The sequence below is a fragment of the Carettochelys insculpta genome, chromosome 5 (assembly GCF_033958435.1).
Source record: "Carettochelys insculpta isolate YL-2023 chromosome 5, ASM3395843v1, whole genome shotgun sequence".
In the NCBI taxonomy this organism is placed as follows: Eukaryota; Metazoa; Chordata; order Testudines; family Carettochelyidae; genus Carettochelys; species Carettochelys insculpta.
The window spans coordinates 12,505,154-12,749,281 of record NC_134141.1 but is presented as its reverse complement, the minus strand read 5'-3'; the positions used below and the strand labels follow the sequence as shown (position 1 = coordinate 12,749,281).

Sequence of the window (244,128 nt, the reverse complement as noted above, 5' to 3'; positions counted from 1 at the left end):
CATTCAATACAATGGCTGAATGCCTTTCCAAAACAGCAACCTGACCCAGTATAGCAAAAATTGTCAGGCCTTTATCCAGCCTCAGGTAAATACACTAGTAATACATATCTTTGTCATTGACACTGGATTTTCTTTCAGCTTGGCCCTTTCTGTCTTTTTTGCCCTTCTGTCTCTTGTCATAATCCCTGGCGAATAGCTGAAATATACCACCTGTTCCACTGCTGATCACACTTTTCTTTTGCTTAGTAGATGCATCTGCTAGAGCTCAAGATGTCTGAACCTGTGAACTGAAATCTGGTCTTGTTTATCAAGGAGACTGTCAGCTCTCCATATTTGTTGCAGCAGCAGACTGAGAAAGCAGAGTCATGTCCTGCAAATAGACTCTTGAACCCATATAATCGTTGGGAAAGTGAAAGACATTTCTTAAATTCTGCTCTGGAGGAGCAAGTGTACTTCATTACAGTCTCAGCAACCACATGGTAAATTCAGGCAATATTTGAATATTCATTTTATGAAATACACATGTTAAATCTTGGTTGATGATCTTGGTGATTTCTCATTATTTGCCAAAGTCTATGTTGAAAAACAAGACACGTTATCCAGGGAGCCTCAATCTAACGCCTATGCATGTACCCAATTTTATTGTAAGTTTATCTTCAGGTGCAGATGGACAGCATTTGTTTGTGTCCGAACAATGTCAGCAGTGCATATTGAAAAGTTTGAGCCAAAGTTTTTAAAAATGGCCGTTAATTTTGACACCTCATTTATTTATTTATTTGCCTGTAAATTCTAATACCCAGCGTTGCTGAAAATCAGAATGTAAGTGGCTCAAGACATGCACTGAAAACATGTTGCCTTGGTGGGAAAGCAAGGAATTTTTCCTGCCCCTATCTTTGAAAACACAACTACCATTATCTCTAAACCTTCGTATCAGGATGTGGTCATCCAAAACACTCCTTCATTTCTAGTCCATAGTCCCCCACTGGGACTACAATTCCTTTTAGGGTGCATCTACACTAGCTGGCTACTTCGAAGTAGCCGGCACAACGTCAAAATAGCACGCATCGCGTCTGCATGCACCATGCGCTGTTTTGATGTTGAAATTGACGTTAGGCGACGAGACGTCAAAATCGCTATTCTCATCCGAAGATGGGAATAGCGCCCTACTTCGACATTCAATGTCGAAGTAGGGCATGTGTAGACGATCCACATCTCGCTACTTCGAAATAGCGGGGTCCTCCATGGCGGCCATCAGCTGAAGGGTTGAGAGACGCTCTGCCCAGCCCCTTCACGGCTCTATGGTCGCTGCGTGCAGCAGCCCTTAGCCCAGGGCTTCTGGCGGCGGCTGCTGCTGCTGCTGCTGCTGCTGCTGCTGCTGCTGCTGCTGCTGCAGCTGGGGGTCCATTCTGCATGCACAGGGTCTGCAACCGGTTGTCGGCTCTGTGGATCTCCTGCTGTGCAGGCCGAGCTGTGTCTGGGAGGGGCTCTTTAAGGGAGCGGCTTGGGGCTTTGCTGGCCCCTTATTTCGACAGGGAGTGCTTGTGTGTGTGGACGCCCCACATTTCCTTCCGGGGTGGCTCCTTTCAACATTCTCTGTCACTACTTCGACGTTGAACATCGACAGCACCAGCCCTGGAGGATGTGTAGACGACATACATTGAAGTAGCCTGTTTCGATGTTCTTACGTCAAAATAAGCTACTTTGACGTAGTGTGCTAGTGTAGACGTAGCCTTAATCTTAAATTTCCTTCTACTACTATCATATGATCTCCCCTTCTCCATCCATGGAACGTAGTGGGTCTCAACTCCTAAGATCCCCTGGAGGGGGTGAGTGTGGTATTTTACTAAGGTGATAGTGTGCAGTGGAGCCTCTTCTGTGGCCTGAGCTCTCTGGCCAAACTACATTTTTCATGCTACCATGCAGTCTCCCCTCTGACTGTGCATTATGGTGGCTCATTGGATTCACAACTGGGGGTGTATGATGGGAGTTGTCATCCAGCCAGGGACGTTGGCCCATATGGGAAAATGAGGGGAATTAGTCATGCAAACTACAACTTTCCAGCCTATTTCCTCCTGTTGTGGGGGTGCACAGAAAACAGCAGCGCTTTCAGACTGTCAGGTCAGTGGCATGCATGTGGCTTGGGTGTGAATAGGTAGATATGTGGGTGTCCTCCCTACCCAGAAGCCCAATAACCCAGGCTTTGCATGTATATGGTGAGTCTTGTCTGCAGAGAAAACACTTCAGCTGTAAGAGAAATTAAAGTCAGGTCCTACGGAGCTCCTCTGCCCTGAAACATTTGCCTTGCATTGGTATAATTTGGGGGACAGCCCTCTTTCATTTACTTCCACTCTTTCCCCATCCATCACACTCACATGACATGCAAACTGACACCAATCTATGCACTGCCCTCTGTTACACTGGTGACTGGAGTTACATCGGATCACTGAGTTTCCACAGGAGCTGGTGGGGCCAACAGATTTGTCAGGCGCCTGGGCAAGGTGTAGGGGGGCAGCTCTGTGCTCCAGAAAGGTGTGGAGCCTCTGGCAGAAGGGGTGGGGCTGAGGCAGATAGACCCAGAGCATGCGGTGCTGGTTCCCAAACCCCCAGCCTGCCCTCGTTGCTGCCCGGTGTCGCTGCATGGTGCTCTGGTGGTGATTTAAAGGGCCCCAGGTTCCTGCTGCTGCTGCTGCGACAGGAGCAGCAATAGCTAGGAGTCCTGGGCCTTTTTGAATGCTGAGCCCCAGGGCAACTGCTCCCTTTGCCCCCTGCCCATCAGAGGCCTGCACAGGGGTAGCTGAGGGAACAGGATTCACATGGTGCATTTGCATTTTCCTAGCGGTGCCCTTTTCCTACCACGCATGCACATGGCTGTCTGTTCCCTAGCAGTTCACTCCAGATTAATCCCTGACTGTGCATAAGCCCATCACCGTCACTAGGGCGCAATACCTGGGACAACCCCTCTCCACCACAGGTCCTGCCCTGCCTCTTCCCACCCCCAACCCATCCCTTCTCCACTCCTTGCCCCATGCCCTGCCCCCACCTGCCTTTTCCTCCCCTTGCTCTGCTGTCTCTGGCCCTCAGTGCAGCCCTTCCCACAGACCCCACCTGCCCTCCAAGTGAGGGCACCACAGGGGCTTACCAGGGGCCTGGCACCAGCAGCAAGGGTTGGGCCCGCCCTGCACTCAAGCAGTGCCACAGCAGTGAAGCTGGGTGACCCAGCTGGGAGCTGGGGGAGTGGAGAAGGCTGCTGGATCACTCGGCTTCCCTCAGGTCCCACTGCAACTGACGCATGCAGGGGCAGGCCCAACCCCAGCTGCCAGCACCAAGCACCTGAAATCCCCTAGGCCTCCCTGGGCCTCGTGGGGGCCCTCCAAAAGTGCAGAGTCCAGGGCGGCCATCCCAAACTGTCCAAGAGACAGGACGGCTCTGCATGAGCCTCCTGCAACTGGGAGACTTCGTATTCCTTTTCGGTGAAGTACCAGCTTGCCAATGCTTATCCTCACTCTGCTGAAAATCTTCCAGCCCAGCTATCCTTAGCAACAGTGCCACCAGAAAGCTGCTGCTGCCTTTCTGAGCCAGCTGGTGATGGTCTCGATTTCTCCACAGAGTGACACCCCAAGCAGGTGCAGAAAGTCTCGGAGTTCACGGGGCTCTAATTTCAGCCCCTCTGGCTCGAAATGTAACAGGAGGACTGTATGCTCCTGGGCCACTATGCCCATTGACTTATGAAACCCTCACTCCATCCACGTGGCGCAACAGCTCAATGAGTGAGAAATATGAGACACGTTTAGAAACATGTAACAGGGCCTGCATGGAAATCAGGTAAGTAAAGCAAACCCCTTCATCTCTTGGAGGGGATGGAGAACTTCCCAGTGCCTTCCCTTTCAGCAAACTAGACCCGCGTATGGAGCTGCAGTTAGCCGGTCCTTTGCCAACCAGAGTTCAGTGCTTTTCATTTGGTGAAAGCTCAAACAGACTCGAAGATGCAGTCTGATACGTGTGACTCCAAGGCAGAAAAAGAAAATCACTTGTTGAAGCTTGAAGATTGAAAATTCACATAACATCTCTCACCGTAAAGCAGAGGGCTCGTGTGCCTACAGCAGTCGTACTCAGTTATGTGACTTGGAAGCTGCATTTGCAACCACTGTTAACCAAAAGAGCCATCTGACTACAGTATGCCCTATGCACCAACCCAGCCCACATGCACGTACAATAACATGAATACATAACTATAAATATGACCAAATAAGTAAAATTTTTCAAATAATTTTCAGTGCAAACTAAATAGAGCTAGCTGATTTATTTGCATGCATTTGATTGCCTGGCTGTCTGATTTTTTTGACTTGGGCAATGGGATTGTCAGATATGAAGCAGATGCATTAACCTCCACTCTTGGGGACAAAGAAATAGTCATGTTTCCACTCCTTTCTAAGGATCTGTACTTCTGCGTTTTTATTGTTGCTTTTGCCAAGAGTAGGTTCGTGCCCAGAGCAGAGGCACGAGAGGAGTGCACGTGAATCTTCAAAGAATTCTAATTGGTTTTTAACTGGTGCCCTAGAGTGAGCTGCTCAGACTCCATTGGTTGAGTGAGCATACCTCCACCCACACCTTACCATGTCATGCAGCAATGTTATGTACAACATCCCTTTTATCCTTAGCCTTTGAGCCAGGGCCAACAAGGCGAAGAGGTCTCCCTCCTGGAGCTTGCTCTGTCTCTGAGCTCAGCTAGCCCTGTTCCTACATGCCGTTGATTTGCTGCACTACTGGAGGGAGGGGAAAGAGCAGGGACACCCTCACATTAAAACAGATGCTCCAGGCTATTCCTGTGCAACCCTTCCTATATATCTAACTACATTTTGTACATCCTCTTCAGCATGCAGGACATGCTCTAAAGGCCCGTTATATCAGTAGGAGCCTTTCTGTTAACTTCAGTGGGTTTTGCATAAGGTCCTTGCAGCTTTGCTGTTGCAAACCAACATCACCCTTTTGACTTTAATACAGCTCAGCTGCTTTAAACTAAGTCCTGGGTCTTGCCCTGCAAGATCCATGGTCTCTAGTAAGCGTGTTGTGGTCCTGACCTTTAAGTGTGGTGGGTAAACAAACCCCATGCTGGACAGGAAGGGGTTGTGAAGTTCCTGATGCCCCGGCCCATTATGCCAGGAGTAGGCAAAGAGTTCAAAAGGGGAGCAGCAAGTAGGATAGAGTGTTTTCATCTTCCCATCCCCTGGGGGACTGACCAGTTTTCCTTCAAGCTTTTTCCATCCAGGGGAGGAATAGATTTTATGTGCACCAAGGCATACGCAGATGTTCATCGACAATGGAAACGCATGCTGCCTGCCGTGGGTAGCTCTGGGCACTCTGCTAATCAGGTAGATGGTCTGTGAATCTCTCCTGGGCAGCCGCCCAAGCACACGGCTTGCAGGGAACACTGGGACTGATCTGATGATAGGTAGCAGAGCCTGAAATCAAGCCAGGCATTTTGGCTTGACCAGCATCCCTCTAAAGTAAGAGAGAGGCCAGTGAGGTTCTGCAAATGGACTAGGATGGTGACATTCAAGAGATTGTGAATGTGTGACGTATTTAACAGAGCTGGTTGGAAAATAGGCTTTTTCATGGAAAGTTTTGACCACAATGAAATAAATTGTCTTTTCTCCAAGTTGTCCATGGAAAACATCTGTTTAGTAAAAATTCCACGGGGCAAAAAAAAAAAAAAAATCCTGAAAAACCAAATATTTTGGCCAAATAGCAAAAATATTTTGACTCGGAAAAGCTGCTGGGATGCCTCAGGGAGTTGTAATTCAGTTGCCTTACGCTCCCCCTCTGCTTGATAGGTCTGACTCCCTGGTCAGACTATGTCCATAATTTCTCATCTTGGAATGGGGAGTCAGTTCATCATGGAACAGCAATGAAGGGTCCTGTGGCACCTTATAGACTAACAGAAAAGTTTTGAGCATGAGCTTTCGTGAGCACAGACTCACTTCATCGGATGCTGCTCACGAAAGCTCATGCTCAAAACTTTTCTGTTAGTCTATAAGGTGCCACAGGACCCTTCGTTGCTGTTACAGATCCAGACTAACACGGCTACCCCTCCCATACTAGTTCATCATGGCAGTCCCTGGCCATGTGTATCATGGTAGATGTAGTCCCTCAAAAGAGCTAAGCCCATGGAAGAGAATATAGTCGAGAGGCAACTGAACTACAACTCCCACAAGACACTGCAGCAGCTCTTCCAGTTTGAAATGTTTTTGTTTTCAGATGTTTGAGAAGAAGGAGAGGTTGGACAAAAAGAATCAACATTTTATGTTGAAAGCAAACACTTTTCACAAACATTTTAATTAAAAACAGTTTTGATGAAAATGTTCTGCTAGCCATAATCAACTGTATCATAAAAACAGAATATAGCTCCTTTTGCACATGCTGGACTGTTTTCCCAGGCAAATTTACCTCCAGCACAGGATAATGCAAGTGACCTGAATGGCTTGAGACTCTCCCTGTAGGTTTGAATAGTAAGAGAGAGAAAGCCGTGCTAGTCTATATACTATCAAAATAAAAAAGCAGTCAAGTAGCACTTTAAAGACGAACAAAATAATTTATTTGTTGAGCTTTCATGGGAGAGACCCACTTCTTCAGACCATAGCCATACCAGAACAGACTCAATATTCAAGGCACCAAGAACCAAAAACAGTAATTAAGGTGGACAAATCAGAAAAAAGATTATCAAGGTGAGCAAATCAGAGAGTAGAGGGGCAGAAGGTGGGGGTGGGGAGTCAAGCATTAGATTAAGTCAAGTATGCAAATAAGCTCCTATAGTGACCCACAAAATTCCCATCCCAGTTCAAACCACGTGTTAATGTGTCGAATTTGAATATAAAAGAGAGTTCAGCAGCCTCTCTTTCAAAAGTGTTCTGAAAATTCCTTTTCAGTAACAGGCAAACTCTTAAGTCATTAACAGAATGGCCCACTCCATTAAAATGCCAGCTAACAGGTTTGTGGATCAGGAGTGTTTTTATGTCTGTTTTGTGCCCATTAACTCTTCATCTAAGAGAGTTTGAACTCTGTCCAATATACAAAGCATCTGGGCATTGTTGGCACATGATGGCATATATGATGTTAGTTGAGGAACATGAGAACGTGCCCGTGATTCTGTGAATAACCTGGTTAGGTCCAGTGATGGTATCTCCAGAAAAGATATGCGGACAAAGTTGGCAGCAGGCTTTGTTGCAAGGAAAAGTTCCAGGACTGGTGTTCCTGTGGTATAGACTGCGGCTGTTGGTGAGAATCCTCGTAAGGTTGGGAGGTTGTCTGTAGGAGAGAACAGTCCTGTCACCTAGGATCTTCTGGAGTGTGGCATTCTGATTAAGGATAGGTTGTAGGTCTTTAATATTTCATTGCAGTGGTTTGAGTTGGGGGCTATAGGTGATGACCAGTAGTGTTCTGTTCTTGGCTTTTTTGGGCCTATCTTGGAGTAGCTGGTCTCTGGGTATTCAGCTGGCCCTGTTGATTTGTTTTTTTATTTCTCCTGGTTGGTAATTCAGGTTTATGAATATTTGGTAGAGATCTTGTAGTTTTTGGTCTCTGTCAGGATCAGAGCAAATGCGACTGTACATAAGGGCTTGATGGTAAACGATGGATCTAGTTATGTGTGCAGGAGGGAAGCTAGAAGCATGTAGGTAAGTATAGTGATCAGTGGGTTTCCGGTACAGTGTGGTACTGATCAGGTCATCCTTGATTTGTACTGTAATGTCTAGGAAATGCATCTCTCGCGTGGAGTAATCAAGGCAAAAGTTGATGGTGGGGTGCAGATTGTTAAAGTCTCTGTGGAATTCTTATAGACTCTCTATACCATGGGTCCAAATCATAAAGATGTCATCAATGTATCTTAAGTAGAGGAGGGGTAATAGGGGATGAGAGCTGAAGAATCATTGTTCCCGGCCAGCTATAAATATATTAGCATATTGTGGGGCCATGCGGGTGCCCATAGCAGTTCCACTAATCTGGAGGTATAAATTGTCCCCATATTGGAAATAATTGCGTGTGAGAACAAAGTTACTGGTGTCAGACTCCAGACTGGCTGTGGTGACATCAGGCATGGTATTCCTGATTGCTTGTAATCTGTCTTCATGTGGAATATTAGTGTACAGAGCCTCTACATCCATGGTGGCAAGGATGGCGTTATCAGGAACTTTGCCGATGTTTTGTAATTTCCTCAGGAAGTCAGTGGTATCTCAGAGATAGTTGGGAGTACTGGTGGCATAGGGTTTGAGGAGGGAGTCCACGTAACTGGATAGTCCAGTGGTAAGGGTGCCAATATGAGAAATGATAGGGCATCCAGGGTTTCCAGGTTTGTGGATTTTGGGAAGTAAATAGAATAATCCAGGTTGGGGCTCAGATGGTGTGTCCAAGTGAATAAGGTCCCAAGTAGCAGCAGGGAGTTCCTTAAGTAGTTGTAATTTCCTTTGGAATTCCAAAGTGGGATCAGTAGAGAGAGGTCTGTAAAATGTGGTGTTGGAAAGTTGTCTGGCTGCCTACTAGTCTGACTTATTCATGATGACAACAGCACCCCATTTGTCAGATGGTTTGATTATAATGTCTGGGTTATTTTTGAGACTGTGCACAGCATAGCATTCAGCATAGTTGAGATTGTGTCTCCTTTGGCATTGTTTGCGTATAATGTCAGTCTGAGCACGGTTGCAGAAGCATTGTACGTAGAAATCCAGACTTTCACTACGCTCGTTGGGAGAGTCCACATAGAGTTCTTCTTTTGGTGTTGGTGGGGGGGGTTGAGAGAGTCAGACTGTCGTTCATAGGGGTGCTGGAAGAATTTCTTTAGACGGAGGTGGCAAAAGAAGGCTTCAAGGTCACCACAGAATTGTATTAAGTTTGTGGAGGAAGTAGGGCAAAAGGAAAGACCCCAGGATAAGAGAAACTTCTGCTGGGCTGAGTTGATATCTGGAAAGGTTAACAATGTTGTTAGTGGAGCTGTCGTTATTGTAGTTGAAGTATCCTGAGGTATGAAGTAATGTAGAAAATGTATTCTCTTTTCTTTTTTGTAGGAAGTGGATGTCTGTTTTTACAAATTTTTGTCTAGCACAGGTAAAGCCTCGTTCTGTGGGGTCTTGGCACGGAGGCCTGATTGTTGATGGTAATTTCAAGTTCAGAGAGTTCATTTTTAATCATCTTTTGTTTATTCTAAAGGATTTTGATCAAGTGGTTCCTCCGTTTCTTAGAGAGCGTGTTGCATAGATTCTTGCTGTAGTCGGTGTAGTACATTGATTGTAATGTTTTTCACTGTCAGTCCCTTGGGTACAATGTCCATTTTCTTGCATTTAGAGAGAAAGATGATGTCTGTCTGGATCTGGGTGAGTTTCTTCATGTATTTCATGGTGTAGGTTTGTGTTGTTTGCTGTCATTCATACACTCAAGATATCAGCCAGAGCTGGGCAAAATATTCACAGCTCAGCATGGAGGCTCATACAAGTCAAGGTTTCTGGGTTTGTTATAACCTGTATATCCAGACTAGGTTTTTCATAAGTTACCTAGTGTACACAGGGCAAATTTTTAAAAGGCATTTTGATGCCTAAAGATGCATCTGGCCGTGTGATTTTTCTCAAGTGCCAAACACCCACAATGAGAGTTAGGCACCTACGCACTTTTTAATACATTCCCTTAGGCATCTAGCTGCATTATCAGGAGCCAAGTATCATTAAAATCGGGCCTTTTGGAGGAAGTTTGTGCACATTTGTGATTTATGGGGGCACTTTGAAATCTTGGGAAATGGACAGATTCTTGAGGGGAAGCGTTCTCACTTTGGCTGAGTTTCACTTCAAGATTTTGAGCTAATGCAAACTCAAACTGACACATGGGCAAGGCAAATCCTCACGGAATAAAACCAGAGGAAATAATTGGCACAAACCCCTATAAAGGGAAACAATGAGGATTTGCAATGCACTGCTAATAATGTGTAAATGGCGTTTTTCAGTGAGCAGTGAGATATTTTCTTGTCTCAGTTATGGTTATTGCTGGAAATGGAGAAGTCACACAACACTCTCCATAACCCAAAGCGACGTACAAACATCAGATCATTTCTGTGAGTTGAAAAGGAGAGGTCTCATTTTAGGAATCCTTTCTGAACAACATGGTAAGAGTCCTTGGATTTCTAGACTGACTCATATGGCTAACAAATGTTTCTCGCTCCTGAAGCAACTCCTGTGTCGCAACAATTCAAATGGCATCAGGGACATATTGTTAACAAGGTGAAAGCAGGGCTGGCATAGCCCTGAGGAGAGGGCTTAGGTAGCTAACAGGCTGGTGTCAGGGCAGCTGACAGACTTGCTGGGCCCCTGGCAAGATGGGAAGGGGCTCTGCTGTGCCCCTGGAAAGGAAGCCGAGCCCCTCCCCACGAGTTCTTCAGCACCTTTCCGAGCATGCCACCCAGGGCTCCAGTGGTGATTTAAAGGGCCCCGAGCTCCCAGGTCCTTTTGAATCACCGTGCCGTAGGGCTGCTCCCCGCTCACCCCCTGCCCACCCACATTAGCAGGCCTGGCTGGTAGTGTTGAGGAAGTAACATATATTTGCTACAAGCAAAACTCCCTCATGCTGGAGTCAGGGAGTAACAAGGTGACTTACAGACCTGGGTACCCCAAGACCCAGCAAACCTGCCATTGCCTTTAAGTGAAATGAACCTTCTTGAGGAGACGCATGAGAACCCACCTAGATGACAAAGGCAACGGCACCCTGTCCCACCAGCCACATGAGGCGTGAGTCATGCTGGGCTTCATTTCCCAAAATAGTTTAATATAAAATTGTAGTAAACTGTGCTGCTAAGTGATTCCACTGCTGCAAGATGGAGGATTTATCATAATATTTGCCTGTTCTGAGAGAGCTTTGCAGTTCTTGGCCAATAATAAAGCATCTGTCTTAATTCATCCCTGGTGTAATTCCACTGATTCTAGCGGAATTACATCAGGGTCAATTCCCCCCACCCCCTGCCGCTTTTAATACGCTCCAGCTGCTGAGAGCAGCGCTGGCGTGCATGCGTCTGTAGCAGGCGGGGGACTTCCAAGTGGTGGACTAATCATTTATATGTCCTCTGGCACGTAAGCCACATCTGTCACACTGACATCTCATGTGTCCCTGGCTCACCAGCTGTTATCTGGAATCATGTGGCTCCATCTTTGAGAGAGTCCCTTCCAGGAAACGTGCAACCAAAGACCAAGTCAGCCACGAGGAAATTTTGGTTTGGAACAGGGACAACGAGATCGATCAGATTTGCTTTGTGAACACTGAGGAATCTGACCAATCGGTAAAAGTCATTAGTGTAGGAAGGACTCAGATAGGTCTTAGGATTCGTGGCTACCACTTTAATAGCATCATAGCTGTCAGACCAGGCCACGACTAAATCTCATGGATGAGAAAAGGTTCTGTACTTATGGAGTGGATGAGGCTATACGAAAGGGTACACCTGGAGAAAAGAGACCCAGTCCATCTGTAAATGAACTCCTGGGTTGAAATCCTGGCTACTTTGAAAACAATAACAATACTCTAATTGACTTCCATGGGGCCAGGAAATCACCCCAGCAATTCCGTCCAGCAGAGTGAGTAAACATGCAGATAAAGTTTTGTCTACACCAGGTGGTCAGCAACCTTTGCAAGGCAGAGTGCTGAAATTTGACCTTTTGACCTCTATGTACAGTCAGAGTGCTGGTAATCCTTTTTAAAGTTACTAATAGTCCTACTTTTAACAGCCTCATTAATAAATACATTAAAATGAAGAGTTTTTTACCATTTAGGTGGTGGTTGGAAGCATTAGCTGATAGTCTTTTGTTAATCCATGGGCTTTAAGCAAGCTTCTGGCTTCATGGGGGAGGAGGGGTGGGGCTGAGCTCCCACCTCGCATGCCAGTGAAAATCAGCTCACGAGCTGCTCTTGGCACGTGTGCTGGGGGTTGCTGATCTCTGGTCTACAAAGCCAATTGAGCAACAAAATGTCGTTCACAGGTGCTTATCCCTTCCCCTCCTGAATGACTTAGATTTTTATGCAGCAAGTGGTGGTGTAAGCAATGCATTGTCAGCAGGAGTGCCCTCTTGTCAATAATGCAAACCTCACTTGTAGGGGGTGCAAGTATTTTGTCAGAAAAAAAAAGCATCAATAAATAGTGTTTACACTGCCCAACTTTTAGCGGCATGACTGTGTCGCTAAAGCTGTATAGTGCAGACAAAGCCTAACAAGAGCAGGGACATCTTTTATTTCATGCCCCACTGAGGTCTTTGAATGTAAGGGCTGAGACCTTGGGCTGTACTCTGTACCCAACAGGATGCATATATCCGAGTATGAGGGTGACAGGTTTGCAAGTTTCTTGGAGTGGCTGCTGCAATTTAATAGTAGCTGGAGTTCTTTCAGGATGTGTTGTCTATGTCCTGGATCTAATGAGCTGTAGTAATCAAGGCTGGAGGTCATGAGTGCATGAATCACTATAGCTAGATCTGTTTCTGGTGGGAGCAGGGAAGGGACAAATTCTTGGCCATTCAAAGAAAGTAGTGGAACTTGTTGGCTATCCACTGGCACGCACGAATCCAAAAAGACTCCAAAGCTGTGAACATCGAGAGCAGATCTCTTTCAGAGCTTCCAATCAGTGACCTGCTTTAGCTACCTCCATCTGGATTTAGCCACCAGAGCGAAAGCACTCCCATTGACAAATGGTGACCTTTATTAGAGCTCAGAGATGTAGACACTGCCCAAGTCAATAATTTATGGAGGTTCTCTGTACATTCCAGAAATTTCACTTTAAGCAAAAGCTAAAATTGGACGCTGATATCTCAGGAGACGACGTAACTATTCCTCTATCTACTCTTCCAACAGGAGTCTCTCCTGAGCAGGATGGGTTGAGGGATGGTATTTCTCTTATTGGGAAATGAACCAAGGTGTCAGTTTTAAAGCATGTTGCTGTTCTGCACTAACTCCCTATAGGGGCTTCCTGGTTAATTTAATCCACTTCAAAAGTACTGCATAGCTGTTCCAGGGTATTTCCCCATGTAGACAAGTCTTAAATCATGACAGCAGTATATTTCTTCCAAACTCCATGAATGTGTTGAATGTGGGGGGAGGAGGAAACAGATGCAGATGGTTGGAAATCTAATCAGCCAATATTCCTAAATATCTAGTATCTAAAAAAACCCTGGAAACAAAATATTAGCCCTATTGTGAATCAAGAGCAATGAACCAAAACTATGAAACATCTTATATCCAGCTAAAGCTACAACTGATAAACATTAAAAACCTGTGTGAAGGAAGTTGTAAATCAAATCACGGTTCACTTTTGAGATTTGCATCACTGAAGCTACATATTCCTTCAGTGCACCCTCCGTGCATACACAGGCCTCGCCATAAGCCGATTACAAGCTATGGGTCAAATGCTGTCCTTGCTGCATCTCTGGAGCTCTCAATGATGCTCAGAAAACGCAGCTATGTCTAAAGTGACAGGTGACACTTGTTTTATCCGTACATAGCCATGTAGGATGGAATGTAAGGTAGAATATAATGTGCTGCTGAAATCACAAGAGGGTTCTACCATGGCCACAACATCTTAGCCCCAGGGGTGTTAGACCTTTCCCAAAGTGGAGGGGCCTGGCCCTCTACCACCCTGAGGTCCCACATCCCTGAACCCCTGCATCTCCACACCCCCCAACCCAAAGCTTGGAAGCCAGAGCAGGGCTGGGGAGCAAGCGCCTACCCTGTCCAGGGGACAGACCAAAGCAACCCCCTGCCCACGTCCCATGCCCAGGGCAGGTGGAAGGACCTGCTTCCCACAGCTGCCCACCTGGTTTTCCCCAGCCCAACTGAGGGAGGGCACGGGAACACCTCAGAGTCACAGACTCACCAGCTGTGGGGAGCTGGGGCAGATCCTCTACCTGCCCATGGTGCAGGAGGTCCAAGGAGAGCAGCCTCCAGGGATTCCTCACAGATGCCTGCACTGCTTTAGCTGTGGCTCCAAAGCCCCTCTGCCCCTGGTTAGACCCGACTGGGGAAGATCCATGCAGGGAGCTGTGGGGAGCCCATGCAAAGCCACAAGCCCTCTAACTTCACCTGCCATGGGATGAGTAGAGACCGTCGCCAGGAGTTGCTGCCGCGCCCCCCGCCCGCTGCACCATAGCTGGTGGAGGGTTTGCACGGCTCCCATTACTGCCCCTGCTTTCCAACCCTGGGCAGGCTCCACACTGGCCTGGCTGGAGGGTAGAGGGGAAGGAAAAGGGGTTTGCCACAGTGAAAAGCGGGTGGTCCTGGACCCCTCTGTTTCAGCACCTTTGCTTAGCATCCCAGCTTTTTAAAAAGCCTACCAGTCACAAGTAGTCATGTCGCTGTCCTGCATGTGTGGCCCCCGGAGCTGGCTGGTTCATTCATTACAAACTCTACCCAACAGATGAGTGTCAAACTCTGTTCTACACTCAGCAGAGACAACTGGCTTCAGTTCTCCGATTCTCTTCACAACTCTACTCTCCCTACCCCTCGCCCACACCCTCACCAGTTCTACCTCCCATTGTTGTAGTCCTTCCCCCCATATTCTAGGTCCCCCCAGTAGGCCCCTCCAGCACTTCATGACAGCATCAAGGCTAGAGTGAATTGTGGGGACAAAATGGTTTGTTGCACGAAGCCACAGACTGGAGATCGTTAGTAAGAGGTAGTTATGCTAATAGGCAAAAGAGAATTTCTTTACTTCCCAGCCACTGGGCTAGTAAATTCTTCTGTGTGAGGAAGGATAATAAGGAATGGCTGCTTTCCCCCCATGACTTCCACCATAGTTGCGCCTAAGATCCCAGACACTGGGAAGATCATTGTTCTAATTGCCATATTGCAACCTAAGGACACGTCATAGAACACTAGTTGAAACTGACTTTCCTAGCAGTATGTTCTCTTATGAAAGAGGGAGATTTTGAAACCAAAAAATGCTTTAGGAAATGTGTTCAGTAAATAACTTTGCCTGGTGGGGTGACTCAGGCTTTTTGGGGGGAGGAGCAGTTGTTTTTGGAATGTAAGAGTTGTGTTATAATAAGACACCATCTGAAACATTAGGGAAGAAGAAATTCCTGAATGAAGCAATGGCACCGATCCTAAAAAACTAATCTAGAAACTGAAATAATGTTTTTGAACATTCTTGGTCAAAATGTATCGCTAACCACATAAGTACCAACCCCAGAAATTCAAACTTTGCAAGTCAAACCTTGGAAAAACATAGTAACTTGAGGTCTTTTTATTTTCCTTCTGATGTTTGAGCTTTAGGGTCACATTTTCAAGCTTTCCTCCGCAACCATAAAGCTGAGATGCTCTGCTAGTCCCATGACTCTAGGACAGGGGTGGGCAGATATGGCTCTGGGCTGGTAAGCCTTTTCATCCGGCCTATAGACAGCCCTACAGCTGCAGATGGGGGAACCCTTCAGGTGCTGCTCCCATCCCCCTGCAAAATTTCTCAGCTCCTATTGGTCAGAAACCAGCAAATGACAGCTGAGAGATTTTGCTGGAGCAGGGAATGTGCAGCACTATTTCTCAATTTCCAGCCAATAGGAGATGAGTGATTTTGCTGGGGTCAGAGGCAGCCCACAAAACCAGCCAATGGGAGCTGAGAGATTTTACTGGGGGTGGGGGCAGTGCGGGAAGTCCTCCCCTGACAGCACAGAAAGCTACATAGAACAGCCAGCAGGCTGGGACTGCTGGAAAGTAGGGAAGCCTTCCTGAGAGTGCTGCTGGCCAAGAGCTGCCTATACAGGTGCCTCTTTTTGAACATTGCCTACACAATCTCCAGTTTAGATCTTGAGCAAAGAGAAAAAGAAAACTACAAAACCTGAAATGCCATCACCCTCTGGAAGATCCTGTGATGCTTTTGCATTTCCAGATTTCTTTGGGATGACTGAAGGGTTTTAAAATTGCCAGAAGAGCTCCAAGATCTCCATATAGCCAAATAGATTGGTCCATAGATTTTGGTTATTACATTTGTGATTTTTTTTTATATATATAAAGAACTGATCCAAAGACCGTAGAAGTCAATGCAAAGACTCGTGGACTCTGGATAAATCCCAGATCTTCTGGGGACATTTTTTTCTGGGTATCAGAGAGGTAGCCATATTAACCTGTATCTCCAAAAACAATGAGAAGACCTGTGGTCAGATGCATCTGACGAAGGGGATCATTGCCCACAAAAGCTTATGCTTCAAAATATCTGTTAGTCTATAAGGTGCCACAGGACTTCTTGGTGTTTTTCTCTGTGCAAGTTATTGTGCGTGCAAAATACATTGAACTTCTGAAACAAGAAAACGCAAGCATTGAAGATGAACAAAAATACAAGCAAACCTCTTTTGGTTCCTGGTTTGAGTTGAAACTCAGTCCTACACTGGCTTTTGAATACTTTTGTGGTTCAATCTGAAAAGTTTGGAGACAATTAGGAATCATATATTGAAGAGTAAAGTACATTTGCAGGTTAGGTATTAGCGAAACTTTCCTACAGGGGTAGAAGAGTACTCAGAGACCTAAAGAAAAGAAATCGTACTAGTGGATGTAAAAATCTAGTACACCAAAAAACCTGGAGGTTTTTGTGTGGGCTTTTTTTGTTTTGTTTTGGTGTACACAGTAGCAAATATATTGAATTTATCTATAGATTATCACTCTTCAAGGCACCTACTATGGGTAATCTTTTTTGTGATTAATCCAAAGCTAAACTCATTTCAAATTACTAATATGAGCTAAATAGATCATTTAACTGTTTTACAATACACTCATCCCTTGTTAATGAATACTTTACTTATGAGTACTTGCTAAAACAGGGACACATATACTGACTTTGGTTCACTAGATGAGTGAACTCCCCTCACTAATATGAGCTTTATCTCCCTCCCCGCAGACCCAACCTGCCACAGCCTAAAACCCCGCTGGCCCTGCAATCTAACCCACCACAGCCTGATCTCCCCACGGCCCCAACCTGCCGCAGCCTGAAACCCTGCTGGCCCCACAGACCAAACCCACAGCAGCCTGAACCCCCCACCCAGCCCTTGGACCCAACTCACCTCAGCCTTAACTGCACCCCCCCGCCTTCCCCATGGATCCAACCTGCCACCAGTTTAACCCTCCCTCCCACTCATGGCCCCAAACTGTCCCCAGCCTTTAACCCTCCCCAGCCCCCCCCCAACCCCAAGGTTCACTTACCTTTCAAAAGCAGCGCCACATGCTGCCACTCCTTTGCCAAGTTACAAGCAGCTGGAACCAATCGGAGACTTTTACATGTTTTAGTCGGAATTTAGTGTCCCTCTTACAAGTTTTCACCTATGAGCAGAAATTCGGGAGCTAATTGTTCTCGTACGGCAAGGGCTGAGTGTACCGACTACGAGAACACAACGAAATGTGAACTGCCCATATAAAATGCACTTTGTGATCATTAACATTGGGGGCGGGGAGCTTTTCATCCTGCTGGCATGAACCTTTCTTGTGCTCACAGCAAAATGCTGCATCCCTTGGGGCTTTGGAAAAATTTAAACTTATGGTGGTAGTAAGTGGGCGTCAACAATGTGTAGCACAGAAGCTGTTTGACGGGCTTTCGTGTGACGGGAGACGTTTGCACACACTTGTGGAATGATCCCTCAGGAGCTATGTTACATTATCCCATGGAAACCCTGCTTGTTCATCGGGGTTATAATTGTGCTTCCAACAGTGGAACTGCAGCTTGCAGGTTGGCCTCCAAGGCAGGGAGAGAATGGACCCAGCTCAATACATTAGGGGAGTACCAAGCACGCTGTGTCAAAACCATATGCAGGAAAGCAGAGAAGGGTTGGCGGGAGGCAGGGGCATCCTATAAGAACAAAAGAAGGAGAGAGCCCTAGCTATGCTGGCTGGATTGCACAGAAGTACTCAGTGAAGCAATCCTCACACAGCTGCACATGCAACAGCTGCTGCCCCCAGCCACCTCAGGCAGAGCCTAGTCCAGAAAAGGTCAGAATAGAGCATGTAAATCTCCCCCACCCTAGCAACGGACAGAGATACTGCAAAATGTCTCCCATGTGCCTCCAGAAGGGCAAGACCAATGCCTTCAGGTAATAAGCAGACTGAATCTGTGTCTATACTACAGGATAAATTCAAATTTAAGACAGTTAGCTTGATTATACCAAGTGACTGTCTTCACTATAAATGCCATTAGCTCGCTTTAGGGAGCACTAGTATCGATCGCACAATATGGTTGGAACCAGGGGGGTGTAGCATCAAGTTCGAATTTAACGGTTTGAATGAAGGCCAGCATGGAAGCACCATGTCTCTGAAGCAAATTCATTAGCCTCCAGAGGCTGAATGGTGCTGCTGCACCAGGCTCCCAGCTGCCCGCCACCTGCAGGAGCCAGGAAACTGACCAGTGCAGCAGCCATGGTCAGTTTCCCATCTCCTGCAAGTGGTGGGGAGCTGGGAAACTCACAGTGCTGCTGCACCTGGCTCCCAGCTCCCTGCCACTCATGGGAGCTGGGAAACTGACCAGCACAGCACCTGGCTCCCAGCTCCTGTGAGCCCGGTGTAGCAGCACTGATCAGTTTCCGGACTCCCCCAGGCGGTGGAGAGCTGGGAACCAGGCAGCAGAGTGAGCACTGCCAATGGTGGGGATGTAGCAGGGCCTCAGGGGAGGGTGCAGAATGCAGGGCTGAGGGAACAGTTCCCACAATGCACTGCTGCAACAGTCGATGTTTGGCCATTCTAGTGTGGCAGCACAAACTCGACTTTGTGGGAAGTGAGGATACTCAAAATTGAATTTATAAAACCCAGAGTTATAAAATCGAATTTAATAAAATCAAATGTATCTGATAGCCTAGATATAGCCAAAACCCCAGTCCCAGGAACATCTCTGACTGCAGGCCCTTCATGGGAACAGACAATTGGAGTTGGCTCTGCAGTCCAGGGTAGCCTCCTGGGACACAGGGTGCACTTTGCTGCTGCTGCTGCCAACCACCTGCAGCAACAAGCTGGGCCCCAGTACCAAAACCCTAAGCCCAGCCTATGGAGCGGGAGGCCACCCTAGTTGGAGCAACTGGAGAGTGAGCAGCAACTCCTGTCCCGCAAGTATGGGGCTCAGCTCCTAGCTGCAGCTGTTGTGACCTGACATGGGGTCACAGCACACATCAGGGTTGGCCCAGCCACACCTGTATCGTAATAGAGAGGTGGGTGGGCCAAACTTGGGTGGCACTGCAACCCCTTACATCAGGTCTAGGTGTCTGGAAGAAAGTGCTGGGTCCCAAGATAGGAGCTACTGTGGGTGCAGTTGTGCCTATGAACCCACCAATTCTCCCCCGCACTCACCATGTTAATCTTAAACTTCATCTGAAGTATTAGTCATGGTTGTATAACTCAGGTTTTCATATTGACCTCTGAGAGCTGGTTTCCATGCCTGTAAGTGCTTTAGCAATTGCTGCTGACTTCACCTTTGGCAAGACTCTCAGCATTATGAGCTCACCCTTTTCCTTCTTAAGGCAGCATTAAAATATGTTTTCTCTTTTTCTCCAGTATCAGCACAGCCTAACACACTATGATCCTATTCATTCTGCAGAGCTCTGTGCAGGAGGGGTTTCTATCTGGGCAAATGTCTAAAGAATTAGAGAGAGATTCAGTCTACAGAGGGTTGGGATATTACTGCACAAGTGCCTTGGAGAAAATGAAATGCCCACACCTTGATCTGTGTCCAAAAATGTTATGGTTAGGGTCAGGATTGGCCACAGAGTGCTGCACAGGGGAGGTATTCCTGGCTCCACTGCGTGGGACAGCAACACTGAGTCACGGCACAGGGTCAGTTTTCACTGCAGAGTTAAATCAGGTTGTCTCACATGAGAGCAGCCACACTGTGAAACAAATTCAAGCTGTGGTCTCCACACCATGTTCATTCCTGTCTGACACGTATCTGTCTGGGGACCGAGTCTGTGGCTCATGGTGCTGCTGCCAGTTGAGCAACTGCGTGACTTCTCCCTCAGAGAAGTGTAGGAGACCTTGTCTGCCCTGTCTGGGGGCACTGGGGGAGGTGAGAAAGCCTGGGAAGTCTAGTAGCATTCAAGTGGAGTTAGCCTGTGTCCGTGCGGCAGAGCGGTTGCCTTAGCAGCAGAGGAGCAGTACTAACTCAAGCTGTGGCCTAGACCTCCTGTCTGGCCAGTCACTGTGAGCAAAGAGCACCACCACGCTTGAGTTCAGGACTGTGGTGAGGGCAGAATTCTAGTGAAGGCCAACACTCAAGTTACAACCTGAGTTAACTTTGCCATGATCACAAGCCTGCTGAGGGGGAAAGCAGTCCCTGTGGTGGTGCCAGTACACCTCCCTCTGAAGGATACCAGACAATGGTAGGGTAATGGGTGGAGCCCTGGTTCTTCAAATCTCCCACCCCTGCTGCCCTGGCCTAGGGCCACCATATCTCCCTGTCCCAAATACAGGACAGGGAGATATGTGGTGGGAGGAGCAGCTCTTCCTGGCTCCACCAAGCCCTGGGGAGTCGGGCAGGAGCCAGCAGCCGCCGGCCCTCCCCAGGAGCCCTGGGGAAGTGGCAGGGACACAGCTACCGCCCATGATCCCCCCACTTTCCCAAAGCTCAGGGAAGTGACTTACATGCTCTCCAGCAGCAGCTGCTGGTGGAAAAGGTCAGTGGAGGAGGGCCCAAATACGGGACAATTCGTCCCTTGTAAAAAATAAGTTGGGACATCTTTTTAGCATCCCAAATACAGGACAGATGATCTCCCTACCCTGGCCAACACAGCAGAGCTAGTTTGCAGGGGGACCTAACCCACTACTGCTACAGAGCAATATCACATTGCTTTTTACCTTGAGCCAAGGGCACCAGGGAATTTAATTGTGGCCCTCAGTGTCACAGTTTATTCTCTGCTTTGCTGCACTTCTAGACAGTATGGCTATGCATTATCCTTTATGGAGAGCAGATTTTAATAGCCTTGTAACAGAGCAGCTTTCCCCCCCATGGCTGGAGAGCTTCAGGCTCAGCCAACCTGATTTCAGTGCGAGTCCCAACTGAGAGGAATAGGGTACTTCCCCAGAGAGGGCCAGGCTAAGGTGGTGATAGCACCCAGCTGGGAAGGAGATGGACTCAACAGAGTAGGAAATTTTGTTTGGCAAGGTGGTCTGGGAGAGATTCTAAATAACCAGGGGAATTACTAAAAGACCCAGCCGCTGGGAATAATAGGAGGTGACGTGGGAAAAACAAAGCACAAGTAATGGAGCAGAGCTAGCTGCTTGGTGCTGGGCTCTCAGCCAGAGCCCAGAGTTGATTGTGGGATAGAGTTCTTCCCCCAGCCCCAAGGAAGAGGCCTTACAAACATCTTGCCAGGCTTATGGGGCCTTGTGAGGAGGCTGTAGGCTAAACCAAAGGCAGACTGATGAAGAGGGTAGAAGAAATTGGGGTTTTGGTCTCTTGGTTTTGACAATTGTGACATGAGGAGTTGAGCGTTGAATTGCTGAAGAAAAAAGCATGTAAGCAAAACATGTTGGCAGAAGGTTTTAGTCTAGTAAGAGAGAGCTGGGATCCCACACAGGGCAGCTTAGGGGTGAGCGAACTCCTTGTTACTGATCAATCTGGAAAGTGTTTTAAAATGAATCATCTAGTGTAAGCGATGTGTACAAGATTATACATAATGGCTACATCTACACGTGCAGCCAACATCGAAATAGCTTATTTCGATGTTGCGACATCGAAATAGTCTATTTCGATGAATAACGTCTACACGTCCTCCAGGGCCAGCAACGTCGATGTTCAACTTCGACGTTGCTCAGCCCAACATCGAAATAGGCGCAGCAAGGGAACGTCTACACGTCAAAGTAGCACACATCGAAATAGGGATGCCAGGCACAGCTGCAGACAGGGTCACAGGGCGGACTCAACAGCAAGCCGCTCCCTTAAAGGGCCCCTCCCAGACACAGTTGCACTAAACAACACAAGATACACAGAGCTGACAACTGGTTGCAGACCCTGTGCCTGCAGCATAGATCCCCAGCTGCCGCAGAAGCAGCCAGAAGCCCTGGGCTAAGGGCTGCTGCCCACGGTGACCATAGAGCCCCGCAGGGGCTGAAGAGAGAGCATCTCTCAACCCCCCAGCTGATGGCCGCCATGGAGGACCCAGCAATTTCGACGTTGCGGGACGCGGATCGTCTACACGGTCCCTACTTCGACGTTGAACGTCGAAGTAGGGCGCTATTCCTATCTCCTCATGAGGTTAGCGACTTCGACGTCTCGCCGCCTAACGTCGAAGTTAACTTCGAAATAGCGCCCGATGCGTGTAGACGCGACGGGCGCTATTTCGAAGTTGGTGCCGCTACTTCGAAGTAGCGTGCACGTGTAGACGCAGCTAATATGTGGTATATAACAGTACAGCTGAATTACTGTCATTGTGGGTTTCAGGCTCTTTATGGTTAATTATGACCATTGTAAAACTTCATCAAAAATCAGTTTTCGCTAGGACAATCTCTCTCTTGGGATAGGGCCTGTTTTAATTTACTCTCCAAATTATTATAAATGCTCCCATATGAAACCACAAAGAAAATCCATTTGCATTCATGGAAAATATGTTCTTCCTGAAGGCAGGAGAGGGCTTTCATTGGTGAAGTACAGTATCACTAGCAGGGGCATACTTTTGAGCACTGGATCCGAAAAAACTAATAAAAGCACTTAACTCTCGGGTGCCACTGGTCCTAAGCTCTAACCACTAGACATACAGCATGTCATGGGGAAATACAGGGGCACTCCTCAGATGGTATAATTAATTTCAATGGCATTATGTTGATTTACAACAGTCAAGGATCTGATCCATTAAAAAACCATTTGTCTTTTGTAAAAATTGTTTTTTAAATAAAGGACTATGGGGAAGGGGCTGTCTTCTACAGTGCCCAGTACACTGGGGCCCACGTTTGACCCAGCCACCCTTCCATAATGTAAGTGTGGCCCATGGCTGGTTGGGGCAGCTAAGCCAAACATCAGTGTCACTGCAACTCAGTGCTCCAGGTGGCAATTAGATGCCACTGGAATAATAAATTTGCCCATGCCATAGCAGGGAATGTTTGCAAATGGATTAGAAAACCTGCCTAAATCTGACTCCCTTCACTGGACGGCCCAGCACTTCATGTGCAAAGATAGGAAAAACTCCATTTTGTTTTCTAAACAGAGCGGGGTCTGATTATATTGCCAGTGTAATCGTGTTTATTTCCCTGTGGTATTTGTTTTACGGCAGCTTAATAAAGCCTGTGAATGATGTTGAGCCAGAGTAACCATTAGTGATGGAAATAATTACTGTTACTTCAATAAACTTTGTGTGTGCAGAGTTGCCGTCATGCTGTCTCATAAGCCATAATGACCGGATGGAAATTGACTTGTGTCCCTGTTATAGGTCTTTTTTTCTTAATATAATCCAGTTTTTCTTTTCATATTTATTTCTCTAAGTGTCTGGAACATAATAAACCAGAGTTGCACTTGAAAATCTGCCTAGATGACTTTTCTGTGACCAGCACAATTGAATCTGCAGTGTAATGGAATGGTGCTAAAGGAATGAAACAGTAATACACAAACTGAGGCTCTGGTCCATAGGCAATCAATGGAAAGATTTCTATACAGTTCAGTTTGCTTTGGAATGGATATAATCCTTGAAATGAAACTCATCTCTACACCATGCTATCAGAAAGCCTATGTTAAGTTCCATTAAGGGCTATTTTGAGGATTTTATAATGCATAAATCTTGTGTTGATCCTCTATACAGGGATTAATTTCCTTCTGTAAATAGTGTAAAAATAAACTACCAAGCATGTGTGGTCAGTGAAAAGATGAGACCACTGCTTTTAAGATAAGGTAGTCTGACAGCGTGACCTACTGGGCAAAGCACAGCACTTACGGGTTCTGAGTACTGTTCTTTAGCAATGCCACTGCTAGATAGGTGAGCGTGGGTAAGTCATTCTGTTGCTCCTTGCCTGTTTCGTCTTCTGTGATGTGTGGAAAATTATTCCTCTTTTACAAAATGTTTTGAGATCTTCTCATGAAAAGTATTCTATAAGAAATAAGCATTATTGCTACTTTCTCAGGCATTGCTTCAGGAGCAATATTAAGATTGGAGATTCAATGACTATACCCAAAGACAGTTTCAAATGTGTAGCAGAGAGGAAGCCATGCTAGTCTATACACTATCAAAACAAAAAGCCATCAAGTAGCACTTTAAAGACTAGCAAAATAGTTTATTAGGTGAGCTTTCGTGGGACAGACCCACTTCTTCAGACCATAGCCATCCTGCACACGACTAGATCCATTGTTTACAGTCAAGTTCTTAGATACAATCGCATTTGCTCTGATCCAACTGACAGAGACCAAAAACTGCAAGATCTTTACCTAATATGCATAAACCTGAATTACCCATCAGGAGAAGTAAAAAAACAAATCGACAGGGCCAAACGAATACCCAGAGACCAGCTACTCCAAGATCAGCCCAAGAAAGCCAAGAACAGAACACCACTGGTCATCACCTACAGCCCCCAACTCAGACCACTGCAACGAGTTATTAAAGACCTACAAGCTATCCTTAATCAGGATGCCACACTCCAGAAGGCCCTGGATGACATGCCTGTTCTCTCCTACAGACAACCTCCCAACATTATGAGGACCCTCACTAACAGCCACAGTCTATACCCCAGGAATACCAGTCCTAGAACCTTTCCCTGCAACAAAGCCCACTGCCAGCTTTGTCCACATATCTTCTCTGGAAATACCATCACTGGACCTAACCAGGTTACTCACAGAATCACGGGCACTTTCTCATGCTCCTCTGCTAACATCACATAGTATCGGAGGGGTAGCCGTGTTAGTCTGGATCTGTAACAGCAACGAAGGGTCCTGTGGCACCTTATAGACTAACAAATGCTCAAAACTTTTCTCTTAGTCTATAAGGTGCTACAGGACCCTTCATTGCTGTGACATCATGTATGCCATCATGTGCCAACAATGCCCAGATGCTTTGTATATTGGACAGACTTCTAACTCCCTTAGACAAAGGGTTAATGGGAACAAAACAGACATCAAAACACTCCAGATCCACAAACCAGTTAGTCAACATTTTAATGGAATGGGGCATTCTATTAATGACCTAAAGGTACGTGTGTTACTGAAAAAGAATTTTTGCACTGTTCTTCAAAGGGAAGCAGCGGAGCTGGCTTTTATATTCAAATTCGGCACATTAACACATGGTTTAAACTGGGATGGGAACTTTCTGAGTCACTATAGGGTCTCATCTGCATACTTGGCTTAATCTAATTCTTGACCTCCCCCCCACCCCTCCACTCCCTGATTTGCTCACCTTGATTATCTTGTTCTGATTTGTCCTCCTTGCTTACTGTTTTTGGTTCTCTGTGCCTTAAATATTGAGTCTGTTCTGGGATGGCTATGGTCTGAAGAAGTGGGTCTGTCCCACGAAAGCTCACCTAATAAACTATTTTGCTAGTCTTTAAAGTGCTACTTGACTGCTTTTTGTTTTGCTATTACCCTCAGTTATTGTTCAAATTGTGATTTCATCATGGCTGTGAAAGAACCCAATCCATTGTGAGGCACATCCAAAAATCCATGAGCTTCTGCTGCAGGTGGTGGTACCCTTCTTAATAGTGAAACAGCTCAGGGATTTGTGTTCCTCAGTAGTGTATATTAACTCATCAAGCCCCAAATGTAGCTTGTATCTTCTGACAGTTTTGTGCCGTAGCTTGTGAAACTACTTTTTGCTCCCTTTCGCAGTAGAGACAACTAGTAGAACTAATCACAAGCTGCTTTTTTGTTTTTGCTGATGGAAGAAAAAATTTAAAGCTATTTCCATTTTGCACAGCTTGTAATGAATCCATTTTGTACCTATGAAATTGATTTCTTTATATAAGATTTCTCAAACCATGATTGACATGGTTATCAAAATGTTTCATTTACTGAAACCTGGTGTTTTGGTAATCACAAAGTTCATAATTATTTTGACTTTGTAACATTTGGATGGAAACTTCTACACTTTTTGACATTCACAGCCATCCTCTTCGAAAATCAACATGGTAGTGGGTGAAATGTTTCATTTTTTGAAAGGTCTTGTGCAACTATTTTTCTCTATTTAAAAAAATCAGTGAGCTTTCGTAATAGCTAGGTCAAAGGAGGCCTGCCAAATGTAATGGAACCTACTCAAATGGACAGCAGTCTGAGTATGAGTTGAATCTCTCTAATCAGGAATGCTCTTGTCCAGCAACATCTGTAATCCAGCATGATTTTAGTTAGCCAAACATCCATGGGTGTAGCCAAGTTTCCCATGATCCCATAAAGTTTGTTTACAGCCACCAGTCCTGGCTCTCAGTGTTCTGTGCGTTATTTAGCTGTAATTTACCCCAAATGTCTTGTAAGAGTCCAGTAAGCAGTAGAAGTGTTGTAATGTGCTAGATAACATTGACCTCCCGTGGTCAATTCTCTCATTTGTCGCAAATTCTCTCATTTGTCACTGGTCAGGTCCTGAGGGTGCTGGACAAGAGAAGTTCAGCCTGCACCATTAGTATGTCTTTGCAGAATCGAAAGCCTGGTACTTCTCCTTTGAAGTCAGTGGCGGGAACAGCACAGGGGTTTTTGTGCTTTGGATCATCTGATACTTTAGCCTAGCTTCAAACTGTTGAAACCAGGGGTGGCATGCATCTGAGAAGAGTAAGTCAGCAGCCTGTTTTCATTGCTGAGAACATGACTTACTGTGCAAATGCGTCACGCCAGGATGCAGCATGTTGCTGAAGCAGATGTGTAGAGGAAATGGCAGTGAGTTATACAGCTCTGTATTTTTAGGAGAAATGTCAGCTCTTGAAATTAGACCTTACTGCGTGACCATGTGAGAAGGGCTTTGTGGGAGCCTCATACATGTTCTGTAAGTAATTTCTTTCTAAACAATTCAATAACCCCTCACAGTGCTGGTAAAGCAACACCATTTTCCACATCTTACTTTGAAAGTCTGTTAAGCACTGCTGTCACAACAAATATCTATTTAAGACCCTTTAATGTACTGCACTCTTAACAGATAGTAAAGCTTAGGTACCGGATAAAGCCATTTCAGAAGATAAGGGGCCAAATAACATAAAGTGAATTGTATTGTGCTGAATGTTGGAGTTGTTTGCATCTGGGTTTATGGTTTGGGCCCACTGTAAAGTTAATAGTCAGCTACTAATTTCATCTCCTTATCTGAGCTTCCCTAAAGACTGAGGCTGTCTGAGTTTATGGTTTTGGTTCTGGCTCATCTCTACTCTTGGATTTCCCCCAATCAAAAATGGTCACTTGGACCACAGGTTCAGCGCAATGCATCCCAATTCCCCTTTTCCTAGTCAGGAAAAGAGTTCCCTATCTCCGTGTCAAGCTATGTCCCACAGCAGTTACTATGGCCCTGAGCGCCTGCTGGGACCCCAAGCAATATTTAGAAAATACAGACCTGATCAATCAGAAGCTAGCCATCAAAAGTAGACTGGTAAATAGCATGTTTTTCATACATCTTTAGCTGAGTATTGAAGGCCACAATTTGGACAATTCTTCATGTATCATGTGTATTTATATAAACACTTATATTAAGCAACCCAAAGGTAATCCAGTGGATATTTCATATGCCCAGGCATATGGACACCTCACATATATGCAGTTAAGTACTCTAGAGGTGAAGGCCATGTTAATATCTGCAAAGGTGGATGTGATTAAATGCCCACAAGCCAAATTCTGTCCTCTGGTCCATTTACAATTTCCACTGACTTGTCCATGAATTGCAGGGACAGGATTGGCCCTGAATACGTGCATCAAGGGACACAAACTATGTACAGTGCTTTCTGCCGCTGCCAGACCCACAGGAAATTTGTCATTAATAAAGCTAGCAGTGAGGAATTCCAAACACTTGGAGTACTAGAGATTCCCAAACCCTCTGGAAGCTTTCCTTTCTAACAGCTTCACTCAGGCTGCTATTTGGAGGCCTGCTTTCTCCCCAAGCAAAAAGCGCTTACTGGATGCAGTGTGAAAAGCTTTCCGGAGGCTGATCCTGCACCCTCTGAGTTAATGGGAAAGTTTGCCCACAGACTGAACAGAAGCAGGATCACTACCAAATCTACTTGCAATTTGCTGGGTTGACAACACTGAACAATAGTCTAGTCTGTGCAAATTTTCCAAACTTAGAGTACCTCCCGCTGATCTTTTCACATGCAGATTTTTCCATCCATGCATGGAATAAATTTTGTATATGCACCCAGGTATGTGTGAATGTACACCACCAACGGAAGCATAAAATGTAGCTGGGGGAACTCACTAATCAGCTGTGCGGCATTTGAATCTCTCATAAGCAGCCGCACAAGTATACAGCTTATAGGGAACACTACCCCTGACCTAGTGGGGTCACTTATAGGAGTAAGAGAACAGTTCATTCTCCATTACAATTAACACCTTGGGATCACGGCTGAAACTGTCCATCAGGATGCCACTTGCTGAGCTGGTTTATGTGCTGGGGACAGCAGTCTATTAGCAACAGCACTGAGATCACTAACTCAGGAAGGCCACCAAACAGCTGTCAAATGCTAATAACTTTCAATCATAAAACCTAAGTCTGATCAGAGCTGGTGACCGAGAAGTAACAAGCATCACATCTCATTATAGGTACAGTCTCTCTTTGGCTTGTCTGAAATATTTTCAGACAATAATTTCACTCTAATACTGAACTGATAGTTTATTTGGAAAATGCATCAGTAATCATTTTCACCTTATCCTTAAAGTAAAACACAGATGCAAGACAAGAGTCCTTCAGTGTTTTCCCCAGCAAACACAGAAGGATTTTAATTCTTCCGCAAACTTTTTCTTGCTAAGTCAAGTAGTATTCACATGCGAGTTCGTCCAATGTATTAGCCTTTAAAGTAAGGCTAAAGGTCATCTCAACACTGTTTCTGCTCTATTTTTAAAAAGAATCCACCACTGCATTGTTTGTGTTAACACTGACATCTTCTGGTTGCATATGAAACTGTACGGAAGGATTCTTTTTTTTTCCTTTTTTAAATTAAGGAAAGGCAGTATCACAGATATTGACGACAACTTTTAATATTAAGATACTACTTCTATTTTATCTCAGCCTTCTTTTGTCTTCCAGGAAAGTAAGAGCTTTGAGTTGAGGTTTAAAGTACTTTAGTCACAGCTCAAAATGGGCTTGTCTACACTTGCCCCCAACTTCAAAGGGGGCAAGGTAATCAGGGCCATGGGAGATTACTAAGGAAGTGCTGCAGTGAATACACAGAACTTCATTAGGGTAATTTCCCCCACCCACCGCCTCTGCAGCAACTTCAAAGTGTCAAACTTTGAAGTGCAGGCATGCATGTGGCCACGGGCATTTCAAAGTGCCTGCTCTACTTCAAAGTCCCTTTACTCCTCAAAATTTCCATGGAGAAAAATTAGCCTAATGAAGTGCTGCCTATTCACCACAGCACTTCATTAGTAATCTCCCATGGCCCTGATTACCATGCGCCCTTTGAAGCTGGGGGCAATTGTAGACTCAGCCAATATGTTCCTGGATTTTTAAGGTTTGAGGTTTAAGGTTTAAAATAATGTAGTCTGAACGCCTGTATAGCACAGGCCACAAATCTTCACCAGTTACCTCTGTATTGAACCAAGTAACTTGTCTGGCTGAAGCATGTCCTATAAAAAGCCATGTTCATAACACAAAAGCATTTCCACAGAATATGGTAAAATAGGTCTAGCACTAGAGCTGGGCAGAAGATGGAAATTACTCTTTGCAAAAGGAGTTGAAGGTTTTCAAATTTTATTTCATTTCTGATTGGAACAAATTCTGAAAATTTCAGAATTCTCCCTGGTGGAAAACTCTAATTTTAAACTTTTCTTATTCTATGATACTTTATTGCAAGATAAAAACAATTCAAATGAAAAAGCCACTTCAAAATGTAAAATTGATATATTTTTCATTCTGAAAATGTCAACACAAGAATTCGTGACACTGTTAGGACTTCTTTTTCCAAACCTGAACTTAGGAGAAACTGACCAGTTTTGAGAGGCATGTTAATTTCAATGGCATTGCATTTTCTGACAGAAAATAGTTCCATGTAGGTTTTGCCTGAGCAGCTCCACCTAACTACTTAATACTATATAATGTATTTAGCTGAGCTCTTGCTCACAAATCAATCTGTGTTGTGTAGCAAAATGAAGCTCAGCACTAAAACTTCAAAGGTGTCTGAGTCATTTTATTTGTATTGATTTGGTGGTTTCTTGGTATGCTAGCCAACAGAACAAATGTGATGGAGCAATTATATTGGTAGCAATGTAAGTTTAAAAAACTCAGAAAGAAACTACAACTTGTGGATGCGTGTGGAGGGGTTATAATTACATGTAATAATATGATCTAGCTAAAATGTCAAAAATGAGCCTCCAAAGTTTGGATTTGAGAGGCTAAGAAGGTGACCTTATTTTTATTTTATTTTATTTTATTTAAAAGCACTGAGCACACAAAAGCTCCCAGTAACACAAACACACATTGGGTGTCCTTGAAAATCAGGCTACTTTTTTATGGACTTAAATACAGCCATCAGAGACTAACGTTTAGGTGCTGGGTTATTTTTTTAAAATCCAGACCTCTAATTTTAAACACAATATAAAGTGTGGCAGGGTGGGGCCAGGAGAGCCTATTGGAAGGCCGGGTGGGTGGGTGGGCATGGGGGCCAGGAGAGCCTATTGGAAGGCCAGGTGGGTGGGCAAGCATAGCCCACCCACGACTAAAAGGCCCCTCTCAGGATGAGAGGGAGCCCACTAAAAAGAAGCCACGGCCCCAAGTGAATACGGGGGGACAACAAAAGAAAAAACAGGGACGGGAGTGAGGGTCAAAGGTTCAAAATGAGGGAACCAGAGGGGGACACCGAGCAGAGAACCCCGGGGGGCCAGGAGAGGGGAGGTAGGAGTAAACACAGAGCGGAGACAGAGCTGGCAACCAAAGTGGGAGCAGCTGAGGAGTAGGCTGCCCTAAATCAATTAGGGCCAGCTGGTCCTACTCAGGGCTACCTTTATAAGCTCTTCTCCATGCAGGGCAAGGGGAGGGTGAGTGTGAGGAGACGGAAGGAGACTTAGAGGAACACCAGGGATCATGAAAGAAGAGAGGAGCCTCAGCAACCCAGGGGGGCTTGGAGCTCCACCACAGACTTTGAGGAGCTGGTCAGCTGAAGAAGCCAACCTGAGGAGGGGACTTGCTGCCATGGCTACTACTAGAGGAAGGAGGTACCGGGGGGAAGCATCTGGGAGAAGTAGAGGAGAGATCTGCAGGGGCCAGGGTGAAAGGAGTCTAGCCCTCATGGGTAGTGGCTGTCTAGGGTCCCTGGGCTGGAACCTGGAGGGAGTGAGTGGGTGGGGACTGTGTCCCCCCTGCCCCAGACTGCCCCAACAAGGGAAATGGGGTTCATACAGTGGGGCCAGTGGACTAAACAGAGGACCTGGGGCCTGGGAATGAGACTCTCTGCCACAAAAGACAATACTGAAAGCAACAGGATATGGATTCTCTTCATCTGCTTTGCCAGAGGCTAAGAGTGGGCTGGCAGGAGTAGGTACCAATGTGTCTTATTGTTAAGATCAGAGAGAGCAGGGACTAAGGCCATGTCTACACTACAAATTTAGGTTGGTAAAACTACATCACTTAGGGGTGTGACATCCCCAGCCTGAGTGACACTGTTATAGAGACTGAACCTCCTGTGTTGACAGTGCTGTGTTGCCAGGAGGCCTTCTCCCACTGACACACTTACTGCCCCTCGCAGAGTGGCTTAATGCTGCTGATGGGAGAAGCTCTCTTCTCAGTCTAGTAGCATTTTCACTGAAGTGTTTCAATGCCACTGTGGCACTTTAAAGGTAGACCTACTCTGAGACTCAAGCCTGCTGGAGAATAGAAGGCAAAGCCAATGTTCTAAAAGAACATAGGGACTGCTGAGAGAATGAGAAAGGAAGCCCAAGTGGGATGGTAGCAAAAAGGACCTAAGGGAAGGCCTGGAGGTAGACATAGAAGGTCCCAGGAAAAGGGTTGTATGCTGACAGAGGAGAAGACATGTCTAATTTGCACTTAGTCAGAAGTGGGCCTGGGAAACAATGGAGCAGGGCAGTTTGGGGCTTGTGGACAGACCACTGCCCACAACTTAGAGATCCGGGTCCAGCGCTTGTAGTAGAGCTATTGCACCCTTTCCCCACCCTGTGGTGTCACCTACAGAGGTGGTACAGGAATCCCTAGATCAAAGGGAAGTGGGATGGTTAGGGAGAAGGGCCTTATTTAAGTTTGGTGGAGATTTTGTTGTTTTGATGGTGATATACCACATCTCCGACAACACAAACGGAGTGAATCTGGTTGATGTAGTGACTAGGTTGGATGTATTTGTACAAGTTCCTCATACAATTAAATAGCTTTGGATAAAGCTGCCATGAAACAAGTTTCTCATTTTGGAGAACCAGTCCAAGGGGAATAGTAACTTAGACCAAGGCTGAAAGTTGTTGCATGGACAGGATGTACAGGGAGGCTGCCCTAAGAACAGCACTGCCATTTCTACCAAACTATCCTCTGTGAATCAAGCCCTTGAGAATCCTGGGGACACCCTAAAGACTTATGAGTGGCTTTTTTGGGCAGGGCTGCTAAGTTCTTCCTGCCCTGCAGTAACATGGGCTTGGTCTATACTAGGAAAATAAGGCGATTTCAGATATGCAATTCTAGCTACCACAATTGCATAGCTAGAATCCATGTATCAAAAAATCAACTTATTTGACTGTCTTCACTAAAGAAGGTCAATGGGAGCATTTTTCTGATTAACCCCACCCCTTACTCTTTGCTATTGTGAGACGTGCAGGGGTCAACTGACAACCCAGAGAAATCGATTTCACACATCTTTACCAGACACACAAAATCAAACTCCAGAAGATCAACCATCATTGGGTTGATTTTCACAGAAATGAAGACAAACCCCTAGGTAGGGGTAACTTGAAGGCACCCAGATATGTCAATAAGCCATAGATCCAGCGATGGTTATATTTCAGTAGGTACAAAACTGTGATGTGCCAAGGCTGTTTGCAAATATGGGATTAGGCTAATCAAATGATTCCCAATAGATCTAAAAAGAAATAACTACATAAAGTACTTTGCTTTAATCTTCTATATAAGATAACCTACATTATGGGACTTCCAGGAGCATCTCAATAATGTACAGGATAAGGGTAACTTTTGATTTGCCTATTAGCCTAATGATGGTACCTGTTAGACTGAAATTATCCCCTGAAAGAAGGGGGAAGCTAGCGCTGTTGCTTATGGCAGGACTGAACAATTGAAAACAGGGAATCGTGTGGAACAAACTTACAAAGAGGACTTTGGAGAGTAGATAACTTTTGTTGATTGTATTGATGAGGTGTGAAAGAGGAGGGGAGAGAGATCACTAAATAAGTTTATGTAATGTGACACATACAAAGTCATGAAGCTAAAACTATGGGGGAAACCTGGTGTTTCCTTTGACCTGCTAAATCATGTGAAAACTGCCTTGTTTTTATCAGGATTATGCCTTGAATTAACTACAGAGTTAGGAGCACATCTTTTTTCATAGAAAGGACCAGGGCTGAACCTTCTTGAACTTAATGTTCTAAGGCTGAAACTGCCACTCCAAAACCTAAAGCATCCCATAAAGAAAGAGGAGGATGGAGACTGCCGAACTATCCACCTCTTCAGTATCCGTATAGTACAAAACAAAAAGCAGTCAAGTAGCACTTTAAAGACTAGCAAAATAGTTTATTAGGTGAGCTTTCGTGGGACAGACCCACTTCTTCAGACCATAGCCAGACCAGAACAGACTCTGTTTTGTATAAACTCAATTTTTATTTATTAAATGTTTTGTAAAAACTCAGTGTTTTGTATAGTACAAGACACTGCTGTTCTCAGCTGGCATTATGTAATGGTACAAGCAGCATTAGGAGCAGAATGAAAAAGAAATAGTTAAGGAAGCAGTACAGGTTCCTCAAGTTACATAAGATGACGCACGACTGCAGAGGAGACCTGGGTAGGCTTTGGAGAGGAGGCTCTGTCAGAAAAAGAGAAGGGAAAAATCGCTCTGTTCACACCCTGCCTTTATAACATATTGCAGCTGGACACACTTTGAGATCTGTCAGCCCCTCCTGTGCTCTTACTCCTGTCCTAGTTACTGCAGAACTGTGCCCACACACACAGGAGGGATTGGCAGCCCCCCAGGCCACCCACGGCCAGGATGGCCTCACTGGGTGGGCTCTTTTAATCCTGATGATGGGGAGCTGATGACGAGATGTGCTGAGAAGGGTGGAATCAAGGTCTGCAAACTTCAAATGCTGCTGTCAACAACTCTGGCTGAAAAGAAACATTGTGGGGTGAGGACTGATGTTACTCCTATTGGAGGATACCCGGCAGAACTCAACACTTTCTGACTTCTAAAGTGGGCATCTGGGATTCTGAGCTCTCTTCCAGCTCGGTAACAGAACCTGTAAGTGAGCCTAGAATGAATTCCCTTCACTTTAGACTCTTATCTTCAGCGAGTAGAACCATGAATAATTGCTGTCTTTGCTTTGTGTGAAACTACAAAATTCATGCAAAGATGAAGCGAAGTCTCAAATATTTTAAGCAGCACAAAATTAGGGCCTGGTCTAAAGCTTAAGTCATTGGGTATATTTCCATCAATTTCAGTGAGCATTAGCGTGACCCTCTAAAGAGCAAACAAGATCCAGATAGAAATCCTGTAGCAGCAGGCCCAGTGATCTGCGGGCTGGGGTATCAGGGGCAGTTGTCCCTGGGCCTGGAATTTCAAAGGGGCCCAAAGCTCCAACTATGTGGGGTGTGTGGGAGAGGGGACAGTACTGACTTTCACAGAATCACAGGGCTGGAAGGGACCTCAGGAGGTCATCTAGTCCAGCCCCCTGCTTCAAGCAGGATCAACCCCTACTAAGTCATCCCAGCCAGGACCTTGTCCAGCCAGGACTTAACCTCAAGGGATGGAGAATCCACCACCTCTCTAGGCAACGCATTCCAGTGCTTCATCACCCGCCTGCTGAAGTAGTTTTTCCCAACACCCAACCTACACCTCTTCCTCTTCAACTTCTGACCATTACTCCTTGTTCTGCCATCTGACACCACTGAGAACAGTTTCTCACCTCCTTTTTAGAGCTCCCCTTCAGGAAGTTGAAGGCTCCTATTAAATCACCTCTAAGTCTTTTCTCTTCTGCAAACTAAACAAGCCCAAATCCCTCAGCCTATCCTCCATAGGTCTTGTGCTCCAGACCCTTAATCATTTTTGTTGCCCTTCACTGAACCTGCTCCAGCAAATCCACATCCTCTTTATACCAGGGGGCCCAAAACTGGACACAATATTCCAGATTTCCTATGCGCCACCCCTTCTGCCTTTGGCCCTGTCTCTGCTGGGGTTTTAGAGCTATCTGCCCCCCACCCTTGCCCCCAGTGCCGCTATATAGCAGAGTACATTTGAAAAGTGATTGTTTCACAATAAACAAAAGTTCAAACCAGGTGCCATAGATTTTGATGGTTAGAGCCTAATTAGCTGCTTGGAAAACTATCTGATTTTTCTAACGCACTGAGCAGCAACAGTGACATCAGTGAGAGTTGCTTCATGCTTTTGAAAGTCAGGTCACTTTGTAGGCACTTCAACTGGAAATTGGGCTGCTACTCACAGCACACATTTTGAAAATCTCACCTCCTGTGTGACTTAATTCCTGTCTGAACTGCAGCTTGTACTTGAGAAACGTGTCTAGTCTTGATCAGAAAATTCCCAGGGATAGAGAATCTACCTCAACCCTTGAGCAACTGTTCCCATGGTCAATTTCCAGCACTGACATTGACTAGCTTCCTCTTCCTGTTTCTTCATCTGCACAGCTGAAAAGCCCACTCTGAAATTTTTGTTTCCCATGTCATGACTTACAAACTGGAATCAAGTCACCCCTTAACCCTCTCTCTATTAAGCTAGAGAGAGAGATGCAAGGAGCTGACTTGCTGCTACAAGACAGGTTGTCTAATCCTTTAATTGTTCTTGTGGCTATTTTGTGGACCCTCTCCAGGTTATAAACACCCTTCTCGAACCGTAGGCACCAGAACTTGAGTCTCTATTCCGGCAGTGGGAGCACCATGGCCAAACACAGAGGTAATAGAACTGTTCCTTTGGAAAGTCTTTTTCAGAGTCACTTCTTCCTATGCTACTCCTGCATCCTGCAAACACACGTCTGTGCTCTTTGTTCCTACAGTTACTTTTGGTGGTATTAAAAGTCATGGTTTGCTTGTACCCAGCTTACCAAGCACTCCCAGTTGTTTTTTTATTAATGACCTTTCCTCTTCGTTATTTGCCACTCCATAGGGGAGCTGACAGCCTCCAGGAGCCACAGCATTAAGTGCTGGGGGGAGGCTACTCCTGGAAGGGTGTGGCCTCAGGCAGAAGGGGCGGGGCCAGGGCAGCCACCTAGCAGTCTCAGCATGGCCTGGAGTGTGGCAGACCTCCCAGCTCTCAGAGCCGCAGGCAGCACAGGGCTCCAGAAACAATTTAAAGGGCTGGGGCTCTGGTTGCCAGCGCTGCCAAAATAGCACTGGGGGCAGCTGAGAGCCTTTGAATTTCCAGGCCACAGAGGAACAGCACCCTCTGTCTCCCTTCCCCTGCTGGCAGGCCTGCCACTCCCCCACTCTTTGTGTCATCTGCAAAGTTTAGCAGTGATCTTGTATCCTCTTCCAGGTCATCAGTTAAAACAACTGAAAGGGGGTGGGGCCAAAACCAGTCTCAGCAGGCCCCACTAGAAACACAACATCTCGGTGGTGATTTTCTCACTTACAGTTACACGTGAGATCTGTCAGCAGATTGTTCATCCATTCAGCATGTGCCATGTTAATTTTATATTATGGTTTTTCTTAATCAAAATGGTGTGTGGTACCCAGGGCCATCCCTAGGGGGCACGGAGCCTGGTGCAACTTCTCTTGCAGGCACCATCACACCCCCACTTGGCCGCATCGCCACACCACACCTGCGCTCTGCCCCCATTGTATCCCTTGCCTGAATCCCCCCTTCTGTGTAACACGAGTCCAGGGATTACTGGGAAGCCTGGCGTGGGAAGGCAGAAGAGATCAGCCCCTCTCATCGCAGTGGTGGGATCCACAGCAACCCTATGTTCCACTTCATCACAGGTCTGGTGCATAGGGTCCCTTCCAAAGCAAGCAGCCTGGGGCAGCCATCCCAAACTGTCCTGTGGATGGGACAGCTCTGGAGGTACCAAGTCAAATGCCTTACCAAAGTCTCAGTACATTAGATGAGGGCTTAAGTCAGCCAGTATCCTATCCTGTGCCAGTCCCCAGTTGGAAAATCTTATCCAGCATGGACAAGTATCTTCTTTCCCTAAATAATCATTCCTGCAGAAACCATGCTACTGCTTTCCTCTAATTAGTCTACAGCACCATTTCTTACTACTGTTGTAACGCGGAGGCTGTGTCTACACTACAAAAAACTTTGAAGTAGGGCACTACTCCATTCCTGGGAAGGGTGTAAGGACTTCGAAGCTGGGCTCCCTACTTCAAAGTTAACCTTGAATAAGGGAAAATACATGTAGACTCTCTGTGGGCTACTTTGATGTAGTGCCTAACTTCAAAGTTAACTTTGAAGCTAGTTCCTAGTGTAGATGCACCCAGGGACTGATCTTGCCATTTTCCTTGCCTGCTCTAACCTGCCACTGCTATTGGTGGCAGTTACGGATGTGCAAGGAATGCAGGATTGGGGTCCATGCAAACTGTATCACTTCTGTACATGGCTGTCTACAATGCTAAAACTGGCAGCTGTTTTCAGTCATTGTCACAACCGTGTTGTGAACATGGCCTGAAGTCATTGTCACCATCTTTTGAATTAATACACACTGGACAAATGCTACCATGGTGCATGGCAGGAAGTTGTAACACTGCTATAGGAAAACTTCTTCTCCTTCCTGCCACCAACTCCACTGCACAGTCCACCTCAGTCGTTTTATCTGCTGTCGTAGGGAGCAACCAGTGTTGCTTGGGATGTACGCTCCCGTTGCCTGTATGTTAGTACTTGCTTGTCAAGTCTCTCTCGCTGTGCTCCAATCCAGGCAGTGTCTCAGGAAAGAATTAAAAGAAATGGCATGTGTTACTCAACATCTCAAATCTGAACAAAACGAGGTCTGACAAAATACACTCGAGTCGTACCTTGCCAGAGGGAGGCCTGCAGCCTGAGAGAGATTAACCTAAAAGGAAACAAGTTCATGGTAGCACTGTGTACACAGTGGTACAAAGCTTACAGCAGGCTAAAGTTCTGAGGCCCCAATCCACCCAAAAACTGAGGTTTGAAGTGAAGTGCCTGCTCGGGTCTAGTCCCATCGGAATCTGTTAAGCACATGGTAAAGTGCTTTGCTGGGTAAAACCTCCACTGCACAGTAAGGGATGGGATTTCCGTAGAAGCCTATGGGAGATGGGATCCCAACAACCTGACTTTCCTTTGACAGTGCCAGTCCAGATTATTTTTGCACATTGCAGGGAAATGTGATTATCCTCCCACTTAACACCACACCATTTGAGTTGGCATATGGACTCAACCTTCTTCCTGTTCTTCGACTCAAGGTTTAGTGTCACTTATGTGTGTTGCTTTTGTCCCCCTCGTACTACCCTTGAGAAACAAATGCCTAGAGCTGATGATGCAAGCTGATAGAGGTGATTGCTTACGGCTGAGATTTTCAAAGCCTCTTACAGGATTTGGTTGGCTCAGCCCCATTAATTTTAATGGGACTTGGCTGTCAATTTTTTAGTCTGAAAAATCTCAGTCTGTGTTACCGTTTGAGTATCTCATGTCTGCTACCATTACTGAAACCAGCTTTGACTTCTCTGGTTTTCAGCTCGTTTCCTTTGTACGTGGTATGGAGTTGAGGGCTGTGCTGTGAGGCGGATGGAGAATGGCCAGAGCACGTGAGAAGTGGTCATAGTCAGATTTGGCCTGATGTTCTGCCCTTCAAGGCTCCTCAGGACTATTGTCCTCATTGCTTATCTACCCATGTCACTTATTTGCATCATGCCCTGGCCCCTCAGCTTGGCCAGTGCTACCAATTTTGAATGCACAAGTCTCTGCTTTTCCTGCAGCTGTTGCCACACACACTTCCACTTTCTAGGGATGCCACCTCAAAACTCCTGTATGAAGCCACTTCATCAAACATCTCCTCAAGGCATACTTCTGGCAAGACCGGTCAATTACCTAACAGCGGCCAGACAGCAGCACTGTCAGAAGTAGCTGTATCTTTAAAAGAAATCTTTTAAATGACTCAGAGCCGTCTCATCGTGCATATAGTTATCCTATGTGACAGCGTGGTTGGTTCCCATCCCTTTTCCTCCGGTTGTCACACAGCCCTGTGCTGCTGCTTGTTTCGGATTAGCTTGTAAACTCTGTGGGGCAGAATCGAAGTGCTAACCAAAGTGGGGTCCTGTCACTGACTGGGATGTCTGGGCGCTACCTCAATACTAGTGATATAATAATTATAGGGGAGTTATGCTGCAGAAATACCTACTAGCCACCCCGTTTTCATGACCCTGTCTGTCTTGCAAGCACTGTCTGGAGGAGCTGTGGCAGACACACAGGCTACATCAAATATATCTAGTTGAAGCAATCTGCTCCTTGGCCTTGGTGCAGCAGATAGGAGCATTTCCATGGCACATTGAGCGTTGGGCACCAGCAGAGCATAACCAGTTTGCACCGTACTTTTGACCAATCCTAAAATGCAGTGTGGTTAAAGTGAACAGTTCTTCACTTGGTATGGAAGGTGATACCAGGAAGAGAGTGAGTGTAGGTGATATCACAGCAAAATGTGTTTCCAGCTGGCCATAATGTGGATTGTAAGAGAATGTGTCTAAGAATCTGCTTGTCCTTATTTTGGGATTTCTTATGGATGTTCAAGTGTGGCATTAGCATGCTCCTTTTCTAAAGGAAACTCCTGCAGTTATACAAAAGCACCACTGGAGGGGAGCAAGAATTAGTGTTCTCATTCACATCGGTCAGTTGCTACAGCTTTTATTGTGCCTAAATGTTGATAGGTCCAGTGTGGATGCCCTTGGGTGGGGGCAGAAATAGACGGTGATGCTTCACAGGAAGGAATGTTTGGTCTCTTGAATCAATACATGACCTTTGAGTCTTTACTCATTGAAATTTCCTGTTAAGAGAGGTTTGTTTTGTTTTTTTTTTTTTTTCAGTCGCTATCAGCACAACCTCTGGCTCTTTAAACATCTCGCTAGTATTTTGGACATGCCCTCCGTTTCAGAGTTCAAATGCTGGATCATCCCCCTGATTGTATGTATTACCATACTTGCAGTAGCAAATGTTAACCTATTTGCCATCCTCTGTGTGACAAAGCATTAACAACTAAATGATGCAAATATCTGGGTCTGATTTTCTCCTGCCATGTATTTTGCAGTTATATCTGTGCAAAGTGGGAGATAAAAGTTTCCCCTTTGGTAGCATTTTAGAGCATTTTGTACTCTCATTGTTAAAAGTCCAAGGCTATGAGTTTAGGGCTCTGTCTCTGCAGGAAAGAAGTAGGACTTCCCAGAAAGTCAGAAACTTTGAGGCAATGGTCGTGACACACACACATGCACGTACAGGTAATTCATCTACTTATATAAGTTACTAAGGTAACTGGGACCACACACATTGGAATGCCTCACAGTTTTTAACATATGTATCCTCAAAACATTCCTGTGAGGTAGGGAAGTGCTAAATCCCCCATTTTCAACATGGGGAAACTGAGGCACAGGCTACACTGAATTTGTGTGGTGCAGAAAATTGAGTACAGAGCTCCCAAGCTCTAAATCTCCAGATATCTAAGAGATGGTTGTTAAAAAGATGGATGCAGCACTGTCTGTGCTGAGGCAGAGTTGCTCCAGCAACAATGGCACCTCACCGCTTCCCAGCAGAAGGCAAAGCTACCAGCTGTGATGTGCTTCTGAACTTCCTTCAGATTCTTACTGGAAATCTGATCACTTTCCCACTCCTGCAGAGTCAGAACATTTACCGAGTCCCAAAAGCTCTTCACCACAGAGCCAGTAATATGAGTCCCCTCAGAAGAGTGACTTTTGTCTGGTTTCTTTTGCAGCAGCAACTCTCACATTGTGGTCCCAAGAGTACTGGGTGCTGGCCGTGCCTTTTCTGCTGATATTGCAGCCTTAGAGACTAGATGTCTGTGGGAGCACTGCATGCGGGGGGTGGGGGGGAGAAATTTAGGAGAAATGGAAAGAGGCTCTCATGGTGGCAGTGCATGTGAATCTTCTGGGATTTGGGTTTAATTCCTAGCTTTGTCAGACTTCCGGCACGCCCTTATGGCCTGGCTACACTTAGCAGTAGATTGATCACCTGGCAGTCAATTTATCAGGTCTAGCATGGGCATGCTAACTTGACTGCTGAGTGTGCTCCCATTGACCTTGATACTTCACGGGCTTGCGAGGAGTAAGGGAAGTCAGTGGGGGAGTTTCTCCCACTGAGCCTTACGTGCACACTGGGGGTGCCACAGTAAGTCAAACTAAGTTACATTGACTCCAGCTATGCTATTCACCTAGCTGGAGCTGCGTAACTGGGTTTGACTTTGCCTTCTAGTGTAAATGTAGTCTGCTCCTTCTTCCTCCCCTCTAAAAAAAAAAAAAAAAAAAAGGTAAGGCTAGTTCCCTGCCCCACAGGAGAGTTATGAGGCTGAAGCCATTAATGTCTGGGGCATTAGCATCGGGATGGGGAACCACACAAATAAGTGGACAGCATTTGCTATGGGATGCTGCAGTCCTATGAGGAAGAAGAGCTCCTAACTGCCAGTGGGAACAAACTCAGGATTGGGCAGATTGCAGAAGTACTACCTCAACCCTCCTGTCCCTCCAAAAAACCCTCTGAGCCTGGCTTGAGGGTGCTCCTCTAAGCCCGGGCTAGTGGCAGTGTTGAAAGGATAGACTTAAGCTTGGATTTCACTTCAGACTTTTCAAGCCAAGAGGTCCTTCAAGCTTGTCCTATAATTCCAGCTCAGCTGTGCTTTCTAGCATGCCTCCCCCTCTCTCCTCTTTGCTGCACCTCCACAGCATTTCAACAAACAGTACCCCAGAAACGGGCCCAGTCTGCCACTTGGCCACAAGCTGATGCCAGCCTTCCAGTAAAGCTGTGGAGTGGGAACGATCAATCCCTTAATGTGGGGAAACAGACCCAAAATTATGCCTATTGTGTTTAGGGGCCAGGATAGAAGTGGAGAGGCAGAAGTCAGCCGGGTAAACCACATATTACACTGGCTGGCAGGCTGAATTCTTTCATGACATTCTCATTAGAAGTTCTTGCTGCCAATTGTGGCTTCCTCTCATTTTTGGAACTGTCTGCATTCATGGGCATGAATCCCAAAAGCCACAGCCTGCCTGCCCCCCACCCCCATTTCCACTCCACTCTTTGATTTTAAACTCCATAGCACAAGCCCCAGTCAGCTCACAAGGACTCTGGCACTTGCTGTCACAGGGTTTTTGTTGTTTGGGGGGCGTTTAGTACCATACCCAGCTGTCAAGGCTGTTCCCTACTCTGGCACTTCAAGCACAGAAGGTGAGGGCCTGCAAGAGATCGTGAAAATACCTTGCCTCTATAGTCTACTTAAAAGCTTCCCAAGGTCAGATTCCCTGACATGGTGGCAGCTACCTCCCAGGGTCAAGTGGTTAAAATGCTTTTTAGAACCCAGTAAGACACACTTGAGATGTCTCCCTGTGGAGTAATCCCTGAGGGGAGAGCTTGAAAACAGAAAACAAACAGCAACCCCTGATAGCTGACGGCTCAGTCACAGGCACATACACACAGAACCTCCTATTACCTTCCAGGGCACAAGAATCAAATCATTGCCTTAAAAACAAAGAAGGAATGCTTGTTAAGTACACTTGGTTGCTAGGTGTTACAGAGTAACTAAAATGTAAATCAAAACAGAGAATTACTTCCCTGGAATTCAGTTTAAAAGTGACAGTGTACAGGGGGTACACCAGCCAGCCCAGAAAGTCCCACACCAAACCCAAAATAGTAAAAATAATCTGATAACAGCTGACTAAACTTCATCTCACCTATCTGTTAGTCCAAGATTGCTCTCGAGGCCTGGACATTAATGAAAATTCCAAGCCCGAGTTCAGCCTTAATTCATCTCTTCTCTCCTCTGGCCGCAGAAAGGACTCACCCAACAGGTAACTGCTTCAATTCAAAAATCCCCCTCTTTTCCCTTTGGCTCATCTGCTGCTTGCCCACACAGTACCCCACTATCTCTGGGTTTAATCCTTTACAAGCAGTTTAGGTAACTGAATACTGGGATCTCTAGAAAAGGGGTTGTAGCCCCCACATCCATCGCACCAATAATGAGTGAGTCCATTTGGGAGGTAGTTACAAAAAGTATCATTCTTGTGTCAGTACCACATGCAGCATCTCCTTGCTAGAAGGGCGAGGGAGAAAGCACAGGAGCATCCTGCAAATGAGTCCACAGAGAAACCCAATTGAATAGAAGGCTGTGAGCCGTGGGCTGTCCCGCCAGGATCCTATCCTAGCATAGGGCTAGCAGAGCATCACTGTGGACACAGGTTTGGCAGAGGGAGGGCTTTAGAGTAGGGCAATGCTCTGTGTGGATGAGAGTAACCCAGGCTAACTCTGCAGTGAAGACATACCCTAGCTCTTTTGTGGAAACAAGCCACCTTACTTTGCTGCTGGGTAGGAATCAAGAGCATCTTCATTGTGTGTTTGTTTTTTTTTGGTGGGGGGGGGGGCGGGCGGGGAGGTAACAAAGGCAAAGAGGAGCCAAGGATGGGTGACAGTTGGAGGAGACTGGGCTGGACCAATGTAAGTGGGTAGCAGTTAAAATAGAGAGAAGCAGGAGACAGTGGTATTTAGGGGTGGGGGGAATAATTTGTTTTTCAACACTTAGTAAGTATTTACTCACCGACAAGATCAAAGTCAGGCTTTGATTTCACTGTTAACCACACTTACAAATTCACTTGGTGCCAAGGCTGTCAGAGAGGATGTGAGATCATGACTGGGATGGTGCGTGGGGAAGTGGCCATGGGATACTTGTGCTCTCTGAAGAATCTGATATCCACATACACACAACACTGGAAAGGCCTGTTTGCAGTAAAGAAATGGCAAAGAGGGAGTTGCCCAGTTAAGTCGGGGCTGAAATTTTCAGGCTATAAATGGCTGCTTACCCTCCTCCCTCTGCCCCTGAAAATGTAAGAAGGGTCTAGCCCAGGTGATGGTACTAGCCATTGCCCCTAGCAGCCAGTGTTCTAGAGGTTGTCTCTCTCTCTCTGTGTCCCACCAGCACTGAATGTGTCACTGGTTCTGCTTTAGAAACCTTCACCTCTGTACTTCCCAGTCCTCTGACTGCAGAGCTGTTACTAGCTTTGTATCACTAATGCCTTTATCTTGAATTTAGAGGACTATAGCTGTGTCTACACGTGCACGCTACTTCGAAGTAGCGGCACTAACTTCAAAATAGCGCCCGTCGCGGCTACACGCGTCGGGCGCTATTTCGAAGTTAACTTCGACGTTAGGCGGCGAGACGTCGAAGTCGCTAACCTCATGAGGGAATCGGAATAGCGCCCTACTTCGACGTTCAACGTCGAAGTAGGGACCGTGTAGACGATCCCCGTCCCGCAACGTCGAAATTGTGGGGTCCTCCATGGCAGCCATCAGCTGGGGGGTTGAGAGACGCTGTCTCTCCAGCCCGTGCGGGGCTCTATGGTCACTGTGGGCAGCAGCCCTTAGCCCAGGGCTTCTGGCTGCTGCTGCTGCAGCGGGGGATTCATGCTGCGTGCACAGGGTCTGCAACTCGTTGTCGGCTCTGTGTATCTTGTGCTGTTTAGTGCAAGTGTGTCTGGGAGGGGCCCTTTAAGGGAGCGGCTGGCTGTTGAGTCCGCCCTGTGACCCTGTCTGCAGCTGTGCCTGGCACCCTTATTTCGATGTGTGCTACTGTGGCGTGTAGACGTTCCCTCGCTGCGCCTATTTCGATGTGGTGCTGTGCAACGTCGATGTTGAACATCGACGTTGCCAGCCCTGGAGGACGTGTAGACATTATTCATCGAAATAGCCTATTTCGATGTCGGCTTCACGTGTAGACGTAGCCTATTTCTCGCAGAGTCTGGAGGACGCTGTTGGAGTTGCAAGCTGTCACTTCGGAGTGTCAGGGTACAGTGTTTGGTCCTGTTTTCAGGCTGGGGGATTCTGTGGCAAAGCATGCAATTACCAGAGTCAGCCTGGAAAGAGCAGGCTTAAGGAGAGGTGAGGTATGCCTCACTGCCTTAGAAAGAAACCTGTTTGGGGGGGGGAGGGGGTTCTTTTTTATCTTCTTGTATCCCTGGAGGAAGGGGCAATAACTTTGCCAGAGACACCAGTCTATGAATTTTTTGTACTGGTTGTGTGCTGGCTCTGGATCTCTTGGAAGGGGTGCGGTCTTGCACAGAAGGGGTGGGTCTGGGGGACACTGCGTGAGTATCCAAGAGAAACCCTTTGTGTGTGCAAGATGTGCTTTGACACAGATACACTGTGCAGCACAGTGTATGTGATGTGACTGTATGTGGCACAGACAGGGCACGTGTGACACTGACAGTGTGTGTGTGCTGGTGGCTGCTGGGTAAGCCACCCTCTGTCTCTTTAAGGGATGCCTGCCTGCTCTGTTGTGTCTCCTGCTCTGCACTCCTGAGTGGAGCACTTACCATCCATCCTTCAGACTGGAGCAGCTCCTCTGTGTCTCCCTCTCCCTGACTCCACTTTGCAGAGACAAGGCACAAGGCAGGGGAACACCCTGACTTCAGCACTACTCTCTCCCCTTCGCTCCCTCCCCTTCCACACAGCCAGCAGGAGAGTCCTAGAAGCAGCTTGGCTGCACCCGGACCAAGGTGGGTGGAAGGCAGCTGAACACGGGCTGCTGGCTGTAGAGATGCACGTTCTGCTAATCAGCTGGGTGGGCTGGAGGCAAATGCTTGGCGGGCCAGATCTGGCCCCAGGGCTGATTTTTGCCCATCGCGTTGTAGTCCCTTGACCATCCTTGTCTCCTTTATTTCCCAGGCTTCAGAATACTAACGCACAAGAACCCACACACAAACGCTGCGCCCTAAGCAAGTGAGGTACAAACCACCTCACCTCGCTTTTGGAGGGCTCTTGCCACAGAGTGTAACCACATGCTTTGCTACAAAGCTCTCACCTGCAAACACTACTGGGAATACTGTCACCCTGTCCTAAAGTGAGAATTTGCAATTCCAACACAGGTCTCAATGTGCAACCCTGCATGTTCCTTCTGTCCAGGCTTTCACTGGCTCTTGTGCATCATTTCTGGCACCTACTCTTTCCTCATCCTGCTGCAGAAAACCAGTTGTATACCTTGGTTATCTAACCTGGACTGCTGTGCTCTCTGCCGCACGCTCAAGGGAGGAAGTTTAACTGAGAGGAAAGAGGGAAGGCCAGGTGGGAGGAGTGGAAGGAAGAAGAGGGCCGTGGGTGGAGCCTCTGGGGAAAGGTTAGAGCAGGAGCTGGTTCAAAGCCAGAGGTCGAGCACACTCCCCCACCCCCAGCACTTTTCGAAGCTGTTGCGTGTCAATGGGTCAGTCCTTTGACACAATTTTTTACAATCTCTCCTAATTTGTGCCCTGAGACCACCAGCTTAGTTATGATAACAGAGTACTTTGATCTGACAAAAGTTAAATGAAACACAATGTACAAAACCCCTGATACCAATTCAAACTTTTTAGATATGTTCTAAGGGCCTGATCCTCTAACGTTCTGCCATCAAATATCTGACTCTCATGAAATACCTCAGTCCAGTTTCTAATTTTTTTTCTTTAAATATCATCTCTTGAAACATTTGATACAGAGTTAAATATGTATCTACATTACGTGTGAGGTTTCCAAACGTTCTCTCCGGTGGCCTACAGCTGCCTGAGACCTCTACAGAAGCACAGTTGGGCCAACGCTTCAGGTGGGATTTTCGAAGGCTGAAAGTAATTTATGTAAGAGGCTGTGCAGCCCAGTGACCAATGCAGAAGTAGTGGAAGGAATGAAGATCCTGGCTGGCCAAGGCAGCTTACACAATAACTCATGGAGACCTGGAACAACTCACTTGACTCTCTTCGGCCATGTCTACATGAGCCCCAAACTTCGAAATGGCCATTTTGAAGTTTACTAATGAAGCGCTGAAATGGATATTCAGCGCTTCATTAGCATGCGGGCGGCCGCGGCACTTCGAAATTGACGCACCTCGCTGCCGCGTGTCTTGGCCCGATGGGGCTCCTTTTTGAAAAGATCCCGCCTACTTCGACGCCCCCTTATTCCCCAGCTGATGGGAATAAGGGGGCGTCGAAGTAGGCGGGATCTTTTCAAAAAGGAGCCCCGTCGGGCCGAGACGCGCGGCGGCGAGGTGCGTCAATTTCGAAGTGCCGCGGCCGCCCGCATGCTAATGAAGCGCTGAATATGCATTTCAGCGCTTCATTAGTAAACTTCAAAATGCCATTTGTGTGGCCATTTTGAAGTTTGGGGCTCGTGTAGACAGAGCCTTTGTGCTTCAGTTAAGACCAGCTGTAAAGCTAGGTGTCATGGAGAAGCTATTGGGGAACCAAATGCTTTACGTGAGCTGAGTGAGGTTTTGTGGGCTGAGAGGTTTTTTGGGTTTTTAAGAACCAATTGTTTGGCCACTCTTACCTGTTCTGCAGTGTTTAGACATATCATTGCATGCTATGTACCTAATGCTAATAAAATAGAGGGTTTAATGTTATACAGCACAGTACTTTTCAAGCCCAAGAGCCTGTTGTTGGGCACCTAGGTAAAAGTGGCCTGGTCCTCAAAGAGGCTGCTGTCAATGTATGAAAAGAGAAACATGGGAAACACAACACAGTTGTGAAGCATGGACAGATGACTGGTGTAAGTCCTTGTGTGTATGTAAGGCAAGGGACTGAGATGGCAATGAAAGCTCCCTAATACAGGTTGCACCTCCTTGGTCCAGCACCCTCAACCTGAGCAATTCCAGACCAGGGATTTTGCCAGTCCAGGGGAGGCCAATGCCCTCCGGGCTTCCCTCCCTGCCACCAGCCCGCTGCCAGCTCTGGCCAATTCCCCAACACCACCTGTGGCTCCCTGACTTCCCAGCTAAGGCTCTTCAGCCTCCTGATCCCCCTGTGGCTGCATGGCCTGGGCTGAGCTCTCAGCCACTGGCCACCAGCCTCCAATCTAGTCTCCGCTCCCATCTGCTGGGGACTCTTTGTTCCAGCAAAATCCATGGTCCTGCCAGACCAGAGATGTTGCAGGAATAGTGAGTCCCATATTTCAAAGGTTCAACCTGTCTTAGATTCATATTGTGCCCTCTTTAAGTAGAACAATGTCCTTGTATTAAGTAACTCCTTGAAATGATAGAAAACGAGTACAATTAATCTAATGCAGTGGTGTTGCAAACAGACTTGTCACTGTATCACAAGGAGACGATTGATTATTTCACTTCCACCCTGGTGCCCTGGGTTGCAAAAAGAATGTAACTTAATAAATAACCGCATGGTAGACGAGTCAAATCTTCCTGTGGGGAATAGAGCAGCAATGAGTGAGCAAGAGCTAAAAGGCAGAAATTAAAACTAAAGATTTGACAGATTACTTAAAGGCATTAAACTGTGGGAATAAATGCCATACGTCAGCATCAGAGATGATTTTAAATGGCTCTAAGGCTATCAGCCACATCAGCATGTAAGTTACATTAACTTAAACTCAACTAGTCTTCATTTGATTTAGACCCTCTTACCAACATGTCACTTGTTCCTTCCTATCTGTCACCTCTGAACTTTAATATGGCTTGGTGGAGCAATGGCTCTGGCTCACCTTTTAATACCCAAAAATGGAGGTTTAAAATGTTTGCAAATTTCAGAATTGCTAAGGATTTGAAGCTGCATTTAGAGCCAATTGACCAGCTTATGTAACAGGCTGTCACTGGGTGAGGGGGAAGCCTCCTCAGATTGCCTGACACTATGAACTTTGAAGACCTAGCAGGAACATGTAAACTTAGAGTCAAGCACATGCTTTAATTCCAAGCTGAACTGAAGCTGTAATATTTGACTTAGATGCTGAAAGTTAGATTTCTCACTAAGACAAGACAGCATTCAGTTGCTTTAGTGGAACTACCCATATGCTTAAAGGCTTGCTGGATCAGGGCCTATACTAAGAACTGTTTCTTGGAGAAGGAGCTTGTATCCACTTTTCAGTTAGGGTAAATATCTTTGACTGAGAATTATGTACTCTAGAAATCAATAAGACTGAACACAGAGCTCATTAAAATTGGGGTTTGTGGTGGTGAATTTAGCAAGAAATATCATTGCAAGGCTGACACTATTTCAATTTATTACCAGGCACATGTACAGTAAGGTCTCAGAGTATGCGAACCCAGAGTACTCGACCCTGCTCTTACGCAGCTGACCCCCAATTCCTATAGTAAACCCTGTACCATGATTCCAGTTCCACTTAACTCACTCCCTCACCCACGCACAGCCCCAGCTCAGCTTCCCCACTCCGGCTCCATTCACGGCCAGTGCATAGCTCTAGCTCAATACCCCTCAGGTGCGACTCTGGCTCAACCTCCCCAGCACCAGTTGAAACCTCCTGCTGGCTCGCCCGGCAGGCCCACGCCTGGCTCTGGCTTACCACCCTTCACACATGGCTCCAGTTCATCCCCCACCCCGGTTTGAACCACCCACGCTGGTTCAAACCCCTTGCATGCAGCTCCGGTTCAACACCCCACCCCCTGGTTCAACCCCCTTGCCAGCTCATGACCTGCGCTCGGTTCTGGTTCTAGCTCAACTCCCCACCTCTCGCAGCCCGTCTCACCACTTGAGCAGGGCTCCAGCTCACCACCTGTGTGCACAGCTCTGGCTCAACTCCACCCCTAACCCGCCCCAGGCTTAGCCCCGCCCGCCTCCCATGGGCCCAACCCACGGCTAGGCTTAACCCTCCTCAACTGCCCCCCACTCCACCCCACCCCAGGACTTACCTTTCTGCTGCTTCCCCAGCTGTAGAACATGTGTTCTGCCAGGGACAAAGCCAAACCTCCACTTACATGAAATCCAGGTTTACGTGAGGGCGCACAGAATGGAACCCTCACGTACTCGGAGACCTTACTGTGTAGAATAATTTCACTCCGACTCAGTGCTTTGCTCATACAGAGGTTGGGTTTTTTGGGGGATTTTTTTTGTTTTTGGTTCTGTTCTGCTTTTCCCTCTCAATTTTTTTTTTTTTTTGAGGGTGGAGGATGGGTGGGTTGTTTGTTCCTGTTTCTTTCTCTGAAGCCTTCATACCCAATGTATCCCCAGGTCTTCTGTTCTCTCTAAATTGTTCGTGGACTGCTCATCTCCCCAGTGCTCTCCCTGAGCCTGCCCATAATTCAGAGGTTCCAGTTCAGCAATTTTGAGAGTTTAAACCACCTTTTTCGAGAGAGCGATTGCCCTCTGCCCTGCTTCTCTTGGGACATCTGGGAAACAAAGAAGTTCCACCCTCCTGTATCTCTTGCCTCTTGTTCTTGCTGACTCTCTTGTAAAGGCACCCTGCTGTGGTGCACAAAGTACATGACTCCTGTGGTGACCAGCTGGATGGAGCTTATAACAGGCTGTCTCCTGCTGGTGCGCTGGTTTCTTCCTTTGAGACCAAAATTGGAGCACTGCCCTGTCTAGTGCTCCAAACCTCTGTGTTATCTCAAGGCCCTGGAAAGAAGACTGAAACCATCATGATGCTGTCGGATGTGATGAGGAAGATATGACCCCACCCCCATCCCCAACAAATAGATATGTTCAATCAACATAATACCAAAGCTCTAAATAGCAGTGTTCAACAGACATGTTGATTATCAGAAAGTGAACTGCTTTGTTTCTGAAACCCTAGAATAAGCAGGGGCTTGGGCTTGTATTTTGGCAGCTTTAAAGCCCTTCAGTTTCTCATTTGCATTCTGCCTGCTAATTCGTTGCCACCAAACCCCTCTAACTCATCAAAGTCCTGACCTGCTTGAAATCACCCAAACACTGGGATTTTGGGCTCTAGTGAACCACAGCAAAATACTTTCTTTAAAGTTACATAATAACCTTCCCCCCGCCCCTTGCAAAAATTTGCCATAAATAAAAGAGAGAGCAGTGTGGTAGCCTAAAGATTTTGTTTTTTATGAGGAACTTCGTTTTTGTTAGCCACCTGTGACCACTCTCACTCAAAACTCTTCAGGCTATGGTCTAAAGAAGTGAGTCTGTCCCACAAAAGCTTATCACCTAATAAATTATTTTGTTTGTTTTTTAAAGTGCTACTGGACTGCTTTTTTGTTTCAAAACTCTTAGGCCGTTTCTACACAGCCCACTTCCTTCAGAAGTGGCATGCTAATACACAGAGCGAAAGATGCTAATGAGGCATGGATGCAAATTCTCTGCACCTCTTTTGCATAATGTCATGTGATTTGGAGTCTGGAAGACCATTCTTCTAGACTCCAAAACACTGTGTAGAAGTGCGACCCTGGGGGGGGCTTCCGAAATCTTTTGGGAAGAAGGGGCCTCCGGAAGGAGGACTTCCTTCCAGAAGCCCTGTGGGGCCGCGCTTCTATACGGAGTTTTGGAGTCTGGAAGAACGGTCTTCCAGACTGCAAATCATGTGATGATATGCTAAAGAGGTGCGGGGAATTTGCATCCACGCCTCATTAGCATATTTTGCTCTGTGTATTAGCATGCCACTTCTGAAGGAAGTGGTCTGTGTAGAAACAGCCTTAGTGGGTCTTATCCAGGAAAGCTTATTCGGTCTTATCCAAGAAAGCTTATTACCTAATAAATAAAGTTGTTAGTCTTTAAGGTGCTACAGGACTGCTTATGGGTGTTTTTGTTGTGTTGTTCTGTTTTGCTTTGTGAAGCTACAAACTAACACAGCGACACTTCTGAGACAAGAGCACCACAGCCCATGGCATGTATGTCATAATGGGAGCTAATTGTTCTCATTTCCACTTCTGTGTTTGTCACCTCACAAATTGGCTTCGGTAGAGTTACTCATGATGCACAATACAGCTGAGGATCAGGGTGCGTTCTTCAGCTTTTCATCTTTTGTAGGCAATAAACATATTTTCTACCATCCATTCAAGAGCATTATAGCTATAAATAGTCCAACTAACCTCATTTTAAGTCAAGTTCATGAGTTTTGACAATCTGTTAAAAGATATTTGCACTCTTTTGTGGTGTACATGCTAGTGATGCTATATAATCTTTCAATTCTTTAGCTTCTAAAATTCAGCATTAGTGCTGCTAATAAATCCTGGACTTTTAAATTTGACTGTGAATCCTTCATCTTGTCCTGTGTTCTGTCTAAAGTTTTTGTGTGAGAGAATCCAGTTCATCAGTCAATCTCCAAGGAAGGCCACCTCCGATTGCTAAAGATAGGGGAAAAGCACCCTGAAACTGATGCTAAATGCACATCCTAAATAATAAACAGATCTATTCAATGTGCTGGGTTGCTCTCTCTGTAGTTGGTGGACTCCTGGGATGCCTCTGAATTAGATGGCAAAAAAGATCCTCAGACATCAGAGAGATGCCAAAATAAAAGGAAAAAGCACTGCAACAGCTATGGGTAAGCCAGGGTATGAGGCTAAAACGAAAATGAGAAACCAAGGAAAATAACGCAAGAGGCTTGACCGGATGTGGAGTTTTATTTCTTTTACCCATAAATAATTTTTTTCTGCAAGCTTGGCTTCAAGCTTCAGTATTTCTCCTCTAAATAACTTGTACCAGAAACACTATAAAAATCCTAGCTTTGTTCATGATCCAGTTTAATTTGGGACTAGCAAATAATGAGTCAAGTGTGAAGTACAGGCCAGGGTCTCTACTAATGTATGTCTTCACAGGTCTTCTGAAGTCACTAAGAGTTGATGATAGCTCTCATTGTCTGCAGTACAGTTGTCTCAGATTTTATGCCATCTGAGTCGCTGGTCCTAGATTCATGCTGCTATGCAATACCCGCTGCTAGCTTTACACAATTAAAAGCTTGATGGAAGGTTGACAAATGAGGCCGCTCTCTGCTGTGTTATCTTCTCCTATTGGTATTTACTTTTCATGGACTTTAAGAACCTGTTGGAGCATGTTGAGTCAGCGAGGCATGTGTCTAATATATAGCAGTCAAAATAAATTAACAGTAAAGGCATGAGAAATTTCTGCTCCCTACGTACTGCAGCCCAGAGTCTGATGCCTTTGCAGCAAATAGCAAAACTCCTATAGAGTTCAGTGGGGCCATACTTGGCTGTAAGTGAAAAACCTGTACTTCAGCCTTAGCTTCAGCTTACTTAAAAGTCTTTTGGACACCCAAGGAAAGCAAAATCTTCATTCAAACAAAGCCTACTTATCAAAAGTATTAACGGTGGAAAAGAACATCATGAAGCCAAGAGACCAAAAGCCTCTTTATTATAATTTACTTATCAAACAAGTAAACTTCCGTCTACAAACATGTTTGGAAAGTTTAATTATAGTGGCTGTTCCATAAAAGAATGTCCAGCTGTGACAATTGTTTGTATTATGTGGAGCACGTGTCATTTGCTCGGACTAACTTATTCAGCCCACTTGTTCATATGCTTTGGGGGACAGTCTCTAATTACAGTCATGTACTCTTTTTATTTTCCTGAGGCAACTTGCCTTATTCAGCGTCCACAATGAACTCAGAAAGGGCACAATTAAGGTTTCATGAACAACTTTAACTAAGCCTTTCTCCGCCTTTGAATACTTGATTTTGGAACCTAAATACTATTCTAATATAGTATTTTTTCCAACTGTACCTCAATATTTATATTGCAGAAGCAGGCAAAGACTCCAGTTGGTGTAAGGAGACTCTTCTGTGCCTGGCACTGTGTTAATAATATATTTGGAAAGCAATACTAATAGAGACAACTGGAGGATGACAGTTCTATTTTTGCAACAACTTTTGAAGCTACAGCATTTATTTTCATTCCAATGAGGGAAAAAAAAACAAAATCTTTCAAGCACATTCTCAAAATGGACTAGTGATGGAATGCCTGTTTTCAGATCAGAAAGCTCTGGATTTCCATTCAAGGGTCTCCCCCAGGTGAGAAGTGACCAGAGAAGCAGCAGAAACCTTTCTGATGAAAATTTGGGCAAAGAGTTACTGCTTCACATTTTTGTTTTTAGTTGCTACAGAGCAGCATATTTTGCTAAAATTAGACTGTCAAAAAGTTCCATCCAGCTGTAAAATATTACTGCCTAAAACAGGCTGGTATGTAACCTGACCACCTGGTTTTTGACTCCCTGTGCATATTTCTTCTTTTGGGTTTGAATGCATTTAGCTTGTATCGAGGAAATGGAATTTGTGGGTTAACACACTTGATTGCAGTTGACCCTAATACAAAAAGCCCAAAGGATTAATATATTCTACAGACACATGCAAGATATCATACAGAATTAGCTGCATGTATTGAAATCCTCCGTGAGGCTTGTATCATGCAAGATATGGTTTTAACAACACATTTGATATATTTGGTTTGAGTGATTTCTTTTTATCAGATATCCTTCTAGCAGCAACTTATTTTTAAAGCATTTTTACTTTTATAAACACAATGTACTGGATTTTCAGCAGGTGTATGCTGATGGGACTTAATTGACTTCAGTTGATCATAAATATTCCTTTTCACATAGGGCCTGACCCAAAGGCCAAGGCAGTTGGTGAAAAGATGCCTACTCACTTCAGTGGGTGATTGGCTGCTTAAAGTCCATACAGCATTTTTCCGGAACAAAACTAATCACACAACTAGAAAAGGTGATCAAGCCTAACCTAGTGGTTACTTTCCGTTCTTTATCAGACCAAGATTTCATAGAGTCATACAATGGTAGGATTGGAAGAGAGGTCATCAAGTCCAACCCCCTGCTCAGGTCATCAAATCCAGCCCCCTGCTCAAAGCAGGACCAATCCCAACTAAATCATCCCAGCTAGGGCTTTGTCAAGCTGGAACTTAAAAACCTCTAGGGATGGAGATTCCAGCACCTCTCCTCAGGTCGTCTTTTCTCATTATTTCACCACTTCTTCTTATGTGGAAATCTCCACACATACACCCTGCCAAAAAACAACCTTTAAGCTTTGTAAATGTGCTGTTCACAGACCTAATTTTGTAAGTTAGTACACGTTCCTGCTTTAGCTTCCCCACTGGTGAAGAGAGAGGACAAAAATAAAAGCAATGAATGAAAGACAAATAAAATAAACCATGAAAAAATAATAAATCTTATGTTACAGCACAATGTTTGTAATTTTGAGCCAATCTTTTATTTTAAATGGCTGCTGCTCAGTACTTTGTACATACTGCAGCTGATAAAAACTTTGTTTTTATTACTTTTAAAAATTACATAAATTAAGCTTTAAGTCATAACTTTGTCCAAGGGCACATTATTGTATTCCTTAAGGCTTTTATTAAGGTTGAGAAGCAGTTTCCATTATAACTTCCATTTTTCAGCTGGATAGAATGTTGTGTAGGGGAGGCAATTTTCAATTCCTGGGGTGATGTTTTCTGAAAAGTCAAGATAACAACATGTTCAGCTATTGCTGAATTGGGCCCTGATTCAGGAAAGCACTTAAACATGTGATTAAATTTAAGCATATGCTTTAGCATCCGTTTGAGTAGGGAGATTTTCCTTGAGAGGGAATAGTGAAGTGAGAAACAGTTGTATGCACACATTATATATGAATTCTTCCCAGCATTGTTTCTTGGTCTAACTCAAAAATTAAGAAACAAATACCTGATGCTGTCATGTTGTGATGTACATGGTTCTAGTCCTCATGGAAGTTTGTTTCAATATCTTAATTTTATAGATCTAATTATCTACAGCATTAAGGGCAAGAAGCCCAGTGAGTTCCTGATCAGAGAAGGTTGACAAATTCTCCGAGGTGAGGAAATAGAATTTACCAATGGAAATATGACATGCTGCTGTCCCACCAAAAGCAGGACAGGCTAAGAACATTTTCCAGGGAGCCACAAAATTACTAAGGAAAGTTCATCTAAAAAGAAAAGACTTCCTGGCACTCCAGAAGCTTGGTCTAGGAGTGTGAATTGTGCCTGATTTGATATGCACAATTTTAACCTCCTTAGTATTTGTTTTTTTCATGCCTTGTAAACAGAGATTTCCCCATAAGCAGCTGATTCCTCTGCTACCCAACTGGATGAGTACAGAGAGGCAGAGGACTCATTACTGCTAAAGAGAAGGATATTCTAAGAACAAAGAGCTTCTACCGTCAGTCTCCAATTTGGCAAAATAGTTAAGCAAATACTTAGCTTTTGGCTCATACTTACTTCCAAGTGAAGTCAAAGGGTCTTAAGCAGGTTCCTAGAGTTAAGCACATGCTCAAGCAATTTGCAGAATGGGGATGAACTGGTCCTTGAAAGGGCATACCTCTCTCATGCTGTTAGCTATTGGGGCAGGGCCTGTACATCATCTAGCCCTATGGGTCCCTGTCCTCCATGGGGCTAGATACCACTGCAATGGCGTGCCTGGAAAAAGGGAAACATAGTGCCCATCTTTAAAAAAGGAAAGAAGGACAATCCAGGGAGCTATAGACCAGTTAGCCTTACCTCAATCCCTGGGAAAATAATAGAGGGGAGCCTCAAGGAATCCATTTTGGAGCACTTGGAAGAGAGGAAAGTGATCAAAAGTAGTGAACATGGATTCACCAGGGGCAAGTCCTGCCTGACCAATCTGATTAGCTTCTATGACAAGGTAACAGGCTTTGTGGACATGGGGAAGTCAGTGGATGTAATATACCTTTACTTCAGCAAAGCTTTTGATACAGTCTCCTACAACATTCGTGTCCATAAGTTAAGGAAGTACGGATTGGATCTTTGGAATATAAAATGGCTAGAAAGCTGGCTTGATGGTTGGGCCCAACAGGTAGTGGTCAATGGCTCAATATCTGGACGGCAGTCGGTTTCAAGCAGAGTGCTGCAAGGCTTGGTTCTGGGGCCAGTGTTGTTCAACATCTCTATTAATGATCTGGATGAGGGACTGGATTGCACCCTCAGCAAGTTGGCAGATGACACAAAACTATGGGGAGAGGTAGATACGTTGAAGGGTAGAGAGAGAATCCAGAGTGACCTGGATAAATTGGAGGACTGGGCCAAAAGACATATGATGTGGTTCACCAAGGAGAAGTGTAGAGTCCTGCACCTGGGGCAGAAGAATCCCAACCATTGTTATAGGCTGGGGTCTGACTGGCTCAGCAGCAGTACAACGGTAAGGGACCTAGGGGTTATGGTGGATGAAAGGCTGGATATGAGTAAGCAGTGCACCCTTGTAGCCAAGAAGGCTAACCGCATACTACAGTACATTATGAGAAGCATTTCAAGCAGATCTAGAGAAGTAGTTATTTCTCTCTATTCGTCACTGGTGAAGTCACATCTGGAATATCGTGTCCAGTTTTGGGCCCCCCAGTATAAATAGTAGGTTCAGAGAAGGGCAACAAAAATGATTAAGGGGCTAGAGCACAAGACCTATGAGGACAGGCTGAGGGATTTGGGCTTGTTTAGTTTACAGAAGAGAAGACTTAAGGGTGATTTAAGAGCAGCCTTCAACTTCCTGAAGGGGAGTGCTAAAGAGGAGGGTGGTGAAGCTCAGGGTTTTTAAGTCCCAGCTTGACAAGGTCCTGGCTGGGATGACTTAGTGGGAGTTGATGCTACTTGATGCAGGGGACTGGACTAAATAACCACCTGAGGTCCCTTCCAGCCCTATGATTCTGTGATTCTGTCAACAGTGTGGTTTGCCATATGGACTGGAGAGCCTGGGACTAAGTTAGTTCTCATATCAAGATGAATGCCCCAGCTGGGTCAGGTGCTCTGAGTACAGCCACTGAAGGGCGTACTCAGGAGTTCAGCAATGGCAGACCTGAAAAGAGACCGCAGAGTGAAGCTGCAGAGTCTGAGAGGAAGGGACAGTTCCTCAGAGAGGGAGGGGCTGTACTCAGTTGAAGCCTGAATGGAAGACAGTTTTTGTGAGTGTTTGAGAACTTTTTTCATTTAATGAAAACAGTCCACCCCCTGCTCCCAAGAGGGCTGTGACTGGAAGAGAGACTATGTGGAGTCTGCTGAAAGAGCTCCAAAGAAGGGAAGATAGGTAAAGCCCTGCGTGGGTACCAACTTGATATCCATATCTACATCTGCAAAAAAGGTCAGTGGATATTGACTTCTATATCTGTGGACACCCATGGATATAAAGCAGATATCCATGGATATGCAGGGCTCTAAAGATAAGGGCAGGGCACCAGAGAAGCTTCCCAGCCATGGGGAGTGCATGATTGGCAAATAGCTAGTTCAGGTGGAAGGATAAATAACCACTTCTGAAATCCACCAAGGCAATGGTACTATGTGAAGATCTCAAGCAAGAATGGTATTGGACAAAAAATCCTCATGGCCTGGTGCACGTATGTACACAAGACAAACCCATACAGCTGCAAATGGAAGCAATAGCAGCAGCACATAAGAAAAAAATGTTCCTTGTTAATTTTTCAAAGGCATGAAGCAAGTCTTACAAAATATATAAAACCTTAAGTTCATAACAGGTCTGATTGGGGTGCATTGTTAACAAGAAGTTTTAGGTGTAACTAAACTTGTAGGCTCTGAAGTTTTGAGTGCAGTTTTTTCATACAATCGTACATTCGTAAATTCAACTTTCATTATAAACATATTGCACTACAGTACTTGTATTAGATGAATTGAAAACTACTATTTTGTTTTTTACTGTGTAAATATTTGTGATAAAAATAAAGTGAGAGCTGTACACTTTGTAACCAGTTATAATTGAAATCAATATATTTGAAAATGTATGTAAGAAACATCAAAAACATTTAAATAAATGGTATTTTATTGTTTAACTATATGATTAATCACATGATTAGTCATGATTAATTTTTAATCACTTAACGGTCTTAAATTTAATAACTCAACTGCATTCAATGCAGAGACTCCTGCTTTATTTCCATGTACACAAGAAATGCATTTGACATACTAAAGAGTCAATTTATACATTATATTTTTTTCTGGATTATTTTCCTTTAATTTTATGTAGATTAGTCTTTGACAATTGTCCTAAATTTTCAAAGGAATGCACAAGGTTTTCAGTATGAGATACTCTTTGCCATGTGTAGTTGTTTAGCTTTGCAGCACTTAACGTTATCTTCTGAAGATGTACTGGTTAGTATCAAAATTGCTTGTTTGCTTTTGCCTAATTCCTGGCCTTCCAATGAGAAGGGATGAAAATAAGTTATGAATCGAGAAAAATCAGGATCATCAGGCAACATAAAGAGCATAATGACATTCTTCAGATGCCAATGATACAAATAGGATTAAACAAGGCCATGGAGGGGAAATCACCATATCTGTTGATTATATTTGAGTGGTAGTAACACGCCTAGGATGTTCTGTGTTCGTATAAAGACAGGTTACTTTTTTGTGTAAACTAGATGCACATTGACCTGGCTTCACTGGCTCTAACACGATTTCCTGGTCCTGGAAGAATATCGGTCCTCTTTTTTTTTAAAGTTCCAGTCAAGTCCTTACTCCTCCAAAACTCCCATTTGATAAGATTGGAAATTCTGTGAGTATGCCCTGCCAAGTTGGACCATATGTTCAATCTCAGGTCTGAATTTCCTGACACTTGCTTTTTGTTGAGAACTTAATGCTATTTAGCTATAGTTACTCGTGCATGAAAACAGATGACATGCAGGCTTTACAAGTGATAACTGCACATCTTTCAGACAAGTGTAAATTCAGACACAAACGGGAGAGGGGAGCAAGAACACACACACAATGGGTCAAATTGCCAAGTCTCTTGCCTTGAAAGTATCTTTCAAATAGTTTTTCTACTTTCCTGTTAAACAAAAATCAAACAAACTTTGGGCTTGAACTTGGGTTCCCAACACATGGTTCTGCAGCTTTACTGTTGTTTTTAGCAAGCTCAGGTACATCCATGTGTTGCAGTGGTGCCACCTGATTGCTGTATAGACCTATCCTATGTGGGAGTGATTAATGGGCTGTACTAATTTGTCCTGGAGTGTGAATTGTTTTAATTTCAGAGTAGCTCACAAAGCTACTTAGGGAGGTGACAGCACAACGTGAAGGCAGTTCTGGGCCCATGCTGGGACCTAGCTCTAGTTCTTTCACTAGCAAGGTCCAGAATGAAGGATTCTTAACATTGTTTTAGAATTTGTGTTCAAGCTTTGAGCTTTTGTCCTCTGAGGAATGTTGTATGTGTTACTTGTGAATAAGAAACGGGGAGGGAGTGGCAAATTACCAATTTTATGTGTTTAAAAAGTTTGTTTCCCTTAGTTAAACATTCTGAGCCTGATCCTGCTGCCCTTTACAATAAGGGGGAAACTCACAGTTTCTTCCATGGGGTCAAGATCTGGCCTGCCATCTCCTTTTGGTTCTGAGCCTTTGCAGAAAAGTTTGTCAGAATAATTCCGAAAGTGTTTCTACTGGTCTAACAATTCCCTGCCCTCCTTTTCAGTGTTTCTCAACCAGGTGTACATTGAAGTCTTCCAAGGGGTACATGAACTCTACATATTTGCCTAGTTTTACAACAGGCTACATAAAAAATGCTAGTGAAGTCAGAACAATCTAAAAGTTCATTCAGACAGTGACTTGTTTCTACTGCTTCATATGCCTTATGTTCAAGTGTAAGTACAATATTTCTGTTCCCATTAATTTATTTGATAAGATGGTAGAAAGCCAACAAGTTTTCAGTAGTAGTCTTCTGTGCTATTTTTGCATGATTTTATAAGTAAGTAGTTTTTAAGTGAGGTGTAACTTGGTGGTATGCAAAACAAATCTGACTCCTGAAAAGGGTACAGTAACTTGGGAAGGTTGAATGGAACTTGTTTCAAGAGCTCAGATTACCTTAGGACCATGTTTCTGAACCGGTGGTGCATGTACCCTTAGGGGTACATGAGAGAAATCTGGGGATACTTATAATTTTTTTAAAAGGGGTAGTTTATTTTTTAAAAAGGTTCAGAAACACTGCTCCTTTTGTCAGCGTTGCTTTGCTCACTGCCAGCCTCTTGGCCAACAGTACATTGGGTACATCTACACTGCATGCCCCTTACAGCATGCTTCCCTAGCATGGGTATAAACACAAGAGTGGCTGATGAGGCACTGCTTAGGTGAGCAGACACACACCTGGACCCTCATGGTTGGTTTTCTGACGCGCCACCGTAAACAACCAAGCTGTGGCTGTCATGTACCGCTGCCTGCCAGCAGCTGAAATCTTTCCCTACAACAGAAAAGTCTGAGGCAGCAGGAAAAGTCTTGGTAGCTACCTACTACTGGAACTTTCCTCACCACAGTGAAAGATTCTGGCAGCAGATAAATGTTTTGGCAGCAGCCCTACCAGAGCCTTTCACTGGGACAGTGTGGATGCTGCCAGCTTTTTAATGCACGTGTAAGTGCATGTATCATACAGACTGTTGCCAGATGTGTGCAGTGTAGACATAGCCACTGCAAACTGCAGAGCTAAAATCATGAAATAAGCGGTCACTGCTCCAACATTGGAGCCCATAACAACTCAGATCCTCTGTGCATCCGCACAGAGAAGGCTTTGTCATACACACTGATGCTGGGTTCCACTTTGCTTTGTTTCCAAAACAAATATGTGCAACAATCCTGTTAGAGGAGGAGACAATAAGTTTTTACTTGAATTTCAGGCTTCTCCAAATGCACTTAGTATATTTTGGTACTTTTGTCACTTCTATATTATGTCAAATGCTAATTTTTTAACCTATTTAAAAAGATACAGTCTTGGAGCTGGAGCCCTCTTCATACACAGAGAACAAATACATTGTTCTAGTAGAGTGCTTCAGTCCACATCTGGAAGGATGACCTCTAGCATACACACCAGAGACAGAAGGAAACTCATGCTCCTTTCCCATTCAGTGTTTGGACCTCTGCTGAGAATTTCAGCAATAAGCCCCAATTCAGAAAGCACTTTTAAACTTGTGGTTCATGGCCATCCCTATTCAGCAAAGCCCTTAAGAGTTCAGTACCTGAAGTTAAGTACTGTGCTTAAATGTGCTGGCATAGCAGTACGGAGGAATAAAAATTAAAAGCCTTGCATGTTGAGGTTCCCTCCATAGGACCAGCCTCCTCAGTCACGGTCTGGCAATTGTGAATGGTTGTTGCAGGGCAAGGATCAGATTTGCCTTCTCCCTGGCAATCATCAAGGGCCACTGTCTCAAAGAGATCCCGACCTTTGGGGGGGATGTCTTTGCTGGCCTCTTATTGCTCATTCCTTGATGGATCTTGCTGCTCATCCGTGGGTAGAGAAGGCAGCCACAAGCTGCCTGGGTTGGGCGGTCTTGTGTTCACTGGGGGACTTTTTTTTCTGGTTGTCCCTTGCTTTAATGTAAGTGCTCCTGAGCTGTTCACGCTTTATCCAGCATTTGTTCAGCATTCCTGTTGCAACCCCTGCCAGACATCTGCTTAGCAATGTCCACAAAAGCCTTTATTCCAATGGCTCACCGCAAGGGCTTCCTGCACTGCTTCTCTCCAGACAGGGATATGATCCAGGGTCTTGTCATGGCTGCAAGGGGCAGCTTGAAGCACTTTGTAAGCCTTCTGGAGAATTAGCAGCTATTGCGATAAACTGGAATCCAGGAGTGAAATGACAAAATCTGGCTGTGTGCCAGATTATAAACAGGGGAGGGGGACATCAAGTCAGCTTGCAGGGGAGGGCACACAGGTAAACAGGTCAGTAGCAGTCTTTTACAAAGCAGCTGTGGGAAGCTGCTGGACCTGGTTTGCAGCAGCATTGCATACAAACAGAACAGACTTAATTGCTTTGCAGCAGTTAGTTCGCTTTGAAAGAGAGTGGCACAGTTTTCAATAAATTTGGGCTTGTGTGTTGTGTGTACATAAGCCTTTCAAACTGGATTAACTTAAAAAAGATGCAGATTAACCACTCTGTGTAGACAAGCTGTTAGTGTCAATTGTGGTTGTGTGTTTTGAAGAGGTGCAGACGTCTGCCCGCTAAAGCAAGTCACCAAACACTTTTGATATATAGCATGTTGTGTGGCAAATGTCCTGTAGCTTCTCCAGAGGTTGTTGTTTCAGTGGTGAAGTGGTTATATGAACACATTTTGTGTTTGTGAAGCATTTTAGGTTGTAAAGCACTGTGTGAATGTAAGAGTAACAGATACAGTAGGGTCTCAACATTTGCGAGGGTTCTGTGTGCCTCGCCAATGTTGATTTTTCACGAATGCGGGGAGGGTGCTCAGAGCCCTGGGAAGCAACAGTGTGGGTGCTCCCTGCTCCAGAGCCCCAGGGAACCCACAGCAGCCGCTGGCGCTCAAAGCCCCAGAGCCCCGGGGAAGGGAGGCCACTCATGAATGTCGAGCCCCTATTGTATTTGCATGTATGTGCCATGTTCATTCCAAGTAGCGTTTTTTTTCCCCCCTAACCGGGAGATAACCATACCCAATCTAAAGAGAGCACCTGTGGCATCAATGTCCCATCTGTACAGCCCCTAGTTACCTGGACAATATTGCTCTGGAATATTGCAGTTGGCAATGACTACAGGTAAGTGATGGAGTAGTAAATGCTCATATGTAATTTACATCTAAGTGAAGGTACTGAAGGAGACTAAATGAACCATGTGAACTAATGCAAGATTCCAGTGATCCATGGAGGTTTAGCTCCTTGGACGCAGCAAAGGACAATAACCCGAGTCAGTGGTTTTAAAACAATCTATGCCACCAGGTGGGCCCAAGTGTGCAGCTGTAGGTACAGGTGTTTGGAGGGGTGGGGGACAGCAGGCTCATGAGGGAGTCTCCCTCTAACACATTAGTCCACAGCCTGGCAAAGTTGCAGCAACCCTGCCCCTTGCTTATCGCGGGGCAGCCTTTTTCCCTGGGAGTAGATGGCCGATGTTGTGAAGATGTGTCTTTCGGGGTAGCGGTCGGGCCCCATAAACCCTTGCGTCTGAACACCCGCATCCAATGAAGGCGCATCTATCCCCCAGCACAGCTGGGGAAACTGAGTCACACACAACCGCCAGTGGCGGCTTGGTCAGGGAGGCCGCTGTAGCAGAGCCGGGCGCTGGCCGGAGGAGCTCTGCCTCCCAGCCGGTGCCGAAGGCTCCCTCCCGCGCAGCAGAGCGCGCACGGCTCTGCCCCGAGAGCGGAAAGCGGCTCCCTCCTCTCCCCCCTCGCCGCGCCGCGTTCCCAATGAGCGCGGCGCTCCTGGGTCTGGCTCGGTTCCCCCCGCGCCGCCGCGCGCCAGACATATGGCAACCATCAGGCGCTCGGGGCCGCCGCGTTTGCGTCGGGCAGGCGGCCGGGCTGCGCGCGCCGGGGGCCGCGGAATCCAGTCGGCGGCCAGCGGAGCCCCGCGGCGGGGGGGGACGGGAGCAGCTGCGCTGATCTCGCCTGCCCCCTTCCTGCCCGCCAGGAGGCGGCGAGCAGCGGGGGCCGCGCGCCCTGCAGCGCAGGGGGCAGAGCGCCGGGAGCTGAGACCCGAGCGCACCATGTGGCCCCTGCTGGCTCTCCTGGCGCTGGGCTGGGCGGGCGCGCAGCCGCCGCCGCCGCCGCCGCTCAACTTCACCGCCCTGGCCCTGGCCGCCTCGCGGGGGGCCCTGCCGCTGCCGCTGCCCCTGCCGCCGCCGGACACCACGGCCGCCAAGGTGGAGCGCCTGGGCCGCTCCTTCAAGCGCCAGGTGCGGCGGCTGCGCGAGCGCAGCGGGCGGCTGGAGCTGGTCTTCCTGGTGGACGAGTCCTCGAGCGTGGGGCCCGCCAACTTCCTCAGCGAGCTGCGCTTCGTCAGGAAGCTGCTCTCCGACTTCCCGGTGGTGCCGGCCGCCACGCGCGTGGCCATCGTCACCTTCTCCTCCAAGAGCAACGTGGTGCCGCGCGTGGACTACATCTCGCAGCGCCGCGCGCGCCAGCACAAGTGCGCGCTGCTCAGCCGCGAGATCCCGGCCATCACCTACCGCGGCGGCGGCACCTACACCAAGGGCGCCTTCCAGCAGGCGGCGGTAAGGGGCGGCGGGCACCCACCCCCGGGCGGGACACCGACCCCTGCTGGGCAGCCACCCCCCTGGACAGGCACTCACTTCCCAGGCAGGCACCCGCCCCAGGCGGGACACCCACTTCCCAGGAGAGCATTACCCCGCCCCAGGACACCCATCTCCTGGGCAGGCACTGACGTCCTGCTGCAGCACCCACCTCCCGGGCAGGCACTCACCCCTGCCGGGCACCCACCTCCTTGCGGGGACACCCACCTTCTGGGCACCTACTTTCTGGGCAGGCATCCAGACCCTGCCGGGCACCCCTCTCCCCCCTCCGCAGGGCAACCCTGCCGGGCACCCACCTTCAGGCAGACACTCACCCCCTTCTGGGAAACCCACCTTCCAGGCAGTCATCCACCCCTGCTGGGCACCCACTTCTGGGCATGCACCCACCTCCTGCCGGGACATCCACCCCCTGCTAGGCACCCACCTCCAGGCAGGCAACCACCCCCTGCCAAGCACCCATATCCCGGGCAGGCATCCACATCCAGGGCACTCACCTCCTGGGCAGGCACCACCCACCAGGCACCCATTTCCTGAGCACCCAGCCCAGTGTGAGTAACCCCCGTTGGTTAGCAACTCCTGGGCAAGCATCCTCTCTGGTAGGCACCCACCTCTGAGCCCACAACCCCTCCCAGGTACCCATCCCTGGGCCAGCACAACACTTGGGCAAGCAACCCCTACTGGCACCCTGTGATAGGTAAGCACTCCTGGGCTTGCACAAATCCCATGGCAAGCACCCAGCTGCTGGCACCCATCACTGGGAGCACAACAAACAGGAACGCCCACCTCTTGGGCATCCACCCCGGGTGCACATCAACCTCCCTGAGCACCCACTTACCATGCACCCACTGCTTGGGTGCACTGCTAGTGGGCACATCCCTACCAGGTACGCAGCTGCCGAGCAGGCACTCACCCTTTGGGTGCACCACTTCTGGGCAAACAGACCCCTTCTGGGTGCTCAGTCACTGGGCACCCACCCCCTTGGTGCACAAACACCCCCTGTGTGCACAGCCTGCTGGGTATCCACCCCATGGTCTTACAGCCTCTGGGTACCCAGCCTGGGGGGTCATATCCACCCGTGGACGAGCACCCACCAATGAGCACACACCCACCAGGCACCCACTTACCTGGGTGCACCCCCATCTCTGAGTGGACATCCACCAGATACCCGCACCCTGGGTGCACGCTCACCTGTGGGCATATAGCCACTAGACAACCACTCACCTGTGCATCCAGGCACACCCACACAGCTCATACCTACTTGTCATATACCTGCCTGAATGTGCATAGACAAGACACATTCACACCCACCAACATGGACACATAGCTACAGGACGCATACCTTGTGAGCACACTTGCCTTCAGTGCCTATACACCTTAACACACCGCTGACAGCATATTCAGTATGAACTCACAGGAGGTTATAAATGCAGAAACACACTATGCACATCCACACCTAGAAAGAGACACATACTGTGCAAAATCTATCACCAGTTAACATAGGTGTTTTCTTTCTCACCTGATGCTGTTCATGTGTTTCTATATATTTAACTGAATAATTCATATGTAAAGTATAACTTCATATAATGTGTAATGTATGTAAACTGTCTAGAACGGTACGGATAAAATCTTTGAGCTGCTGAAGTGAATGTCAAAACTCTCATGGAGTTTATGGGGTGAGGTTTTCCCACATGCATTTGCACACATGAACAAGTGTAATATGTGCGCATATTGACAGTAATTCTGTCCTCAGTTACATTAGGGTAAGTACTGTATGGTTACTCGAGAGTAAATCAGGGCAGTAGTTCCCAACTTTTTCAGTAACCCAGCACACTTCAATCAAACGAACAATTCCACAATATACACACTTTTTTCAGCATAATTGATTGCTCGTAAAGGTCACATTTACTTACATTTGCTATGGTTACAGTCTTACTAGAGAAGTTTGCAACATGCAAGCTAAACAAGGATCAAATACATTCATGTTTCAAATCTGCCACAGAATAGAATGTCTTAGACAGCGAGCTCAGACGCATTTCAATATCTTCTCAACAGCGTGCTAGAGATGTTGAGTAAACGAGTAACCACTGGAAGCAGGCTCCCGTCCCCACCAGCCTTCTGAGCCAGGATGCAGCATTTAAACCTCATCCTGGCTCCAACAGGCTCTGGGTCTCCCTCCATCCCCTTTGCCACAGCAGGGAGTGGGGTTGGGCTCCTTGCTAGGTTTTTCAGGCAAGGAAGCAGCATTTCAGCTGCCTCCCATTGCAAACCAGAGCCTGTGGGGTCAGCATTTCCCCCTCATGGTTGCTCTGCAAAGAACCACAGCAAGGGGAAATTGACATAATTTCAAAGCACACTTGGACAGTTCTCATGGCATACCAGTGTGCCACGGCCCACTGGTTGAAAACCACTGGACTGGGGTGTGTGCATGAATGTTTGTGTGTGTATAAACTCACTGAATAGAAGCATGTGCATTCATTTGTGCAAGGGGTCTGCATCTTAAGGGGATCAAAGACTATTGTGAAACTAAATAATATATTGTGTAAATAATATTGCTAATAACAAATATCGACATGAATATTAACATTTACATAGTGACAGATAGTCGTGTTAGTCTGTATTCTATCAAAAGAAAAAAGCAGTCATGTAAGACTTTAAAGACTAACAAAATAATTTATTAGGTGATGAGCTTTCGTGGGACAGACCCACTTCTTCAGATCATAGCCATACCAGAACAGACTCAATATATAAAGCACAGAGGTCCAAAAATTGTTATCAAGGTTAACATATCAGAAAAATTATCATCAAGGTTGGCAAATCAGAAGAGCAGAGGGGCAGCAGGAGGGAGGTGTGGGGTGAGGAAGTTAAGCGTTAGATAAAACAAAGTATGTAAAAGAGTCCTTATAATGGGCTGGGTAGTTTACATATATATCCATTTGATTTTCTGTTACGTTTAGCTGCACAACATGAGTAAAATTTTCAAAAATACCTTACTGAGCACCTTAGGTTTCTAAATCCTGTTTCAGAAGTTGAAACAGAAGGTGATTTATGCCTTTAAAGATACAGCTATAATGGCCAGTGAGTCTCAGAGTCTGAGTCAACTGACTTCTGCCACAGAGAGAAAAGTAACTCTGTGGCCATTTCTTGTTGAGGTGGTGCCTGAAATTTAAAACCCTCCAACCTTGCGAGGCAGACACCTACTGGGCACACATCTGTGCACATAGGCACCAGGCATACACCTACTGGGCACCCACCTGTACACACACATCCACACCCACATAGCTGTCACAGCAGTGTGGTTTGTTTTGTTTTTGTAGGGTGGAAGTATGCTAAGTGCCGAAATTGTCTCCTAGGTTATTTTGAAAATGGGACTTAGATGCCCTGAAGATTTTATCCTATGCCTATATCTGTCTAGATAAGAAAAGCAGAACATGTTTATATATACTGTATGTAGGCAGAGCTGGCCCATCTGCTGGATGAACTGGGGCAGCTGTCTCAGCCCCCCCATACTTTTGAGGGCCCTGCGGCAGCCATCCCAAACCATCCTATGTCCGGGAGGACTGGGGCTTACTTGTGGCCGAGGGTTAGGTTGCGGAGGCAGTAGGGGTTACCGGTTGCCTCCCTTCCCCTGCACTCATCATGCAGGCAGCATGAATGGCAGCCTGTTCCTCCCTGCTGTGCCATGCTGACCTCCTGGCCCCAGGGCGCCTTGCTTCTCTGCAGCGGCAGGAAGCAGAGCCTCCCTCCTGTTCCCTCTGTCTGCGAAGACGCAGGGCACAGTGGGCTGGGAGGGAGGGTGGCACAGTGCAGCAGCGTGGAACAGGCTGCTGCTCCCACCTCCCATTTGCGTTTGGTGAGGGGGAGGGGAGGTGCTGCCTCTGCCACTCTCGGCCCCACGTAATCCCCAGGCCCTGTCGTCTGGGCAGTGGGGGGGGGAGAAGAAGTAAGGAGGCAGAATGGGGCTGGAACAGGGGTGGGTTGTCTTGGACCTTATGCCAGGGGCACTGGGGGTTGCCCCAGAACCAACTCCCCCCGCAGAACGGCCCTGTAGGTAGGTAAACATTTTAGTTATTGCAGAGCAGGTAAGACTCAGTATCTGCTCTTCTCTGCATCTGGGTGTTTGACAAATTCTCTGCATGGATTGTATGCATTGTTAATTTAAACGGGGTTCTTGTTGATTTCAGCTGGAATTTTGCTTTGAAAGGAAATAAAAAGGGTTTGAGCCAGTGTGGAGCTCAGCACTGCCAGGTTAAATTATTCCATCCTCCTGCTTCGCATATCTGGTAACAGAATATAATGCTCACTTGTAGTGGGCTCCTGTGTCATATGTGTAAATCACATTTTTAAAAAATAAAGCCATAAGGTAATTCTGTGATTGCAAAATTCAGCTATGTTGTAAGCTCAATATCCTGACAATTTTCTAAAAAGTTTAAAGTATTAACCTTAAAATAATTATATTGTATATAAAATTTAAGTATGTTACACTTCCATGCAATCAATTTTCCTTGCCATGTAATCCTGATTAAATCTGTTTTTAAAGATAAGCAAGCAAAACCTTTAGATTATACACAGGTTAGGTTACATTATACAAGCACAACGAAATAATATATTCCATGGGTACAATAGTATTGCTGTGTTCTATGGTTTCTTCATGAGCTTGATAATAACCTGGAAAGTATCACTTTATGTTGTGGCAGTGTATTGAGAAGAAATGACAATTCGGCATGTTCATTGAACTAACAGAATCCCCACTCTGGGTTACAAAGAGTAAGTACTATGCTGAGATTTTATGTTGGATGTCTTCCTTCTGTCAGATAAATTACAACTTTGGGAATACACTCCTTTCGAAGAACTTGAGAAAGAAGATTTTATTATGTTTAAAATACCACTGTTGACGTGAACTTAGGAAAATACACATCAGCGTAACAATCAGCTTCCTTTTCGTGGTCTCAATGATTATGCTTTTATCTCTATTTTTAGCCACTTTCTCTATTAGCTGTGATTTTTTTGTCTTTTTTCTCCCCCTTGTTGGACCCATTTTTTTTCTGTTCTCAGTATCTTTCATAAAATGAAATACAGAATCCACTTTTCCAGTTTGCAGAGTATGTTAAACAAAACCAAGTGCCCTTGAAATAATTAATGAGTCCTAGGTAAACAATTCCAGGCTCCCAGATACAGTTACAAGTCATGTGTGGTGTTATCTATAAATCTTTCAGATTAGAAGGTAAATGAACCATGGTATGACATGTTTGTCACTGACTTCACTTGTCTGCCTCAGCAAATACGGTAACTGAAGCATTGTTTTAGAATCCCCTGAAAGGAGTGCTGCACCTTTTAATATACTGTATGTCATATAATGCTGCCTCCAAAACTTTTGTGTCTCTTCCTCATACAAAAAAGTGAAAGGTTCTCTTCTACTTAAAGGCTACGTCTGCACTAGCCCCTTCTTTTCAAAAGGGGCACGGTAATGAGCGAGGTGGGAAGATGCTAATGAGGGGCTTCCATGAATATGCAGCACCTCACTAACATAATGGTGGCTGCGGCAATTCAAATGTGCTGCTTTCGAATTGCATGCCACCCCTGTAGATGGGGGCCTTTCAGAATGACCCCCCAATCTTCAAAAGTCCCATATTCCTATTTGGTTTTAGGAATAAGGGGCTTTCAAAGACTGGGGGGCCCTTTCAAAAGGCCCCTGTCTACACGGGCAGCACGTGATTTGACAGCAATACTTTCAAATTGCCGTGGCCACCGTTATGCTAAAGAGGCACTGCATATTCATGGGAACACCTCATCAGCATCTTCCAATCTTGCTCATTACCATGCCTCTTTCAAAACAAGGGGTTAGTGTAGACGTAGCCAAAGATTTACACTGTCTTTGATGTCAGGAGTCAGTGTAGTCTAATGCAGCAGTTCTCAAGCTGCAGATCCAGACCTCCAAGTGGATTATGACTCTGTTTTGATGCAGTCATCAGAAGTCTGGCATTAGACTTGCTGAGGCCCCTGGCTGAAGTCTGAGCTCTGCTGCCCAACTGTTTGATGGTGGGACTCTGGCTGCAGCTTCAGCCCTGGGCAGTGGGGCTCAGGTTACAGGCTCCCTGCCCAGAGCTGAATTCCTTGGTCTTCTGCTTTGGAACCCCCACCAGGGATGGTGGGGCTCTGGCGGGCTCATGCTTCAGTTCTCTGCTGGCGGTTTTGTAGTAATTTTTGTTGTTACAACAGAGGGAGAAGTGTAGGTTGGATATTAGGAAAATCTGTTTCACTAGAAGGGTGGTGAAGCACTGGAATGTGTTACCAAAAGAGGTGGTGGAATCTCCATCCCTAGAGGTTTGCTAAGTCCCAGCTTGGCAAAGTCCTGGCTGGGATGATTTAGTTGGGATTGGTCCTGCTTTAGGCTGGGGTCTAGACTAGATGACATCTAGACTAGACTAGGTCCCTTCCAGCCCTAGGATTCTATGATTCTAACTTCTGATCTGATGCATGGTTGTGTGGTAAATAGAGCAAGAAAGTGTATTGGAATTTGAAAGTCATTTCTGCAGTCCCATTTGCACACAAAATCACACACCACATCAAAATGTTCTTAGAAGGTTTTCTGGTGAAGTCTTTTACCCCATAATGGCCAAAACCTTATTCAGGTCAATGGCAAAACTCCTGTTGATTTTAGTAGGATCAGAATTTGACCTAAATTTTTTACGTTGTTATGTTAACACTGTAAAGAATATATTAACTGAAAACATAGGGAGCTCAGTAGTGTGCCTGGAAGATACATGTCACATTTAACTCCCATTCATTTCAGAATGAATTCAGGGACTTGGCACCTTGAAAGTTCTGAACCTGAAAAGTGATTGAAGTCTATACAAGTGTTGGGTACTCAGTTATTTCAGCTCTGGATATGTTCGACTGCTTATGCAGAAGTGTCAGAGGTGTGTTCTCTTCTTGCTGTTCATGCATAGATGTGAAGTTACATATGTGCAGTGAAAGTTGCTCTGACACAGGGAAACCATTTCCTCTTTGAATAGGAACAGAGAGATAGTCGTGTTAGTCTATATTCTATCAAAACAAAAAGGCAGTCCTGCAGCACTTTAAAGACTAACAAAATAATTTATTAGGTGGTGAGCTTACGTGGGACAGACCCACTTCTTCAGACTGAAGCCATACCAGAACAGACACAATATTTAAGGCCCTTGTAAATAAATCTTTGCAGCATAACTTTGAGGCAAACGAGTGAACACAAATCATTCACTGTTTAAGGCTGACAAAGAGGAAATGAAAAGGCAGTCCTGTAGCACTTAAGACTCTAAATATTGAGTCTGTTCTGTTATGGCTATGGTCTGGAAGAAGTGGGTCTGTCCCACAAAAGCTCACCACCTTATAAATTATTTTGTTAGTCTTTAAAGTGCTACTGGACTGCCTTATCGCTTCTTCTTTGTCAGTCTTAAACAGTGAATGATTTGTGTTCACTTTTGTTTGTCTTGAAGTTATGCTGCAAAGATTTATTTACAGAAAATAGCGTGACCACTTACTCATTATGGATAAAACACTCTGAAAGTATGGATTAATTGAGAGACTAATTGGCAGTAGCCTCTTGAGAAATCATTCACTGAGAATAATGACAGTCACAGGGTATTCTTTTTTCTGGACATGAAAATGCAGTTAATGTCTAAAATGGAAAAAAGAAATATAGCTGTGCAGTGTTGCTGAGTTAAAGAATTAATGTAAATGTAGACATTAATGCAGGTCGAACTATTACAAGGGACACTGTACAGCAGCAATGGGCAACCAAGGCTAGTGAGTGGGCCACACAAATGGCCCTACTTCATCTCAGTGAGCGGCCAGATTGCAATCAGGCCCCACGAATAAGATTAAGCATATTTTACTTGAGTCTTCCTCTTTATTGTGCCTTTGTCAACACACAGCGATCTGTTATTAGGGGACAATTAAACTGCCGGCAGAAGTCACATAAAGCAGCAGAGGACGTGCACGGTTCTCACAATGTTGTGTGCAATCAGGGTGCCCTTGCTTTAAATGCGTGTCTCTTCTTATTTTGACAGGAGCTGCTTGACCCTCCCCTCCGCTGGAGGCCCTGCCGCCACTCCACAATTTCCCTCCATTTCCCCACACACCCTCTTCCCTCCCTCCTCCTCTGAGTGTGCCTTGTCCCTCCTTTTCCCCCTCCCTCCCAACATTTCTGGAGCACTGTGAATCATCTGGTTCACACTCCATCCCCACTCCTATCCCTCTCTCCTACCACAAATCAGCTGATTCACAGGGCTCCAGAAGTGCTGGGAGGATGCAGGAAGATAAGTAAATGCAAGGCCCCTAGTGTGTATAAGAGCTGAGGGGCAGGCAGGGGGCGGGGAATGCATGGGCCTCAAATAGAACCCTGATGCACTGCATGCTGTCCTCAGGCTGCCTGCAGGTTGCCCACCACTGCTGTACAACAATAATTGAGGGAGTTATTTAGAAGTATTTTGTGTTGCTGATTATTAAATTTTAAAAGGCCAAATCCTCAGCTGTGGCATGTCAGCATAGTTGCTTTGACTTCTATGGAGCTTTGCCGCTTTACTCCAGTAGAAAATTTGGGCCAGTGTCTGCAGAATTATATGACAAGCCCTCTCTCTTTCTAAATGCATCTGGTCCTTTTAAACTAAATCTGGCTTTTATCTTCTAACCTGATCTTAATAATGTAGAACAAGCCAGTATGTCAAATTCAGTGTCTTGCTGTTATCCAATTAACAAACATGACAAACAGTGGCTTACAAAAGAATGTAGCCACATCTATTAAAGTAAACAATTTTAATGCCTATTTAGTGTTTGTTTAAATAAGTTTGTGCAGTTTTTGTTTCTTCTTGATGTCAAAAACATAAACTTAGTGTTGTTATTATCTATTGCGCTATCCTTGATGATCAGATTTCAAGCTCAGCATCTTTTAGAGATAATTATGTTCCAGTTTAGTTTCACATATTTTTGTCTTGTGTTTTGAAAGCACAGTTCTGTTCTGAAAACTATGTACAAATGGCGCACTTTTACTCTGCTCTGTGTGTGTATTTAGAGTCATATTTGCAGGTGTTATTGACAACAGATATTACTCATCGTTTTCATAAATAAACCATTCTGCTAATAAATTTCCAAGGGAAGTTGTGGATTCTCCATCATTGGAGACATTTAAAAGCAGGTTACGTAAACATCTGTCAGGGATGATCTGGAGCAGGGGTTGGCAATCCCTGGCACGCTTGCTGCTTTCAGCATGTGAGCCGATTTAGAGAGGCATGTGGTGAGGGCTCTGGCCCCACTTCTCTCTCCCATACAGCATGGGAGGGGGTGGGAGCATGGAGCAGGGTCTGGAGCCAGAGCTCCATTGTGAAGGACCCCGCTGCCACACAGGGCTAAGTCTGGGGCTAGAGCCTCCACCAGGGCGTGAGGCTGGAGCCGGAGCCCCTGCTGTGAGGTCAGGGCCCCCTCTACCTCCCATTGTCCCTGCCATGGTGCAGGACCAGGGCTGGAGCCCCTGCTGCAGAGGCCCCTACTCCCTGGAGCCCCCTCCACAGCAAGTTTCAGAGCCCCCCCCTTCCTTACACCAGATGTACCTCTACCTGGAGCCATCTCTGCAGCGTGGGGCTGGGGCCAGAGCCCCCATCAGAGTATGGGCATCGGGAGGTTTGTGTTCAAAGGCAAATTAATGTTTTTTTGTTGTTGATATTTGACCTCATTGTTCTGAAGCCCTAAATATAACTGTATTTTTACAGCATTACTCCTAAGAATTATAGAGCAAACTGACATGCTTTATTTATTTATTAATGTTGTAAGTAGGACTCCTAGTGACTTTGAAAAGTATCACCAGCACTCTCATGGTACATCAAGGTCAAAAGGTCAAATTTTGTTACACCCCTTCAGAAAGGTTGCTGACCCCAGATCTAGATGGTGCCTGGCTCTGCAGTGAGGGCAGAGGACTGGACTTGGTTGCCTCTTGAGGTCCCTTCCAGTTCTCATGTTCACCCTGTATGTAATATTGAGTGAGCTGGGGTTTCTTTGCCATCTTGTGCATCATCAACAGAATGTTGCAGAGGTCTCACTGGGGGCCCACCATAGCCACTAGAAAGTGTTAGGGTGGTTGTGATAGGGAAAGGTAGGTGAGAACCCAGCTTAACTCTTAAGATGCGCGGTTGCGATTGCAAGGCTGACAGTTTTTAAAAGTATGCATTTGTTTACTTGTAGACTGAGATACAAAAAGCAAGGAACTCTACTGTGCGCCCACAATGCCACTCTGACAGAGTTACTTTTCAGCGTAAACCCACGCATGAAGTTAATTTGGTGCTATGACAGAGAACCCTGTGTATTTCAGAAGCCCTTTCCTGTTTGATCCATCTCATTGGTCTGTCCAGTAAGCAGGTAGGATTCTCGTGGAGTTTAAAGCCAGAAGGACCCATCATGATCATATAGTTTGACCTCTTGTATAACACAGGCCATAGAACCTACCCCACCCTGCTACTCCTGTCACAGACCCATAACCTCTGGCTGGGCTGCTGAAGTGTTTAAATCTTGATCTCAAAACATCAGGTTACAGAGAATATGCCATTTTCTGTAGTTCAAACAGGCAAGAGATCTGTAGCAATATCCCACACTGTGGCAATATTTCTTCCCAAAGCTGGAAGCAGTAAAGAACTGGCTTTAAGAAGAAAATTGAGGGAGATGGGGATGACAGGAAAAAAAGCAAAAAGATGAGAACAGGTCAATAAAGGACAATGCATGTGCAGAGACCCATTTGGCCTGCACGTGGTAAGCACATACCTCTGCCCTGGGTGTACATATCTCCCCATTAATCTCTGACAATGGGCCCATATCCCCCTGTCTTATCTGACTTGTTTTTCCTCTTTTGATACATACTTCTGATAATGGGCCATTTCCACCTTGCTGAATAGACCTTGTCAGCTCTGGCCCTCCCTTTTACTGAGACCGCACTCTTTAAATACCCCTCTGGAACACCGCCCCTCCCCTCGCCACTCATGCATCTGATGAAGTGGGTATTTGCCCACGAAAGCTTCTGCTCCAAACTATCTGTTAGTCTATAAGGTGCCACAAGACTTCTTGTTGTTCTCGAAGATACAGACCAACACAGCTATCTCCCTGATACTCTGAAAATTCAGTCATTCAGAATTACTGTAACAACAGCGTCAGATTAATTGATTATATCTGTGTAAGTGAGTTGGTTTAACTGAGATAGTACTGTAATAGAACACTGCAACAGGCTTAACCTATCACTTTATGAAAATAATAGCAGTGATTGGTTTTTATCTGGAAACGAGCCCTTTTCCTATGTTATTAATGTTCTAATCTATAGGCATTTAAGGCAATGTACTGTCCTTAATTTGTGCACACTGCTCTGATTGAAGAAATGTGGAGAAGGAGCTATGTGCCTGCATTTACATGTTGGGAAGGAATGGCATTCTTTAGAGTGAATATCTCCCTGGATAATGCAGGGGAAAGAATCTTGAGAAAACCAAATAAAACAGACCTGCCTGATTTCATTTATTCTCATTGTCCCTGTCCAGATGTGTGACAGCAGCAGTCTGTCTGAGATGTTAATGCAAATTTTCAAGCAGATGTCAGAACCAACAGCTACCAACATCAGCTCCTCTTTTCAATGGGAGAAACCTAAAAAAGTAGAACAGTCGTTCTCAGCCAGGTGTCTTGCACCTGCTGGTTCAGTGGGTCCATCAAGACGGACCAGTATTCCAGTTGCTGGGACCCAGGGCAGAAAACCTAAGCATATAGCCCTGAGCCCAGCACCTGGAGCTGAAGCAAAAGCCTGAGCAACATATCTTTTGCGGGGCACCCTGTGGCATGGCACCCTAAATAACTGACCTGCTTGGTATCCCTTAAAGCAGCCCTGCTTTTATGTGCAGAAAAGAGCTGTGGCACAGGTGGGCCATGGAGCTGTTATAGTGTTTTGGAGGGGCCTGGAAAAGAAAAAGTTTGAACACCTTTGATGTAGAGGTTTGAAAACCTTTGGTGATGATCCATCCTCTAGCAGACAAAACAGCAGTGACAAGTGAACCAAAAAGGGGGTTGAAATCAGCTGACAATACTTTGAACTTCTATTGCCTCTAACATACTCAGAGCAAACTTTAACAAACATTATTTGAGCCTCCTGGATACTCTGTGAGGTTGAGAAGCGTGATTCCTAATTGACAGATGAGTAGCTGAGTCATAGAAAGGCTAGAACCACTCCACTACACCAGGCACTGGTATTAATGTCTCAATTGACTTAGTGATGGAGACCTTGAGATGACTGAATTAGACCGAGGATTTGTTCATCATCTTGTTGCTCGCAGGTTACAAACTAGGTAAGATAAACACCCTATTGGTACAGAAAGGGCAAGTGGCTCCGTGGATTGGCAGTAAGATGCAAAGAAGTATAGGAATCACTCTCTAAAACACTTCACAGTTACCACAACTGATTGTAGTAGCTCAGTATTTTCTAGGTATTCCCTAGGCTACCTTTAAGGAGTCCTGTAGATGTTGGCATGAAGGAATACTGAACATGCAGGGGTAAGGTTATTTTGGTGTTTAAGATAACGTGGAAACTGACAGGCAGCAACCCTGCTAACATGACTCCATCCCAGAATGCCAGGGCTGAGAGATGTTATCTGATGATTCTCTGAGCTGAATTAATCAATCTCAGTTCATTTCTTCACAGACAGGAAATCACAAATGGCATTTTAGTTGGCAAAGGCCAATTATTGAACAGAAATGGACACTAAGCTATTCACTCCCTTCTGAGGCAGGGCAAATCGTAGAAGCAGTGCCTGTACAGTACCTGTTCAGTAGATGAGAAGTCTTTAGTCTCAGATGCTGCCGATCCCATACCTTTCACAAACCCTAAATTAATATTGAAAACATAGGCAACTAACCCTGGAATTCTCATAAGAATCATCTGTCCTAACTGCGGAATTTCTAGAGCTGGATTTTGTGTACTAACTTGGTTGCACAAGACTACATTTTTATAATTCTGAGGGCTATTTCTGGCACAGGGAGATGGCTGGTCTGCCAGATACTTGTACACGCTGAACTGAGACAGAATACAATGCAGATGGTAATAACTTTTTGCTAATGTGAAAAGAATGTTTAATTTTGTGGTCGGAGTTAAAGGATTGTTGAAACAATCCAATACCTCCACTCGGTACTTAAAACTTGAAAGAAGGTTAAAGAAAAAGGCTTTCTACTGATGCAATGCAGAAGTTAACCAGCATTGTGACCATTTAATTATATTTTGGTTGGTCTTTTAAAATTAATTTGCTAAAATTATGGTACAGGCCACATGTTCAATTAGGCAAGTAATTCTGGACCTCATTTTCAGAAATGCTGAATACAGAGACAAGAGCAGTTGTACATTTTCAGTGGTTTTGAGAAATAGGTACTATTCAAATCCCAAATAAATCTCTTGAGTTCTCATGTTCAAAAACTCCAGACCTGGTCCTGAAAAACTCATGCTTTACTTTATATGTGTGAGTAACCTCATGGGGATAATGGGGGCATGAATAAAATTACTTGTACATAAATGCTTTTAGGGTAGGGACAGGGTTTAATATACTACTTATATAAACGAAGGTTGAAATTTTTAGAGTACAAGTGATGTTTACAGGAGTTTTCTGAGGGAATTGGTGGGAGAGGAAGATGATACAAATTTTATGAAATAAAAATACCTGGCAAATGTTTGTGGAGAAAAATGTAATCCATGTGGCTCAGCTCCATCAGATAAAAGTAAGATTTTGCAGAAAAAGCACACCAGTTGGATATCCACATTGGAATATCAAGCATTTCTTTAAGTAAACTGTGTCTAATGCCATGTTCATAAAAAGAAGCAAAGCATCTAATTGGAGCTTCTACCATGCACAAATAATTTAAAAAGAGATTTGTCTCTGCTTTCTTTGCTCAAGCCTTTATTATCTCTCCATTTTTCCCCTCCCTACTCTTCCTTATGCAGCAGGGATTCTGTATTGAAGGTTACAGCTGCAAGGCTTATAGACAAAACTGTTAATTGTTTTTTTGTTTTTTTTTTTCCCCAGGAGTAACATTCAGCTACCTGTTTGACTTTTTTATTTTTTTTAAAGAGCGTGGAATCAGGTTTTTGATTGGGTTCCATTGTTTTGAATCTGTACCATGTAGCTGTGGAACAGAGGTTCATGATCTCTTGGTCAGAAGCAATGGTTAATTAAGCTGACATACATTTGATGTCACTTTTCTTTTAATGAAATGCTTTATATACAGAAAATCATTTTTGGAGATTGTCTGTTGATCCATTGTTTTTCAATAAATGCTAGATCAATGTATAATAATTTTAAAGGGAGATTTTTGGAATGCTTTTGTGAGGTTTTCTAGATTTCCAGTGTGTTCCATGACAGCAGTAAGCCATGATGTCCACTTTATTTCAAGATTAAATAAAAAGATTTCACATTTCTTTGTGGCACAAAACCCATGACTCCCTGGCTGCATTGACTTAGAGGGCCCATTAATTTGCCATTATGTTGGCACTGATGTCTGGCAGGAGCAGAAATTCCCTGGTAAATAACTGAAATTCCAAAGACTCCTGACCTACATCAGGACATCAGGTTTTAACATTGTAACCAACTGAAGTTTCTGAAATTTTTCACACAACCGAGTGTTGATGTATGGCTGAGCTCTGTGTCTTTGTGTATTTATTTCAAACCCTCAATGTGTTGGTGAGCGTTGTGTCTGTCCAGGTAGTGAAGGATGTCTGCCTACCACTTGTGACACATTTGAATTATGGCATGGAGTTACACTGACACATGCTATTGAAGGGGTGTGGTAAACAATTTTGCCCTGGACAATGATTTTCAGTTGTGAAATGTGTGTCCAACACGATAACTTGAAAAGAACAAGGACCTGCTCGTCAGCTGCTTTGAGTCATCAGAATTCCATTGCCACTTTTCCAGTTGGTACCATCTGAGAATCTGGCCCAGTGGGTCCTAAGGTGCTTGCAGGCCTGACAGTGGGAGGGAAAGGTTTGCAACGGGTGCAATTGCCCCTGGGTCTGGCATTTCAGAGGGGCCCAGAGCTCTGGCCACTGCCACAGCTACTTTGGCAGCAGCATTCTGGTCCCTTTGAAGTGCCATGGCAGCGCTGCTGCATGTGGTGCTGTGGGAGTGGGAGACCCGCTCCATGGTCCAGGTGGCGCTGAGAGCTGAATGACCTAGGCCCTACCCCTTCTGCCCTTGGCCATGCCCCTTCTGGTACACAGAGCCGGGCCTCCTTCCCACCTTCCCTCTGGGCAGCTGTTGGCCCCACTGGTTGCATTTATAGTATGTTATCCATCGTATTTGTTATCTAATCAGAGTTGATGAAACACTTCTCACATTAAGCACTGTGTGTTTGGATTTTATTTTTCTTTTTGTCCTCTGCCTGAGCAGGTGATTTTACTAATCATTATAAAAAGTGACTCATTGGCCCAGTGTCACAAATTCACATCTGTATCATGCCAGGAGGCTGACCGTACAAAAATGAGTCAATATTTGGCTTGATAGCTATAGTCTCTGTTTAAAGATTGTTGATCTTCCTGTATCCATGCTGGGTGTTCCAGCAAAACTGGATTAAGTGAGAAAACAATCCAAATAAAAGGAGATGCATAGTGGAAGAAAATACTATATGTAGTTTAGCTGCTGCTCACCCTTTGTCTGAGATGTACTGTTTTATACTCTATTACAGCAAATACTGCGTCACTCCCGTGGCAATGCTACAAAGGTGATATTCCTCATTACTGATGGATATTCCAATGGAGGTGATCCTAGACCCATTGCAGCATCTTTACGTGAATTTGGAGTGGAGATCTTCACATTTGGAATATGGCAGGGCAACATCAGAGAACTGAATGATATGGCTTCCCATCCAAAGGAGGAGCACTGTTACCTGCTTCACAGCTTTGCAGAGTTTGAGGCTTTAGCTCGTAGAGCTCTTCATGAAGGTACTGTATTTAGTAACCCTGGGAGTATCATTTCAGATTCAGTAGGGAGTTTACTATCTGTCTGGAAATAACAGGCCTCGTGAAGTGTTTCACATAAATGATGTAGTCTCTGTTCTTCAGTATTTTTCTTGCATTGATTTGTATTACATTCAATAGAAACCAGCAGATTTCAGAACATTAATAACAGATCTCTCAATATCAACAGATTGGGTAAGTTCTGCTCTTTGCTGTGTTCTGTTTGAACTGGTTTCAAGGCTCCATTTTGCCTGACTAAGAACTGGATAAGAATGTCCAGGTTTGGCCTACTGGAAATTTTGCCACATAAGGACTTAGAGTCACTTTACAAAGGTATTTAGGCACCTAAAGACATAGACAGACCTTAATAAGGATGTCAGGATTTGTCTCAATATTAATATGTGGGCGCATAACACAAATAGAATATTTCAAACATTCATAAAGGTATCTCTCATAAATATAAATGTGATATTACTTAGATATAAAAATTCTATGAAATAAATTTTTTTGTGTTGTTAATCTTTATGAAGAATAGTCACTGAACAAAAAATTGTCACTGAACAAAACAAAGGAGCATTAAGATAGTTGTTAAGAACACAAGGTGGCTCCTCACCTGGTGAAAAAAGTATATCTACGGTCTCTTGAATGGAGCTGTGCAGCTGTACATCAGCTGAGGTTCTATTCATGAGCATTTATGTTGTGATTTAAGTAAATATTCTGATTTAACATGAATATGGCACATTGTTTTGGTGCGGGGTTTTTTCGGTTTTAAATGATGTTTAATTAGGGTGGTTTGGTTTTGCAGAGGCATGGAAGAGGAGAATCAGTTATAGCAGTTATATATTCAGTGACAAACTGATCTCATAGTCAGATTAATTCCAGTGATTTCAATGGGACCTAACTTGGTCCCTTGTTTCCCTTTTACTTCCTGCATGGAAGTCAGTGAAAATTTTGCCTTTAGTAAGAACTAAAGAGAATCTGAGTAAAGACTTCAGAATTTTTTCTTTATAGACTTCAGTGACATTTTCCCTGAGTTAAAAAGCTTCACAATTTCAGCCAAGCATTTCAAATAACTGAAAGAATTTAGCTTCACACTCATCATTTTGGAGCCCCCACTGTAGAAACAATGTGGACAAATTGGAGAGAGACTAGCAGATGGTCAAATGATTAGGGATCTGGAGCACATGACCTCTGAGGAGAGGCTGAGGGAAATGGGCACATTTAGTCAACAGAAAAGAAGAGTGAAGAGTGACTAGATAGCACCTTTCAGCTACCTGAAGGGGGCTTCCAAAAAGGATGGAGCCAGGCTATTCCCCATGGTGGCAGATGACAGAACAAGGAGCAATGGTCTCAACTTGCAGTGGAAAAGGACTGGGTTGGATAAAGGAACAGGGGACTAAGAGTGGGGGGATATGACAGAGGTACATAAAATCATGACTGGTGTGGGAAAAGTGAATAAGGAAAAGTTATTTATTTGTTTCCATAAGAAAAGAAATAAGGGTCTCCACATGAAATTAACGGGCAGCAGGTTTAAAACTAACAAAAAGAAGTTTTTCTTCACACAGTACAAGTAGGTCTGTAGAACTCCTTGCTGGAGGAGCTTATGAAGACCAAGACTTTAACCGGGCTCAAAAAAGAACTAGATAAATTCATGGACGTTATGTCCATCAATGGATGTTAGCCAGAAAAGGTAGGAATGGTATCCCTAGCCTCTGTTTCTCAAAGATTGGAAATGCATGTCAGCAGAGGGATTGCTTTGTGAATACCTGCTCTGTTCACTCCCTCTGGGGCATCAGGCATTGGTCTCTGTTGGAAGACAGGATATGGGCTAGATGGATCTTTGGTCTGACCCAATATGGCCATTCTTATATTCTCATGATATTAAGAAAAATGATTTCACTAGGAGGGTAGTGAAGCACTGGAGAGGGTTATTTAGGGAGGTGGTGGACTCACCATCCTTAGAGGTTTTCAAGGCCAGGCTTGACAAAGCCCTTGTTGTAATTACAGAAGTGTCACAACATTCACGAGGGTTCCGTGGTCAGAACCCTCACGAATGTTGATTTTCGCTAATACAGGGGGGCTGGGAGCCCCGGGGAAGCAGCGGGCTGCCGGCACTCTGAGCCATAGAGCCTTGGGAAGGAGGCAGCTGCCAGCACTCCCAGCCCTGGAGCCCCAAGAAAGCAGCAGTCGCTGGTGTTCCTGGACCCGGAACCCCGGGGAAGCAGCGGCTGCCGGTGCCCCCTGACCCCAGAGCCCGCGAAGCAGCTGCTCACGAATAATTGAATTTACAAATGTTACATTCGCGAGTGTGGGGACCTGACAGTATATAGTTGCGGTTAGTCCTCTTTGGAGTAGAGAGTTGGACTAGATAACCACCCAAGGTTTTTCCCAACCCTCATCTTTGATTCTGTGAAAACCACAAGTGGATATTGGAACTCTAAGGTTTTCAGCAACATTTCACTAATTGTCAACTAGATGGCATTTATAATTGATTTGTTTTACAGATCTGCCCTCTGGCAGTTACATTCAAGAAGATATGTCCCATTGTTCATATCTCTGCGAGGCAAATGAGAACTGCTGTGACATTATGGCAAGCTGCAAATGTGGCACTCACACAGGGCAGTTTGAATGTATCTGTGAAAAAGGGTACTATGGTAAAGGACTCCAACATGAATGCACAGGTCAGTCTCCATTTTTCAGATCCCCCAATTTGTCTGTATATCTTAAATGTAAATATAATGCAGATCTCAGACATCCTATGCTTTGCTGTGTGCAGATGCAGAGCTACAATGTCAGTGGCACAATTACCATTGGCTGATTGGGTTTTTGCTCAGGCCCATGTATGTTAATCTGAATGCAAGCAGTTCTTACATTAAACCAGTGTTCCTGAACCAGTGTGCCATGGCACAGTGGTGTGTTGCAAAGTGGTGCTTAGTGTGCCTCAGAGCCCCATGGCAGGAGAGCTATCCGCCGCTCTACGCATGTGCCCGCTCGCTTGGTGGGAGAAACGCATGGTGTCAGCGGGACCAGCTGCTCTGCTGTGTCGCTGGCATAGAGTTAGAGCTGGGGTAGTGGTAGGGATTGGTTTATAGTGGGGAGCTGGGGGTTCCTTGTTCTGGAGGAGCAGAGGGGGATTGGGTTAGAGCTGGTGGTTAGGATGCCTGGCTCTGGGCGAGGGGGAGGGGATTGGGTTTTATATATATATATATGTATATATATATATATCAGGTGTGCTGTGAAATTATAAGAAGTGTTGAAGTGTGCCAGGAAGCGATAAAGGTTGCTGAGCATTGCATTAAACTACAGCAGACTGAACGCTCAAGGGTTCTCCCACATTGGCTTTCACTTGCAAGAGAAGGAAAAAACAGTTCCAGTTGCTAAGGAGGATCATACCACGTTTCAATTAGAGATAAGTATGACTGTTTTTGTTAACAGTCCTTTAGCAGTGCTGATAGAAAAACAATGATCTGACTGAGATAGAGACGCTTATTATATCCTGTTGTAGAAACATGAAGGCAGTATTTTTGAATTCCTGGGTTCTATATAGCATTGTCCATGAACAAATATGTAATAGGTTCAATATGTACCTTTGTAATAGACACTCATTCCTTATTTAATTTTCACATATATAGTCTGAACTGCTTTAAGGGAAATGAGGAGGAAAATTATTGCATTTGTTGTTTATGGAATGGGCTTTCAACTCTGGGAAGCACTGGATGCTACAGAGATAAGAGCTCTTATAAAAATAGGGATGACTGGATATCAGCCATTTTGTCACTATGAAATATCATTTTACAATAAAAACTGAAGTCAGATTAAAGTTTTCTTGCAATCAAAGGTCACCTAAGGAAATGCTTTTTTAACATAATAAAATGATTACAATACACCAGGGGGAAATGTAATTGTGAAAAGGATATACAATTTTTGTCCAATTGCATTAACTTTTCTGGGAGACAAATGTCACAATAATCAAAATAATGCCTTTATTTTTTTCTATTTAGATTATAAGCTAATAAAAAGAAATAATGAACTATCACCAGAAAAAGACATGGTTGAGAAAGTTAATACTGATTTATACTAGTCTTAATTGTCTGCAAGCTGTCACGCATGTTATCAAAATTTTCACCATCTGCCTCATGAAATGTAAGCCTGCTCTGCTGAGTATTCAAATTACAAAATCATTATGGCCTTTCATGATGGCCACGTTGTTATTTGTTTATTTTATAAATTAAGGTTTTTCGGTTGTTCACTATATTTTGAAACTGTTGTCCAGAGCCTTTTTTGTTTAAAAAAAAAAAAGAAGCCAATACTCAGCCAGCTGCCCACCCCCTCCCCGCAGTCAATCTCACAGCTGGAGCTGCCAAGGTGCCAGTACTTAGTACCGGCAAGTACCAGCACAAAAAAAAAAGCACTGTTGTTGTCAGGCTCAGAGGATAGAGTAGAAGAGACATGGGCAGACCTGGGACCTAATGGTTGAGGTTTTCTTCACAGACCTCTGTGAGAAAGATGAGCACACTCTCACATGATGCTAGAGCTGTATCAAGAGGAATAACAAGTTACCATGAGTGATCTGAACTATGATGGGAAGGTTGATGAGGAGAAAGTATTAACAGGCCTGCGCGTGGAAACTACTAGTGATATCATTGTCTCTGTAGTCTCATGGGAATAGGGTCTGTTGGACAGTCAAGGCTCAATACTACATGTTGAATTTCTCTGGTCTGGCACACTCTCATCTGGTAACATCCGTATTCCACCATGATTTTAATAAGCTAGACAACCACTTACAATGGGTGTGCCCAAGTTTTTTGGGGCCCCATAAAGTTTGTTTAGGGCCAGCAGTCCTGGCTCAGTGTTCTGTGCTGTTATTAAGCTGTAATTTACCCGTAAGAGCCTGGTAAGCGGTGGAGTTGTTGGTAATACTGCTAGACAATATTGACCTCCCATGGTCTGGCAAATTCTCTTATTCAGCATGGGCAAGATCCTGAGGTTGTTGAACTGGAGAGGTTCAGCCTGTACTGGTATTTGTTGATTAGTGGTTTTTTGAGCTAGTATGGTATGTAGAGTGCTAACAAGGAGACTGCATGTCTGTGATTGACAGTGTGTGAGTGTGATGGTGTTGACCAGTAGCAAAGGATTTTTTGGATTGTAAGTGTATGATGTGCAGCACTTTGACGAAGAACTAAAGCAGGTGTTGGGGCTTTGGGCTAGATCCTCAGTTTTGCAAATGGACACAGCTTTATTGACTGAAGAGGAATTGTGCCCTTTTACAGTGAGTATGTCACGCTCCAAATTTCTTTGCTTTCAAGAATATTTCATTCTACCAATTATTTTAAGGTAAATATGTGTTTAATTTAAACAAGGCTTTAAAAAATCTGATTTCTTCCTGCTCAAATTCACAAGAAAGAGCATGTCTGTCACTGCATTCTTATGGGAAAATATGGCAAATATGTTCAACGCTAATACCTCTCAATAGTTGGTATAGTTAAATACTATTTTTGTTAACTACTGCAGAAGTCAAATGCATTTTCCAGTTGGTCAGTCATTCATTGCAAAACCATCTCCACCTGATCCTGCACTTTGCCTCTCCTGTAAAAAAGCTCCTGCTCTGGCCTGGATGTGCATCTGAGCAAGAATAATGTAAACCTATAACTTCTTTAAATGTGTTTTTGGCAACTGCAAAACACAGTGTTATTTCAATAGCACATCAGCAATCTTCTGTTAAATCAAAGTTTTACAAGATGTCCTGTATTATATGCAATGCCACTGAAGTGCCAAGTTCTGCCATCTGCTGCGCATATGCATCATCTGGCATAGTTAATGAAAGTTGCACAATTGTATTTTAAGATAGAATTGGCCTGTTCTTGTAAATATAACTTGATCTGCTGAAGTGTTGTATTGCCTCTTAGGAAAGAAAGAGATACAGAAGGCCACATGGGTTCCTTAAAGGAAAAACGCTTTTGGAAATCTTGTTGTCTGAAATAGATCCCAGCATCTTTTAGTGAACTTCTCCCTGCTGAGCTTAAGTATGGTTCTGTAAAGCATAGGAATTTACAGAGTGTATGATAGTTCTTATGCATGGTACGATGTGCAGGAAGTTTGCATTGGTGGGACTTAATGATGAATTATGACTAATTTGCTGCCTTTAGTTTTCAGTATTTTAAGCCTGTAAATACCGGTTGTGAATCATGTTTCACTCATAGGATACAACTTTAATCGAGGTAGGAAATTGTTCTCTTCCTATAAGATATGTGTATTTCTTCCTGTCTCACTCTGTCATTTTTTGGTCTGCAGTCTAGACCAGTGAAGGGCTGTGTCACTACCTGCCCCACAACTTTGGGTACCTCACAACACGATACTGTTGTAGCTTCTGACTTGGGATTCTCACAATCATTGTACCAGCCTGCATGTCACATGTGCAGTATTTCCACATAGCTGCCTCCCTGGTTTAGCAGTTTTGTCCCCAGCAGCCTGTTAGCAGCACAACGGTCACACTCTGTCTTTCCTGCTACTTGCTGCATGACCCAATCACACTCCGGCTGTGTCTTCACTTTCAGTTTCAAAAAGAGGCACGCAAATGAGGGAAATCAAAAATGAAAATGAGGTGTAGATTTACATATCTGGCACCTCATTTGCATATTCTTCTTTCGAAAGAAAAAAACAGTGTAGACGTGGCTCTTTCAAAAGTAAACCCAATCTTCAAAGAACCCTTGTTCCTGTTTTTTAGGAAGAAGGGTTCTTTCGAAGGTGGGGTTTGCTTTCAAAAGAGGCATGTCCACACTGCTTTTCTTCTTTTGAAAGCTCTTTCAAAAGAAGAATATGCAAAGGAGGTGCCAGATATGTAAATCTGCACCTCATTTGCATTTTCAATTTCCCTCATTTGTATGCCTCTTTTGAAAGAGGAATGCTAGTGTAGACACAGCTTCCCAATCCCAAAATGTGTGTTCTGTTGTGTATAGCCTTCTCCTGGGCAGTTCAGATATTAAATATTCATTGTGCCAGTAAAGAGTTAATACAGTAGGGTCTCAATATTTGCAAGCCCAAGGTTTGTGAGTTAAATTATTCATGAGTGGCTGCTTCCCTGGGGCTCTGGGAGGGAGTGTGAGCAGCCGCCACTTTCCTGGGGCTCCGGGACCAGGAGCGCCAGCAGCCGGGCTCTAGGTGGGAGGCTGCCATATTCACAAAAGTCAACACTTGTGAGGGTTCTCAACATGGAACCATTGCATATGTGGAGACTCTGCTATATTCTACTGTTTGCTATATTAACTGGAGTAACCACATAGTTCATCCTAAATACAGCATTGGATTGGTTTAGATAAAAAGTAAAACAAGTTTATTAACAAAAGCCACTAGGATTTTGAGTGAGTTTAACTATAAGAGAGAAAGTTAAAAATGGTATCAAGTAAATAAAAGTGAAAATGTGTTATCAATAAGTGTGAAAATTAATCTGGTAAGTTTTGGTTCCAGGGTTTAGTTCAGCATGGCCTTTCTCACCATCAGTCATTCAACAAGATGGTGACTGACCCTTTCCCTTCTCCGGATCTTTCCCAGAGTGCCATAAATACAGTGCATTTGTTATCTAAGATGAAGGAGCAAGAGAGAGAGAATGTGGTGGGGTTATCTGTCCCCTTTCTTTTATAGTCCACTGAACCTTGAAAGTGGATTCTTCTGAAGATTGCCCCTTCAAAACAAAGTTTATTTAAACTGTAAAGGAGGCAAAGTGGAGTCTGGTAGTGAAGGAGTCTCTGTGCTCTTTTTTCCCTCCTGTTTTTGTTGAGTTGCATGGTCTCTTCTCTTCTCATCTTCTCCTCTTGCTGTCTTGAGGGCCTGGTCATTGCTTACCTGTAAGCTGAAGTAAACTCATTGCACCATGTTATTATTTACCAGTGATCTATTAGTTTTCAAAGGACAGCTCACAAAGATTTATACAAAGATTATTACAACAGTGTGTAGGGGGTGAATACAGGACTACTTTTGGTCACATTGGCTATATCTACACTAGAAGTATGTGTCTATAGAAGTTACTGTCAAAAGAGATGTTCTGACAAAAATTCTGTTGACAGACCGTGTCTACAGATAAAAGCAGGTCGGTCTTTTGATCTGCTCTGCCAACAAAAGTGTTCTTCAGAGTATCTACACAGCTTCTTTGTTGACAGTGTTGGTTGACAAAATGAATTTTGTGCATAGACGCTCGCTAGTGTAGATGTAGCCACTGTGGTTTTTACTTTATTTATGCCTGCAGTAAGACATGTGGTTGATAGCATTATATATGAAGCAACAAAATAACTGTGTAAAGTCAATGAAAGCAGTATTTTAAATCCCTAATGACCCCAAAATGTCCTCTAAAAGGTGTCCATAAAATAAAATGAGAGCTACATGCTCAACATCAGAAATCAGAAACTGGTCTGAAGCCAACTCCAGTATGGCTGATATGCCATATAAAGGGGGGGCAGACTGCATGTTCTTTGCTTTATAGAAATAAATGAAATTGAGTGAGTCATGGCTCACATAGGAGGCACACACATTCAGAGATTTCCATGGCAGCTGTGACAAAGGAAGTCCATGGAAGGCATAATATGAGACAGAATGGTAGGAGAAAGAGACACTCAGAGAAATGTCAGAGTGCTGAATTATATGTGGAGGTGTTAATCCCCTGGAAGCTGCTAATATCAGGTTTAGCATGGGGTGTTGTGTGGCTGTAGGTGTTGTGCAGCTGTAATGAAGAATATTTTGATTTCCATCCCACAAACATCACCAGGTGAACAAAGCAGATACCTTATGTGTCCTTCTTCTTCCCTTGTGTCCACCGTTTCAAAAGTACATAGAAGATAAAAACACAGCAGTTAGGCAGAACATAATGGCTTTTTTTTTTGGCTAAGATGTTGCTGCCATCAGTACGCGAACCTATTAAAGTTCATTCTATACAAAGTCACACAAAAAGCTAAAAAATGTAGCCTTTTTATCTGCTGCAGCTTTTCTCTCTTGCTAGGTTAGGGAATGTATCTTCTTCACAGCCTCCCTTTACTGGCACCAATACACAGGTTGGAGCTTATAAACCCAGACTTCTCTGGTCCAGCAATGGAAGAGAGATGTCACTAGACCAGAGAGCTTGGCAGGAGGGTACAGCCTCCATCCTCTGGCAGCCTGGAAGGGTGGGGGCACTTGCAGCAAAGCCCATGTCCTCCCAGCAACCTGCATGTGCAGGTCTGGGGCTGGCATACATTGGCAGCCCTGTAGGCTGGGGGCAGCTCCCTTCAGTTTTCCCCTGGCAGCTCCATGGGGCTGGAGCCAGAGCCAGCTTTCCACCTCCGCCCCATGGAGCCAGGAGCAGCCGTGCAGGGCTGGAACTGCATCCCCAGCATGGGCCAGGGCCAGCAGAAGTTAGGGGAGCAGCTCAGAGGTAGGGAAGTGGCAGCTTGGGGGCTCTGGCAGGGAGCCTTCCTTGGTCTGCAAATTCTCTTGTCTGGGACTGGTCAGGTCCTGACTATGCCGAACCAGGGCGGTGGAACCTGGACTTTATGATTAGGTTGTCAGAAGCAGTATTCTTTGGTGGTTAGGATCTTCATGGATTGCATCTCCTCTCAAAGACCTGACACCACCTGAAATGTGGTGACCCCTTTACCAGTTAAATTTACCCCTTTACCAGTTAATCATGCCCCTAAACCTTGTCCTCCTGTCAATGACATGATAGTTGTCTTCCATCACTAAGACAAATACCTTCTGTGGTGCTTTTTAACTGAAAAAAATATGGGCTTCATATTTTACAGCACACACAGTTCATGAAGGAGATGTGAACTTGGCAAGCACGAATTAATAAATAGAAGATTTATGTTAATTTAAGTGCACATGTACGTAGAGATGATTATTTATTTAGGGTTTCATGTATGGGCTTGGCTTTTCTTTTTGGCTGCATTGGGAGTGGAATGTGAATAATTATGGAAGTGAGGAATTTAAATAGTACCATCTGGATGAACTATTCAAGAAGCTGTCTAGGCTTCAAGCATATTTTTAACAGGGATGCAGCAAAACAATGATAATCCAAGAATATGACAGCTCCGATTTGTGAGCAAATAGTATGTTAATGAGAGCTGTGCAAAGCCTGTGCCATGAAACCTGAAACCATATGAAATTTTGGCTTCATTGCAAGCTTGAAACACAGACCAAGTCCACCAAAAGATTTGTGAGAGGTCTTAGCACATCTGAACCAGCACAAGTGAGCATGAGCAGACTTATAACTTCGTGTTGTCAGTGAACAAAAACTCTTGGTTTCTCAGGGTTTGGATCCAAATGTGGTGATCTCATCTGAGTTTTGTTATCAAATTTTCAAGTTCTTGTAATTTAGACATGCAAATGAAAGCTTTGTGTGGGTGGGTGTGAATGAGATCAAAACCAAGAATTTTTTAGGGGGTTTCTGGGGATGTTTACAAAACGTATGTCTTATTGGTAAGTCTTTGTGTGCTAGGACAAGAAGAACCTTGATACTAATCAAGATTCCAATAGATGAGCCAAAGGCTATTAGGCAGCTATTTTGGCATTTTGTGCTGTAGGGAGGATTCTTCTCTTTGGAAGCTGGGTAGCCCTTTCTTTGCCCACTGCAGTTTTCAGGTAGAGGTTCCCTAATAGTCCTCCTTGCAGTGTTATTAAGTGGTGTGACTGGAGCAGACACTGTTCAGTTTTTCATGCTCTTGATGTATGTGTGGGAAGTCCCAGAACACATGGGACATCCAAGGTGTACTATGCATTTTGCCTTGTGACTGCACTCATCTCTTGCTACACGAGCACAACTGGTTCCCAGATTTCTGCTTGTAGGTGAAAACTCATCAGAGGGACACTAAATTCCCACTAAAACACATGTAAAGGTCTCTGATTGGTTCTGAGTGCTCCTAACTCGGTGCAGGAGTGGCAGCATGTGGTGCTGCTTTTGAAAGGTGAGTGAACCTTGGGTTTGGGGAAATGGGGTAGGGGAGGGTTAAAGGCTGGGGGCAGTTTGGGGCCATGAGCAGGAGAGAGGATTAAAACCTGGTGGCAGGTTGTATCCATAGGATGGGTGGGGGGAGTTAAGGCTGTGGCGGACTGGGTCCACGGGAAGGGCAGCGGGGTTCAGGCTGCTTCAGATTGGGGCAGTGGGGCAGGTGAGGGGGATTCAGACTGCAGTGGGTTGGGCTTCAGGGAGGGCAGGGGGTTCAGGCCGCAGTGGGTTGGGGCCTTGGAGTCGGTGGGGGCATTCAGGCTGCTGTGGGTTGGGTCTGCATGGCCAGTGGGTTTTCAGGCTGCAGCAGGTCGGATCTGTGGGGAGGGCTGGGTGTTCAAGCCATGGTGGGTTAGGTCTGTGGGGAGATGGATAAGGCTTGTATTTGTGGGGGGAGTTCACTCCTCTAGTGAACAAAGGTAGGTATATGCGTCCATCATTTTAGCGAGCACTCATAAGTAAAGTACTCGTTTAACGAGGAATGAGTGTATGATGAATATTGCGCAGGAGAAACATATCAGCTGGCTGAAATCCCACCAGTAAAAGAAGGGTGAGGAAAGAGGTGCAAGTAGGGGAGAATGGAGAAATGGATTCCAAGTGACGTCTCCTTCTCAGTGAAATTCCTGGCTCAGTTTGCTGGTTGGGCAGAGGTATGACTTGATTCCTGTTTTGTCTGAATGGTTTGGTCATCTCTAGTTGGGACTTTCATAAGAAAGAATTTCCACTATGGCCGAGAATTGGTAGACAGAAGGAGGAACATCTCTTTAAGAAAAATATCAAAGGTGTGGGTGCTACAAATGGTGGAGTATTATCTTGTGCTGTAATTCTTGGTAATCAAAAAGAGTTGAAAGTTTTCTACTTCAAATTCTGTGCTTTTGATATCCAAATTCTACACTTAGATGCTCTACTTGATTCAGATGTGCCCTCTTAGGCATTAAGTGCTAGTCTGAGGGACCATTTATGGGATTTTGACATTTTGATAAGACTCAGGTGTCAGAAAATTGGGTCAGATCAATCTCGTATAGATTGAGCAGGGGATACTTTGGCCAGTTGTGACTTCCCAGATCCAGCACCTTTGGGACCAGGCAAATCCTGAATGTGGGGATTTGCCAGACAGGATGAGATCCCCTGCCACCAACCCTTAGCCCCCTTTCAAGACAATTTCAGCCCCAGCCTGCACCCATGGATGTTGCCAGACCAGAGAAATCCCTGTTTTTAGAGGTGCAACCTGTAGTACTGAGCACTTATTTGACACTTTCCCTCTGTGGATCACACAATATTTTACCAACTGTAAATTTCACTTCCCAATGTTCTTATCAATAAATTCTGGGTGCATTCACATATTTAAAAATGTTCCTTTCTGGTGGAATTTTCTCCTACTATGGATTATTTCTTTATTTTTTGGTTTATGTATTTTATGACAATGCACTATGGATTATAGATTAATATGCTGTTAGATATGTCACAGAATGAGAGGAGAGAAATACACTGATCTAAACAAGGGAGAGGGATGTAGGGTTTCTCCAGCTCACCAGCTAGGGATCCATGCCTGCTTTTCATCAGTGCAAATGTTCGTCGTTATCGTTCTTAGGTTCTTTATCCTGTCTGGCTTTTTCCAGACAATGAGTTGAACCTCGCCTTATGAATTAAAAATGCAGAAAGGATGTAAATGGAGGTGTGATTATCGTGGGGATATTGAAGGTTAAGCTCAGAGACCCTAGTAAATTGACGGGAAGATGTGTGGGAAATTGACAAATGATGCAGACAAGGGTATGCATGACTTCAGCTTAGATAATGGGTTATTTCCATTTTAAAATAAGAACTGTAGGAATTTAAAAGAGAATAAGAAAACTCTTTAATTTTTACTGTTTATAAAAAAACAGGTTATGGCCATTTTGTATTGAAAAGAATAGAGATAAAAGTTATACAGTTGCCTACATAAACCCAACTTTTCCTGATTTGCCTTTGGAAACTGATTTAATAATGCATCTCACTGTTTGTCAGGCAAGGAAGCCCAGGAAAGGCCAAATTGACCTGCTGTGGAATGCTATAAGGTTTGCTGTAATGTAGCAAATATTAGAAATATTCCTTGGATTTGGCAATAACAAATACATGCTGGCGAATCCCTGAGTTCAGATCATTTACTGGGACATACTAGTTTAAAGCAACAGTGTGGGAGTCTTAGTTATATTTTTCATTATTGAATGCTTTGATATGGTAGGAATGGCTCCGAATCAGATTATGAAGTCAGATTAATAGATAAATAGTGTCTTGTATTCTATTTCAGTAATAATTTTGCATACACTATATGGCTTCTGGCACTGAAGTAAGTTATGAGCCACACATATGTAACTTTTTCATGAAGATGGGGATTTCTGCATGAAAGCTTATTTTGTCTTGCTTTCTCCCTCCCTACATTTAGACAGTGAAAGATATGTATGGCACTGTGTATGAATAGTGGTTAAAGGGAGGGTTTGACAGATTTCTGGAAAGATGGGAAATAAAACCCATGTGATCTGACTTTGTGGCATTAACTTTGTGAAAAGAAGACAGTAGCAAAACTAAAGCTGTATGTGAATACAGATACAAAAAGGAACGGGAGGTTGTTGGTCTTTTTGTTAGTGATCTGTTTACCGCAATTCAGAGGTGGGGTTGGCCACACAGGCTCCATTCAGAAGAGAAAAAATATGTGGATCGCATCATCTTCAAGACATAACTTGGAGCCAGACTCAGTTCCTAAGGCTGTGTAAAATAACAACTTCTGGAACCAGGTAATGAATGTAACGCCATAAACTGGCAACATGATAGTTTAAACACAGCATCATATTTGGCTTGTGTGAGTGTACAGACAGAAATTTGATATTGTGTCTGTCTGCTGTTGTCCCCAGTCTGTGCCCTAGCTTTATTTTTAGAAGCCATAGTTTTGTCAAAGCCTTGTAATAGACATTAAGCCTGATTCAACGCCCATAGAAGTCAGTGGGAACCTTTCTTGTTAATTTTAATGGATTTTGGATCTGGCCCTTTGAAAACAGTGACTCATTCCCTGTCCTTCTCTAAGGCTTGTATACCAAGCTACAGACACTTTGTGCCACATATGTAAGCATTACAAAGCAACATAGTACCTTCACAAAAAAAGATGGCTATCCCGAATCTTTCTAATAATATACTATAGCACTTGGCTTGTTAGTGTTTAAAAATTGAACTGTTCTCTCTCTCCCCACTTCCCAACATGTCTTTTATTAAATGCGTAACATTTTTGTGCAAAGTTTTGATCTTTAAAATATTAAGAACAAATGAGTGTATGCTACCTTTAATATTAGAAGTTAAGAATGCATAGATATTTTTGTTGAACTGTACAGAACCTTATTGCAATTTGAATTTTCCATCTTTAAAACAAAAAGTAAAATCTTTACACACAAGGAGAAAGTGTTCAGTTAATGCGTATGGAGCTTGGAGGTAGTAGGCCAAATCCTCAGCTGGTGTAAATGGGACCAGCTCCATTGATTTAAATGGAACTGCACCTACATACAGCAGCTATGCGATTGGCTTATTGTTTTGTGCACCAGGCGGCTTTTGTATTTTTCGATGAGCATATTAAAAAGCCCTACTGAGAATGCCTAAAAATTACAGGATATAAGGCCCATAAAGTTCAAGAAAAGGATGTTCCCTTATAAATGCCACAATAAATATCCACGCAAAATTTCCATCCATGCAACTGTTTGCTTCTGCAACAACAATGTGAGAAGATAAAGAACAATGATTTTACTTCATTATACCAGCTGTTAATTTTGCAGCTGTCTCCTTTTTCAGATTGATTGTTTGAATACATGATTGCTGGAGGGATGAGGTCAATATAAGCAGCATGACACTGCCCCACCTTAATGGAAAGAGAGACTGTCCTGAGTGGATCTCAGGCTGGTGGAGCAAGGTTAACAAACTCTCTGAGATGCGTATTGGCCAGTGACTTAACCTGAGCCCCACCAGCCTGTGCACCAGCTTAGGCAAAGCCTCTCATCCTTCCTCCCCATAAAAACCCTCCTAATTTCCAGTGGGAGGGACTATTAAAGGAGCTAGTATCCTTTTGTCCCCACCCAGGCTCATTGACAGCGGGAGGATGGAGTAAAGGAGGCTGGCCTACAGAAGCCTGGCACTTCAAAGGGGTCTGGAACTCCAGCCACCACTGCTGCTACTTTGGTGGCAGCTGGAGCTCCAGGTCTCTGTGACCTGCCACAGCAGTACTGCTCCACCGCACTGATTGGCTGTGAGGGATCCATGGAGGCCCAGCACTGCGATCTGGGCAGCGCTAAGGACTGACTGTCCTAGGCTCCGCTCTTTCTGCCCTTGGGTGTGTGTCGGCCAGTCTTTCTTGCCATGAGGTGAGGGGACTGCATTTCCGTCTGTAGTGGGCAACACTCCCGGTTTCCTCGCAGGGTCACACGTGCGTGGACAGTAACAGCAGAGACCTTTCTGGATCATTGCCGTGATTTAAGTCTATAGACACTACAAAATATCGTATTGAGACAGATATTGGGCAGTAATAAAAAAATAAAAGCAGAAAAATTCACAACTGTGGGTGGAACATAGAAACACCTACACACACAGCATGTGGGCACTTCAAATTAATAAGACTTTTAAAGACACATATGACCTTCTGTTTAAAATTTGTGCGTAGATGCGCTCAGCTTCACAGGAGAGCATAACTCATGACTTACTGTGTTTTCTTCTCCTGATCATGATGTCATCCTACCCTCTCCACAACACTACCCCTCAGTCTATTCCATCAAAATGATGTAACTCTGGAACTTTCCCTTTGTTAAAATCCGGTGTAATAACCAGACCTCCCAAATCACGGAGGCCCACAGCCAAACCAAGGGAGAGTTATTTGGGTAGGCAACTTAGAATGCTGTCAGATTAATTCTTTAGTGTACATAACATGATGCTGTATTTCTGATGTAAATCATTTTTAACATTGAAAGTGAGGAGATCAAATTTTTGTGGACACGAGAAATATAAATACTAGAAGGAGAGACATACCTGATTGCCCTAGAACAGAGATGTGCCAAGTGTGGGGTGGGCCCCCTCAGGGGGGCATGAAATTTCATAAGGGGGGACACAGTCTGCTGAGTCTCACGCTCATCCATCTCATTAAAAGTGTTGAAATAGGTTATTGTTTTTATATATGTGTATTCAAATTTATATACCGATTAATAAAGCTTTTACATTCTACAGACTTATTTTCTTACACATACACCAAAAGGTTTTTAAATATGAACCTAACTGAACTTTCTGTTGGTTTGGATTACGTTAGACAGATTGCAGGGCAGAGAGCTTCTAATTTCAGGGACAAAAAGTGGAGCCCACCATGAAAAGTTTGCTCACTTGTGCCTTAGAATGAAAGGCAGTTCAGAGGCATGGTTCACTGTGGCTACGTCTACACGTGCAGCCAACATCGAAATAGCTTATTTCAATGTTGCGACATCGAAATAGTCTATTTCGATGAATAACGTCTACACGTCCTCCAGGGCCAGCAACGTCGATGTTCAACTTCGACGTTGCTCAGCCCAACATCGAAATAGGCGCAGTGAGGGAACGTCTACACGTCAAAGTAGCACACATCGAAATAGGGATGCCAGGCACAGCTGCAGACAGGGTCACAGGGCGGACTCAACAGCAAGCCGCTCCCTTAAAGGGCCCCTCCCAGACACAGTTGCACTAAACAACACAAGATACACAGAGCTGACAACTGGTTGCAGACCCTGTGCCTGCAGCATAGATCCCCAGCTGCCGCAGAAGCAGCCAGAAGCCCTGGGCTAAGGGCTGCTGCCCACGGTGACCATAGAGCCCCGCAGGGGCTGGAGAGAGAGCATCTGTCAACCCCCCAGCTGATGGCCGCCATGGAGGACCCAGCAATTTCGACGTTGCGGGATGCGGATCGTCTACACGGTCCCTACTTCGACGTTGAACGTCGAAGTAGGGCGCTATTCCTATCTCCTCATGAGGTTAGCGACTTCGACGTCTCGCCGCCTAACGTCGAAGTTGGTGCCGCTACTTCGAAGTAGCGTGCACGTGTAGACGCAGCTTGTGACAGGAACTGGGGAAACCATTGCCTCCATGATTCCACACTGAATTTTAACCGGATCCTTGGAGAAAACAAGATGAGTGGCTTTTTCTGTGCTTCCAGCAGTATTGCATAGTTTTAAGGCCAGAATGGACCCTTATAATCCTCCTGCCTTGCCTGCATAACAAAGACAAATAAATAATAATAGCACTTACTGAAATGTAAATCACTTCCAGTTCTTTACCCTCAGAGGTCAGGCCTTCCACTTTCACATTTTGAGGGTAAAATTGTGTGGTCTCCACACAAGTGAAGCTCAGCATGGACTTCATGTTTTGCGTTGCTGTGAGCAGGCCGGCCAACGGGCGGTGCAGGGCAGAAGGGGCAGGTGCACAGGGTCCCAGCATTTTAAATGTCCCATAGCTCTGGCTGCCACTGCTGATACTTTGGGAGTGGCAGCAGCTGGAGCTCTGAGCCCCTTTGAAGTACCATGGCAGCACTGCTCTGCCACTCCATGTGGCTCTAAGGGGCATCTCAGCACCACAGTCTGGGCAGTGCTAAGGCCTGACTGCCCTTGGCCCCAGCCCTTCCACCCTTAGGCCTGCCCCTTCTAGGGGCACAGAGCTGGGTCCCTCTCCCACCTTGTCCCTGGGCTTGTGATGGTTGTCAGCCCTGCCGGCTGTGAGTTATAAACTAGTAAAGATACTTCACCTGGATCTGTGCTGATCAGTGTAGTCATAAATGAAAAGGGGTAAACAATGTTTGCTACATTTGCAAACAATACAGAAATTACTCAAAATAGTTAAGTCCAAAGCTAACAGCGAAGGGTTACAAATGGATCTGTCATGGTGTGTAGCAACCCCCCATGGTGGCCTGGCAACCCAGGGAAAAATGCAGGAACTGCTGTTGGTGCTGACCGGCAGCCTCACAGCAGCTGGGAGGATAAGATTGCTGAGAAGCAGATGAATAGGGTGGCTCACAGGCCAGCAGAAGAAAGTCCTGCCAGCCAGCTGATACAAAGCAGCTCCAGGGAGACAGCCACCCAAAGAGGGGATAACCGGAGTGGCGTGCTACTGAAACCTGCAAAAACCAGGGGCACTGGAAGGAGCTCAGGGCATGACAGGAGAATTGTGGAGGACTGATTCTGGCTGCCCAGGTTAAGAGCCCAGAGCTGGCATGGAGTGGCCAGCCTGATTGCATTCTCTGATGAGATAACAGTCTCTGTGGATAAGGCTAAGCAGCAGTGCTGCAGAAGAGGACCTAGGGAGTACGTAGACAAGAGGCTGGATATGAGTCAACAGTGTGCCAAGAAGGCTAACAGCATACTGGGGTGCATTAGTAGGACCATTGCCAGCAGATCTAGGGATGCAATTATTCCTCTGTGTTTGGCACTGGTGAGGCCACCTCTGGAGTGTTGCGTCCAGCTCTGGGCCCCTCATTACAGAAAGGATGTAGATATGCTGGATAGAGTCCAGTGGAGGGCGACAAAAATTATTAGGGGGCTGGAGCACATGACTTATGAGGAGAAGCTGATGGATTTGGGTTTATTTAGTCTACAAAAGAGTGCCAGGGGTTTGATGGCAGCCTTCCACTACCTGAAAGGGGGAGAGGGCTCCAAAGAGGAAGGAGAGAGTCTGTGCTCAATGGTGACAGAATGAGAAGCAATGGTCTCAAGTTACAGGGGTGGGGTGGCTATGTGGGATATTAAGAAAAGCTATTTTGCTAGGAGAGTGATGAAGCTCTAGAATTGGTCCCAGCTTGACAAAGCCGTGGCTGAGATGATTTAGTGGGGATTAATTGATCTGGCTTTCAGTAAGAGGCTGGACTCAATGACCTCTTGATGGCTCTTCCAACCCTATGAGTCTATGATTTGGATCCTGCTCAGAAATAACAGTGGCACTCTTCTAGCACACATGGAACTTTGGGATAGCATTAATTAATTACCTGATGAACCTGACTAACCGAAAGCAAGTGCAGCTTAGTAACAGGCTTTTTTGGCTCAGAATCAAATGCATCAGGTGCATGAGTGGTGGGGGCTTCAGAGGGGTATTTAAAGAGTGGGGTCACAGTAAAAGGGAGGGCCAGAGATGACAAGGTCTATTCAGCAAGGTGGAAATGGCCCATTTTCAGTAGTATGGATCAAAAGAATTAAAAACAAGTCAGATCAGACAGGTCAGATTCTGAACCCACAGAATTCAGACGTGCCTTTATTTGCCTAAGTAGTGTCTATACTAATATTTATACCCATTCTAGGTAGGCAGATAGTATATTTACTTTACATAACATTGTAAAGAATCTACATTGTAGACATGCCCTGGTTTTCTCCTTCTCTGTAGGCAAAGATGCTTTCATTTGTGGGAAAGCGCTCCTGAAACCTGTGGAAGGCAGTCAGTCAGATAGACAGGTACAGAAGAGCTATGATGCACCTGTTGCCTTCAAAATGTGCAGCTCTCATCAGAAGAGAACATGCTGAGTGCCTGATCCTCCAATCTTTACATAAGCAAAACCCTCCTTGAAGCCAAGGGGTAGGGTGGAGGTTAAGGAAGACAGTGTATCATTTTGCTATGTGCTGAGTAAGATTGTGAGCACCAGAAAGACTCATAACATCTTCATTGCCCTCTCCTTGCCTGCTTAGCTTTTTGTAGCATCATTTACATTTTAAAATCTGTGTTTGAGGATTTAATAATTTGGATATTGCTCATTGTGTTGGGGTATCTTAAGCTCTGCCAGAGTCTTTGTGCTAAGGAACTTGAAGCCACTTCAATGACCCTGGTGAGGGTTCCATCTTTATGGGGGAATTCTAACATGGTGTAGAGCCAGCAGCGGGCAATGTAGCCAGGGAAGCAGAATTACTGGAGTGTTGCTATAGCTGATGATCTCCAGCTAGTGCATCAACCCCATGGGTTCAGTATTGTCCTCAGGCTGTGGGCATACAAAGATTGTGCAGTGCTTTTATTTTTTAACCTTCTGCTGGTTCTCTGTGGAGGGTAGCTTGGCAAAGTTTCAAGCACACATTTTTCTGTCAAAAATGTGTCTGAATTATTTTAGCGTTGTAGTGACTGCAATGTCACAGGGCTAGGCAAAGTTTGAGTTTAAATCCCAGACAATCACTGCGTGGTCAAGCAATTCACAGCCACGATTTTTCCTTAGGGAAAAATTTTACTTAAAAAAAAAAAAAAAAGGCAATAAAGTAAAAAAACAAGCATGACAAACAAAACTAGAATCTCTTTTGGTGCTAAGACGTTCATTGCTATCATAAATAATTTTCTAACCCAAGCTATTGTTACTTCAGATCAGAGCGTATTGGATCTCATTGCACCCTCCGGGCCCTTTTAAAAAAACAAAATCCTAGATTATTTTTTCAGCTGCATTATTAAAATAATTTTAAAAGCACTCACTATGCTACTGGATTCCACAGAACTTTTTCATAGCGAGCAACCAAGGTGTAGGATGGTATACATTCATCAGCAGCAGCAGGGGATGGCAAAAATTCAGAAAATGAAGAGGAGGCTATAAAGTTAGGATTACAGAAATTTATTGAACTATACACAGAAAAAAACTTAAAACGAAGCAGAAGAGTTTCACAATATTGTGCAAAACAACTGGCAAGAGTACCACTTCTGTTTTATAATTACTGGCCTAAAATCAGTGTGTCTGCCTCAGTGCTCTCCTGTTAACCAAAAACTCTCTTGACTCCTGTCCTCGGCTGCTCAATAAATAAACCTGGAAATAATGTCATATGTTCTCAATCTGCCCAGTCATGTCCTAGGACTTTTGTGTTTGGAGTTATTGCTTAATAGGGTTATAAACATTTCTAAGTGATAAAAATAACAGATGTTGGGGGGAAGGGCAAGTTTGGTGCTTAATGTGGAATGACCATTTGTTGAGGGTCTGGCAAAAATGACATAAAATGACTTAACTGCCCTGTTAATAGTTTTTAAGTTGCTACATTCCCAAGTTGTGATTCAGCATCTGGAGCTGCTCTGATCTGCAAACTGAGGGGGGTCTGTTATTTTTTTCCTTTCTGTGGTGCTTAACTTCTGTTTTTGTCCATGGGATTTACAGAGGATACAGGAAGGAGATATATCCCAAAGAAATGGAATAATGCTGACCTGCAATTCCTTATCCATGCAAAATTTTCACCAATGGCAGTAGCAGATAAAGGAAACCCCAAAATCATAAATCCTATAGCTAATGTGGATTGGTGGAGTGTCCATCAATGCCTGTTTCCTCATACAGGTTAGCAGGAGAGTTTGTGGTACATGCTTTGAACCATACATTTTGCTTCCTTGAAACAGGGTTGCCAGGGGTCCAGTTCTGATTGGAAAGTTTGGTTGTAAGCCAGTTACTGCTGGGGGAGCAGAGCAAGGTGGCAAGCTGCTGGGTCATTAACCAGTGCCAGCCTGTACTCAGCCAGGGCCACTTCCTATCTGCATCTCATGGCTGGGCAAGCTCTGTGTCAGGAGCTGCGGTTCTCATCTCAGCTCTGGGCAGAGAACATCCAGCTAGGAGTTGGACTGGGACTATGGAGGATGGAGCCATGAGGAAGGGGGAGGCAGGAGAGAAGTGAAAGAGGGAGGACAGGGCCTTGAGGGCAAGGCAGAACAGGGGGAGCCCCTGTTGTAGTGTTTGATTTTCAAAAATGGGGAAGTTGACAATACTACCTTGAAAGAAGTTTCTCAGAATACATTCTGGAGTAAGGAGAGGGCAGCACAGGGGCAAAGGGAGACTTTGGAAGCCAAATGTTGATCATAGAACAGTAGCATTGTAGGAAAACCCACCAGAGATAGCTTGTCTTGCCTTCTTGAAGTAACATTTTTGTTCCCAGCATTTTAAAAATTAACACAAAGCTTTGTCTGGGTTCTGCTGAGCAGGGGGATGGGCGTTTTCACAGGGTGTTGACCATCCTGTTCGCAGAGCAGGTTATAGACTGTGGGATAAAATAGCTGATTAGAGTTGCTTCTGGAGTTGCTTATACAGTTGCTGATCAGAGTTGTTTCATTGCCCCTTCTTGAGCCTCAGCACAGGTTCAATAGAAGCTGGGGATCAGGGTTAGTTGTGTGTAATAAAAGGCTAAATTCTGCCTTCAGATGTATTCATGTGGCTTTCCCTAAGAAAATGCAGATTAATAGGAAATGTTTAACGTCCATGCAGAGACAAAGTTTGATTCCCGTTAGGGATTTTTGACCAAATGTATCTCTGTTTTAACTCACTAGAAGTCAAAGGAGTTACTCCAGGGACGAATTTGTCCCACTGGTAGGTATGTAGTTACTTTTCAGACAGGCATGTTAGAGTACTTATTGATCGATTTGTTGAGGTACAGCTGTGGGTTTGCTGTGTTCCTGGTCTGTGTCTCCTCTAGCTGCCCCTCTCCTTCAACCCCAGCCTGGACCCTCTCCTAAAAGAAAAGTAGAGTCGGTTGATACACTGCTCGGTTCTTGCACCTTTTACAAAAAGAATTGTATTTACTGCCTCAGTTCATCCTTTTGTAAGCTTTAATATGTGGGAAATTGTTTATTTGTTTAATCTATTTAAAGCACAACATTGTAAAAAAAGGAAAAACAGTAACAGAGCAAACACTTTCTTTTATGTCAGAAATAGTGAATTGGGAACTGAGGGCACGTAGGGGGCTAGAGACATTTTTATGTTTATGTATTTAAATTCCAGGAAGCAGCTCACTGATCCAGTGCATTTAAAACAAGATTATTTACAGTGCTTAGTGCCAAATGCTGTCATACCATGGATGATGCCAGATTTACGAAGGAACTTAAGTGTGTAATTATGTAAAGACCCATGTCTGGAAAAACTTTCTCTAACAGCTACAGAACTGAAGCAAATGCAGCATTGCTTCAGTTCACTACTATTGAACAAGGACTGAACAGTAATGCCTGTATTTAAAAAGGCTTTTTACATGACAGAACAGCTAGACTTACATAAAACAATGACTTTACACACCAAAGTAATGTAATTTCTTAGCGTGACCATTTGGTAAGCCCAAAATTTGCTATGCACAATTTCCATGCATGCCATAAGGATGTGTGGGAAACCATGAAGTTGGGACACACAGGCTGGGTCTACACTTCCCCCAACTTCAAAGGGCCATAGTAATCAGGATGATGGGAGATTACTAATGAAGTGCTGCAGTGAATATGCAGCACTTCATTAGGCTAATTCTCCCCCACGGCAACTTCAAAGTGTCAGACTTCAAAGTGCCAGCATGCGTGTAGCCACGGGCTCTTCTACGTGCCTTTGCTCCTCAAAATTTTGAGGAGTAAAGGTATTTGGAAGTGCCTGCAGCTACACGCGTGCCAGCACTTCAAAGTCTGACACTTCGAAGTTGCCGTGGGGAAGAATTAGCCTAATGAAGTGTTACATATTCACTGCAGCACTTCATTAGTAATCTCCCATCACCCTGATTACCATGCCCCCTTTGAAGCTGGGGGCAAGCGTCGACAAGCCCACAGAGAAGCTGTTGAAATTAGTATGGAGATACACATCACATAGAACTGGAAGGGACCTCAAGAGGTCATCAAGTCCAGTCCCCTACCCTCTTGGTAGGACCAAGCACCATCCATTTACCCCTGATCCCTAAATGGCCCCCTCAAGGGTTGAGCTCACAACCCTGGGTTTAGCAGGCCAATGCTCAAACCAAAGAGCTGTCCCCTCCCACCTAAATCAAACTGCTGCATGAGTGGAGAAAACGGCATATTCCTGATCCTCAGAAAGTGTAATTTGGTGTTGCGACATTAACATCCGTGCAACTATCCGCACATACCAGTTGGGGATCTGACTCGATATGCTTTGTTTTAATCACCACATGAGACCTCCTTGAAGGGCAGTGGTGATATTCTGGCTCCTCTGAAATCAATGGAGTTCTGTCATTACTTTTGTTGTGGGAGTCAGGATTTTCCCTTCATTTATTAGTCTAAGCCTTAAATGTGAGCTAATCTTTCTTCAGTGCTATGCCTTACTCACTTTTGGTTTAAATGTGAGCTGGATTGGTAGCTGCATGTTTGTATAACTGAGCACAATTGCACAAATACTCTATTATATCAAAATACACATATTTCTAATATCAGAGGGGGAGCTGTGCTAGTCTGTATCTGCAAAACAACAAGAATTCCTGTGGCACCTCAGAGACTAACAGATATTTTGGAGCATAAGCTTTTGTGGGCAAAGACCTGCTTCATCAGATGCATGAGTGGGGGATTCCAGAGGAGGGTCTAAATATACAGACTCATGAAAATGAGGGAGTCCCAGTCAAGAGGAAGGCCAGAGCTGACATGGTCAATTCAGTCAGGAAGGATGTGGCCCATTATCAGCAGCTAACGTGGAGATGTGAGCATCAAGAGTGGAGAAACTGCTTTTGTAACTGGCCAGCCACTTGCAGTCTTTGTTCAGTCCTTGGTTGATGGTGTCAGATTTGCCACTGAATTGCAGCTCTGCAGTTTCTCTTTGGAGTCTGTTTTTTAAGTTTTTCTAATACAGTAGGGTCCTCGCATTCGTGAACTTGAGGTTCACGAAGTCAGTTATTTGTGAGTGGCTGCTTCCCCAGGTCTCTGGGGCAAGGAGCACCAGTGGCTGCCATATTCACGAAATTCAACATTCATGAGGTTTCTCAACACAGAACCCTCGCAAATGTTGCAGTCCTACTTTAGTCTCTCATGCTTTCTTTCCCATTCCCTACTGTGTATTTAAAATGAAACATCTGGAATGCACCTTTAGTTTTCTGATCAACTGAAGTATTCAGGTAGCATCATGTGCAAAGTAAAATGTACATATTTGCTGGTATCAGCCTTTATTTAAGACTGTTTATAACAATAAAGTGACATATAGAATCCTTTGGAATTATAAACTTTTTGTTTAATATTTAGCAATGGCAACAGGAATCAGGATTTGGTTTCCATTTCTGGCTATGTAGTGGGAAGTCACTTAACTTCTCTGTGTCTTGGTATACCTATCTATAATGATATTTATTTTCCTTACCTATGGAAACTTTGAGCCTTCATGTTTGTAAAACCCTTTTCTATACTGATAAGAGGTTCTATATCTTCACTAAGTATCTTCTTACTAAAGTATTTACACATTTAAGCCAGGTACTGCGTTTTTAAAAATTAGCACTCTTCTGATTTTTAATTTAGTAATAAAACAGAATGTAAATTGGTTTGACTGTATTCTCTGTATCATTAATAATTATTTTACTTTTCAGCAAAATTATTACTTTTCCGTAATACCAACTACAACTACCTACATTATCCTGATCCTCATGCTTAGTCAAATTACATTTAGTTAAATTCAGGGGCAGTCAAAAAGTAGATCAACCCCTAACAAAGGTCTGAGCAGCCCTGAGGTTAGAATCATAGAATGCTAGGACTGGAAGGGACCTTGAGAGGTCATCGAGTCCAGACCCTGCTCTCATGGCAGGACCAAGTACTGTCTAGACCATCCCTGATGGACATTTATCTAACCTGCTTTTACATATCTCCAGAGATGGAGATTCCACAACGTCCTTGGCAATTTATTCCAGTGTTTGACCACCTGACAAGGAACTTTTTCCTAATGTCCAATCTAAACCTCCCTTGCTGCAGTTTAAGCCCATTGCTTCTTGTTCTATCCTCAGAGGCCAAGAAGAACATGTTTCTCCCTCCTCCTTATGACACCTTTTTAGATACCTGAAAACCTCTATCACGTCCCCCCTTAATCTTCTTTTTTCCAAACTAAACAAGCCCAGTTCTTTCAGCCTTTCTTCATAGGTCACGTTCTCTAGATCTTTGATCATTCTTGTTGCTCTTTTCTGGACCCTTTCCAGCTTCTCCACATCTTTCTTGAAATGCAGTGCTCAGAACTGGACACTCTACTCCAACTGAGGCCTAAACAGCTCAGAGTAGAGCGGAAGAATGACTTCTCGTGTCTTGTTCACAACACACCTGTTAATGCATCCCAGAATCATGTTTGTTTTTTTTGCAACATGTTGACTCATATTTAACTTGTGGTCCACTATAACCCCTAGATCCATTTCTGCCATACTCCTTCCTAGATGGTCACTTCCCATTTTGTATGTGTGAAACTGATTGTTCCTTCCTAAGTGGAGCAGTTTGCATTTGTCTTTATTAAACTTCATCCTGTTTACTTCAGACCATTTCTCCAATTTGTCCAGATCATTTGAATTTTGACCCTATCCTCCAAAGCAGTTGCAACCCCTCCTAGCTTGTTGTCATCTGCAAACTTAATGAACGCACTTTCTATGCCAATATCTAAATCATTGATGAAGATATTGAACAAAACTGGTCCCAATACAGACCCCTGCGGAACCCCACTTGTTATACCTTTCCAGCAGGATTGAGAACCATTAATAACTACTCTCTGAGTACAGTTATCCAGCCAGTTTTGCACCCACCTTATAGTAAACCCATCTAAGTTGTATTTGCCTCATTTATTGATAAGAATATCATGAGAGACCGTATCAAATGCCTTACTAAAGTCTAGGTATACCCCATCCGCCATTTCTCCCTTATCCACAAGGCTCGTTATCCTATCAAAGACAGCCATCAGATTGGTTTGACATGATTTGTTCTTTGCAAATCCATGTTGGCTGTTGCCTATCAGCTTACCACCTTCCAAGTGTTTTCAGGTAATTTCCTTAGTTACTTGTTCCATTATCTTTCTTGGAGCAGAAGTTAAACTGAGTGGTCTATAGTTTCCTGCATTGTTCTTATTCCCCTTTTTATAGATGGGCTTTATACTTGCCTTTTTCCAGTCTTCTGGAATCTCTCCTGTCTCCTGTGATTTTCCACCTTGTCCATCAGCTCCGTGAGTATTCTAGGGTGCATTTCATCAGGCCCTGGTGACTTGCAGACATCTAACTTTCCTAAGTGATTTTTAACTTGTTCTTCTTTTATTTTATCTTCTAAACCTACTCCTTGCTCTAATTTACACCAGCTGTAATGTTCTCTAGGCCCATTCCTCCAGTGCACAATCACGAGAGAGCAAGCAGCTTCATCCACACTCCTTATGCTTGGGACCACAGGAACAGGTGAGCTCTAACTGTCCTATTGACTTCTAAACCACATGCGGATTCTACCCCTGCTCCAGCCCCTTTTGAGCCATGGGTGTGGTGCAGAGGGTATCTTGATGCATATTTTAAATATGAAAAGTTTAAATATGTTAGAAGTTGATTATTTCTAACTGAACTTTATCAAGAAAAATGACAACTAATTTGGACTGTGGAAGGGTTATTCAAAATCCTGCAGTTCACTTGTTAGAAATTGCTAGTTGGTACAATGTCTGTGTCTCATGGAGGAGATACATATGTATTCTCTTCTGTGTATGGATTTATATAAACTTCTCTTTCAGTTCATCCTATGCCTTTCATTGGGAAGTAATGCATAAATATAATAAATAAGACAGTTTTTAAAACTTACTTCAGGTTACACCTCTGAAATCTGGTATTCTCTTGTCTGGCAACATCCATGGTGTCAGCCATGCAGGGCCACTGATGTTCCAGGACAACAGAGTACTGAGCTGGCACTGGGGTTGGGGCTGGCGCAGGAGCCCTGCCAGCGCATGACATTTGCACAGGGCATTTAGTCTGGGACTGGAGTCCTCCTGCCTTGCAGCAGTGTGGGGCTGGGAGATGGAGTCCTTGCCTGCCACGCAGTAGCAGAGGGGCTGGAGCCAAAGCTGGAACCCCCGGCTGCAGGTGGGGGTAGGGGATAGGATCCCGTGGCAGCTGCTGGGAGCACAAGCTGGGGCTGGAGTCCTGGGGGGGGAGAGGCTGGAAGCCAGGGCTTCAGCAGCCCCAGAGTGCAGGGCTGTCCTGAGGGCAGAAGCCCTGGACCTCCTCTGGTCCTGCAAATTCTCATGCTCAGGACTCGTCAGGTCCTGAGCATGCCAAATATGGGAAGTGCAACTTGTAATACTAATGCTGAATGAGGAGTTCTTTTGAGAAAAACCAATAAAAGACAGACTTACTTTTGACTTAAACCCTTGTACTCTGAGTGGAGCATAGGTCACCTACAAGTCTCCTCCACTTCACTCTGTCTCAAGACAAAACTTCTAGCTGACTCCAGGAGTACCCCAGATGTTGTTCTTCAGTCTCAGTAGATCTTCTCCATGCTGTCCAAGGTCTTCCTCTTGTGCGTTTTCCTTACAGGTCCACGTGAGAGCTTGATGGACTGTGCTGGATGATGGTTTTCTGAGAGTGTGACCTAGCCATCCTCACTTTCTTCTCTTGCTTTGAATGTCAAGTGGCTCTTGTCCTGCTCTGTTTTAAAGTTCCTCATTTGTGACCACGTTTTGCCATTTGATGTGAAGGATGTACCTCAGGCATCTGTTTATGAATATCTGTAGCTTGCGATTTGAAGACTTTTTAGTACCCCAGGTCTTGCATCCACACAAGAGCACACTCTTCACATTTGTGTTGAAGAGCCGCAGCTGCTTCTTCTCAGATATTATTTGTGAACTCCATATGGGATGAAGAGTCTTGAATGCAGCTGTTGCTTTCCCTATCCTGGCATTGATATCCTTGTCTGTTCCTCCATCTATGCCTGTAATACTCCCCAGGTGGGTGAACTGCTCCACATCTTCCAGGTTATCCCTTCCCATTGTGATGGTGGTGGTGGTGGTGTTGGACTGGTTGATCCTCATTGTCTTGGTGTTTCCCTTGTTAATGCTCAGTCCAGTCACTCAGTCAGTTTTGTTTAGTGTTGCGATCTTTTTTCCCATGCTTTCATGTCAGTGTGAAACGAGGGTGACATTGTCGGCAAAATCAATGTCCTCTAGCTGTTTGAAAAGTGTCCATTGAATGCCCCGTTGATGGCCATCTGTTGTCCTGCTCATAATCTGGTCCATTGTGATTAAGAACAGGAAAGGTGACAATAGGCACCCTTGTCGCACTTCTGAGAGTGTGCGAAAGGATTCTATCAAGGCACCATTGTGAACAACTTTATATGTTGTGGGTTCATACGTTGAGTGGATCAAGTTAAAAATTGTTAATAGGATACCCCAGTATTGCAGCAGTTTCTACAAAGTGTGTCTCTATCAACACTGTTGATGACTTTTTTAAACTCTGTGAAGGTTATGTACCTGGGGGGAGTTACACTAAAGTGCCTATTCTATGATCACTCTGAGAGGTGCTCTTTCGTCAGTACAAGATTTCTCGGTTCAGAAGCCAGCCTTTTCTTCCCTAAGCTGTCTATCAACCCTATCTGTAGAAAAACCAAAAGTTACAGAAACATCTGCAGAGAAACCTACAACTATGCAAGTCTTGGGAGGAACTGGCAATCCACATGGATTGAGTATGAAGCGTGGCAGGGAAAGCCGAAAGGATGGTGCCCCACAGATGACCCTTGTCTCACCCAGGAAAACCACCTAGTTTGGTACATGGAATGTTAAGACCATGTATCAAGGAGGGAAGACATCACAGATTGCAGCAGAGATGAAGCAGTACAAACTTGCAGTTTTGGGTTTGTGTGAGACAAGATGGATACAATTGGGCAGCTACGCTTGGCAACACTTGAAACCCTCAGGTACTCAGGACGTGACGGAGAGGGTGCACCACAGACAGAAGGTGTGGGGTTGCTGTTATCAAGACAGGCATCTGGTGCTTTAATGGAGTGGACAGTAGTATCATCACGCATAATCACAGCCAGATTCTACACCAAAGTACGGAAGCTACTAATTGTGCAATGTTACGCACCAACCAACGAAGCAACTGAGGAACGTAAAACAGACTTCTATGAGAAACTACAAAGTGTTGTGAACCAGAAAGCAAAGAAAGATATCTTGATTTCGATGGGCAACTTCAATGCGAAAATTTGAAGCATAAATACAGGCAGGGAACAGACCATGGGAAAAGAAGGCCTAAGTAGCATTAATGCAAATGAAGAGCGCTTCAGTGACTTTTGCTCATTGAACGGATTAGTGATAGGTGGTAGAGTTTTTCCAAACAAAAGGATCCACAAGGTCACTTGGGTTTCACCAGACCACCAGTCACAAGACCATATTGATCACATCTGTATCAGTAGTTCTTTCAGAAAATCGACGCAGGGTGTCTGCACTAGAAGAGAAGCAGGTATAGGTTCAGATCACCATCTGGTCACAATAAAAAAAAAAAAAGGTAGACTGGTGAGCAAATTTATTTTTGTCTGAAATTAATGCAGAATACATGCTGGGTATAACGAGAAATACAACAGTTACACACTGTACCGGAAACCCACTGATCACTATACCTACCTACATGCTTCTAGCTTCCATCCTGCACACATAACTAGATCCATTGTTTACAGTCAAGCCCTTAGGTACAATCGCATTTGCTCTGATCCTACTGACAGAGACCAAAAAGTACAAGATCTTTACCAAATATTCATAAACCTGAATTACCCACCAGAAGAAATAAAAAAAAAAAAAATCGACAGGGCCAGACGAATACCCAGAGACCAGCTACTCCAAGATAGGCCCAAAAAAGCCAAGAACAGAACACCACTGCATTACCTACAGCCCGCAACTTAAACCACTGCAATGCATTATTAAAGACCTACAACTTATCCTTAATCAGGATGCCACACTCCAGAAGGCCCTAGGTGACAGGCCTGTTCTCTCCGACAGACAACCTCCCAACTTCATGAGGATTCTCACCCACGACCACAGTCTGTACTGCAGGAACACCAGTCCTGGAACTTTTCCTTGCAACAAAGCCTGCTGCCAGCTTTGTCCACATATCAATTCTGGAGATACCATCACTGGACCTAACCAGGTTATTCACAGAATCACAGGCACATTTTCATGTTCCTCAACTAACATCATCCATTCCATCATGTGCCAACAATGCCCAGATGCTTTATATATTGGACAGAGTTCAAACTCTCTTAGACGAAGAGTTAATGGGCACAAAACAGACATAAAAACAGTCCTGATCCACAAACCAGTCAGCCAGCATTTTAATGGAGTGGGCCATTCTGTTAATGTCTTAAAACTTCGTGTCTTACTGAAGAGGAATTTTAACAGTAGTCTTGAAAGAGAAGCTGCTGAACTCTCTTTTATATTCAAATTCGACACATTAACACGTGGTTTGAACCTGGATGGGAATTTTCTGGGTTATTATAGGGGCTCATTTGCATATTTGGCTTAATCTAACTCTTGACTCCCCCCCGCACCTTCTGCCCCTGTACTCGCTGATTTGCTCACCTTGATAATTTTTTTTGCATGATTTGTCCACCTTGATTGCTATTTTTCCTTCTCTGTGCCTTAAATATTGAGTCTGTTCTGGTAAGTCCGTGGTCTGAAGAAGTGGGTCTGTCCCACAAAAGCTCACCCAATAAATTATTTTGTTAGTCTTTAAAGTGCTACTTGACTGCTTTTTTGTTTTGATAGTATATAGATGAGCAAAGCTTTCTCTCTGTCACTATTTTACGTGCTGGGACTTAGCATAAATCTTCTTCTGATTCTTGCAGTTATAAATATACTAGATGTTTCCCTTTGTGATCTTTTTGCAAGTCCTGTATACCAAATCTTAAACTAAATCCACTTTCTTGCATATTTCTTGTAATCCTAGAATGCTGCTATCTGGTATTTCCTTTGCAAAACCGTGTGTTTTCCATAGTGCAGAAAGGTAGGTTAGAAAATGTGTCAAGGTTTTTTTTTCTTACATTATAATATTTTAAATCTTGATGAAACAAAATTACAATCCTACAAATAGCCTTATAGGGGAAAATCAGAAACTATAAATACAAATCTAAAAACAGTAGAAGGGTAAAGAGAATGGGATGGCCAGGCGTGAGAAGCCATATAAGGAATGGTCCTTGGGGCACACATGCACAGCCTGTCAGTTTTACTGGCTCTGCTAGTCCATAACACCTTTAGGGAGCCAGACTGCAATGGCTTACAAATTATTTATTTGTTGGTTTAACAAGGGCTTATGGCTTCATATTAGGGGTTTCCTAAAATTTTGATGCACTCTGGCAGTGGTCTGGGCACACAGTTGAAATACAAAACAATGCCACTTGAAAGCCATGTCCATGGAAAAGGCCTGGGATCAGGGAGTTTTGCAAATGTGGCTTAACATACATGTCCACTGTCCTGGGTGCCCTGCATCTGGTGCAAATTATTCTTTTCCCTGACAAGAATATTTTGTGTGGCAGATAAAATACAGCATGTGGGACCTTTGCTGATAGGCGTAAGGCTCCATATTAATATTGCTTTTGTCTCTTGTCTGTGTTAAAATTTTTGGAAACCTGAATTTGGCTTATAGAATTCTAAAACTAGACATTGTCACAGCCAAGAATACAAAGGTAAGTTTGGAAATGCAAGGAAATCACGATATATTGTCATGTATTAATATTCTCTTTCTCATGAATGTTTTGCCTTCCATTAGTACAATCTCTCAGTGTGAAGTAGGAAGTCAGGTCTCCTGTAATGTCCAAATACCATTCTAAATGTGGATGATTTCAAAACAGATCAGTTAACAATTAAACCTGCTGACATTGGCCAGGTTTTACTAGCAGTGGGGTCACGGGGAGTGTAATACTGGCAGACCAGGTGCCAGCTCTTGCCAAAGCTGTCCATGTCAGCTGCCCATTAAGAAATTCGTAGTTGGAAACCAGGCGAGCTCACCTTTACATTAGTGTTTTTCAACAGAGTTGTTAGATCTCTAAGGTTGTGGCTGGCGTTCAGACTGTATGGAATGCTTGTAACTTGCTACATACATTAATCTGACTTGGAACGTCTGTATACCATACTGTAAGATGATACACAAGTGTTGCATTGTAACTGTAAAAATTCTGGCTCCGAACCTGTGAATTCCTTCTGGAGGGGAATGGCTCACTACTTGTTAAGAACAACTGTCAAAATTAAATGGATCTTTGTGGGCCATCTTGATACAAAGACTTGGTTAATGGCCCTGTCACACCATTGCTGCATGAAAGAAAGACCATTCAATGTGCTTGAAAGTGGGAAGAAAGGGGATAAATAGGAACGCAAGAACCTGCATCTGATGAAGCAGATCTTTTTGTGATGTTTGGTGTATGGCAACCAGCTATCACAAAGTCCTGCTTGTCTGAGTGGCAAGAGGGTCTAAAATACCAAAGGGGACCACATGTGACCAAGCCAAGACTGTCACAGTGTCTCAGGAGTTCACATTTGTTTCAGGGTTGGTGAAATCTAATCATGGAGCATACAACCAACGTGGGGTGTCTGCCCTGCTTTTTGGCAGTCTGCCCTGAAGTTGGCACTCACATTTGTGACCCACTCCAGACAGCATGACAGTGAGATTTATTGTTCTAGAAGTTTTTGCCTTTAATTTGCTGCTGCCAAGGCAGTAGGGTAATTTTGGGATTAGACGGCAAACTAACTGCTCACTCACTGAAGGCTGGATTTTGCAATTCCTATGATTATCAGATCACAATTTAATACTCGTAATTCTTAGTCCCACTGATTTTAGATACTACCTGTGATAGCAAGGTAGTCTTCAGTAGGCCAGATTCTGTCCTCGCATTGGTGTAAATCAGGAGTAATTCCACTAAAGGGAGTGGAATTTGACAGGTGTAAAACTGATGTAAGAAAGGAATCCCAGCATGAATTAAGGTTGTGAATTTGGAACCACAATAATCCAAATGATTTCATCCCTTTAATTCAGGTCTTTGTGCAAAAGTGGGTTTTTACATTGCCCACTGATTCTCCACTCAGCCAAGTGGAGTTGAGAAGTAAAGGTGCTTGGATGTACATCACGTAGGGAGAGTGTTCAATGTCTAAATAGCTGAGGTTCATTTTGGACAGATAAGTGTCTATTAAGTGTATATTAGAAAGTTCCTAAAAGAGAGTGCAAAGCAGATTGCTGTCAGACCCACTAACAGGTAAATCTTTAATCTGATCCCTTATTAGCATCACATTTGGAAAGTGCAGTTATTTCTAGGGATTACTTATGAAATGTAATTTAGTTAACTGAAGAAATTCTACATTTTAAACTGTGTGAAATCCATTTAATTAATATTCTAATCACTGAATCAGATTCTTCTCTCTCTGACACAGGAGGAAATCAGGACTAACACACCTGCTGAAATACACGGCATGTGGGACTTTCTTTGAGGGAATTAGTTGTTTGTTCAAGGAAAGTGTATATGTGGATGAAAAAGCAGAGACAAGTCAGGCTGTTGTTCTATAACTCCTTTACCAGTAGTGGTGTTATGGCTGTTGTATTAATAGGTTATTCCCTTTGGTGGCCTGGTGCCTGTCATCTCCTGGTCTTCTGGGGAAGGAAAGTACAACTCACCAACAACAGGAGCTGAGTGTTTCCAATCCTACTGATGGAGCAGAAAGTAGTAGTAGGACAGTGTGATCCGCTATCTGGTTGCTGTCCATCTCCATAAAGAAATAATGTAGGGGAAACAGCCCAGCCAGTTGGCACCTCAAGATGCCAGGATCACTAAGGTTAGATTAATGCTTGGCAATAGATATGGTACTCTTTATAACCTAAAGAAAGAATACTACTGTCAATTAAACCACAGTGATCTGGACAGAGAAGGTGCACATAATTTCACTGTGAAGTGCCCTGTGCAAAATGACTGTGTCATGTAAGCAATGGGAATACATGTCCGGTTATCAGAAAAAGTATTTTTAAAAGAAAAAAAATAATGACTGCAGAACTCTTAGGTGTAGTTTCTAAAACTAGCTTCTTTTACTTGTCCCCGTTGATGTTCTGCTGCAAACATCTTTTGTGTTATTTATACAGAGATGGGGGGTGGTGTTCAGATTGTTCTCCGTTACTGAAACTCTTTCTCTGTAGGTCTTGTGCAGTTATAGTCATCAAAGACCTTTCAGTATCCAATCCATTCTCTTGACATGGGCAGTGACTGAACAACGCCTTAGTGTAAATGAGAATCAGACCCTGGGTATAATTTTTAAGCAGAAGGGATCTCTTTAATTGTAAATGGTACTTATATAACGTTATCATAACATAAAGAGATCTCAGGTCGAGCACTACATCTTCATCAGTGCCATGTCCAGTTAAAGGGATCCCTTCTGCTTAAAAATTATGCCAAGGGTCTGGTTCTCATTAACACTAAGGCCCACTTATGCTTAGTTGAAGGCCCCTTTTTATTGCCAGAGTAGTGAATGAGAATCAGGCCCTGAATTTTCTTAGAGTTACTGCCATATAAACAAGACCACAATTTATGCTCTAAGCCTCCCCTTCACACCTCTCAGCCTCCATCCCAGAAGTTGTTGCAAGCAGAGTTGATGGAAACAGGTATGTGACTAAAACACTATTTATTACTTATAGTATTATATAGCACCTCAGAGCCCCAGTCCTGGCCTAGGACCCCATTATACTAGGTGCTTTGCAAACACAGCACAAAAAGACCGTCCTTGTCCCTGGGACCTTACAGTCTAACTATAACACGAGAAGTATGTGGACACAGGTAGATGGAGACGCACAGGGGAACAATGAGATAACATTGGTCAGTATGTCTCTGGCCTCAGCACACCAGCAGTCTATGTGTTCTCAGGTTTTGTGTGGGCCTTGTAGCAAAGGAGAACTTTAAGGAGGGTTTAGAAGCTTTACACAGTGATCTCAAGCTTTGTGGATGTTTACAGCAGAGCTTCTCCCAAGCATGAGGGGGAGCATGGGAGAAATCATGAAGGTTCTTGTTTGAAAATTTAACAGGTAGATGATGGAGCCAGCATCCTGGGACAATCATAACTCTGCAACAGAAGGCTATCCCCAGTTGCCACACAAACCCTGTGTAGTCTGTTGCAGCAGGGCCCGGGCCTGAGGTGATTTTTGTGTTCAACCTATACATCATACTGATGGGCTATTTTGGTTAGAGACTGGTGGCCATATAAGACTCAGAGAAGTTTGTGATCAGTGTGTGCTTGCGTGTGTGAAATGTGTAAAGAGTGAGGCTTGTATCCGGACACTGTTGAGAATTCTGCACCTGGAACAAGAGTGGGAGAAGTCCTGTCACAGAAGGAATTGTTTCAGTTATAATGAAGGCAAGACTACTTGGTGGTGATAGCTTTTCCAATGGGAAGAAACTCCCTTAGCAATGTCAGAAGTCCCGTGCAACTGTGCTGGCAAAACCCCATTGTGAGCATTTTTCAGTTTTGAAACTTCTGCTAAAAATGGACTTGCCATGTATCTGGCTGTTCTTTTTATTTATTTATTTATTTATTTATTTAATTAATTAATTAATAAAATTATTTGCTTATGGTTTTGTTTCACCTAACTTCAAGGGAACAATTCTTTCTAAAATACAAGTACTAGCTCTTCACACAAGATGGTTGATCCTTCGAATTTCCTTTAAATGGAAAACTCCCAAATTATTTGCAAATTAACTGTTGGTTGGCATGTCTTTTTGCAGGATCTGAAATTTTAAGACTGGTAGCTTTGACATAAGACTTGCTCTGAGCAAGTTTTCCCACACAGATGGCAGGGCACCCCAAAATAGTTGGCCAGCTTGCTTTTTCTTTTACACCTCTGTGACTCACCTGAGCAGGCACTGCTGGCTGTGTGTTGGTTGGCATGGTGGTCACAAAGGAATAAATTAAAATTATTAGTCAACAAAACACAGTCCAATTTGAACCTAAAGGTGAGGCCATAATGGCAGTACTTAGCCTGACCAGAAACTGTTATTTGAATTGTGTCAGAACAGGTTTCCTAATGGTCTGGTGCTCTCAGAGCTTATCTCCAACTTAATGGGAATTGACAGACTCAATAAGGGGCCCAGGAGGGAGCGTTTGCAGTTATAGTGCCCTAAGATGAAGGGAGAAGACAGGTCACCAACTTGGAAGTCATTGTTCGGGTAGATATAATGGCCAGATATTTAAACAGACAGGATGGGAGAGCCAGTTAACAAACCCTGCCCTGAGCTGCTCAAGCCAGGTGAGAAGAATAAAAGAGTCACTGGAACAACCCTCCCCACCCCAAAGTATAAAAGGGAGTTTCCTTGAGATTATCGGAGGAGTGTCCTTTTGAAGACATTCTGATTGGAATGTTGTTTACTGCTCCAAAGCCAGAAAGGGCCATTATGAGCACGTAGTCTGACCTCCTGTTGCACATAGGCTGCAGAATCTCTCACCCAGTGGATCCTGCATAGAATCCAGTCAAGGATGTGGTGGACCTAGGCTAATGCACATCTTTTAGAAAGCTCTCTAGTGTTAGTTTAGAGACTCCCCATTTCTGGAGAAGCCACCACATGCCTTGGTGATCTGTGCCAATGGTTAACTTGTCTTGCTGCTAAAAATGCAGGTCTGTTAAAATTCCTGAATATGAAAATCATGTCGATATTGGGTTAGTCACTTACCTCTGCCAGGAAGGCTATTCAGAGAATTGTTGGGGTTCTATTATTGCACAAGGTAAGGCAATTTCCATTATAACAAGTTGACTATGCCGTGAATACTGGAGCAAAGGCAATTTAATTGAATTGTAGTTAGCATTGAAGGGTAATTGTACAACAAAATTGTTCATTTGCAGTGATAAAGATTTAATTTTTCTAAGAAGCTTTATCTGGACGGATATCATTGGCATTCAGGAGAAAAACAGTTGAATGTTTGTTAAAACTATTTCTATGCAATATCAGTAAAGATCCTGACAATAGAGTGGATGGCATGCTCTTGCTCATTTTTATGCTCTCATAAAAAAGTGTCTTTCTTTTTAATGAAGTCACAAGGGAACTAGCAGTGGCTGACTGCAAAAATATGATGTAATTAAATGACATTTTTGAAAGTGTATTTTCAAAAATCACTTAAAAAAAGAATCCCTGCTCCAGTTGTGAGTAAATTTGCCTTCTGGTCTTCCCCTAGCAAGACACAAATTGACCTTCTAAAAAATTTTGATCTTTAATTCCTTTTTTATTTGGATACTTTTATTTGGAATTTTAAAGAGCTGTCCTACAATGTAGACCCAGCAAGACAGCTTGCAACACACTGAACTGCATCGTGCATATTTTGCACCCTTAGATCATTTTATCACCTAGTATGAAATTGAAGCTGCAAAGGAAAGAAAAGAAAGGTAAGAAAGAGAGAAAGGAAAAACAGCTGTGGAATATATTCAAGAATTGACCATGTTCAGTGAACTAAAACTCCAAATCTTCTAAGTTATATTTTCAATGCATAATTCACCAGAGGTGGATGACTAGCTGGTGATCAGCTGAGTGCATGAGTTATAGGAGAGGAGACAGCTGTTTGCTCTAATGAGACAACTGCCCCAGTATTTACCTTTAAACTCACTCAGGCTGTGTCTAGACTAGAGGTTTTTGTCGACAAAATCTATGGAGTGTCCAGATTCCCAAGGGCATTCTATTGATAGTAAGTCGACAGAATGCAGCACTTTAGTTGACAGGTGTATCTGGTTCGCCATGAGGAAGAATGCCTTTGTCGACAGAGATCTGTCAACAAAAAGTCAGTCTGCATGTTGCGGGGATCCTTCTGATGGCAGAAGGGGCTTCTGGGACACCGAGCAATCCTGTCTGTTGTGCTTTAGGTTGGCCATTTTGGCAGTAGAACAGTCCAACAGTCTGGCCATTCTCTGTCAACAGAGCAGATTGCTCTTTTGATCTGCTTGGGCCGTCTGCATACGATCTGTCGACAGAAGTTTTGTTGCAAAATATCTTCCAACAAAAACTTCTGTCAACAAATCGCTCTTGTCTAGACATAGCCTCAAAGTATAGAATTTATCCAGTTCTGTCAAAAAGAAAGATATAGGCACAATCTGAAACCTTCAGAAATTAAGTCTCTAATACTTGAAAAACACAAGAAAGATTTGGTGCTATAAACAAAAGATATTTATTAAAGTATTTAAGATTGGACACAGTTCTCTGAAAGCTACAAAGCCAGATTCTCCATTGTCCTGTACCTAATGCAGCCATTTATGTCATTGCAAAGGGGCAGTAAGACACTACTAAATCAGACTGGTCTGTTTGCATCCACTTTGCACTGATACAAATAACATAAAAATGACTATATTGGTCAGATCAAAAGACCATCAAGCCCAGTATCCTGTCTTCCAACAGTGGCCAGTGCCAGGTGCCCCAGAGGGAATGAATAGAACAGGCAATCATCAAGGCAAATCATCATCCTCTGTTGCTCATTCCCAGCTCCTGGCAAAAGGAGGCTAGGGATGCCATCCCAATACAACTTTTCATGAGTCTCATAGCTCAGGAAGTAGTAGGCATCTCAGAGGGAATGTAGTCTGAGGGACAATGGCCCCATTGCAATACTGTGTGGATACCTCACAATCTTTAGTGTGTGCATACTCACAGCACCCTTGTGAGGTAGGACAGTGTTGTTATCCCATTTTACAGATTGGTTAATGGAGAAAGAGAGATTAAGTGACTTGTCCAAGGTCAAATAGGTAGTCTGTGGTAAAGTAAGGCATTAAACTCTGCTCATTAAAATCCCAGATTAATGCCTTAACACTTGGACTATCCTACCTCCTGCTGTTTCTGCCTCAGTTAACCCATCTTTTTCTGTGTTCTCTGTCTGTTTCTTAAATACATTTGCACACGTGGATACACATATGCAGTTAAAATTCTGGAGTATAAACTAAAGGCTTTGTGGAGCAATTGTTTTGATGAATTGCTCCAGGTGCAATGATTCACACTGTATGTATAGCATAACTTCTAAATCATGAAGTCAGATGACAGATTCTATGAATTCAGTATGCCAAGAACTTTTATTGATTGAGCCTGATCCTCATTTTGGTATGTTTTGGAAACTGTGGTCATAATTCTGGTCTAATTTATACAAGTATAAATCACAAGTAACTCCATGATGTCTGTGAAGTTACACAAATGTATAACCAGAGTGCGGCTCCTTAAGTAGAGAGTAAATTATGTCGTGCATCCAAAACCTGCTGAAGTCAACAGCAAGATCTCTGCTGAGTTCAGTGGGCTTTGGTTTAGACCTTATGTGCATTAGTAACTTTATAGACCTACATGGGAGACAAACGTCCTGTTTAGTATTTGAATTAATGAGAAATAAACGGAGGAGGAAGGGGAGCAACTAAAGTGTAGCAGCAATTAATCATGCAACTTGGTCTTCATTACACCTCAAGATAACTAAAACTGAAGTGTGCTTCGGAAAGTCCTTACTAAAATCAGAGTCCAGGGATCTTTCAGAAAGGATGCAGTCTCTCACCTTTCCTTCTTCTATTTGATAGCTTGCCCGTCAGGAACTTATAAGCCTGAAGGTTCACCTGGTGGAATCAGCACATGCATCTCTTGTCCTGATGAGAACCACACCTCTCCCCCTGGAAGTACCTCTATTGAGGACTGTGTCTGCAAGGATGGGTATCGTGCTTCAGGACAGACCTGTGAGCGTAAGTCTGTCTGAACAGAGATGGGTGGAGATGGAAGGCACATTCGGACACACAGACGTTGTAATCATAGCCCTTGGTGGACTGATTAGCTGTAAATGAGTTGGTCATGCATCTGTGGGGTTTAGATAGGTCCATCAGTGGCTATTAGCCAGGAGGGGTTGGGGTGGGGTCCATAGCCTTTGTTTGTCAGAAGCTGGGAATGGACAACAGGGGATGGATCACTTGATGATTACCTGTCCTGTTCATTCCCTTTGGGGTGCCTGGCAATGGCCACTGTCGGAAGACATGGTGGTGGACTGGGTGGACTTTTGGTCTGACCATGTATGGCTGTTAATATGTTCTTACGTTCAGTGTTTCATGTGACTGCCCTCAAAACCATAGCCCCTGTATTTAAAAAAAAAAAACAGTCAAATTAAAGACATAAGCAAGCTGAGTGGGAAATACAGTGAAAGTAATGCTTCTGGAGTCTCTGATCCTGTTCTTGTATGATTGATTAGTTGTCCATTGTCCTGAGCTGCAACCCCCTGAAAATGGTTACTTCATCCAGAACGTCTGCAACAACTACTTCAACGCTGCCTGTGGAATCCGATGTAAAGCAGGATTTGATCTAGTTGGAAGCAGCATACGGCTTTGTCAGCCAAATGGCCTGTGGTCTGGTTCAGGGTCCACATGCAGAGGTATGAAAGCCATTTCTTTGGAAAAAAACTTTTGACACAAGTCATTTTGTTGTTAATGAGGGTTTGAGATTTGTTGCTGTTGCTGGTTGAGAGTCCTTGTAAAGTCCAAATGAAGGATATTCTACAGGAAAACCTCATATTGTGTATTTTAACTTCTGATTTACTCCAATTGGGGAAGAACACCTTCAGTAAGAAATTCAGAGTGATATAAACTGCTAGAGAGCCAAACCATGGTAAACATTCTGCATTGTTCTCTTTTACACACTTGTCTGGTCTAGGACTAGCTCCACTTGTGTGACAGCAATGGAACTGCCAGAATGAAGTTAAGGTTGTAAATAAAGTTAGGGTTAATGTAAAAGGGTTTGCAGGATGAGGGTTTTAGAATACCCAGGAGGGATTCATCTGATAGATTAGATGCGTGTTGGCACTGGATCCTGGGGGGCATAAACTTAATAAATATTCTTTGCAAATTTTTGCTTTATAATCCTTGGGTTTACTAGGTGAATGGAAAAAAATTAAAAGTTCCAGGACACATGTATAATCTCAGAAGAGTTTTGACTGTGGTTCCATTGAAGAACGAGTATTTTCTGGAGACTCAATGTGAGGATATATTAACTGGCAGGGAGATAATCAGAAGGAGTGATTGAAGATGCCATGACTGGGAATAGGGAGGGGGCTGAAAAAAAGAGTATTTATCCAACGAGGGACTCCTGGGGTGCTAATAACTAAGTTTGAACATTGCTTTAGTGGATTAGAATGCAGTTCCATCTTGCTGCTGGCTGTTGCCTAATATGTGGTGTTTCAGACGAAGGTGTCCACCCGCCAGTCCCGCCAGCGCACATGCAAGACACTTTAGCCAGCTGTGCTACAAGGGGTGTGGGATTCCTTTCTGGCCCTCTACAGGTACTTATGGACTGAGACTGTTCTCCCACCTTCCACAGCCCATTCAGAGACAAAGAAGCTTGCAGGCACACAGTGGCTGGTAGGCAGATATTGTTACTCTTAGGGAAAGGATGCATGGTGGGGACAAGTGAAATGGACAGAGCTAGAGAACAGCCACACTTTGAAACATGCTTAACATGCCAACCCACCTTAATTTGCATAGCACATTGCTGCATAGTCTAATGCTGAATGCTGCCAAACTTTCTCTCCTTCTGCAACTTACAGTTGCCCTGAAAGGCATGAGAACTTGCAGTGGGGGGCGGGGGGAAGAAAGTTGTCAGGACTTTGGGAGAGGGAAGCAAAATCCACGGGATTTAATCTTTTTTTGCACCAGCAAGCTGCAGAGTGAAATAGTTTGAAAATCCAGCTGTGGGCTGCTTGGAGGATTGTGAAAGCAGGTCCCCCACGAGACTATCGGTCTTACAAAGGAGTGATCAGAATGAAAAAGCTGGAGAGAGCGTGCCCCAAAGCATAGAGAAAGGACTGTGGAATTTTCATTCTAACCATCTACAGTAGCTCCACAGAGAGAACTGCAACACCTTCAGGCATGTAATGCCTCGAGTCTCTCCCCCACATACTCACTTTTGGAAGATAAGCTATTCTGTCTTCTGGTTTTCGGTTAAGGGGTGTGTTTTTCAGCAAGGTGATTCACAAGTTCCTTTTAATGAAGCATTTGGCTTTAAAGTGGCAAAAGAAGTTAGCCTTCTGCTTTGGGCTTTTATCTTCACGTGATATTAATTTCCTTTGAAGCTTCTAGAGGATCTCCCTTATTTTTTTTTCAAGCAGAATACATCATGTTGAAATTTCTAATTTAAAAAAAAAAGTCCAACTTTCGCATATGCTTTGTCTGCTGTTCTCCATTCATACAAGAATTTGTGCTGTAGAAGAGAGCAAGATCAAAGGCACACTTCATGGGCTGTCTCATTAATCCTAACAGTATTTTATCATGTCAATTATGAAAGGGCACCAATGGATTTTAATTCCTAACACTGCTTTAGGATTTTGCATAAAACAGTCAACGTTTTGGCACTTTTGTGCTACTTAGCTGAAATGTGTCATAAGTGTGATAAGCGATGCTCAGGCTCACAGACACATCTTCTGCAATTAGCAGAGGGTAGTATAAAATTAAGCTAAATACTGTCCAATTGCAAAACAGCCATCTAATCAAGAAGAATGTACCATAACAAAATTGCAAAGGCCAACAGGGTGTATTTTAATGTACATTTATGCGGATTTTTAGTGACTCTGGAAAGTGCCAGCTTGATAGTCCTCCCATCAAGAGGATGGTTTTGTGGTTAAGGCACTAGGCTGCCATTTGGATTCTGGTTCTTTTTCTGCTACACATTCCTGCTGTACAGATTAGTGACTTGTCCATGCCTCAGTTCCCCATCTGCTGATGGAGCTAATAGTACTTCCCTGCCTCACAGGGTGTTTTGAAGAGTGTAAGAACATAAGAATGGCCGTTACTGGGTCAGACCAAAGGTCTGTCTAGCCCAGCATCCCGTCTGCCGACAGTGGACAGTGCCCCAGAGGGGGTGGAACAAAGACAAGGATCAAGCGACTTGTCTCCTGCCATCCATCTCCAGCCTTTGACAAACAGATGCCAGGGACAGCATTCCTATCCTCTGGCTAATAGCCTTTTATGGATCTAACGTCCATGAATTTATCTAGGTCTTCTTTGAACTATCTTGTAGTCCTAGCCTTCACAGCCTCCTCTGGCAAGGAGTTCCACAGGTTGACTGTGTGCTGTGTAAAAACTTAATTTTATTAGTTTTATACCTGCTACCCATTTGGCATCCTCCAGTTCTTATATTATGGGAACAGGTAAATAACTTTTCTTTATTCACCCTTTCCACATCGATCATGATTTTATAGACCTCTATCATATCCCTTCCCAGTCGCCTGTTTTCTAAACTGAAAAGTCCCAGTGTCTTTAACCTCTCCTCATATGGGACCTGTTCCAAACCCCTAATCATTTTAGTTGCCCTTTTCTAAACCTTTTAATGCCAAAATATCTTTCTGAGACAAGGAGACCACATCTATAAGCCGTATTCAAGATCTGGGCGTACCATAGTTTTATAAAAGGGCAGTAAAATGTTCTTTCTCTTATTTTTTACCCTTTTTTTTAATAATTCCTAACATCCTATTTGTTTTTTTGACTGCCGCTGCACACTACGTGGATGTTTTTAGAGAACTATCCACAATAACCCCAACATCTCTTTCCTGATTAGTTGTAGCTAAATTAGCCCCCATCATATTGAATGTACACTTGGAGTTATTTTTTCCAATATGCATTATTTTACACTTCTCCCCATTAAATTTCATTTGCCATTTTGTTCCCTAATCACTCAGTTTGGGGAAAACTTTTTGAAGTTCTTTACAGTCTGCTTTTGTCTTGACTATTTTGAATAGTGTAGTATTGTCCCCAAACTTTGCCACCTCACGTCTTCCCCCTTTCTCTAGATCATTTATGAAAAAGTTGAATAGGATTGGTCCTAGGACTGACCCTTGGGGAACACCACTCGTTACCCTTCTCTGTTCAGAAAATTTACCATTTATTCCTACCCTTTGTATCCTGTCTTTTAACCAGTTCTCAATCCAAGAAAGGATCTGAACTCTTATCCCATGACAACCTAATTTACACAAGAGCCTTGGGTGAGGGACTTTGTCAAAGGCTTTTTGGAAATCTAAGTATACTATATCTACTGGATCGCCCTTGTGTGCATGTTTGTTAACCCCTTCAAAGAATTCCAATAAGTTAGTAAGACATGATTTCCCTATAAAGAAACCATAGTTTCTCATAGTTTCATGATTTCCCCATAGTTTCTCTATAGGGAAATCATGTCTTACTAATCTATTGGAATTCTTCAGAATAGAGCATCTTTGACTAACTATTGACCCAGATTTCCTTTGTGACATCTTAAAGTGGTTTGATTTTCAGAAAGGCTTAAAAGCCCCACCTCAGGTGCAGGGATGATGGGACAATTTTTAGAGTAGGGGTGGTGAGAGCACTTGAACCCAACTGGAAACCCTGTATATAATGGAAACCACATCAGGCTAGGGGGTGTTGTAGAACCCCTGCTCCCCAATCCCTGCACCTTGACTTCCAACATCCCTGGTAAATTGTCTCAACATAAGCACGCAGAATCACTAGTTGCTTTTGCAAATATTGGCTCTACTTCTAAGCCCAGATTACCAATAGGCTATTTTCACAGTATCTTTTTGAGTGACACGGGGGTTGAGAAGTGGCCTTTAAACTGCCTGGTTTTCCTTGGGTTTATGGTAAAAACATTAACATGTTTGTTTTCCCATTTGCAGTTCGAACGTGTCCAAAACTTCACACACCTAAAAATGGGCGAATTAATTGCTCATCAGGTGATATCGCCTACAAGACCGTGTGTTTTGTGACCTGCGATAAGGGCTATGAACTGGAGGGAAATGCCAAACTCACCTGTCAAGGGAACTCTCAGTGGGATGGAAGTGAGCCAATGTGTGTGGGTATGTTTCTTTCATCTTGTGTCTGTTCATAAAGAACCATATTGTGGGGATAGATTGGTCACGGGAAAGGAAAGCATTTACCTTATGAGCCCAATCTTGCTCCCAGATCAATAGGAACATTGTCTAATTTCAGAAGAGCAAGCCTGGGCCCTGCAATGCCATTGTAAGATTATTACTGGAGGATTTACTTTGTCAATAGAGGTTCGGTCATTTCTTCATTTTACAATGGAATTGAAGTATAATCACTGTATGTCGAAAGGGTGCCTCATGCTGTCGGTTGTAGTTTGACTCTTTCTGCATTATCAGGCAGCTTATATGAAAGTTTTTGCTGGATTTCTGAGTTACTTCGTTCTGGATGGCCCCAAAAATCCATGGTAATAATTTCCTTTGATTGTCTCATTGCAGAAAGCGTTATCTGAAAAATCAAGCTTGCACTTACCATGGCTGTGTTCAGAGGTTACTTGTATAGACCACCCCACCTCACTTATTCTAGATATGGAATTCTACTCATAGGATGATTGAAGGGTCATGCAAATGCTAACCAGAGTCCTAATAGCACATTCTAAAAAATTGTACTCCTTGCTGATGTTATAAATTGTTACTCTCACTATTAAAAACGTGCTCCTTGTGTCTAGTATGAATTTGTCTAGCTTTAGCTTTCAACCATTGGATCTCATTATGCTGTTTTCTGCTAGATGAAGGAAGCATGTACTGTTGTAAATATTTCCCAGTTTAGGTACTTCTAGGCTGTGATCAGGTTAACCTTCTCTGGGTAATCTGAAAATACTTTCTCTTTATGTCTCTTGCTGTAAATCATGGTTTCCAAATTTCAGATCATACTTGCAGCTCTTTTCTGAACCCTTTCAAATTTGTCAACATCCTTTTGGATGTGTGGGTGTCCAGGCAGGATGTAGCATTCCAGTAATGGCCTCACTAATGCTGTGTTATAACAGTTATTCTGGTTTGTTAGGGGCCTTTCTAACTTGCAAAAAGTATTTTCCCACCACTAATCTCTTTTATCCCTTTACTTCTGGTATTCATATTCCTCTCTTATTGTAGCCAGAGTCTTAAATGTAATGCACATCAGGAAATGTTCATCTGCTTGTACTATATAATGCACGTGATTATTGCAGGAGTGCAAAATTAGTTGGCATTGATGCCAAAGGCATTGATGCCAAAGGCACTGATGCCATCTAGTGCCCACCTTTTTAAATGTGTATGGCCTGTCTTCGTCACCAAGGTTTGTGTTTAAAGGGATGGGGGGGAGAGAGAGAGATCAGTTAGTGTCCATCTGCGCATTATTCTTTTTGTGCATTAGATCAAGATTCCCTTGTTAGTTTATGATCTGTGTACTCGACTCACTTGGTGTCAGTCAGCTTCCTGTTTACACACGTGGGGCAGATTCTGCTCTCTTGTATGTTAGATTTTCACACTGTGTTTTCATTGGCATGAGTAACTGAGATCAAATTCTGCCCCATCCAGTGCTAAATTATTTTACATCATATACGCTCACAGAATCATAGACTGAGGGGATCCAATTACACTCCTATATGAACCCTTTTAAATCCAGGCTTATTGGATCAGATCCCAAATCTGTATAAATCACTGTAGCTCAGCTGAAGTCAGTGGAGCCAAGGGAGTTTATAACAGCTAAGGAACTGGACCCCTAAGATCAGAAGACCAGTAGAATTGCAGGATGAAAAGGATCTATTAGGCCATCCAGACCTTTTCTCTAACAATCCAGGACTGCTATGTATACAGTAAACCCTCGAAATGCGCAGCTTCAAGTTGCACATAACTCGTTTTAACCAAAACAAAAAAGCAGTCATGTAGCTCTTTTAAGACAAAAAAAAAATTATTAGATGATGGGCTTTCGTGGGACAGACCCCTTTCTTCAGATCTATATCCTGACCAGAACAGACTCAATATATAAAGCACAGAGGTCCAAAAATTGTTGTGAATGTTGACAAATCAGAAAAATTGCTATCAAGGTTGACAAATCAGATAGAAGAGCAGAGAGAGAGGTGGGTGTCGGGTGGGGAAGTAAGTTTTAGGTCAAACATCAAAGTATACGAAAGAGTCCTTATAATGGGTCACGTAATTGCTGTCCCTTGAATGTTCAAACCACGTTAGTGTGTCGAATTTGAATACGAATGTTACTTCCGAACATTCTCTCTGTAGACGGTTGTTAAAGTCTCTTTTCTCCAGAACACAAACTCTTAGGTCTTTAACAGAATAGCCCACTCCATTAAAGTGCTGGTTGACAAGGTTGTGTATTTGGAGATTTTTCATGTCTGCCTTATGTCCATTCATTTTTGGGGGAAGAGAGTTTGCAGTTTGCCCAATATACAAAGTGTGTGAGCATTGTTGGGACGCCATGGCATATATGATGTAGAAAGCAGCGAGGCACACGAAAGGTTGCTTCCCTCGGTCTTCTCCAAGCTGTGCAGCCATCAGGCCGAAAGCCATGTGGCTAGAGGAAATCATGGGGAAGTCTTTTAACATGCCTAGCTACTCACAGCGGCAGGCAGATAGGCAAGTTAAAAGCCTTTTCTCTGCCTTCCCCCACCAGCGCAGCTGTCAGCCGCGCCACTGGAGGAAGGCAAGGAGAAATAGCCAAGAATCTGACCAGCCATGGTGGATTGGTCATTTTCCTGGGTCCCACAAGCAGCGGGGAGACGGGGACCAGGCTGCCCCTGGTTCCCAGCACCCCGTCACTCTGGGAGCCAGGAAACGGACCAGCCCATGGGTCTGGTCTGTTTCCCAGCTCCTGCAAGACCAGGGGAGCCTGGAACCAGGCAGCAGCCTGGTTCCCTCTCCCCCTCAACTTGCATAAAAATTTGAGTTACACTGGGGTTGCAAGAACACAACCCCCATGTAACTCGAAGGTTTACTGTACAGGCTTGTGTTGTATCCAGTTCAGTGAAATATATCTTGAATTCTGGGACTGTCATCATTTTTCCAGAAAACTATTCCAATTTTCTTCATATTCTACCTAAATTTTCCCATTCTCAGTACCTTCTTCTTCAGTCCCTGTTGTGTATACTTTTGTACCACTCTGCAGTTCCTGTCCCTCTTTGTGTCTGTCATTACACTGTTATTGTGTTCCCTTCCCTAAAGTGACACTTATCTAACAAGTTCATAAATTATCTCCTTTAATTTTGACTCCCTGATCATTTTGTTGTTTCTCTGAGAATTCCCTCCAGTTTGTCGATAGCTTTGCTCTGAAGAAGTGCCCAGAAACTAACACCATTTTTACTAGGGGAAATAGTTTAAAGACAGTTTTTCTGTCTAAAATGAATGTGTAAACACTCAAGGCCTCTGCAGATTGTCAAAATGACAAGAAGAATTGAAGTATTATTAATAGGTTAAACATTAATCATTACTTTTCAAAAGCGGGATTTTCAAGGATGGGAAATGTTTAAAATACTTAGATGTTTTCTTTAAAATAAGTTGTGTAGGCATGCCAGCTTTTCAAGGACTTGACAAAATTATTATTTGTTTTGCTGTTAACTGTCCTGAACTTGAATCTTTTCTATATCATCAAATTTAATTTCAGGAGTGAATAAGATGCCACCATCTCTGTATGTTCTGGGAAGCTTTTTCTGTGTCCTCTATGAAATTCCTGTCTGAGTTGTGTTCAGCAAAGGGATTCTTTCAGCAAACTCCTTTTACATGTTTGACTGGCTACCCAGTGATGTGTCTGCCAGGGCAAACTTTTGCATCATGCATGTTTTAACACATGTCCCAAATATTTCCATCCTCTTTTCTGAATAGCTTTGCAGATGACAAGTTGTTGAACTCTATGATGAATCTTTGTGTTATAAATTCATTCCATTCAATACTTAATATTTTCCTGGGGTATTATTTTGGAAGACATTATTAATATTTCAAGGCAAATTATGGAAAATTATTTAATTATACAAATTTAATATCCACCTTTACCATATTTGCCCAGTTCTGTATGATAACAGTAAAAAATGTACTAACAGCCTGAAATAATAAATAGGGCTCAACTGAAAAATAGGATACCACATGAGTGAAAACATAGTAGTTTCCCTCCCTCCTCCCCCCACCCCATTTTATTTTTGGAAATTTAAAAAAAAAATTCCTCGCAATTTGAAAATATTTGACCTCTCCGAACCACAAAATATTTCATAATATTAAGGTATGTTTTTGGTCCGTGCAAATCCATAGTCAGCATTTACTGAACTTGGATTGTTCTTTGGTTGTCATGCATGGTTCCCTGCATTTCTGTTCATATTTTCAGTTTGAACAGAGTCAAGTGTAACCGCAGAGGCACTGAGGCTATGTACTAGGGAGAGTGAATGTTCTGCTCTACAACCTTGTCTGACCACCAGATGCCCTTTAGCTCATGTGGTAGAGCACAAAGCTTTAGCCTCTACGTTCACAGCTTCCATCCCTCCTGCTGATGATCCAGATCCATCAGTGTTACACAGTATCAACCTACAATAATCCCAAATTGGGTGTAGGTTCCCTTATGAGCCATTCCCCGGATCAAAGGTGCTTAGGCATGTAATGAAACCTGACATAAGCAAGTTTTTAATTACTTTTTTGGGGGGTTAGTAACATTGTTGGGCCTCTGTGATTCTCACTTCCTGATGTTGTATAAATGGTCCTTTGAAGCTAGTGTGCCACACCCACTCACAGTGCCCCTGCAGCATCTGTATTGTGACAACAAGATGACAAAACAGGACAAAGCTGTGTGATGCCAACAGCAAAAAAATGGTAAATGGTGAACATAAGAAAAAAGAAGCAGACCTGATACAAGGGAGTGTGGAGCCAAACCTGTTGCATGAGGATATTGCCATGGGTTGTACTTTATTAAAAGAGAAATCCTGCAATCATAAGAACTCCCCTGAATCCAGCACCCATTTCAAACAGCCATAAAAAGCCAGTCTGAGTTTTATCTGTTCTTGTCACAGTGGGAAGCACAATATACCTCACTGAACAGAAAGACAATCATACATATAAGAGCATTTTTCAGCTTATCTGAAACATTTTGTCTTTCACAAGACATGGTGAAAAAATACCTTATTGGTAGAGATCATCACTGGGGCTGTGAATTTTAGAACAAGTTTCGTATTCTCTTCTGTGTGCTATTTTGGGGTTCTTAATTGCTGATAATTTTGGCTGTGTGAATTTTCCGTATCAGCTGACATTTGTGTATTTACCTCCTGCAGAGGTGCATTGCCCCATCTTTGAGAAACCTAAGAGTGTGACAGTAAATCCATCAAGTTGTGGACAGGCACCATCAAAGTCTGGAACAATATGCCAGTTGAGCTGTCCTTGGGGGTTCATCTTGTCTGGAGTTCGAGAAGACCTGAGATGTACTTCTTCTGGGAAGTGGAGTGAAAATATCCAAAAGGCTCTTTGTAAAGGTATAGATCTGAACAATAATTTCCACTTGCGATTAGTTGCAACTTCAGGGGGAAGAGGATTGCAGAGAGACAGATAATGATGAATTTGAATCGAAGACAAGGCCTGATTAAAGAGGTCTCCAGAATGTACTGCTCCTACATTGCCTTGCAATAGAATTAAATATGTATTTTATGGCTCAGAAAGAACGTGAGGGTACATTTATGATATACCTCACCATCAGTCAGCCCTCTGGAGACTCCTCCAAGATATCCTGTTGGGGTTTATAGTGCTATGTGGCTGAGAGAAAAAGTTATATTGATCATGGAAGAATGAAGATGAGAAAAACCTACATGTTGGAGGTGGCCAAAGTGAAACCAGACAATACAGTAACAGTAATAATAACACTGAGATATTTATGTAGTTCCTTTCATCTCAAGTTTTCTTAAGAGCTATGGAAACATATTAAGGTGTTTCTTCCCGGAATATGAGATCAGCCTCTGGAATGAGGCACTAGAGCTGTTTAACAGCATACTGCAATGCTGTTCAAAACTTTAGGGCACGCAGTGAAGAATGCTGGTAACTAACTGAAGCTGCACAGGAAACGTTGGTGGGCGAAATATAATTACTTTTGTTTGAATTTGGCCAGTGGCATGAACATCCAACTCATTCAGTTGCTTTCCATTTGAATGCCTTCAACTGTAAAGAAAGAAATCCAAGAAAGAACTAAAGTAAAGTCTCATTGAGAAAGCATGGGCAATTTTCTCTGTAATGTGCTGCATCTGAAACTGAATGGAGAGCCTCACAACAGAGAGACAAGGAGTTTTTTTTTGAAATAGTAAGGTGCACTAGCACACCACAGCAGAAATGATACAGAATCAGTGATGGCTAATGACCACAAAAGATGAGAATCTCAATATTATTATTATCCTAAACATAGCACCTCCAGCAGCATAATGTTCCCTAGTGCATTGATTCAGTATTAACTTGCAGGGTAGAGTCCCACCGAATGGATCAGGAGCAGCCTCCCAGGTCCTGTAAGCTGTTCCATGCAAATATGGACCAGGCATAACTTTTATAATACCTGATGGGATCACAGCACAAGATGACAAGGCTGTAGGCCAGGCTGTGTGGATCAAGATGAAATTGTGTGTACTGAGACCAGGCATCCAAGTTCTACAGTGAAAACCCCTAAAATAAGAGAAACCTTTAGCCCCTGAAGGCTACATTTCTCCAGTGAAGTTGAGAATATTTGAAGTCTGTTGAATTTCATGCAAACAAAGCCTATCCCTGCCTAGTTCTCTTTGCTATTTATTTGTATTATGGATTATTTATCCAAAATAATCTGTTCACTCACTGCTTATTATTAGCCTTTCTTCAGAACTTCACTTGTAACTGGAACTGACTATAGAGTACGGTCGGGAGGGTGTGAAACACAGTTGGAAGTTGTTTCAAAGTATATGCTTGGTATGAAAAATTTCATCAGCATGAGTTTAGGGGTAAGTGTAGTGGCTAATCTGCAGTGTGTATGCAGTCTTCATCATGGAATTTTAATTCTGAAAGTTGCATGTTGAAAAGTAAATATTTCTAGCAAAGACATAAATGGTGTCAGTTCTTTAGCTGGTTTAAAGCTCCTTGAACATAAAAGAGTTTGGGGTGAAAGCTGTTGTCTTTGCCAAGTGAGACCAGAGACAATTTATCAAACAGCGCTACAGTAATAAAATAATCCAGCCACAGTGTTTGGAGAGGCTCTGTGCCAAGGGGATAACAAAGTGCTTTGAGTTTTTGTCAGAGTAATTGGAAACTTAGCAGTTGTTTGCCATGCTGCATAGGTAGTACAGAACCTGTTTGAAACTATGCAGCTATTGTTGTGTATATATATAAATGGAGGGGACCATTTGTCACATGCTAACATAATCCAGTCAATGACCAGTGCTACCGTTATATCAAGACACAGGGGAATAAAGTAGCCATTCCTCATGCGTAAATGTGTTGCTTTAATAAAAGGCAACTGCCATGTTAAAAAAACCCTTCAGTCTATTCATATGATTTGTAGTATGATATCTTGTAGAGGCCAAGGACCCAAAGTGCTCAGCACTGCACAGAAAGTATAAGAGACAGTCCCTGCCCTGAGGAGCTTGCAATCAGAGTATAAGCATATAAATTAGATGTGAAGAAAGCAAACAGGTGAAATAATGAAATAATACTACTCACCTTGATAAACAATGCACGCGGGAAGCCTACTGAGTAACCATTGTTGATTTTTGGTTTCTCTCTCTCTATTAGATGTTGAAGCTCCACACATCAGCTGTCCAGACGATATTGAGGCCACAACTCTGGAACATCAGAACTCTGCTAATATTAGCTGGCAGGTTCCAATAGCAAAGGATAATTCCGGAGATGAGGTAGAACTAAAACATACACATTTCATTTTGATGCAGTCCTTTTTAGGTAGCTACTTTAGAGCTGAATTTCTCTGAACCATAAGAATATCTTGTTTCTGGGTGAGAAGAAGTTGAGAGATGTGCTGGAAACTTAGTATCTTAACAATTCAGCATTTTCTCTTTGGTTTCTGTAGTTTTGAATACTCTATGCCAGTGTTTCTTAAACTTTTGAGACCATGGAACATCAAACAATAATTTTTAATGGGGAACACGTATGAAAATTTTCTTCAGAGAAAAGATTGTTGTCAGACCAAAAAAAACAAACATATACAACAAAAACAACATGAAGTAATTTAATCAGATACCATAGCAATGAAGAAGTAACACTATCTGGTTTTAATAACAGAAAATATATACCATCAGTGTATTTTTCAAAATGCTCATGGAAGACCTGCAAATTGTTCACCAAAGACCAGTGTTCTGCAGAGCATAGTTTAAGAAACACTGCTCTATACAGAGTTTTATGGGCAAAGAATTTTGTATAGTTAATTTATGCAATCAGAAGGAAGAATGAGTCCTTGTTTATAAAATATACACTGGCACTTGAAAAAGAAGCTTTCAGAATATGAAGGAGTTTAGTAATCTGTTCCGAAAATCCGGTCCTTTCTCCTGGAAATAAACCAACTCATAACACCCAGAGGCAAAATAAACCCCTCTGTGTGTGGTTAGTGAAAACTCACCTCAGCACCATACAATAAATGCAATTCCATTTCCTTACCCTGGTCATGCTTCAGGTAGAGGCCAGCGATATTCACTGAAATAGGTGGTGGTATATTAATTTAGATGGAATATGTAGGCCAAAGATACTAGCATAATCCAATCCATGTCCAGTGTTAAACAGAAGAATTAAACAAGGTCCCAGATTGGGAAGCAGAGATTTCAGCCTGCTTAATGCCATGGCAAGCATACCATTAAAATCCTTGAAATATATCAATAGGTCTTTTTGTGGGGACTAATTCACTCTGTCTGTCTCCTTTTCATGTCTTTTACCATCAACACTTATTATGAGTTATTGTAATAATTTACAAATTTGCATGAAAATGTTCTAGTTGAGCTCAAAATTATCACAAATTTGGAGCCCAATGTTTACAATAACAGGAGGCCTGTGTGGGTACCCAAATGCAGATTTTTTTCTTCAACCTTTGCAAAGAGTAATGTTCTCTGAGTTACAACTCTGGCCTTTGAAAAATGTGGTGCCCAGCTGAGCCACTTACATTTGTGTGGGCCTGATTCTTATTTGTGCTAAGATCCCCTCCATTACTTTGGTCATATGAAGATGACAGTAAAAGGGTTTAAATGTAATTTATGCCCAGTTTATGCTCCCTGTAATCTGCTAAAGGGTGCAAAGCATTCTTAGTGTAAATGCGAATCAAACCTACATGCATCCGAACATGTACATTTTTAACTTTAAAGGATTGCTATTATTACATTCCCATTTTGTAAAATACAGATACTTGATTACTGACCCATGTTTGCATTTAAATAACAAACATCTTTTCCTAAAAGGTCTCAATTCACGTTACTCCAGCTTTTGTACCACCTTCTCTTTTCCCCATTGGAGAAGTTGCAATCACTTACATAGCAGTGGACAAGTCTGACAATCAAGCGAGCTGCACATTCAGTGTCAAGGTTATTGGTAAGTGCTATTCAGAAGTACCTGGGAAGGATTCTGACAGAGATAAAATGGTTCTTTTTGTCCAGAAGGAGGCTGTGATTCACCATTGCAGTTAAGCACACACTTAATTTTAAACATGCTGAGTTCTCGTGCATAAGTTCTTTGCTGAATGGAGACCATCATTTACATAATGTGTTGTAAGTGCTGTCAAATGTTGGATTGTCAAATGCTCTGTTTGGACTGGCTGCAGCTGAGACATTCATTCTCAGTTTGGGGTTTCCCCACATTTTATAAATAATGTGCATTAATCTGTCAAAGCATGAACAGGCCTTAGGATGTGGCATGTGTGCTGTGTTTACTCACAGACCATCGGTTTTAATTCCAGACTGAATGTCTCCCAAAGCCACAATGAATTTTCAAAATGACCGCACATTTCCAATGAAATAAATCATGCAAGTATTTGTTTTCCCAAGTATATGAGACCTGCTCTCTCTGTCAATGAACTGTCCTATGAACAAAATTCACCCTTTCATAGGCTTACCGAGTGAATGGTGAATACAGTTGACATCAATGTGCAATTTTTTTTTGTTTGAGCCAATCTGCTTGAATCCTTCCCCCGCCCCGTATCCAGTTAGTTTTAGCATGCTGCAGTCTAGAGATAAGAGGGTATATTTCCCTGCTGAGTTAATTGGGAAGTTACCAATGGTGGGACACACTATCTTAGTTTTATAGAGGGAAAGGTAACTTTCTACCTTCTGCAATTTAGCTTGGCTGAGGAGTTTAAAGAAATTGTTGACTAAATACATAACATTTGATGATATTGATGGATAAATATGAAGTGGGGCATGTTCTAATGCCACCTGCCAGACTTGTTCTCTGTTGAACCTAATTCTTCTCCCACACCAGTTTTCCTCCATTTTCAAGCAGAGGAAATACTCCCGAAATACACAACAGTATGTGATAGCAGAGTCTGGCATTTGCATTTCTAATTATGCATTCAACTGGCAATGTGACTGATGTATCTCTTCTTCACTAACTTGGTGGGAGATCTTTAGCAATAATAATGTAGGTGGCAGTTTTAAGGTACACATCCAGTGCAGGTTGATAGGCAAATGTGTACAGTCTGTACCAATTTGACGTTCAGTTATATGCAGAGCTAGTGTTACTTTTACCAATTTATTATTCTGGGGACCAGATTCTGACTTACATAAATGTGTGCAGCCACTCCTCCTGATTTATCTTGTGGTGTTTTTCCTAATGCTGCACTTACGTTCTTTTGGCATATGCATTACAGCAGCTTTCCCTGAAACATCCCCCAGTCAGAAAGATTTACACATGTGCAGCTTAAAATACCTTTCACATCCCCTCTGAGTTTGACCCATGACTTGTCTGTTGTTCTGTGATCAAATTTCATGCTGTCTCTTCAACTTGTCTAGATGTAGAATCCCCCGTAATTGATAGATGCAGATCTCCGCCTCCAGTTCAGGTGTTGGAGAATGAGTACAGAGCCACATGGGAGGAGCCACAGTTCTCGGACAACTCAGGTGAGACAGTGAATTTCAAGAATATACAAAACAGCCAAAGAGTGGCTAGGTCCATACAGTTCCTACATGACATCCTCAGGATTATGTCATGATTTTTACCAACAGACCACTTTGAACAGGTTTGACTCAGAAAACAAGCAGTCCTGCAGCACCTTAAAGACTAACACATTTCTTTATCTCTGCACCAGAGGATGGATGGGCACATATTTGGCATCAGGAATTGGAATACACATTATAGGGGACCACTTTAACATCCCTGGACATTCAATAAAGGATTTAAAAGTAGCGATTCTTCTACAAGAAGATTTTACCACAAGTTTACAGAGGGAAACATCTGAATTGGAATTCATTTACAAAGTTGACACATTTAACTTTGGACTTATCAGAGATCTCAATTATCCTATACGTTACAACGGCAATTTCCCCATCTTTGTTATTTGTAGGAATGGCACACATCCCACTTAACTGACTTCATCCACTGGTCCTATTAATGACTATTGCCTAATAAATAAATATGTTAATCTTTAGGATGCTACAGGACTGCTTGTTTTTTGTGACGCTACAGAGACTAACATGGCTACCCCTCTGAGGTTTGACTCAGTGCTTATCGTGGTTGGGCACATCTGTTACTGAGAAAATTAATAAGCCTAAATTTTCCATTCTGTAGTAGTCAGCCTCTGTAGAGATGGTTGCGGTATATTAGGCCAGAAAAAAAACTTTTCACTGATTTTTTTAAACTACTCTAGGAGCTGCGCTGACTATCAGTAAAAGTCATTCACCTGGAGATCTCTTCCTCAAAGGAGAGACAACAGTTCGATACACTGCCACAGACCCCTCAGGAAATAACAGGACATGTGAGATCCACATTATCATCAAAGGTTTGTGTTTCTGAGTGTCTTCTGACCATTGACACAGTTATTCAATACTAGTAAAATGCATTTGTACATATCACTCCCCATCAGTGTATTTAATGCTTACACCCAGGAGAATTCTGCAATTGTTTCATTTGGAGCCATAGTAAAATTGCAGATTTCCCTTGGGCCTGAAAGTTCCATGCTATGAAGAATTCACTGACAGGTAACAAATTTGCAAATAATATAATTGTCATGTTTCTGTATTGCATTTCTGTATACAGCACCAATGTGGTTTTGCATTTCAGCCTCTCTTTTTTGCACCAGTGTAACTCCAGTGAAATCATGTCCATGAATAAAATCAATTATGTTATATGGCAGAACTCTGGAATTACAGAGTAATGTATTCTATGTGTTCAAAATAGGTATAAAATCCACTAAAAGTTTTACTCAGCAATACAATAAATGTCAGGCAATATATCCAATTATTTGTCATTGTCTAAAATGTTTTCTACTTTTTGTTCATCAGAATGAAAGCTTTCTCTAGCCAGATTTTTAAATAAGCTGCTAAATATCCTAACAGGAAATGGAACATTTTCTGGCTTTGAGAATTGTGTGTACACATACATATGTGTGCATGAGTCTGGGGATATATAAGATAGGCACACACAAAAAATGAGGAAAGAAAGCACTAACCAGCAGGCTTGCAATCAGACAAATCAATTACTCAGAAGCTGGGAAACGCAGATTGACCGTTGAAAATTCAGCTTTAACTCTGGCCCCCACTGCTTTTCTGCCATACAACTGGGCCTCACTTTTACATCATGATAAAGTATTTTATTCATGCAGTATTTAATATTGTGTAAACTGGAATTTTGTATAAATCCTTACAAACAGTAAATTACCGGAGGACTGTACATACCATCTGAAGGTTTGGCCTGATTTTCAGTCTGTGAGTTGTACAGAACAGGACAAGTTTGAATAATATATACTTGGTTGTGTTAAAATTATAAATATTGAGAGACTTCAAGCTGAAACATAATTCCATTTTTTAAATTGAATGAAAGCTATTATAGTATAGAATACTAGGCTTGTTCTCTGACTTGGCTATATTTTAAGCTTAGGTATTTCAAACTTGGTATCATATCAAACTCTGAGCTATTGAACATCAAACATTAGCAAGTTTAAAACTATCATGAACCTATTTGCTTCAACTCGGCTTGGTAATAATATCTTAATGATGCTGTAAAATCTGCCCAAATCTGAAGATGGTAGGCCTGATTTTGATCACTTATAACCCGGCATAAATCAGGAGTTACTCCACTCAGGCTATGTCTACACTACGAGATAAATTCAAATATAAGGCAGTTAGCTCAATATTACCATGTGACTGATTTAGGGAGCACTAATATTAATATCATAATGTAGTCAGTACCTGATGGGTATAGCTTCAAGCTCAAATTCAAAAGTTCGATTAAAGGCCAGTGTGGAACTGTCACGTCATGCTTGTGTAAGAGGCCGAGAAACTTCTTCTCAGTGGTTTACATTTGTGCACGAAGCCCTCTTCCTCCCCTACAGGCACCACACAGTTGGGGTCTTTCCCACACTCAGCCACATCACATGGTTAGTGATCACATCACATCCCAACCCAATAAAAGGACGTGCCTGCCATTCAGTGATGACCATGTTGCCAGTCAGCACCATGTCCTGGCTTGCACGAAGTTAGAGCTCCAAGGGCAGGAAAGATTTTTGGGGTCTTGCTGCTGCTGCTGAGGGAAGATACTGTAGCTAAGATACTCGGGGGGAGCTAATTCAACTGGCCCCTCCCCGAAACCCCTCCACACCCCTAGCAAGGGACCAGTGGGGCTTGCAGCTGCCAGGGGGAAGTCTTCTCCAATAGCTAAGATACTTGGGGTTTTGCTGCTGCTGGGGGGCAAGTCTCCCCCCAGTGGCTAAGATATTCGTGGGTACTAATTCAGCTGGCCGCCCTCTGAAACCCACACACAGCCAACCAAGGGACTAGTGGGGCTTGTTGCTGCTGGGGGGGAGTGTCCCCCAGCAGCTAAGATATTTGGGGGAACTACTTCAATTACTTTAACTCTGTAGCCACAGACCACAGCTCCCACCCCAGCCCCACCAAAAGTATCTTCAGGAGCTTCCTGTCCATTGCGGACACCTGCTGCTTTGATATTTCTGTAATAAAACCACTTTCCTAACATTTCCTATCTGTCTTCATGCTTTGACCCCCCCACCCCAAAAAACGCAGGGGGAGGGCCAGTTGAGATTCCTGTTTCCATTATAAGTTCAGCGTATGATATTGCACTGCCATCCCCCATGTTGGCTATGTCTGTTAGTGAAGAGGGCCTAGACTTTTCTATCCCCTTTCTTCTAACTTTGAGAACACAGTTTGTCCCTGTGTTATTTTCAGGGATCAGATGCAATCACGGGAGAGGGTACACTCAGTGGACAGCCAATTGAGAACACAGCCTGTGCACAGAAGCCTTATAGTAAACAGGAAAGCCCAGACCCCCACTCAGCAACTCACTTTATTCAAAAACTTTCCAATCTACTCTTTCTTCAAGCTTTTCAGGATCCCTGTATTATTTTCAGGGATCGGATGCAATCGCATGAGGAGGGACACTCGGTGGATGGCAAATTGAGAATTAAGTTACAGAAGAAAGAGGTTTCTGTTAACTTTTTTGCCACCACTGTGGACATCCTACTTTTCCTTCCTTCCGGTGGGAAAAATGAATGTTTGCTTACTGGAGAGGAGAATGAGGAAAATGCAGTATGGGAAGATGATGTCAAAGACCAGCGAGCATATCCAGAATGCTGCGGGGATGAGTGAACTGTGGGTTAGGTTCCTGCAATGCACTATTGCAACAGTCAGTGTTTGCCAATGGAGTGTGGTAGTAATAAGTCGAATGTGAGGAGCATATGGGGAGGGGAGGGTAGTAAAAACCGAATTTATAAATTCCAGAGTTACACAACTGATATTAATAAATTCGATTTTATCTCGTAGTGTAGGTGCAACCTAAAATCAATAGAACTACACCAGTGTGAAGCTGATTTACAAAATCATCAGGTAGCATATGTAATATACTGTAACTTACTGTGTGTAAGGTTGTGTAAAAAGTTCTACAGCTTGCACCTCCCTTATCTGGCATGCACAGGACCTGACACGTCCGGAACAAGAGAATTTGCTGGACCAGGGGAAGTGCAGGGCTTCTGCCTCCAGACAGTCCTGCACTCTGGGGCTGCTGAAGCTCCAGCCTTCAGCCTCCATCCCTTGAGATTCCAGCCCCAGCTTGGGCTCCTGGGGGCTGGCTGTCACCAGGCTCCAACCTCTGACCCCGGCTGCCTCAGAACTGCCAGGGGGCTCCAGCCAACTCCACCCTGCCGCAGAGCTGCCAGGAGGCTCTGACTTCATCATCTGGCCCCACAGGGCAGGCTGAGGCTCCAGCATGTGGCCCCCACAGCACAGGGGGAGATCCAGGTCCTGGCACCAAGCTGCTGCAGGACAGGCAGGGTCTCTGTATTATGTTAATAGACAAATAATTTGTCAGGCTCTAAAGGGAGAGACTGGTTTTAAGCACAAGCATTACAGAGCTTTCAGTTTTGGATTTTCACACTTTTAAGTGCTTGATTTCTTTTTCAACCTTTACTTTTTTGGATTTTGAACTCCCAGGGTAGGATTTTCAAAAGTACTTATCATTAGCCTAATTTCCCTTCTGCTGAAATCAACAGTAATACTCCGAGGGCTTTGAAAATCCTTTCCCTCAGGGTTTCGTATGTGTTTGTTTATATGGCTCTAAAAGCTATCCATATGTGAACTGAAGGTATTTTTCACAGGTTCTCCCTGCGAAATTCCCTTCACCCCCGTGCATGGGAATTTTACATGCACAGAAGATGAAGCAGGCATTAATTGCACACTACGCTGCATGGATGGTTATAACTTTACAGCAGCATCAGCTGAAAACTACTATTGTGCCTATGCAGATGGCATCTGGAATCCCCCATATTCTACTGAATGGCCTGACTGCTCTTGTGAGTTTTATTTGATTAAACCTTTGTTTTTCTTCTGTAAAATGAGCTTATAGCATCTCCAACAATATGTATAGAGAGGAACATGATTCAGTAACTAGAAATAATAACATTTTTTACGTAATAAATTTTCTGTTTACCCTTCCCATGAACTGTTGAGTCTTATACACAGAGGGCTTTAAGATTACCGTATATTGTTTCATAAACAAAGAAAAATATAATACATTTGAGTCCTTGGGATTTACCAAATTTTATGGCATCTTAAAAAAATAAGTAATTTGAAATAATTTGTCTGCAGACCATAGGAGGCGTGGGTGTAGCCCCTGTGCAGTTCTTTGACTTTCACCTGTACCAGCTCCATGGTGCAGGTGGGCTGGCCCTGTTCTGCCAAGGCAGTGACCAGCCAGGCGTACGTGGGCCATTCCTCCACTTTGCTGAGGGGTCAAGGAGGGTCTCTTCCTTGGCCCACATGCCCAGCAAGTCCTGGACCTCAGGCCCAGTCCAGGAGGGGACCCAATGTTTCATGCCCTGGGGTGGCTCCTGGGACCCGCTCCAGCTGGTGTCTAGAGGGTGCCAGGCGGTCACAAGGTGGCTGGCTCTGTGCCATCTTTTAGGAATCAGCAGGAGGGAGTGGCTATGGTGGCATGGGGAGCAGCAGCCTGCTGCTTGCATGCTCTCTGCTTCCTGCCATGGGGTTTCCAGGACTACCTGTAGCTTTAAATATGTCTAGAGACAGAGACCATAAGAGCGTGGATTGCTGTGGACAAGGCGCCCTCCAGGGCAGCTGCACAGCGCTCTGGAGGCCTTTTCTGAAGGCGGTAAGCCCCCTGGAACCTCCAGATTGGCTTTCTGTCTGCAGATCTCTGTTGAGAGAGGTGTTCAGCCTCATGGGGGAGCTGCAGAATACTGCCAACAAAAGTGTCGCATTCTGTCAATTTACCATCAATAGAACGCCTTGGTAATGTGGACACTGCGGGTTTTGTCAACCAAACTGTCTAGTGTAGACATAGCCTCAATGATTACCTGCTCTGTTCACTCCTTCTGGGGCATCTGGCATTGGCCACTGTCAGAAGACAGGATACTGGGCTAGATGGACCTTTGGTCTGACCCAGGATGGCCATTCTTTTGCTCATTAGTAAGTGGTTTGCAAAAGTTTTTGGTCTGTGGCAAACCAGACTTTCTAAACTCATCTAATTCCAGTGGAGCTGTGCAAATTCAGTTATTTTTAAATGCATTTGAACAACAAATTGTCCACTGAAACTAAAACAATTGTGATTAAACCAGCATTGTATTAGGAGTTTCTAATCTGAGATATGCCCAACCAGAACCTCAGCATGGTCAGTCCCAAACGCTGGTGTCATTTGAAATCCAAATCTGGATATAACTCCAAATATATCAGTTGAAACCCATCTTGTGCTGTATTGTATGTACTCTGAGTAGCCCTTTTCTCACACAAGTAGCCCCCCAGACATGAACACAAGTGAGGGTGTTACAATTGTGGGTCTACCCAAAATCCCTGATGGGAATACCCCGATAGTTTTGAGTTGCTTGAAATCTGAATCAGAATTTTGCATTTGGGGCCAAGCTGCACTAGTAATAAACATTCATTTATATTACTTCTCCCTCTCAGGGGTATGCAAAAGTACAGGCAAAAGTGATTGATGATTTTAAAGAAATCCCATGAAACTAACATGTTCCTTTCCATTGAAAAACTGCTGAATTATGTCAACCAACAGATATTTAATAACTAAGAACTTCCATGGTAAGCTGTTAAATACTGTATGTGTGCTGGAAATGTAAATTTAACAATGGATGTTCAGTGGTTTCCACATTCTGCTTGATCAGCTGAAAGTAATGAGATACATGATATTGGAACAATCAAGTTTACCAATTTTTTCTTCTGTCCATACATTTCTCTATTGTGATTGCCATTTAAAGATTACCTACTGAGTTCAGATAGTTTCAGTATAATGCTGTCCAAAATATTCTTGTGAAACTTTTACTGTAAAATCACAAACAGTAAAAGCTTCTTTTCCCCAACTCTTTTCAGTAAATCGTTTTGCAAATCATGGGTTTAAATCCTTTGAGATGCTCTACAAAGCAACGCGATGTGATGACAACAACCTTCTAAAAAGCTTTGGTGATGCTTTTCAGAGTGCGCTTGGTAAAATGGTAGGTTAGTAATATGCTTTCATTTCTCATAAACTTCTTTTAACTGCTACATCGTCTTTTTTTTCCGAACGATCCTTTATTTGGTGTACCTTGGAAACTTGAGACTGAAGTCTGGTTCATTTCAAAATATAGAAGTCTCCAAAATAGGGGAAGTACACTGGTTTATTATTGTAGTGGTTATTGTGAAAAATCATTGTACCACTTTTTCCATTCAGAAAGGGTGTGTTAACCTCAGTCTTTGTTTTGGAGCTGTGGTAAGAGTTCCAAAAGTGCCTCGTGACGTAGAGTTGGTCACCTGATTTCTGCCAAGTGGCAGTGTAAATCAGCCCCTCACTGTCTGCGTGGACTCTTGCTGCAGGATAAAGGCTCCACTTTGATCTACTGTGCACCTTGGTCAACTTCTGTTTACACTCCAGATTGTGGCAAACTATGAGTTTGTGTAGACAGGCCCTTAGAAGCCTAAATCGTATGGACTTACAAATGGAATTTATGCTCCTAAATCTCTTAGGGTGTCTACACAGCATGCAGGAGCAATCCAGCAGGGCTCCGAAAATAGCTGTGTGGTCAGCACTTTGAAGTCACCATTCAGGCTCTAAAGCCTGGGGTAGAGGGTGGCCTGGAGAGCTGAAATCCAGCCTAAGCCACAGTTTCAGAGTGCCAGCTACGCCACTATTTTAAGATGTTAGCATGAGTCCTACTAACACAAACCTATTGACCCAGGCTAGGAGTCTCTGTCCCATGAGCTATGTAGACATACCCTTTGATGCTTTTGCAAACCCCACCCTGCATCCCTGATCTAGCATGTTTCTTGAAATTTGTGGACAGTGGCAAAAAGTTCAAGTCTTAGCCCACTGTTCCCAGCCTAGAAGCAAAGAGTTCTGCATTTCTGGGACTGGAACCTAAGTCACGGATATCCCATTTTGTGCTTTACAGTGAAATTATCCTTCCTTTGAAATGATTTTCTATGTTGTGCATATATCATTGCAAGAAAACTGACACTGAACTGGACTGAAAAGTTCCCATAAACATTGGAAGAAATCACGAAGCTCAGTTTTTAAACCATTTGATTATAATAGCTATGCACAATGAAATCTGATGTCAGAGAGGCAGAGAATACTGGGTGCCTTGTCCAGTGATTAGGTTATATATTTTTGTTTGTTTGTTTGTTTGTTTGTTTTACTGGCTTTTCTCACTTCTTTTACAGGTCCCATCCTTCTGCAATGATGTCGATGACATTGACTGCAGATTGGAGGATTTGACACAGAAACATTGCCTAGAATATAATTATGACTATGAAAATGGATTTGCAATTGGTAATTTAATTGCAGCATAGCTCAGTAGCCAAAGAGGTTTCATGTGATTCAAATACATTTAGCTCTTCTAAGTCATAATGTCGATACATTTAGCTCTGCTAGAATTAAGCATGGTGTGTGGCACATTTTAAGAAAATAATTGCAGAGCACTTGAGGCATTAAGCAGTTAAACAATAGGTCAGAAGACTTACTACCCTAGCCTATTTTTTATATTGTACATGTAGGGGAAGAGATGACTAAGGACCCTCATAGTATACAAGAACAATAAAACTATGGAATTGTTTGGCTAGCCTTGCAAGGAAAAGGGTTTGTGAAAAACATACATTATAAAACCAAAAACATTGAAGAAGGAGACAGGATGACCCTGGGAATTGTTAATGTCACAGAGGGAATCTTTCATTTTTGTTACTGGTTTAAACTGAGCCTGATCTATGTAATCACGTTTGCAGATTTGCAGTGTGGAAAAAAAAACTGGGGGCTTAAGACTGCATGATCAGGGTCTTGATCATGGCTGAAGGTAGAAGGAAACAATGATGAAATATGCACTGACTTCTCTGGAATTTCTCCAAGTCTGCATCTGCAACTGAGAATAGAATTTGGCTTATGTTCTTTGGAGATGATAATTTAAAAGATCAGTTTTGAAATAGTCACCTAACATTGTCCCAAGGTTCTGGGGTTAACTTGCGATTAACCATTTATAATCTAAATAACAGTGCTCAGTTATATGCAAAGACTATTTATACTTCTGGAAGTTTTCTTCTAAAAATAAATGCAAAAGTTCTTCAATTCCAGTCATTATAAAAAGACACATTATGTTCAGAGCCACTTATTTGAACAGTCTGGGCCAAATGAATACATGATACTATTTATGATTTTATGGTTGTTACACCATGTATAAATTTAACCCAGCATGCTTAATATGGGCTGGAAAATTAAGGGGATTAGACGTGGAGTTTTTTGCCACAAGAGGATTTACATGCATGAGACAGGAGGGTGGTGAAGTATTAGAATGCGTTGCCTAGAGAGGTGGTGGATTCTCCATCCCTTGAGGTTTTTAAGTCCCAGCTTGACAAGGTCCTGGCTGGGATGACTTAGTGGGAGTTGATGCTGCTTGAAGCAAGGGGCTGGACTAGATGAGCTCCTGAGGTCCCTTCAGCCCTATGACTCTATGATTCTGTGATGACCCACTTCAGAAGTGATGATAGTGTCAATCTCACAGCTGTTCTGCCTCCTGCATGAAATGAGTATGAGCATCTAGTTCCTCCTGGACAGATGTCCACATCTCAGAAGCCACAAATGGGGTGGCACTTGTTGGAAATCTTGGGAACGACCAAAAATCCTGAATGAGCCTAGGTACAGAACTCCCTGCCATTCCCTTCCTACCACTTTTGCTTCTTGTTGCAGGACCCGCTGGCTGGGGCGCAGCAAACCGTCTGGATTATTCCTACGATGACTTCCTGGACATAGTGAAGGAAGAAGAGCTACAAACACCTCTTTCTGGCCCTGTGAAAACAGCACCCTCTCGGGTCAAGAGGCACAAGAAACTCAACATTCCAATGACAGATCACAAAATTAAGTTGATATTTAACATCACGGGTGAGGAAAAACTTCCCCTGCCTCCTCCTTTTAAAACATATTCTTCACAAAACATTACATTTGTCTGATGTTCAGGAAGCCAGCTGGAATGGCAGACCACAGGTTTCTCACTGAGTTTTTATATCCGCGTTTTCTCAGGGTCATGTGGTCGTGTGGTCATCACTGTGCATGCTGCTCACTTTACGTTTTGGTACAACACAGGTTTGTGTGGTCAGTGCCCATTGACCATAGTAACAATGATTACAACTTTTTGGTTCGCTCTGATAGACTGCTGCCGCCTGAATTGCAATAAAATCTGTAATACGTTGTGTCTGCATGTGTTTTCTCTTTGAATCCCAGCTAGCGTGCCATTGCCTGATGAACGGAATGATACTGTGGAATCAGAAAACCAGCAGCGACTTCTGAAAACTCTAGAGACTATCACAAACAGGCTGAAAAGGACGCTCAATAGAGAGCCCATGTATTCTTTTCAGTTTGCATCTGAACTGGTTGTTGCTGACAGCAACTCACTGGAAACTGAGAAAGCCTTTCTGTTCTGCAGGCCAGGTTCAGTGCTGAGAGGGCGAATGTGTGGTAAGCCAAAAGCTCTTTATCTCCTGCACCTTGTGTCCTAAATATGTGGGGATTCTTTTAAAAAGTAAAGTTTGGGAAAGATATTTGTGGGGGGGAGGGTATTGTCACAGGCATACGAGGACCCCAGTGGCTGAGACCCGCTGAAGCAGTACAGGTTGAACCCTTCTAATCCAGAACTCTCTCGCCTGGCAAATCCATATTCCGGCATGGTTATAGTTAGTTGGACGATCAGTTATCATGGGTGTGACCAAGTTTCCTGTGGTCCCATGAAGTTTGTTTACAGCCACCAGTCCTGGCTCTCAGTGCTCTGTACTGTTGTTTAGCTGTAATTTACCCCTATGTCTTCTAAGAGCCCAGTCAGCAGTGGAAGTGTTGGTAATGTGCTAAACAATATTGACCTTCAGTGGTCCAGCAAATTCTCTTGTCCAGCACCAGTCAGGTCCTGAGGGCGTCAGACAAGAGAGGGTCAACCTGTACTTTGACTAATACTTTGGGCAATCAGCCTTCTGAAGGGTTGTCTGCTCCAAAAAATGGCTATGTAATAAAGGCAGCTTACCTAACAGCTCTGCTCCCTGTAGGAGCTGGGTTACGGTGACTCACCCAGGTGATGAAAGTGGTTACCCACAGCCTTTTATGACTGTTAGCCCTGCCAGTCCACCAGAGACGAGAGAGAGAGTGAACTGGGTCCTCTTCCTTCCCATGCCTCATGAGTACAAATGTTTACAAAGCTCCAGACTGCTCCAGCTGTGCAGACGTACTCATGTCAGTGAGATTGTACAGATGTCACTGACTCCCCATAGCCAAGATTCTGATAAATTGAGTTAGGCTAAATGGAAATACTTGAAGAGTATCTGCTTATTGTCAGGTATTCCGTGGTTAAACTGTGTTTTATTTCCCCTCCTCTGAAATCCCAGTGAACTGCCCTTTGGGCACCTATTATTCTCTGGAGCATCGCACGTGTGAAAGCTGCTGGACTGGATCCTATCAAGACGAGGAAGGGCAGCTGGAATGCAAAAGTTGCCCATTGGGCAGCTATACCGAATACCTCCACTCCCGGAGCGTCTCTGAATGTAAAGGTTCGAGCTCAGCATTCAATTATCACTGTTCCAGGAATAAAGTGCTCAAAATGACTGAGCTTTGCAGAATAACACCACAGAAATTGAAAGGGATTGTTGTGTTACTTTACGCCTTGTGCCTAGACCCCAGCTGTCCTTTTGTGGATGTAAGTAGGGAGGGGACAATACCACCCTATTGAAAAGACACATAGGCTGCGTCTACACGTGCACGCTACTTCGAAGTAGCGGCAGTAACTTCGAAATAGCGCCCGTCACGTCTACACGTGTTGGGCGCTATTTCGAAGTTGAAATCGACGTTAGGCGGCGAGACGTCGAAGTCGCTAACCCCATGAGCGGATGGGAATAGCGCCCTACTTCGACGTTCAACATCGAAGTAGGGACGTGTAGACGATCCGCGTCCCGCAACATCGAAATAGCGGGGTCCTCCATGGCGGCCATCAGCTGGGGGGTTGAGAGATACTCTCTCTCCAGCCCTTGCGGGGCTCTGTGGTCACCGTGGGCAGCAGCCCTTAGCCCAGGGCTTCTGGCTGCTGCTGCTGCAGCTGGGGGTCCGTGCTGCATATACAGGGTCTGCAACTAGTTGTTGGCTCTGTGTATCTTGCACTGTTTAATGAAAGTGTGTCTGGGAGGGGCCCTTTAAGGGAGCGACTTGCTGTTGAGTCCGCCCCGTGACCCTGTCTGCAGCTGTGCCTGGCTCCCTTATTTCGATGTGTGCTACTTTGGCGTGTAGACGTTCCCTCGCTGTGCCTATTTCGATGTTGGGCTGAGCAACGTCGAAGTTGAACATCGACGTTGCCAGCCCTGGAGGACGTGTAGACGTTATTCATCGAAATAGCCTATTTCGATGTCGCAACATCGAAATAAGCTATTTCGAAGTTGGGTGCACGTGTAGACGTAGCCATACAGTGCTACCACTTGGACTCATATAAGTGTAAGTGGAAAAGGCTGTTCAGGCCAGCAGCACTTGACACCTGAAAGGTGGTGTAGCTCAACAGGCTGAGGGCCAGGGACCTCTTTGTCCCAGTTAATAGTTACAGGCTGAGAGAGAGCATGTAATTCTGAAAGGGAGGTGTACAGATAGGCTAAGTCTACACTGCTGCTTTACTGTGCTGCAACTTTCTGCCTTGGGGTGTGAACCCCCACTTACTCCCAAGCTCAGGTAGTTACAGTGCTATAAAGCTCAAATGTGAATGTGCTCCCTGTGCTGTTAGCTACTCCCCTTGTGGAGGTAGTTTACACAGAGTGCCGGGAGAGCTCTCTCCCACCGCTCCTGCTGTGGCCACGCTTTCACTTTAAAGTGCTTCCTCAGCTGCTCTTTAATTATAGATGTATAGATAAAGCCATAGTGTCACATATCAGTACGTCTCCCTGCCAACATCCTATACATCTCCAAAGGCACTGTATTCCTCCTGGCACTGGCACTTCTGCGTCCTGCCTTGCACCAATCTGCCTCTCAAAGTCAGAAGAGCTCTCACTTTGTTGCCTGTTTATGAACTAAAAATTGGTATTTCCTACTTACTGTTTAATTGACCTAGTTATTTAAATTTGAATTGCTAACACTAATCTGTGCAGAAGCGGGTGGGAGTATAATAAACAATGGCAAGTTTTATGTCTTGTAAATACGTTATTGGTGATTTACAGCCCACCAACCATCACGGAACTGCGTTTTCTTTATTCCGTGCATTGCACATTTCATTGAACAGCATGGTTGAGATGTGTCCATGAAACTATTTATAGTGAAATAAACAACCCTCAGAATAAAATAAATGCTTTTGGAGAGGGGACTGATGATATGTGCTGTTTGTATGTTGTGAAACACTGCATAGATTAGCTTTATGTCTAATCGTTATGCATGATTTTGTCTTTTAGCTCAGTGCAAGCAGGGAACGTACTCCCCTAATGGGCTGGAGACCTGTGAATCATGTCAACTTGGTACTTACCAGTCTGCACTTGGATCTAAGAACTGCATCTCCTGTCCAGAAAACATGTCAACAGTGAAAAGAGGAGCTGTGGATATCTCAGCATGTGGAGGTTTGTGAGGACAAGGCCAGGGAAATTCCTGAAAACAGTATATTGCAAAATACCATAGCCCCATTTATCTGACCTCAGATACCCCGAGTCTCCTGATGTAGTGCAGTTGCATCTCCCAGCAGCAGTGTACATCATTTTTCTATTTTCCTGAAAGACAGCAGAGATGGGGTTATGCTGTATGCACACAGAATTATAGCGTAAGCCCCATGTCAGATATCCAGATAGTTATGTGACAATAAAATCTTTCCTTTATACGTGTGTGTGTGTGTGTGTAATGCATTAGTAGGTCATACGTAACAATCATTCAGGCACTAGCCAGTCATTTTTGTGAGTCAAAATTCTGAGGTTTTTACAAGGTCTGCTTTCAAAGTAAACTACCATCAGTGGGCTCTGTCTGGGCCCTGACCCTTTGGAGCAATTGCAAGGGCTCAGGAGGAGAAAAATCTATAGTGAGAGTGAAACAGGGAAGAGAATCTGCTTCAAGGTCTTGACCTTCTTGAAAATATGTTGGCTCATTGCAAGGATGACTGTGGGGAGTGGAGGAGAGGGAGAAGTATTTTGGCTGAGTTTGAAAACTTTCTCTGTAGGAACAAATATTTCTCTGGTCAGGGGTTTTCCAAAGAGCTTCTTTGGGGCACATATAACCTGAGCGATCCTTTGAATAAGTACACATTTTGGTTATGAAATTCTTATTATTGGCCTACTCTTGTGGAACTTAAGCAAATATTGCCCTATAATGATAGGGGAAAGGCCATCCACTGGGAGCCAGCGCTCATTAGAGTTTGTGGTGTTCTTTGCAGTACCTTGTCCAGCAGGGGAATTCTCTCGCTCTGGTTTAATGCCTTGCTACCCTTGCCCCCGGGACTACTACCAACCAGACCCAGGAAAGTCCTACTGCTTATCTTGTCCCTTCTATGGGACAACTACAATCATTGGCGCCAGATCCATCACAGACTGTTCAAGTAGGTTGATTTATTGTCTCTAGAGAATGTGACTGGGAGGTGAGGATGGGGGTGGCAGGCCCAGACTTTTAGTGAAAAAGGGATCTGTTCAGAACAATACTCCTTAGAGTATGTTTGCCACACATTTCTACCAGTGCAGCATCCCTGCTCTTCCTTTTCTGGGTTAGCTCTGAGTTATCAGAAGCTGCCAGTCGCACACAATTTCAGATGATTGTGTGATTTGAAATTAGGTTTCCTAACAAAGTCTAGATTGTAACTCCCTTGAAAACTGTGAGAGTTTTTCCATTGGCCTATAGACATTACTGTGAGATAGACAGATTAATGTGATTTTTGTGATGACTTAAGTGCTAACTCAGGATTGGAGAGGAATAAGTCTAAAGAGCAGGTTCACCACAGTCCCCCTCTCTTTTTTCACTTATTATTGATGTTCATGTTTTGGCATTGGATGTGCTTTTTACTGTAAGTTTTGGTATTTATTCCCACAAATGCGCTTCCCATGTAGCATTTTTAAATGCATCAAATGTAATTAGGCTCTTGCTACCTGCATTAACAGCTATTTTCATAATAATACTGTTTAGGTTTTGGCTCTACTTTCACAGCAGCCGAAGAGAGTGTAATGCTACCAGTCTCTCCAGAAAATATCAAGCAATACAAAGTCAGCAGTCAGGCAAGGACACGATTTCTTTTTTTTTTTCTTTTTTTCTTTTTCTCTTTTTGTGTGACGAAAGCTCTAATAAAGAAATAAAGTAGCTGATACCAACATAAAATGGCTATTGCCTTCCATAATATAATTGTGATACTGAGCTTATTTTGCAACTTGGCAGTTATAATTACCATGTTTGCTACTGTTAGTGGATTAAAGTGATCAAATATTGTGCCCTATAGCCCGCATAGTTGGCTAACATATAAATATATTAGTCCAAATTAATGCCCTTATGCAGCAGAAAACAACTATATTTGCATTTGCCAGTAAATTACCATTCTGTCAATTGCGTAATAGTGATTCACGAAAATATTGTATTTTAAAATTTTGCTACAGTAATGGAACAGTTTTTGGGAAGAGATTTGATCTGGTCACAGGAAATCTTAGGCTTAGAAGCACGATGACCTTAGTCAGACATAAAAAAGTCACTAAACTTATTTTAAAAAATAATATAATCCTCTCATCTCCTTGCAGTTTGCAGGTCTGCCCCTCACCTAATCAGTAGCTCCTATGTTGAGTGACCAGAGTCTTTCTCTTTTATTTGGTGTCTCTTTCATTTTAGTTGTCCAGAAGACTCCTTCTGGCTTCCAGGTTCTTGTTATGAAGTGTTTGTGTTCATTTATTTGTTTTGATCTATATACATTTAAGAAGAGGTGCCCGACAGTCAGGTATGACCAATTCTGCAAAACCTTCCTCCTGTGATTAGCCCTGTTAAAATACATGGGACCACTCATATGGAGACAGTTCCCTTGGGTATACATTTGCATGAAAGGACCCCATTGTTGTAACTCAGAAAAGAGTCCTCTGTCTCAAAACAAGGTTGGTAAGTGATAAGTTGGAACTGAACTATTTGCTTAAAACTCATGTTGTCCACAAACTTAAAATTCAATTCAACAAGCATGGGAGTTTTTCCATTTAAGTCAGTCGGCTCATTCAGGTACGTCATTAAGTACATGCTCAAGTGCTTTGCTGAGCTGAGGCCTGCTACCAAAGTACAAATAGATAATAATAACGAGAATACTAATATCCATTTCATTTTACTAGCTTCCTGTGTTTATTTCTGTATTCTTTGGGATAGCTAAAATACAGCCTTTAGGCCAAATGCCCATTGTGTACACAGGCTCATCTCCCCCAGTAACTGCTGATGGCAAGGATAGGTCACCAACCTCCATGGAGGGGAAGTGGAAAAGAAATTCTGGAGAACTGTGGTGTAAAAACTGTTACATGTCACTCATGGTTAGGTTCTGTAGAGGAAAAGAAGCAATCATCTAGTAGCTAATAAATAGACCACCCAAAGCACCCATTACCTGGAGTAACTTCAGCTGCCTAGATCCTTCCTTCATGAAACAAAGAATGGTGTAGCAGGAGATTGACCTCAGAGAAGGCACTTGCTCTAGTAACAATATGAAGGATTGCTTCTAATGAATGCCTCACAGTTTAGCACATTGCATAGTTTTTATGTTCCCAAATTGAGGGAATGTTTTATATTACCACAGACCCAAGACAGATGTACTGTATAAAGAAAATGAAATTATAAGTGTAATGAGCATGTCAACAAAGGAGTAGAGCAACAGACAAATGGAGAGCTAAAAATTTATGACCATGAGTTAGAGGTTTGTCAGGTACAATGGAATAGTTTGCTGTTTAGATTTTGAATAGGTATATGTCTATGTAATGCACGTGGTAGTAGCTCCACTTCTTTGATTACTGCATTGTTCCTGTCTCTGACAGGTTTTTCATGAGTGTTTCCTGGAACCATGCCATAATAATGGCACATGCAAACAACTTGGAAGTGGGTATATTTGCATGTGCCCACCTGGATACACAGGTAAAGTGTTTGTATGGGCAGGGGGGCATAGCCTCATCATATGCAGTAGTGGGAAAATTCTGTTCTAAGGAGAAATTATAAAAGAACATGACACTCCCAGCATAAAAAGCATGCATTAATGGAAATCTCTAGTGCCAGCACTGGCTATTCACTATTCAGCACATTTTTTTAAAAAAATTGAGAACTGTTCCCTTTGTTATTATATAGTTTATCTCAGTGTTTGCTCACTAAGGCCTTGTCTCCACTATGTGGTGAATCGACACAGCAGTGATAGATGCACTGGCCATTGATTATCACACCTACTGTGGACATCATAAATCAGTCTCTGAACTTGTTCCTGTCAATGCCAATACTCTGCCAGAATGAGAAAAACAGCTGGCATCGACAGAGAGTGGCCACCTTCGACCTTACAGCACCAAGATGCTGTAGTGGGCATGATTAACTTCAGCTATGCTATCTGCATAGCTGAAGTAGATCGACAGTAAAGCTAAGTGTAGACAAGGCCTAAGAGAGATTTTCAAAAGGCTCACATTGGTCTACACTCCACTCCTGGAGTTACTGGCAACCGTTGACTTTAAAGGAAGCAGCGTTAGACCAAGACACTGTACATTTGAATTTCCCACCCTTTGGGCACAACTGTGGTAAGCAAGGGCTGAGAAACTCATGCTGTAGTCCATTAATCCTGTTAGATCCACCTCTACATGTATCTGTTGTGATCTTGTAGTTGCTCTAAAGCAGCTGAATATGTTATATTCCCTAATGATTCTTTTTAAAAGGTAGTAATGTACTAAAATTACTAAATGTACTAAATTTTGTATTTCATTATTGCCTGATGTACACTATACATTTCTGAGACAGGTTGAACCCCTATAATCTAGAACTCTCTCAACTGGCAAAATCCATAATCCAGTATAATTTTAGCTAGCTGGATGACCACTTATCATGAGTGTGGCCAAGTTTCCTGTAGTCCCTTAAAGATTGTTTACAGGCACCAGTCCTGTCTCTGTGTTCTGTGCTGTTATTTATTTGTAATGTACCCCTAAACATCATCTAAGAGCTCAGTAAGCAGTGGAACTTTTGGTAATGTGCCAGAAAATATTGGCCTCCCATCATCCAGCAAATTCTCTCTTCCAGCACCAGTGGGTCCTGAGGGTGCTGGACAACAGAGGTTCAACCTGTGGCAGTTGTCACAGGTCTGGTAAATTTTAAATATTTTAAAGCAAAGATAACGGTGTGCAATGCCCTTCATGTCTCTGAGGCATTTAATTATCCTTCTGGGTTCTCAGCTGTGATCCTGCTTTGTTTTTCATTTTAGGCTTAAAGTGTGAAAAGGAGATTGATGAGTGCAAGTCGTCACCTTGTCTGAACAATGGCGTTTGCAAAGATGGCATTGGGGTGTTCGTTTGTCAGTGCCGGCCAGGCTATACTGGTGACTGAAGTGATTTAATTGCTTTATAATTCCTCTTTGGAAGGGTGCCAATGCCATGTTGCATAAATAAGACAGATCTATTAAGGTTATGCTTATTTCTTCACTGGCTTCCATGGAATTACATCTGGGGTGAATCTGGCCCATTAGATCGAGTAAGCCTTTGGAGTTGGTCAATATTTTGTAAAGTAAAGAAATTAATATTCAACATGCACTCCGTATAGGAGAGTGTGTGTATGTGTGTTTAGTAACATTTCTGTTCTTAAAAAAAAAGAAATAATGGTGAAGAAATTATAACTAGCCATTTTTGTGAAAAACGGTAATGAACCTTAATATTGTAAGGCCCTGATTCAGTAAGACACTAATGAAGCGTGGGGGTAATCCTACAGGTGCCTAATTGATGGGTGCCTAATTGATATTTTTTTATCTTTACTTTTTGTCTTAGAACAGAAACATTATTGAAAACACTCCTCCCCACATCAGAGACACTTCTCACCCACTTAAAGTCTGGCACCTGCTTTCATACTTTACTGAATTGAGGTCTTATCAACAATTTCATGATAAAATAAGTTATCAAATAGGTATCCTCCAATCCTATGTGCAGACACAAAAGAGCTAGTGTTTTCCACAAAAGCAGTCCCTCCCCTAGATTACTTTAGCCCTTATAAATCTTTTTACATCACTATGAATAAAAACTATACATGCGCTGAACGCTTTTTTAAACGTTGAGTGCCACAGCATCCAAAGTTTCTCTAACTACATGTAAGGATGGGCATCTGTTCACGTTGAACTGCATCCCTGTGTGATTTTTATCAATAACATTTTCTCACACAAAATATATATTTGCCACTATGGCTTTGAAAGCCAATCGCTACAGGATACATTCCGTGTATGTATTAAAATACCATGTATTTTATGTCTTGTAACCATTATTTTTGTAGGTTTACTGTGTGAGGAAGATATAAATGAATGCAGGTCCAACCCATGTATGAATGGAGCACTTTGTGTTGATGACATCAATGCTTATCACTGCAAATGTGCAGAAGGGTTCACAGGTAAGCTGTATTTCTTGATTGATTTAGTTTTTATTTCAGCCAAAAAAATTGTGCCTAATGCTCACTAAAGAATACAGTGTAATTCAGTTATCTTCATGTATTTGCTACAGTTACACATAGAACTGGGCATGTGTAGTATCTACATGTGAAAATGTGTTCTGGTGGCTTTCGGCACATGATGGGAATCAGATCTTGTTTCTCTTCCCACCACCGTATGATCCTATGCGAAAAGTAATATCTGCTTTGATGAAATATTTTGATATACAAGTATTAAATATTATTATTTATATATTATTATATAGCATATCCATGGGCCAACTCCTCCCTATCTCTTTTACAAGTTGCTTCCCATCTCATTTAGCTCTTGAACTTTCTATTGCTTTGTGGCTTGTTAAAGAATGTTTTTCTTTTCCTGGGTTTCCTGGGTTGCCAGAGAGATTTGGCTTTAAATCTTACGCAGTTTCTGGAACTTTCACTTACCTCACAACTTGGAACTTCATGCACAGCTAAACTCCTGGATAATTTTCTTCAAAATTAAAAAAGGTTACAACCTGATTTCCCATTGTATCAATACTTTCTCTCCTCTGTATCTCCCATAGTTTGCTCAGAATGGCCTCCCAGCTTCTGACTGTGAGAATGTTTTTAATGTATCCTTAGGGCCCATGCAACAATCTTCACACACACAACTTCCTAAACAAAAAAGCAGTAAAGTAGCACTTTAAAGATTAACAAAATAATTTATTAGGTGATGAGCTCTCATGGGACAGACCCACTTCTTCAGACCATAGCCATACCAGAACAGGCTCAATATTTAAGGTGTAGAGAACCAAAAATAGTAATCAATGTTGACAAATCAGACACATTAACACATGGTTTGAACTGGGATGCGAATTTTCTGGGTCATTATAGGGGCTCTTTTGCATACTTGGCTTAATCTAATTCTTGACTCCCCCCGCCCCCCGCCCCTCTACTCTCTGATGTGCTCACCTTGATCTTTTTTTTTCTGATTTGTCAACCTTGATTGCTATTTTTGGTTCTCTGTGCCTTAAATATTGAGTCTGTTCTGGTATGGCTATGGTCTGAAGAAGTGGGTCTGTCCCATGAAAGCTCACCTAATAAATTATTTTGTTAGTCTTTAAAGTGCTACTTGACTGCTTTTTTGTTTGGATAGTATATAGACTAGCACGACTTTCTCTCTGTTACTAATCAACAACTTCCTAAGAGTGCGTGGGTTCCTGGAAATTTTGGTGGTGAAAGATCTAGCCTTTAGTCTGTATTTATAATTGAGTGTTGTTACTTTACCACTTACAAGCTAACAGATGTGACAGACTTCTTACTTGAACAGCCTGATTTATTAAAGTTGATAGCACTTGTTTCTCTCCATTCCCAGTATGTTTTATTTTTAAAAAATGGTGACTACTTGTAATGAGGGCTTTATTTCTTTAACTGTGAATTTGATTCCTGCATCTCCTCGACAGTTGACTGCAATGAACGCATTTATTTTATGCTGAGCTAAAAAGCCAGACACTCAGCTAATCATTTTCTGTTCCTCAAAGAATTCTGTGTACCTTTAACTGTCTTCTAGGTTTGTCAGAGATGTTGAAACCTAGAATGTCTTCCTGATTCTTCCTAAGCGATTTTGAATATTTTTTAATGGAATGAAAAGCTCTGATGTGGTCTCTTTCTTCCCAGGCACTCGCTGTGAAACAGAGGTGAATGAATGTCTTTCAAACCCATGTCTGAACAAGGGCGTTTGTGAGGATCGAATTAGGAGTTTCCATTGCAAGTGCCTTCCTGGATTTACTGGCATCTTGTGTGAGAAGAACATTAATGAGTGTCTCAGCAGACCCTGTAAGAATGGGGCCACCTGTAAAGATGGTATCAACAGCTTCAGGTGAAAAGCTGCTGACAGACCTGAAAAAAAATGTGATCTTGAAGGTGTGAAGTTGAAGGTGTGATGGATACTGAGGAAGATATGGCAGAAGAGGGGTAGGAAGCGAAAGGGCAGTAGGGCTACCACATTTACAGTGTGAGGAAACTTACAGAGTACTGCTTTCTTTAATAAGTTTTTCCCTAGGCTGTATTGGCATGGTGTGGGGAGGGACCCTGGGCATTTTTTAACCTTCTACTGTAGCATTTAACAATGGTCATCAATTTATGTATCTCATATGGTCAAGTTTCCTGTGATTGCTGGACTGGGGTATCTGTGGGCATTGACAGACCTCTGCCCTTCCTGTCTTCTGTTGTTATGTTTCTTCAAGATGAACCTGAACCAAAAAAATTGTTTCTGGATTCAAATCAGTACTTCTGATTCTGATAGAGTATTCTGCTCTGGCCCATTTTACAAAGTGTGACCAGTTGTGAATTTCAAGGTTCCATAATATTAGAATACATCTCTAATGTTCTGATTTTTGTAATGTAACTCGATGTTTAGCAGAAATCAAGAGAACCTCCAGTCTATACATGTGTGAGTTTTAAAAGTGGCCACAATAGAAGAGTGTTTTTGTTTTCATCCTCAGGTGTCAATGTGTGACAGGGTACACAGGACTGCACTGTGAAGTGAACATCAATGAGTGTGAATCCAATCCCTGTTTAAACCAAGCAACCTGTGTGGATGCCTTGAACTCGTACGTTTGTAAATGTCCCCCTGGCTTTACAGGCAGCAGGTGTGAAACAGGTACACAGGACCAGAGTATCAGCAAAAGGTGGCTTGGAAAAGCTTCTGGGCCAGAATTATGCTAGCTGCGTTAATACGACATGGTTTCTCTGTACAGCAGCTACTAAAGTGGGGTCTTGATCCTGAGAAAAGCCCTTGCCTGCTACAACAGTGGAAGTAATAATAAGTATATTTTCAAATGCAGTCCGTAAATACAAAAGAGCATCAGGCATGCAACTGCATCCAACAATATTGTTATGTTTTTCTTTGCTTAAAAGCACAGTCTCCTTTTTGTCATATGAGGGTCAAGTTGGGCTCTTTTCTCGTCACCTAGTTGTTTAGCTCTTTGTACTTCTACTACTTGTGATACTTTTCATCAGAAATTCACAGATATTATCATAGCAAAGCCCATATGGGTTCCACTCTACAGTCTTAAAGATAACTGGTCTAATTCATTTGACTTTGGTGAGGTTACAGCAGAGGTAAATTTGACTCCCTAATAGTTGTGGTCATCTATGTATCATCATCTTGCTCAGTGGAAAAGTTTCTAATACCCAGGAATTTACGAGAACTCCTACTGAGTGCATAGTGAATGCTGCATTTCCACAGAGCATGCATTTTACTTCTTTGTAAAGCACTTCACACTACCTTGAGCATGAAAGACACAAATTCTATTCCGTAATTGTGCAATGTGCTTGTTAATAAATAAACCATAAATAAAGAGCCACTTCTTTGTTTGGTCCCATTTTATCCACAGGTCCAGTCAGGCACTTTTGGATGTAGATGTCCGGTAGACATGTTAGTTGTTTGAGGGCTGAAAGGCACATCCGGTGTTGTGAAAGGTCCATGTTCATTATCTACCAGAGATTTTTTTTTATTATGCTTCTCAAATCCTGCATATTTTCTAGGTATTGGAGGCTTCACATAAACACTCTGTAAGCTTGCAATAAAATATTTCTAGTTCAGTGCAGTTGAAAGCAAATTCTTTTAGCCTGTTTGTGTTTAGTTTTATTGCCTTTGATGAAGCTTCGTTTAATTTGCTGATACATTTGCAAGAATGTAGGTTTGTAAATTGTTCTTGTTTTGTTGCAGAACAGTCCTCTGGTTTTAACCTTGACTTTGAAGTGTCAGGTATCTATGGCTATGTCATGCTTGACAGTGTTCTCCCATCACTTGGTGACATCACCTGTGCATTCTGGATGAGATCAACAGACCCTACTAATTATGGGACTCCAATTTCTTATGCGGTGGAGAATGGCAGTGACAATGCATTTCTGCTAACAGATTACAATGGGTAAATGAACCGGGAGAAGTGTGATCTTGCATCCCAGATTATAACTGTGTTTTAGCTGATAGGGAGGAGTCTGAGCTAAAATCCTGAATTCCAATGACATGTGCCTTTGTGGAAGTTCGCAGCTGAATCTGGATCAAAATTGTGTAGCTGGAGTTGCTCTTTTTTTCTTGATTTTCCCTGGGATGAATTGCAAAACTTCTTGGCCATTGGTGTCTGCAGCACAGCAGCAATGTTCAGACGACAGAATATTTCTTCCTGTCCTTTTTTACATGGACCAAAGAAAGATGTGTTTAATATTAATGTTAAACTGGTGCTTACAGGTAGTCATGCTGCTTGCTGTGACCCTCTGGCCCAGTGTTCTTTGGGACACCAAGAACCATTAAAGTTTAGGAATCCACTGAAAAACATGATTGAAGCTCCTTTTTTGATATTATTTGTAGAACTAAATGTGGGAATTGCCCCTCGTTTCACTTTCTGTGAGTATGATTGTGATGACTCCCAAGTCTTCTGGAAACAAATATGGCAGTAGGGTACGTCCTGTGTGAGCTGGAGAAACTTAACCTCCTTTGCTATATTATTTTTCCTGTATAGAGCATAGCAAGCAGGAAAGAAAGTTTTTTTTGAAAGACCATGTGCCATTTATGGAAATTCTGCGTGCGATTGAATGTGCCTTGGTATCTGCTTTTTGTGCAGCTGGGTTCTTTATGTGAATGGGAAAGAGAGAATCACAGACTGTCCATCTGTGAATGACGGCCACTGGCATCACATTGCAGTCACTTGGACATGCACGAATGGAGCCTGGAATGTGTATATTGATGGGAAGTTGTCAGATGGAGGCAGTGGTCTGTCTGTGGGATCAAAAATCCCTGGTATGTCTTGTTGACATTTGTTATTCTCTGTTGTCTCTTTTCTCTTCTTGTAGGGCTTGTGAGCCTTGAAAGGTTTAGGGTTATTTTCTGTGTTTAACATGCTCAACATTTATGTAGAGCAGAATTAATTCATTCTTCTTCAACCTGGGTAGTACGTTAGTCCATGAATAGTCCTCACATCAATCAATGGACATATAGGTGTAAGGAGGGCAAAATCCTAAAAATGCATGCAAAACTGACTAGAGAATGTTTTAGTGGGTATTGCTCCTTTTTTGCTACATGGTATTCTAACTTTTACCTAGTTTTGAAATATCAGTAAGGCAAGATTTAAAGCAACAGTTAAACAGCTTTTACTGAGTAATCTGCTATGCTGATTAATAATTCATAATTGCGTTCATTGTGCTGTCATAGGTTTCACAGTAAAACCTAGTTTAAGGGCAGCCTCTAAGGCTAAGTCTACACAGGCAGCCTTTGTCAAGAGGGGTCACTGTCAACAGAGAGACCTCAGTAGTACCTCTCTCGACAGATTGAGTCTACACATAAAAGTGGCTCGAAAGAGCAAGCTGTTCTGTCAACAGAGAGCAGCCAGGCTGCCCGGCCCTCTGTTGACAGAACAGCTGACTGGAAGCTCTGCAAACAGGGCTGCCTGGGGAACTGGAAACCTTCTCTGTCGACAGAACTGTCTATACAGGCACTCTGTCGACAAAACACCATTGACAGAGGCTCTATACCTGATTGGAGAGAGGGATAACACTGTGGCTGAACAGCTGAATTTTGTCAACAAACTCTCAACAGAGCACTTTAACTGTGTAGCCACTCTGTGAGTTGTGTTGACAAAAGCCCAGTTTTGTTGACAGAGGCTGCCCGTGTAGACGTAGCCTAAGAGCAAGAGGCCTTTTTTAAATAATTGCTTATAAGTAGTCCCAGTGTCCAATAGAGATTGGTTTAACCTTTAAAGATCACTGCTACAAGGCCACCCATTTTAGCTGGTTCTTAATTGACAATTTTCAAAGTGTTTACCACTATCAGCCATTATACAGAGCAGTAACAGCTTCATTTTCCTTTGTGTTTAGGTGGTGGTGCCCTAATACTAGGACAAGAGCAAGACCAGAGAGGAGAAGGATTCAATCCAGCAGAATCTTTTGTGGGCTCTCTTAGCCAGCTCAACATCTGGGACCGTGTCCTGTCCCCACAGGAGGTGACTATTTACTACATACTTCGAAATCTAAGAGCATGAAAATTTAAATTGGTTTTAATGCATTTTTGTCTCACTGGCATGATCCAACTCCCACTCACGTTCATGGGAATCTGATCTGGCCCTGTGTTGTTTTACAACTGTGTGTCAGTGTATGTAGAATATGACTAAAGTTGAAGACTTTGGCGTTTCTCAATAATTAACTCAGTGAGAGACAGCAAAAGAGAAGGAGAAAATATACACAAAATATATTAGAACCACAGGAGAAGAGGGAGGAAAAGCCATGAAACCTACAGAACTTGTTTAAATGGGCAGCACTAAAGGCTTGATTCTGCTTCTACTGAAGTCAGTGACAAAACTCCCACTAATGTCAGTGACACGTGATCCAAATCTAACATACAGAAGTGCAAGGCGCTATGGAAAACCCTAAGTACAGAGATGGAATGGAAGCTGTAAAACGCAATACCTTTAACAATCAGACCACTTTTATTTTGATACCAAAAATGTGGATTTAGGTGCCTGTCTTTAGGTCCTGAGGTTCAGAAATATCGACCCTGCTATTGGAAAGTACAGTCAAAAGGTAACTTACAGAAATACATCTCTGGCTGCTTCCACCTTTAGAAGAAAGCCAGTACCTGCTCTTTATCTGATTGTACTTTTTAAAATTTTCTTAATTTTGTTTTTGAAAAAAAAACAGTAATAAGTTTTTGAAAAGGTACAGGAGTTAAAAACAACAACAGTCTTTCACTCCAGTGTCTGTCTGTCCCTGTTCTGATGGAGTGTTTATTTCTGCTTCTGTCTTTCTGCTGTTTTCCTTTGTTCAACATTATCCAACCATTCTGCTACAGATTTTCTGCACTTTGTGTGCTGCCGAGGGTTGTATTCCCATCTCAAGTCACAGGGATTTTGGTGCATGACAGTAACATGGAAGTGAGTTAAAAGAACACTCATTTCCTGTGCTTGAAGTCTTTCTTGCTATGCCATTCAAGTGGGATTTCCAAAAGTGCTTTCAGCCCTGGCTTAACTCCAGTCCCATTGAAAGGAATGCAAAGCCTCCCACTGACTGGAGCAGGAGCAAAGTTGGGCCAATGAAAAGCACTTTTGAAAATCCTACCCTTCAATTATGGTATGTACCATAATCCATGGTCTTAATGCTAAAAAACAGATGTGAGACTACAGCAGGGAAACGAGCCAAGTAAATTTCCCCTAAACTTTTTACCTCTTGTTATTAGACCTTGAAATAGAAAATTATCTTCATTGTCTGTGTTTATTTCAGAGTTATTTTACATGCTAGAGCCTTAGCCCACGGGGATTATTTGGTAAGCCTTTCCTTCCAACGAGCCTCCATGAAATGGGACAGAATAATGATGTAGGGAATATATTGCCAATTGAATAAATGAGAAGCTAAACTTGTTAAGATTTCTTTGGGAGTACTCTTAGTTGTCTATTAACCTGTTTATCTTCTTCAGATCAAACTCAGTGCTCTGTCATTTTTGCTGGAGTTTGGGTTGAGAGAGGGTTGGATTTTTTTTTGTTTATTTTTTGTGGGAGGGGATTGTTTTTTCTGTCAGGTAAACACTCATAAAAGATGCTGACCAGATAGCAGTGGAAATGAAGTTTTCTTTATGTCAGTCAGTGGAAAGCCCCTCCATCCTTTCCTTCCTCATCCAATATCTGCTCACCTGTGATCTGCATGCGGGAGATCTCCCCCAAAGTTCCAGATGATTCCAGAAGAGGTTGGTGCCCCAGCCTGGACAATTTTTGAGCAGTTCGTGCTGCAGAAAGGAGATGGGTGGGGGTTGAAGAGGCTTCTGTAAAAACAAGATAAGGCTGTTTGTGTCTGGTCCATGCACCAGCTCCATCCAGTTGTACACTCTTTTATACTTCAATCAGACCAAGGGCGGAGGTGAGAGTAGTTGGGTTGCCATAATCATTGAACACCTACCCTTCTCACTGATGCCGCCAACAAGATGCTAACAGTGACGTGTTCATGGTGTGGACACTTATCCTTCAGAAACAGGATGGAGACCAGCCACCCATTTCATATCGGCCACTCTTTTTTGTTTCTTTGGGTTTTTTTTTAACACCCAGCTTGAAATACTCCTCAACTTCCACACAGATTGCCATATCTATTCTCCTAACCCAGACAGTCCCCTTACCGTCCGTCACTAATGCTTTCTTCCTTGGGCTGCCCTTTGTTATTTTTCACAATTTTTAGTCTAACTTTGCATGGGGCCATAGAAAACATTCCATTTTGCTGCAGGGAATTACTGGAGTCACTCTTCAGCACAACCATGGAATGTACTGGTTCAGCTGTCAACATGTTTTCTTGATTAAATAACCATCTTCCTCTGCACTTCATATTAAAGGGGTGGAAGCCCTTAGTTTTCTTTTATGGCACATTTGTCTTCTGAGGGGCGTTTATCACTTTAAACAGCTTCTTGGCTGAGGGCAATGCTTCTGTCTCAGGCACGCTAAGAAGAGCTGTTATATACTGAAGAGGGCCTTTGTAGTGAATAGCATTACAGTTTATATAAGGAAGTTTAGACTCTATTCCAGGAACTAATTTAATTTCTTTTCCTGTGAACCACTGTGAAATTGGCAAAGGCTGATTCTAAAACCTTACTTTCCACTTCCTTCACTCAACTGTCTAATCATCCTAGGTTTTGTGTATTTTTTAAAAGCTCACGACTCGTTTACTTTAAAAGAGTTAACAATGTGTGTGTACAGCAGAACCTGTAACCTCTCCTGTAAGATGATGCAATCAGCATGCTAAGACCATGCTTGAGGTGGCTGCTGAGAACCTAACATGACATCCAGCAATCACAGCTATCTGCATTTTTTTGCTAGTGAGCACTTAAGGTCAGTGACTGCAGTCTGTGCATCCTGGGCCTTTACCCCAGATCACTTCTTTTTGGTGGCTGATACCCTGTATTTGCAATTTTAGTGAAAGGACATGGAAAATAAATCAATCCTCTGTCCAACATTTACCAGACATGTACAGGTCACAACAGCACTTTTTAACTTTCCTGGTGTCCTCTTGAGGAAACTCCCATTAAACCTATATATTGTCAAAGGCTGATTCTATAACCTTGTACAAGGATGCCTGGCTCAGGTATTGGACATAGGGCTTTGTTCAGGGTGGTATATTTCTAGTTGGCTACTGAACTGCAAGGAGAAAAGAGATGTATATTATTATGGTGTTGTTAAGAGAGCTCCATCAATGAGATGAACAGAACTACATAGCATTTTCATGACAATCAGGTGACCTCTAGTTCACTGTCCACAGGAAAGCATTGTGATTTCCTGCTTGTGTTACCCAGTCGCAGTGTGTAGGACTTTAAAATATCCAGTCAGTCACAATCTGATCACACACTGTCAGATGGAGCCATCTTGTTCTCTGCTGCAGAAGGGCAGTTTGCTCAGGTTTGCAATACACCAGCAGAGCTGTGGCAATTCTAGCACAGAGAGAAGGGAAGGTCTTCTGCATTTACTGCTGTACCATAACAAATCTTCCCAACACAGCAGTCCGCTATAGCTCAACAGGCCCACCGACGGGTGTGGGGGCACAAAAGGGGCAGTTGTCTCCCCGACCAGAGTTTCAAAGGGGCTTCTAGAAACAAGGAGTCATCTTTTTGTAATGCTGCATGCCGTGTTTTCTGTCCTAGACATTAGGTATTAAGAAATAAAAATATTTCAGGAACGTTGCGCCTTTAAATTCATATTCCCCTATTGTTTCTCATGGTAAAAGATTCTCTTTACAAATAGTTCAGATAATCTTCTCAGATTCATTTCCCTTATCTGTTTTTAACATGTAACATACACTGTTCTGCCAAATAAACATACATAGAGGCTTGTAAATTAGCATGTTCCATAAATTGCCTGTCTGACGATACTCTTCTGTCAGAGCCACCCAGTAATAAACTATGTCAGTGTTCTGACATTGCACAGGTGACAATAGGTGATCCAGACAAATGAAAAGAGCAGAATACCTGGCTGTGTCTACACTACAAAAATAACTTCAGAGTTGCTTACTTTGTAGGGCACTTCTCCATTCTTGGGAATGGAGTAAGGACTTCAGAGTTGGGACCCTACTTCGAATTTAACTTCAAAGTAAGGAAAAACATGTGTAGACTCTTTGCAGGCTGCTTCGAAGTAGCTTCTAGCTTCGGAGTTAACTTTGAAGCGAGTGCCTAGTGTAGGCACACCCCGTGTGAACTTGTTGAAAAAGCCCTCTAAAATCATGAAAAGATTCTCATTGTCTAAGTGGGCTTTCAGTCATAGTCTAGGGTCAGTACTGCAAAAGCGAGAGGAAAGTTTTGTCCGCGTTCTTTTCTTACAAAGCTGTCTATTACTTGGCAAATTCTGCCTAACCATCTCTTTTGAACTGTAGGTAAAATCCCTAGCTACTTCCTGTCCAGAAGAACTGCAGAAAGGAAATGTATTGGCTTGGCCGGATTTCCTGCCTGGGGTTGTTGGAAGAGTGAAGATAGATTACAGGAGCATATTTTGTGCTGGTTAGAGCTTTCTCTCCTAAAAGCATTTTTGTTCCATGTAAAAACACAGTAATACTGTTTATGAGGTTAAATGTGCTACAGTGTGACCCCAGCCCCACTAACCTTGAATAAACTATTTTGATAATTTAATTGTTGGAACATTCAGCTTTCATTCCGAAAATTCCCATGTTTTGTAACAAAAGTTCATTAGCATCTCAAACAGAGACTTATGGCTTCCTGCATTGAGATGTTGAAAGAATGATGAATGATGAAACTGGTTCAAATGGAGGATTTTTCCGCTCATTCACAAATATGCGTGAATATATTGTAATACCTTTTGTTTCCCCCTTTTGCTTGGACATATCTTTAAGTTCATGCATTTTCAAACTATTTGAATCTGGGTCTACGGTATACAATATACTTTCCATTAATATCACTCCCAGAAAAGTATGCACAGCATCACAGATATTTAAATAACAAATACCTTTGTTATGATTCAAGGCTAACTCTCTTGTGTGTGTTTTGTTCTCAGATTGCCAATCTTTAGTAGGATCTATACCTCATCTGCGGGCCTCGTCGACCGATTTAAAGCCAGGGTCAAAAGTCAGCCTTTCCTGTGACCCAGGCTTCCAAATAGTGGGGAACTCTGTCCAGCACTGTCTGAACTTGGGACAATGGACTCGCCCTCTTCCCCGCTGTGAAAGTGAGTGGATTGTGTTTCCATACCACAATTTATTGTGCTATCACCCATAAGCTGTGCTTAGGAAAATCTTGGCTTCTGTTTGGATGAAATTAAAACAAGGATTCTTGAGTATGTGACACAGACCTGATGATCCATCCAACGTCTCACAGGCTACCAGATCTTGTCCATTAGAATATATGCAAATTTTGGGGAGAAGCTTGAAAATCAATTTTATCTGACTTTCATTTGCCATCTTTGATGAGACTGAAGCAGCTCTGTGGCAAAGTGCTGCTCCTGATGACATCTGATTTCATAGGCCATTTCTACACAGGCCACTTTCTCCAAAAGTGGCATGGTAATACACGGCCCGAAATATGCTAATAAGGCACGGATGCAAATTCCCCATGCCTCAGTAGCATACAGTCACGTGATTTGGAGTCCGGAAGACCATTCTTCCGGACTCCAAAATGCCATTTAGAAGCGTGGCCCCGAGGGAGCTTCCAGAAGGAAGTCCTTCTTCCGGAGGCGCCTTCTTCCCAAAAATTTTCTAGACTCCAAATCATGTGACCATCTGCTAATGAGGCGCGGGGAATTTGCATCCACTTCTTATTAGCATATTTCAGGCCATGTGTTCGGAGAAAGTGGCCTGTGTAGAAACGGCCATAGCGTTTGAGGAGGTGTTGTAGTGCAGTAGTAAGGCACTGGACTGGTGCTCAGCAGAGTGGGTTTGATTCCCCAGCCTTGTCACTGTGTGACCTCAGTTTTCCCCATCTGAAAATGGGATAATTGTATGTTCTTCCTTTAATCACTTAGAGATGATCTATGAATAAAAAAAAACACAATGTGGGCCTTAGCCTAAGCCTGTTGGACTCCAAAAGGATCTTTCCAATGACTTCAGTAAGCTTTGAATCAGAGGGCTGGGTTATTACAATTAGCTTAATCAGTTGGGAATCTTTCCTGCCTTGTTGATGTCAATGGCTTGTGTCTACCCTGGTATTTTCTCTTTAGTGTTATAGATATTTTGGAGCATAAGCTTTCATGGGCAAAGACCCGCTTCATCAGATGTTGCACAAAAGCTTATGCTCCAAAATATCTGTTAGGCTGTGTCTACACGTGCACGCTACTTCGAAGTAGCGGCACTAACTTCGAAATAGCACCCGTCGCGGCTACACGCGTCGGGCGCTATTTCGAAGTTAACTTCGACGTTAGGCGGTGAGACATCGAAGTCGCTAACCTCATGAGGGGATCGGAATAGCGCCCTACTTCGACGTTCAACGTCGAAGTAGGGACCGTGTAGACAATCCGCGTCCCACAACGTCGAAATTGTGGGGTCCTCCATGGCAGCCATCAGCTGGGGGGTTGAGAGATGCTGTCTCTCCAGCCCGTGCGGGGCTCTATGGTCACCGTGGGCAGCAGTCTTTAGCCCAGGGCTTCTGGCTGCTGCTGCTGCAGCGGGGGATTCATGCTGCATGCACAGGGTCTGCAACTCGTTGTCAGCTCTGTGTATCTTGTGCTGTTTAGTGCAAGTGTGTCTGGGAGGGGCCCTTTAAGGGAGCGGCTGGCTGTTGAGTCCTCCCTGTGACCCTGTCTGCAGCTGTGCCTGGCACCCTTATTTCAATGTGTGCTACTGTGGCGTGTAGACGTTCCCTCGCAGCGCCTATTTCGATGTGGTGCTGCGCAACATCGATGTTGAACATCGACGTTGCCAGCCCTGGAGGACGTGTAGACGTTATTCATCGAAATAGCCTATTTCGATGTCGCCACATCGAAATAGGCTACTTCGATGTAGGCTTCACGTGTAGACGTAGCCTTAGTCTACAAGGAGCCACAGGACTTCATGTTGTTTTTGAAGATACAGATTAACCTGGCTACCTCTCAGATACTCTTTAGTATTGTCATTCATGAAATTGAGAGTACTTCTATCTAACTGTGGTAGTCACATGGGCTCTGTTATTATGGTATCAGGTACTTTGCACCATCCCTGTGAGACGGGAAAGTGCTGTTATGCCCATTTTACAGGTGAGGAGCTGAACCACAGAGACACAAGGGGCTAGATTTTTAAAAGTATTTTATCTGTCATTACAGTCTGGCCCTCAGTGACACACAAGAGGACATCACTCTCTGGGGCTGACAGACCTTCACCTTTGTGAATGTTCTGTTCCCACACACATGGTTTCAAGCACAGAGAAAGTGTGTTAATCCTCAGAAGCTCTTGCCTTCCACTCTTCACTGTGCATTTCTTATTTACAACCCGTTTCTACAACACCCTAGCTGTTTGCTGACAGCCACAGTGAGAACTAGAACCAAAATCATCCCTCAAATCACGTCTCTGACTTCAGTGGCACTCACCACACATGTATTTGGGTCTGGGATTTCTTCAGGAGTTCAGTGCTGTACTGACTGCACTGGTGCCAAGAGGAGATTCATGGAGAGTGTCTGATTATCTAATGGTCTTTTACTCTTCTTGATGGTGATATGTAGGAATCAGCTGTGGTGTGCCTCCACCTCTAGAACATGGATTTTATTCTGCTGAGGATTTCTTTGCGGGCAGCACCGTCACCTACCAGTGCAATAATGGCTATTATTTGTTGGGGGATTCAAGGATGTTCTGCACTGACAACGGAAGCTGGAATGGCATCTCGCCATCTTGCCTTGGTGAGATATGTCACTCCCTTGCTTGCACTATTTATTTTACGGGCTAAGTCCTGCTCCTCTTCCTCTACCAAAGCTCCCATTGACTCCAGTGGGACTTTGACATTGGTAAGACTTGCAGGATAGGGCTCAGTGTGGATGGCATTTGATTTATGTGTTTATTTCAACTTTCAAAATGTTCAACACCCAGTCTAGGTTCATTAAGTCATCAAAAATATGTAGCCCACATTAAAAGCAAAACCAAAGGTCTTCCAATTCAGCATAATTTCCCAATATATTGGGTTGTTTGATTAAATGGATGAGAATAAGTACACACTCTTAAGAAGTAGACAGCCCTACTTTCATTTGTTTGTTTGTTGCCTGGCCACTCCAGTTTTGTGACATTGTTTGCAGAGACTTAGATAAACACTTTTCTCTCAGTAACCACAACAACGTATTTACATTTACAGTGCCCATGCAACATCTGTTGAGTAGTTTTTAATGAAGAAATGTCCTGCCCCACAAGGATCTGGTTTATGGAAGGAATAATCCCTGATGCTGAGTATTTTTCAAGGAGATCATTTTGAGACATCCCCTACCATATGCACCTCATTGTATACATACCAAGCATGCTTCTCAGCTGTAGAAAGCCAGCAATCAGTATATGAAATGAAACAAACTGGGACAGGGCCTCTTATTTTGTGCAGCAGCTGGTATATTGGGACCTAGATCTTAGCTGGAGGTTCTTAGGTACGATCCTTCACTTAATTAACAATAAACATTATAGATTGCCATCTCATTATAACCTTTCCAATATCAGACAGTTCCAAACATCTTAGTGGGCTTCTAATGTAGTAACAGTCTATTCAACACAGAAAGGATATTTTATGGTCAAAGTGCTTACTTTTGTAGTCATGTCCCCCATTTTACTGATGAGAAGGCATAAGACAGAGAAGGGGTTAGAGCAGAAGTTAGAGTGAAAGAGTCTTCTGCCCAAATCACTACAGTGTACCACTTTCTCAGTATGAACTTAAACACCTATTCATTTCCCCTCCTGGAAAAAAAAATAATTAGTGTAATAGGACATTTTCTGGATTCAATGGGAGTATTGTCTGAGTGTGCAGTAACAGACTGTTTCCTGTCTCCCTACGTGTTTGCCATTTTTAATTTTACACAAAATTAGCTGATGGAATAATAAATTGTATTTATGCATTTTTATTTCCACTGTCATAGCACCTCAGACAATTGACTGAGATAGTGGTTTTTAATGAAGCTGTTTAAAATTGAAAATAGTGTTCATCACAAATACTACGCTCGGGTCATTTCTTTTTGCAGATGTCGATGAATGTGCTGTTGGATCAGATTGCGATGAGCATGCTTCTTGTCTTAATACAAATGGGTCCTATGTATGTACTTGCATCCCTCCCCACACCGGCGATGGCAAAAAATGTGCAGGTAATGAGAAAAAATTTGCAGCTAGCTGGGAATATTAAAGAGGGCCTGCTCTCCCTTTGTAGAGTAAACGCTTCTTTCTGTCAGGGGATGGCAGGTTGGAAAAAAACAAACTTCTTTCTTGTAACTTGAGCACATTTGCTTTAGAAATCATGAGCCAATGAACTTGGATCCCAGCACTGTTTTTATAGTGTCACTCTTCAAAATAGATTTGTGATTTCAAATGCACAAAAAAAATACATAAAATATAGGTGCTTAAATATGGATAGTGGAGTGTAACTTTGGGCACTGAAATATGAAAATGTTGACCTAAATAATTTGTGAAGTTTAAATGCCAGCACAGGGATACATCTGGAAACAGATATATCACCTGACTCCCAGCCCATTGCTGTACACTGTGTATTGGAGCTGGTTAATGAGACCAGTTTAGTCCCAGTGAAAGAGGACTCAACTGCGCTGAAGTAGTTCAGCTGCACAATCTATAGTATACCCAACTTACATCAGGAACAAAGAAAAGTTGAGGAGCTCTTAAAATATACACATAGGGGTTTCCCCTGTTCTTTTATGTCTGGTTTTCACAAAATACCCAGACTGATGTCACTCAACTTGTTTGTAAGGTGAAGTTGCACTGCCTGTTGTTAGTATGCTCTGGTCACAGCATGTCTGCTTTCACAGAACCAGTAAAATGCAAAGATCCAGGAAATCCAGAACACGGTCATTCCTATGGCAAAAATTACAGTGTAGGTGGTGAAGTTACTTTCTCCTGTGAAGAGGGTTTCCAGCTGATTGGAACAACGAGAGTCACATGTTTGGAGGATGGAGGATGGAGCCACCTGATTCCATATTGTGAAGGTATTACAATTGGTGTGACAACACAGTGGAGGAAAAGAAGGAATGGGAATGGTTTTCTGCATAGAAATGGATGGATCACTAGAGAACCACTTCTCATCAGGCTTTTAGTTGCAGCACAGTCTGAATTACCCAACTCCAGTCAATCAAACTTTTGGTTAACTGAAGGTGGGTGTTGGCCCCAGAAACATTGTGTCACGTCCTGCTTAACAACAACAATATGCTGACACCGCAAAAGTCTATAGTGTTGAATATCTATGGTCCCTACCCTCTACCCAGACACTTACACAAATGCTATATTTCCAGAGGCTGCATCAACCTTCAGTCTTGGTGGGGGGGAAAGAAATGAGTTGTCCCTTTGATCTACAGCTTCTCTGTTTATAGTGTACTCTCTAGGATCAACATGAAAGATCATTGGCAAGCCAGGTGTTACAGACACTCACTGCTGTTGTTTTGTACCATAAGGTATGAAAATTGTAAATGTTTGCTTCATAATCAGAAATTTTCCTCTCAAGATGCCTGCTGAGCATTTTCCCCTTGCTTTTACCCACACCCCCATGCTGTACTCCTGGGGATCCCATAGTCCGGGGGCCCACCAGCACAAAGAAGCCCATCAAGCAATGCAGAGCATCTGTGTACCAGTCCTCTGATGCGACCACATTTTCAACCAGACCTAAAAGCAGGCCTCTGAAAGACCTAGCTGCTTATTTTTAACTCATATTATGTGAAAGGATGCTGTCAAATTAAATTTGATGCAAAATTTAAAATAAAATAAAAAATTAAGTGGAAGCGGCTGTCTTCAAATGAACATTACTCTGCAGTGCTTTTATCCTCCGAACACCGCAGCACAGGAAGCTCCGCAAGAAACTAACTATAAATAAAAGTGAAACGGACTTCATTGGTTTTCATTATCCGGTTTGATAGTCATACAAAAAACAAAGAGCCTAAATAGTGAGCTGTAGATTAGACAGGCTAAAAATCTATCACCTGGTATGCGAGGCTAGACAGTGATATTAGTAAAATCAGTAAACGAATGGCTTTGTTTTTGCAGTACCATCGTTAAGTGATTGTGCCCCTTGACAGGAATGATTTATCTTTTGCAAATAATTTATATAAGTCAGTGGTTCCTAACCTTTTCAGTAACACGGCACACTTCAATGACACAAACAATTCCATGGCACACCCACTTTTTTCAGCTGGGTGGATTACTCATAAATGTCACATTTACTTACATTTACTATGGCTACAATCTTATTAGAGAGTTTTGCAACACAGCAGAGCATGCAAGAAGCTGAGCAAGGATCAAATGTGTTAATGTTTCAAATCCACTGCAGAAAACACCATCTTCAACAGGTCTGAAAAAAGGCAGGCAGGCGAACACGCTAGAGATATTGAGTAATTGCGTAACCCCTGAAAATTTCAGCAGTTACTCAATTACTGGCAGGGGGGTGGGGAAGAGGCAGCTCCAAAGAGCAGGCTTCCCTCCCTGCCAGCCCATTGGATCTGGTATGTGGCATTTACACCATGTCCCAGCTTCACCAGGCTCGCTCCCTCTCTCCTTGCCACAGCAGGTGGGAGGGGAGGGCTCCCTGTGACTCCTTTTAGGCCAAGAAGCAGCATTTCAGCTGCCTCCTGGCATGAATAGTCTACTGCAGGGTTGGGATTTCCCCCCACAGTGGCTCTACAAAGAGCCAGTGCAGGGAAAATTGACCAAGCCTGCACCAGATGGGACTCAGGCAGCCTTGCTGCTTGAGCCCAATTTCACGGCATACTTGGACAGTTCTCATGGCACATGAGTGTGCCACAACACGCTGGTTGAAAACCACTGGTCTAAATCACCCATTTAATAAACACCAAGGCCCCAGTTCAGCAAAGCGCAGAAGATTGTGTAAACTTTAAGTAGCTGATGAAGCCCATCCTTATATGGCAGAGCATGAATCTGAAGGTAAGCACAAGTGTAAATGTTTTGCTTCATACAGGCAAAGTGCTTGGCTGAATTAGTGCCCAGACTGCTACCTACAAAACATCTACCTGTGCTATTGCTTTGACAAAGCCCTGGTGTGCCAGTGCAGTCTGGACAGCAGCACACAGCAAGATCCTGTTTTAAGCAATGAAGCATCTGCTTGCCTAGCTGATACTTTCTTATAGGATAGCAGAAGTCCTGCCAGCTTCTTGTTCCTGAATTGGGAGACAAGCACAGCAGGAAAGCAAATGAGACAGTTCCAATCATTTATATTGGTATAAATATAACTAATTTATGTTGCTGTAGCAAAATCGATCACTCCTGCAGGGCAAATCCTACTACCCTGACTCGGGCAACTCCCAACTCTGTCCTCTTTGCAAGTGCTTGTGTAAGTGAGGCTAATGGAATTCAGCCCAAGGAGGCTTTTCCACAAGAAATGAAATCTGCTTGTCTGTGTCTTGGATCTGTGCTGTCTGAACAACTGTTTTTGATCTTCTCTCTTTACAGCTATCTCCTGTGGTAGTCCAGTTATTCCAGAGAATGGTGCCATCGAGGGTTCAAACTTTACTTACAGCAGTAAGGTGCTGTACAGGTAGGAGATTCTGGAGCAGTATTGCTGTAGGAGTCTGGAAGGAAATCAGAACACCAGTAACTGTATTTAACAGCGTAACTGACCTGCGTGGTGTGTGGGCAGGTAGAGATGATGGAATACTGATCAGAATCCACCCATAAAGCTCACCTGTTAACCATTCCATGGGGTGCACAAATCTTACAATACTAGGTTCTGTTTATTTTAATACATAGGGCAGAAAATGAATCCTGTGGATCACTGTACCCTGACAACCACTCTGCAGTTAGTAGTCAATACACAATGTTTTACTTATTCCACATAATGGCATGTACATTAAAGCCCTTGAAATAATACTAGTTAGGAACTGCATAATGGGCCTATTCATCTTTCACCATTCATCACCCCAGAAACTCGGTTACCCCAGTGTCATCTTGTATTATTATTTTTGTATCTACTAAGGGAGGTCCTAGGAGCCCTAATCACATGTCCAGACCTCATTGCTCTAGGTGCTGTACAAATACAGAGCCAGAACAGGGCCCTGCCTCAAGTGCTTACAGAATAAGACTAAAGACAGCAGCAGGTGGATGCAGACAGACAGATGGGAAAGTAAAAGGAGCAATGCAGCAATTCTAGACATCATGAGAGGCTGTGGTATCAGCATACTCGCTGGCTAGGGATTGTCAAGTATGTTGTAGGCATCATGTTAAAGAAGAGTTTAAGAGGGTCTTTAAATGGCCAAGATAGAAGAAAACTCAGGAGCTGTTGCAGAGTAGGAAGTGTTGCGTTTTAAATGATGTCCACTGTACAATCTGTAAAAGACACACAAATACTAACAAAACCTGTGGAATAGTTCCCTTTTGCTTTGCAAATTTGGATAGAAAACCTACATTTTTATGTGAAAAATTAGCAAATTAGGTTCAGTAATTTTTTCCTATTTTCCCATAGAAACAGCTTTTTTAGTAACAGAGAGAGAGCCATATTAGTCTATATGCTATCAAAACAAAACAGCAGTCCAGTAGCACTTTAAAGACTAACAAAATAATTTATTAGGTGGTGATCTTTTGTGGGACAGACCCACCTCTTCCGACCATAGCCATATGTGTCCTTAAGTTCCTTTGCCAGGGAATGGAAGAAAGGATGGAGTTATACTCCATATCCCTGAAGACAGTCAGGATGGAAAAGTATCTGAGCAGGTGCTGAATATTGTGTTGGGAATTTGCAGAAATGCCAAAGAGATTTCACTAATAAAGCTGTCAAAACAAAAAAGCAGTCCAGTAGCACTTTAAAGACTAACAAAATAATTTACTAGGTGGTGAGCTTTTGTGAGACAGACCCACCTCTTCAAACCATAGCCATATGGTCCCATGAAAGCTCACCACCTAATACATTATTTTGTCAGTCTTTAAAGTGCTGCTGGGCTGCTGTTTTGTTTTAATAGCTTTTTTAGTGAAGTGTCTGGCGTTTCTGCAAATTCTGAATACAGTATTCAGCACCTGTTCAGATACTTCTCCATCCCTACTGTCTCCAGGGATATGGTGTATAACTCCATCCTTTCTTCTATTCACTGGCAAAGGGACTTACAGACACATCCACAGAGAAGAGGCCACAAGGTCCCTCTGTGTTTTTGTCCTTTGCATTCTATTCAGGCATGAGCCTTCAAGATCTGACAGACCTTGGATCAGTTTTTTAAAGGAGGCTACGAGACTTGGGAATCCTATTTTAAAGAATGAGCTGATCACTTCACAGTCAGAGTCTTTTTAGAAATAAGACTTTGGCTCCTAAATCACTCAGGTGGTTTTGAAAATTGGCACCCCCACCAAGAATCACATAGGCTACGATTACACGGCAGTGATATGTCAACAGAAGTCACTGTTGTAAGAGATTTCCCCACAAAACTTCTGTCAACAGAGAGCGGCCACACACAAAAACCAATCGGGAGAGAGCTCTGCTCTGTCAACAGAGTGGACAGACTGCCCCGCTGCTCTCCCAACAAAACAGGCACCCGGAAGCACAGCAGACAGGGCTGCCCATTGTTCTGGATGCCCTGTCTCTTGAGAGAAGGCCCCCAGAGTGTCCACTCTGATTTTTTGTCAACAGAATCTGTCAACAGCAGGGTTGTGCCTCGTGGCTGAGAGGCAGAACACTGACGGCAAAAGTGCTGAGTTTTGTCAGCAAACTGTCAACAAAACGCATTTTGTGTGTGGATGTTCCACCACAAAACTCGCTAGTGTAACCATAGCCATAGGTTTTTAGTGGGATGAAGGATCACTTCCTTAGCTACAGGGGGAAAATCCTGAGCCTACAGAACCATTTTAGATCTCTGAGAATATTTAAGATGAAGCTGAAAACTTTTCCATTTACCAGTGAAAACCACATTTTTGAAGTCATGCTAATCCTTACTGTATGTGGGTGGGAGAGAGGACAGAGATACATGAGGAGAATCCTGTACGAGCAAGAGGTGTGTATTTTATGGTAGTTATCATCTTTCATTGCAGATGTAACAAAGGATACAATCTACTGGGGGAAAAGGAGACATTGTGCCTTGCCAATGGTGCTTGGAATCATGCTCCTCCTTCCTGTGAAATCGTAAAATGTCCTCGCCCGCAGGACATAAACAATGGAAAATACACACTGAGTGGCATGACATACCTTTCTACTGCATCATATGCTTGTAACAGTGGATACAGGTAAAGGTTACAGGGTTAAGTCACAGACACTAACTCTGCTATGAAGATGCTGATGAATATAAAGATTTGCTGGAATGGCAAAATCATGTCTGAGGTAGAGGTTGTCAGAGGAACATATTAATAGTTTTAAGGATTTTTTCATTTTGAGGGACTTTTTGTGTTTCACACAAAATGCCAACACTTATGAGACGTTCATGTAGCGTCTGTCATTTTATTAATGTTTAATTCATACTTTTTCTCACCAACCTGTAAGCACATTTCAGACATAGGAAATTAACCCAATACCAGAATCATCAGTTCTTTAAAGTTCTTATTTACACCTGAAAGGCTACAGTATGATTAATTACCTTTTAATGTTAATTATTATTCTGCAGTGATCTTAAAATACCAGCAAAAAGAGCCTCCTGTAAATTAAAGTGACTTATATAGCCATTCTGATGAATGAATAAAATCAGTACAATTGTGATTTATTTTAAGTTTGTGTTTTCATTTTACATTTGTGGATTGAGCCTGGTGTAAGCAGGTGTTTAGCAGACAAATGTGAACAATCCCCCATTATATAAAAAGAAATAGCCGTAATCATGTGACCTACTCTACAAATTAAAAAAAACCTTAATGTTACCTATACCTGTTGCAAACACACAGCTGTATTCACATATATACATAACCTGAGCGTATGTGCCCTTCACCTTGTGCAGTTACTCACAAATGCGGTCAAGTAGGGGTGAAATGATAACACTAGTATAAGAGAACAGAGGACTCTGATGTGGTTGTGTTTTTACACATAGTCTGTGCCCATTCTCAGTTGGTGTAAATGACAGCTTAAATAGCAAGGCAGGGTGGAATCAAGCCCTATATCAAGAGTACATGCTCAAACCTGCACTCCTAATTTGGGCGTAATTACTACTAAAGTAAATGGAAGCTTTGTCTAAGAACACAGAACTACACCAACCATATAATGTTTATTAAACACATCTTGTCTTCCTTTATATGTATCTGTTACATGAAAATCACAATTGATGTGTAATGTTGTTTCATAAATGCCAATTCCAACTGTATATTTTGAAGGCTGTTTTGCACAGTATGGATGATATATTTCTTTTCTAAAGTCTGCATAAAGTCTAAATAATTGGGTTTTTCTTGTGGCCATGTTTCCTGAGCGTGTGGGAGATGAACTCCACCATACCTGTATGTAGTCACCATTCCAGCCAGTGACCCTCCACACCAACCCCCTTTGCTTAGTGTCTTGGCATCTGTGCAAGTCTGGATCCAAACCACTCTGTTGTCCACCTCACTTTTTTTTTTCCTCACGCGCATGTTGCAAGCCTGTGCAGAACATGAGCTGTTCTGTGCCTGAATAACTCTGTGGCATTCTGTGCATATTCCTTGGTGTTACTGTAGCTAAGGAGTAAAAAAATCAACTAACTTCTAATCTTACCCCTTTCCTTAGCTTTTCTTATCCTACGGGGGATGAATGACTTCTTGAAAGCTAATATAAACATCAACATTTCCTTTAGTCTTCTGGGTGAATCAAGTTTCAGAGTCCTGCAGATGGACACTGTGGCGGTGGCATATAAATAAATAGCCTAATTCCAACACTGATGGCCCCATTTTGCCATCTGTAGGTGGGCCAAACTCCCATTTGCTTCAGTGGAGGTTTTGAAAGTGTAGTTCGAGCGATTCAGCGGAGAATAGACTGTCAGCTTTCTCTTCTAATAGTTCTGGTCACCTGCTGCTCTGACAAAGGGAGTTTTATATTTTGTGAACATGGGGTAAAAATCGTAGCTCAAGTGAAGTCATGGAGAAGTTTGGCTTTGACTTCACTTGAGCAACGATTTTACAGCTCTGTTCACAAAACGGTGAAGTCAATGGCAAACTTCCCCTGACTTCACTGGGGCGAGGGTTATAGCTACAAGGGATTTGGAAGGAGCACCTGGCTTCTGTCCTCACTCTCCTGCAAACTGTGGTTACAAATTAATAATACTCTTATTCTCTTAGCCTACAGGGTTCCCCAGTACTTGTGTGTGAAGCTTCAGCTCACTGGAACAGCACACCACCAGTCTGCGAACTTGTCTCTTGTGGAACCCCTCCCGCCATCAAAGATGCTGAGACCAGTGGGAATAACTTTACTTATGGCAACACAGTCACTTATACGTGTAAGGAAGGGTATGTAGATTAGTACCACTAGAATGAAACCCACGATGAGTAAAAATTGTCAGGCCGTCCTGTAGCTTACTCGCTGTAAGGCTGCGTCCTATTGCTGCTCTTTGATGTTGTGTCCTCTTCGGAACATGCCTGTTCTAGAAGCACGTCTTGTTGTAAATGGATGGAAAGGAAAGGGGAAAGGGGATTGACAGGTTTTGTGAACTGGGAAGCTCCTTCCCTCTCCTGTTTGTCTGGTAGGGTTAGTTGAGATACATACCAGAATGGAAGAGCGACAGGGAAATCCAGTTGCTGAAATCAGTAACGCTTGGGATTCAACTGGAGGCTCTTTCCCACTAGTCCAGGGGTGGGCAATAAAAAAGCGGCAGCCCACCGTGGTTAGTCCTGCCGCCACTGTATGTGCCAATGCCGACACAGGTACTGGGCACTGTTTGCCCTTTGTTGTCAAGGAGGTCATCTGGAAGCAGCGTCCTGGTGTCTATGACGTCCTGCTGCTCCCACTGGCCACAAATGGCAATCTGCAGCAAATGAGACCTGCAATTGCCTGACAACTATGGAGGCGCAGGTAAATACAGGGATGTTGGGGCATGCCAGGGACTAACCCTGGTGGACCAGATCTGGCCCATGGGCCAGTATTTTCCACTCTAGCTCTAGTCACTGTGCCTATTTCATCAGTGCATCTAAAAGCACTTCACAATCTGTTAATTGGTTAAGCTCACAACATCCATGAAAGACAAGGCAGTGCTCTTACCCTTACAGATGGGGAACTGAGGCTCAGAGATGCAAAGTGACTTGCCCAAGGTCACATGTGAAGTCCACGGTGAGGCAGGGAATTGTACTCAGGTTTCCCACATCCTAGGCTGGGCCCTTAATCCTTGGACCTCCTTCCTCCCACTAGAGATCCGCAATATTAATCCTGGTGTCAAGGTCAAATCTATTTTGGATTAATTACCTTCTGCTTTCCTGATCATCTCTTTGCAGTTTCAGCTGCACTGTTTCCTCCTTCACTTTCCATCTGTGTACTGCTTCTGTGCATTTTGGAATACATGCCATATTTCATCCCAGAATAGGTTGCAAAGTCCTGCAAAGATTTTCTCATGGGTGCTTAATTTTACACACTGTGAGATTCCTGTTGAACTCAATTGAGCTATGTGGCGCGTAAAGTTAAGCACACATGTTAAATCTTTGCCTGGTCAGGGCATCAGTTCGTGGAGTCTTATGTTCATAGATTCATAGAACCCTAGGGCTAGAAGGGTCCTCAGGAGGTCATCAAGTGCAGACCCCTGCCTAAAGCAGGACCACCCTCGACTAAATCATCTCAGCCAGAACTTTATCAAGCTGGGACTTAAAAACCTCTAGGGATGAAGGTTCTACCATCTCTCTAGGTAAAGCATTCCAGTGCTTCACCACCCTCCTGTTCTCCCTCTTGATGAAAGGAATGAAATAAATGTACAGTCATTCACCTTCCAAACTGACACATTCACATTGTGTGTGATATAATACATTAAATCCATTAATTCCTGTTTCTTAAAAGAACTTAGATCCAGAGGGCTTTGTTCTTTACCAGTGGTGACTGTGAGGGAGATTGGGGTGGGGGGCACCAGCCACAAGCCCCTGCCGTGTCCCCTCTCCACCCGTGCCCCTTCCCGTCCTGCTCTGCCCATGCATCACCCCTCTCCTGACTCTGCTCCACCCAATTCCCATCCCTCCCCTCGCCTGCTCCACCCCCTCCTTCCTGCTCTGCTCCTGTCCACCGCTTCCAGTGAGTGCAGGAGGGCAGATGCTGGGGGGGGACCTTTGTGACCCTCCCCCATGTACCCCCAATGCATGTTTAAAATACTTGTACCATAAATACCCCTATTGTTTAAGGTACAAGTATTTTACACAGGTAAGCTAAAAAGCATATGACGAGAACAGCCGTCACCTGCATGACAATGGGTTTATAATGATGCATCGTGTCAAAAATTGGCACTTCCATGTGCTATTTTTCCTGGAATCCCAACCAATGGTGTCTGAAAATAAATCCTGCAGATGCGGCACAGTACTTTCACAGATGTAGCCAACAAAATCTGAACAGACACTTTCCATCCTCAGCTGCAGAGACTCATCAGAGGCTTTCACAGTGGTTTTTTGATCATTCTCTTTTTGTATGAACACAGCATAAAAATGTAAGACTTCAAATAAACTCATAGACAACACATCATATGTTTAAACAGCTGCAGTGTAAGTGGGACAATTGGCAGCATGAAGTTCATCTGTTTATGATCCAATCCCAGAGACTGATTAGCATTTATTACCCACTGACTACATGTTAAAATTGCGTTTGTAAAAAGGTTAGAAACAAATTACATGTTGTACTGAATTTTGAAAGTGTTTCTTTTTATATATGTGGGTGGTTTCTTATGGAGATGTTATTACCAAATGACAACATACCCATTAACAACAAAAAATATTTTTAGCTAACTAGCTTAGGGTTTTGTACTGCTCCAGGTTTCCATTGTATCTGAGCACGTAATAGGTGAATTTGACTGGCATAGTAAGAACCCCATGGGACTTCATAGAATCTAACTCTGCTTCCTTCTGTAGCCACAAGAAGCTCTATTTGGGGAAGGAGGTTTGTTTCCCTTTGTTGGGGAACATTTGTTGTTCCAAATGTTCTGATTGTGGTGGGAAAAACTTTACCAAAGGGTAAAGTCTTGCTGTGAGCCAGATAGTCAGATTCTGTAACCTATTTCTCCATAGATAACAGGTTTTTCTGTAACCAAGGCAGTTCCCAGCCAGGTGCAGGTCCTGGGACAACCCCCCACTTTGCCTCAAGCTCCACTCCGTCCCACCTTTCCGTTGCATCCCTTCCTCCAAAACCCCTCCCCTCAGTGACACAACTCATTGGATTACCCCAAACCATCCTACAGACAGAACAACTCTGTCTAGATTAACGTTCATCGACATAATATCTAAGCAATAAACAGCCACTCTAGAGCTGCATACTGGAGTCTGGGGAGCTTTTTTCCAGGGTCTGTGGGACGGCTGACAACGTCAGTTTTCAATCTAACTCTATATGCCATTGATCTTTTCCTGATCCACAGCTACACGTTAATTGGCCCTGACACTGTAGAATGCTCAGCCAGTGGTGAGTGGAGCATGAGCCATCAGCAGTGCCTGGCTGTTTCCTGTGATGAACCTCCTCATATCGAACATGCTTCCTCGCACAGTGCGCATCGGTTGTTCAGAGACATAGCTTATTACTATTGCTCAGATGGCTACAGCTTGGAGGACAATGCTCAACTGTTGTGCAATGCTGAGGGGAAGTGGGTGCCTCCTGCTGGCAAGAAGATGCCTCACTGCATTGCTGATTTTTGTGAGCGGCCACCCACGGTGTCGTACGCCATCCTGGAATCAGTTAATAAAATTAAGTTTCCTTCTGGTTCAACTGTGAGCTTCAAGTGTATGGAAGGTTTTGTCCTAAACACGTCTGCCAAGGTTGAGTGCAACAGAGGGGGCCAGTGGATTCCTTCTCCTCTGGCAATCCAGTGCGTCCCAGTTCGCTGTGGGGAACCGCCAAGTATTAGAAATGGCTACGCGAGTGGAGCCAACTACAGTTTTGGAGCAGTGGTTGCTTACAGCTGCAACAAGGGGTTCTATATCAAAGGAGAAAAGAAAAGAACATGCGAGGCCACCGGAGACTGGAGCGGTACCATACCTACCTGCCATCCGGTGTCTTGTGGAGAACCACCCAAGCTTGAAAATGGATTCATTGAGGTATGATTAGGGCTTTCCAAGCTGCTGGCTGTGCACGTAGAATTTGGAGTGTCTTAAAGATTCCCGCTCAAGTTGAAGTGGGATGTAAGCAGCATTGATGAGCAAAGGAATGAGGGGGGTGGTCGTGTATCAAAATTAAGCCTCTCAAAACCGCAATACAATGAACAGAATTTCCTGTTATGAGCAAAGGTTTGTTATGGGAGACTCAGAGTTTCTATGACATTCAAAAAAGCACTCTCTTAGCTGACTTTCCTAACATCTTGCTACATATTTGTCCTCTCCAGTCTGGAGGCCAGTTCCCACTGCTCCCTAGAGATCTGTCCAGGTGCTTCAGATAGCTCACCAGCCTTGGTTTTTTGGAACTAACAAAGGAAACATCTGATTTTTTTAATAAACAAATAACTCTGGGATGAATTCTTCCATTTGAATACACACACACCTCCCACTGAGGGCAGAATTTGGCTTAACTGTCAAATTAATTTGAAATAAAAAAGCTAGAAGCCAATAACTTTATCAGAGCTGAAAGAAGTAATGAACAGCTTTTCTCTTATTGCTGGACCTGTATTCTACTCTGATGTACAAAGAAGTGGCTTCCTGTTAAATTTCGTGGGTGGTTAGGGGAGACGCAAGATCCAATTTTTTTGGTTTTTTGCTAGAACTTCAGTTAGAATTGAGGGTGGAGGGGGGAACAAATGCTCTCTCTCTCCAGGGATGGGGAAGCAATAATAAGCTTTAGGAAGAATGGGAAGGATGCATCTCAGAAACCAAGGTTCCAAGAGTAAAGTCTTGCAAAACAAAACTGCCTTTTACGACAAATGTGATCATAACAGAGTGGCCCCCTCGTGATATTACATTAAAACATTCTGGGCTGTCCACCCACATCCTGAAAGAAGCAGGGCTGATAAAAGCCAGACAGTTCCACTAAAGAAAAGTGGAGAGTGCATCATGCACCTCGAGCCATTTTATTTACTTCCTTAAGGGAACAAACTCTTCTGATTATAATAACTTGTTTTCCTTGTCTTGTGAAGGCCAGTGATAGGCCATGGCTAAATCAGCTGAAAAATTAAAACTTCTCCTCCATTCTTATTTCAGTTTGCACAGTTATTATTAGGTGTGATCATCAATACTGTTTTTCTACCATGATAAATATGCATCGTGCCTTGTAAGTTTTCCTTGCAAAATTGTACTTGCAGTCTCAGGATTACCTGTAGAATAAAGCTTTAAATTAAAGAGCCAGGTCATTTGCAGAGGCTGCCTTTGGCTACTTCCAGTTTTCTGTTGTTCTTCTCCCTTTTTGTGCATAGATTTTTTTTTGCATGTATGGCAAGGAAAATATCTTTAAGTAATTTAATGTTTCATTCACTGCAACTCTGACTTCAGAGAGTGTAGCTTCTTCCCCTGTCTTTCCAGTGCAGATATTTCTTTCTTTGCAATCAGCCCTAACATCTGACTTGTCTCTTTAACAGTTAAATACAGAAAGACTAATAAAATCAAAATTCATCTGTCAGGGTCAAGAGCAGTGTTCCCTCTAATATTTTCCATTCCCTGAGCAGAATAAATTTTGTTATATGCACTGAGGCATGTGGAGATGTGCACCACCAGTAGACGTGTATGCTGGTGGCTGTGGGCACTCAGCCAATCAGCTGGTCAGCACCTTGATCTCTCCTGGGCAGGTGCCCAAGCATCCAACTTACAGAGAACACTGGTCAAGAGTTTTTATAGTCTGCTTACCATTTGTCTTGCCCATTTTGCAGAGCACAACTGGCCATTTCTTTGAGAATGAAGTGCATTACCAATGTAATGCTGGCTATAAGCTCGTTGGGAGCTCACTTTCAGTCTGCCAAGCAAATCGTCACTGGCATAGCGAATCACCACCTTTCTGTGTTCCTCTCAGCTGTGGCAAACCGCCTCCTCTCCAGCATGGGTCTATCAAGGGAGAAAGCTTTGACGTGGGATCCAAGGTTCAGTTTTTGTGCGACGAGGGCTATGAGCTGATTGGAGATGCCTCTTGGACATGCCAGAAGTCTGGGAAATGGATCAAAAAGCAAAGCCCAAAGTGTGCGCCAACAAAGTGCCCAGACCCACCACTGATTGAAAATCAGCTTGTCTTGAAAGAGATGGCTCGCCAAGTAGGTGTCGTCCAGTTTTCCTGCAAAGAGGGCTACGTTTTGCATGGTTCCTCGGTGCTGAAGTGTTTGCCATCACAGCAGTGGAATGATTCCTTTCCAGTCTGCAAGGTTGTACTGTGCCGTGGTCCTCCATACATTCCCTTTGGTGAGCCTTTGGCATCCTCTCTTCATTTTGGTAGCTCCGTGAGGTACATGTGCATGGATGGGTTTTTACTGAAGGGAGAATCGACTATTACATGCCAAGCTGACGGCTCCTGGAGCCTCCCTTTGCCAGAGTGTGTTCCAGTAGAGTGCCCCCAGCCTGAAGAAATTCAGAATGGCATTGTCGACGTGCAGGGTCTTACTTACCTCAGCACAGCTCTGTACACTTGTAAACCAGGCTTTGACCTACTGGGGGACACCACTATTCTGTGTGGAGATGATGGTCAGTGGCTAGGTGTAAAGCCAGCTTGCAAGCCTGTTGAATGCCCCAAACCGAAAGAGATTCAGAATGGGAAATATTCCCATGCAGCCTTTCATTATGGGCAGTCTGTGACGTATTCATGCGACAGAGGATTCCGGCTCAAAGGGCCGAAGGTACTGAGCTGCTTAGAGACAGGAGAGTGGGACGCAGATGTTCCGTCTTGCACAGCCATAAATTGTGACCCCCCTCAGCCTATTGAGAATGGTTTTGTGGAAGGTGCGGATTACAGCTACGGTGCCATGATAATCTATAGCTGCCTTCCTGGTTTCCATCTGGCAGGCCTCGCCATGCAGACTTGCGAAGAGTTGGGATGGTCAAGCTTTACTCCAGCGTGCCTGCCAACAGACTGTGGCCTGCCTCCCCATATTGACTTTGGGGAATATGTGCAAATCAGAAGTGAAGAAGGACATTTTGACCACGAAAGAATCCATCTGACTGAGAGCCCTCCTTTTACCCACACCTTAGTTGCTAGTGATGGGAAAGAGATAAAAAGTCCTTTGATGGAAACTAATGCAGTGCAGTTGACAAACTTTTTATATGGAAGTGTCGTTATGTACACATGCTACTCCGGTCACGAGCTGCTGGGAAACCCCGTATTAGCTTGCCAAGAGGATGGGATGTGGAATGGCACTGCCCCTGGCTGCGTATCAATAGAGTGTGACTTACTCTCACCCCTAGAGAATGGCTATTTGCATTTGACTGAGAATACAGTTGGCAGCACAGTGCAGTATGCCTGTAAGCCAGGGTATAAACTAATTGGGTCCAACACCAGGCTGTGTTTGCCTAACCGACAGTGGAGTAACGCCCCTCCGTATTGTGAAGTGTTGTCATGTGGCCCACCTAACAAACTCACGAATGGAAATATAAAGGGAGAAAACTACACTTACAGGAGTGTGGTCCACTATGAGTGTGATCCTGGGTACCAGTTAAATGGCTCAGATAAAAGGACATGCCAGGATGACCAAAAGTGGGATGGGAATGAGCCTGTTTGCATCCCTGTTTCTTGTGGCCCCCCACCTGTTTTAGCAAACGGCCGTGTGACTGGAGCAGAGTACACATTCCAGAAACACACCGAGTACAGCTGTAATGAAGGGTTCCAGCTGCGTGGGGATGAGAGCAGAGTCTGCCTGGCAAATGGAAGCTGGAGTGGAGTCGCTTCAGTTTGTGAACCCATCAGGTGCACCGTGCTGCTTCCCTTACCCCACGGAGAAATCATTGGATCAGATTATGGCATTGGGAAGGACATTCAGTATCACTGCAGGGAAGGCTACATTTTACACGGAGCATCCGTACTTACCTGTCAAGCTGATGGCACTTGGGATACAGAGGCTCCATACTGTGAGCCAGTCAGTTGCGGCCCCCCAGAAGACATCGCTCATGGGTTTCTGAACAGTTCCGGCTTCAGCTATGGGGAATACGCGCAGTACCTGTGCTTCCCAGGTTACGAGTTACATGGCAATCCACTGCGGCAGTGTTTGTCCAACGGCTCCTGGAGTGGGAACCTCCCCTCTTGCCTTCCCTGTGAATGCCCCATGCCAGAGATTCAAAACGGGGTTGTCATCGGGCAGGATTTCCACTGTGGGAAAAGGGCACAGTTCCAGTGTCTGGAGGGCTTTAAACTGCTGGGACCTTCTGAAGTCTCCTGTGAGGCAGCTGGCAAATGGAGTTCCACCTTCCCACTCTGCGGGCAGATTTCATGTGGCTCCCCACCGACAATTCCAAATGCATTTATCCAGGGGAGCAGCTCCGTGGATGAGAATGCAGTCATATATAACTGCCTAACTGGCTTTGTGCTACAAGGGGAGCCAGAGCTGACCTGTACCGAAAAGGGTGTTTGGGGGGAGCCGTTTCCACGCTGTGAGCTGCTGTCCTGTGGACCCCCACCTTCCATTCCTAATGCAGTGGCTGTTGGAGAGGCCCAGACCTATGGAAGTAGTGTCCAATACAGGTAAGAAGTCTGCTATGATTACATGTCCCTGAAATCCCTAGGGAATGAATACAGGACCATTAAAGCAAACAAGTACATTCAGATGGTGAAAGGCTGTAAGCTATGTAGAAGAGCTGTGGAGCAGATTTCTTGGGGATGTTGATACACGTTCTTGGGGTTCCCACTTCATGCAACATCTCACTCCAGCCTCCTACTTTACCCACAGACACACAGCACATGAGGCTTGTGAGCAGTGGAGGGCACATTAAGGTTGTACATTGCAGTTTCCTATGTTTCTGTGAGGCTGATGTAAACATATTAGTAGAGGGGTGGATGCTATCAGTGGAAGTGGCTAAAATGAGGGATGGACGGGATGGAGGGACAGCATGTAAAGAAAGGTACCTGACCAGGTCACCACTCGGCTTGTAAGGGTGTGGGTGGATGGGTTCTTAGATAAGCACATGTACCTGGGGTGTATTTGTATGTGTGCAGGCTCCTATGGACACACCACGTGGAGGGCTAAATTCTCCAACTGAATTGCACTCAGTGGAGGGCTCTATGGGGTAAAGCAAATACATCTTTAGTTCACCCTTGCAGTCTCCCAACCCTGGGGTCTGCCTGGGATTTGGCCAATCATGGGGGCAAGCAAAATTAGCTCCCAGGTTCAACTCCAGCACCCAGAAACCCCAGAAGGTAACACCTCGGTCATCGCTCTCTCACCCAGCCAATTCCCTCTCTGCCCGAGGTGTAGGAGCTGCTAATGTGGCTTTACGTCACATGGGGACTCTCCGAGGCACAATAAACCATTCAGGAGATGAATCCACCATTTACTCTGTACTGCTAGAGCAGGGCAACACAGTCAAAGATGGAGTCAGGATCTGGCCAGAGTATTCCAACTCCTCCCACCCAGTTGATAAACCCACAAAAAAATGCCTCAACCCTGTTGCAGTGGGTTGCCCTGAACTGATACAGAAGTCTATAGACTCTGGTAAAAAAAAAAAAAAGTATGGACTCTTGAGGGACATGGTAGGTTTCGTACTTTGAGGATTAAGATATCATGCACGCGTTCTTCAGCTGTCCAATGGTTGTGATGCATTGCAGATGTCTGGAGGGCTACATGATGGAAACAGAAATGGATACGTGCACTTGTCAGGAAGATGGACACTGGTCTCCTAAGAGCATTTCCTGTTTCCTGAGAAAATGTCCCATGCCCACAAATATAACCAATGTAATAATTTCTGGTGAGGAGTTCACTGTGAATAAGAGCATTACATTATCGTGCACAGAAGGCTATACTTTGTCGGGAGCAAATACATCTACATGCCAGGTAAAGACCATCAGCCTTTTTTTTTTTTTTAAGGTGCAGCGCTCTACCCTGTACTAGGAAGCATGCACTCAGCTGTGGGTAGAACTTGGCCCTGGTTGTACATGACAGGTCTAAAACACTGTAAAATACACAGTAGACTCTGCTCCTCCCTTAAGAAGAAGACACAGGCTTCCAGATTTGGGAAACAGTCCTCCCCTCTTAGTACGTAACCATAATACCGGACTTCGACTAAATGTTTTTGTCATTCACTGAATTCTCTTTTAACTCTTAATTCTGTTACAGCTACTGGTGACATTAATGGGGATCATTCTTCTTCATCCCTCAACACCTCTAAAAGCCTCAGATCTTGCATTTGTAAAATACAAGTGTCTTCAGTGATGTTGTAGTAATGTCTAGTAATAACGGCCCTGTTCCTACCCACGTTGGCAGACTGAATCTGCAACCATAGGGGCTAAAGCCACGTGCTCTACCACATGAGCGAAAAGCCAGCTGGCTTTCAGCCAACCTGTGCAGCAGAGACTTCTCTCTCCCTTGTCAGTGGTCTCAGTGCCTCTGCTGTTACATGTGTTTACCTTGAGGGTTGTGAGGAGTCCCATGAGAGTCAGGGAGGCTGCTCATGGGAGCCACATTCAGCATAGATGTGTGCATGTGCATCACCAGGGCCTTCCAGAGCTAAAACTAGAAGAATTTATGAACTCTTGCCTGCTCCCTGCACATGCTATAATTTGTATTTCTGAAGAGCCTGAATTTGCAGGAGTCCGTTTGCTCCGGCTTTCGAACCCACCATTGACAAAAACTTAGCGTAAAAATATAATTAGGGGAGAGAAACAATCTGCTCCCCTGGGTTTGCTGCACAGTTCTGTGGGTGTTCATAGCCAGGGCTGAAAGCATTCACTGGTGCATTGGAGAGGAGGTGCTAGCGCCTCAGATTAAGAGTCTTGGGAGCTGGGTTCCATTCCTGGCTTGGTCACTGACCTGCTGTATGATTTCAAGCCATTCTCTTCACACCCCTCTCAGCTTCTGTTTCCCCTCCTGCCCTTTCTCTGTAAATGCCCTTATGCCAGTGTGCTGGGCCTGCAAAAATGGGGCACCAGTGTAGAGTGGGAACTCTTCATTTTACATTAGTACAAATCTAGGATATATTTTAGAGCACTTGTGCAGCTGTCTGTCTGTCTGTCCATCCATCCATCTGCAAGTCCATTTGTTCCAGAACTGCTAAATGGTAAGAGTTAGGACTACCAAATTTGGGATGCAGTTTCTGCTTATCGTAACTTAAAGGAAGGCCAGGGTTCAGTTGTGCCAGGACAATAGGATGTGCTTGGAATGCATTTGTTTTGCATCAAATAGAAAAAGAGCCGTGTGAAAGCAGGGCCAGTTACACTCACAAATGAGCACAAGCAGGCAGCAAGCACCCCAAGCTCAGGGAGCAGCCAATGGCCAGCAGCACAGACTCCGCCATCTTGGCCTGCCCCAGGGAGCAGCTACTGACTGCTACGCAGACTCCCCAGCCCCAGGCCACCAGGACACGTGGAACCCAATGCCACAGGTTGGTCCAGGGAGATGCAGGCAGGCATCTGCATCTTTCCCTCCTTCCGCCCAGGTGTTTCTTCTAGTAATAGTGTATGAGCATTATCGCCCCTCTCTGCACTAATACACTAATCCTTCATTAAACAGCTACTTTACTTACGAGTGATCGCTAAAATGAGAGACACATATACCTACCTTTGTTCACTAGACAAGTGAACTCCCCCCGCTAATACAAGCCTTACCCCTCTCACTGAGGTGCCAACCTGCCATACTCTGCTCCCCCACCAGCCCCGCTGCCCCAACCCACTGCAGCCTGACCCCCCGACACTCCCGCAGCCTTAACCCACCGCAGCCCGACCCCTGCCGGCCCTGCTCACCCAACCTGCCTCAGCCTGAACCCCTCGACAACCCTGCAGACCCAACCCGCCATAGTCTGAACCCCACCGCTGGCCCCGCACACCCACCCCACCACAGCCTAACCCCCCCACCAGCCCGTGCACCCAACCTGCAGCAGCTTTAAACCCCCCACCCGCCGGCCCCAGGGACCCAACCTACTGCAGCTTTCACGCCCCCTGTCTGCCCCACAGACCCAGCCTGCCACCAGATTTTAACCCTCCCTCCTGGTCATGGCCCCAAACTGCCCCCAGCCTTTAACCCTCCCAATCCCCCCCGCCCCAGACCCAAGGTTCACTTACCTTTCAAAAGCTTCCACTCCTTCCCCAAGTTAGGAGCACTAGGAACCAGTCAGAGACTTTTACGTGTATTTAATGGTAATGGAGTGTCCCGCATATGAGTTTTTGCCTATGAGAAGAAAGTTGGGAACCAATTGTGCTCGTGTAGTGAGGGGTGAGTGTAAATCTCTTTCCACCAGGTTTTCTGATTTCTTCATGTAATAGTTATTTCTCATCTCAAGTGATAAATTCTTGTCATTAGTTTTTACATTTTCTAACAAGCCTTTAAATGCTTTTTCCTCTGACTTTAGCCCAATGGCAGCTGGGCACCATCGTTTTCAGATGACAGCTGCATTCCTGTATCTTGTGGGAAACCAGAGGTCCCAGAGCATGGAATTGTGCTTGGTGCTAGTTACAGCTACCAGGATGCAGTTCTTTATACATGCCATGCTGGCTATGAATTACAAGTAAGTCCACCGACTCTACAGCACACAAACCAGTGTTATTAAGCTTAACCCTTTTGTTATCATCTCTGTTGTCCTTGCTTAGCCTCTTTGTTGAGTAGGATGTATTATGACAGCCAAGTGATTATTTCCTTAGCTTCTGCTGAAGCTTTCTGCTTTTCTCTTATTGTTGCTGTTGCCTGTAGAATTGTGTATGCAGGCACAGGGCTTTTCAAAACACTTCAGAAAAGCACAACCAGAAAACCTTGAGCAGGTCGCAATTCAGACAAATACAAGCCAGCAATTTTGTGGAGGGAGGAGAAAGATTTGTAAGAAGAAATGGTTGTTTTGGCTCTTTGCAGTTGCAGCTCTTCTTAATCGGGGAGAGGCCTGACTGTGGGGGGGGAAAAGAGCCCCGGGGCTGCCGGCAGCCGCCCCCTTTAAATCACCACCAGCGCCCTGTGCTCCAAGCAGTGCTGAAAGCTGCCTGGAATAGGCGAGACACACTCTGGGTGGCAATGAGGCTGCCTGGGGAAGCTAACCTCCCTTGTCCCTTCTGCCCAAGCCCCTCCATTTCCACTCAAGACCCCACACCTTCCAGGGGTGCAAAGCCGGGCTCCCCCCACCTTAACCAGGGGCCTGGCAAATCTCTCGGCCCCACCAATCAGGGGCTTCTGTTAGTGTTGCAGATGGTAACCAGAGCAGAGTTACTATCTCACCCTTTGATCTACTGAATGAAAACAGACTGATTTCCCAGAACGCTCATCCCCAGCTCAGGTTGGCTCTCATGCTGTGACTCCCCAGCTTCGTGCACCTTCCCCCTGATTATCTCAGAGCACTTCACAAACACTAGTGATGCCCACCTCACAGTAGTCCCTGGATGTAGATAAATGTATATGTGTTTTGCAGATAAGGAAACAGATGCAAAGCGGTTGCAGCAGCTTACTCAGGGCAGAGCTGGGAGCAGAGTCCAGTGCTTCTGGTTTTGCCCTGTGCTTGTTAATTAACCTATACTCTCTTCACAAAGCAATGGTTACAGGGGAAATAATAGCAAGTCATAACCTCTCATGAGTTATATCCTTCTGGCCTATGCCTACACTGCAGGGTTTTTCAGAAATAACTTATTTCAACGTTCTAATGTCAAAATAAATTATTTTTGAAAAGAGTGTTCATGCTGCAAGAGCGTTTTGAAATTGAGCATTCACACTAGAGAGCCCAGCTTCGAAATAAGGGCAAAGACAGGATGCCTCCCTGGAGGCCAATTAGTTGTAATTACATCTGCTTAGTACACACTGAGTCAGTTTTGAAATTGAAAGGGGGAAATCAGAGAAAGTCGTTCATTTTGGTGGAGTTGTTATTTTCAGTTAAATGCCCTGTTTTTCCAGAATAACAAGCTTTGCAGTGTGGACGCAAGGGTTTTCTTTTCTTTTTTTTTTCCCCCAGAAGAAAAGGGCTTTTCCACAAAAGAAAAGCTAGTGTAGACCAGGCCTAAGTTAAGAAAAGTTGCCTGTTAACCTGGCTAAACCCTGCCCAGACCCTGCAAATGGTGGTTTTGGTTAACCACAGTAAGGTAGGGAAGAGTTCTGAAACAGAAGATACTCAGATTATGAACTTTCAGAGTCAGCGCCTTTTGTGCTGTTGTTCTCTGTACCATGCACAGCACAGAGGAGTGCAGGTCTATGACCAGAGCTCCTAAGCTTTACTGCAATACAAATAATACAGTATATTTAAGTCAGCCTGTCAGAGCACGATTCTGCAAGGTGCTGAACATTCTGCTCCTGACCCAGCCAAATAAAATAAAATAAGCAGCCCTGCAATAATACCATTGGTATAAACTGGTGGTTGATCAAACTTCAGCAGTGGACTGATTTGCGGACAGAGGCTACCTCCCTGCCAGAGGTGGAAGAAACTCACTGTAAAATTCTTCCAAATAAAAAATATTGTTTCTCCTAGAAAGTACTCCATCTCTGCCCCCTAGTGTGAGTCTTGCCTCCCCGCTGTTGTGCAGAAGTCTCCTGCATGCCTCTGAAATGCATCGCCACAGCATGGTGCCCTAAGAACAAGCGTAGTTTAAAGTGAACTGGGCTGTTCATATGGGCATAACTTGTAAAAGAAATAAGATCCAAACTTAGAGGTCAGACAATGTCCTGTGACCAAACAGAGTTTAATATGGTTCTCATAACAATTAGAATTGATGTTTCTAGTACGCTATTAAGGCGAGAGGACAAGCGACACAGAAGAGAGCACATGAGTGGGATAGAATAAAAAAAAGTATTATTTAATTGCAGAGCTCACATCTGCCCAGCTACTTATAAAAGGTATAAATAATAAATATTGGAATGAGAACCCACCCAAATGATCTTGAAAACAGGTGGGACTGCTGACAAGAAGGGCACAGAATGGTCTTAGATTCCCATCCCCGTCTTTAGAACACAGAGCCCACGGGATTGGGAATCAAGAGCTCTAGATTCTCCCTTTAGCTTTCCCCTGTCTTCCTGTGTAGCCAGCGGCAAGTTGTTCAACTGCTCTGTTCTTCAGTTCCCTTAGCTACAAAAGGGGGATCTGTTTCCATGCAGCTCAGGGGTGCTGGGCAGCTAAATATGTCCTCCGTGTTTGTGGAATGCTGCTACAGTGCTAAGTGCCATTGGAATGCCTATAAACAGTTATAGATACCAACTCGGTCAGTGCTTGTTTCTTAAAGGTCCTAACCAGACGTGCGTGGGCCAAAGTCGGCTCTCAGTGGTGAGACCAAGTCTGGATTAATTCCGGTGATTCCATTGGAGTCACTCCCGACATATGCTGGTATGAGTGAGTAGAATATGAGCCAAGTTCCTAGCAACTGACTGAACTCCCTGGCTCTGTCCTCCTCCCCCATGTACTCTGGTTTTACGCCAGTGTAGCTCCATCAGCTTCACTGAATTTGCTCCTGATTTACACAGGCGTGAGTGAAAAAGGGAGATAAATAGGTAACAATGACCACACAGTGGAACAGAGTCTCATCACCGCTGCACTGATATAAACCGGGAGAAAGTCTACTGGAGTCAGTAGAGGAGCACTGATGTAAAATGGGGTGCATGTGAGCAGAGAATCAAGTTGACGATTTTATTCTCCTGTTTGGTTTCTCTCACCATAAATAACCTATACAGAGCAGGACAGGCTCCACTGCTCAGAGCATGTGAGCAGGAGACGTCACAAAATCCTAAATCCTGATCCTGTCTTTGAAATGGATTCGCTCTACAGATTTGAGAAAGACACTTGTCCTCTGCCTCTCTTTTTCCTTCTGTACAATGTAGACACTGACCTAGCTCTCGGGGTCCTGGGAGAATTATGTGGCAATGGTTGGTAAAATGTTTGAGGATGAAAAGTGCTTTAGAAGTATTATTTTGTAATCATTAGCTGTGATGGTAAGAAACCTGTCTAAATGCACATTGAACCGTCTCATCGACCATGGTTTGACCCCGGCCCATACCAGGGTGCACCTCTCACCTGCTTCTTTCTATGGGAGCTGGATTTGATCCCAGCCTAACTGCTGAATTACTCTCCAGTTTGTGGTTGGTGGTGCCATTGATGCAGCATCTGTAAATCCCCTAACTTCCCCTGAGTATGGCATGATCTTTGTCATATTTTTTTCACCAATGTTCTCCAGTTGATGACAGCAACAAACTAGAGCCAAGGCAGCCAAGGTGTCGCAGCAAGGCATGAAAGATTTTAAAGCAGACTTCCCCTCCACCCCCCAGCTCCCTGCCTTTTCTGAACTCACAAAAGCTGTTGCAGGTGGTACATGAGCTTTGGGAGAGAATTTTGCTCTGACATTCAACAGGTGGCTGTGGGTTCCAACATTCTGCTCTCCTTTGCTACGTGGATTTCTGTAGGAGGGAACATGTAGAAGGATAGCAGAATAAATGAGTCAGGATCAGTCATGAGAAAATGAGGGCAGCTTTGAACCTCTTTTCCTGCAGCGCAGTAATGACACAGTCCTAATAATCTGAGGCTGTTTCGTGAGCCTTTTCCTTTTTTCTGTTAGGGTATTGCAGAACGTATCTGCCAAGGGAACAAACTGTGGAGTGGAGCAGCACCAGTGTGCAGAAGTGAGTTCTAACTTTATTTCTCTGTCTTGTTTGCTTTAGGGATGTTTGATATGGCAGATAAGTATGAATGTTCAGCTTGGAATCTGGTTGTTATCTTTTGGCACCTCCTCTCTGCACTGTAGTTGAGTGAAGCCTTGGCTAACATTTTAGTCTTTGTTTTATTTCAGTTGTTTAGCTATGAGACCAATACAGGGCCCTTTCAAAAACTCCAAGAAAAAGGTATCCAAAAGATATCCATTGTTTTATTTTTGTGTGCCGTTACATAAAAATGCTGCTTTTGTAAGTTACACTTTTGCCGTAAAGAGATTGTACTACAAAATTTGTATTAGGTGAATTGAAAAATACTATTTCTTTTGTTGATTTATAGTGTGAATATTTGTAATCTAAAATAATAATACAAAGTGTGCAGTGTGTAGTGTTGTAATTGAAATCAGCATATTTAAAAATGCAGAAAACATCCCAAAATATTTAAATGAGAGGTGGGCCATTATTGTTTAACAGCATGTTTCAAACTATGCTTATTCATTGGACAGTCCTGAAAACAATGAGCAGTCCTGTGGCATCTTATAAACTAACAGATTTTTTTGGAGCGTACGCTTTCATGGGCAAAGACCTGCTTGGTCTGAGAAAGTGGGTCTTTGCCGATGAAAGCCTATGCTCCAAAATATCTGTTAGTCTATAAGGTGCTACAGGACTTCTTAGTGTTTTTGCAGATACAGACTAACACAGCTACCCCTCTGATACTTGACAGCCCTCATAACTATCTGTTGTAGACATAACATGCACCGGTAGAAGGAGTTTGTCTGGCAGTTTGGGAATACCACTACCCAAACAGTTATAGCTACTTTACTAGGAGCTCTCTTCCCCCAGCCTAGCAGTATCTATATTGGTGGTTTCATCGGCTTAGATGTAATAGTTTAAATGTTTTTTTCACACTCTTGACTCATGTAGCTGTGTTGATATAACTTTTAAGTGTAAACCAAGCTTAAGACACTTGCCCTGAATCTTGATTTTGCATTTCCTTTTCCTTTTCAAGCTTAGCAACATTCAAGTGTCTATAAAGGGATTTTGTAATGCCTTTGGCTAAAGCCAACCGACATTGCATTTGTTTTTAGGGGGTTCTGGCAAGCCCTGGTGGCATTCTGTGCTAGTTGTTGTTATACTATCTCTTTGCCAGCAAATGGAATAACCTGGGGCTATTTACATATGTGCTGCATGTATGAAAATTACATTTCTGCCATTCTAGCTGCTCTACCTGAGCTCCCAAGAGAAGATTCAGAACAGGTTGTGACCAAGACAGGCAGCTTGTAATGGCATCTTAGAACCATACAGATCTGCAGATATATATGGCTCGTTTTTGCAGATATGGATGCGGATATACATTTTGTGTTTAGTGCCCTCCAGATTTGCAGATGTCCTCTTTATAGCCACAGGTATCCGTATCCGCCGATGTGGATGGGAATAGCCACGGCTTGTTTTTGTGGATAGGGATGTGGATACAAATTTTGTATCTGCACAGAACTCTAGGCCTCTGATTGAAAAATTTTATTTTCTGTGGTGTAGAGATCTCCTGTGGGCCACCTGACTCAATAGAGAACGGATCCGTTCATGGGGAGGAGTTCCTGTTTGGAGATGAAGTTCTCTACGCCTGTAATCAAGGCTTTGAACTTCAGGGACCCAGCCGAAGGATCTGTCATGTTAATAGACAATGGAGTCCCGCAGCCCCTTTGTGCCTGAGTAAGTACAGAGCAGAGTGAGATGAATGTCCCTCTAGCACAGGGCTAGACTGCCTCAGGGTAACAAACCTTCAGTGGTTTACACAAGCATGCCCGCTAGTGGCACTGCACCAACAGTAGCGGGTTGGTTGGAAATATCAGGAGACATGCCCGTTCAGACAAGGCATAATGGAGCAGTTATTGTTTACATTTCCTCTGTGACCCTGTTGCAGGTTTGGTCTGAAAAGTGCTACAGCAAATTCACTCAGTTGCACCATGAAATGGCACAACCTGGGGTTGCACTGGTGTAAAGGAGAGGGAAGCATGGCCTATAGTCTCCAACTTTTATTGCCTCGTGAAAAGTGGATCGTGACTATCACTCTGCCTTGATCTGTCATCAGGGCACCAGAGCTGAACCAGCTGGTCTGTTCTGGTGTGTTGTCCTCCAGTCACTGAAATCTGATTGCTTTGCCATCAGTGCAATGGAGTGTGACTTATTTTGGGCAAAGTAGATGGACTTGCTTTGGGTGTTTCATAAATGCATTCGGGGGGCATTACTGTCTTTCTCAAGGAATTCTGTCCAGCCTTCTTCGCTCACCTCATACTCCCCTAGCCCACGTTGTGTGTGCTAGTGTCCCTTTCCGCTTCCCCTCTGTCCACTGAGAGAAGCAGGTGCCTATCTCTTAGGCTGTCCCATATGATTCTGTCCCCTGGAGACATTGACCTCTCCTTATATCTTGCTTTTACAGCTTCTATTTCCTCCCTTTGTCCTTTTTTAACTCATTTTGTGAAGTAGGGCATGATACAGTGTACAAAAGAGAAGAAATGAAAACAACTGGCTTGATATAAATACTGTAAAGATGATAAACTCAGAGACTTTTCTTCTAGGGGTAACTTGTGAGCCACACCCCTCTATAGAAAACGCAGTGTCCATGGCCTCTGGAAGTACATACAGAAGTAATGTAACCTATGTATGCAATTTTGGATATCACCTTGTTGGGCCTCAGAATATCACATGTCTTGCCAATGGGACCTGGAGTAAACCCCTGCCATCATGTGAAGGTAACTGCTAAGTTTTATGCCCCATACACATTTATGTACAAAAAGCAGTCATTAGCTGTGTCTACACGTGCACGCGACTTCGAAGTAGCGGCACTAACATCGAAATAGCGCCCGTCGCGGCTACACGCGTCGGGCGCTATTTCGAAGTTAACTTCGACGTTAGGCGGCGAGACGTCGAAGTCGCTAACCTCATGAGGGATCGGAATAGCGCCCTAAGTAGGGACCGTGTAGACGATCCGCTTCCCGCAACGTCGAAATTGTGGGGTCCTCCATGGCAGCCATCAGCTGGGGGGTTGAGAGACGCTGTCTCTCCAGCCCCTGCGGGGCTCTATGGTCACCGTGTGCAGCAGCCCTTAGCCCAGGGCTTCTGGCTGCTGCTGCTGCAGCGGGGGATTCATGCTTCATGCACAGGGTCTGCAACTCGTTGTCGGCTGTGTGTATCTTGTGCTGTTTAGTGCAAGTGTGTCTGGGAGGGGCCCTTTAAGGGAGCGGCTGGCTGTTGAGTCCGCCCTGTGACCCTGTCTGCAGCTGTGCCTGGCACCCTTATTTCGATGTGTGCTACTGTGGCGTGTAGACGTTCCCTCGCTGCGCCTATTTCGATGTGGTGCTGCGCAACGTCGATGTTGAACATCGACGTTGCCAGCCCTGGAGGACGTGTAGACGTTATTCATCGAAATAGCCTATTTCGATGTCGCCACATCGAAATAGGCTACTTCGATGTAGGCTTCACGTGTAGACATAGCCATTATTGTATATGTGTATCCCGCAGCCAGAGAATCAAATCTCTTTCTAGGAATGATCTTCCCTGCAGCAATGATGTGCAGTAGTTCTTTTTATATTCCTACGTAACTAGCACCTAATCAGCCAAAACAAAAAAGCAGTCCACTAGCACTTGAAAGACTAACAGAATAATTTACGAGGTGATGAGCTTTTGTGGGACAGACCCACTTCTTCAGACCATAGCCATACCAGAACAGACTCAATATTTAAGGCACAGAGAACCAAAAATAGTAATCAAGGTTGACAGATCAGAAAAATATTATCATGGTGAGCAACTCAGAGAGTAGAGGTTTCTGCCCCTCTACGCTCTGATTTGCTCACCTTGATAATATTTTTCTGATTTATCAACCTTGATTACTAGTTTTGGTTCTCTGTGCCTTAAATATTGAGTCTGTTCTGGTATGGCTATGGTCTGAAGAAGTGGGTCTGTCCCACGAAAGCTCATCACCTCGTAAATTATTCTGTTAGTCTTTAAAGTGCTACTGGACTGCTTTTTTGTTTTGATAGTATATAGACGAGCACAGCTTTCTCTCTGTTACTAATCACCCAAAAGTATTACTGGGAATGGTTCCCAGAGTGGAGAGTTGTTATGAAGACCAGAAGACTTATCAGACAGAATGGTTATTCCTGTAGGGTCTGAAATAATAGTTTTATAAACCTCAGTAAGCATTAAGAGCACTTATCATTTTAACGAAGATGGTGGACGATGTGAACAAATGGCTTTTCTCCCAGTGGCTAAGAACATCCATTGGAAGCGCCGTTTTAATTATTAATTATTATTTGAGCTGGTTGTCACACAGTAGGAAGGACTGCAATATAACTGTCACAACAAATTTAGCACTCTGTCTGACACGCCCGCGCACACGCACACACACACAGAGCCTTCCTGCAAGTTACTCATTCAGCCTGCTAAACTATGTCCTATTATTCCTGCCCCAAACTAGAATAAATTACAAGCATGAATTGCACGTTTATAACCAGAAGGCAGAGCTGTCAACAAAAAAAGCGGCGCAAGTAATTGGCTAGATCCCAAATATGGATGGACATCCAGTTTCCACCCCCCTCAGATGACACTAGCCAACATCACCATCCATGGGAGTAGATTAAACAAAACTATACTGTAAAAGAGCATCAAACTTCATACATGAGCTTTCCCTGTTCTGAGTCCCCCTTTGCCTGGTAAAACTGTTTCTGTGGTTTTTTGGCCCCTCTGTGTCCTTAGCATCTTCTCGTGACACATGCACACTTTTGAGCTCAGTTCCTGCCCTGACGCACATACCCTTTGTCCTCAGTGCTTGGCCCTAGCACCCAACATCCCTCTTTACTCTCACTGTTTGCCCCTAACATCCTCATGCACCTCCATGCCTGTGAAGTGGACGTTCTAATTTCACAGCTTCCAGCCGCTCACACGGATTTAGAGAGGATCTGACCCCTTCACAGGAGCATGTGGCCACAGAGCAGCACGAAGAGGCTACCTAGTGTGCACAGACAGAGGAGATAAGAGAGGGAGATGTGAGCAGCCCAGCCAGGGCAGCTGTGCTAACTGATATACTTGGTACCTTTCCACAATCCCCGGGGGTTACAAGAACCCTCTGTGCCACTTGGGTGCCACAGCTGGTTGTCTCGCACTCGGGCAGGTGTCCAGAGCCATGGACACAGCAGCACCTGGAGGGCAAGCCTTCAGGGCATTCCAGCCCCGCCTTCCCTGTGGAGGGGCAGGACCCAGACGTCACTGCAGGCAGGTAACCAGAGGCATGGCAGGTAGAACCCTTAGCTCACTGGCAGGCGGAAGATGTACTCAGATGCTACATCGGCCTACATCCACCGCACAAATCTCAGGGATAGTGACTTGCAGAGCATATTGTGATAATTTGGTCAAAGGCCAGATGCAGATGAAAGAGGTGCTTCTGCCCCTGCCATCTGAGACTGCAAGAACAATCCAGGTCCGGCACCACCCCAGAATGTCAAACCTCCTTGGAAAAAGGAGGGCCTGGACCTTCAGTGACAGGGTAGATATTATTGTAGCTACATGAACCCTACCACAGGCTCTAAATACTCTCTCCAGCCTGTTGAGGCGGGGGGCTACCATCACTTCTGTCTTACGTGGTACAAGGTAGGGATGTTAACAGTTAACCAGTAAGGACTGCAGCAGACCCCCATGCATTGTGTGCAGGGGGCTGCTCCAGCCCCGTTGTGCCTGCTGCAGGCGGAGGGCACTCCAACCTGGCTGCAACAGCCCTCGTCCCCCAACAGCCCAGGGTGTGCCACAGGCAGGGGCACTCCAGACCAACCCCATCCTTGGCAGACCCAGCCCAAGAGCTCGGTGGGCAGGGGTGCCTTCCCCCCACCAGCCTCACCTTCTTTAATCAGTTAACTAGTTAAACATTAAGCTTAACTAATTAATTGGGATTTTACCTCCGTAATATAAGGTCCCATCAGATTGCTCTTGTGCGGGTCGATAGCTCAACTGGCCTATCAGGTAGCAGAGAAGCTGCACCATCCGAATCAAGTGGAAGACAAGGCCTAGAGCTGCCTGTCATTTGAGTAGTGATGGCAGCCTGGATCATCTGACTCCTCCTCCCACTGGCTTTGTGCAATTTGGAGTAAAGGAATTGTCACACCCCATGAGACCAGTCTAGTCCAGTATCCGGTCTGAAAGTGGCCAGTACTAGCTGCTGCAGAGGCAGAACATCACTCCCTGGGCTCTCACTAAGTGGAAAAAAGGGAACTACTGAACCTCAGTTCTCTTCAGCTAAATGAGGCCCAAACTCTAATGGCCAACATTGTTAGACGCCTTGAGATCTTCTTAAAAACATGTCTAGACATTTTCCCTTTCTCCATCAATAGGAGGAGCTCGTCCACCAACACAACTGTATTTTTTTTCCCGTGCTACTGATTTTTATGTTAACATTTATTATATTTTATTGTTCTGCTGTTGCAGTTAGAAACATGGCATTATTATAACAAAAGAATAAAGTATGGGCTCAGTGTAATGAATTCACTTCCTTGCAGAGACCAGATGTGAAGCTCTGCTTTCCTTGGTGCATGGGAAGGCTGTGTATGAAAATAATACTGTTGGCAGCAGAGCAGCTTATTACTGTGACAGAGGATACAGCTTGGAAGGGGAGCCCATAGCAGAGTGCACGAGCACCGGAAGCTGGAGTCACCCAGTACCGCTGTGCAAGTGTAAGTACTTGCTCTATAAGAAAGATTTTTAAGCATTAATGGGCAAATTATGCTCTGCTATTAATTAAGAGTAAATCTGTTGGCTTAGAAGCCACTAACCCAGCTTTATACTGGTGTGACTGAGCAGGACTGGTCAAGTCCAAGATCAAATAGATTTTCATATCCCAGTTTCTCCCTTACTTGGTGAAACTCTGTAACTCAGGTGAAACTCCCTTACATAGCAAAACTTAATCCTCCACTAAGATGAGCGTATGAGAGACAGCTATGCATGGTGAAGACTTGAGTGGTACTGAGCCACCTTAAAAATAACATCTGCCTACAAATGTTTGTGAAAATGAGAGAGTGAAGCGTTTAGCAGCTGATGAATTTATTGGGAAAAGAGCTTTTTGTAGATCTAAACATCCCCCTCTGCTCCATGGAACTCTTCCACGTAATCCTATTTGACTGTGACAGATCTTAGATCTGTCTTGTGCTGTGCTAGCTGGGTCATCTCATTTTTTAACAAGAGACCAAAGAATTTCTGGCTTCATAGAAGAGGCATCCCGCTGCTGTTGTACAGGTACCATTGCATCCTTGTCACATTTGTCATGCAATTTATCCTGTTGAAATCAATGGAAATGCTCCCATGAGGAAAGCTGGCTGGGTTTAACCCAAAATTACAGTGTGCAGGAACATGTGTAATCTGTTGAATGTTAATACTCTTTACTGTGAAAACCCTTAGGGACGGGTTCCCTGGCACTCAGCCACTGCTTTACGCTGCTCCATTGCCACTAATTCACTGCAAATGTGACTGAATGCAAAGGCTCTGCTTCTTATTTGTGCTGAAGCCTCTTTACATTGTTCTAGCTATGCAAGGGGGTCTTAAAGCAATATAAATTCCATTGAAACCTTCTTTTACTCCCGCATCTACTGCCAGAGTGAAATCAAAGGGAGTTTCACCATTGGTTCAGCCGGAGTCAATTTTTCATCCCCAGAACGTGGTGTAAATTCACATTTGAATAAACGAGAATCAGGCTTTTTATCTTTAGTTTCTGACCCCAACCTTACACCTGTTTAAAGATGAAACCTGGGAGCCATCAGTCCATTCATTCTGCTGGTTTTGCAATTTGATGGTGAAAAGAGAGGAGAGGTTGCAAGCGTGCATTACAAATATGTTTTCTCCCTTCCCCCTTGAACAGCAAATCCTTGTCCCGTGCCTTTCGTCATCCCAGAGAATGCCCTCTTGTCTGAGACAGAATTTTACGTCGGCCAGAAAATATCTATCAAGTGCAGGGTGGGCTATCTGCTCAAAGGAGAAGCTGCAATTACCTGTAACCCTGACGAGACTTGGACACCCTCAAGAGCTAAATGTGAAAGTAAGTGCACAAACTGAATTCACGGCATAACATTCGGAGAAGCTGGCTGGGAGATGCACTGTCTTCTTAGAGCTCTCCAACATATTTCTTTGTTGGTGAGTAGCCTTAACGACCAGGCTTAATGTCACTCCCCTCTCTTTGCAACTTCGAAGCACCAATGTGTAAGCCATCGTCCTGGCTAGCAGTTATGTGAGGTGGGAGAATGGCCTGAAAATGGCTGTGGTGCACTTTAGACATATTTACAGGGCTTTTTTCCCAGCGGAATGCAAAGGAACTGCATTCCACCACCTTTTTTTCCTGGAGCTGCCATTTTTAAAAGGGGGCTGGGCCACTCTGGGCTGCAAGTGGCTCTTTAAGCAGCCGCTTGCGGCTCCCACCACTCTGCCTTCAGCTCCCTGCCTGCCGATGAAAAAGCATGACTCAGTTAAACCAATTAAATGGAGCCTTGCTCTTTCAGTGCAGCAGGTTAGGGAGCTGCCCCTGCTGCACTGTATGTGGGGGAGCTAAAGGGCTGGGGGGAGCCACATGGAAGGGAACGTGATGGCTGGCGAAGGAGCAGCAGCCTGTGGCGCTCCTTTTGAAATGTAAGTGAATCCAGCGTGTGGTGCAGTGGCGGTTGCAGGGGTTAAAGGCTGGCGGTGGGTTGGGGCTGTGGAAGGGGTGGGTTAAGGGCTGGCAGTGGGTTGGGGCTGCAGAGCACAGGGGGTTAAGGCAGTGGTGAGTTGGGGCTATGAGGGGGAGGTTAAACCCTGGCTGCGGAGGAGGTGGGGGTGGTTAAAGCATGGCTATGGGTTGGGGCTGTGGGGGGGGGGGCGTTAAGGCTGCCAGCAAGGGGCTGGGGGGGTTTAGGCTGCAATGGATTGGGGGGTGGGGTTAAAGCCTGGCAGCAGGTTGGAGCCGTGTGGGGTGGTGTGCTTAAGGCTGCAGTGGGTTGGGACTGTGGGGGGCAGGAGGTGGTTAAGGCTGTGGTGGGTTGATGGCAGGGAGGTTTAAGAATGGCAGCTGGTTAGGCCTGGGGGAGGGGGCAGAGTTCCAGCACCTTTTTTCCTAGAAAAAAAGTGGTGCATGTTTACATTTTATATTTACATACAGTAAACCCTCGAAATGCGCGATTTTGAGTTGCGCTTAACTCGCATTAACGTGAGTTAAGCGCAACTCAAAATCCCGCTCCCCCCAGCCCTGGCTCAACACCTGCGGCCCTGCGCAGTCCCAGTTCAATCCTCCCCACCCCTGTTCAAACTCCCTGCATGTGGCTCTGGCTCAAGTCCATCCCTCCACCCCCTGCAGCTCTAACCCACCCCAGCCTTAACCCCCATGCCCTCCTCCCATGGCCCCAACCCACCTCCAGGCTTAACCCTCCCCAACTGCCCCCCCCCCCCAACAGCAGGACTCACCTTTCAAAAGACGCTCCAGGTGCTCCCACTGCTTTCCCGGTTGCAGAACTTGGGTTCCGCTGGGGAAAACAGCCACTCACCCCACCCCAACTTAGTGAAATTCTAGTAATGTGGGAGTGCGTGGTAATACAACCCTCACATAACTCGAGGGCCTGCCGTTTACTTTTCCCTTCCCCTACCATGCCCAGCAGGGCCCAGTGTGGTGCTCGTACAGAGGTCTGTTTTCACCGCTGGCCACTGGGTGCATTTCTCTGCACCATACAGTAGTGTGTGTCTGCAAAGCTTTGCCCCCATCACCCGCTCTTCTTGGCAGTGCTTTGCATCCTACAGACTCGCACCCTAAACAAACAGGGACATTGTGTTCTTGACTGTGAACGAGTTCCCAGACCCTGTCACTCACCAGCTCATTGTGGCATCTTATTATTTTTGTTTAGAGATTTCCTGTGGGCCCCCAGCTCACATTGAAAATGCTTTGGCCCGAGGTACGTTTTATCAGTATGGAGACATGATCACCTACTCCTGCTACAGCGGATACATGCTGGAGGGGTCCCTGAGAAGCGTGTGTTTAGAAAATGGAACCTGGACAAAACCGCCTGCCTGTAAAGGTAAGAGTCATTTTATTAACGGCCTGCTGTGGTTTTTCCTAACCTGCTGTACAGAGATCCAGGAAGAAACTCCTATTTGATGTCTCTGAAGCCACAATTTAACCCAGAGCATATAACGTTCAAATTCAGCCCCTTTCTGCTTCTTTTTAGCACAAACTAACCAAGTTGTAAAGACTTACTGAAATCTTCTCCCTCACCTCCCAAGGTTCCTCTCTCAAGGACTGCATACCCCATGCCCTAGATCCCTTCTCTCCTGGGAGTCACTCCCACATTATTTGTAATCAGCTAGTATAACACATCTCCAACCACAATAAATCTAGAACGTATTTCGTCCTTTCTCGGGAGGAGCGACACCTGCTAAACAAATACTGCCAGTCTGTTACATTAAATTACTTAAAGAAATTTAGCTTTTACTGTTAAATAGAGCACTGCAGAGAAGGCAGATGCCAGATGCTGTTGGCGCTTATTATGTCGTTGTTACTGAGCCTCTGCATGTTGCTGAAAATGACTGTGTCCAGTGAGACGTGCAGAGCTAAACTGCATTGGGGAAGCATTACAGCATTAGCGCTGGCCTGTTGGGGTACCGAACTGTAAGGACCAGTTGATTTTTTCTTCCAAAGACCACAAGAGTTACGTGATAAATGTGAATGTATTTACATAGCTGCAATTTGCACGCAACAATACCCCTAATATAGCACATATGAGAATTAGTACTGAAACACCTGCGCCCCCATTTGCACAGCAGTTGCAGTGATTGATCATTCGTAGGTGGATGCATATTGTATGTTGACCTACAGTCTGTGTGTTTGTTGCTCCTTCCCTATTTTTAAAACTGTTCCTAAGAAGTGGAGGAGTGATCTTGAAGATAGATAGGACAATCCATTCAGGGTCACAGAACTATTGCTGGGGATTCTTGTTAGCAAATTTGTACATGCGTTTACTAGATAAGTGTATATATAATGAGAACATTGCATATATTATAAGAATGTCATGGTTTTCATTTTATTTATCATAGGCCATAACTGCATTGTGGCTATTAGCAAATGTTGATATTTCATTGGCAAGCACTGTGCTTGTGCGTGCCTGTATTATGTGTCGCTCTAAGTATAGATAAACTACTAGAGTATGATGTAGTGGTCCCCATAGGCTGTGGTGTGGCAATGCATGCTGCTGTGGTTGTCACAAGTCTTTGCTGCATCTAATTCCTGCAGAATCTTGAGAACTAATTTTTCAATGCTCTGAACCAAAATTGCCCTTGGAAGATGCATGTGCGTGAACACTCCTGGGTGCACCCAGACTGATAGTTGTGAGAACGGGGTGTCTGCAGGCGTGGGATACGTTGTTTCCCAGATGCTTGCATATGGCACACCCATGAACCACATATCCAGGCAGCCTTGATATACTAGGCACTAGAACTACTGTTCCTTTTGTTGTGGAGTGCCACATGCTGAAAAATTGTGGTGCCATAACAAAATGTAGTCTCAGGCCCGTATGTGGGGGGGTGCTAGGAAAGGAAGCGCACCCCCCGTGGGCTGCCCCTTCCCTTCCCTGTCAGTGCCTTGCACAGGTGGGGCTTTAGTCTAAGGGGGTGGGGGGTGGTCAGGCCGAGCAGAGGAGGGCTTTAGACTGAGGGAGGGACGGTGTTCAGGCGGGGGGGATGGGGGATGTCAGGGCTTTGTGGCGGGGTTCAGTCTAAGCGGGAGTGGGGTGGGATGTTTGGGTGGGGATGGTGTTGAGGCCTTGCGGGGGAGGTTCAGTCTGAGCAGCGGTTGGGGAGCTCTTTGGGCTGAGCAGGAGTGGGGGGGTCATTTCAGGGGTGGTAGGGTCAAACCACGAGGAGGACAGGGGGTAGGGCCTGCTGTGGGGGTGGTCTATGTCTATAAGATAGCACCCCTTCCAGAAATTCCTGCATACAGGGCTGGGTCTGCATTACAAAATGAATAACTTAGGCAAAACATCCAAAAATACGGAGCAGGAAGGGAAGAAAAGCACCCACAAAGCACAGAAACAGCAGTAAACTAAATTTTTAGTGATACAATTACAAGGCTCTGTTGCATTTTCTTAATGCCAACAATGAGATCTAGCAGGAAGCTCAGGGGCCTCTGTATCCAAAAGTGCAAAGGCATTGCCTCCTGCCATTTCTGAGGCATGGCCTGGATTCTGCTCTCACTTCCCACAGTTTGCGTACCGGTTTGTCTCCTCTTACTTCAGTGGAGCTGTTCTTAATGTGCACAATTACGGCAGAGACCTGAATCAATTAGCAAGCCCAGTCCAGCCTGCCTGCGGGAGGTGTGGGGGGCGTTTAGTGAGTGTCCAGTTGAATGAGTTCCCCCAATGGCAGCAAGCCCCATGGGTCACTTGCTAGGGGCATGGGGGGGATTTCGGGGAAAGGCCAGTTGAATTAGTCTTCCGCAAATATCTTAGCCGCCAGGGGAGACTGATGGCAGTAAGCCCCCGAAAATCTTTCCTGCCCTTGGAGCCCTAACCACGTGCAAGCCAGGACATGGTGCTGCCAGGCAGCATGCTCAAAACTGGACGGCAGGCACGTCCTTTTATTGGGTTGGGGGCTACCCACGTGATGCACATGACATGGCTGAGCACGGGAAAGACCCCGACTGTGTGGCGCCTGTGAGGGGGGGAGGGAGGTTCACGCACAAATGTAAACCACTGAGAAGAAGATTCTCAGTGTCTTATGCAAGCACAACCTCCACCACAGCCTTGTTGCCATGTGGTACGGCAGGACAGCGGCTGGCGCCGGGCAGCACAGAAAAAAATAACAAAGTAGAGACAGACCCACGAGCTCCCTGCAGGGGATATTTGTAGTGGGTAGATGCACTCACAGCACTACTAGCAAAGAAAGATGTTTCCCAGGCTCTCCTACAAACATGAGCCCACAGCCACAGGCTTCCTGCTCCTGCTTTGAAATTCACGGTGTTCCTGTACCTAATTCCAGGGCACCTGGTAAGCAGCGGCCAGAGCAGAGCACGGAGGGGCACTGTGGGTTACATACGGGACACCTCTGAAGGCTAATAAATTCGATTTTTAGATGTGGCACTTGCACACTGGCCTTTAATCGACCTTTTGAATTCAACCTTGACGCTTGACCCATGAGGTACCAACGATATTGTAATCTCGATATCAGTGCTCCCTAAATTGAGCTCTTGGTATTTACAGTGAAGACAGTCGTATGATAATATCGAGGTAACTGCCTTAAATTCAAATTTACCTCATAGTGTAGACACAGCCTTAGACTCCTAAGTCACTGAGGTACCTTTTTTGACCATTTTGCCCTCTATCACCTTAACGCTGTCATTGCAGACCTGAGCAGGTTGACAAGGTCTCTGCCTGCAGTTTCTGTATTTAGACGTCCAGTAGCAAAGAGATTTTGGGTAAGTTGGTAGTGGAATTGTCCTTACCCTGACGTGTCACAAAAGCTGTGGGCTATAGAATAGCACCCGATTACAGCGTAGCACGCCAAGTTATTGTGACTTTTCATTCTTCTTTTACATTTGCCAGTTACACGCAGGCCTGACCTGTGTTAAGGGTTTGGAGACATGTGCTAAGGCACGTCCTTACCACAAAGTACATATGGCCTGAAGGTCTGAGTCTGCAAAGGCTTGCTACCAAAGTACAGCCTGGTCCAGGCACCCCCGAGAGTCATCAGGGCTCTTCGCAGTGTCTTGAGTAGGCTTTGGACAAGGCTGCTGGCATTTACTGCCGTGGGTAGTCTCACTGAAGTTGCTGGACTCTTTGTAATCATAAGTACTGTGGGTAAAATTTTCAAAAAGGCCTCAGTGGCTGAGAATCCTATGGAGCATTTTCAGAAGCAGCATTGGCCTTAGGAGACAAAGATCTCACCTACCCTTAAAAATTAGCTCAGTCTATCTGGGTCATCCCTCTGAGATGAGAAAAACACCATCCCCTGTGTGATGTAGTTAGGTCAACCTAATCCCTGCTGTACATGCCTCTAGGTCTTCTGCTGGCCTAACTATGGCCTTTTGGGGAGGCGGACTAACCACAAGAATGGAAAAATCCCTTGCATTCATGTAGAAAGCACCTACCCACTGTGCTACAACAACACAGCTCCACCACAAGAACTGCTGCTGTACCCCTGTGTAGTACAGCGTAGCCTCAGTCTCATTGAAAGTCAAAGGGTGAGGCAAGGGTTGGAATAACCAAGAAAGCTATTGAGCAGTTCTGGCTGACGCACAGCTTGTTAGCTGCATGGTTCTGCTTGCTTTTTGCCTGATGTTTATAAAAGTTAGTGGTTCTGATATCACATAAACTGTATACATTTTGTCAAATAAAAACATGACAGCCCGGAAAGAAGGATACTGATCCCTGTTGCTCACAGTTCAGAAGTCCCCAGCCTCTCCTCTTTCTTTCCCTGCATTCTTCAAACAGCAGTGACTTAAGGTTGTCTTGGAGATGAAGGGCTTAATGTACAAAGTGCTATCCGAGATCTGGTAATCGTAGATATGTTAATGCAATATGTTAATACTTTCCCACCTCCTTCCTAAAACTGGGAGAATAAAAAGGGCTAAAGATGTTTGTGAGAGAGAAGGCCAGTGTTTCCTTTATACATATGCTCAAGTGATCTTTCAGAAGTGCTTTATAAACAAGGCAGAATATTTTCCCAACAAAAGGCCTTCAGTATCTGAGGCTTTGTGGTCTACATCAGAAGCAACATGAAAGCAACCAGCATAATGAGTCACACGGCATTTGTAGCTTTTGGCACCAGTGGTTAGTTATTAAGGTCCCAAGCCTGCAAGAAATGCCTAACCCAACTAAACAAATTAATTAATGTGAATATCATCATTAAAGTCCAGACTGTGTTAGTAATTGGAAGTGCTACAGTCCACAGCTGCGCTTGTCTGAACTGCATCTAAATAAAGATCACGCAATCTATTCTGATCTCAGTGAACATGGTATGAGATGTAGTAACTCTATTAAACTCAGTGGCATAAGCTAATGTGAGTTAGATCAGATTCAAGCTCCCAGTTGGGAAGCCAGCACGGTATTCCTGGAGCTTGTACTCTGCCCACCACTAAAAGTAGTACAAAAGACCCAGTATGAGCCAAAAAAAAAAAAAAAACAAGAGGAGAAAAAACAGTACACGTTGTTTTAAAAGGCTGAATTTCCTGAGGGGAAAAAACCAGTGTTATGTATGTATCATTTGCTTTTCCTCTTTGGTATTACTCATGTTAGTGATTTCCAAGAAAAGAAATGAGAACACCAAAAATGGATGAGTTACAGCTTCCTTTGGCATTAAAGCAAGGGACTTTTTTCAAACGGGCAGTTGGAGAGATACAATTGTAGTCTGTTCTCTTCTATTCTGGATCTTGCAGCATGCTTAGCACCATGATATCTCTTACCTTCTGGAGTGCGTTTGCACTTACATATTCCTTTTGATTAGCAACAGTAGTAAAGCCTATTGTATCAGAGGGTTTCAGTGCATTTTCCCCGTCTCAGTTTGTGCAATGCATTATCCCCATTCCATGGATGATAACGTTGCTTTTAGTCATAAAATGGTGTTGTGACAGATAGTTTCACCAGTTCTGCTTAACTGACTGGACATAGAAGGATTGTGGAGAATGCTTCTTTCTTGTTTCTTGTATTGCGGAGAATGTTTCTTTTTAAAAAGCTTTGCAGTGAATTTGGTTCCCTCTGTATAAGAAGTGGACTCACCTCTGGGTGTAGAGCTACTGCCAAGCAGTTTGTACCCCAGTGGTGTCAAATCGAAGGACAAAGAGGGAAGGTGGTTTGCTGATAGAAAGTCTGTAGCAGTTCTCGTCTTATTTACATTAGCTTCACTCCTTTAACTTCATTGTAGGGCAGCCCCATTTACTCTAGGGTGAGAGCAGAATATGGCCATCCAGTCCTGTGGCTGGAGCTCAAGGCCACCGTCCTCTTCTCTTGCCAGCTCTAGCGTTCAGTGATCTCCATGGCCATAGCTACACCATCTACCATTCCCTGGACCAAGACATAACAAGTGCACCTCAGAATGATACTGTTTTATTCTTCATGTACAATTTCACAACCAGGAAAAACTACTTCACCAGGAGGGTGGTGAAGCGCTGGATCGCGTTGCCGAGAGAGGTGGTGGATTCTCCATCCCTAAAGGTTTTAAGTTCTGGCTTGACAAGGTCCTGGCTGGGATGACTTAGTTGGGGTTGAGCCTCCTGGAAGCAGGGGGCTGGACTAGATGACCTCCTGAGGTCCCTTCCAGCCCTATGATTGTATGAGTCTATTATCCTAACCAGGGCTGGCCATGGGAACAAGAAAAGCAAACCTCTGGGGGCCCCAGAGCAAGGTGGGAGGGGCTCTGGGCTCCATACCCTGGAAGGGGTGGGACCAAGGGCAGAAGGGTCGGGGCCTGGACAGTCAGCTCAACGTGGACTGGACTGTGGCACTGCTCCCCGCCAACTCCTTCACAGCGGCATGCCGTGATGCAGCAGCACTTCAGAGGGGCCCAGAGTTCCAGCTGTCACTGCTACACCAGGCCAGGGGGCAGCTGCGCCATTTGCCCACGCCCTCCATTGACAGGCTTAGTTCGGGCCCTGAATTTCCTAGTTTACCTGTACAGTCCGTCCCAAACAGGGCCTATATTTTACAGTACACCTTTATCTCATTTTTCCAGTGATAGGGCAGGGACACATCTCATAGCCAAATCTTGCTGGTAGTTTTGGACTCCTGGTAATATAAAGCCAGCCTTATCATAGAATCATAGAACACTAGGCCTGGAAGGGACCTCGAGAGGCCATTGAGTCCAGCCCCCTGCTCCAATGGCAGGACCAAGTACCGTCTGAACCATCCCTGGTGGACATCTGTCTAACCTGTTCTTAAATATCTCCAGTGATGGAGATTCCACAACCTCCCTTGGCAAATTATTCCACTGTTTGACCACCCTGACAGTTAGGAACTTTTTCCTAATGTCCAACCTAAACCTCCCTTGCTGCAGTTTAAGTCCATTTCCTCTTGTTCTATCCTCAGAGGCCAAAAAGAACAAGTTTTCTCCCTCGTCCTTATGACAACCTTTTAGATACCTGAAAACCGCTATCATGTCTCCCCTCAGTCTTCTCTTTTCCAAACTAAACAAGCCCAATTGTTTCAGTCTTTCTTCATAGGTCACATTCTCTAGACCTTTAATCATTCTTGTTGCTCTTTTCTGGACCGTCTCTAATTTCTCCACATCTTTCTTGAACTGCGGTGCCCAGAACTGGACACAATACTCCATCTGAGGCCTAACCAGTGCAGAGCAGAGCGGAAGAATGACTTCTTGTGTCTTGTTCACAACACACCTGTTAATGCATCCCAGAATCATGTTTGTGTTTTTGCAACAGCATCACATTTTTTACTCATATTTAGCTTGTGGTCCACTATAACCCCTAGATCCCTTTTTGCTGTACTCATTCCTAGACAGTCTCTCCCCATTCTGTATGTGCGAAACTGATTGTTCCTTCCCAAGTGGAGCACTTTCCATTTGTCCTTATTAAACTTCATCCTGTTTACCTCAGACTGTTTCTCCAATTTATCCAGATCATTTTGACCCTATGCTCCAAAGCAGTTGCAACCCCTCCCAGCTTGGTATCATCTGCAGACTTAATGAGCGCACTTTCTATGCCAAGATCTAAATCGTTGATGAAGATATTGAACAGAACCGGTCCTAACACAGAGTCCTGTGGAACCCCACTTGTTATACTTTTCCAGCAGGATTGAGAACCATTAAGAAGTACTCTGAGTACAGTTATCCAGCCAGTTATGCACCCACCTTATAGTAGCCTCATCTAAATTGTGTTGGCCTAGTTTTTTTATAAGAATATCATGTAAGACCATATCAAATGCTTTACTAAAGTCTAGGTATACCACATCTACTGCTTCTCCCCTATCCACAAGGCTCATTATCCTATCAAAGAAAGCTGTCAGATTAGTTTGACATGATTTGTTCTTTACAAATCCATGCTGGCTGTTCTCTTATCATTTTACCACCTTCCAAGTGCTTGCAGATGATTTCTTTAATTACATGCTCCATTATCTTTCCTGGCACAGAAGTTAAGCTGACTGGCCTGTAGTTTTCTGGGTTATTCTTATTCCCCTTTTTATAGATGGGCACTATATTTGCCCTTTTCCAGTCTTCTGGAATCTCTCCTGTCTCCCATGATTTTCCAAAGATGATAGATAAAGGCTCAAATTTCTCCTCTATCAGCTCCTTAAGTATTCTAGGATGCATTTCATCAGGCCCTGGTGACTTGCAGACATCTAATTTTTCTAAGTGATTTTTAACCTGTTCTTTTTTTATTTCAACTTCTAACCCTACCCCTTTCCCACTAGCATTCCCTATGTTGGGCATTCCTTCATCAGACTTCTCAGTGAAGACCGAAACAAAGAAGAAATTAAGCATCTCTGCCGTTTCCAAGTTCCCTGTTACTGTTTCTCCCTCCTCACTGAGCAACGGCCCTACCCTGTCCCTGGTCTTCCTCTTGTTTCTAATATATATATATATATATATATGTATATATATAAAAAGCCTTCTTGTTTCCCTTTATGCCTGTAGCTAGTTTGAGATTATTTTGTGCCTTAGCCTTTCTAATCTTGCTCCTGCATTCTTGTGTTGTTTGCCTATATTCACCCTTCGTAATTTGTCCTTGTTTCCATTTTTTATACGATTCCTTTTTTATTTTGAGATCATGCAATATCTCCTGGTTAAGCCAAGGCGCTCTTTTGCCTTGTTTATGCCATCATATTTTATTTGCCTGTTCTTAGGGTATACACTAGGGCAAAGCGTGGATCACAAGCAGTTTCAAAGCTTTATGCTATAGTTACAATAATTAAAACTGTTTGTACCAGCTTTTAAAAAGGCTTTTTGTTTAAGCTTCCTCATAATAGTAATATCATTTAAGTAGTATTCAGAAAAGCAAGGTTCCTTGCTGATTTCACAGTAATATGCACACAGTGGTGAATCACTGTTGTTAACTTTCTTAGAACTACCACTCTGTGAAACTTATTTTTACAAGTTCCCAAACTACACAGAACTCTAGTTCAGGTTTTCTCCAGAAATGCAAGATGGTTCAGGCTCGTCAGAAGTTTTACAGCCTTTGGCCTTGTTTCAAGGGAATCCTGACTGGGTTTTCACACTAAAACGTTGTACAGCTTGCGGCAAAACCCATTTAAATTAGGTTATTTCCATGGTAGTTTTGGATTTGTACAACACATATGTATTTTAATATGTAAAAACAAGAAGTCCTGTGGCAGCTTATAGACTAACAGATATTTTGGAGCATAAGCTTTCGTGGGCAAAGACCCACTTCATCAGATGCATGAATGGGGGGGCATTCAGAGGAGGATTTAAAGAGGAGGGTCTCAGTAAAGGGAAGGGCCAGAGCTGATGAGGTCTGTTCAGTCAGGGTTGATGTGGCCCATTATTGGCAGTTAATGTGGAGCTGTGAACATCAATAGAGGAGAAATCAAATCAGTTCAGTCGGGGGGATGTGGTCCATTCTCAGTTGGTAATGCAGAGGTGTGAACATCAAGAGCAGAGATACTGCTTTTGTCATGGGCCAAGCACTCCCAGTCTCTGTTCAGTCTTTGGTTGATGGAGTCAAATTTGCAAATTAATTGCAGTTCTGAACTTTCTCTTTGCATTTCATTTTTGAAATTTTGAAATATTTAAACTCTCCTCTGAAACCCCCCCACTCATGCATCTGACGAAGTGGGTCTTTGCCCATGAAAGCTTATGTTCCAAAATATCTGTTTATAAGGTGCCACAAGACTTCTTGGTCTTTTTGAAGATATAGACTAACTCGGCTACTTCTCTGATACTTAATATATTAAATGGTTCATCATATTTAGACTAATAATGAACCAGATTTGGGGGTCTCACAACCCTAAACACATATTTCATTTGCCCTAATAACATTTAAATATGAGATACATTTATAATTCCATGCATGTTTATAATTGCCACAAATTAAAATTCCTTATGATTCTTTATATGTGTTGTAGTAATACCCAGGGGCCTTGACCTCAGGTTGAGGCCCAGCTATGGTAGGTGCTGTTCATACTCAACAGAGACAGTCTATACCCTAAAGAGCTTATAGTCATAAATTACTTATATATACTTTACAAATATCAAGCAGCTCTGTGGCACCTTAAAGACTAACAAATTTATTAGGTCATGAGGTTTCATTCGTAAGACCCACTTCTTCCATCGCAGCCTGTAATTGAGGAGGGGCGTGTCATGAATGAATGCCTGTAAAGGGTTAAACCCAGAGAGAGTGGGTTACCCGTTGGCAAGCAGCAGTGTGAGCCAATGGGAAGAGAGAGGAGGATTCTTTGAGTTGAAGCAGTTTCCTGAGGGATTTTTTTCCTTGGGTGCAGATGTAGGGGAGAGAGAGACAGAGATATTTAAGCCTGAGCAGGCTTAAGGAATTCAGTAAATATTCAGTCCTCAAGGAGATCTGGACATACAGATGTACAAGTAGAAAGAAAATGTTCAGATGTGATCAGGTTATTTTTTATTTAGGGTTTTGATGCACAACTGCTTTTAAACTGAACCCCAAGGAAGTATTTCTCTGTGCTTTAATCTACCTTCTTTAGTTGCTCTGTAACACCTCACAGTCAACTATGCCTTATCACATATATCTTTTGTTAATAAATCACCTTTTTTTAGGCAGTAGTTTGATTCCTGTGTCCAAGAGAGAGGTCTGTGTATATGCATGCCTAAGACTGAAAGGTCAGCTATCAGATTGCTCCTTAATTTCTTCCTCTATGTTTTCAAGCTGTCTCTTAAAGGAGGGCTAAGACTTGGGGATACCCCTCAGGGAGACAGCCTAAGTGTGTCTTAATGGTTTTTAAAGACAAGTTTTCTCACTTGGGTGGTGGCGGCTACCTCCAAGGGTTAGAGAATCTGTGAACTTGGAAAGCTTTTAAGAAGACGCCTATAGAGACAAGGTATTTTTAATGGGTTTTGCAGACCCCCACCTTCTGTACTTGGAGTGTCAGAGTGGGGGAAAGCCTTGACAAGAAGTTGGTCTTACCCACAAAAGCTCATGACCTAATAAATTTGTTAGTCTGTAAGGTGCTACAGGACTCCTTGTTATTTGTGAAGCTGCAGACTAACACTGCTACCCTTCTGAGATTATATTAACTTTGTCACACAGGCCTGCAGACAATGTTGTTTGTAAATAAACAAATACATGACATAGTGTTACCACAGATTCTCCCAAATTATCACAAAGTGCTCTTCATTTTTGTAGTGTTAAGGCAAAAAATCATTTGTGCTCGATTTATTTAATCTTATTTTAATGGGAGAAGTTAGGTTATATCTGACCATTTTTCCTTTTTAGTCCCATATCTTGGATTTAATTTTGTTAAGGGAGTAGAGGCTGTGAGGGGATGGGAAACTGTTTGGACTTCATTTTCTGAAACAAGAAAGAAAATTCAGGTGGGGTACATCTTGCAAAATTGTCAAGAAAAATAAAGAGGTTACTCTAAAATTTACTTAGCCATGCTTTCAATTTGAACGACAGTGAAAATATATTCTACACATGGGCCAAAATTTATATTTGACACAGACACTTGAGCAAGTAAAATTTTGCAAGGCTGTTGGTTAACATGTCTTGCAATTATTTTACATTAACTTGAACAGGTTATCCATTAGGGGGCAGTATTTTACATACAGAGAAGCACATTGCATAGCCCTCGCAATCAAGTCAAAGCTTGTCTTGGAGTTTTGCTGAATTCATTTTCTTAATAACCAGGATTGTGTAAAATGCAGATCTCTGGGCAGAACAGTTGCCACATGTTAACTGATCCACATTTTGACTGGATTATGTGTTATTTTCCAGCCATTTGCCGATTCCCGTGTCAGAATGGTGGAGTCTGTGAGCGACCAAACGCGTGCTCCTGCCCAGAAGGCTGGATGGGCCGTCTCTGTGAAGAGCGTATGTACATCATATCACAATGTAGCTTGAAAGAGAGACAGTAGATAAGCGATGTGGATTTCCAGGATTTCACAATGGATGTGCTGGGAGAATTATTGACTTAAAAGGCCATAACCTATTGTATTTGGTAGGTTAGATACAGACTACAACAGAGGACATAAATGATCTTGCTCAGTTGTGTGGGATAAAAGGGTTCCAAACAGGACAGAGAATACTGCTAATGTGGATGTGAGATCATGTCTAAACATAAATATGAACTGGTTTAGTTGAACCAAAGTAAAGCCCTGTGTACATAGTCTCTCAGTTTGGCTGAAGAAGGATTTGTCTCAGTTTAATTTAAACCTTCATAAAAGGAAATATGCCTGGTCCAAACCAAAATAGGTATGTCCATACAACCTTTTGCACCAGTTGAACTAATCTGGTTTAAAATCACTCCTGACATTAAAAGAACACAAGTCTGCATAAACCCACGACTTCTCTGGAAATCGTAAAGGCCCAGCACTTGTCCAGATCAGCTCTTAAGTCGTCAAATCTCCTTTTGCCATTGGTGGGATTTTCAGACCTAATTCTTCAGCATCTTGCAGCTGGTGTAGTCTTATGCACCTGTGAAAATACAGGTTTATAATTCTACCATTCTCATTTGGCTGCTGCTAGACCTCAGTTTGCTCTGAGTTATCCAGATATACCTGGTCATAGAGATACAAGGCAGTAGAGGTATGGGGGTCCTTTATTTACGTCTGCAGTAGGAAATGGAAAGCTGGCACTAGTTGAAAGATAGAAGTCTAACATGTGTCCTCTCTTTGCTCACCTCCTCTTGAATGCTGCCTAGGTTTGCAAGCACATGGGGTTTTCCATGCCCTCACTCGCAGAGATGTTGTTATCCCCCATTCCTTCCCCTAGCAAGTGTAGTGCAGCACATTCTTGCCTGTCAGAGAGATGGACGTGTGCGTCTGTTAGTCAGTCATTCACAGAAGCTGTGCCTGGCTGAGGTGAAGTAGATAAAAATCTGTAACACACTTGGTTTTGTCCATGTCCTGGGAGGATACGTCTGGCTTAGCACTGAAAAGTTGAACCTATTTTAAATATAACACTTCTCAGTTCTGAGGAATGTAATTACGTACTGTGTTGGAGACTGGACAGCTTGGGGCATCTGACCAGGCTTTCCCCTCTTTAACCCTGGTTCGATTACAGCGTTGCTTGGAAATGGCTAAAATCCCTATTTGTGAAACTGGGAATCATGCCATTAGCTGTTATACTTGGCAGTCTCAGGAGAGAAGCTAAATACCGAATGACCATGAAGACTCTTACAAGGCCACATCCTGAAATCTTTACTTGGCCCCCAGTGAACCAGAATTCCTAGTGGTTATATGAGAGTTTTGCCCAAATAACATCCAAACTAAAAGCTACATAGGGAATTTAGGACTTCACCCATGATTACTATTTATACAAGGCCACAGAGTGTGCATAGTGCTTTACAGGCAAATAAAACAGACCATTGCCACAGGAGATTTACAGGCTAATCCCAGCATGACTCAGCATGGGATAGCAATAAACCCAAGAAGTAGTAGATGTGTTATGGGAAAAACAAAAGTACAGAAGTAAAAGACTGAAATGTATGTTTTGGATTATGAGCATATTTGTTTACTAAAATGTATCAAGTAATTTACATAGTTAGAAATACGGGAGTGGTCAGATAAGACAGTGGTACCTTCTGCATGCACACTCCCTCCTGAATTTCTGCAGTCTTCCATGCTCTGCACCCCTGGGAGATGGCGCTGGATTTTCCCCAGCAGGTACATAGAATCACTTTGTGAGTAAGGGACTGGACTGGGGATGGGCTTGAATCTTGCGTCTGCCACATTCTCACTGTATAACCTCGGGAAGGTCATTTAGTCCCCCACCCACCAAAGTATTTAAGCTCCTAACTTCCATTAAAATCAGTATAAGTTAGGAGCCTAATACCTTTGCAGAACTGGGCTTTATGTGTCTGTACTCAGTAAAATGACTCTTCCCTTCTTCTTTGGGGGTCTTGTAAGAATAAATTCATTAATGCTGGTGGTTCTGCAGGTCCAGGGTCCACTAATGCATCCAGTATCTGACTGGATAGAAAGGCAAATATTTCTTTCTCTAGTTGGTACTGAGAGATGAACATGAACCAGGGCAAATACCATCAGACTTCAGAGTTATGAAATCCCCATCTGAGTCATGCTGCATTTAACTATGCCTACGAATGTTGCCAGCAAGTCTTGAGCTCATGGAAAAGAACAGCGGATCCCTTTGCAGTTAACAAAAGTGACTTAGGTTAAAGTATTAATATTGTTTGTCAGCGCCTGTGCACCATGTTTAAAAACAGTTAATCAAATCCATTTCCTGCAGCTGTTTGCTGCTACCTCTGTTCTGTTCTGCACTGCATAACATTGGCTGCATAAAAATGAGAAGTAATTTGCAAACCAGTGGTTTGGCCTTGCGAGTTATAAACTCCAGCTAAATAGCACCTTCCCATCTAACACAGTCTCTCTCTTTTCTTGCAATCTCTATGTCCCTTCCTTCCCCCACACCTGCCCACACGTACGGAGCATGCCTATGCACAAGCACACACTCCTCCTCCACTGCAGCGGTTCAGGGTGAGGGGAGCATGCCCAACACCTTGCAAAGCCAATGAAACGTCATAACTGATTTCCTTACCTTCCTGGTAACAGTGATACTTTGCCTAGTCTCAGCTTTGGAGAACTAACATTATGCTCTGGGTCATTTTCATCTGCCATCCCAATTTATACCCAGCCTCACTGGCTACCCTAAGGAACAGACAGCTGACTGGCTGCATTAGATTTGCTACACATCACACTCCTCCTCTCTTTCTGGTTTATGCAAAACCAGTAACTGAATGGGGAGTTGGCTTCAGTGGGCTTTAAATGGTCTTACTTCATTTTGTGGGTGTTGTTTTCCTACAGGGAGAGTCAATAAATAATGCATAAGGGCCTAGTCTTGATTGGTGCTGAGTACAACCTGCACAACACATGACCCTGCTGATGAGCCTCTCACAGTCAGGCTCCAGCTGAGGTTACAAAACACTGACAGGATTCAATAATCTTAATATTTTATGGTGCGTTTCACTCTAGAGACAAGCACGGGGGATGAGCGGGGGAGGCTGACAGCATGACTGGCTCTGCCTCCTGAGACTAGCTCTGCTGCCCTGAGAAATGTGGAGGGACACTAATTTAACAATGTAAACAAAAGATTGATCCAGTGGGAGAATGGAAGTCCCATTCTTTCTTCTTCCTGTTTTTGGTTTTGCCTCTGCTTTTGTCATGGGCCCCAGATAGAACATGTGGCTCCCTCTCTGGGAGGAAACCCAGTTGAGAATGCATCAAGGATGAATAAAAGCTGAAATGACCTCTTCATTTCATTGTGTACAATTAAGTACCCATCACAGCTTCCCCTTCTAGTGCCTACCAACCTGCCTCATCTGCAGAACCTCTTAAAGACTGACTATGCCCTAAAAATGGAATCTTTTCATGACATCTCTGACCAGCATTTGCCGAGTTCCAATCTTCACCCAGTTAGGGCACAGGAATTCCCATTGTTACGAACATCTTGCTCAAGGGTCTTCAGAGGATTTTATTTGGTGCCTGATTAATGTCTTTACTTCTAGCATGAGGATTGCAGTGGCATTACTCATGGGAACAAGTGCTTAGTGGTATGAAAACAAGTTGGCTCAAAAGGGCTTTTGATCAACAGACTTACTTAAACCAGTGCTGTAGGGATTCCAGTCTGTTTTTTTTAATGTAAACTCCAAGGTAATTTCAGACCATTTGTCATCAGAATACCATTCTCTGCTGTGTCTTAATTGGACAACTGCAAAAAATACATTAAGTTTCATCTAAAAATATCATCCTGAGTTGCTTCTGCTAACATTCATATTAGCCTCCTATTATTAGCAAGCAAACTGAGATTTAAACCACACAGACAGCTTCCACAGCATACTCCCTTTGAACCAAACTGAGGGGGTTAAAGTTACTTTGTTGTTTTATACTTTGGAGTTGGGATTGGGGATATTTTATTAACATGGATGTAGTTACAATCACATATTATTTTCCACAATTTCCCTTGCATATACAGCAAGGTTGCAACATTGGCGAGTGCAACATTTGCAAATTCAATTATTTGTGAGCAGCCACCACTTTTCCAGGGCCAGGAGTGCCGGCAGCTGCTGCTTCCTCAGGGCTGGGAGCACCAGTGGCTGCCACTTGCCTTGCTCCCCATGGCCCCATCACTGGTCTCCGCCTTCCCCTGCTGCTGCCCAGAGCTGCCCGGGAGGCCACTGTATTCATGAAATTCAATATTTGTGAAGGTTTTCAACACCAAACCCTCGCGAATGTTGCAACCCTGCTGTAGATGTAGGTACAATGGATAGATGACAAATGATAGCTCAATCATCTCTTTCTTATCACTGTGGTATCTCAGTGCAGATATGGTGTCTTTTGATTGCCTAGAGGTTTTTCCGTAAAGCACTCTGTCTCATTCTCATCTATCCGCTGTTACCTCAGATTTTCTTATTCCTCTTCTCCCCACTATAGGAATAAGGGAATTTTGACATTTGCAGGGTCCTGTCAAAAAGGACCCCTGTGTAGATGAGCCGTGCGCAAGCGAAACGCAGCACTTTCTTCTTTATGCCGGCAGCATATTCATTTCAGCGCCTCATTAGTATTCTCCGATTTGGCCATTAGCATGGCCCTTTCGAAACTTTTCCCTAGTGTAGATGTAGCCGAAGTGGGGAGAAGACGAAGAAGGTACATGAAAAGAAGGGTGATAAATTGTTTAGTGTAACCACTGAGAACTGGACAAGAAGCAATGGTCTTAAACTATTACAAGGGAAATTTAGGTTAGGCATTAGGTAAAACCTCCTCACAGTAAGGGCAGTTAAGCACTGGAATAAAGTACCTAGGGAGGCTGTGGAATCTCCATCATTGGAGATACTTAAGAGCAGGTTAGATGAACATCTATTAGGGGTGGTCTAGATGGTGCTGGGCATTGGACTAGATGATCTACTGAGATCCTTCCCGTCCTGTATTTCTATGAACAGTGTTGGGTCTCTCATGCACAGCACCAAATGTAAGCTGCAGCAGGGACAGGATGGGAAAGGCCCTTTGATGTATTTGAATCTGAAATTATTTGCTCCCCACTCTTACCCCAAAAGCAGATTTTATTATGGATGGGTTTTATTCTCCTTGTAAACAGACCACACGCAACTCTCCTGAGAGGGGGTACAAAATAATTTATGAGCTGAGAGTTTGGTGGAATAAAGGGGTTTGTTCTTTTCTGCTTCCGTGGTACTAATGAGTTTCTTCTTTGTCCTGCCTTTCCCTTTATTTTTTCTTAGCAATATGCATCCTGCCATGTCTGAACGGAGGTCGCTGTGTGGCCCCATACCAATGTGATTGCCCAGCAGGATGGACTGGATCACGCTGTCATATGGGTAAAACTACGTTCACTCACCTGTTTCCTCTTTCACAGCTTGTTGCCATCAACACCTAGCAAGGCAAAATAAATAGAGGCATTACAGGGTCTCCTTGGTAACCACTGAAACAAATTATTCATATTCCTGGAAGGTTTGGTCCCCACTGCTGCAAGCTATTTTCAGAATAACATTCTTGTTCTTGATTAGTCTTCAAAGCAGCCTGCTCTTGTAGCATTATCAAGGGAGGTTCCCATTAGGGCCCTGTAGATAGGAGAGAGGATTCCCACTGCCCATTCCTTAGAAAAGCAGTATAATCAGCTTACACAGCCAAGGAATGAGCAGAAGGAATGCATCTGAATTACTGACTGAGTAGAAGAGTGGCAGAACACCTGCAGTTCTTACCAAGTTCCACTGACTGTGGGTTTTTCACGTCTCCAAATTGCCTGTTATCTGAGACCTCCATGTGAGCACCAGCCTTTGTATTTGTGTTTGCCGCTTTGACTTAGCCCACTGTCAGTTTGTGAGAACTGCACCTAGCACAAATAATCATGAGCAGAATTCAAAACGCTTCCTCAAAGACCTTCATGTCACCAAATGTTCAGTAGTCACTTGCTGATGGCATGTAAGAGGGTCGGGGGAAATGAGCTGGATGTGCCAATACATTAGAAAATCTAAACTCGAGTGATTCAGTTTGTGGCTTCTCTGCAATAGATCATTGATGACCTCATACCTTCAGTGCTTATTGCTCATTGTTTCTTCATTCCTTTGGAATCCTTGAGCATCCATCCCTACCTCTCAGAGGAAGCCATGTTAATGATGTGTTCTGTATAGAGGTCAAGGCATGTTTAAGGCAGTGTGCTGGCTGTGATAGTGAGTGGTGCTCTGCAGAGGTTTAGCACCTGCACAGCAGTTGCCAGGGTTGTTCTGTCTATGGAAGGGAGAGGAGAGAAGCGGCCCGAATCATTGTTCATTCTAGAGCAGGGCTCAGCAACCCCCGGCACAGGTGCCAAGAGTGGCACACGAGCCGATTTTCATTGGCATGTGAGGCCGGAACTCAGCCCTGCCCCTCCTCCCCTGTGCAGCCGAGAGCTTACTCAAAGCCGAGCCCCCTGTGGATTAACAAAAGACCAGCGAATGCTACCAACCCCCACCTAAATGGTAAAGCTCTGCATCTTAATGTATTTATTAATGAAGCTGTTGTAAGTAGGACTATTAGAGACTTAAAAGTATCACTGGCTCTCGGACCGTGTGTAGAGTCAAAAGGTCAAATTTCGGCATTCCGAGGCGGAAGGGTTGCTGACCCCTGCTCTAGAGTTTACACCATGTGCTAGGTGCTTAAGTCAGAGTCCTTCCGGGAGGAGCGTAACATGCACAAGCCTCTGTGGTGCTGTATCCTTTTATATGGTGTAGCATAAGCTCCCTTCAGTTCTTGCCTATGCTCCTGACAGGGAGCTCAGATGGTACAGGGACCAGGCCATATTCCCCCAGCCTTGCCTCCTGGGGCACTTCGAGAGTGCAGCAGTTCACAGCAGACTCACCCTTCTCTGCGCTGTCATCCGAGGAACATGCATGCTGCCATTCTGGGGGCCATGTGTTTCTGTGAGGGAAGCATTGCCTGCCCTCTTCTCCTCACTTGTGCCCATGCACGGCCAGTCAGAATCCCAGCCTCTAGACAGTGCCCTGTTTTTAAAGCTCCAGGTGGATCAGAGCGAAGAAGGAAAATCTATGCCTGGGGCTCACACTGCTAGTTTTGAAATGCTTTAAAGAATTGTGTGTCTGACCATCCCCACCCACTGGCATAAATTAGATAGTTACACCACCTTCAGTGGAGTTACCTAGTGGAGTAAGTGAAAGGAGAATCAGGCCTAGTTTAAAAAGCCATGTTAATTACACTTAAGGGTCAAGTTACAAGTGGTTTATCCAAGGTTAGCAAACGAGAGTTGTTATAAACATATCACAGTCATGAGCAGAATGTATTGTAGATGTTTCTAATACGAGCAGCTGAAGGTGTTATGGGCAATTATAATCAACCCTCAATTAGCTATTTACTAAAAGACATGAATCATGAATTAATCCTATGTATGCTGTTTAGAGTGGAATTTTAAGTGTGGCACTGTTTAAGAGAGTATAGGGCCTGATTCTGCCCCCATGTAGCTCTTTACACCAGGTAGTTAGATTGACTTCAGCAGAGTTACTCTTAATTTAGGCTCATGTAAGCGAGCCTCATTGCTTAGCCACTAATTAATAAATGTAGCAAATATGAGGAACATGCTATATGATATACAGCAAGCCTCAGCATTTTGAGAATAAAGATTCTCAAGTAAGTGTTTTAAAATCTAAGAATTAAAAAAGAGTAGCATGTTGTGAAGAGACACCTGTGTACCACAGTATGCAGTGATACTCCCTCTGATATTTTACCAAGCTCTATAACAGTGATTGCTGTTATGCCAGAGGACATGGGAGATTAAAGATAGGATATACAGCATTTCTCCTTAGTCATTTGATTCCATGCCAGATTAAAAATAACCCCAAATTGTTACCCTCTGGGGCTGTTCTGCAACCCAAGTGCCATTTCTCGGGGACAGGTCTGCCAGTCACAAAATCCATCATCAGAACTGGCGTCCTCATTGGCCTTCTCAGTAGAAAGGCCAGCCTTCAATTGGTGATGGAGATACTGAACTCACCTTTCAGTTTTCAGTGAGTCTGTTAACATTGAGGTTTTGAGGCATATTGGTGGTGGGAGGCATGGAACATGAGGGCTTGTCTACTCTACCTCCCTACTTTGAAGGGAGGATGGTAAATAGGGTGTTGAGAGATCACTAATGAAGTGCTGTGCTGCACTTCATTAATAATCTCTCGACCCCCTACTTACCATCCTCCCTTCAAAGTAGGGAGGTAGTGTAGACAAGCCCATGGTGTTTTGTACCCCGGTTGCTGTGACTATACTTGTGCTGTGGGTAAAGAGAGAACTTAATGCAATCACATGGATTTTTTTAACGAATCTAAAGTAGTTTTCAGCATGACATAATCCATGCTATTTAGTGTGCAGCGAATAGTCCGTTTCTGTGACCACCTGCCATAATTTTTGTGCTGTATTGACTCCCTTTAAATGGCTGATGATAGTGCAACTCCAATCACTTTTGCTTCTTCCCACCATGTTCTCCCCTTTCTGTCTTCTCTGGCTTCATTTTTTAATCAGTTTGCAGACAGTGACACATTCTCTGTGCCTATGTATTGGCAGCAGCTGTTGTCTTCCTCCTTATGTTTTGTTTTTCCCCTCCAAGACTGTATCTTCTGCTTAGGAGATGCTGCATTTTTCAACTGTGCTGTGCTATAACTTCATCTATTTGATGAAGCTCATTAAATATGTCTTCTAGTCTGTCTTAGTAATTGTATCGCACTTTCTCTCGTGTCAGGGTTGACAAGAAGACTTGTGGCTTTGCCTTTTTCTCTCTGTCTGCCTGATGTCCATTTGGCTGACCCAGCAGAGTAACTTCAGCTGCCTCTTGCTGTCCCCATGCTATTCTATCAAATAGGCCTGGTGGGGGGGTTTCGCTATTTTAAAGGTGCCTTGCGGAGTTCACTTACACTCTCCTCATGGGTGTTCTGCTGTTGCTTTACTGAGGATTATTCCTCATTGGAGGTTAATTTTTAAGTACAGTAGGTGTAGCCAACCAGGCTCGGGTTCCCCAGAGATGAGGCTGCACCCAGAAGGAGAGTGCTATATTTGGTTTATTGAAAGCGCGTGACACCCGCGACGGGAGCCCCGGAGACGCCGCAGTCACCCATGGGGGGAAACCCGACGCGCCGGAGCTTCGCTCGGGGAGAGGCTCTGTAACAGGCCTCCTAACACTAGCTGATAAAGCTGAGCTCATTAACATAAGATTGCCTAAAATTGCCTATGCATTTCTTATCACTATCTCTTGTGGCCTACTGCCAGCGTAGCCTTGAAATCTTGGCAAGCGCGGCTTATTCTGCAGCTGTTCCCATGGCAGTTTGCAGCTTTCACCTTGCACAGACTGGTCTGTTTAGATTCTCCTGAGGATTCACAGAGGGGTCGATCTGCTCTCATGAGACCGTTACAAACTCTTCTCGCACCCTACAGTAGGGTCTCAGCATTCACAAGGGTCCCATGTTGGGAACCTTCGCTAATGTTGAATTTTGTGAATATGGCAACTTCCGGCTGCCGGCGCTCCTGCCTGGAGCCCCAGGGAAGCGGTCGCTCTGGCTGCTCGTGAATAATTGAATTCATGAACCATAGGTTTGCAAATACAGAGGCTCAATTGTACCTTTTCTTTTACCATCACTTTCTTCTTTTCATCAGTACATTTCCCCTATTCTGACTATGTTGAGTTTCTGCTTTTCTATGCTCAGTTCTGGATATTGTTTGTATCTCATATTCCTAGCAAACACCTGTGCTTCCCCTCTGAAAATTGGGCTGCCTTTCCTATTGATCTCTTTGGTCCTCCTACTGCTTATACTCGCATACCATTTTGCTGGCTTGGAGCCATTTTAAAGCCCACATAAATGTTTGGTTGGCTGTTCCATGCTGCTAAGTGTATTACAGTAGCTAGCAAAAGTAATAAAGAGGGTCGATTCGCATTTTGCAAAGATCCACTTCTGAGCTTATTCTTTCCAAAGCAAAGCGGTGTCACCTATAAACACGTTTTCAGGCTTGGGAGTTTTTTAATCTTACCATTTTGAAAAAAGGAATTGTACCATCATGGTCTGTCCCGTTTTCTGCCTGTGGCCGAGAGAGTTTATTCTCCTGAGAACTGTAATACTTTAGCGTAAGTCAGGATATTGGGTTTAGTACCGCTGAGTGACAGACAAAGATTCTTCTAAATGGATTCTTCAAAACTTAATCTCCCAAATGAAAACTGTTCTAATCTTACTGGAGTAGGTGTATTTACATGTGTGTATTTGAATGCAGCTGTGTGCCAGTCTCCCTGCTTAAATGGTGGGAAGTGTATACGACCAAATCGGTGCCACTGCCCCTCATCTTGGACCGGACACGACTGCTCCAGGTAAGCGCTGGCAAACGGTCTTTCACATCAGGTCTACGTCTCTGGCTATAGTGATCCAATTAAACGGTTGGAAAAGTTAAATAAAAAGCAGACGCCGTGAGGAGCCCTGGTTACAGATGAAAATCTTTTGATGTGGGTCAGTTGAAGCGTGTAAGCACCATTTTCTTTAATAGCATTAAAAGCAGCATTTTCTTTTTCTTTTCTTTTCTTTTCTTTCTTTTCTTTTATACTTATAGACAACCACTCACAATCATGCCTGCTAGTCAGTAGGTGGACCAGGCGCCAAACCCAGACTGCCAGATGCTTTAGAACAGAACCTATTTATTTATTTACTTATTTACTGTCTTCTTCACCGGAATCTGGACCTTGACTAGACCTTGTCCAAGAAATTTGGGCGTTGGCAAAGAATAATTGACTACCCCTGTACTTTGCATTAGTTGTTCTCTGCACTGGATCTGACAACAGCCGCTGCTTGGATTTTCTCCTCTTGTTTTACAGGGCTGTTTTACTTAGACAATAAGCTTTCTGGGGACAAAACCACCATTTTGACTTGGTGCAGCACTATACACAACATAGGCCTAACCCATGACTGGGCCCCAGAAGTGCTACCAGTACTAATAATAACAGCATTTTTATTTGTACACTTTGCTGTGTTGCATCACGTTTGGAAGACACAACACACAGCCCCTTCCAGCTCCCCAGTCCCTAATGGTTGTTGGAATCACCCAGCGGTGGGTGAACTAATGTCAGCTCTCACATGACTCCATCCATGTGAATCCAGCTGCGGTACCCATGTCTGCTCCATTAGGGTATGTCTGCACAGCAGCCTTATTTCGAAATAAACTATTCTGGAATAGCTATTCTGAAATAGCATTTTTTTAAATAAAGCTGCTACCCACAAAACGCATTTCGAAATACAGCGTCTGTTTCAAAAGAGAGCCCTTGGACACACTATGGCTTATTTTGAAGTTGGCTCTATTCCCCATCTAAACAGCATCTATTTTGAAATAGCTATTTCAAAATAGGCGCTATTCCTTGTGAAATGAGGTTTAGCAATTCTGAAATAAGTCAACCATTATTTTGAATTTATTTTGAAATTGCAGTTGCATCATGTAGATGCTCCCATAGTTATTTCAAAATTATGGCTGTTATTTCGAAATAACTTGTCTATGTAGACGCATTCTTAGGGGGCAGAACAGTGTGTTGCTGTGGCTTCTTGTGCCACTGTTTCCTTTTGCTTGTGGTCAGTTTCATATCTGAGAGTCTCACCAGAGCTGCCTGTAGGAGGTAGAAGTTGCTCTTTCTACATAAAAGTCAAAAAGCAAAAAAGATGAGCAATAGGGCTGGACATTTGGGTTCCACTGAAGGCATTTTCACCAGTCAGGCACTAAAATACCATAGCAAACCCACATCTGTATTATTTTGCTGCTATGAGAAATGTAAATATGAGAAATGTAAAATACTGGAATTCATATAACCTACTAATGAACAGATTCACCTTCATCCTGGATGTTACCCTGGGGCAACTGCCCCCTTTGCCCCACCTGTCGACAGGCCTGCCTGTGACACATCCTTGTAGGACAAAAAAAAACAGTTCTCACAAGATTTCTAACTTGATATTTTTTTTAGATTCCAAGAGGTTTGATAACATTTGATTTAGCAGCCAAACCATTTGGAGTTTATCTGAGCAAAAGCAGAACTTCAAACCTTTTGAGGTTCACCTGTCACCAGCTAGAACTATATATAAGTATGTGTAGCAATTTATAAATCTAGAAGAAGACAGATCCCTCACTCAGTGAGCTTACAGTGTGAGGGTCCAGACATTAGTGCAAGCAACTTCCAATAAATCTGGGGGGGGCTGGAGGGGTGGGTTCTGCAGGCAGATAGCTTACAGGGTTGGTGCTTAATTGGACATGACGCCCTGGACAAAGGAGATGGAAAAAAGAATGAGATGTGTTTTGTTTGTTTGTTTTCTTATTAGCTTCAGACTTTTGCCTTAGCCCTGCTCCATGAGGCAAGAATCTAGCCTGCTGCAGGATCAGGACCTTTGTTTAAGGTTTAGAAGTCTATAGTGCAGCAAATGACCAGCCTAACATAGACAGCACTGGAAAGGAGGACAGTAGTTAGCTGGAAGAAGTGATTTTTAAGGAGAGATTTGAAGGACAGAGGTTTCTATCAGGATCCAGGACTAGATTTCCTTCTTTATTTGCAATATGGTGCCAGGTGCCAATCTTGTATATGCTTCCTCAAGCTACCTGGCTCTACTCACATGTGCTTCCATTATGATGTGTCTCACCTTGCTGATACATTCTTTAAGTTAAAGAACATTAATGTTGTTTTGTTTGTTTGTCAATACAGAAAAAGGAAGGCTGGATTCTATCCCTTTTAACAGCAGAGGATCAGTTTTATACTGAGAAAATATTTCTTCAGTGTAGCCACTGGGGCTTGAAACCGAACGCATTTGTAGAACAATCCAGTGCTTTTTTTCCCCTTAAGAAAGTTTTTTGTTTTGTTTTGTGATATATTTTTTCCATTTTTTTGTATTTTTCATATACAAAAATATAACAAATATATGCTGCTACACACACAAAAATGTACAAATTTTGCTGTCCAGTGAGGAAATAGCTTCTGTACATTTTGGTCCTTGTCATTCCTTGAATATGACTGGTTAATTAAAATACACTATAATGCTAATCAAGAGGAAACAGGATGTTGTAATTCTGGGTAATGTTTTCCAAAGTGATTCTGTAATTCAGCATTTAGACAGTAGACAATAGTTTCGATAGGCTAACAGGAGCTGTGAAACATTCCATGCTACTTTGAACTTGATTTTATTTACACTGGTGAAAATACAGACTAATTTCACTGAAGTTAATCTCAACCTGCTGTGGCTCTGCTAAAATGGAGCTATCCCAGTGTCTGGTCGGTGAGAGAAGAGAATCAAGTCCTTTAATTTGTGCCATAAGGAACTAATTTTCTTTCAAAATGTTTTGATGAGAAAGTGTTTGTGTAAGTTTACCATAGATTTACTGGTGAAATAGTCAAAAGTGTAGACCTCATGGCAGAATGTGTGTCGCTCAAGATGACAGACAGAGCTCCAGTAGCCATATCCATGGAAATTGATGAAATTGAAAAGTGGTATTTGATGTGTGCAGAACCATCAGTGAACCAGAAAAATAATCTCTTCCACACACACACACACCATGCCAAGTAAAAACTACAAAGTGCTCAATCTATATGAGTGAGCTGTTCCAAGCCATGCATATAATGTACAGTGCACTCTCTCAGACACACCTATTGCTTGACATATTAATGTCGTAAGAACAATGCACCTGAGTGCCCTTGTTCAAGATGCCCCTCAGTATTTTACACTATTGGTGCAAAACTCTCATACTCACCTTTTGCTAAGTAAAAGCAGTGGGTGAAAGGAATGACTAGGGGTTGGAGTGTGTTTGGGGTCAACATTAGAAAATGACAGTTTAATGTAGGAAATTATTTGCTGAACAAGAATTTTGGCTTAGGAACCTTACCTGACATGCCTTCCGACAAGTGCTCTGCTCACTAGATTCAAAATGGTTGTGTAATAATGCAAAATTACTACCAGCATGAAGAAAGAAAAGGAAGTTATTTCATGGGAACTTTATTTACTCTTAAACCATGTTGTGTGCATTCTCTAGTTTCCTTCCATCGTTTTTATATTTAGGTTTCCCTTATGACCACGTCGAGGGAAATGTCGTCAAAAACAAAGAGGAGTTAATAATTATGTATATGCAACTGCTTGTTGGCATGAGTAAAAGGAAAACATCTGATTATTGTGGTGCTAAATATAGAGACAGAGAAAGATGACAATTGGATCCTGCAATGGTCGCAATTGCCAATTTTTTTTAACATGGATTGGTGAAGAAAAGGAGAGACTTTTGGAAAAATGATTCTTCTTTTCCTATCTCAGTTCTAATGCAAATTAAATTCCAGCTTTCAACTTGCAACCACAGCAAGCAATTGATGGGGTTCCCATTAAGATGGTAGCATGCTATAATTGAACAAAAGCAATTGTAACTGCTCTTCCTATCATAATGAGATGGTACCAGGCAACTTGTGACCCAACTCCACTACAATGAGTTTCCTTTACCATTTTGATTTAATCACTACTGTTGTAGTATTGGAATATGATAAAATTGGGCTAAACTATAGTTCCCTCCAAAGTCAAATAGTTGCAAGCACGTTCACAATAAATACTGCCCTGGGAAATGTGTCACTGAAATGACACACGACCTTTTATCACTACACATTTCTCTGCCTTTCTCTTTCCTGTCTCCATACAGCTTAATTTTCAGTTTTTATTTTGCTTAAAATTTCCTGGAAATTTAGCAGAGTTTATTTAAAAAAAAAAAAAAAAAAAGTAAAAACTGATAAAATCTGTGCCAAAAATTAACCTCATAGTTATGTGGCTAAATATAGAGCGATGGGCATGTAGGGAAAAAAAGCAATAAATAGAGAAAAGTGAAGGCAGTTTAATGCTGTGGTTATGTACAGGAACTTTACATCAATAATTTGTACACATCTGCATGTGAGTATATCTTTCACTGCATTACTTTATTCCAACAAGCAGCCTAATATTTACACTTGAGACTAACAGATTATTAGCACAGACACAGCTTCCTAATGTGGCATATTGGGCTTGCTTACCATAATCAGTATTTTCATGGACTTGAGAGTCCCAAATTTTTGTGAAAAATCAGTAAAAACTGAATAATTGGGTTTTTTTTGAAACTCCGAGAAGATTTTCAGTAAAAATCAGGTAACACTGAAAACAAATGGCCTGAGGCGTGTTACTGGCAGGCTTCTATTCTGTAGCACCTCTTCACAGTACACCGCCTAGAAACTACGGCAGTGAAGTGGATAGATGGAGAGAACTGAGGTATCTTTTATACACATATATGTATATATATATATATATTGTTCTTGTCTCTTTACAAAAAACAAACTATCTTTTCTATCGTGTGTGTAAAGTATTTGCACTTTCTCTCCTTGGGTTGCCACAGTTCTGTTTGCCCTAATACTCTCTTTGGAACAGAACAGTATTGTATATGGAGGCACTTTGTGTTGGCTGGGAGGTTGCTTAAGAGGAGCAGCATAGCCACAAGGCCTGCTCTGGTACTGGACACTCATTAAACAGGACTCAAAGACCAGTCCAGAAACACCAAGTCATTAGCAGAGCTGCTGGTGGTACGCGAAGTCTGTTCAAGTTAATGATATTTTGCTATTTACAATAATATAGTCTCAGAGGAACAATCGTTTTGCAAATACTGTATTGTCATTTATGTCACTGCTTGTTGTGTGTGTTAAATGATGTGTGTGATGCACTTTACACTGTAAATAAAGTTGCACCCTATTTAGTACCTGTAAAGATGACTTTGTGTTCTTAATTCCTAACCACAATTTCTTGTACTGCCCAGCACTTGATGCTGATGTATGACTTTGGGTTGTTGAGAGAAGGGGATCTCCGCTTAAGTGCAGTGATTACATCATTACCGTGTCTACTAGTTCAGAGTTTCTCAACGCATGGTACGCATACCCTGAGGGGTATGTGAGACAAGTCCAGGGGGTATGCACACTGGAGCTGTATGCTTCTCTTTGAGCAATAAAATGCGCAGAGCCACTAGAGCACTGTGTGCAGCTCTGCACACACATCCCTTCCTAGCACTTGGCGGGAGAAGCACGGGGCCGTGGTGATGGTTGTGGTGGTGGTGGTGGTGGTGGCAGCGGCAGCTCTGGTGAGTCACTGGCATTGGATTACAGCGGGGGGGAGAGGGTGTGCCTGGGTCTTGAGGAGAGGAGGGAGGATTGGTTAAAGCAGGGATCTGGGGGTGCCTAGCTCTGGAGGAGGGGAGGGGGATTGGGTTAAAGTGGGGAGCTGGGGGTGCCTGGCTCTGGAATATTATGCTTGTTATCTGAAGTAAGTGCTAAAATTGCTCTTAGTACAATTTTCGTTTCTTATTTATAATTACAACTGAAAGTGTTTCAAATGGATCAATTCCTTGTGAAAACAAAGAATAAAACTGCCGATTTGGAAGAAGGCAGTACACAGGAAGCCGTATCTGAAACATTGATTTAATTGTGGCCCTCAGCAGTTTGAAACCTATGTTTGAACATTTGATTTCATCCAAACAAGCTCAAATTTCATGTTAAATTAATTATATTTTTCGTCATTTCATTGATCACTCTTCATTAATGTTTATATAAAAATATGTACACATGTATGAATAAAAACATTGCACTTATTTTGTGTTCATCTATTTTCTTATTTATCCTCTTTGCACAATCATGAGTACGATGGCAAGTTTATTGCCTATAGGCCATTTCTTCCAACCAACCAGTTACAGTTAAGTTGTTTAAACAAATGTGTTGCAATAGTAGAAAAATAAATTGTGTGACTGAAAATTGTGGGTCCTGGGGGGTACTTACAATTGTTTTAAAAGGGTACTTTGTGGGGAAAAAAAAGTTTGAGAAACACTGTACTAGTTCATAAGCTGATTTTTTTCAGGAAGCGAGGGAAGTGGCAGCCTACACCTCTTTCTGCAGCTCCCACTGCGCAGGGCCAGCAAACCTCAGCCCCTGGAAGCTGCAGAGCTCAGTGCCTGCTGACACCTCAGCTAAAAATGTCCCAGCACACCAGTGACTTACTTTGACGGGCTGGGCGATGAAGTTTGCCTATCCTTGAAATATAGGGTTGGCTTATGAACGAGTCAGTGCACTTTTCCAGTTTTGCCTGTTCATCTTGGGGGTCAACTTATAAACAAACTGGGTAGTGAACTACAGTGTATGGTAATCATCATTCTGAAAGACTAATCCAGTATATCTGAACTTCATTTTCTCAATGAAGATGCAATTAGCAAGATTTTTAAAATCCTCTCCTTTGGCTGGAGAGATATTGAAAGCACATGGGCCAAATTCAGGCCTGGTGTAACCAAGTAAAGCTAGCATTAAAGTCAAACATCTGCTCTTTGCTACCTGGGAGCGAGCTGGGTTTGTCCCAGGGGGTTAAACTGGGCGTCCCGCATTATGCACTGAGTGAGCTTTTCAAAGGAGCTTATGGGGGTTGTCAAAGGTATCCAGGTTATTGAAAGGGAACTGAGAGGCTCTCTTGAAAATCCCTGTATAGTGTGGAAGATACACTGTAATACAACGTTACCACTATTCCATAAAATGAAAACATAGAAGACATCACCCAAACCATTTTCTGAAAACCACACGACTGGGTGCAGGTCACAGGAGAAATCCCACTGGATTTGCTGAAAGGTTGCCAAGTCAGCTTCTTCTGGGGCTTTTAGCTTGTTTGGTGGCATTGGTCAGCTGTCTTTGTGCAATTGTGGTCTGTGTTTTTTCCCACTTGTCTCCGGAGTCTGCTTTGGAGAGGGAAGGGATAGGAAGGAATTTGCCTCATGCTGGTTTTTGCCTCAGACTCCACCCAGCAGCGTGGCCTTATGGCACAAACTGTCCAATGGCATGACACACAGATGCAAACTCTTTCCCCGGTCTTGCATTTTGTCCTGGTTTTTAGACCAATCCTGCTTGTTTGTGGCAGGTTTTAACAGCAAGGGTGGCCCTAAACTTCCTGTGCATGCTTACTTCTGCAGCATCTTTTTTTGGGGTTCTCTCATCTAGAGCAGTGGTTGCCAACCTCTTCACTCGTGTAGTTCCCCCCGCCAATCACACCCCTAAACCGTTTGCAGACCCACATCAAGGCCAATTCTAACCATGATGTACACTTCATTAAATGAAAAAGGAAACCATGACACAGACTCTCCGATAGCAATTAATAACAGTATTGGAAAATAAAAATAATGATTGTAAATCTGCAATTTATTTAAAACTTACTATGATCATTTTTATTTATCTTTTATTTTTTCATGGACTCCCTGCAATATCCTTGCGGACGCCGAGGGGCTGCAGACCCGAGGCTGGGAACCACTGATCTAGAGGACAAATAACAAGCAGTCTTGTAGCACCTTAGAAACTAACAAATGTATTAGGTCATGGGCTTTCATGGGTAAGAGCCACTTCTTCATATAGAGGTGGCAGTGCTGGCTTACTGGATAGAAAACACCATTGCAGTCTTGGCTGTGCCACTAATGATTGGAGCAAGTCCCATTGTCTCTTTACAACACCTCTGTGGAACCAGGGAAATGTAAAAACCTTTTGTGAAGTGGTTTGACTCTGCAGCTCAAAATGGGTGGATTGGCCTCTACAAATCCCTGAGGGGAGCCCGAAGTGACCATTTCCACACTGAGGCTGCACCTACACGTCAGATCTTCTGGAAAAACATAGGCTTCTTCTGGAAGATCTGGGGCGTGTCCACACATGTAAGGTGCTCTTCTGGAAGGAATCTGGAAGAACACACCAATTCTTCCAGCTCCCCAGTGCCGGTTCCATAAGGGGAACGATGCGTCTTCCAGAAGAGTCTTTCAGAAGAAAGCATGTGTGGACAATCGCAGACTGCTTTTTCCCAGAAGAAGTGGTCTGCCATGGCAGTTCCCCACCGGAGCTGGGAGACAAGCTAGCAAGCCCCGGGGGCTCTGTGATGCCTGCTTCCAGCAGCAGTTAAAGCTGCAAAGACCCAGAAACCCCAGAGCAAGAAGCAGGGGCTGTGAGACTGGCAGCACATGCTGGGCAGCAGCACCCAGCCCACTGCCATCCCATATTCAAAGGCCAACAGCCGGATGGTCAGCCCTCCCCCTTCCCCCCCCCCACCCAGCATCCCCAGGACAGCTCTGGAGAGTTGGATGAGGGCAGCTGGGATGGGGCAAGTGGCCCCATAAGAAGAGAGCCCCTGCCTGGACAGAGCCAGAGCTGCAAGACCTCCTCACACTCTAGCATGAGAGAGATGTCCTGAGCGACTCTCAGGGAACCAGCAAAACAGCCCCCACATGCGGCCGCCTGGCCACAGCTCGGACCGCTCATGGCCATCCTGCCCAGACTGCAGACCAGGTTCAGTGCAAGATCAAGGAATTACACCAGGGATATGCACGGGCCAGGGACAGCAGCCATTGCTCTGGGACCATCCCAGCCAGGTGTCCCTATTATACAGAGCTGCGGAACCTCCTGAGTGGCGGGTGGGGGGAGAGGGCACCTCGCCACCTTGTGGATACGGCAGCCATGGACACCCCTTCTGCACTGGAGAGGGAGGACAGCCGCTCACCAGCCAGCCCCAGGGACCCCCAGATGACTCCTCGCCTGAGGGCTCCCTAGTGATAGCCCTGGCCTCAGGGCCAAGCAGCCAGGTCACATCCAGCTGGGCATCCCCAGACCTATACGGCATCCCCGGTGGAGGGGGTGGGGGTGCAGCACATAGGCCCCCCACCACACCCCTGTATGCCCCATACCAGAGTGCACCCCAGGGCCCTAGGCAAGCTGCAGGGCACCCCGCATGCCCCACCCCTGGGAGCCCCTGCACAGGTGGCAGCACCCCCAAGGTGAGGGGCTGCCCAGGCCAGCATGCCAGGGCTATAGACATGCACTACAAGGGCATCCTAAGTTTGGCCCAGTAGGAGATGCGTGGGGGGGGAGGGGACTGCCAAATGGGGCCTAGCTGGGGCCCTAATATCCCTTGTCTTACAGCAGCTCCATCCCAGGGATGGGAAAGGTGCTGGAGGAGCCCAGGGTCAGCTGGCAGCATGCAGGCTGGCGGTGCAGGCAGTCCCCCAGGTGGGGCACAACCCATGGACACAGCTGCAGCCCAGGAGGCATGGAGGGTCCACCATCGAAACCTAGAGGAGGAGGAGGCAGTGGCATACATAGCCACTCTCTGCCACCAAAATGATGTGGCAGAGAGGCACCTGGCCCTAGAGGCAGAAGACCTCCAGCAGCACCGGCATACCATGGAGGCAAGGTGAGGGGCATGCTCTGCCAGGTGTATGGGACCCTTGTGGCACTCCACACTGCCCCTGCTGTCCTTCTCCGCCTCTCTTCCCCCGCCTCCACTTTCCCTGAGGCTTGAGCCATCCTTGCCCCTGAGACCTTAGCTGTCCTCCTTCCCCAGGGTCTTCCCACAGCAGCCCTTCGAGACCTGGGGGCCTTTCTCCTGGCCATGGTGGGCCCTGTGGCAGGCTCCCCAACCCTGGGAACCTTCCTCCCACACCCCCATGGAGGACATGCCACTGGCTGTCCACCACCATCTCCCCAAGCGCCCCACCCCATCAGGGCCCCAACAGGGACCATGCACCCAGGGCAGGAGAGGCAGCTGTGGGCACTGGGGCTCACAGCCCTCCACCCCATCCCTAGAGTAGGGGACCCTCCCCTCCCCTCCCATCCCCTTCCACACCCAGTTATTACACCCCTGCTGCCCAGATGCCCCACCCTCGTACATAGTCGACCCCCCGCCCCACTCCTTTGCTTTCTGTCAAAGCAGTTTTATTGTTTCTGCATACACATTACCATAGTTAGTTATTTACATAATACAGTTTTTGTTGGCACCCCGTGTCCCTGTTCATTGGGAGGTGGAAGGGGGAACCTGTGTTGGGGATCCAGCTCAGAAGTTCCCACAAATGAAGACCTCCCAGAGAGCCTTCTGGTTGTGGACCCCATCTCAGTGGAGCTGGCAGTTGGGGGGGGCCGCAGGCGGCTGCTCATACTCCTGTGGTGGCAGGGCAGCCCACCCTGGTGCTGTGTCCCTTCACATGCCTCGATGAGGTTGTGGAGAGCACAGCAGGCAGCCACAAACTGCAGGCTGTTCTCCACCCCCCCCATCAAGGTGTATGAGGAGGCATCTGAACTGTGCCTTTAGGTGCCCAACGGCACACTCCACTGTGTCCCAGGTGTGTCCCAGTGGGGCACTGAAGAGCTCCTGGGATGGGGTCAGGTGCCCTGTGTAGGGGCGCTGCAGCTACAGCTGCAGGGGTATGCTGGGTCGGCTACCAGGTATAGTGGGATGGCAACACGGCTGATGATGAGATCCCATTGGGTGATATATGTGCCCACCTCCATCTGGCAGCACAGGGAGAAGTTCTGGAAGATGCATTATGTGCTCCCCACCCCCCAGGCCAGCTGACTTAGATGTCAGTGAACTGGCCCCAAGCATCCACCACCACCTGCAGCATGATTGAGTGGTACCCCTTGTAGTTGCCATATTGGCCAGAGCAGGGGGCCAGGGCCCTGATGGGGATAGGGTGCCATCCAATGCCCTGAAGTACCGGGGACAGGCAAGCTCTGCGAAGCCCGCCATGGCTGCATGGAGGTCCCTGAGGTGCACAAGCTGCCACACAAGCACGTTGTTGATAGCTCTCACAGCCTGCAGGGGACAGAGCGTGCATGTTTGTGGGTGTGCCTGTGGTTACCCTGGGCCGGTCCACAGCTGCCTCCTCCCTCCCTCCCTACTCCCCCCCTGGCAGAGTGCTCCTCCGGGAGTAAGCTTGTGTATGGATGTGGTACCAGGGTCCCCTGTGGTGGGCCCCCTGGCCCGTGTCCAAGCCTCCCCAGGGGTCCCCGTTGCCCGACACCCCGCCAGTCCCCACTCCTCAAGCCAGGCTGGGGCCCAGCATGTGGCTTACCTCGAGTACGACGGCCCCGACAATGGGCTTGCCCACCCAGAATTGCTGCCCCACAGAGCGGTAGCTGTCCAGGTGGCCAGCTTCCAGATGGCAATGGCTATGTGCTTCTCCAATGGGAGGGCTGGCCTCATCCCCGTGTCCTGGCAGCGAAGCCGGGAGCGGTGGGGGGCGGGGCGAAGGTGGGGGCCAGGTACAGATGCCCTTCACCATGGGCAGGTTCTGCTGCCACCGTTCGTCATTCCACTGCACCATGACCACCTGGTCCCCCCAGTCGCTGCTGGCGGCGTGGGTCCAGACGCGGGTGGCCGGGGTGGGTCAGGGCCCTCAGTGCTCAGATTGTGTTCATGCAGCAGGCTGAGAAGGGTGGCCAGGAGGCTCCCCAGCACCCTCGTCAGGGCGAGCCCGTGCTCCTGCAGGACAGTGGGGTCTATGGCCGGCACGTGGGCTGTTGCAAGAGCGGCGGGATGGCAAGCTGTGCTGGGAGCAGCAAAACGGGCCTCAGCAGCTAGTACAGGCAAGGGCAGGCAGTGGGGAGCCTTTAACAGGCTGCGTGGCCAGTGCCCCAGAAGTGCTCTCCGGCCTTCCGACCCCGTCTGCAGTATTTCCTGCCCTGTTCTTCCAGAAGAGTGTCCGTGCACGTGGGGGCGTGATCTTCCGGAAGACCGGGCGCCTCTTTCGGATTCCACTTCGTGTGTAGATGCTCATTTCCGTGTAGACGCAGCCTGAGCGAGAAGGTCGCTATTTCCCTTAGCGGACTGAGTCCTTGATGAGGCTTAACTCTTTCATGCCCATCTCTTTGAATGTTGGTCCTTCCCTCCACAGTGACAGTTCTTGTCATAAAACCCATATATAATCTTACATCTCCTCGGGGTCTGGTTAGAGCAGTCTGCCTCCCCTCCCCCACTTGGAGTGGTGATGGCAGGAGAAGCTAAATAGAGACATCTTCTCGCCTGGCTCTACCGGGAACAGCAGCAAACTCTCTTCCCCCAGGAATGCCGGGGGTGGCAGTAAAGGGAGCCCTGCCAAACGTATCCCAGTAAGTGGGATGGAGTTGCAGAGGGGCTGGGCTTGGCACTCTTCTGCCGAGATAGTAGTGTTGCTGGTGGCCCTCTAGCACTCTTAGGCCATTTCTACACCGGCCACTGCCTTCAGAAGTGGCATGCTAATACACAGAGCAAAAGATGCTAATGCGGTGCGAATGCAAAGTCCCCGCACCTCATTAGCATAACGTCGCATGATTTGGAGTCCGGAAGACCATTCTTCCAGACTCCAAAACGCCGTGTAGAAATGCGGCCTCAGGGGGGCTTCCGGAAGGACGTGCTTCTTCTGGAGGCCCCTTCTTCCCAAAAATTTTTGGGAGGATGGGGCCTCTGGAAGAAGGACTTCCTTCTGGAAGCCCTCCGGGGCTGCACGTCTACATGCTGGTTTGGAGTCCAGAAGAACGGTCTTCCGGACTGCAAATCATGAGGCATTATGCTAATCAGGTGCGGGGAATTTGCATCCTTGCCTCGTTAGCATCTTTCGCTCCCTGTATTAGCATGCCACTTCTGAAGGAAGTGGCCTGTGTAGAAACAGCCAGAGCTTCAGCTTGTTTGCAGCCGCAGATTCCATCCATTAATTTGGCTTGTGCAAACCCAAGGGGTAAAAGCCTGTTTGTTTTAAATGAAAGCTGAGGTGTGGGTGTAATCACATGACTCCAGAAGCTGCTTCCTCACATATGGATTTATGGGTTTTGTGTCTTAGTTTGGTACTGTTTCCCATAGGCTTCTTCCCTTTAGCTTTCAGAGAATTTAACACTGGTACAAGGTGCTGAATCAAAAGCCCTGGAATTTTATCTCCTTTTCTGCAGAAAGGATCATTCAGATTATGCACGCTGTCCACATACTGCCAGCATTTTTACTTCTGTTTGACTGTTGAGAAGAGTCTGTAACTCTTGACTGCAAGTACCTGCAGTAAATTCTTTCATAGCCAGCATCCCCAGACCAGGAGGTTCCCAGATATTCATATATTCTGGTTAATAGACATGTATACCTAGCAATGCATAACACTAAAGAAAAACAAGATAAGAGATTAAGAAACAAAAACGTATGCAGAATATTTTATTTACCAACAATAGTAGGTTGTACATTTATACTGTATATACTATAGTTATGTGTATTTACTTTCACTATACAGGACTTACAGAAAACATAACTAAAATTTACTTATGCTTAAAATCCCAGTTGTTTGAGCGTGCCAGGTAATAGAATGCCTGATATGAAAGAGTTTATTGCAATATGGCTTATATAGCACTTTACGTCCATGGATTTCAAACTACTTCACAAATGCCGGTAACGTGCGTCCTCGTACAGGTGGGGCAACTGAGGTTTCAAATTGGGGCCTGAGTTGTCCAAAGTCACCTGCAGCCAAGGTAAGGACAGGCTTGAGGCGTTCTGAGTGCCAGACTGGTGCTCCGTCCACTAGGCCACACTGCTTCCTGTTCTACATCATAGCACCCCTGGTGAGGTGTAGCTGTGGATCTGACTTCTGCATTTCCTGGTGATTCCTTTCCCCTGAATGTCTGTGTATCAAGGAGTCCCATTGTCCAAACCCCAGATTTTACAAAAGGTTCGCCCGGGATCTTCACACGCTGAGGATTCTGCTGGTTGTAAGCTGCACAGGAATGACTTTTGTTTGTTTTTCTGGCTTAGATAGCACCATGCCTGGACCCTCTGCTTGACCAATACATATTGAGAGCCAGATTCTTCATAGGCATAAATCCGCCCAGGTGCAGTGCCTGCGGTAGCGCTCCACTGATTTCACCCGAGCTGAGAATCGAGCCCAAGGCTTGCATCATGCATAGAGATAGCCCTGGCCAAGCGCTGCAGTTTCTCTGCACAGTGACGTTAGGTGTCTCGAGGGTTTGGAAATGAAAATGAATCCTCATGAGTTTCTAAGGCGAGTTTAGTGTCAGTTCCAATGATAATTAGTGCTACTGTCATTTCTGTGGGAGTGTAGGTGTAGGAGCAGCTGGAAGTGGTGTGCAAAGTACCCGCCCATTTACGTAACCCTGGTCCCAG

General features: G+C 44.2%; 1 protein-coding gene across 2 annotated transcripts; it reads left to right on the top strand.

Moving 5' to 3' along the window:
• Nucleotides 1-64,481: 64,481 nt before the first annotated feature.
• Nucleotides 64,482-234,930, top strand: SVEP1 (sushi, von Willebrand factor type A, EGF and pentraxin domain containing 1). 2 transcript variants are annotated; one of them, XM_074994688.1, is made up of 50 exons: nucleotides 64,482-65,072; nucleotides 80,829-81,084; nucleotides 83,604-83,780; nucleotides 121,270-121,428; nucleotides 121,926-122,105; nucleotides 126,366-126,545; nucleotides 131,750-131,947; nucleotides 134,211-134,329; nucleotides 135,875-136,004; nucleotides 137,420-137,527; nucleotides 138,274-138,405; nucleotides 142,231-142,425; nucleotides 144,473-144,594; nucleotides 145,799-145,907; nucleotides 147,312-147,503; nucleotides 147,843-148,076; nucleotides 148,991-149,152; nucleotides 151,022-151,183; nucleotides 151,984-152,145; nucleotides 152,724-152,812; nucleotides 154,580-154,676; nucleotides 155,992-156,105; nucleotides 157,044-157,157; nucleotides 158,850-159,051; nucleotides 159,677-159,834; nucleotides 160,906-161,107; nucleotides 161,801-161,976; nucleotides 163,050-163,174; nucleotides 167,565-167,688; nucleotides 168,200-168,370; nucleotides 170,831-171,004; nucleotides 172,316-172,435; nucleotides 173,108-173,284; nucleotides 175,752-175,836; nucleotides 178,311-178,502; nucleotides 180,501-180,668; nucleotides 183,752-184,424; nucleotides 186,179-188,964; nucleotides 190,045-190,270; nucleotides 192,780-192,935; nucleotides 196,936-196,999; nucleotides 198,563-198,736; nucleotides 199,603-199,776; nucleotides 203,569-203,742; nucleotides 204,921-205,097; nucleotides 206,926-207,096; nucleotides 218,943-219,038; nucleotides 224,419-224,514; nucleotides 229,430-229,523; nucleotides 233,227-234,930. In XM_074994688.1, exons 1-50 carry the CDS (start codon nucleotides 64,566-64,568, stop codon nucleotides 233,237-233,239), a joined length of 11,046 nt encoding a protein of 3,681 aa, XP_074850789.1. In that variant the 5' UTR covers nucleotides 64,482-64,565; the 3' UTR covers nucleotides 233,240-234,930. The 2 variants fall into 2 exon arrangements, with proteins under 2 accessions (XP_074850789.1, XP_074850788.1); XM_074994687.1 differs by having other exon boundaries at nucleotides 231,882-234,930.
• Nucleotides 234,931-244,128: the final 9,198 nt, after the last annotated feature.

Excerpts from the sequence above, each read along its gene's own strand:
- SVEP1 (XM_074994687.1), top strand. The coding sequence starts at position 64,566 with ATGTGGCCCCTGCTGGCTCTCCTGGCGCTGGGCTGGGCGGGCGCGCAG. Across the intron at positions 159,835-160,905 it reads AGGCAGCAGGTGTGAAACAG|AACAGTCCTCTGGTTTTAAC; the intron begins GTACACAGGACC and ends GTTTTGTTGCAG. Across the intron at positions 173,285-175,751 it reads CCTGATTCCATATTGTGAAG|CTATCTCCTGTGGTAGTCCA; the intron begins GTATTACAATTG and ends CTCTCTTTACAG.